The sequence below is a fragment of the Meles meles genome, chromosome 6 (assembly GCF_922984935.1).
Source record: "Meles meles chromosome 6, mMelMel3.1 paternal haplotype, whole genome shotgun sequence".
NCBI lineage: Eukaryota > Metazoa > Chordata > Mammalia > Carnivora > Mustelidae > Meles > Meles meles.
The window spans coordinates 74,031,962-74,270,469 of record NC_060071.1 but is presented as its reverse complement, the minus strand read 5'-3'; the positions used below and the strand labels follow the sequence as shown (position 1 = coordinate 74,270,469).

Sequence of the window (238,508 nt, the reverse complement as noted above, 5' to 3'; positions counted from 1 at the left end):
GCCTGGCTGTTCCAGAAGTCTTTGAAGAGAAGGGATCCTAACTAGGTCAGGAGGTCTTCCCACATTCTAAGAATATTCCCCAAAGTCTAACATTATTGCATAAAAGGAGTTATCAGAAGACTTTTAAGTAATGAAAACAAACAACAGTAATGTCAGCAGGATGCTGAGTAAGCTCTTCAGTTTCTGATTTTTAAACAGAGCTTGGAGCCTTTCCTTCGGACTGTGGCATTCTGGGAACCCATCTGAATAATGACCAAATAGAAGGATTCAGCACAATCAGGCCTTTGATTTCTGCACCCTTGCTTTTCAAGGAGCAAGTTAGTCATTCGAGTACCTATAAACAAACAAACTAACTAACTAACAAACAGATCTCCCTTGTTCTAAAGGGTTTTGAATTTGGAAGTCACTCAAATGCTTCCCTTAAGAATCTGAAGAGTACTTTCAATCTAACAGCTATTTCAAAACAAATAGTTGTTTCTTGGCAGTGATAACACAGCATTATTATCCCAGTGTACTGGTATACTGCATTAAAAAAATTGTCACAATTTAAGATCCCAGTTGAGTAAAGGATAAATTTCCTCATGATCCCCTTCTTTAAAACAGAGATAGCGGAGGGACGCCTGTGTGGCTCAGCCAGTTAAGTGGTTGCCTTCAACTCAGGTCATGATCTCAGGGTCCTGGGATCAAGTCCTGCATTGGGCTCTCTGCTCTTCGGGAACCTGCCTCTCCCTCTGCCTGCTCTGCTTCCTCTGCCTGCCACTTCCCCTGCTTGTGCTCGCTCTCTCTCTGAAGTAAATAAATAAAAAAATCTTTAAAAAAGGTAACAGTCTCTGTTTCCTTCATAATGTCATTGTGGGAATCAAATGGTACATGTTTTGATCAAGTCATTTTGATGCTAAGAATATTTTGACATAGCCTAAAAAATAAGTCATGAAATGTTTTCAGCACCTAAGAAACATTACTGAATATTATGTGATATAGCCTTTTGCCAATCCTGACACTCACTCTATTCCTTACCTGATTCCTCACTCTCACACTATTTCTTAAATAATTACCTCCATTTTTAAGATTAAAATATAGTTGACATACAGTGTAACTTAGTTTCAGGTGTACAACATAGTAATTTGACAACTCTATATATTACACTATGCTCACCACAACTGTAGTTACCATTGATTATATTCCCTATGCTGTGCCTTTCATCCTGGTGACTTATTCATTTCATAACTAGAAGCGTATACCTCCACTCCCCATCATCCATTTAGCCTCATTCTTTTATTTGTCCTGTTTCTGACTCACCTCTCACCTCGTTATATGTTTGCGGTTGGGAGAGAAGCTCAGGGTAGAATGAAGGTAAGAGATGGCTACTAGAACATTGCATTGCTTGCCAAAAATTTTTAAAAATGTGTTTGACCTTTTTCTGTCATTTGGACTCAAGGTGACTGTGTTAAATGGACACTGAATCTAGGAATACGTGATGTTTCTGATCAAATGAGCTGTAGAACATTGAGTAAACTGTAAGGCACGAATTACTTTACATTCCTCAGTCTTATGGATATTTCTGGTGGACACAGTGTAGGTCTAAATGGAGTGAATCTAAGTTTCATTTATTCATTAGGAAATGTTTGTAGGGCACTTGACATGTAGCAGGTATTGAGATAATTGCTGAGTATATAAAGACAAATAAGACGGCCACTGCTAGTCTTATAGCCTAATGAAGAGAAAGGACAACAATAAATACAACTATTTACTGAGTAGTTTTCGTGTCCTACCCATTGACCTCATTTAAATATAAGTGAACAAATAAGCACGGAAGTGTGTTATGGGTCCTCTCTTTTTTTTTTTTTTTTTTTTTTGCTGAGAAGCATTGCTTTCTTTCTTTTTTTTTTTTTTTTTTAGATTTTATTTCTTTATGGAGCAGAGTGAGAGAGCACAAACAGGGTAGAAGCACTGGGAAAGGGAGGAGCAGGATCCCTGCTGGACAAGGAGCTCAGCGCAGGGCTGGATCCCTGGGTCCTCTCTTTTATGTGCAGAGTTCAGGTGGGGTGCAAATAGTGGAATGAATGGTCAAGTAAGGTTTCAAAGAGAAGATATTTCTTTTCTTAATAATAAAAAGATTAAAATATTTTATTTTTCTATATACATACAGTATAAACATTGAATAGTGGGGGTGCCTGGGTGGCTCCGTCAGTTAAGCAGCTGCCTTTGGCTCAGGTCATGATCCCTGGGTCCTGCTCCTATTGAGCAGGGGGCCTGTTTCTCCGTCTGCCTGCTTGTATTCTGTCTCTCTCCTTCAAATAAATAAAATCTTTAAAAAAATTGAATAGTGTCAAAAATACATGTTGAAATTACAAGTGTCATTGACACAGATGATCATAAAATAGACAACATACAATGTACAGGTAATTTGTAAGTACTTCTTGTATGTAGGTGAAGACACACATGGATTGCTTGTCATGTTCTCATTCACTGAATACATTCTCATTCACAAGAAGATGCCTTTTTTTTTAAAGATTTTATTTATTTATTTGACAGACAGAGATCTCAAGTCGGCAGAGAGGCAGGCAGACAGAGAGGAGGTAGCTCCCCGCTGAGTGAAGAGCGTGATGCGGGGCTCGATCCCAGGACCCTGGGATCATGACCCGAGCCAAAGGCAGAGGCTTAACCCACTGAGCCACCCAAGCGCCCCAAGAAGATGCCTTTTGAGTTGAGTCTTAAAGGTAGAGATATTTGAAGGAAGTTTTTATCCATTATTGAAAAAATCATTCTATTAATTATTGCATGTTTTATGATAGGAAATGTCAAATAAACACAAAAGTAGAGAAAATACCGAAATTGACACCCATGTGTTCATTACCCAACTTTAATGGTCATTAGCTTATGACTACTCTTTTTATTTTATATTCCCAACCTTGGCACCCCCAATGGATTATTTACCTGTAAAAATCCCAGACTTCATTCATTTCATCCATAATTATGTCAGTATGTTTACCTAAGAGATAAGGATACTTTTTTCCTAACATTACTGTCATACATTTAGCATACGTCATAATAATAATACTACCTTTGTATCATCAAATATCCAATCAGAACTCAAACTTCCGCACTTCCTTATAAATATTTTGACAGTTGGTTTGCTTAGACCAGGTTCTAAACAAGGCCATGCATTGCATTATGCATGTGATCTTATACATTATACATTATACATGTTAGCATGTGAGAGACACATACCAATATAAGATTGGAAAGATACATGTTGCCAGGTTTTCTTTGAGTTTCCCAGATAAGTCAGTTTCTTCTTAGAACATTGTGCACACTTTTAATGTAACATGTAGCCCACTGTGCTGCTTTTGAACATGCTTCTTTTTCCTTATTCCAAAAGTAATAAATACACATCAAAGGAAAATTCTGAAAATACAGATAAGCAAAAAGGGGGGAAAATCTGATAGAGATAACCACCAACTTTTGGCATATGTGCTTTTGGTGTCTGTTTTTTTTTTCTAAGAAAATATTTTATATATATCTTAATAAAATTGTATTTCATACTCTAATTATCTGCTTATATAATTTATCCCACTAGCTATTTGTCCCACTAAATTATGAGATCCTCAAAGGAAAGGATCTTGTCTTACTTCTCTTTCTTTCTCAACAATCCTTACAGCATCTGGAAATCCACTTGCTTAAATGGATGAATAAAATGATAAGGATTATCAGTTCACATTCAGTTGTTTTTTTTTTTTAGATTTTATTTATTTATTTGACAGAGAGAGATCAAAAGTAGTCAGAAAGAGAGAGGAGGAACAGGCTCCCTGCTGAGCAGAGAGCCCAATGAGGGGCTCCATCCCAGGACCCTGAGATTATAACCCGACCTGGACTAAATCCCAGGACGCTGAGATCATGACCTGAGCAGAAGACAGAGGCTTAACCCACTGAGCCACCCAGACAGCCCTCGCCTTCATCTTTAAATGCTGAAACTATGATGGTTGTTCCACATTGGAAAATTATATAATCTTACAGTGCCAGGAGCTGCCAGTTCCTTAAAGAGCTATTAGCCCCTCTATCAGTATGAATCTCCACTCAACACTTTTTTTTTTTTTAACACGAAAGAGTAGCCTGGCAGAAGAGGTGCTCATGAAAGGCCTAAGAATAGTGAGGCAGAGCTGGCAAAGGCCCTCACAGCTACAGAATTATAGGAATGAATCTGTTGCAGTTAAAGAGAGACTGACACAGGATACCAGCAACTAGAGATAGCTGTTGTCATAGCTCAGCAGAGAAGTAGATGTGAATCTGGAAATTCACTATCAAAGGAAAGTCGATGTAACTAAGGATAGGGACACCTGGGTGGCTCTGTAGTTAAGCCTCTGCCTTGTGGCTCAGATCATGATCCCAGGGTCCTGGGATGGAGCCCCGCACAGAGCCCTGCATGGGGCTCCCTGGTCCACAGAAAGCCTGCTTCTCCTTCTCCCACTTCCCCTGCTTGTATTCCCTCTCTTGCTGTCTCTCTCTCTCTGTCAAATAAATAAATAAATAAATAAAATCTTTAAAAAAAAATAACCAAGGGTAATGAAAATGAGCAAATAAAAAGATTAAAATAATCAAGGAAAATGAAGCCATGGAGATGGAAAAAGAAAAATTATACAAAGAAAGTGAGCCCAAATGACAAGATCTTACAGGTCACCGAACGAATGGGTCGTGTCAGAACTGAATCTGAGAGTGGGAAGGAGAAGGTAGCTAACTGAATGGTAGACTATTCTTGTTCACCCACCTTGGTTGTACCATGGTTGGACCAGATTGGGTCAATCACCTGCTCAAGGGGCCATGGGAGGAAGGTGTAAGATGTTATAGAGGACTCCCTCCAGAACTACAAGGGCAGAGCAGTTTCCCAGAAGGATTCAGGGTGAGAGTATAAGACAAACACTACTTGTTATATTGTGGAATATAGCATTTAATATGGATTAAACAGCACTGAGTGAAAAATATGATTAGCAGTATGATTCCTATTAAAAAATTGTGCATAAGCATGTTATATGTGTATGCACACATAGAGAGTTATCTGAAAAATTTATTTCCTACAATATTTACAGTGGTTTTCACATAAGAGTTTTTTCTTTGTTAATTAGGTAATTCTGAATTCCTTAAATTTCAACATAAGTATGTATTGGTTTTACAATTAGAAAACAAAAACTAATGCAATCTATGTAACTAATGGATTACATACTATATACTATATACTTCATGATATTTCAGATAATTGTAATGAATTTTTGGGGGGGATAGAAAACTCAATTGTGATAAGATCAGCTGAGAGAAAATTAAAATCTGGTTGGAGGTTTTTGTTTTTTGTTTTTGGGTTTTTTAAAAAAGATTTTATTTTATTTATTTGACATGGAGAGAGAGATCACAAGCAGGCAGAAGCAGGCGGTGGGGCGGGGGGGGTGGGGCACAGGCTTCCTGCTGAGCTGAGAACCCAATTCTGCCTGAGCAGAGAGCCTGATGTGGGGCTTGATCCCAGGACCCTGAGATTATGACTAAGGAGAAGGTAGAGGCTTAACCCACTGAACCACCCAGGTGCCCCTATTTTTTATTTTTTATTTTTTGTCTTCTCTGACACTCTGCTACTACCTGAATCCCATTCTAAATAATTTCCACAGATCTCCACAGTGCATTGTCATTATTTATGTCTTTTTATTATGACCCCCACTTGGAGAAGAGGCTGGTCAGGATTCATCTTTTTAACTCAGTGCCTAGAAAGAGTATGGTAGAGAGCTCAATAAATGTCCATTGAATAGAATTCTATCTTATGAATCTATCTATAGCAGCTCTCTTACATGATACTTAGCACATTTTTCCAAGCCACAGGTCTACCTCATGTAGCCAAACTGTACCATTTCTCCCCATAATCCCTGCCCATCTCCTCTCTTTCCAGGGGCAAAACTGCTAGGTGGTCAGAGGCAGGCTTCAGAGGGCTATGGCTGCCCAAGGACTCCTCAGGTTAGTACACACCCTCTACCCTACCAGGGCCTGAAGCTAGCCTTTTGGGGACTGGGAATTAGGAATTAGGAATATTCAACACGTTCTTCTTGTTGAATGGTGGTGGTATGGGGCTTGAAAGCAAGACAGATAAAGGGTACACACTGGGATTCATTTCTGTAGGGTCCAGCCTTGAAGGATTTGCTAAAATATTAATGACATGGTCTCCCTTGTAGATCTTCAAAAGATATTAGCTGTGCAAGGCGTGCGCAGCTTGCATGAGTCAAGGCCACTCTTGACTTTCTTAGCCAGTGTGTTAGTCAGGCTGGCCTTGAGTGAGCTACTTCAAATCCTGAGAAATGTTGAGTAGGGTCATCTATGTTCCCCAGGAGGAGAGGGTATACACAGAACTTTGCCCTGCTAGGAGATGCTCTTCCCAAGTTTGTGCAAAATAGCAGGTACATCAGAGTCATCCTGCCAGGACTGAGGTCAGCTAGAAGACAAGGTGGAGACAGGTACCCACTCACCTCCTTATGATGTCCAGGAGGCCGTGCAAGGTCTGCATTAGGAGGATGGTACTAAAGGAATCAGTGGCTGTGTCCTAGGTAATCAGGCTCCATATAATCATCACCACCTGGGTCTCTTCTAACTATTCAGTGTGACAGAAATTAGAATCCCTCTCTCATTAGGTTTGGTGGGCTTGAACATGAGTTTTTTCTGACCCACAGTTACCATAAGTGGACATAATAGACAAGGAACAAGAATCATGGCCTAAAGGAAGGCATGATTAGAGTTGTGATAAATAGTATAAGTCAAGTCACCAAACTGAGCTGAAAGGGGCAGGGAAACTTGGAGAACTGATGAATCAGTGTACTAAGAAGGAGGGTGGCCAGTCTGGAAGAATTTCTGACATGGCCTATAGACATCATAGCTTTTTTTTTTTTTAAGAATTTATTTATTTGACAGAGAGAGACAGAGCAAGAACACAAGCAGCGAGAGTGGGAGAGGGAGAAGCAGGCTTCCCACCAAGTGGGGAGCCTGATGCAGGGCTGGATCCCAAGACCCTGGGATCATGACCTGAGCCAAAGCCAGATGCTCAATGACTGAGCCACCCAGGAGCCCTGACACCATGGCTTTTTATGCAGTTCTTTTTCTGGTTTGCCAGGTTGTGCCAAGTGAATTAAAGGAATAAAATGGACTGGCCAGGGATCTGTGGAAGGGGGCACTCATCTCAAATGTCACCATAGAACTCATGGCAGACTTTAGCTCTCCATTCTTCTTCTTTATGAACAAGATGAGAAGGATCCACTGTGCAGAAGATTTCCCATTTTAAATTCTCATCTATGGATTCTAAGAGGGTCTAAATCTTCTAAATGTCAGGTTCTATGATGAAATATATCCCGTAGGCCCTTATCTAGGGCCTGGGTGAAAAGATTCCAAGAGATCTCTCTGTAGGTCAGCCTAACCATGGACAGTAAAAACAGTTTCTCCCATGTTGTATCAGCCTCTGTTTGACTGTGAGCTATCCAAGGGACTGAGGAATCAACATTGAGACACAGGTAGTCCACTCTTCAATGAATTAAAGGAACAGCCAGTTCTGTTTGTTCCTTGCCATGATTCATGTTGGGTTGCCTAGAGGGGCTTCCTAAGACTTTCTCTAGGAAAAAATGGAGGTCCAGGGACCGGTGGGACCTGGGTCCAGTGGAAATAGAACATCACTTACAACTGGGTTCTCATATGTCTGGTAATGATGGGTTAGGACCCCTTCTAAGTATGGCTGGAGGCTTCCTTGTTGCATGTGGTTTAATCCATTTATCTGACTCATGCGTCTGGAAGGAGGTGAGGACAACTGGAAATCTTGCCTAGAGAGATGAGTCTTTTGAAGCAGCCTGAGAGAGAAAAAAGGGAATGAGAGAGATCTTTTAGGAAATTCTCAAGCTCTCTACTTTACTCTGAGAAAGAGCCAAGTCCATAAATGCCCTTTATATATATCTCTACACTATTTGGCTCTCCACCAGATCTTTGATCTCATCTTTTATTATTCACCCTTTATTCCTTCTAATCTAAATGCATAAGATTCTTTGCTGTTCATCTGACACAGCAGGCCCACTTCTGCCTCAGGGCCTTTGCACCAGCTCTGCTCCATTCCTGGAATTCTCTTCCTCCAGATATGCCCAGGGCTCAATCCCTTATGTATAGCCTATGTATCTAAGAAGTCGTGTTCTTAGAAAGGCCTACTTCTTAGGTAGTGTTCCCTAAGAAGCAGACACTGAAATGGAGATTAGCCTAGATTAGCAGTAGGAAGTTCATCTGGGTAGAGGTTTCCCCTGCTCTTTGAAAGTAGAGCATTCCTACAAAAACTTTCATAAGCTGAAATGGCATAAAACAAAGAAGCAGGTACCATTAATTTATATGGAAAATTTTTTGAGCATTCCCAGAACCCAGAAATACCCTCTTTGAGGCTTTTCTGATACCTTAAGACACATCTTGCTAATGGATACACAAGATAAATTAAGATAAAGCACAGATGCTCACAGACACATTTCAAAGCTGTGGCAGCTTAATGCGGAGATGCTGAGTATATTCCTGGGGAAGGAGCTTCGTGGTGCCCAGCTCAGGTGGTGGGGCATCTATAATGGATTTGCAAAAGGAATGCTAAATGCTAATTTCACTCTTCAGCTCTGTGTGTGTGTGCACGCGCGCGCGTGTGCGTGCGTGTGTGTGTGTGAGAGAGAGAGAGAAAGGAAAAATCCTCTTTGGATTTCTTTCAATTAGCAAAACCGGGTACAAATGTAGGTCTTTTATAAAAGTGAACTGGCATGTGAACTTTTGAAAAGCAGGGGATACCTGTATGCTACTGAATCAATATCCATGGGAGGGACAGAATGGGGAGGATGCGGGATTTGCTGGAGGGAGTAGTTGAGCTGCAACAGTCTGAGTGGAAGCGTTAGTCAATTCTACAAGGAGTTCTGAAGTTCTAAAGAAGGTGATCCTTCAGAGCAGGCCTCGGTTGGGGAGAGAGGTGGAGGCCTTTATAGTCCCGCTCAGATGAGTCATTGGGTGTAGGCATCCCCAGAAGGAGTCATGACCTGGATGAGATGGCTCTTTCCAGCATCTGTGAGAGTAAGTCCTTTGGTCCTAAAATGGGATCTGAGCAGTGTATCCCAATGTTCACCACATGTGCCCTGACCCTTTATTTAAAGTTGTAACCCCTGCTTCTGCACTCCCTTTCCACTGCCTTATATTTCTCCATTCCACTTATCACCTAATATACTGTCCATTTCACTTACTGATTTTAAAGATTTTATTTATTTAGTTGACAGACAGAGATCACAAGCAGGCAGAGAGGCAGGCAGTGGGGGTGGGAGAGCAGGCTCCCTGCTGAGCAGAGAGCCTGACTCCGGGCTTGATCCCAGGACCCTGGATCATGACCTGAGCCTAAGGCAGAGGCTTAACCCACAGCCACTCAGGTGCCCCTCACTTATTGATTTTAGTTATCATCTCTCTTCCCCACCTAAAACTGAGAGATTTTTGCAGACAGAGATTTTTTCGTCTATATATTTTTTCCCATTGCTATATTCAGAGCATCTAGAATAGTTTCTGATATATAGTAAATGCTCAGCACACACTGATGTGTGGAATATGCTTTAAAATACCACAGGAAAAAACATATAACTAGCCAAAGAGAAAAAATAAGATTGGCTATTAATAGATAATTATCGAATCTGAGTATTAATTATATAGAGATTCCATATATTATCCTCTTTAGTTTTGTATATGCTGGACATTTTTCATAATAAAAAGCTTTAAAAGTAAAGGGTTGTTTTTTAAAATTTGCTGCCCACTGGTAGAGTAGTAAGAGAAACCATTTTCCTTTCTTATTTCTCTCAAAGGTACTCCGAAAACACAATTAAACATCTTCCTCCGTGGAACAGAAAATCAATCGGTTTTCTCCGGTGCTCAAAGCCCATCCTCCAGCCATCCCTGGAGACGTGCTGCTGCCTCGGGGACCCCACCAGATGTAGCTCTAAATGCTGCTGCAGCGTTAGCAGTACAGTTTCTGTTCTTTGCTCCTAGGATGTCAACATTTTCCAGATACTAGAGAATTAGGTCAGCATTTCTTGCTAGCCACTGCACGGAAACTATTAGGACGAATGCATTCTGAGAAACTAAGAGTGATTACTGGATTTCCTCTCCCATCCGCCTGGGGACAGCGGCTAGGAGGAGGCTGTGGGAGAAGGTTCAAGTGCACACCTCTCCCTAAAGCGGAGGGTGGGTTGACCCCCCGCACAGGGAAGCAGTTAGCTCTTCTCTACTGCCTCTCTTCCAAACAAATCCTCCCAAAGGCCTCGCGTGACATGATTCCTATGACCTCTCTGACTTCATTTTTTCCCACTCATCGCCAGGCCCCTGAGCACCTGTTACACTGGCCTCTGCTCTTGACTTGGCCAGACACTCCTTCGTATTAATTCATTTACCGTGATCTCCTCCTCTGCCGGGAATAGTTTTCACTCCACACCTCCCCCCAACAAACCTTATCTCAAATGTCACCTTCTCAGTGATGGCTTATTTAAAATTGCACCCATGGGAAGCCTGGGTGGCTCAGTTGGTTAAGCATCTGCTTTCAGCTCAGGTCAAGATCCCCGGGGTCCTGGGATCAAGCCCTGCATCCGGAACCCTGCTCAGCAGGGAGTCTGCTTCTCTCTCTCCCTCTGCATCTGCCTCTCCCTCTGGTCTGTGCTCTCCTTCTCTCTCTCTCTCTCTCAAATAAATAATAAAATAAAAAATCTAAAGCAAAATCTAAAAAAAAAAATTGCATCCACTTCTGCCACTCCTGTATTCTCAACCTTATTACCTTGCTCTACTTTTTCATTATTCCTTGCCACTTATCTCATTTAAACATACGATGAAGTTTATTTATTTCTCTATCGTGAGTGCCTATAATAGTGCCTGACACATAAACAGTTATTTTAGAATAATAGAAAAAATAGAAAAAATTGAACAAATGAATGGAATTCAGAGTCCTGTGTTTCTCAGACAGACATTCAGGATTTTTCAAGCCAGTCCTAATTTTAACTCTATTTAATCTCTCTGCTCCCTTTCTCTTGCCCTTTATCTCCATCCCTCCAGTTTATACTCTAAAGCAAGCAGATCTTTTGAAAATACAAGTCTGATCAAAGGTACAGGTGGAGTTTGGGCAAGGCAACCTGGAAAGTTGCAGCACCCATGCCTAGTCACAGGTGGGAGACATTATCACCCAGCCTGAGCCTGGTGTGAACCCTATCAAAAGGCTGGCTGTTGGGAGGTATAGCCTTCAGTAGAGGACGCAACCAACAGGAGACAACCTAATAGGGAGGGAACCAGGGAAATAAATCTCCTGACTCCACTCTCCTCTCTTCCTCTCATCTCCTGCCAGTGGCCCCTTAGAGCTGATGACAAGGGAGCCATTCACACAGTCCTCTGAAGTCAGTCTTCTTGGGCACAGGGTTGGGTGGACTGTGGATGTGGCAGGAGGGAGGAAATGGAAGATATCTACTTTGTCTCTTCTTCTTTCATGGGCCTCCACTCTCAGGCCCCTTCCTATCATTCCCAGAATATGACAAGCTTTCTTCCCACTCAGGGATTTTGCAACTTGCTCTCCCTTCTGTCTGGAATGTTCCTTCTGCCAGCTTCTTCTCATCCTAGTCACTGTCCCCTCCTCAGACAGGCCCTCTCTTACCAGTGTCCTCACTCACTTATCTTCTAGCACATCTCTTTCTTTCGTAGCATTTATCACAACTTTTAATAAATATGTTTTATTATCCATCTCCTCTTCCAGATTATGCAAACACCCTAAGAGCAGAAACTTTGTCTTTTTTTAAAATTCCAACACCTGGAATGGAGTCTGGTTTCTAGTAAGCATCCAATACATATATTTTTGAACAAATGAACAAGTACACGAATAACCAAAAAAATTCTGAAAGTGAAAGAAAAGGAAAGAAGGGGAATTTCTTACCAGATATTATAAAGCTACAGTAACTAAGACATTTTGACCCTGAGCAGGAATAGAATACCCTGGTTCAGAAGCAGAACCATTGGGGCACCTGGGTGGCTCAGTGGATTAAGCCGCTGCCTTCGGCTCAGGTCATGATCTCAGGGTCCTGGGATCGAGCCCCGCATCAGGCTCTCTGCTCCACGGGGAGCCTGCTTCCTCCTCTCTCTCTGCCTGCCTCTCTGCCTACTTGTGATCTCTCTCTCTGTCAAATAAATAAATAAAATCTTTAAAAAAAAATAAAAAATAAATAAAAAAAGAAGCAGAACCATTGCAATAGCTTCTTAATCGGTTTCCCTGCAATATGGTGATTTAGCATATGATAAAAATGGCATTTCAAATCAGTGGGGATTAGAGGCACCTGGGTGGCTCAGCTGGGTAAGTGTCTGACTCTTGCTTTTAGTTCAAGTCATGATCTCAGGGTTGTGAGATTGAGCCCTGTGTTGGGCTCCATGCTTGTGGAGCCTGCTTAAGATTCTCTCCCTGTCCCTCCCCTCTCTCTCTTAAAAAAAAAATTGAGGATTAGATAATTAATACCTAAGTGATGTTGGGATATTGGCTAGCCATTTTGTTTAATGATGGATGTATTCCCCATACATACCTCCACTGAAATAAACTATATATGGATCAAAGATTTAAATATGAAACCATGATAAATTGTGTGAATACCTTTATTATCTTGAGAAAAGAAATGCTACTTTAAACATCATAGACAAAACAGAAAACAGAAGGGAAGAGAATGATATATTAACTACCCAACATTTATATTTTTTTAAATGTCAAAATGTTATAACAAGTTTGAAAAACTGGGAAAAGATCACCAATGTTCACAACCACCAATAATCAAGAATGCAAGTAAAATGATTATAAAATATCATTTTTGATCTTTCAAATTAGCAAAGATTGAAAAGATTGACAATACTGAATGTTGACCAGTGTATTAGTTTCTTATTGCTATTTAACCTATTGCCAAAAACTTAGTGGCTTAAGCTCACAAAATTTATTATCTTATAGTTCTTTAGGTCAGAATTGTGCCATGGGTTTCACTGGGCTAAAATCAAGATTATCAGCAGAGTTGCCTTCTTTTTGGAGGCTCTAGGGGAGAATCCTTTCCTTGCCTATTTCTGCTTTTAGAAGCCACTATATTCCATGGTTCATGGTTCACTTCTTCCATCTTTAAGGCCAGCAAGATAGCATCTCCCTCTGAACCTTCTTCAGTAGTCAGGTTGCAGTTTTACAATTCCAGAATCAGGACATCACGGCATATTGTGTGATTGTATGGATGTACTTGCAATGTTTCGAATAGACAAATCTATAGAGACAGAAAGTAGGTTAGTGTTTGTCTGGGTATGGTGGGGATGGCAGTTGGGAATTGGAGGTGACTGGTAGTAGGTATGAGGTTTCTCTTTGGAATGATGAAGATTTTCTAAAAATGATTATGGTGATGGTTATACAACTCTGTGGATATACTAAAAACTACTAAATTTCACACTTTATATGAAATGTGAATTATGTTTAAATAAAACTAAGAGAAAACAAAAGAATCAGGATGACATTATCCAGATCTAGGGATAAATCTTAATACCACAAATAGTACAACAATCAAACATATGGATATTCTGCTATGATGCAATTTGAAGTTGCTTTGAATTAGTCTTGACCCCCCCCCCAAAAAAAGGTTTATTTGAATCTCATCAAGACTTTAGACCTAAATTCCAGGATACCTTTAATTCCAAGAACAAATTCTGTTTCCATGAAGAAGTAATGAGACCAGAAGGTGGCAAATCCTACCAGACAACTCTCCTAGCCCTCTCAAGAAATTGCTGTCATGGAAGGATAAGTGTGGATGGAAACAGTGCCAGATTTCATCAGACTTAAGAGATGTAACAAATGCAATGTGTGGGCCTTGAGTAGATGTTATTTTCAGCAAACCAACCAGAAAGGACATTTTTAATATAACTGGAAAATTTAGATACAGAATCAGTATTTTATGGTAAAAGGAATATTGTTAATTTTGTTAGGGATAATGGTTACATACCCTTAATTATTAGACCTCTCCACTGAATGAAATGTCGTGATGTCTGCGATCTACTTTTTAAAAATCAGGGGCACCTGGCTGGCTCAGTCTGTGTAGCGCGGGACTCTTGATCTTGGGGTTGTGAGTTTAAACCCTACACTGGGTATAGAGATTACTTAAAAATATATAATCTTAAAAAATAAATTAATTAAAAACAAGAAATCATAAAAAATATAGACAAAGCATATATGGCAAAATGTTGACTATTGTCAAATCTGGGTGTATATCTAGGGGTCCATTTCACTAGTTCCTGTCTTCTCCATATGGAAATTTTCATTATATAAACTTTCAGAGCCAGGAAATTGTAAAATCTGTAATGATAACCAAAAAGAATTATCCAAAGAGTTTTCCAAGAGATGTTTGAATAAATAAAGGAATATAAATAATTTTTAGCAATTCTGAGTTCTATATTAAGCTGCAGAGGCTATCAACTTCTACAGTAAACACATAGATTACAAAATTATGACCCAAATATTATTGAATTTTGTATTGCATTTTATAGAACATTATCCTTTTTTAAACAAAAGGCATTGAAAATATATATAAGTAAATATTTAATATCCATACCTAGGTAAAACTTTTCATGCACATAAATTTGAAAACAGGAAAAGTCCTTTATCATATTATGATCTCTATACTGTGACCGCAAAATTTGGCAACTTTATCCATATATAAAGTTTAGAAGCATTTTATTCTTGAAATTCCAGCAAAAGTCAACAGATAACAGTAGGAAAAAAGGAACTAGTTCTCAATTTCCTGACACGTTGATCTAGTGTTCCACAGTCCAGTTGCCTGTCTTGTCTAATTCACGCAAAGATCTCTATCTCATATCTGGAATTTCTTATCATTTAGATGATTTAGGAAGCAGAGGTACACAGGCAGATTTTCTCAACAGGGGCAGAGGTAAATCATAGATAAATGGCTACTTTATCCTACTTCTGGTCAAGCCATTGTTTGCTACATTCAAAGACAGATTTATGGTGAAGCTAATGAAATCTACTTGTACAAGCCCCTTCCAAGTGTCCAGGAGAAGTCCTAGCTATTGTTCACATAGCCAATAAGCTTTTGTAAAATTTGAAAAGTTTTCAAACACAATTGGTAGACCTTTGTCTTTGTACTGCAACCTCCCACCAAACTTCCCTGAATGTTAAATGCTGCATGAATAGCTATTGGCATTTCTGGAAGTCTAATAAAGGGAAGTGGAGTTGGGGATACAATGGGTTTAGTTCATTATATAATTTAAGTGGTTCATAATTTAAGAGCTTCATGATCATGTTTGGGTGATATTACTGCTAGTCTGCTGGATATAGGAATGGATTCACATATACTGTGTACTGAGGGGACAGTGACTGGGATGAGAAGGAGCTGGCAGAAGGAACATTCCAGACAGAAGGGAGAGCAAGTTGCAAAATCCCTGAGTGGGAAGAAAGCTTGTCATATTCTGGGAATGATAGGAAGGGGCCTGAGAGTGGAGGCCCATGAAAGAAGAAGAGACAAAGTAGATATCTTCCATTTCCTCCCTCCTGCCACATCCACAGTCCACCCAACCCTGTGCCCAAGAAGACTGACTTCAGAGGACTGTGTGAATGGCTCCCTTGTCATCAGCTCTAAGGGGCCACTGGCAGGAGATGAGAGGAAGAGAGGAGAGTGGAGTCAGGAGATTTATTTCCCTGGTTCCCTCCCTATTAGGTTGTCTCCTGTTGGTTGCGTCCTCTACTGAAGCTGTGCCAGTTCATGTCCTGGAATGAAAGTGCAGAGCTTGAGGTCCCACCACAATATGAACATGTTCTAAGCTTACGGCACCAAAATATGTCTATAGTGGATGAGAAACAAAGTCAAGAGTGTTTTGGAGTCACTGGGGAGTGATCAAAGCTGCTGCAGAGAGAACAACCAGAAAAGGATGCAAAGGAGCTACGTTCTCCAATAGAAAACAAAGATGATCAGACTGGATAAAAAACAACAACTCAACTATTCACTGCTCCCAAGTGCGTAATTTAAGTAAGGACAGAGAAAGTTTGAAAGTAAAAAAAAAAAAAAAGAACCTAACTGAGCCAGAGTTGGTATGTGGAAAATTCTTCTAGGCATCCGAAGTGTAAAACTGTAAATGGAAGATTCCCCCCTGAGGTGGGAAGGAGCTGGGTGAGCTTGAGAAAGAGAAAGGAGGCCCGTGTGGCTGGAGCAGAGTGAACGATAGGGAAAGTCCAAGAGGTGAGATTGAAGATGTTGGCAGGGATCAGATTATTCAAGACCTTGTAGGTCATGGCAAGGAGTTTATATTTTATCTTTAAAAGTATGGGAAGGTTTACAATGTTCTTAATTTAAAAAGAGACAAAACATGTTAACTACCTTGAGCTACTAGTCAGCACCAGCTTTGCACCAAGGTGCCCAACAGAACTCACAGGGTATTTTAAATTTTAAAGAAAATATAGCAATACATCTGTCAGATAACACACTAACCGGTAGCTCCAGATGGTTAACCATTTCAAAATTAAACTGAGCTACATTCAGTTCGGTGATGTCATATCCTTGGGATTCTGGGTTTTCAGCGCAGCTGTGATAAAAACAAAGTACCACATGAAAATCATTGTACAAAAGGAAATAACCATGGTAGCATGCAATCCAGTTTCAAGGTTGGGAAATTGTGCAGTGCCCAACAGGTGCATGCATCTCATCAGTGATTAATTGCAAATACTTAAAAATTAAGTAAAAATATTTTTATTTTACATACGTTTATTAAGTTTTCAAAGAACTACTAAGTTGTTAGAATTAAAACTTATGAAGTTATTTAGACCTAATTATTTAATAAATTGAACTATTCACTATCTCCAGAGGCATTGTGAAAAAGTCACTGAAACACTAGGGCACCGTAAACCAAGTTTGGGAGCCTTCCTCTTTTTTTTTTCTTTCAAGCTTTTATGTAAATTCTAGTTAGTTAACAAACGTGCAGTGTTAGTTTCAGGGGTAGAATTTAGTGATTGTGTCACTTGCATGTAACACCCAGTGCTCATCCTAACAAGTGCCTTCCTTGACGCCCATCACCCAATTACCCCATCCCCTCACCTGCCTCCCCTCCAGCAAGCCTCCTTTTGTTTCCTATAGTTAAGAGTCTCTAACGATTTGCCTCCCTCTCTGTTTCTATATTATTTTCTCTTTCCTTCCCTTCCCCTATATTCATCTGTTTTGTTTCTTAAATTCCACATATGAGTGAAACCATATGATAATCATCTTTCTCTGATTGACTTACTTATATCGCTTAGCATAATACCCTCTAGTTCCATCCACATTGTTGCAAATGGCAAGATTTCAGTTTTTTGGATGGCTGCATAAAATTCCATTATATATATATATACACACACACACCACATATTTACTATTCATCTTGTCTGTTCCCATATTTTGGCTATTGTGGACATTGCTGCTATAAACATTGGGGTGCGTGTGTCCCTTCAGATCTCTATTTTTGTATCCTTTATATGCGGATGTGGAGAAAGAGGAACCTTCTTACACTGTTGGTGGGAATGCAAACTGGTGCAGCCACTGTGGAAAACAGTATGGAAGTTCTTCAAAAAGTTAAAAATAGTTAAAAATAAAAAGTTAAAAATAGGGGCTCCTGGGTGGCTCAGTGGGTTAAAGCCTCTTCCTTCTGCTCAGGTCATGATCTCAGGGTCCTGGGATCAAGCCCCGCATCGGGCTCTCTGCTCAGCAGGGAGCCTGCTTCCTCCTCTCTCTCTGCCTGCTTCTCTGCCTACTTGTGATCTCTCTCTGTGTCAAATAAATAAATAAAATCTTAAAAAAAAAAGTTAAAAATAGATCTACCATATGACCCAGCAATCGCAACACTAGGTATGATTTGTCTTAAGCACAATCTTAAATTGATGAAGGAGGCCTAGGAAACCCAAGAGTGGGGACTAGAAGGAATAGAATCATTTGCACAAGGAGTTAGCTGTGGAAAGGAAGAAGTATGTTATTTTCCTCTAAGGAAGGAATAAGTTAGATAAGTAAAAAATAAGTGAAGGTGAAGGAACAAGGATAAAGACAAAAATGTAATAGACAAATGGAAGAAGTTGAAGGAGTTTCCTCTATAGAGCTATGGTTTTCTTGGGGTTATCTGCAAATATGAGGGAGTTTCTAAGGGCTTTAGAGCATGAGGAGGACTGGATAGAGAAGACAGGGTAATTTCCACATTTGAGGTACCGTGTGGTTTGTTTTTATTTTCTCTGATTATTTATTAAATATAAAAATTGTGGGGCACCTGGGTGGCTCAGTCGGTTAAACAACTGCCTTCGGCTCAGGTCATGATCCTGGGGTCCTGGGATTGAGCCCTGCATTGGGCTCCCTGCTCAGCAGGGAGCCTGCTTTTCTCTCTCCCTCTGCCCCCCTACATGCTCTCACTCACTCATGCTGTCTCTTGTTCATGATCTCTCTCACTTATTGCTCTCTCTTTCTCAAATAAATAAATTTTAAAAATCTAAAAAAAAATTTGTACTGAACAATTTTTTTTTTTCCTCGATGATTCTACTTATTTATTCAACAGAGAGAGTACAAGCAGGAGGAGTGGCAAGGAGAGGGAGAGGCAGGTTCCCTTTGAGCAGAGAGTCCAACATGGGGTTCGGTCCAGTGACCCTGAGATCATGATCTGAGCCAGACAGATGCTTAACCCACTGTTGAGTTTTGCTGTTGAGTTTTATGAGTTCTTTATATTTTTTGGATATTAATTCCTTATAAGATATATGAATTACAAATATTTTCTCCCATTCAGTGGGTTGCCTTTGTTGATGGTTTGTTTCCATTGCCATGCTTTTTAGTTAGATATAACTCCACTTGTTTATTTTTGCTTTTATCTCCTTTGTTTTTAGTGTCAAATGAAAGCCCAGCATCAGGCTCTCTGTTCAGCGGGGAACCTGCTTCCCCCTGCCTCTCTGCCTACTTGTGATCTATCTGTCAAATAAATAAATAAAATCTTAAAAAAAAAAAGAAAAGAAAAGAACTACCATTTATTGATCAAGCAGGTTTAAAGCCCGTTGTGGTGGCTGCTTGTTACAATAGCTTGGGTATAATCAGTCTTTTTCAGGATCATGGAAAATTTTTTTTATTCTCAGTAAAGTTATTACACCTAATATAATTAACAATAATTCCTTAATATCACCTAATACCATGCTACATAAAAATGTGGCCCATAAAGTAAGAGGTGCTAGTCCATTAACTGTTATTTGTTTGTGAAGAAATGAGTAAAGAAATTAAAAGTAAGCATTTTTAAGTATAACAATTTCACAGGATAGTTTTTGTCTGATGACTCTAATAATAACCATAGACTTTGTTGTACATCTTTCTTTTACAGTTGATCCTTGAACAACGTAAGGATTAGGGGCACCAACCCCCACCTTGCTCAGTCAAAAATCCACATAGAACTTTTGACTTCTGAAAAACTTAATACCCTAATGTTGACTAGAAGCCTCACATGTTGATGAACACATATTTTGTATATGTATTAGATACTATACTCTTACAATAAAGTTAAAGAAAGTGTTTTTAAGAGAGTCATAAAAGGGGCACCTGGGTGGCTCAGTCAGTTGGGCGGCTGCCTTCAGCTCAGGTCATGATCCCAACGCCCTGGGATCAAGCCCCGCATACGGCTCCCTGCTCAATGGGGAAACTGCTTCTCCCTCTCCCACTCCCCTGCTGTGTTCTCTCTCTCTCTGTCTCTCTCTCCATCAAATAAATATATAAAATATTTAAAAAAAAAGAAAGTCATAAAAATTCACTCACAGAACTGTATTTACTTTAAAAAACCTGCATTATAAAAGAACCCACATAGTTCAAAGCTGTGTTGTTCAAGAATCAACTGTACTTCATTTTTCTGGTAATTACATTTAATTTTACTTTTAAAATGTAGTGGTTGGTAATAAATTGGGTGAAAAAACTTCTTTACTACACTTGAAGCAGCACTGATCTCATACCCAGCCCATATTTAGATTTTCCCAGTTGTTCCCAGTGTGTCTTTTAAGGTTGGATTGCTCAACCCATTTGCTTACTATGTCTCTTAGGACTCTTGAAATCTAGGGGTGCCTGGCTGGCTCAGTCAGAAGAGCATGTGACTCTTCAGGGTTGTGAGTTTGAGTCCCACGTTGGGTGTAGAGATTACTTACATGAATAAACAAATTTAGAAAACAAAGACTCTTGGGGCGCCTGGGTGGCTCTGTGGGTTAAAGCCTCTGCCTTCAGCTCAGGTCATGATCCCAGGGTCCTGGGATCAGGCCCCGCATCACTGGGCTCTCTGCTCCTCGGGGAACCTGCTTCCTCCTCTCTCTCTGCCTGCCTCTCTGCCTACCTGTGATCTCTGTCTGTCAAATAAATAAATAAAATCTTTAAAAAAACAAAAACAAAGACTCTTATAATGAGAGGATCCTTTTTATACTACTTCTTTTTTCATGTCTTTGACTTGTAAAGAAACCAGACCAATTGTCTTTGTAAAATTATCCATCCTGCTTTGTGGTTTGATTGCTTCCTCAATATTTTTTTTTCTAGTTGATAGCTTGCTTTTTCATTTTCTTAATAGTCTCTTGAAAGGCAAGACTTCCTTCATCCCTTTAATCCACCCCCCCACTCTCTGTCTCTGGCAATCACTAATCTGTTCTCTGTGTACGTGAGCTTGCTTGGCAGGGAGGGAATGTTTATTTGTTCTGTTTGTTTTTTTCTTTTTTAGGATTCCACATATGAGTGAGATTAAAGAGTATTTACCTTTCTCCTGGCTTATTTCACTGAGCGGGATGTCCTCAAGGATGTTGCACGTAGCAAGATTTCATTCCTTTTTATGGCTAATACTACATTGTATATTTTCTTTATCCATTCATCCATTGATGGACACTTCCTTGTTTCCATATCTTGGCTATTATAAATAATGCTGCAGCAAACATGCAAACATGAGGGTGCAGATATCTTTCTGCGTTAATATTTTCATTTTGGGGCGCCTGGGTGGCTCAGTGGATTGAGCCGCTGCCTTCGGCTCAGGTCATGATCTCAGGGTCCTGGGATCGAGCCCCGCATTGGGCTCTCTGCTCTGCAGGGAGCCTGCTTCCTCCTCTCTCTCTGCCTGCCTCTCTGCCTACTTGTGACCTCTCTCTCTGTCAAATAAATAAATAAAATCTTCAAAAAAAAAAGATTTTAATATTTTCATTTTGTCTGATAAATACTCAGAAGTAGACTTGCTGGATGGTATAATAGTGTTGTTTTTAATTGTTTGAGGAACCTCCATACTGTTTTCCATAGTAGCTGCGCTTAAGTTACATTCTCACCAACAGCACAGGAGGGTTCCCTTTTCTCTACATCCTTACCAACACTTGTTATTTCTTGTCTTTTTGATACTATCCATTCTGACTGGAGCAGATATCTCTTTGTGGTTTTGTGGTATTTTTCTGATGATGAGTGATGAGCATCTTTCCACGTACCTGTTGGCCATTTGTATGTCTTATTTGGAGAAATGTTTATTTAGATCCTCTGCCCATTTTTTAATCAGGTTGTGTTTTTTGCTATTGAGTTCTTTATATTTTTTGGATATTAATTCCTTATCAGATATATGAATTACAAATATTTTTTCCCATTCAGTGGGTTGCCTTTTCATTTTGTTGATAGTTTCCACTGCCATGCTTTTTAGTTAGATACAACTCCACTTGTTTATTTTTGCTTTTATCTCCTTTGTTTTTAGTGTCAAATGAAAGAAATCACCATCAAGACTGATATCAAGAAACTTACTGCCTATGTTTTCTTCTAGGATTTTTATGGTTTCAAGTCTTACATTCAATGATTTCATCTATTTTGAGGTAATTTTTGTATGTGCTGTGAGATAATGGTCTTGTTTCATTCTTTTGCATGTGGCTGTCCAGCTTTCCCAACACCATTTATAGTAGAGACTGTCCTTTTCCTATTCTATATTCTTGTCTCCTTTGTCATAAAGTAATTGACCATATTTGTGTGGGCTTATTTCTAGGTTTCCGTTCTGTTGCATCAATATATGTATCTGTTTTTATGCCAATATCATACTATTTTGAATACTATAACTTTGTAACATAATTGGACAATAGGGAGCATGATGTCTTCAGCTTCATTCTTCTTAAAATGCAAAAAATTAAATACAATTTATAATAGCTTCAAAAACAGTGAATACCTCAGAATACATCTAATGAAATGTACAAGACCCCTCTGCTGAAACTGTAGCGTATTACAGAAAGAAATTTTAAATGACCTGAGTAAGTGGAGAGGAAGGGCATGTTTATGAATTAGAAGAATTAGTACTGTTGGGTCACCTGGGTGGCTCAGTCAGTTAAGCAACTACCTTTTGCCTGGGTCATGATCCTGGGGTCCTGGAATTGAGTCTTGCATCAGGCTCCCAGCTCTGTAGGAGAAAATTTATTTGGAAATGCAAGGGAACAAATAGCCAAAATCATCTTGGAAAAGAGCAAAGTTGGACTTCTTAGACCTCCTGAGTTTGAGACTTACTATAAAGTTATATAATAAAGACAGTGTGATATTGCCTTAAGGATAGATAAATATCATAGAATAGAATAGAGTATCCAGCAAAAGACCCAAAGTGCCAAGATAATTCAATAGAAAAATGAAACTCTTGGGGCGCCTGGGTGGCTCAGTGGGTTGAAGCCTCTGCCTTTGGCTCAGGTCATGATCCTGGGATCCTGGGATCCAGCCCCACATTGGGCTCTCTGCTCGCAGGGAGCCTGCTTCCTCCTCTCTCTGCCTAGTTGTGATTTCTCTCTGTCAAATAAATAAAATATTTAAAAAAAAATGAAACTCTTTATAACAAATGGCCCAGAAACAACTGGATATGAGTATCAAAAAAATTAAATCTTAACCCTTATCTCACATAAACAAAAAATTAATTCAAAATGAATTAGAGAGGGAATAGCTCTGTGGTAGACTATTTGTAGATTAAAATGTATAATAGACCATATGAAAAGCTGGAACTATAGGCCTGTACTAGTCAGTACAGTGGCCACTAGCCACATGTGACTACTGAGCACTTTGAATATGGTTCCTCCAAATTGAGATGTGCTGTAAATGTAGAAGACACACTAGATGTCAAAGCCTCTGTATGAAAAATTATAATGCAAAAGTCTCATTAATCAGTTTTTGATGATGTGTTGGATATGTTGTGTTGAATAAGATATATTATTAAGATCAACTTTATTTATTTTGTTTTACTTTTTAACTTTATTTTTATTATTATTTTTTAAAGATTAGTTATTTATCTGTTTGACAGAAAGAGACAGTGCTAGAGAGGGAACACAAGCAAGGGGAGCTGGAGAGGGAGAAGTAGGCTCCCAGCTAAGCAGGGAGCCTGCCCAGGGGGCTCAATCCCAGGACATTGGGACCATGACTGGAGCCAGAGGCAGATGCATAACGACTGAGCCCCTCAGGCACCACTTTGTTTTACCTTTTTAAAGAAGAAACTACCAAGACATTTAAGATGACATATATGGGATGTAGAAGAAATGATACTCTGGTGTTGATGGGCATGCCTCATGCTCGGGTCTGATTTTCCAATGCCATTCTTCAGTCAAAGAAAACAGGGCTCCTTGGAGAAGCAAGGGATTCTGAAACTGGGGCAGGAAATATACAAGATAAGCCTGGAGCATTTTATGGCACTAGAAAGTAAGAAAATGCTCAAATCAAAGAAACAAACAAAAAAAGTCTACATTGATGGAGTACAGCAAAGGGACTTAAGAACCAACTGAAAGAGCTCTACTGGCCAAAGCTGGAACAATTGGAGCAACAACATAAAGTAGTATTGGATTATAATCAGAAGTATAAAATAAGTATCTGTGAGTCCAAACTGATATAAACAATTAATTGAAAAATAAATAAATGGTAGAGATGAGACAAATTTTTCTCTTGCAGAAGAATTCAATATAATCCATGCAGATCTCTACCTTCAAGGAGAGGAAGCATAACTCCCCGCTCCTCAGATAGGGGCTGCACATAATGACTTATACAGAGTCTATTATTTGGTCATAAAAACACATCAAGTACTGACATAAAAATATGGATGAGACTTGAAAATACTTTGCTAGGTAAACAAGAATGAAAAGGCCACATATTGTATAATTCCCTTGATATGAAAGGTCCAGAATAGGCAAATCCGTAGAGATAGGAAGTAGGTTAGTGGTTGCCAGGGACTTAGAAAAGGGGGAAATTGGAAGTGATTGCTAATGGACACAGGGTTTCTTTAGATGTGATGATGATGTTCTGGAATTAGATAGCGTTGATGGTTGTAAAATGATGTGCACATCCTAAAAACACTGAACTGTGCAATTTAAAAGAATAAATCTTATGGTATGTGAATTACATTTCAATTTATTAAAAGTTTTAGAAAATGCCTGGGCCTCATCTTAGCCAATGAAAAATAAGCTTTGGGGGTAGCCCCCAGGCATCTCTATTTTTAGAAAGTGTCCGTCAAGTAATTCAAATGAGAGCTTAAAGATATGAACCACCAGTGTAGACCAAAAATATTCACTATCAGAGAACTGGAAGTTAAAAAAAAGGAGGGGGGTTTGCTAGCAAAGAAGTTGGGGGAGGGATGGCTACCAGATGGCAATCAATAGTATCTGCCACACTGTGTAACAACTTAGATTATATTTCAAGTAGAATTTCTCTCTCTGAAGGATATCTGAATATTAATTGAGCACATACTATGTGCTGATGCTGAGTGTATGGTGGTGAACAGAACGTGTTCCCTGTCTTCATGGAGCTTAGTCATGTGGATTAGTTGTTCTAGTGTAGAGAAATGTTGCTAAGGTAATATGGCAGGAACAATTCAAGAAGTGAGGAAGTTGGGGGTGGGTGTGTCCAAGGCAGTGAGAGAGAAGATTTGGGCTTTCTTGAGGCTTAGGACCTACAAATACCAGACCACCTTCCCTCAGTACACACATGCAAGGAAGGCCTGAGATGATACTATGGTATTACAAAATTAAGATCTAACCTTCTATAGTACTTATGAACATCTTTAAATTAATTCCATAGGGAAATGTTTAATTAAAGGCATTTTGCAAACTTTTGTTGAATAATAGAATTCTATGTATTATATGTGTTTATGAAACTGCCTGGAATTTGCTTTACTGTCTCTGTGGCTGTCCTTAATACTTCAGATATTTATTATGATCATTTATGTCATCATGAAAGAAGACAAAGTAGCAAAGATAGGCTTACATTTGGTTAATTCGTAGAAAGCTTATAATGACAGCTACCTGCATACGATTAGCCATTCTAAGAAACCTCCCAGAAGGAACTCATTTCATTCATCAAATATTTATTAAGATTATACAACAGACACATGGGTAAATATGTAATATATTGGTTACTGATACTATATTACATGATAGAATCTTATTTATATTTCTAGACTTTAAGGTTATCTTCTGTATTTCCAACCCTGACCACTTCTCTGACCTCATTTCCAGATGCCTACTTGCACCTGAATGACCCACAAGCATCTCAGGTCCCAAATGAGACTACTCAAACTCCTTCTAGCCTCATTCCTCCTGTTTCTCAGAAGATGTTAGCCAAGTGTCCACGGAGGCACTGAGGGTCAGATGTGACTCCAACCTCACACCCCACAGCCTAGCAGTCATTTTCATTCTATTTGTCCAATCCATCTCTCTCCTCTCCTTCTCCCCACTCCCCAATTTATACAGTTGTTAACTTAGTAAGCGTTTTTTGGAGCATAAACCATGTGCATTAGTGTTCCATGCTTTAGAACAAAATCTCAGTAAACAAAACAGTCAGTGAACAAAATCAAAAAAGATCCTGCCTTCATGGAGCTTACATTCAAATGGAGAGAAAAATAAATAAATAAAATAGATAAGAAAATATACATCTTTAGAAAGTAACTGGTACTTAGGAGAAGAAAGAAAGCAGGAAGAGGGATGAGATGTGTAGGGGTGTGACTGAAGGGTTTCAATGAGAAGGTGAATTTTGAGTGAAGACCTGAGAAGGAAATGAGGGAGCTAGTCCTGTGGATATCCAGGGGATACCCCCAGAGGAAAGTGTACATGAAAAGGTCCTGGGGTAGGATTGTACCTGGTCTGTTTCAACATAGCAAACAGGCCAGTGTGGTTGCAGGAGAGTGAGCAAGAGAGAGAGGAGTAGAAGCAAAGGAAAGAAGTGAGAGAGTTAATAAAGACAAGATCCTGTAGGTAACAGCAAGGAGTTGGGGTTTTGTTCCAAAGGGGGAGCATCAGAAATTTTTGAGCAGAGAAGTGACAGAATCTGACTATTTTAAAATAAAAGGGTCGGGGCGCCTGGGTGGCTCAGTGGATTAAGCCGCTGCCTTCGGCTCAGGTCAGGATCTCAGGGTCCTGGGATCGAGCCCCGCATCAGGCTCTCTGCTCCACAGGGAGCCTGCTTCCTCCTCTCTCTCTGCCTGCCTCTCTGCCTGCTTGTGATCTCTCTCTCCGTCAAATAAATAAATAAAATCTTTAAAAAAATAAAATAAAATAAAATAAAATAAAAGGGTCACTTCAGTTGTTACCTTGAAAACAGACTGGAGTGGGGAAAGAATAGAAAGAGGAAGAGAAGTAAAGCTATTTGAGTAATCTGCTAGGGAGCTGATGGTGGCCCACACCAGTGTGGGAACAGTGGAAGGTATGGGAAATGATCAAATTCTAGAGCCAACAGAACATGATCATTAACCAGATGTGGGGTGTGAGAGAGATGTCAAAATGACTTAAGCACCTGGAAGGATGGAACTGTCATTAGTGGAGCTGGGAAAAACCACAAGGGAAACAGGTGTGTGTGTGTTTGTGTGTGTGTGGTGGTGGTGGTGGAAGTAGTGGTGGTGGTAAGTGGCTTTCAAGAGCTCAGTTTTAGACATGTTAAGCGTGAAATGCCTAATAATTATCCAAATGGAGGTGTCTAACCAGCTGCTGGATATATGAGTCTTGAGCTCAGGGGAGAGGCCTCAGCTGGAGATGTACATTTGGAAGTCAATTAAATAAGAATGGCATTCAAAGCCATGAAACTAAATGAAATCATCATCTCAGTGAGGGTGGGTTGAAAAGAGAAGAGACCCAGCTCAGCCCTGGGGCCTTTAAACGCTTAGAAGTGAAATAAAGGAGAAGGAGAAAAGGAGATTCAGAAGGAACAGCTGAAGGGAAACTAATTTAGGATTTAGTAGCATGGAGGGCCTTGGTGACCTTAAGAACAGTCTTCGTTTGAGTGCTGGAATCAAACCTGACTGGACAGGTTCAACAGGCAACAGGAGGAGAGAAATTGGAAACAATGAGTTAGGCATATTTCTACTCAGTTTTCTTGTAAAAGGACAGAGGAAGAGGAGTAGGAACTGGAGAGGGAGTTGGGATTAAGAGAGATCCTTTAAGATGGGACAAATATCATGTATTTATTTGTATGTTGATGGGAATAATCCAGTAGAAAGCAAAAAAAAAAAATTATTGTGGGACAGAGAGGAAAGAATTGACTGCTGGAAACTATGTTATTGAATAAGTGAGAGGATTAAGATCTAATTAGGGGACAGCAGACAGGCTGGTCATGGCATGATCACTCCATCTACAGTGGAGGGCAGGGCGGGGGTGGGAAGGCAGGGCATGTGAGTGCACCGGCAGGGGGTGGGGGCAGGTGGGATGCCAGGTGGTACCTGGCTTTGGACGTTCTCTAGTAACTGCTTCAGTTTTCTCAGTGAATAGGAAGCAAGGTCATCAACTGAGAGTTGAAATAATATTTCTATAAACAATTTAGTTCCTGCCTTTTGAAACACATTTATATGTTTTTCTGTTGGGGATACACCTAGAGGTAGAAATGCTGGCATATATAGAATGCAAATGGAACCAAATAGGATATTTAGGATTAATATTTTTTCCTGATTTTAAAAATAGAAAATACAAAATTGTTTAAAGAAGCAAATACCGGGGCACCTGGGTGGCTCAGTGGGTTAAAGCCTCTGCCTTCGGCCCAGGTCATGGTCCCAGGGTCCTGGGATCGAGCCCCGCATCGGGCTCTCTGCTCAGCAGGGAGCCTGCTTCCCCTCCTCTCTCTCTGGCTGCCTCTCTGCCTACCTATGATCTCTGTCTGTCAAATAAATAAATAAAATCTAAAAAAAAAAAAAAAGAAGAAGCAAATACCGATAGAACCCATAATCACCTCTCCTGGCAACACGTGTTATTAACATTTTTATATACTTTATTTCAATATATCAATTTTTCAATGTGATTAATGTTAGGAGGAAAGTAGAAGTCAATTTTATGTACAGTTTCATTGCAACCATAAAAAATATGCTTAGAGGAAAAAGGACCAGAAAAAAATATAATAACATGCTACATGCTAACAGTTTCTATTAGTAAAACAAAGTGATTTCTTTTGTCTATTTAAAAAAATTTCTGCAATCTGATATTTTTTCTTTATAAAGATTTTTATTTATTTATTTGACAGACAGAGATCACAAGTAGGCAGAGAGACAAGCAGAGAGAGGAGGAAACAGGCTCCCTGCTTAGCAGAGAGCCCAATGCGGGCTCAATCCCAGGACCCAAAGGCAGAGGCTTTAACCCACTGAGCCATCCCGGCGCCCTGCAATCTGATATTTTTTAATGAGAAAAATTAACATAAAAATTTTAAAACAAGCTATTTGTTGAAGCAACCCTGAAAGAAAACTTCTAGAATTACCTTACAGCTGTACTGACCTAGTAAGTATTTGCTGTAGCAATCCTACCTCTTTCCATTCAGGTGACATTGGACATCACTTCATAGGATTGGGTTTACATGGAAAGTACTCTTGAAATAACAGAAGGTAACTAATTTTCGCCTGGATATTCTACCCAATATTTAGGAAATACCGCCACCAAGTGGATCATAGGAATTCAGTTTTGATTCCTGTTTTCATTCAGTATGGAAAAGGTCACAATAGGCCAGACAGAAAATGTGTGGGAGTGGAACTGAGGAAACTTTGGACAACTGAGTTGAATTAGGAGGGTTAACTCAGGCAGTTGCTCATGTATATGTGAGCCAAGGTGGAAAGATGAAATCTCAAATAGGAGGGAAACTGAAATGGAAATCTTCAAGAGACTGACTTGTACATCTAGTAGGCTGAGTAATGTGTCCTGATTCTAATTTTAGAATCTATTCTAAGGAAATAATCATAGCTGCACAGAAATATAACAGTATTGCAAATATTTAATGCTGGTGTTTATCCTGTTTGTTTTATAACAAAAAACAAAAAATGTAAATTTCCAGTGATTGAAGATTAATTGAATAAATGATACATCTTTATAAGTAATAATTCCATGTATTTTCACAGCAAGAAACTTTGTTGTGGTCATCTTTGCTGAAAGCATTTTTGCTGCAAACATTTTTGTCACATACCTAGTTGGCCATAATGCAATTTTAATATGAAAGATAAAATCAGGAAAAATAAAAAAGCTTTGGGGCACCTGGGTGGCTCAGTGGGTTAAAGCCTCTGCCTTTGTCTTGGGTCATGATCCCAGGGTCCTGGGATCGAGCCCCACATCCGGCTCCTGCTCAGCAGGTAGCCTGCTTCCTCCTCTCTCTCTGCCTACCTCTCCGCCTACTTGTGATCTCTGTCTGTCAAATAAATAAAATAAAAATCTTTTAAAAATAAATAAATAAAAAAATAAAAATAAAAAAGCTTTGTATTATTGCATTGTGAATGCTTTCCATACTGTTGTTTGTTCTTGGCATATTGTCACATGTTCATTGATCGACGTTCTAAAGTTCTATGGGAAACTTAGAAGAAATGCTAATACTGTAGCACATTTGTAACTGAGCCTTATAACCATTGTAATGTCCATGTTGTCATTTTCTAGTGTTGTATGAGATGTGCTCTGTGTTTATACTCTTATTTCACACTTCCGATATTTTCCATCAAATCAATAAACATAGCTGTTATCATCCACTATCTCAAGACGACCATGTGTACACATCACTTTATAGATTATTATGAGGGCAGGCTGCTGTTGAGATAGGCCATTAATTATGAGAGCTAGCTCAGATTTATATTATATAAAAATGGGAACATTATTAATGGGGAAATGAAACTGAACTGATAACTAGCTTCTACACATTAACTCTGTCAAAGGTGGTTGACTCATCAATGAAGAAATGAAACTGTCAACCAGTTATTTTACCTTTTATGGCAAAACTGCCTATGGCTAATTAGTTATGCAGCAAAAATGTGGCACAAAGGTGTCTATTGCAAAGATGACCACTGTGCCAATACCAGACACAATTAACTACTCTTTGACCATTAAACTAGTATTAAAAATATGTAGTGACAAGGAATGATGTTTGTGATATATTTTTTAGGGAAAAAGGCAAATCACAAAGTAGCATGTTTCACACACAGCTAAAAGACTGTAACAGTATCTGCTAATATGTTAATAGCAACAATAGTCATTAACATATGTTCAGTGCTTACTATGTGCCAGATAGATTAAATTAGCTATCCTACACCCACCTAATACTGTTTTCTCTAACTCGATCCTTCTGATGCTTCTCTTGCTTCCTTTCCTAGCCTTTCTGGGGCCCCAGACCTCTTTGGCAGTCAGGTAAGCACATGGAATCCAGAAAGGTGTTTTTAAATACATGAAGTAAAACATGGTGTAACCAGGAAACATATTACAATGAAACACCATTATTAATATAGCTAAGAAACCAAATTTGTGATGTAATAATACATATGTAAAGTTCTTCATTAATGCAGTAAATAAGATATAGTAAAATGTGTAGTAAAGATTTCTCTGTGATATTATTAACTGATATTTCAAGATAGTTTCAACAGCTCTGATATGATGAAAATATTTGTGATTTCTATTGGTGACAAAGGCGCTGTGTTTTGTGGGCTATATTCATAACTGAATAGTGTTAAAATGCAGCAACAATTTGGTGACAGTATAGATGCCCCTGTTTTCCTATCCATGGGTCCTAGGCTAAGAACCACTGCCCTCCAGTCTGTTATCCAACCAGCTGTTGGATCATGTCATTCTTTCTTAAACCCCTTAAATGGCTTCCCATCTCACTTAAGTCCATAGTCCATGAAGATCTGGCCTGTAGTTTCCTTGCTGATCTCATTTTCTACCATTTCCTAGTAGCCTTCTTCTTGCTTTCTCCCCTCCACTGCCTTCTGTGCCGCTCTTTGGACATAAGCCAACCACAGCCCTGGCCTTTGCTCTTGCCATTGTCTCTGCCAGAACATTCCTCCCCTGGATATTGGCAGAGCTTGCCCTCTCATATCCGGGGTCGACGTTTCCCATCAAGGGCCAAATAATAAGAATTTTAGGCTTTGTGGGCTGTATCTTCTCTGTGGCAACCATTCATCTCCACTGTGACACAAGCAATCATAGACCATATGTAAATGAATGAGTGTGAATGTATTCCAATAAATATTTTTGAATACTTAAATTTGAATTGCATATAATTTTCACACATTGCGAGATACAACTCTTCCTTCAAAAAATTTTAAGCTATTTGAAAAGTAAAACAAAATCATTCTTAGCTCTTGAGCTGTACAAAAACAGGCATCCAGTCAAATCTGGCTCACGGCCCAGTTTGCTGAACCCTGCTTTGTGTCACTCAGGTCTCTGTTCAAATGTCTCTCTTTGAAGAGCTCTCCTTTGGCCACTGTATCTCAAATTGCCTTCTTTTCTCTCTCTTCTCCTTTGGCTTACTTAATTTTTCTTCAACAAACTTCTCTGAACCCAACATATATTTTTATTTGCTTATTTTCTATCTTACTTCTGTAATGTAAACACCATGAAGCAAAGCCTTAGTCTTTTTCTTCTCTTCTGTACTCCCACCCATATGACAGTGCCTGCTACAAAGTAAGTGCTTGAATATTTGTTGAATGAGTAACTTAGTGCTGGTGGGTTATTGTGATTTGTAATAAGAAATATATATTTGGTTTTCATTCTTATTCCTGGCCCAAAACTTTAAAAACCCTTCAGAATTTCTTAAGTGATGAGTGATAGAGATACCCAAAGCAATCTGCATATTTAATGCAATTCCTATCAAAATACCAATAACGTTTTCCACAAAACTAGAATAAACAATCCTAAAATTTATATGGAGCCACAAAAGACCCTGAATAGCCAAAACAATCTTGAAAAACAAAAACACAGTTTGAGGCATCACAATTCCAGACCTCATGTTATATTACAAAGCTGTGGTGATCAAAACAGCATGGTATTAGCACAAAAATAAATACATAGATCAATGGACCAGCATAGAAAACCCGGAAATGAACCCAATTAATGGTCAATTCATCGTCCACAGAGCAGGAAAGAATATTCAATGGGAAAAATTCTCTTCAACAAATGGTGTTGGAAAAACTGAACAATGTACAAAAGAATGAAACCCAGCCACTTTCTTGCACCATATATAAAAAATAAATGCAAAATGGATGAAAGATCTAAATATAGGGGTGCCTGGGTGGCTCAGTGGGTTAAAGCCTCTGCTTTCGGCTCAGGTCATGATCCCAGGGTCCTGGGATCGAGCCCCACATAGGGCTCTCTGCTCAGCGGGGAGCCTGCTTTCTCCTCTCTCTCTGCCTGCTTCTCTGCCTACTTGTGATCTCTGTCGTCAAATGAATAAATAAAATCTTAAAAAAAAAAAGATCTAAATATAAATATTGAAACCATAAAAATCCTAGAGGAGAGCACAGCAAGGAACCTCTTTGACATTGGCTGTAGCGACTTCTTTCTAGATATGTCTAAGAAGGTAAAGGAAACAAAAATTAAAAAAAAAACTATTGAGACTTCATCAAAATAAAAAGTTTCTGCACAGAGAAGGAAATAGTCAACAAAACTAAAAGGCAACCTACAGACTAGGAGAAGATATTTGCAAATGACATATCTAATAAATGGTTAGTATCCAAAATATTTAAAGAACTTAGAAAACTCAACACTCCCAAAATGAATAATCCAATTAAAATATGGGCAGAAGACATGAACAAACATTTCTCCAAAGAAGACATACAAATGGCCGACAGGCACATGAAAAGATGTTTAACAGCCGTCATCATCAGGGAACTGCAACTCAAAACTACAATGAGATATCACCTCACACCTGTCTCACTGACTAAAACGATACAAGGTGAGGATGTGGAGAAAGCCAACCGTGTTTATCTGTTGGTATCTGTCAAGAACCTTGACATAAGGCTGATTGAATAGGACCAATATTTCACCTCAGGGATTTTCCTTGCAGAAAAGGAAAGGTGTGCTTTCCATGCTTTCCTTGTAGGATATGGAGAAACCCAACAGTGTTTATCTGTTGGTATCTGTTAAAAAGCTTTACATAAGGCTGGTTGAATAGAACCAATATTTTACCTCAGGGATTGGTGGGTGGAAATGTAAACTGGTGCAGCCACTGTGGAAAATAGTATGGAAGTTACTCAGAAAGTTAAAAATAGAGCTACTCTATGATCTAGCCTTTGCACTACTGGATATTTACCCAAAGAATGCAAAAATACTAATTTAAAGGAATACATAACATATTTAAATGTTTACTAATTTAAATACATACTAATTTAAAGGAATACATATATAAACTATAACATAGTTATAGTTTATAACTATCTACAACAGCCAAATTATGGAAACTGCCCAAGTGTCCATTGACTGATGAATGGATAAAGAAGATGTGGTTTATATATAATGGAATATTAGTTATAAAAAAGAATAAAATCTTGCCATTTGCAACAACATGGATGGAGCTAGAGAATATTATGCTAAGCAAAAAAAGTGAGAGAAAGACAAATACCATATGATTTCACTCCTATGTGGGATTTAAGAAACAAAACAAACAAGCAAGGGGAGAAAAAAAAGAGCAAGAAGCAAACCCAGAAATAGACTGTTAACTATGGAGAACAAACTGATGGTTACGAGAGGGGAAGTGGGTAAGGGGTATGGATGAAGTAGGTAATGGGGATGAAGGAGTGTCCTTGCAGTGATGGGCACAGGGTGATGTATGCAAGTGTTGAATCACTATATTGTACACCTGAAACTAATCTTATATTGTATGTTAACTAAGTGGAAATTAAAAAAAAAAACTTTTAAAAATAAAACATTTTGATAAGCTTAAAAAAAGAGTAACAAAGGTGCCTTTTGTGATGTTAATGAGGTAACTTTTGGACATAGCCTAAGGGTGGGGGCAGATTGCCTTGGGGACCCAGTCATGTGATTAGAGGACTGGAATTTTCAGTTCCACCCTGCCCTGACTTCTGGTATGGACTTTGAATCCAGTGCTGTTGACCTGGGAAACCTCCTTAAAGCCCAGAGCTTTTGGTTTGATGAAACGTGGAGATTGGGGAGAGTGGTGGCTTCAGGGCACGGAAGCTGGGCACCCTTCCCCCGTACCTTCCCCCGCGCCTCTCTTCCATCTGGTTGTGCCTGAATTGCAATCTTTTTTAATAAACTGGCAATCTATTGAGCAAACTGCTTTCCTGAGTCCTGGGAATGGCTCGAGCAAATGAACAGAATCCAAGGAGGGGTTTGTGGGAACCTCTGATTAATAGCCGTGCAGTTGGAAGCACAGGGGACCATCAAGAGGTGCAGTTAGCCTCTGAAGTGGGGTGGGAGGCATAGTCCTGTAACACCAAGCCCTTAACCTCTGGGGCCTGCCACCTATCTCCAGGCAAGTAGTGTCAGAACTGCGTCAATTTGGAGGACACGCAGCTTGTGTCGGAGAATTGCTTGGTGGTGTGCGGAAAAAATCCTCATACACATTAGAATTTGATGCAGAACCCTTAGCTTGTTGTCTCTTTATGAATTTATTTATTAGAATTAGAATTTCTCTTAAATTATGGTAGCTAGAATTGATAAGTATTGCCTGATACAGCCTGAATCAATGTGGGGTAAAATAAAATTATGCTCCTGTTAATACTGCAGTTTTTACAAAACCTGATATTCACATGGAAATTTTGACGAATCAGATTTCTCCAAAACTGTAGTTGCGGTTGATTTTTTTTTTTGAACCTATGTCTAATTCTCTATGTTTATGTTGTTGGTTTGGCTCTGTGCTTTAGTCTGTTTAAATTATTTTGCATATGATTTTGTTATTTCCCTCATCAGTCATCCTGGCCATCTGCATATTTGGTGACACTTATTATCTTCCTCCAAACCTTTCAGAGTAAGGCAGAGAGGGGGACTGACTCCCCAGGACTCTTCCAGGTGGCGGAGCACCGCTGACCTACACTTACGGGATACATCCTGTAGGTGATCTTTTTGGCCAGGGTAACAGGGAAGTCCCCACATAAGAACTGGGAGTGGTAGGAAAAGGGGGACTTCAGAAAATTCAACTGAAAATCAGCAGCTGAGATACTCAAAGCATATTCTTCAAGAGGGAGATGCCTGAGATTGACGTATCTTCAGAGAGGATGTGTCAGTATTAAGGGTATGGAATCCGCCGTGCAGAAACAAAGGGAAATCTCTGAGGTAAAATATTGGTCCTATTCAGCCAGACTTATGTCAGGTTTCTTGACAAACTAACTGCTGAGAGCTGGATATTTGAATCATCTAACAAGCTCCCTTTGTTCTATTTGATTCCAGACTCATACAGACACTTCCTGAAAATTCAGCTTCCCATGTAATGAACCTGCAGGGAGAAAATAGTTTGGTCAGGTTGACCCCTCTGTCTGGGCCACCAGCCCATTACTTTTCTCACTGAAAATTAATAAAATGGCACGTGTTTCAACAAAGTATATGGACATTGATGTTCTGACAGAGGGTATGTTCATCAATAAATTCTATAAACTGTTATATTAATACAGTGGAGCAATGCTTAGCTATAAGAAAATGATGAGCTGTTGGTATATGAAACAATATGAAAGAATTTTGAAGCAGAATGTAAACAAGAAGCCAGATACAAAAGAATACATACTGTATAATCCCATTTATGTAAAGTTCGAGAACAGGTAAATCAGAATAGGGATCACCTCTGGAAGGTGGAGATGTTGCCTGGAAAGGGGAATGAGGAAATCTTCTGGAATTATGGAAATAATATCTATCTTAATCTGATTAATGGTTATATAAGTGTATACCTTTTAAAAAATTCACCAAGCTATACCGTGAAGATGTGTGTTTTTTTTTCTTTATGTAAATGTATTTCCACATAATACTATAAACATTTTAACAAGTATCTGGTGGCTTTTTAAAAAAAGATTTTATTTATTTATTTGACAGAGAGAGAGAGATCACAAGTAGGCAGAAAGGCAGGTGGGGGTGGGGGGGTGGGGAGCAGACTCCCTGCTGAGCAGAGAGTCCGATGGGGGATCGATCCCAGGACCCTGAGATCATAACCTGAGCCGAAGGCAGAGGCTTAACCCACTGAGCCACCCAGGTGCCCCAACAAGTATCTGGTTTTAATTATTAGTTTCTTATGGATTTTGAAATCATGCAGAGATTGAGTTTCTGAGCTGATTAGGCTGAAGATCAGAGTTTCAACGATGGTGAATTTACCAAGGGATCTGCCATTTTGTAGAGGCAGCTGGGACTTTATTTAGGTGTGATAATCCAGTAAAGGTTTTGTCAAATTTCTCACTGAAAGAAAATAAAATTTGGCTATGGCATTAATTACACTATTGAAAATAGATGTTAAGTAACTCTGACATGATTTGTTCTCAGTGAGCACTCGCTGGCTCCTAGTAGATATACTCCTTTAATCAACTGCCACAAGATGTTTCACAATCCATTAACGACTTTTCCAGGTTTATTAGTGAGTAGTTTTTGGTATCCCACTGTTCTGTTTAGAAAATTAAGATAACATTTGTCTGCATTAAACCTCTTGGCACCTCTCACTACGAAACAAGTTTGAATCATTAAATGTGTTTGCTTTTTTATGGATCAGACAGAAATGTCCTAGAGAAGATCATTAACCATGCAAAGAACTTTTTTTCAGGGAAGCAAACAAGAGTAGTAATCAGGTGCTTTTGCTTCCGAGTTAGATAGACCTGGTTTGACTCCTAGCTCACAGATATGTCACCTTAGGCAAGTCTCTTAACATCTCTAAACCCTGTTTTCCTAATCTATACAAGGGAATTGCTATAGTGATGATGAGATTTTTATAAAGCACTTAACACAGCACCTGGCACATAGTAGCTATCATCATCACCACCACCATCACCACCATCACCATCATCATCACCACCATCACCATCACCATCATCTTCATCATCACCACCACCACCATCACCATCATCATCATCACCACCACCATCACCACCATCACCATCATCATCACCACCACCACCACCATCACCATCATCATCATCACCACCACCATCACCACCATCACCATCATCATCACCACCACCACCACCATCATCATCATCATCACCACCACCACCACCACATCATCATCATCATCATCATCATCACCACCATCATCATCATCATCACCACCACCACCACCACCATCATCATCATCATCACCACCACCATCACCATCATCATCATCATCATCATCATCATCACCACCATCATCATCATCATCACCACCACCACCACCATCACCATCATCATCACCACCACCACCACCATCACCATCATCATCATCACCACCACCATCACCACCATCACCATCATCATCACCACCACCACCACCATCATCATCATCATCACCACCACCACCACCACATCATCATCATCATCATCATCATCACCACCATCATCATCATCATCACCACCACCACCACCACCATCATCATCATCATCACCACCACCATCACCATCATCATCATCATCATCATCATCATCACCACCATCATCATCATCATCACCACCACCACCACCATCACCATCATCATCATCATCACCACCACCATCATCATCATCATCATCATCACCACCACCATCACCATCATCATCACCACCACCATCATCATCATCATCATCATCATCACCACCATTATCATCATCATCATCACCACCATATCATCATCATCACCACCACCACCACCATCACCATCATCATCATCATCACCACCATCATCATCATCATCATCACCACCACCATCACCATCATCATCATCATCACCACCATCATCATCATCATCATCATCATCACCACCACCATCACCATCATCATCATCATCATCACCACCACCACCACCACCACCACCATCACCACCATCATCATCATCATCATCACCACCACCACCACCACCATCACCATCATCATCATCATCATCATCATCACTATCATCAGCAGCAGCAGCACCATCATCACCGTCATCATGGTTAGTGGGAATATTAGGTAGCCACTCATGAATTGGTTTCCCAGGGCTATAAGAATCTCATGAACCTCTGTAGAGTGCTTCATAGGCCAGAAACTTGCCCTTTATGCCAACTTGGTGACTGAGTTTAGAAGGATCAACTCACATACACACCAATTCACAGGAACCCCCCTATTTGTGTAATCACAAAAAAACAGCTGCATGAGTATATTCTTTCTTTCTGTATATAATTGGGAAACCAAGTTATCTACAAGGGTGTTAGACCCAAAGACCTCACTATTTAGTGTAAATGATCTCCATAGGTAGTTGATCTTACTTGTTACATGTTCTCTTTCATAATTTCATTTTCAGAGGAAACCTTATCTCTAGGGTTTGGGGGTACATTGCTGTCTTTAATTGTTCAGAATGTAATTTTTTTTAAAGCTCGGAAGACCTGAATTTTGAAAGGCTTCTTGTGGGGCTAAAATCAAAGATTATATTCTTTCTGGAGGCTCTAGGGGAGAATTTGTTCCTTGACTTTTTCACCTTCTAGGGGCCACATTCCTTGGTTCATGGCCATATCATTCTGACCCTGGTACCATTTTAACCTCACTCTCTCTGTCTTAAACCTTCCCGCCTTTGCTTTTCTCTGTTTTTGTCTTCTTAATGCCTAAAAACCTTGAATCATGAAAAAGGTAAGCAAAAAAACCCAGCAACCGAACAAAAGAAACTAGGTTACTGTGACTTGATATGCTTATAAGCAGCAACATTTTATTCCTACTGACACATATATAAACCTTGAGCCCTGAATTTCACCACTTGCCTACAAAAAGTTAGCTGAACTACCTCCTCATTTCTTCTTTTTTTTAAAAAATAAGATTTTATTTATTTATTTGTCAGAGGGAGAGCACAAGCAGGGGGTACAGTAGGTGGAGGGAGAAGCAGACTCCCTGCGGAGCAAGGAGCCCAATGAAAGACTTGATCCCAGGTACCTGAGGGCAGATGAGCTACCTCTGCATTTTATAAGCACTAGAGTGCAGCAAAAGAACAACATGATTGTGTCTGTCATGTAATCTCCTAAATCTACATTTGTGAGATAATATTTATGCTTTATTTTTTGAAATGTTATTTGTTTGGGGTGCCTGGGTGGCTCAGTTGGTTAAGCGTCCAACTCTTGGTTTCAGCTCAGGTCATGATCTCTTGGTCGTGGGATCGAGCCTGCATGGGGCTCTATGCTCGGTGGGGAGTCCGCTTCAGATTCTTTCTCTGTCTCCCTCTCCCTCCCTCCCCCTCTGCTCCTCCCTGCTCCCCCCCACTCTCTCTCTAAAATAAACAAATCTGTAAGAAATATTATTTGTTCTTTTTAATTCTAATATGATTACCATACAGCATTATATTATTTTCAGGTGTACAATATAGTGATTCAACAATTCTAGACATTACTCAGTACTTATCATGATAAGTGCACTTTTTAATCCCCATCAGCTATTTCACACATCCCTCCACCCACCTCCCCATGGCAGCTATCAGTTTGTTTTCTACATTTAAGTGTCTGTTAATTTATCTCTTTTTTCCTGTTCATTTGTTTGTTCTTAAATTCCACAGGTGAGTGAAATCATATTGTATTTGTCTTTCTCTGATGACTTATTTCACTTAGAATTATACCCTCTAGATCCATCCATGTTGTTGCAAATGGTAAGATCTCATTTTTTATGACCGAATAATATTCCATTGTGCATATATACCATGACTTCTCTATTCATTCATCTATTGATGAACACTGAATTACTTCCATATTTTGGTTGTTATAAATAATGCTGCAATAAACATAGGGACTCTGGCCCTCACTACCCCCTAAGTGAGAGTTCCCTGGGCTACCCAAATTGCCTGAGGTACACATTCTTGGGTCCCTAAAACACCTAAGGGAGAAATTCCAGGACTGTCAATATTTCCAGGGGTAGAATTTGGGGAGGGGAGTGTTGCAAAAATCACTAAGGTTTACTTTCTGATTCCTTTAAAGACCTAAGGTCAAGTTTCCTGGCCACCTGCAATCACCCAAGGTCTAGTTTTCTGCGCTTTTCTCCCCCCCGCCAACCCCTGCCATGAAATATCCTAAGCTGGAGTTGCCTGGATCCCCAACATTTGCCTAAGGTGAATTTCTTGGGCCCCAACAATTACTCAAGTATGTCCTGGCTCTCCAGAATTCCTAAGGTAGAGTTTTGTGGGCCCCCAACATTCTCCTAAAGTAGTGTGTCCCGGGTCCACAAAATCACCTCAGGTTCAGTCTCCTGGCCCCTCGTTTACCTAAACTAGAAGAAGCTGGGCCACCACATCATCTAAAGCAGATCTCATTGAGCCCCCACAATCACTTCTCTAGAGTTTCCAGATCTAAAATTTCTAAGGTAGTGTTTCTTGAGGCCTCATAACACCTAAGGAGAATTGCCTAAGCCCCACACGGTCACTAAGGTATGGTTTCTTGGCCCCCAAAATAAAGTTTTCTTGGCCCCCAAAATAAAGTTTTCTTGGCACCTTCAATCACCTGAGGTAGACATTCCTGGGACTCTACAAACATTATCAGGTAGAGTGTTTGGGGCCACCCTATTCACACAAGGTACATTATCATTATCACCCACAATCATGTAAGATAGAGCTCTAGTTCCCAGGCCCCTATGCCATTTAATATATATAGAGATTCATGACCACCGAAGTAGAGAGTTCTAGTATGTACTCTTGAAATCTGGGATTCTGATCCCTCCAGGTTTCTTCTTCTTTTTCAAGATTGCTTTGGCTATTTGGGGCCTTTCGTGTTCCATTCACATTTTGGGATTATTTGTTCCAGGATTGTTTGTTCTGTGGAAAGTGCTGTTGATATTTTGATAGGGATTGGATTGAACCTATAGATGGCTTTGGGTAGTATCAGCATTTTAACAATATTTGTTCTCCTAATCCATGAGCGTGGAATATCTTTCTATGTGTTTGTGTCACCTTCAATTTCTTTCATCAGTGTTTTATAGTTTTCAGAGTAGAGGTCTTTCACCTCTTTGTTTATTTCTAGGTATTTTATTCTTTTTGATGCCATTTGTAAATGGGATTGTTTTCTTAATTTCTCTTTCTGCTGTTTTTTTATTCATGTATAGAAATGCAACAGATTTCCGTATATTGATTTTATATCCAGTGACCCTATTGAATTCATTTATCAGTTCTAATAGTTCTTTGGGGGAATCTTTAGGGTTTTATATATATAGTATCATGTTATCTGCAAATAGTGAAAGTTTTGCTTCCTCCTTACTTTTACTCCTTATTTTATTCCTTTTTCTTGTCTAATTTCTGTGACGAGGATTTCCAGGACTATGTCAGATAAAAGTGGTGAGAGTGGTGATGAGAGTTATCTTTTTCCTGATATCAGGGGAAAAGCTCTTAGTTTTTCATCCTCGAGTATGAGGTTAGTTCTGTGTTCTTCAGAGATGGCCTTCATATACTGAGGCATCTTCCTTCTAAACCTTTGTTGAGAGTTTTTATCATAAATGGATGTTGTACTCTGCCAAATGCCTTTTCTGCATCTATCGAAATATCATATGGCTTTTGTCTTTTTTCTTATTGATGTGATTTATCACATTGATTGATTTGCAAATATTAAATCATGCTTGCATCCCTGGAATAAATCCTACTTGATCATGGTGAATGATTTTTTAAAAATTACTCTTGGGGGGTGCCTGGGTGGCTCAGTGGGTTAAAGCCTCTGCCTTCGGCTCAGGTCATGATCCCTGGGTCCTGGGATCAAGCCCCGCATCGGGCTTTCTGCTCAGCAGGGGGCCTGCTACCCTTTCTCTCTCTCTGCCTGGCTCTCTGCCTACCTGTGATCTCTGTCAAATAAATAAATAAAATCTTTAAAAAAAATTACTCTTGGATTCAGTTTGCTAATATTTTGAACATTTTTGCATGTGTGTTCATCAGAGATATTAGCCTGTATTTCTCTCTTTTTCTCTCTCTCTCTCTCTCTCTCTTTCTTTCTTTTTTCTTTTTTTTAGTAGTATCTTCATATGGTTTTGGGATCAGGGTAATGCTAGCCTCATAGAATAGGTTTGGAAGCTTTCCTTCCTCTATTTTTTTGGGGAATAGTTTGAGAATAGGTATTAACTGTTCTTTAAATTTCAGTAGAATTCACCTGCAAAGCCATCTGGTCTTTGACTTTTGTTTGTTGAGAGTTTTTTGATTACTTATTCAGTTTTATTGTTGGTAGTCAGTCTGTTCAAATTTCCTATTTTTTCCTGATTCAGTTTTGGTAGGTTGTATGTTTCTAGGAATTTATCCTTTTTTCCCCCTAGGTTTTCTGATTTGTTGACATATAATTTTTCATAATATTTTCTTGTAATTATTTGTATTTTTGAGAAGTCAGTTGTTATTTCTATTGTTTAATTTTTGATTTTGTTTATCTGACTCCTCTTTTTTTTTTTTTTTAATGAGTCTGGCTAAATGTTTATCAGGTTCATGATCCTTTCAAAGAAGTAGTTCCTGGTTTCATTGGTTTGTCTTTTTGTTTTTGTTTTTTTAAATTTATTTGATGGGTGGGGGGGAGAGCACAAGCAGGGGGAGGCAGGCAGAGGTAGAGAGAGAAGCAGACTCCCTGCTGAGCAGGGATTCTGGAATCAGGACTCAATCCCAGGACCCTGGGATCATGACCTGAACCAAAGGAGCTGCTTAACTGACTGTGCCACCCAGGCATCCTGCACTGGTCTGTTTTTTGTTTTTAGTTTCTATTTTGTTTATTTCTACTCCAATATTAGTATTTCCTTCCTTCTACTGGTTGGGTTTTTTTCCCTTTTTCTAGCTCCCTTAGGTATAAGGTTAAGTTGTTTATTTGAGATTTTTCTTGCTCCTTGAGGTAGTCCTGTATTGCTATAAACTTTTCTCTTAGAACAGCTTTTGCTGTATCCCAAAGATTTTGGACATTTGTGCTTTCATTTTCATTTGTCTCCTTGTATTTTTTTTATTTCCTCTTTGATTTCCTGGTTGACACATTCATTGTTTAGTGGCATGGTATTTAATCTCCAAGTATTTGATTTATTTCCAGATTTTTTTCTTGTGGTTGACTTCCAGTTTCATAGTTTTGTGGTCGGAAAAGATGTATGGTATAACCTCAGTTTTTTAGAATTTGTTAAGACTTGTTTTGTGGCCTACCATGTGATCTATTCTGGAGAATGTTCTATGTGCACTTGAAAAGAATGTGTATTTTGCTGTTTTAGGATGGAATGTTCTGAATGTGTCTATTACATTCACCTGGCCCAGTGTGTCATTCATTCAAAGCCGCTGTTCCTTGTTGATTTTCTGTTTAGATGATCTGTCCATCAGTGCAATTGGGGTGCTAATGTACACTACTATTATCGCATTACTATTGATTACTTCTTTTATGTTTGTTAAAAGGTGATTTATGTATTTGGGTGCTCCGATGTTGGGTGCATAAATATATGCAATCATCATATCTTCTTGTTGGACTGTTCCCATTATGATTATGTAGTGTCCTTCTTTGTCTTCTGTTACAATTTTTGTCTCAAAATTAATTTTGTCTGATGTTAAGTATTGCTATCCCGGCTTTCTTTTCACTTCCATTTTCATGATACCTCTTCACTTTCACTTTCAGTCTGCGTATGTCTTCAGGTCTGAAATGAGTCTCTTGTAGGCAGCATATATAGATGAGTATTGCTTTTTTTTTTTAAATCTATTCCATCATCCTATGTCTTTTGATTGGGGCATGTAGTTCATTGACATTCAAAATAAGTATTGATAGATATGTACTTACTGCCATTTTGTTACTTGTTTTATCGTTGACTTCTCTGTTCCTTTCTTCTTTTGCTCTCTTCTTTCCTGGTTTCTTTGCTTTCTTTATTCATATATTTGGATACCTTTTCTTTATTTCTTATATACCTATTACCATTGAAAAAAAGATTTTGGGGGCGCCTGGGTGGCTCATTGGTTAAAGCCTCTGCCTTCAGCTCCGGTCATGATCTCAGGGTCCTGGGATCGAGCCCCACATTGGGCTCTCTGCTCAGCGGGGAGCCTGCTTCCCCCTCTCTCTCTGCCTGCCTCTCTGCCTACTTGTGATCTCTCTCTGTCAAATAAATAAATAAGGGGCGCCTGGGTGGCTCAGTGGGTTAAAGCCTGCCTTCGGCTCAGGTCATGATCCCAGGGTCCTGGGATCGAGCCCCACATCGGGCTCTCCGCTCAACGGGGAGCCTGCTTCTCCCTCTCCCTCTGCCTGCCTCTCTGCCTACTTGTGATCTCTGTCTGTCAAATAAATAAATAAAATCTTTAAAATAAATAAATAAATAAATAAATAAAATCTTTAAAAAAATAAGATTTTGTTTATTCATTTGACAGAGAGAGAGAGAGAGAGAGAGAGAGCCCAGGCAGGGGGAACTGCAGGCAGAGGGAGAAGCAGGATCCTCACTGAGCAAGGAGGCTAATGCAGGATTCCATCCCAGGACCCTGGGATCACGACCTGAGCCAAAAGCAGATGCTTAACTGACTGTGCCATCCAGGTTAAAATACTATTAAGCCCAAGAAAATTTAATTTACCACACTTATAAAAAAATAGAACTCTCCGAACATCCCTGTCCCTCAGTGTATGATCTGAGATTAGTAAATAAATCTCCTTCTTGTATACCTCAGGTGTTTTTTCAAACTGCTCCTTCTATCCTCAGAAGAGCTGTTTGTTGTGCAGTGTCTGTAAGGACAGGGACTCAATTTCCTATTGCCCTCTGGCTCTCCCAGAGCCTAGCCCACTGATTTTTAAAGTTCCAAGTGTTAAGCCACACTGATGGCAAGACCTTGCAAAGCTAAGAGGTGCCTGGGTGGCTCAGTCGTTAAGCATCTGCCTTCCACTCAGGTCATGATCCCAGGATCCTGGGATGGAGGCCCGCATCGGGCTCCCTGCTCCCCAGGGAGCCTGCTTCTCCCCCTCCTCCCCCACCTCCCTGCTGGTGTTCCCTCTCTCGCTGTGTCTCTATCTGTCAAATAAATAAATAAAATCTTAAAAAAAAAAAAGAACTTGGGGCGCCTGGGTGGCTCAGTGGGTTAAGCCTCTGCTTTCGGCTCAGGTCATGATCCCAGGGTCCTGGGATCAAGCCCGGCATCAGGGCTCTCTGCTCAGCGGGGAGCCTGCTTCCTCCTCTCTCTCTGCCTGCCTCTCTGCCTACTTGTAATCTCTCTGTCAAATAAATAAATAAAATCTTTAAAAAAAAAATAAGGTAACTGTGTAAGGCTAAAATAGGTCTTTACCTGCAATGTAATTTATAAGGCATAGAGGGTCTCAAAATAGAATATATAAGTGAAGAGTCCATTTTGGGTTTGTCTGGCATTTTGATCTGACATAATCAGTGGTGATTTATTTGCTTTCATTTTTATAGTTATTCAACATCCTTTTCTGAATAAACCCAGGTGGAAAGGTCTCTCTTCTGGATATCTGTTATTTGCAAGTCTAACAACCACTAATCTGTTCTCCGTAACTATGACCTTGGGGTTTTTGTTTTGTGTTTAGATTTCACATATAGGAAAGATCACTTGGTATTTGTATTTTTCCGACTTATTTCACTTAGCATAATGCCCTTGAGGTCATTTCATATTGTTGCAAATAGCAAGATTTCATTCTTTTTATGGCTGAATAATATTTCTCTGGGTGTGTGTGTCTGTGTGTGTGTGTTACAGTTTATCTATTCACCCATCAGTGGACACTTGGGTTGTTTCCATATCTTGACTATTGCAAAAAATGCAGCAATGAGCATGGGGGTGCAAAAACCTTTTCAAGTTAGTGTTTTCATTTTCTTGAGATAAATACCCAGAAATGAATTGCTGGATTATGTGGTCATCCTATTTTTTGGTTCATACTTTATCTCTGACTAACTTTAATTATTTCTTACCTAAAGACTGGCTTTGAACTACCACACAGTGTAAAGGATAAGAATGTAATGAGGGGTGAGAGGTGGGGGTAGAAAGATATAACTACTGGGTTTTTTTTGTTGTTGTTCAAAATGTCTTTGTGTGTTAATATTATGAAAAAAAAAAAAAAAGACTTCAAAATTTCCAACTATGGTGTATGAGTAGTGCTAGTAAATAGGTAAAATGGTTACTTTTATTGAGCAACTATTGTGTGCTAGATCTTAAACACAGACGTGGATTATTCTATTCAATCCTTACAATCACCTTATCAAAAGTCGAGTTTTATTCTCATTATTCAGATGAAAACATTGAAGATCAGAGAAGTAAACCCACCTAAAGTGACATAGTGAGTAAGTGGCAGAGGCACTATCTGAACCTAAGTCCTGATTTTATTTTATTTATCTTTTTAAAGATTTTTATTTATTTATCTGACAGAGTGAGATTACAGGTAGGCAGAGAGGCAGACAGAGAGAGAGAGAGAGAGAGAGGAGGAAGCAGGCTCCCCGCCCAGCAGAGAGCCCAATGCAGGACCCCATCCCAGGATCCCGAGATCATGACCTGAGCCGAAGGCAGAGGCTTAACCCACTGAGCCACCCAGGCGCCCCTAAGTCCTGATTTTAAACCCTGTGTTCTGACTTTCACATTACATCAATGAAACAGGTCCACTCTTAATTTTTTTTAAGATTTTATTTATTTATTTATTTGACAGACAGAGATCACAAGTAGGCAGAGAGGCAGGCAGAGAGAGAGAGAGGGAAGCAGGCCCGCTGAGCAGAGAGCCCGATGTGGGGCTTGATCCCAGGACCGCCGGATCATGACCCGAGCGGAAGGCAGAAGCTTTAACCCACTGAGCCACCCAGGTGCCCCAGGTCCACTCCTATTTTTAAGATCATTGGTTCTCTAATGTCTAAATGTTGAATCATAGAAAAGTGGAGTTGGAGAAATATCCATTTCTGGTATTTATTACAAATGTGCAATGTGAAGCATAAAGATAATGTTAGTCATTTGTTTAAGGTGGTAACAGATCTTGGAGTTGTCTAAGACTCATTTAGTAGTATCTGGTTGTTAGCCTGAGCTGGGGTGACTTAAGAACTAGGAGAAACTTCTCAATTTATACATCTTTAGAGAAAAAAAAACAGGGGAGTTTTCCTGCTTCAGCCAAAAATTAGACTGTATTTATTTATTTATTTGAGAGAGAGAGAGAGAACACAAGTAAGCAGAGGAGCAGAGGGGGAGGAACAGGGACAAGCAGACCCTGTGTTGAGGGCAGAGACTTTGTCGGTCTTGATCTCACAACCCATGAGATCTGAGCCAAAATCAAGAGTTTGTCACTTAACCAACTGAGCCACCCAGATGTCTCAGCCAAAAATTATTAAGTGCTTATTTTAGTGTTGAATATAGACAGTAATAATCCAGTAGCCTTAGCTGCTAACTGAGGTCCCAGTGAGGAGCTCAAATAAAGTTTGTTGAATGAATGGAGAATAAATAAGACACATATAAAATTACAACAAAGCATAATGAATGAAGGCTTGTTTACTCCATTACAGCAAACTAGAATCAGGGGATGTTCCTTGATGATTGTGAGGTACACTTAAGAGAAATAAAGGAAACACCACAGATGAAATGAAAATAAAATAACATAGAAGTGAGCAAAAACAAAACACTCCTCACCCAAAGCAAAAAACAAAGTCTCTGCCTAGAGCAACACTGGATCCAGAAATGGGAATTGACCCTTTCTTTAAGAACATTGGAATTATGCATTATGCTCACATGTTTTATTAAGTGAAGTTTTATCATTATAAAAGATACATAGTATTTGCCTGAGAGGGCTCAGTGACATGGACACCTTTTCTGCTAATTTATTAGGAGGCAGGAACCAGATTATAGCTTTATTATAAACTTCTGTTGAATTTTCCAAACACACAATATAAGAGATGCCATTTTTTGAGCACTTACTCCATAGCAAATGTTCAATAAGTGGTCTTTTGATAATTTTCATGAGTACTCTCACTAGGCTTTATAGTGTCTCCTGAGTGATTCAAATGATTTTGTTAGGTGAAATTTAATTATAATAATTATTTTTGTTATTATCATTAAATTTAACCTGAAATACTTACATAGCACTTATTTTGTGCTTTATAGTGTCCTACTTGTTTTATATGTGGTAATTTAATTCTCACAACAAGAAAAGATAGGTGCTACGATGACCCCTATTTTATGGATTGGAACATTAGGTATGGCATGGTTGATGTGCTGAAGATCGCATAATTAGCATGTGGTAGATCTAGGATTTGAACCTAGCATGTTTCACTAGTCTTTGTGTTACATTGTTTCCCACTTCCTATTTTGTTCATTAGAAACCTCAGGGGAACTCCACATCAGCTTACTTAATAATCAGAATCTCTAGGAGCGGGACCCACATTTTGAATTTTAACAGGCTTTCCAGCTGCTTCTGCAAGTAGGACAGCATCAGTCAATGGACAGACATTAAGGAACAAGAACCCTATGTTCCTCTTGCTTCCTCTTGCCACTGATGCTTGGGCAACCACCATGACAGAGTTGTCATTGCCTGTGCATGTATGTTGATTATTTAGAATGGGTGTCAGAAGCTTGGAGAAAATCCCAGAGACAATAATGAAACATTCTTTAGGAATTCTGTGGTATTTGTGCTTTTGATTGTTCAGAGAATGATATGGTGGGGAGAGACCTAATGCTGACAATTCCGAGCTGAAAAGTGATTCATTAGAGTTGAAGTCTGAATATGAGTGAGTGTAGGAAATTTTGACCCATTTACTTTGTTTATATTTCTTTTTTCCTTCTCTTTCTTTCTTTTCTTTTCTCTTTCTTTGTGTGTATAGCCCAAGAGAGTTAAATTTGATAAAAATCAAGAGAACTTTCAATAAATTTAATATAAATATCCCTGATAATAAGAATGTAATATGGTAGTTTAATTGGCAGCTTTTGTTCTTTCTGTTGGTCTATAAAATAATGATAGTCTTAGAATTGGTAGCATTTTAGAGTAGAGTAGTAAACAGAATCTTCTTTAATCTTTCAGAGTTATCTTGTGGTTCCTGATAAAGGAATGAGGAATGTAAATTTCTTCTCAGCACACTCAGATCCTCACTTGGGGAGAAACCAGAACAGTGAGCCACAAAGTGAATAGAAATGTTGTGAACCCAGTGAACTAGATGATAGAATCCAGAATAATCCCTTACCTAGACCCTCTTTTTTCACATCATTCCAGTTTGGCTGAGATGCTTGAGGGGTGGGGGGGAAGTCGAAGGCAAAAACAACCCGGTTGTACTGGAGGATTATGTACCACAGGTGTGGATAGTTTATTACAAAGATGGCAATTTGGGGCACCTGGGTGGCTCAGCTGGTTAAGCCTCTGCCTTCGGCTTAGGTTGTGATCTCAGGGTCCTGGGATCGAGCCCCATGTTGGGCTCTCTGCTCGGCAGGGAGCCTGCTTCCCCTGCTCTCTCTGCCTGCCTCTCTGCCTACTTGTGGTCTCTGTCAAGTAAATTAAAAAACAAACAAACAAACAAAAAAAACTTAAAAAAAAATGGCATGATTATCCCAGGGTGTTTGGCTCACCACACTGGCTTCTTTTAGGGTTCAGGTAGGATCTCATCACATTAATAGCATCAAGTTCCATATGAGATAATCTCAAAATAACATTACTTTGCTCCTATATGCACAATTAATTTCATAAACCCCTGCTAATGTTTTAGCTAGACTCTAAGAGAAAACTATTAAAAAACAAGAGCAAGAAGAGTTCTAAATCTAGCCAGTGATCACCTACCACAAAAACTCACTAGAAAATTAAAACCAACAAGAAGTACAAAGCTATGAGAGGCTGATAATGCAGAGAAAACACCTTACTGGAAATGTGAAGTGGGGTGAATCTGAAGCCAGGTTTGATTTTGTGACTTGTCAATGGGTAGTAAGTGTCCCACAGAAATTACTGTCCACAGGCCAATGGCCAAAGCTCTAATAATTATGTTTTGTTTTCATAAAAGTAATGTGATTTTACTCTTTAACTGAGAGAGTGTTAGGGAATTATATTATGACTTTCCTTAGAGTTCTCTCCACAGGTAGCCAGTGTTATTTAAAATTTAAAACCATCCAATGTGTGTTAGAAAACATAGTTAGTAAAGTTACAGTTCACATGTCTATCTAAACAAAAAGTGTGTGGCTTGCTAGCTTTGGACCTGGTACTCCTCATGTCCTCAACTCACATCAGTGTGAAAGTCACTCAGTCAGCTTGGAACAAGGAGTACAGGTGTGCAGAAGCTCAATCATTCTGTAGCACGTGAAGAAACCCTTAGGTGAGAGGCAGACAGGGAGCAGGCTTGAGAAGAAGAATCCGATTCGAGTGGACAAATGCTAATTGTGCAGAACATCAGTCTGGAAGTCTAAGGACATAACAATATAACCTCACTTATATAAAGGGATCTATAAAATATGTAGGTAATTAGGTGCTGGCAAGCATGAAGGGTAATGTGCTCAGTACATATTAGCTCTCATTGATATTTTCTCTTCTTCTTTGTGGCATAATTTAGTCTTCCTGTTCCTGACATACCAATAGTGAGTGGCATTCAAAACTCTGTGTGTGCGCGCGTGTGTGTGGGTGCGCGCGTGTGTGTGGGCGCACGCGTGCGTGTGTGGTCGAACAGCATTCTCAGTAAGTCATGAGTGGGTTTGACCTTAGGATATGTGTGGGATCATCTTTTTCTTAAGAATAACCCAAATTGGGGCGCCTGGGTGGCTCAGTGGGTTAAGCCTCTGCCTTCAGCTTGGGTCATGATCCCAGGATCCTGGGATCGAGCCCCGCATCAGGCTCTCTGCTCAGCAGGGAGCCCACTTCCATTCCTCTCTCTCTGCCTGCCTCTCTGCCTACTTGTGATTTCCGTCTGTTAAATAAATAAATATATCTTAAAAAAAAAAAAAGAATAATCCAAATTGTCTTCTCCTCCAATTCTCTATTCCATTATGTGTCACAGGTTAAATTCCCTAAGTCACAGCTCTTATATATTGTATATAAATGATTCGTTTATGTACCTTTAATATGTACTAAGTATGTCCTTGTGATCAGAAAAGTTATTTTTCTACCTTGGTGTATATATATATATATATATATATATATTTTAAGACTTTATTTATTTGACAGAGAGAGATCACAAGTAGGCTGAGAGGCAGGCAGAGAGAGAGAGGGAAGCAGGCTCCCCGCCAAGCAGAGATCCTGATGCGGGGCTCAATCCCAGGACCCTGAGATCATGACCCAAGCCCAAGGCAAAGGCTTTAACCCACTGAGCCACTCAGGCGCCCCTACCTTGGTATATTTTTATCCTCTAGAGTCTTGCTCGTAGCCTGGCATGAAGGAGCTCAGGCTTTTTAATTTTCTTTTTAAGATTTAATTTTTATATAATCTCTACACCCAACATGGGGCTCAAACTCACAACCCCAAGATCAAGAGTCACTCAATCTACCAACTGAGCCAGCCTGACTCCCCTGAAGGAGCTCAGTATCAAACCAGTTTCTGAAGATGTGGCTTTGAGTTCATATTCTAGCAGAAATAGATATCCAAGCTATAAAGCATCAGGAAATATCATGTAACATTTGGAAATGGGCAAAAGAAATTATTGGATGTCCCTTCAGTGAAGTATTAGGCATTGCCTGAGGGAACTTTGAGGATTATCTGATTCTATTTGATGGATTTGCTATTGATAAGGGTTTTTTTTTTTTTAATTTTATTTTTGGGTGCCTGGGTGGCTCAGTCGTTAAGCATCTGCCTTTGGCTCAGGTCATGATCCCGGTGTCCTGGGATCGAGCCCCACATCAGGCTCCCTGCTCAGCGGGAAGCCTCCTTCTCCCTCTCTGGCTTCTTCTGCTTATATTTCCTTTATCACTCTCTCTTTCTCTGTGTCAAATAAACAAATAAAATCTTAAAAAATAATAAATAAAAAAATAAGATTTTATTTTTATTTTTTAAAAGATTTTATTTATTTATTTGACAGACAGAGATCACAAGTAAGCAGAGAGGCAGGCAGAGAGAGGGGAAGCAGGCTCCCTGCTGAGCAGAGAGCCCAATGTGGGGCTCGATCCCAGGACCCTGAGACCATGACCTGAGCCAAAGGCAGAGGCTTAACCCACTGAGCCACCCAGGCGACCCAAGATGTTATTTTTAAGTAATCTCTACACCCAATGTGGGGCTCAAAGTTATAACCTGGGGATCAAGAGTCACTTGTTCAGCCAACTGAACTGGCCAGGCACCCTGAGGTTATTTTAAAATTATGAAAGTAGAAGTTAAATTTTAGAGTGCGGATAGCATACAAAGAATTCATGATCATAGCAATGCAAATAAGCTTTGTCAGGTAGAGACTATAAATCTGTAAGTCAAATTCTCATTTGAACTAGTTTTAACATCTTACTGGTTTCCTCATTAGAGTTGAATAAGATCTTTGGCACAATTTCATTTTGTATTTGCGTAGACATAGTGCTTTTTAACTTTTCAGAAAGTATAGTTTAATAGAAATAATGTGATAAATCCTATTATGGGAGGCACAAAGATTTGTGGAATCATAAGGTGGGATCAATTTATTTGATACCACTGGGGAGGGAAGATTTTACCCAGGAGTTCATTTTTAAGCTGGGTTTGAAGAAAAAGTTGAATTGATGTGTGGTTGTATTTGGGGGAGAGGAGTGAGCTAAGAAAAATCAACAGGCACAAGCAATTATAGATATGGTAGATCTGTCTCTGGCCCCCACTGTTTAAGAGGTATGAGTCTTAGAACTACCACTGGCTCCTCAACCACTTTTTTTTTTTTTTTAAAGATTTTATTTATTTATTTGACAGACAGAGATCACAAGTAAGCAGAGAGGCAGGCAGAGAGAGAGGAAGAAGCAGGCTCCCGCTGAGCAGAGAGTCCCAGGTGGGACTTGATCCCAGGATCCTGAGATCATGACCTGAGCTGAAGGCAGAGGCTTAACCCACTGAGCTACCCAGGTGCCCCTCAACCACTTTTCAAAGATGGTGAGACTTCAGGGTTGAGCCTCCTGATGCTGTTGTAGGGTTATGAAAGTCATCATCAGCTCCAAGGTCAAAGGCCCAGTAGGCATCTGACCCCTCTAGGTATCCCAGCACATACTCTGTGTAGACTTATTCAGCATATAAAACCCACTGAAATTTTAAAACAAATTTAGACATGGCATTTGCATTCATATTTGAAATTTTGTATGTAAGTGCATGCAAATGATTGGATTTTAAAAATAGTAAAATATTTTCCACCAATCTCTTATATTCTCATATAAAATCTAATTCTGCAATAGGAAAACTGACATGGATTACGTATTTTTTTATAACAAATCTGTTTTTTTTTTTTAAGATTTATTTATTTATTTGACAGACAGAGATCACAAGCAGGCAGAGAGGCTGGCAGAGAGAGAGGAAGGGAAGCAGGCTCCCTGCTGAGCAGAGAAGCCCCATGTGGGGTTCGATTCCAGGACCCTGAGATCATGACCTGATCCAAAGGCAGAGGCTTTAACCCACTGAGCCACCCAGGCGCCCTGACATGATTACGTATTTTTTTTTTTAAGATTTTATTTATTTATTTGACAGAGAGAAAGAGAGATCACAAGTAGGCAGAGAGAGAGAGAGAGAGGAGGAAGCAGGCTCCTGGCAGAGCAGAGAGCCCGATGCAGGACTCGATCCCAGGACCCTGAGATCATGACCTGAGCCGAAGGCAGTGGCTTAACCCACTGAGCCACCCAGGCGCCCCATGATTACATATTAATCATGAGCATGATTTCCTAGTTTCTTAATTTAACCTCTTCATAGACTTGAAAAGCCACTCTTTGTTTAAAAATTTAAAATTATTATGTATACGTTTTCTTAGTATAAAAGCAATGTAAATATGTTCATTGTGGAAAAATTGGAAACAAATGTCCAAGAAGATTAAAACTAAACTTGTTCATAATACCACCAACTAGATACAGGACCTGTTAAAATAGCTTCCAGATTTTTTTCTTTGTCCTAGCTTGTTTTTAATTCACAAAATATGGCTGTTTCTTTTTCTTTTTTTTTAAAGGTTTTATTTATTTGACAGACAGAGACCACAAGTAGGCAGAGAGACAGGCAGAGAGAGGAAGGGAAGCAGGCTCCCTGCCGAGCAGAGAGCCCGATGTAGGGCTCGATCCCAGGACCCTGGGATCATGACCTGAGCCGAAGGCAGAGGCTTTAACCCACTGAGTCACCCAGGTGCCCCTCTTTTTCTTTTTTTTAAAAGATTTTATTTATTTATTTGACAGATAGAGATTACAAGTAGGCAGAGAGGCAGGCAGAGAGAGGGAGAGGAAGAAGCAGGCTCCCCGCTGAGCAGAGAGCCCAATGCGGGGCTCGATCCCAGGACCCTGGGATCATGACCTGAGCGAAAGGCAGAGGCTTTAACCCACTGAGCCACCCAGGCCCCCCTCTTTTTCTTTTTTTAATTGAAGTGAAATTCATAGAACATGTGAACAATGAAAAGTGAACAAAGGCATATAGTTCAAAAAACATTTTAATCACCACATAAGGAGACCTAGTACCCATTAAATACTTATCACCCATTTCTTCCATTCTCAGCTCCTGGCAACCACTAATCTGTTTTCTGTCTCTGTGAATTTACATATTCTGGATATTTGGTATAAATGGAATCATACAATATGCAACCTTCATGTCTGGCATATAGCTCTTCTTATAGCATGTATCAGTACTTCATTCCTTATTATGGCTGAGTAATTATTTATTTATCCATTTTTTAATTTATTTTTCCAGTTATCCGTTGATACAGTGATTCTTTTGGACAATCTATTTTTTTTTAAATACAATAAAACCTTAATAAATCTTGAACATTTTTTATAGTCTTGCTTCATATGTGATCACAGGAATATGCCTGTACAAATGTGCTTGCAACATCTGGAACTAGACTAAAAGGAGAGTCAAGTTAGAACTTCAGGATTTTTTGTTAACACCCGGTGCATGTCAGCACACCCCACACAAGGCACACATGCCGTCGCTACCATTACCATTGGAGCCAGACCCTCCTGAGCTTCTCATTTCTGCCCTCAGATATGAACTTTTTCTTATAGGAGGGGGACACCGTACAAAAGTATTGATTCCTGTCCCCTGTCACCTCTCTTTAGGGGTGTGATGTTATGAGGTCCAGTCCTCTGACCATCTTAGCCAAGCCTAAGAGTACTGTACTGTACTTGGTGATCTCAATACCATAGTGCCTCACCTCTCAGCAGTAAGAACATGAAGTTCACTTTATTTTGTGAATCTAGGACAAGATTAATTTATTACTCCTTATTTAAAATTTTGTTTTTCTCAAGCACCATGCCAGCAAAACTAATTCATTTCTCTAGAGGCATAGAATGGTCTGTTTGTTAGTTGGTAAGCCATACCTAGCTTTGATAACTAATTCCAACTGTTGTTTAGTTCTTATCTCTCATCTTAATGCCACTAGCCTTCTATCTCCATAACTACCAACTGCCAGTTCCCAAAGGATGCAGTATTTTGTTTTCTGAGGCCTTGGGAAGATATGTGAGTTCTAAAATATTTGTGATTTTTACTAACTCAATTTACATAATGTACTCCCAATACAGTTAATAACTACTTGGCTTAATAAACATTTCTTGAGTTCCTACCCTGTTCCAGGCACTTTGCCAGTCTTTAGAAATTAAAAAAAAAAAAAAAAGGAAGCTAAAAATGAATTAGGATTAGGAACAATTCTAACAAAGACACAAAAAATAGTGGCTTAAACAAGTCACAAATTTATTTCTCTTTCATGTAAAAATCTAGATGTAGACGTCAGTAAGGACACCTCATGATTCTGGGACTTAGTGGAAAGCTTCCAACTTCATACTGTGGCATCCCTAAGAATGAGTCCCATCCTTGTGTTCTAAGATGCTGCTCCAGCCATCACATCTGTATTTTAGAGAAATAGGATTGAGGAAGGATGAGGCATAAAAAGTATGATAGCTACTTTTTTTTTTTTAAAGATTTTATTTTTTTATTTGACAGACAGAGATCACAAGTAGGCAGAGAGGCAGGCAGAGAGAAAGAGGAGGAAGCAGGCTCCCTGTCAAGCAGAGAGTCCGATGCAGGGGTCCTATCCCAGGACCCTGGGATCATGACCTGAGCTGAAGGCAGAGGCTTTAACCCACTGAGCCACCCAGGTGTCCCTGATAGCTACTTTTAAAAAAAAATTTCCAAAAACGGCTATGCATTCCATCTTCTGCTAACATCTCATTTGTCAGAACTTAGCAACATGAACAAAGAGCAACACACAGGCTGGGAAATGTCTTTGTTCTAGGCATCTGTATCCCAGCTACAAGCTGGAGATTCTAATGAGAAGAGAGCAGTTAAGGGAGAAGGCAATCAACTGTCATCAAGACAGAGTCCCTGTCCTCCAGACAAATGCGGGAAGGAAATACCTATAAGAATGCCTAACTGGGATCTAATTCATAGTGAGCACACCTCTCGAGAGATGGGGGCTTTGAACTGAACTTTTAAGAGAGAGTAGAAATTAGTCAGGCAGAGGGCGTGGTAGCGGTGGTGGTGATGGTGGTAAGGGAAATCCTACGTAGGGGAAGCAACAAGTTTCCAGAAGCCGAACAATCAGAGGAATTACTAGCACTTCAGTGTAGTTGCAACGTATTTAAAGGTCAGGAATACTGAAAGATGAAGTTGGAAAAACAAGCAGGGGTCAGTTCATGTCATATCTAATCTACTCCACATACTCATTATTTAGAGTGACAAAATATTTTTTTTAAAAAATTAGTTCCCCCGGGGCGCCTGGGTGGCTCAGTGGGTTAAGCCGCTGCCTTTGGCTCAGTCATGATCTCGGGGTCCTGGGATCGAGTCCCGCATCGGGCTCTCTGCTCAGCAGGGAGCCTGCTTCCCTCTCTCTCTCTCTCTCTGCCTGCCTCTCTATCTACTTGTGATCTCTCTCTGTCAAATAAATAAATAAAAATCTTAAAAAAAAATAAAAAAATAGTTCCCCCTTAGGCTCTCGCTTCAATGTTTAGGAAACCACTAAACATTGGTATTTAAGAAAATCAGTTATATTTGTAGAGCATCTGACTTTTCACAACAGGATCATAAATAGTGCTTGCAAAGATAGGAGCTATTTGCTACAATTCTTCTAAGATGATCAATCATCTCAGATCTTAGCAACAAAAGAATCCAACTAGATCAAAACTAATCTTTCATCTGCTTGTAAGATTCATTTCTGCCTCCTCAAAAAAAGTGTTTAAAAATTGCCCTCTGTTCAGCATCTCCATATTAGAGACAAAAAGCTAAAAAGCTTAAGGTGTGAGTTAAATAGCTAAGATTCTGAGTAGTAGTCACCAAGAAGACAGTAATTTGATGCAGCTTCTAGCAGAGAAAGACATTCTTTTAGGGTTCCTGGATTCAATTCCAATGCCTCACCTTGCCAACATCAAGCAATTCTCAGACACCAGCGGGATATCTAAGAATTCAACTTCATTCTTATACTATCTACCAGAGATAGTATCAGATTCTACCTACAGGTTAAGGGTTGTCCTGAAAGACTGCCCTTCACTCCCCACTTCAGATGCCAGCTGCAAGCCCCAGGCTGTTACCTGTGCTTCTCAACCAACCGGCTACTGATTAAAGGTTCCACTGACTTCCTCCTTAGGTCAGATTAACTTGTTAGAGGGACTCACAGAATTCAGGGAAACATTTACATTTCCAGCTTATTAAAGGACATGACAAAAGATACAAATCAACCCTTAGATGAAGAGATACATAGGGCAAGGTCACAAACAAGAGTGCACCTGTTGTTGTGGAGCTGGGTCGGGGGCAGCTTGATGGTACTCGTAAGTGTTCTGATTCACCAAGCTTGGGAGTTCTCCAGAAAAGGACCAGTAAGCTGCTTTCTTTGAGTTTTTTATGGAAGCTTCATTAATAGTTGTGATTGACTAAGTCATTGGCCATAGGCTGATTCAATCTCAAGCCCCTCCCCTGTTCCTGGAGGTAGGGTAGGGGGAGGGGTAGGACTGAACTTTCCAATGCTCTAATCACAGGTTTAGTTTCCTTGGCAATTGGTCCCCATCCTTAGGTGGGGTTCAAAAGTCACCTCCTTAACATAACAAAAGATAATTTTTATCCCTTTCAATACTTAGGAAATTCCAAGGACTTGGGGAGCTGTGAGCCAAGAACTGCAGATGAAGACCAAATATATATTTCTTATAAACCACAACACTGCAAACATCATAGAAAATATATAAAAATTTTCATCCTATAAGTGCAGTCCTAATTCAAACAAAGCAAAAATAATAAATCGGTGGCCATGGAGATGATCAGAGGTAAAGTCTGGGTCTCTGATAAAGACCGTTTGCAAAGACAGCTATAATAATTCCTTCTATATCCTTTGACATTGTGACTTTTCTGTTCCTCCCATTGAAAGATGGAATTTATTTCCTTTATCTCTTGAATCATGATGACCATGTGACTTGTTTTGACTTGTTTTTGTGTGACCTCAAGACTGGTCCTAAGACCGGTATGGAAGTCTGTCTAGCCTATGGAGGATGAGAGGCCACATGGAGGAAAACCAAGGCACCCCAGCTAACAACTAGCATCAACTCCCAGCTATTATGCCACCTTGTACCTTTTACCACAGGTGACCCCTTCAGCTGAATGCAACCTCATGAGTGAGCCTGAGTGAAACCAGCAGAAGTCTCAATCCAATGCACAGAGCATAAGAAATGATAAATCATTGTTGTTTTAAGCCACTAAGTCTCAGAGTAGTTTGTTACATGGCAATAGATGACTGAAATAACATCATTCCCTTGGTATTTTAGATTAAAATACATTACCACGATAGCTCATGACTCAAAAGCAATCAAAGGCAGGGGTGCCTGGGTGGCTCAGTTAGTTGGTTGAGCATCTGATTCTTGGTTTCAGCTCAGGTCATGACTTCTTGGGTTGTGAGATCGAATCCCATGTTGGGCTCCATGCTCTGCGAGCAGTCTGCTTGAGACTGTCTCTCTCTCTTCCCCTCCATGCTCTTTCTCTCTCTCTAAAATAAGTAAATATATCTTACAAAAATTAAAAAAAAAGCAACGAAGGCATTGCTATTATATCCATTTCAGGTTCAGTGTAATAGACTTTACAAAAGGAACTGGTAATAAGGAGTCTGGGTGCCTATTTCACTGCTATAGGTCCCTGTAGTCACTGCTAAAAACTGAAGAAAACAACAGCTTAAAGTGCTAGACATCTGTAAGATAATTATAAGGTCTCCACAACTAGAGGAAACATTCAGAAACATGGGTATTAGAAACAGAAAGCATCACACTTACACCATACAATCTCACTCATATGTGGAATCTAAGAAATAAAACAAATGGATAAACAAAAACATGGGTATTAGATCCCCGAAACAAATAAATGTACTCACTTGGGAAATTCAGTATTGAAAACATATAGCTAGTTCGCCATTAAAGAACTGATAACAACAGATATATCAGAGATTAGCATTATGGCACTCTAGATGTATGAGTAGAAATTCCAGTGATCTCTGTAGGTAGGAATAAGAATGACAGAGATGATGCCCTTTGATGCTTGTAGATAAAATCCTTCAGTTCTGTGGTGTGGCAGTTAACCCTCCAAGAAGGCTCCCAGTGATTCTCATTCCCTGGGACTCACTCTCTTGGGAAATATTCTCCCTAAATCATGGCTAGCCTGGGTATCCAGCAAAATGTGGTAGAAGTAGTGATGTGTGACTTCTGAGGCTAGGTTATAAAAGATATAGCAGTTTCCACCTTGCTCTCTCCATTGTATTACTTATTCTTGGGGAAGCCAATCGCTATGTCTTGAGTGCACTCATGCACCTCTATGGAGAGGACCACATAGTGGGGAACTGAGGCCTCCAAGCAGCCCCTAGGATCAACTTGCCAGCCACGACAGTGTGCTATCTTGGAAGAAGGTCTTTTTGTCTCAGTCCAGCTTCCAGGTGACTGTAGCTCTGGCTGACACTCCTTTTTAAGATAGATTTTTTTTTTGAGATTATAGTTTAGTTACCATAAAATTCAGTAATTTTAAGTGTATAATTCAATGATTTCTAGTAAATTTACAGACTTGTGCAATTATGACCACAATCTAAATTTAGAATATTTCCATCATGCCAAAAGAAACGCCATGCCCATTAGCAGTTACTTCCCTTTCCACTACCAGCCCCAGGCATCTGCTAATGTATTTTCTGTGTCTATATATTTGCCTTTTCAGAAAACTTAATCTAAATGGAATCATGCGATATGTGGTCTTTTGTGTCTATCTTCTTTTTAGTGCCTAGCTGAAAAATTTTTTAAGATTTTTATATATCTATTTGACAGATCACAAGTAGGCAGAGAGGCAGGCAGAGGGTGGGGAGGGAACAGACTCCCTGCTGAGCAGAGAACCTGATGCGGGGCTTGATCCCAGGATCCTGAGATCATGACCTACATCGAAGTCAGAGGCTTTAACTCACTGAGCCACCCAGGTACCCCATGCCTAGCTGAAATTTTGAGAGACTTTGAACTAGAACCCTAAACTAAGCCACTGCTGAATTCTTGATGCACAGAAATTCTGTGTGTGTGTGTGTGTGTGGTTTTTTTTTTTTTTGAAGTTAGCCACTGCTTCTGGCGGTAATTTGTTACACAGTAATAGATAACTAGTACAGAGGAGTATGCATTACTGCTGGGAAACTAAGTCCCTCTGTCATCCAGTGTTCCATTAAGCCCAATCCCAAAGGCACAACATTTGTTACAATTAAAACTTGTGGATGTGAGAAATTATACTTTATAGTTCTATTTTTTTTTTAAAAGATTTTATTTATTTATTTGACAGAGAGAAATCACAAGAGAGGCAGGCAGAGAGAGAGGAAGGGAAGCAGGCTCTCCACTGAGCGGAGAGCCCGATGCGGGACTCGATCCCAGGACCCTGAGATCATGACCTGAGCCGAAGGCAGCGGCTTAACCCACTGAGCCACCCAGGCGCCCACTTTATAGTTCTATTAGTATGTTCTGTTGGTGATATTTTTCTACTTTTTGAAAGAAAATCACTTCCAGATCAGAAGAAAAAAAATTCCTACTTTATTTTTAGGTCTTCACAGAAGGTTGGATGAATGAGGAAGAAATGAATTGTGGACAGTTAAAATGTGGTTCGGTGGGCTACTAAGGAAACATGCCATATTAGTCTGGAAGTTTTGGTTTGTCAGAGAGATAAGAAAAGGCGCAGCTGTAATTCTAGGAGAATTAACTAGCCAGTTGCTAACCTGAGATGTTGCTATCAAAAAGTCATTTAGGGGCACCTGAGTGGCTCAGTCAGTTAAGTGATCGACTCTTGATTTTTGGCTCAGGTCATGATCTCAGGTCCTGGGATTGAGCCCTCATCGTGTTCTATAGTCCGTGCAGAGTCTGCTTGAGATTCTCTCCCTCCCTCCCCCTCTTCCGCTCTTCCCTGCTCGTGCACACCTGCTCTCTCTCTCAAATAAATAAATAAATAAATAAATAAATAAATAAATAAATGAATGAATGAATAAATAAATAGAGAGAGACAGAGAGCAAGCACACACACGTGAGACAGAGCACGAACATGGGGAGTGGTGAAAGGAGAGAGAGAAACAGACTCCAAGACAAGCAGGGAGCCATATGGGGCTCGATCCCAGGAGTCCTGATCATGACCTGAGCAGAAGTCAGACATTTAACCAACTGAGCCACTGGCACCCTACATAAATAAATCTTAAAAAACAAAAATAAAAACGGAGGCCCCTCAGTGACTCAGTTAAGCCTTTGGCTCAGGACATGATCTTGGGATCCTGAGCTCGTGTTGGGTTCCCTGCTCTCTCTCTCCCTTTGCCCCTCCACCCATCTTGTGCTCTGTCTCTTTCTCTCTCAAAGAGATAAGTAAAATCTTAAAAAAAAAAAAAAAGTCATGTAAAGGACTCAGAAGGGAAGAGAGGAACAAGTAGATGCAGGCTCCAGATTTTGAGTTGATACCAAAAGGAAGAAGGAAGAGGCTTACAATTTTACAACTGTGTAATGGTTCAAAACTTCATGGAATGCTGTAAAACTAGAGCCAATTGTGAAATGTTTTAAATAATAGCGAGTTATAATGCTATTGACAGTATTATTTTGCTGTATGTTTTGTTCCAGTTTTTACTGAAATGTTTGTCTACATGTACTATACCTTCTTCTTTTTTTTTTAAAGATGTTAGTTATTTATTTGAGAGAGAGCGCGAGCAAGCAAGAGAGAGCACAAGCTGGGAGAAGCGGCAGAGGGAGAAGCAGACTCCCCACTGAGCAGGGAGCCCGATGTAGGGCTCAATCCCAGGACCCTGGGATCATGACCTGAGCAGAAGGCAGACGCTTAATTGACTGATCCATCCAGGTGCCCCTAAACCTTCTTATAAATTTATTTAAATCTGTTGTATTTAATCCTGCTTGCTTTACACCAATTTTTGCTGATATGTGCTGTATATATATATGTATATGTATATATATATATATATGAGTTCTCCCAAATTTATTGATATGTGGCATGCTTTTCAGTTGCTAATACCAAGACGCAGCACCAATATTTGCCTTCATGATACTTCATGCATAACATGGGGCTTCATTTACCTAATCCCTGCATTGTTCAAGGGCCAACTGTGCTATGATTCAGGTAGTGAGAAACAGAAAATAAGCTACTGATCCTGACTTAAAATATAAGACTCTAGTGGGGGCACCTGGGTGGCTCAGTGGGTTAAAGCCTCTGCCTTCAGCTCAGGTCATGATCTCAGGGTCCTGGGATCGAGCCCCGCATCGGGCTCTCTGCTCAGCAGGGAGCCTGCCTTCCCCCTCTCTCTCTGCCTGCCTCTCTGCCTACTTGTGATTTCTGTCTGTCAAATAAATTAAAAAAAAAATAAGACTCTAATGGAAGACAAAACAATAAGTGATATGTGTGTTTCAAGAGGAGAAAGCCTCAAGGTATTTGGGGGTAGATAAGGAAGGCTTTACTGAATAGGTGACTTTTAAACTAAACTGTGGTTTATCGGGTCCATAAGGGGAGGAAGAGCATTCCAGAGAGAGCAGAAAGCATGAACCAAGACAAGGAAGCATAAAACAACATAGTATGTTCTGGAAACGGCAAATAGCTGACTGAGGCTGGAGAATGGTGGATATGAGGGAACATCCTGAGATAAAACAGGAAGATTCCCCAGAAGCCAGAATGAATGGGTCTATCAGACAAACTAAGGAGTTTAGACTTCAACCTGTAAGGAGTAGAGATTTTAAGTGGAGGCATTTTTTCCTTTAAAAAGGTTTCTCTGGCTGCAGTGTGTTGGAGAGCAGAGATGGAAGGCAGTCAGACTAGTTAGGAAGCCATTATGGTAATTAAGTGAGAAATGATGGGGGCTGAAATTAAATAACGGCGGGGGGTGGGTGTGGAGGGAAGAGAATGCTCAGGGTCATGAGTTAGGGATCTTGATAAGGTATCCTTAGGTTTGGGCAGGAGAGGAAGGAGCCAAAAGTGGCTTTGCGTTTCTAGTCTGGGTGACTGGGGGTAAATTATGGCACTAAACAGAAAGGAAAAGGAAAAGATCCCCGGTTGTTGAGAATTATCTTTGACTCCTCCCGCCCAAACATATTACCAAACTCTGCCAGGCCTTTGCCTGCTATCTCCCCACCCTTCTAATTATCCTTCACAGTGCTACAAAGTCATCTTCCTGAAGGAGCTCTGAAGTTTCGCTTGGAAACGTTTGAGGGAGTCCCCACTGCCTGCAGAATGAAACCTAAGCTTCTAAAGGGAGCATTCAAGACTCTCCTTATTCAGGCAGGCCACAAGCTACCTCTTGGATACCTTTCCCTTGCGAAGTATCTTCTCCTTTCCCCACCCTATATATCATCTCCCCCAAACCTTAATCTAATCTTTGTTCCCTAACACATCTTGTCATTATATACCTCTAAGCCTCAGCTCATGCTATTTTCTCTATTTGAATGCAGAGTTTCTTGTCTGTCTCAAACTGCCAGAATTTTACCCCGAGTTTACGTCATTGTCTCCATTACACTTCACCCATCCATCTCCTTAGTCAAAAGCATTCTTCCTCTTCAGTGGCGCATAGACTTTTGTGTCTCAATCACAACACTTTTGGCGTCCTGCCTGGCTTTTTTTTTTTTTAAGATAGCTGTGTTTTGGACTCCCTTCTGTCCCCTTGCCCTAGTGACTTATACGCAGTATACATTCAAAAATTTGTGATGGATTTACCTGGAGCAGGGGTCTGAGTCCTGTATCCTCACCGAAAGTTTAGCGTGTAGTCTGGAAAAATCAGACGATTCTGCGATTCCGTTACATCACGCATGGAAAGGAGTCTACAGGAGTCACCTCTCTCTAGGGGGCCCTTTCGCTATCTAGAACATCCATGACAAAAGGTGGGAGCAAAATAATTTGCTGTCAGGCTTCTCCTGCAATGGCTTCTCCAAGTACTTGCAAGATGTCTTTATTGTTTATGTAAAATCAAATACCTTACACTCGGTATTGTCAAAAAGCCCTACGGGATCTAAGATTTTCCAGGTGGAATTTCCCGGTGACTGGCGTCCTCCTGAGGTCAGCTGCCCGGACCATCACACAGTGTACTCGGGAGCGTAGGACAGAACCCAGGCGAGTCCCCAGAGAAGGACGGCTGCGTGCCCCGCCCCCACTGGCCGCAGCCGGGAGCCTCCGAGGGAACTCCCGCACGTCTGCGCGCGCAATCCCGGGACCAGGGTCCACGCGGCGCGCGCAATTGCCCTGGAAACCACTGCGCGCGCACGCGCAAACGCGGGGCGGGGAGCGGGACTGAGCTAAGAGCCCAGCAGCTGGAGGAGGGGTTTACCCTCCCACTTTACTGTAGCTCCCTCGAGGGTGGGCGCGCACCGCCCTTCTCCCTCGGGCGGAGCGTCCTTTCTGGCACGCTCCCGGCTCACGCGCTACCCCGGCCCCCCCCAACCCGCCTCCGCCTCACACGCACCCTTGCGCTCCTCCCGCATTTGTGCGCCGGTGCAGCAGGCAGTGGGAGCATCCGGGCATTTCCGCAGCGGAGTGGCGATCCGGGCGGCGGCAGCGGTCGAGGAGCTCCCATGGCAGGGACGAGGAAGGGGGAAGGCAAGAGCGGGGCGAGGCGTTAAGCCGGAGCCGCCGCGGGGTGCGTCCCCAGGGAGGCGGAGGGAGAAGCGCTCTCGCGGTCGGCGCGGCGCTCGTGTCGCTCCTCTCGCGCAGTCCCTTGCCAGCCTGGGCTCCGGAGATGCATCTGCATCAGGTCCTCACCGGGGCTGTCAACCCTGGAGACAACTGCTACTCCGTGGGCAGCGTCGGGGATGTCCCCTTCACGGTGAGCGGCGTCGGGAGCTCAAGGGGGAGAGACCCGGGGCCGAGATCCCCGTTCCGGCCCACGCCTCTCCGGGGAGGCAGTGTGGGGCTGCTGGGCCCCACCTGCGCCCCCTTTGCAGCTCAGTTTCGGGGGGGCGGGCGTGGGACTGTGAGTCCTGCGGCTGGTGTAGGAAATTACCCTTCAGGGAAAAGGATTAGGAATCCACCGCACTGTTCGCCCTCAGCAAAGGGGCCCCCGGGGATGACTGGACTAGAAGGTTCCTCTCCTAGGGCGGTCTCTGGTCTGCGGTGGAGGAAGATGGTTGCAATTGCCGAAACCCTGAGCGTCCGTTTCGCACCTGCTCTCGGCGTGGAGGCGAAGACTTGGTTTAGGCTCCGAGCATGGAGGCGATGCTGCACCTGGCTCCCCCTGCCCGCCGAGTTAGGGCTGCGAGGAGCGCTGGAGCCTGTGGCTTTAAACCCAATACGACCCGACCTTCTTTATCTCCTAATGCAGAATCTTAATTCCAACAAGGAAATAAAAAATTTCATTCTTTGCCCCCGAAAAATCTAAGTGGAAGGGTTAGAGTGACAGTGGCCTGGAAAGCTGTTTATCACGAGATCAGTTTGGTATCCTTCCTAGGTAATATTTAATCCGTTTGTAAGGTAGGCTGGTTTATTTTTTTTTAAACTAAGGCAATGCGAAAATTTTATAAGTTTTTTGTTGTCGCTGTTGTTTGTGCGAGTAAAGTGTGTGTAAACGATAACGTGTTAGAACCTTTCAGATCTTGATGAAAAAGACATGTTTTCTGAATGAGCTTGGACGGATCAGTCCTTTTGGAGAATGGATGTTGTTAGTATAGCTAATTCAAACTAAGCCCTAGAGCTTCTTTCTACCCATAGATAGACTTCCATGGATCAACCTGAGTTCCTTTTCTGTATTAAATTTATACTGGGTCCTCCTCCGAAGGCACTGTAAGCAATAAGATCTTGATTAAATACACAGTGTTATTGATAACTTACACTTGATAAAACTGGAAATAGCATAATGGTATGCTTTTAAGACTAGGAAGACACTTTGATGTCTGCTTTCCAACAGCATGTTTTTAAAGCTGCAGAAATAAAAGCTTCAGCAAAACTGCAGAATCATTATGTAGCACAGTGCATTCTGGAACAGAATTTATCATTATGATGCATTAAAAATAACCCCATAAGGTTGCCTTTTGGTGATTTTAATTTTTAAATGTAATCAACTTGGCTTTGTTTCGGTTTAGAATGAACCTTTAAGGATATAATTTGCCTGACTTATATTGTTACACATGACCCTATCAGTGGTGTCATCTGTGTTTTGCATCCATGTGACCTAAAAATCCATATAGAGTTGAGCTTGAACTTCAAGTGTATAGAGACAATTTGGGGCATAGAAGAAATTCTCCTTTCCCCAGTTGTGTAGGTTGGGAGGAAGTTTCCTAGCTTGGAAGAGTGGGCTTTCTGCATCAAGATGTTTGGAACCTTAGGTTATGGGGTATTTCCACGCTATCATAGTGGTGGTAGTTTTTGTTTTCATCTAAAGTGGAGCAGTGTCTCATTGTGGGAATGTTGAATAGAGCTAAACAAGTTCAGGTGCAGTCTGGAAGAGCTAGTGCAAGAACTGTGAGCATTGCGCAGGTGTGGTTATACTGTAGGCCGCCCATGACCAGGTCCTTGAAATCATTTTCAACTCCTTTACCACCTCCCTAATTCAACCTATCACCAACAGTGATTGACTCTCTGCAGTGTGTATCAGATTTATCCCTTCTCTCTTTCTCTCTCTCTTTCTTTCTTTTGGTTTTATTTATTTGTCAGAGAGTGAGAGAGCACACTTGAGCACAAGCAGGGGGGGGGGCAGAAGCAGAGGGAGAAGAAGGTTCCCCACTGAGCGAGGAGCCCTGATGCAGGACTCCAACCCGGGACCCTGGGATCATGACCTGAATCAAAGGCAGATGCTTAACCTACTGAGCCACCCAGCTGTCCCAGATTTATCCCTTTTCATCATCTTAGTTACCACTTTATTGTAGAACCTAAATTGGATTACTTAACATAAACACTTCTAAACTTGTTTCCCTTATACTCCTCTCTGATCAGTTTATCCTCCACACAGCTGCTGGGATAGTTTTTCTCAAATACCATTTCACCATCTCATTCTTGGCTCAGGACTGTTAAGTTGTTCCTAATGGATGTGTTATGAAACTTAAACTTGTCAGATGTTCTGCCATCTTTGACTTTATATTTGATTATATGTTCTCCTCATCTTAGCCCTTCTGCTATAGACCTACTCATCATCTTACTCGATCCCCTCTGCTATAGACCTACTAATCATCTTACTCAATGCTACTTCTTTTTTTTTAATAGGTGTTTTTTTTTTGTTAAATTTATTTATTTGACAGAGATGATGAGTAGGCAGAAAGGCAGGCAGAGAGAGAGGAGGAAGCAGGCCCCCTGCCAAGCATGGAGCCCAATGTGGGGCTCCATCCCAGGACCCCGGGATCATGACCTGAACTGAAGGCAGAGGCTTTAACCCACTGAGCCACCCAGGCGCCCCAAATCCTACTTCTTAAAAGATTTATTTGAGAGAGAGAAAGAGAGAGAACAAGTGGGGGGAGGGGCAGAGAGAGGGGGAGAGAAGCAAACTCCCCACTGAGTGGAGTCAGATGTATTTGGGCTCCATCTCACAACCCTGAGCTCATGATGTGAGCCAAAAGCAAGAGTCTGATGTTTAACCTACTGAGCCACCCAGGTGCCCCATATCCTACATGTTTATGTTGCAACACGAGAATTCTTGCTTTTTATTTTCTCAAATATGACTCAAAATTTACTTGTTTTAGGATTCCTGCCTATTATTCTGATTGTTTTGGCCCTTTGGCATTTACAGACCCTTGTTGCACACCATCTCCTTTTAATATTTTAGTTTTGAGGGCACTGATGCAGTTATAATTTTGCCATGAACTAGAAATGAACTTTTGGACTCGAGGAAGAACAGATTCTCTTTAAAAAAATGAGAACAAGCTGTATTCAAGTATTCTAGACTCAGCTAACAATTATTTGAATGCCTACAGTAATACAGGAAAAAAATAAAAAAACCCACAAAAGTAGAGCTCCTTTACATAGAGTGTGCCATTTGATTTGTATAGCAATCAGATAAAAAACTTTAGTTCTGAGTCAGATGACTGAAAAAGGGACCAGCCAGGACTGGAATGGAGGTCCTGTGACTTCACATCTGGTAGGCCTTTCTCTGTAGTATGTTTTTTTCCTATCAGAGTGCTTACTTTGGAGGGTGTGTGCGTGTGTTTGGAAGACATAGATGTTGGCCAGTGTAGTAAGAAAGACTGTCTTGCAGCCAGACAGTGGTTTTTAGCTAATGCTTTCTTTCATGATAACCTGAGGATCTTTTCAAAATAGGGTAGATCATTTATTTCAGAGTCTATAATTTTAAGTGTTTTTTTTTTTTTTTAAAGATTTATTTATTTGACAGAGATTACAAGTAGGCAGAGAGGCAGGCAGAGAGAGAGAGAGGAGGAAGCAGGTTCTGCGCTAAGCAGAGAGCCTGATGCGGGGCTCGATCCCAGGACCCTGGGATCATGACCTGAGCTGAAGGCAGAGGCTTTAACCCGCTGAGCCACCCAGGCGCCCCTAAGTTTTTTTTTTTTTAAGAAGGAACTATTCTTAAAGGAATTTGAAGCGTTCATGATATTGTAATTGAAAAACAGTGTGTTATATATATTCCACTATGCGTGGTGGGTAGTGGGTGGTGTGTTCATCTGGCTTGTGAATGACTGCTTATGTCACCGTGTCCCAGTTGGTGTTATGTTGTCATGATGGTACAGTTTGTAGTGGACAGTCCCAGTGGTGTGTATCTATAGTGCTAAGACATGCTATGATGGTTTTCCTTACATTTGGGCAGGTAGTGGTTTTAAAAACAATTGTGATATTATAAATATGGTTGTATATGTCACCTTTTGATCATTCTGTTCTTTTCAGTGTGTTAGCTAACTTATGGGGATACTGTTATCCTGTAATAGATCAAGACCCAGATAGATGGGCCAAGGAGCTGGTTGTTTTGGGTTTTTTTTTTTTTTTTTTTTTTTACTATGTATGAGCTTTGTTGTACTTTGTTTTGCCATTGAGACATTCCCAACTACCTTCTTATCTATAAGTGAATGTTTTAAGGCTTAATGTAGTAGATAGTGTAAATTTTCCTTATTTATGGTTTTTTTTTTTAGATTTTATTTATTTGACAGACAGATCACAAGTAGGCAGAGAGGCAGGTAGAGAGAGAGAGAAGGAAGCAGGCAGGCTCCCTGCTGAGCAGAGAGCCTGATGCGGGGCTCGATCCTAGGACCCTGGGATCATGACCTGAGCTGAAGGCAGAGGCTTTAACCCACTGAGCCACCCAGGCGCCCCCTTATTTATGTTTTTTATTGCTTTCCTGAAAAATAGTCTTTAGTATTAAAAAGTTTTTTGTAAGTATTAGGGGCGCCTGGGTGGCCTTCCTCTCCCTCTCTGCCTGCCTCTCTGCCTACTTGTGATCTCTGTCTGTGAAATAAATAAATAAAATCTTAAAAAAATTTTTTGTAAGTATTAAAATATCAATTAAAATAATGATAGTACATTATTAAGTTTTAGTCCTCATTTTTAAAAAATTTTCTGTAAGTATTAAAATGTCAATTAAAATAATGATAGTACCTTATTAATACAATTAATATAATTAATTTTTTTCACATTTTGGCCTTAAGGGGTACAGACTGTATTTTCAGATGTATAGGGCAGTTGCTGTTATTCCAGTCTGATAGGAATTCAACACATTTATTAAAGTTTACAAAAATCAGTCATTACCACTCGGTTTATCACCTACTGGTAGATATTAAAAATGATGTACATAGTTATGATGTAAGGCAGATGAAAGCGATCACGTATAATTGAAGATAAAAGATTTCACGTAAGATTGACAGTTGTAAAGACAGGTATTAGGCCTTTCTGAGTGGCAAGAACAACAAAAGCCAAAGAATAATGTAATAGATAAATTATTGGGTGACTGTTCCTTCACAAAGGAATTAAAAAAAAACACAAGACTTCCTTAATAAATAAGAAAACACTATCAGAATGCTGAAAAATATAATTTGCAACCCATAACTTTTTAGGAAAATGTGTTCTGGCATTTCCTAACTTTTATTTTTTTTTCCCCTTAGAGCACCACCAGAAGGTTAGTAACGAATGAAAAAACATTCATTTAAAAGTTAGAAGTTACTGTTATATGACTTCTTTGTCTGGAATTTAGATACATTTTAATTCTACTGTGGTATAATAACATTCCAGTCCTAGAATTAGGGCAACATCAAACTTTTAAATGATCGGCCTGTTTATTCATTTAGCACAGGTTTCTTGAGCACATAGGTGTGTCAGGCTCTGTGGAGATGAACAACAGTGGTAACAACAGAAGAACAAAAACACATAATACTGATCTTAGGGAATTTATTAAAGAAGTATAGGAACCTGGTAATCTCCTTGGAGAGTTAAGACATGTACCTAACCACAGCCCACTGGCTGTGTGGTGTTGCGAGGCACTCACATTCTTTGTGGGAATTCAAGAATAAGAGATCACATTTGGCTAGGAGAATGGGAAGTTGGACAGAAAAATGCTTCTGTGCTGGTCAGTTATCAGTGCACATAACAACTCATACAGCTATTACAACCGGTGCTGATAGTAAAGGAAAAAGCAAAAGTTAAGAATTTAGAATGGAGTTGTTTTTTAAGAGAAGTTGGCTTCTTTGTTCCTGGAAAGTAACTTCTTGTTTATCTAAATCGCTATCTTCAGAGTTTGTGGGCTCGAGTTTAGTGTGAGCCTGTAGGTAAATATGAGGTTGTGTAAGTTTTTACTTACAGATTGTTAGCCTTCTGCCTTATAGAGGTGAGACTCTTAGAAGCTACACAGAAACTCTGGTACAAGCCCCAAATAATGCCTCCTTAGAGATGAGAAGTTAGAGACCAACTACTTCTATGACCCTGGATAACTCAAACTTATTTTTAGGTTTTTCATCTATAACATGAGGTTCTTAACTTAGGATCTTTTAAAGTATTTAGACCTTAAATTAACATTATATGGAGTTCTCTAGAGATTTCCAAGAGGCAACAGGGAAAATGGACTGGAAACATACAGTGATTGTGGTAAAGTAATAGCTCTGGAGTCTGTTGTATATTGCCCCTCCATTGATATGTATAGGATTGTTATCTGACTTTACAGTTAGGGAGTTTGACCTCCCTTCTGGCTCAGAGAAGAAGCCATGCAGAGTGTTTATGAAGTTGTGTGTCTTCTTTGGGCTCATGGTTGAGAAGGTGGCATGTATCATGATTGTATCTTCAGCATATGGTAGGTGGTAATTGCCTGGGACCGTCACAGTACAGTATGAAGTGGAAGATGGGGCCATTGTGGTTGTGTTGAGGCTTTCCATGCTCTAGATATTACTCCTTTGCTTTATGTTCTTAGGATTTGGGATATTTAAAAGACGACTTTAGGAATTACAATCAGTATCTTACCTTGGGTCTTGGGAAGTTTTTAGAACAAATCGGAGTCTGAGTATTTAATTATCAAAAAGAGCACAGGGTGTTGGGTTACAACCGCAATGGCACAGTGGAAAAACAAGTCATGCCTGAGCAATTTAATTTCCTACTATGATAGAAAGCAAAGCAGTATTTAAAAGGGAATAATGATAGAAAATATCTGTAATTCACATTTAATAAGGCTCTTCAGGCTTGTGGGTTATTTTTTAAAACAAGTTTGGAAGCCAAATAATTTAACAGAAATTTTAGGGTTTTCAGTCTTCTTAAATTTGTAGAGTTCTTTTATATATTTGCTCTGAAACTGTAATTCATTATGTAACAGGATATAGAACCGGTTATAGAGGAAGCAAGTGCAACTTACACAGGTGTTGTGACTGTATTTTCTTTCTCTTAGACATAGCTCCTGTTATACTGGAACTTGATATATATATATGTGAACCCAGTTGCCTGGCTTTTCTATTCTCAAACCTTCTCATTTCATGGTTGCTAAGGGCTTGTTCAGTGCCCCCCTCTCCTCCCATTCTAAGCACCTGCAGAATAAGACGGTTATCTTATATCCCTCTGGTAGAGAAGTCAGTAGGTACAAAAGTGTCAGTGGATAGAGTGAGACTTCTTTAAATACTACATGGTAATTTGGTGGAATGAATTGATTCTCATAAATAATATCCTCTTAGATTTGTCACTGAAGATGTCCCATTAGGGCTGCCCCCTCTAAAAAGTGAGCCTTCTTGGAAATAGTAACATTTAATTAATTAATTTTTAATTTAAATTAGGCTCCATACCTAACGTGGGGCTTGAACTCAAGACCCCAAGATCAAGAGTTGCGTGCTCTACTGTCTGAGCCAGCCAGGCACCCCTAGTATATTTAATTTAATTTGTGCTAAGTCATTATGTTTTCATCCTGTGATTTTATTTTTATTTTATTTTTTTAAAAGATTTTATTTATTTATTTGACAGAGAGATCACAAGTAGGCAGAGAGAGAGGGGGAAGCAGGCTCCCCGCTGAGCAGAGAGCCCGATGCGGGGCTCGATCCCAGGACCCTGAAATCTGACCTGAGCCGAAGGCAGTGGCTTAACCCACTGAGCCACCCAGGTGCCCTCATCCTGTGATTTTAAAAGAAACCCAGGAAGCTTGAGACTATGTAGGCATTATGGAAGGGGGCGTGGACGGACCCCAAAACACAGAAGTTTTGGCTTAGATTCAGTTCAAAGATAGATATAGCTTATATGTTAGCTGTAGTTCAAGAACAAAATACTAACATTTTCCTTGGAGTAATGACTTCAGTTTTATGATATGCTAGCAATTCCTTGTTTTCTCTGGCCTTGACTGCGTGTATACTTAACAAGGATCTAATCAGAGGGAGATACTCAAATTATACTGTACTCTGCCCATTGCATCTTCTTTCTTGCCTTTAATGTACATGAATTATCAGTATTTCCAGCAAAGGCCATTTCGTCCACTTATACTAGTGGTTTTAAACTGGGAGTGATTTTGCTCCCTAGGGGATATTCGGAGACATATCTGGAGACATTTTTGATTGTTGTGACAGGGTTGTTGGGGGCGGACAGGCATCTACGGCAGAAAGGGTTCAGATCCTGATAAATGTCATACAATGCAAAGGACAGCCACCCCCCCCATGTCAATACTGTAGAAGTTTTGAGAAATCTTGATTGATACCCTAGTTCCTATCTTTTATCTACTCAAGGGCTTTGTGTTAGCAGTTTCTATTTTTCTCTCCTGTAAAATTGCTTTATCTTTTTTTTTTAAGATTTTTATTTATTTATTTGACAGAGAGGGAGAGGTCAGAAGTAGGCAGAGAGGCAGTCAGAGACAGAGAGGGGGAAGCAGGCTCCCTGCTGAGCAGAGAGCCTGATGCGGGTCTCAATCCCAGGACCCTGAGATCATGACCTGAGCCGATGGCAGAGGCTTAATCCACTGAACCACCCAGGTGCTCTACTCTTTCTTTCTTTCTTTCTTTCTTTCTTTTTTTTTTTTTAAAGATTTTATTTATTTATTTGACAGACAGAGATCACAAGTAGGCAGAGAGGCAGGCAGAGAGAGAGAGGTGGAAGCAGGCTGTCCGCAGAGCAGAGAGCCCGATGCGGGGCTCGATCACAGAACCCTGGGATCAAGACCTGAGCCGAAGGCAGAGGCTTTAACCCACTGAGCCACCCAGGCACCCCTACTTTTTCTTTCTTATTGAAATAATTTCTTCAACTCAGCTCTCTTGGATTTCCTCCTTTTACCTGCTCCCTCTCAGCCTGATTCCAGACCTCTATACCTAGCTCTGACTTTGTCCTCTCCCTCTTGAATATCTAACAGCTATCTCAGAAACCCTATCCTCATAACATTCTCCTTCTCCAGCCTTCCCTAAATCAGTAAATGGCTACTTCTCTTTTTTTCTTTTCAGTTCACTTGGAATCTTTCACTCCTTTCTTTCATTTACACCTCATATCTAATATTGGCAAATTATGTTGGCTAACATTCAAGATGCATCCAGAATCTTACCATTTTTTTTTTAAGATTTCATCTTTTATTTGACAGAGAGCACAAGTAGGCAGAGCAGCAGGCAGAGGAGAGGGAGAAGCAGGCTCTCCACTGAGCAGAGAGCCCAACGCGGAACTTGATCCCAGGGCCTTGAGATCATGACCTGAGCCGAAGGCAGAGGCTTTAACCCACTGAGCCACCCAGGTGCCCCCCATGTTCAAAACTTTTAAATGGCTTCTTTTTTTCACTCGGAGAAAATACCTGAGTACCTTAAATGCCCGTTAGTTTTATTTCTTTAGTGCCTAGAACAACAATTTATTGGGTGCAAGAAGTACCCAATATAATAGTGTATGGAAAGGGCACTTAGTGTAATACAGAACATATTTATAGTAAACATAGTGACCACTTTTATAACACTGTTTTTTTCTAAAGATTTTATTTATTTGACAGAGCAGGAACGAGCACAAGCAGGGGTTGCAGCAGAGGGAGTGGGAGAAGAACCTGACGCTCAATCCCAAGGGCTCGATCCCAGGACCCCGGGATCATGACCCAAACAGAAGGCAGGTACTTAACTGACTGAGTCACCCAGGCATCCTTATAATACTGTTTTTTATAGTATCTTTTGATATAGCTCGATGGCATTTTATAGGATGGGAGCAGGGAGAGCTGATAATTACTATCCAGGTATAAAGCTTTGCTGGTCTGGTTTGTTTGCTTGTTTATTTATTTATTAAAAAAGATTTTACTTATTTTACTTATTTGTCAGAGTGAGCGTACAAGCAGGGGGAGAAGCAGGCAGAGGGAGAAGGCGGCTCCCTGCTGAGCGAGGAACCTAATGGGGGACTCCATCCCAGGACCCTTAGATCATGATCTGAGCCAGAGGCAGACACTTAACTGACTGAGCCACACAGGTGTCTCTGGTCTGGTTTAATCTAAGGATGTATATTATGTATTGAAAGAATTGACAGTTCCCATCAAGCAGTTCTCCCTTTTTCCTTAATTATGCTTTTAAAAGACCTCATTACATAAAAAAATTGGAAACTAACCTAATCCTTGGAGTGTGTTGATTCTGCATTTTAAGAGTTACATGTTTTAACAATCAGTTGAGCTAGGCCTGGAGTTGAAAACTGGGGAGCCTGCAAAGACATTGTAGAGATGGCTGCCCTACTTGGTGGTGCTAAACTCAGCCAAAGGAGTATTGGGTAGAAGCAAGATTCTCTTTAGAAAGTCATTTGAATAATATTCCAATATGTAGACAAATGGAGCATTCAAATATGGGTATCATAATTTTATGCTGGAAAAATTTTATAAAATTTAGATAAAAATCAAAAGCCCAATTTGGCCATTAAAAACAAAAAAAACAAACAAAAACCATAAAAGAACCCAATTTTTTGTTTTAAAAAATCATTAATGTAATAATTGCATTATAAAGAACTCATAATTCAGACAAAGTTGAAATAATAGAAAATAAAAAGGAAAGTAAGGAAAGTTTCCATTTCACGGTAGATTAGGATAACTTCATGGTTATCCTTTACTCAAAAAATATTTGAGGACATAGGCATTGTGCTTATCCTCTGAGGTCAACCAGTTATATAAATGTGCACTGCTATACAAGAGGAGTTGGTGTATGTTGTTTTAAGATATAAACTAGTTAAACTGGGGATCATCTACTAAACTGCTGACTTTGGTTATAGAGAAACTGAGCTGTAGCCCTTCTTTCTGGCAGTATTTAATAGTGTCAATTGTATGTGGTTGGTATATATTTTGAAATGGTGGATTTTAAAAAAAATTTTTTTAAGATCTTATTTATTTATTTGACAGAGAGAGAGAGAGAGAGATCACAAGTGGGCAGAGAGGCAGGCAGAGAGAGAAGGGGAAGCAGGCTCCCCGCTGAGCAGAGAGCCCCTTGCGGGGCTCGAGCCCAGGACCCCGAGATCATGAGCTGAGCTGAAGGCAGAGGCTTAACCTACTGAGCCACCCAGGCGCCCCTTGAAATGGTGGTATTAATGTCAATCTTGTATGTTAAATTGGTACATGAAATATTTCAGTTTGATGTAGTACAAGAATTTTAGATCTGAGAATTAAAGGATTTAATCAAAGACACAGCTAGATCTAAGGCAGAATTAACACTGGAACCCATGCACATTCATATGGCCTTGTAGATTATTTGAACAATACAGGAGAAAGATAAAATCATTTGTAATGGTATAATCCAGAGATAACCCCTCCTAACATTTTGGTAAATTGGACCTAGACCTCATGTGACAATGTTTATCTGTCCTTTTTTCCAGAATAAGTTTTAGATGGTTATTTTTCCAAAGATTTATTCCTTGTGTAGATTTTCCATTTTTTGGTATAAATTTGTTTGCAGCAGCCTCTTAACAATCTTTTTAAGATCTCCAACATCTGGTATATTGCTTCTTTTCTCCTTACTGCCATTTGTTATTTGTGCCTTCTCTTCTTTAATGGAAATTTATTCACTTTATTAATCTTTTAAAATAAACTACTTTTACATTTATTAGTTTTATTACATATTTATTATCTATTTCATTAATTCTTTTTTTTTAAAGATTTTATTTATTTATTTGACAGACAAAGTTCACAAGTAGGCAGAGAGGCAGGCAGAGAGAGAGGAGGAAGCAGGCTCCCCGCTGAGCGAAGATCCGATATGGGGCTCGATCTCAGGACCCTGGGATCATGACCTGAGCTGAAGGCAGAGGCTTTAACCCACTGAGCCACCCACGCTCCCCTTTCATTAATTCTTATTTTAAATTATTTTCTTCTTTCTACATTATTTGGATTAATTTTGCTATTTTCTCCTTATTGAGATAAATGTTTAGATCATTTCAGTCTTTCTAATACATGCATTTAAGAATGTAAGTTTCATATTCTTAAGACTTACTGTATTTGCTTATCACAAAGCTATTTTTTTTTAAAGAATTTATTTATTTGTCTGAGAGAGCGAGAGGACGAGAGAGACACACACACACACACACACACACACACACACACACAAAGGAGCATGAGGTGGGGGAAGGGCAGAGAGAGAGGAAGGAGGCAGTTCCCCACTGAGCGGGGAGCTCAATGTGGGGTTTGATCCTGGGACCCTGAGATCATGACCTGAGCCAAAGGCAGATGCTAGATGAACTGAGCCACTGAGGTGCCCCAAATATTTTTTTGTTCTATTTTTTCCCTGTAAAATTTTTCCTGAAGTTATATACTCTGCTTTTTCCTTAGAAATTACAATAGCGGGGCGCCTGGGTGGCTCAGTGGGTTGAGCCGCTGCCTTTGGCTCAGGTCATGATCTCGGGGTCCTGGGATCGAGTCCCGCATTGAGCTCTCTGCTCAGCGGCGAGCCTGCTTCCCTCTCTCTCTCTCTGCCTGCCTCTCTGTCCACTTGTGATGTCTCTCTGTCAAATGAATAAATAGAATCTTAAAAAAAAAAAAAAAAAAAGAAATTACAATAGCATTCTTAAGTTACCATTTAACTTGCCAAAGTTGGCTGAGGATTTATAGTCCTTCAAACAATACAAGACTCTTTGTATCGTTTTTTACTTTCTTCCTGCTTGTAATCTGCCCTTCTGTGTTAAGTCTATTCATGTTAATAAATTCTGTAAGACTTTATTATTATTTGATGTAGTCAGTAGCTATTTACATTTACCTATGTATTTATTATTACCTTACTCTTCATTCCTTCCTGCATCTTTCACATTCCATTTGGAATCATTTTCTTTCTTCCTGGAGAAATTTTGGAATTTCCTTTGGTGTGGATCTGTTGGTGTTGTAATGTCATTTTTTCTTTTTTGAATGAAAATGTCTATTTTGCTTTGTTTTTGAGAGATACTTTGCTAGGTAGAGTATGACAGTATTTTCTTTTCGCCACCTTAAAGGTGGCCTCTTACTGTTTCTGTTGAGAAGTCAGTTACCAGCCTATTGCTTCTTTAAAAGTTGTATTTTTTTCTCTAGCGGTTTTTAAGATTTTTTTCTTCGTCTTTCTGAAGTTTTACTATGTTGTGTCTAGTTGTGCGTATATTTTTTTTCAATCCTGTTTGGGGCTTTTGAGATTTTTGAATCTGTGAATTGATGTATTTTATCAAATATGGAAAAATTTCAGCTAATATCTCCTCAAAAATTGCCTCTACCCCATTGACCTTATGAGACTAAACATATTGGACCTTATCACTTTATTTTTGTGTCTAATATCCTTTCCTCTGTATTTTCTTTTTATCCTTCTCTGCAGCACTCTGGATAGTTTCTTCTAATCCATTTGCTAATCCTATTTGAGTCATTTCTAATTTGCTTTATTGCACCTACTGTACTGACTAGTACTAGGTTTTGTTTGTTTTTGTAGATGTCCTTTATAAGATTGAACAAGTTTCCTTCTATTTGTTTTTTTTGCCGAGAAATTTTTTTTTTTATCATGGAGGGGTCTTGAATATTGTCAGATGTTTTTTTCTTCACTGATTAATGTGGTCATGTGGTTTTTCTTCTTTAGACTGTTAATGTGGATTACATTGATTGACTTCTGCAAAATGAATTAGCTTTGTATTACTGCTATATTATCCTTTTTATGTATGGTTAGATTCAATTTGCTAGTTTTTTATTGAGGTTTTTGCATTATGTTTATTACGGATGTTGATCTATAGTGGTTTTTCTTTTTTTAAGATTTTGTTTATTTGAGAGAAAGAGAGTGAACGCACAAGTGGGAAGCAGAGGGAGAAGGAGTAGTGGACTCTGATGAGCAGGGAGCCTGATGCAGGGATCGATCCCAGGACCCCAAGATCATGACCTGAGCCGAAGGCAGAGGCCTAACCCACTGAGCCACCCATGTGCCCCTGTAATGCTGGTTTTATAAAATGAGTTTAGAGGTATTCCTTTTCTATTTTCTGTCAGAGGTCATGTAGAGTCCATGTCATTTATTCTTTAAATGTTAGGAGAATTTTCCAGTGAAACATCTGGGCTTGGAGTTTTCTTTTCAGGAGGTTTGGAACGACACATTTGATTTAATAGTGTAATATATTTCAGGTAATATATTTCATCTTAGGTGTGGTTTTATAGTTTCTGGTTCTAGAGGAATTAGTCTTTTTCATCCATTCCTTTGCCATATTTATGTGTGTAGAATTGCATATAGCATTTTGTATTTTCTCTTTAATGTCTGCGAGATTCGTATTGGTATTCCCTCCTTTATTCCTCATATCGATAATTTGTTTCTTCTTTTTCTTAGTCCTTCTGGAGATTTATATGTTTTATTGTTCTTTTTCAAATAATCAGATTTTGATTTCATTCATATTTTCTATGATTTTTCTGTTGTCAATTTCATTGATTTCTGCTCTTTATTATTTCTTGTCTTCTGCATACTTTGAATTTGTTTTGCTTTCCTTTTCTGATTGATTAGGTTGGAAGCTTAGATTACTGATTTGAGAGTGTTTACCTGTATCTCTTTGAACATTTTTATTTTGACCACTTTCATGTTTTTGTCTGATAATGTCAACATATGGGTCTGTTGATTGTTTTTTTCCATTGTGAGTTGGGGGTTTTTTGTTTGTTTTTAGAGAGTATATGAGTGTGGTGGGGGACTGAGGGAGAGGGAGAGAGAGAATGTTAAGCAGGCTGAATGCCCGTCGTGGAGCCGGATGCAGGGCTTGATCTCACAACCCTGAGATCATGACCTGAGTCGAAATCAAGAGTTGGATGCTTAACTGACTGAGCTACCCAGGTGTTCGAGATTTTCTTAGTTCTTTGTATTGCTGAATAATTTTGGATTGTAACCTGGACTTTTAAAAGAATTATGTTATGAAACTTCGGATCTTGTGTAAATCCTATTGAGAATGTTGATATTTTTTGTTTTAGCAGGCAGTCTGCCTGTTTAGATTCAGGCGGAAAATTCTGACCAGCCTTCTGTGGGTTTCAATGTCAGTTCCATTTTTAAAGCCTTTGCAGTCCTAGTTAAATATACCCTGTGTATGTTCCACCTAGTGGCCAGTAAAGGACCTGGTCAGTGGCCTCTCCTGTAGTTCAGTTCTTCAGGTTTTTGCTCTTTGGTTTACAAGGTATGATCCATGCATTCATTGCCTGGGAATGAGCCCAGGAGTTTATAAACAAAGTTTATAGGCTCGTTCTTCTGAGCTCTTCCCTTTCTGTGATTTCCCTGGTACTTTCTGGTTTCCGGGGTTCCCCTTTTTGGTTTCTTTGTTGCAAAGTTGAGGCTCTAGTTATTCTGCACTATACTTCTTGGGAATGTACCTGTGTTCAGTGCCAAGTAGCATTAGGACAGGGAAAGAAGAAAAACAGTGAGGGTTCACCTCACTCTCTTGGAATCATAGCTTCTCATATGGGAGCTGTGGGATTGCTTGGGGACTGGGATGTGAGAAAATGGAGAAGGGAAAAATGAAGGATAAATAGGGAATTCTCCATCCCTCTCTTTGAAAACTAAATCTCTTACCCTACTTCTTTAGCCAAAAGTAAATGGTTCTTTTGGAGCTCTCTTTTTTTGCTTCTTGCTTTCATCCTAACTTTAGTTAAACTGTTCTGGTACAGTGGACTTCAAAATTTGATATTTTTCCCTTTTTTTTTAAAGTATTTATTTATTTATCTGACAGACAGAGATCACAAGTAGGCAGAGAGGCAGGCAGAGAGAGAGAAAGGAGGAAGCAGGCTCCTGGCTGAGCAGAGAGCCCGATGCGGGGTCGATCCCAGGACCCTGGGATCATGACCTGAGCCGAAGGCAGAGGCTTTAACCCACTGAGCCACCCAGGCGCCCTTGATATTTTTTCCCAATTCACCTTCTATCATTTACTTTTCAGAGTCCTCAAATGGTAGTTTCATGCATTCTGTTCATGTTTTCTGCCTGCATTCAGTGGGAGAGACATAATTTATTGCGTTTCTTACTTTGAACTTGAACTATGAATACCACTTTTCATACCATTAAAAAATATCAGGAACCTAGCAATAAGTATGATGAAACATGTAGAAGACTTTTGTGGTCAAATTAATAAAACCTCAGGGGCACCTGGGTGGCTCAGTGGGTTAAAACCTCTGCTTTTGACTCAGGCCATGATTCCAGAGTCCTGGATCAAGCCCACATCAGGCTCTCTGCTCAGCAGGGATCCTGCTTCCTCCTCTCTCTCTCTCTGTCTGCCTCTCTGCCTACTTGTGATGTGTATCTGTCAAATAAATAAAATCTTTTAAAAAATTAATGAAACTTCAGGGAGATGAATTCCATATTTATGGACTGCAAGATTCACTACTGTAAATACATCAATTATTTCCAAGTTTATAAATAGCCTTAATGTATTACCAGTCAGCATTGTAAGAGGATTCTGTGAAACTTGAGAGAATTATGCTACATTTTATGGAAATAGTTGGGGCTAGGAATATATAAGGAAATCTTAACACGAAAATAAGTGTACTACTTTGACCAACTCAAGACTTAAAAGTCTTGACCATTACGATAGTGTGGTGGCAGCCTCAGAACAGATACCCCAAAGTAATAAAATGGAGCACCAGAAACAGACTTATACAGTTATTGATGTTTGATTTTTGTCAAGAATGACATAGTAGAGTAGTACAGAAGAGTTGATTTTTTTTTTTCCTTTGATCAGTGGTGCTGGGACATCTTACCTATATAGGAAAGAAGTAAAACTTGGCCCCTATGTACTCCATATACAAAGAAGAACTCCAGGCAGATTATAGATGTTGATGTGAAATATAGAACAATAAAGATTTTAGAAGGCAATATAGAAAATTTATTGGTGTTGAGTCATGTAAGTTCTTTATATTTTTGGATATTAATACCTTGTCAGATATATCGTTTGCAAATATTTTCTTCTGTTTAGCAGGTTGTCTTTTGTTTTGTTGATGGTTTCCTTTGCTGTGCAAAAGTTTTTTATTTTTATGTGGTCCCAATAGTCTTTGTTTTTGTTTCCTTTGCCTTAGGAGACACATCTAAAAAAATGTTGCTAAGGTGAATGTCAAGGAAATTATGCTTATCTTTTCAAGGTGTTTAATGGTTTCAAGTCTCACATTTAGGTCTTTAATCCATTTCTTTCTTTTCTTTTTTTTAAGATTATCTTTATTTATTTGACAGATAGAGATCACAAGTAGGCAGAGAGGCAGGCAGAGAGAGGGGAGGAAGCAGGCTCCCTGCCGAGCAGAGAGCCCAATGCGGGGCTCGATCCCAGAACCCTGGGATCATGACCTGAGCCGAAGGCAGAGGCTTTAACCCACTGAGCCACCCAGGCGCCCCTAATCTATTTTTTTTCTCAAGGATTTTATTCATTATTTGAGAGAGAGCATGAGTGGTGGGGGGAGAGGGAGAAGCAGACTCCCCACTGAGCAGGTAGCCTGATGTGGGACTCGATCCCAGAACTCTGGGATTATGACCTCAGCTGAAAGTAGAAACTTAACTGACTGAACCACTCAGGTGTCCTGGTCTTTAATCTATTTTGATTTTGATTTTTAAAAAATAATATAGTGGTCCAGTTTCATTTTTTTTTAAATCAAGATTTACTTATTAGAGAGAGAGTCTGGGGAGGGGCAAGGGCAAAGGGAGAGAGATATAGTATTTTAAGCAGATTCCATGTTGAGCATGGGGCCTGATGCAGGGCTTGATCCCATGATCCTGAGATCATGACCTGAGTTGAAACAAAGAGTCAGATGCCTCAATGACTGTACCACCCAGGTGCTCCCAGTTTCATTCTTTTCATGTAGCTGTCCGATTTTCTCAACACTATTTGTTATAGAGACTATCTTCCCCATTGTACATTATTGCCTCCTTTATCATAGATTAACTGACCATATAAGCATGGGTCTATTTCTGGGCTCCCTATTCTTTTCCATTGGTCTTTGCGTCTATTTTTGTGCCAGTACCATATTGTTTTGATTACTACATCTTTATAGTACATCTTGAAGTCTGGGATTCTGATACCTCAGTCTTTCTTCTTTTTCAGGATTGTTTTGGCTGTTCTGGGTCTTTTGTGTTCTGTACATGTTTAAGGATTATTCTAGTTCTGTGAAAAATGTTGGTATTTTGATAAGGAGTTCCTTGAATCTATAGATTGCTTTGGGTACTATGGACATTTTAACAATATTAATTCTTCCAATCCATGAGAATGGAGTATCTTTCTATTTGTGTCATGTCCAGTTCTTTCAACAGTGTTTTATAGTTTCCCGAGTACAGGTCTTTCATCTTGTGTAAGTTTGTTTCTAGGTATTTTATTGTCTTTGGTACAGTTGTAAATGGGATTGTTTTCTTATTTTCTCTTTCTGCTACTTTGTTATTAGTGTATAGAAACAGAACTGATTTCTGGGTATTTATTTTGTATTCTCTAACTTCACTGAGTTTATTTACTATTTCTAGTAGTTTTTTGGTGGAGTCTTTAGGGTCTGTTATGTAAGTTATGTCATCTGCAAATAGTGACAGTTTAACCTCTTCCTCTCCAATATGGTTACCTTTTCTTTCTTTTTCTTGTCTGTTTACTGTGGCCAGAGCTTCCATACTGGTTGGAAAAAATGGCAACAGTAGACACCCTTGACTTGTTTCTGATCTTAGAGGAAAAGCTCTTAGGTTTTTACCATTGAGTATGATGTTAGCTGTGAGCTTTTCCTGTATACACTCAACACCAAAGAAAATATGATTTAAAAATGGGCAGAGGACCTGAATCGATATTTTTCCAAAGAACACGTATAGATGGCCAACAAACACATGAAAAATAATCCTCATCATTAATCATCAGGGAAACAGAAGTCTAGACCACAATAAGGTATCATACCTGCCAGAATAGCTAAAATCAAAAAGAGAAGAAATAACAAGTGTTGGCAAAGATGTGGAGAAAAAGAAGTCTTCGTGCATTTTTGGTAGGAATGTAAATTGGTACTGTCATTGTGAAAAACAGTAAGGATGTTCCTCAAAAAAGTTGAAAATAGAACTATCCTATGACGGGCACCTGCACCCCAATGCTTTTAGCAGCAATGTCCACAATAGCCAAACTGTGGGAAGAGCCCAGATGTCCATGAACAGATGAATGGATAAAGAAGATGTGGTGTGTACACACACACACACACACACACACACACACACACACACACACACACAGAGAGGAATATTATGCAGCCATAAAAAATGAAATATTGCCATTTGCAATGATGTGTACAGAACTAGAGGGTATTATGCTAAGCAAAATAAGTCAATAAGAGAAAGACAATTACCATATGACCTCACTAAATGTGGAATTTAAGAAACAAAAGAGAAGATCATAGGGGAATAGAGGAAAAAATTAAACCAGACAAAACCAGAGAGAGAGACAAACCATAAAGAGACTCTCAATCATAGGAAACAAACTGAGGGTTGCTGGAGAGGAAAGGGGTAAAGAGATAGGGTAACTGGGTAATGGACATTAAGGAGGGCACATGATATAATGAGCACTGGGTATTATATAAGACAATGAATCAGAGGCCTGTACCTCTGAAGCCAATAATACATTGAATGTTAATTGAGTTTAAATAAAAAATGTTCAAAAACAAACTTAAAAACAGAATGACCATATGATCTAGTAATTCTGCTGCTAGGTATTTACCCAAAGAAAATGAGAACGCTAATTTGGAAAGATATATGGACTCGTATGCTTCCTTCAGCATTATTTAGAATTGCCAAGATACAGAAGCAACCCAAGTGTCCATGAATAGATGAGTGGATAAAGGTGTGAGCAGAGTAGATTGAGCTTCATTTTTTAAGGGCCTTGGGATTTCCATAATGGTCAGTGAGCATTGGCTTCACCTGAAAGTCACCTCTAGCAGAGAGTCAGCCTGTCCTTTGAAGCCTTGAAGCTGGACATTGACGTCTCTCTAGCTATGAAAGTCCTAAACAGCATCTTGCAACATAAGGAGCCATTTTCGTTAATGATGGTTGCTCGATCTTCTGGATGACTGGATGCTGCTTCCACATCAGCACTTGCTGCTTTGCCTTGGACTTTTATGTCATAGAGATGGCTTCTTTCCTTAAATTTCATGACCTAGCCTCTTTGAGCTCCGCACTTACTTTGCAGCTTCCTCACCTCTCTCAGCCTTCATAGAATTAAAGACAGTCAGGGCTTTGCCCTGGATTAGGCTTTGGTTCAAGGGAATGTTTTGGCTTCTTTGATCTTCTATCCAGACCTCTAAAACTTTCTCCATACCAGCATATCACTTCCTTATCATTCATGTGTTCACTAGAGTAACACTTGTAATTTCCTTCAAAAACTTTTCCTTTGCATCCACAACTTGGCTAGCTGTTTGACACAAGAGGCCTGCCTTTTGGCCTGTCTTAGCTCTAGACATACCTTCCTCACTAAGCTTAATCATTTCTAGCTTTTGATTTAAAGTGAGAGATGCGCAACTCTTTTTTTCCATTTGGACACTTGGAGGTCATCATTGGGTTATTCATTAGCCTCATTGTAATATTGTGTTTCAGGGAACAGGGAGGCTCAAGGAGAGAGAGACAGGCGGGGGAATGGCTGCTCAGTGGAGCAGTCAACACATGCAACGTTTATTAAGTTTGCTGTCTTATATGGACTTGGTTATTGCACTCCAGAAAAATTACAATAATATTAAAGATTACTGATCACAGGTCCCATGCCAAATATAATAATAATGAAAAAGCTTGAAATACTGTGGGGATTGCCAAATATGACACAGCCGTAAGTGAACACATGCTCTTGGAAAAATGGCATCAATGGATTTGCTTGATGCAGGGCTGCCACAAACCTTCAGTTTGTAAAAAAACAGTTTCTGTGAAATGCAGTAAAGCAAAAGCACAATAAAAGGATATATGCCTGGCATATTCTAGGTCCTGGAGGGTCATAGGTGACTGCTTTAAGTAACTGTATCTCTTTTATATATCCTGTTTTGCTAGCTTTCCAAACTAGGATCCTCATTGCATTCCCTACTCTGATTCCCTAATCATAGCCAATTCCACATTTTCTTTGAAGCCCTGCTCTGCAGTCTTTGTACCAGTTTTGGTTCTGGTTAAGGAAAGGGACAGATGAACTGAAGTAAAAGCAAGGTTTATGTCAATGAACCATCAGGGAGGGGCAATTGGGCTTCAGGGTGAAGCTTGTAGGGTAAAAAGCTGGTAGAATCAAGACTGCCTTCTCTTAGAGGTTTTATATACTTATTTTTTCTTGAGTTCTTTCTTTGGGTATCTGATCCATTCACTTCTTTAAACTGTTGGTTTCAGTTTCAAGTTGCTGATTTATCCCTGAACATTTATGACTTTTCAGCTTAACTTTTCAGGCTAATTCTGGGTCTTTTGTTTTAAATTCTTCAGAGAAGACTTTGCTTGACCTAGGCCATCTCCTTCAGCTGGCTGATAGCCACTGTTCCTTACTTTGGACCATCTTCACATCCTATCAGCTGTGAGTAAGGAAAGGAGTTACAACATAAAGAACATTTAGCTGGGGCTCTATGCAGAATAGTGTGCACTGGATTATTTTCTCTTTTCATCAGGACTGCAAGTTTATGCACAGAATTACAGCTTAAAAATTGCAAGGGGCCTCAGAAGTGATCTAGTCACAATCTTTCATTTGACTGGTGAAGGAAATATCTATAGAGATTGTCATAGTCAGTATTAGCACCTCTACGTTCTCAGGAATATATTCTTTCCATCATATTGGCAGTACTGAGAGCTTAATTATAATTTAATAGTTTAATCATATCATTTGGGAAATATTTTTTAGAACACTGTCAGGGCCATCTCCCTCAAAATATCAATACTTAGGTTAAATGAATGGAAATTTCCAGTAGTTACAAAATAAGTGGAAGTTGTCAAATATTACATATTAATATTGGTATATATTACTTAATGTACTAATAACTTTAAAATTCCTTTTCTTTTGAAACAGTGCAGAAAGCTGGTTTTATTGAAGCATGGGGGCAGAGCCTGTGGGCAGAAAGAGCTGCCAACTTTAAATTCTTTAAACGTAAAATGTATTAACAAATTAAGGAACAAAATATAGAGTCACTTATTTTCTGCATTTCTTATAATTTAATGTAAAAAATTTTATTTCTTTAAAAGTAGCCATTTAGAAAGTAATCTTTTACTTCTTTATTCTTTATGAAGCAAATTGTTACATATCCCAAGGTTTAGAGAACAAATCTGACGCTGAAAGGTGGCTCTAGGCTTTTATACATGTTGGCCTGTCCATGGGACTAACCTTTACCAGTACTGCAAAAATTTCTCCTGAAATTTTTGGTAAGTAATAGTTTGAATGGTCTGTTCTTAGCACTGACATATTTAGAAGAGATGATTTTTGATTTCTACCTCCAGAACCATTTTTTAGTGAAAATGCATGCAAGCTGGAGATAGACCTGATTTTGTAATAGTTAATTAGAAGAAAGTAATTAATTATTGCATATTTCTCTTTACAAGGTCTCATTTGCTTTTCAGATTATTTACTAACATCAGTAAATTTTTTAAAACCCCTGTTTTTGTTCTTTGTTCAGGTTATAGAAATAAGCTTAGTTTGTACTGCAGGTGTCTGTTCTTCTTTAGCTTTATATTTAGAGGTTCATTGTATAGCTCCATCTATTTTGTCAGTAAATTATCAAAATTGGCTACTTTATTGGCTATTAATTGGCTTTATTGGCTACTAATACTTAAGATTGTTCTTGGGGTGTCTGGGTGGCTCAGTGGGTTAAAGCCTCTGCCTTCGGCTCAGGTCATGATCCCAGGGTCCTGGGATCAAGCCCCGCATCAGGCTCTCTGCTCAGCAGGGAGCCTGCTTCCCTTCCTCTCTCTCTGCTTGCCTCTCTGCCTACTTGTGATCTCTGTCTGTCAAAAAAGTAAATAAAATCTTTAAAAAAGAAAAAGATTGTTCTTTTTTAAATTTAAAGTTTTACTTTCAGATCTGTTGCTTCTTTGGGTTGTTAGGAAGAAATTAAAATGAATTATTTTGTCTCTTACCATTTAATCACAAACACTTGTAGTATTTATTTTTTTTTTCACTTGTAGTATTAAGTTTTCTTCTATTTTTTCAGCCATAGATTTTTGCTTTTATATATTATTAACTTATGTTTCACTCAGTATACTACTTGCAACTTGTCTTTTTTCTACTACTATAAATAGACTGTTAATTTTGCATTTCCTGATGTGAGTTGTTTCTAACAGGAGCAATCCCCTTTGGTTATTGCACATGTAGTTATTATTATATTATTTCTGACGTTTCACCTGTCTCTTGACCTGGGGTAATTTTTTTGCTCTAAGCTTTTTGCATACTATTTAGTTTCCTTCTCATTTACGTATTCTGCTCATTCAGCATTCTTTATTTTTTTTTTTTCCTCATTCAGCATTCTTAAGTGGACTTTAGGCTGTTAGGATGATTGAATCATATTAGTAAAGTCTTTTCTTAGTCATGTGGAAAGAATGGCTGTTTGGTCAAGTACTACCCTCTCCCCTTTTCTAAATGTAGTATGGACTTTTCTCTGATCGGCCGAAGGCTTATCTCTTTCAGGGGATAGTGGTGGTGGGCAGTAGTTGATAATAGTTAAGGCTTTGATTTTAGGTATAGAAACCTGTAGGAAGACAAATGAGGTTGATTGAATATATTGCTGATAAGTACTGTTATTTTTGTAGACTTTAATTTTATTTTGAAAAATATCATTAATTTTGTGTATTTTTTATATGTAAATGTATAGTTAGCTGGTAATACATAAATTGGGCTTTTAAAATAGTCCATGGCCTATTGTGATCTATTTACTAAACTTTTCAAATTGGAATTGTGTATTATATAAATATACTATTTCAATGAAGAGATAATGATTTGTCCTTTGCTTAATATATTTTTAGTTCAGGCATTTTGTTCATTTTTAAAAAATTTTTTAGCTATGTATGACAAAGGATGAGTTTCCTTAATCTATAAAGAGCTCTTATAAATCATTCAGAGCAACAGTATTAAAGACTTAGTTAAAAAAAGGGACCAATATCCTCAAGAAGTTGAAAATAGAGCTACCCTATGACCCACTAATTACAGTACTAGGTGTACCCCAAAGGTACAAATACAGTGATCTGAAGGGACACCAGCACCCCAATGTTTATAGCGGCTATGTCCACAATAACCAAACTATGGAAAGAGCCCAGATGTCCACCAACAGATGAACAAATAAAGAAGATGTGCTGTTACACACACACACTCTGGAATATTACTCAACCATCAAAAAGTGATGAAATTTTACCATTTACATCAGTGTGAATGGAACTGGAGGGTATTATGCTGAGTGAAATAAGTCAGACAGAGAAAGATAATTATACGGTTTCACTCATATGTGGAATATAAGAAATGGCACAGGATCATAGGGGAAGGGAGGGAAGACTTGGAAGATATTACAGAGGGAGACAAATCATGAGAGACTTTTTTTTTTACATTTTATTTATTTATTTGACAGACAGAGATCACAAGTAGGCAGAGGCAGACAGAGAGAGAGGGAGAAGCAGGCTCCCCGCTGAGCAGAGAGCCCAATGCGGAGCTCAATCCCAGGACCCTGAGATCATGACCTGAGCCGAAGGCAGAGGCTTTAACCCACTGAGCCACCCAGGCGCCCCAATCATGAGAGACTCTTAACTATAGGTAACAAACTGAGGGTTCCTGGAGGGGAGGTAGGTGGTATATGGTAATTGGGTGATGGGCATTATGGAAGGCATGTGATGTGATGAGCACAGGGTGTTATATGCAACTGATAAATAACTGAATTCTACATCTGAAACTAATGATGTATTATATGCTGGCTAATTAACTTTAAGTTAAAAAGATGACCAATAGCAGGAATAGTCGGTTTTCAGAGAAGGAAATATAAGTGGTTGATAAATGTATGAAAAGATGCTTAAATTTCTTCCTAGTAAAATACAAGTTAAAACAACAAGGAACAGCGCCTGGGTGGCTCAGTTGTTAAGCCTTCAGCTCAGGTCATGACCCCAAGGTCCTGGGATCGAGCCCCCCATCAGGACCCTTGCTTGGCAGGACGCCTGCTTCTCCCTCTCCCACGCCCCCTGCTTGTGTTCCCTCTCTCGCTATGTCCTCTCTGTCAAATGAATAAAATCTTAAAAAAAAAAAAAAAAAAAAAAGATGGCCTTATATCTGAGTCATCTTGTTAAAAAAAATGGAGATGCCAGGTTTTGTTGGATTGGAAAGTTAAAAACATTTGATAATTATCAGTTAGTGAGGAAGAGGAGAAACAGTTATTTTTCTACATATGGGGAATATAATCTTTTTGGAGGGCAGTTTGCAGTAGTTATTGATTTTAATCACTCACCCAGCAAATTATGTCTTAGAATTTATCCTTTGGGTATACTCATACACATATATGTAATATCATAAACAGGTGTTCACTAAAGTACATTTTTTTTATGGTAGTGCAATACTGGAGACAACTTAGATTAATTATGGCAAAGCCAAGAAATGGAAGATTCTGCAACTATTAAGAAGAATGAGATCATTCTTTCTGTGCTGCTCAGGAAAGTTCTTCAAGATAAATTGTTAATTAAGTGGAAAACAAGTTGCAGAATTATGTATAGTATAATCCCTTTATGTAAAAAAATGTTTACATATAGATACACTTATATGTACACTAAATATTTCAGGAAGGGCTCATAGGTAACTGAAGTGATTTCTCCTTGGGAATGAGGAGGACTGGTCAAGGGTAGGGTGAACTAATTTTCCTTTTTAGGTTTTAAATTAGCAAATGTTGCCTTTTCTATAAGAAAATAAAATGTATTGTTGAAAAGATTAAAATTAAACATTTAAAATGATTTATTTAACTTGTATGTGGTTTTTATGGATAACTGATATGTGAAAATTCTGGCTTAATAAGGGACCCATTCAAAAAGAAAATCTGTTTGTTTTAGAAGTTAATTTTTTTAAAGTTATCTTTAAGAGTAACATGGGGCTTGAACTCACGACCCTAAGATCAAGAGTCATACATTCCTCTGACTGAGCCAGCCAGGCGCACCTAGAAGTTAATTTTTAATCCTGAGGAGCATAAATAGTTAGGTGTTTAATTACATGACCAAAATGAAGAGGGGAGGGCTGTTTTCTTGGGAAATTTTTATTAATCTGTGCTTCATTTTCTTGATTATAAGATTTTTCATAGGTCAAGATTGGTCTCTTAAGACTTTTTCTGCAGATAACTTGGTACAACAAAGTGATCATCAAAGCCAGACAGCCGTGTCTTCTTTAGCTTTTTGTTCGTTATAGAGCAAAGACCACAGCAGCAATGAAGAATTTAAGTGAATTTATGTAATTAGTCAATCAGTAAGAACAGAAAGCTGAGCAATAGAAAACAAAGTGAAAGGAGATGGTCATTAGTGAAGTGGATAAAACAGTGTAAAGAGATCTGAATTCATCTATTTGTATTTTATTTTCTCCTAGGAAAAGTTATGTTTGTGTAGGATTTTTTTTAAAAGTATTTCTTTACACCTTCATTTATCTAAGACTTAAAGGAAATCTGAGTAATTCGAACAGTTTGTGGGATATGAGTACAAGTTTGCTTTTCTGAAAATAATGTAGTGAAGGCAGTTATATATAAAACTGAAGTTAGGGCAATGATTGTGTTATGTCTCTTAAGATACACGTAATCACAATGACATGAAGCCCTCTAGAGAAGGCAGCAATATCTTTATTACGATAATGGTAGTATTTTAATTCAGAGTACTTTATGACTTTAGAAGATGATATTTAATTTTTTTCCTCAAGTGAAATTTTGGTAAGATAAAAGAAGGGGGGCTGACTTTGTATTTCAGGCTCAGCTAATGGGCAAGTCTCTTCTAATGAAGTTTTTAGATATTGCAACAAAAAAACAAAAGAATCTTGGTAATAACAAATACTCAAGTTTTGGGGCGCCTGGGTGGCTCAGTCATTAAACGTCTGCCTTTGGCTTAGGTCATGATCCCAGGGTACTAGGATTGAGCCCCACATTGGGCTCCTTGCTCAGTGGGGAGTCTCCTTCTCCCTCTCCCACTGTCCCTGATTGTGTTTCCTCTCTCACTGTCTCTCAGTCAAATAAATAAATAAAATCTTTAAAAAAAATACTCAAGTTTTTAGCTTCCATAAAATTATTGTGGGATAGATAATATGACACACCATGCACTTTATCTAAGGAAGAGATTCTTTTAGACAAACAAATGAGATCTGTGAATTCAGGAAACCAGGCACATTCACATGACTTTAAATATAATTTCCAGGAGTTCAGAGACCTTCTGAGACCATCTATGACTTCTGCCCGTCAGACTTAATGTTGAAAACTCTTAGTTTCAATGCTGAAACAGCACAGACTATTTTTCTCTTTCCTAAAAGGATGGATTTATTGTCCAAAACTAAGGTTAAAACAAGTGAAGATGAATATATTTAAAGCATGTCTTTGATGTGAGGGCCTGAGCTACAGAATTATCTCTTGTTGTGACTATTATCAGCTGGTTATTTTTTTAAAGATTTTATTTATTTGGCAGAGATCACAAGTAGGCAGAGAGAGAGAGGGGAAAGCAGGCTCTCCCCCGAGCAGAGAGCCTGATATGGGGCTTGATCCCAGGACCCTGGGATCAGGACCTGAGCTGAAGACAAAGGCTTTAATCCCCTGAGCCACCCAGGTGCCCCTGGTTATTCTTTATCATAAGGACAGTTCAGTCCTTCCATAGAAGAAATTGTCCCACATGAATGGAAAGAAAGTGTGTTTTTCTTTTTTTTTTTTTAAAGATTTTATTTATTTATTTGACAGAGAGAGATCACAAGTAGATAGAGAGGCAGGCAGAGAAAGAGAGGGAAGCAGGCTCCCTGCTGAGCAGAGAGCCTGATGCGGGACTCGATCCCAGGACCCTGAGATCATGACCTGAGCCGAAGGCAGCGGCTTAACCCACTGAGCCACCCAGGCGCCCGAAAGTGTGTTTTTCTAAGATGCCTTCTCTTAGGCTTTATCTGTGTGTTGGGGCCAAACCATACCCTTGACTTTGAGATAAAACATTTTATAGATCAGTACTGTTGTAAGTGCAGGACGCTGGTGTGCAGTGCTGTAGGACAGGAGTGGTTCTACCAAGAACCCAAGGGAAGAAGAACCTGGGTAAGGGATTCCATTTCCTACAGAAAAGTCTTGCTGCCCCTTTTCCTGCTTTCTAGTAATGATCCTGTGGAGTAGTTTATACCCTGATAAATCAATGATACTTCGTTTACCTAGTACAAAGGTACTATATTCCCTGAGTTCATTTTAGTATTTATGTGTAGTCTCAGTGAGTACCCTCTTTTCCTCCTGCACTATAAATTCTTTCTCTAGTGAGACTGAATTCTGAAAAAAGAATGGAGACAGAGTTGCTTTCATCCTAAAATTGAGAGACTGGGAATCTCTTGAGTAATTACAGCTTTTGTATAAACGTTCTTAGCAGTTGGTTTTCACTGAGTAATGACTCTGTGCTAGGTGCCGTGGTAAATACTTGGGATTACAACAACGTACATGGGCCTTCTAGATCTAAGAAGACAGAGTAGAGGTGGGGTGGTGTAGTGGGAAAGAGCAGGAGCTTTACTCTAAGCAAAGGAATCCTCAGTCTGTGAACTTGGGTAAACTACTTACCCTTTCCAGGCTTCAGTTTCTCCATCTAGAAAAGGTGGCCTGTGAAGATACAGTGTTCATAAAGACCTAGCTGATGGCCTCATTATAGTCAGTATTCAGTAAGTGGTGAATTATTAAGGAGGGCTTTGGTAGATTCCCTTCTGGTAGGTCTTCTAAATCCATGATACTGTTAGGCCTGAAAGTTAGCCAAAATCTTTCCTTGTATAGCTGCTGTTGTAAATTTGTCCAGATTATTAGCAAGGAGGTTATGTCATCTGTCTGAACTCCATGTTCTTTGACTAGGTTTCCAGGTACTGAGAGTTTTGTAGCCAGAAATTAGGGAGATTTGGAACATTTATTTGTTATACATATATTTATTGAAGGCTGTTTATGCTAGGCGGTGGGAATGCAGCCATAAACAAGACATGGTTACTTGCTTTGATGGACGTTCCTGTGTGGTGGGAACCTGACAGGTATTAAACACATGTTTATATAAATAATTAAAATCTTGTGAGCCTTCAGTTATAGAATGCATGTGATTCAGTCTTGACTAATTATGAGGCCCCTGATTTACTTCCATTTTACCACAAGGAAATTTTCAGACAGCTTGAGTAACTTACCACTTAGTATGGCAGAACCCAAATTGAAAACCCTGCATACATGATTTCAAACTAAAGTTTATGCTGTTTTCATCAGTTCAGTTCGCTGGGATAATTCTATAAGGCACTTTGGAAATTTTGAAATATTGTTCAAAGGTAGGATTATTTTTGTCATTTTAATATACATTCTTCTATAGAGGTATAATTGACATAACATTATGTTAGTTTCAGGTGTACAACATAATGATTCGTTATTTGTATACCCTTGCAAAATGATTACAATTCTAGTTAACATCTGTCACCCTACATAGTTACAGAATTTTTCCCTTTTTTTTATGATGAGGATTAATAATTTAAAAATTAGCAGGGTGAAACATTTCTTTCCTACATACAATATTCCCTTTTATTTTTTATTTTTTTCACTTTTTTTATTATGTTCAGTTAGCCACTGTATAGTACATCGTTAGTTTTTGATGCAGTGTTCAATGATTCACTAGTTGCATGTAATACCCAGTGTTCATCACAAAACGTGCCTTCCTTAGTGCCCATCACCCGGTGACCCCATCCCCTCCCCTCCCTCTCCTCTGAAACCTTCAGTTTGTTTCCCAGAGTCCATAGTCTCACATGGTTGATCTCCCTCCCCAGTTTCTCCCCCTTCAGTTTTCCATCCCTTCCCCTATGGTTCTCTGTGCTATTACATATAGTCTGCATATGAGTGAAACCATATAATTGTTTCTCTGCTTGACTTATTTGACTTAGTGTAATCCCCTCCAGTTCCATCCATGTCGATGCAAATGGTAGGTATTCATTCTTTCTGATGGCTGAGTAATAGTCCATTGTATATATGAATCACATCTTTTTTTATCCATTCATCTGTTGAAGGGCCTCTCAGCTCCTTCTGCAGTTTGGCTATTGTGGACATTGCAGCTATGAACACTGGAGTGCATGTACCCCTTCTTCTCACTATAACTGTATCTTTGGAACAAATACCTAGAAATGCAATTGCTGGGTCATAGGGTAGCTTTCTTTTTAATGTCTTGAGGAACCTCCATCCTGTTTTCCAGAGTGACTGTACCAGCTTGCATTCCCACCAACAGTGTAAGAGGGCTCCCCTTTTTCCACATCCTCGCTAACACTTGTTGTTTCCTGTCTTGTTAATTTTTGCCATTTTAACTGGTGTAAGGTGATATCTCATTGTGATTTTGATTTGTATCCTGCCACATTGTTGAAAGGACAGCCTTTGCAGTATCCCATAGGTTCTGGACTGATGTGTTTTCATTCTCATTAGTTTCCATGACTTGTTTAAGTTCTTCCTTAATTTCCTGGTTGACCCAGTCATTTTTTAGTAGGATGTTCTTTAACTTCCACATGTTTCAATTCCTTCCAAATTTTTTCTTGTGATTGAATTCCAGTTTCAAGGCACTGTGGTCTGATAACATGCAGGGAATAATCTCAGTCTTTTGGTATTGGTTGAGACCTGATTGGTGACCAAGTATGTTATCTATTCTGGAGGAAGTTCCATGTGCATTCAAGAAGAATGGGTATTATGTTATTTTAGGGTGGAATGTTCTGTATGTATTTACAAAGTCCATCTGGTCCACTGTGTCATTCAAAGCTCTTGTTTCTTTGTTAATCTTCTGCTTAACAGTTGCTGTCCGTTGCTGAGAGGTCTCCTATTATTAATGTATTATTATCAATATGATTCTTTATTTTGGTTAACAGTTGGCTTATATAGTTAGCTGCTGTCATGTTGGGGGCAGAGATAATTACAATTGTTAGATTTTTCTGTGGGCTAGACCCTTTAAGTATGATAATAGTGTTTCTTTACATCTCTTACTACAGTCTTTGGTTTAAAAATCCAATTTGTCTGATATGAGAGTTACTTCCCCAGCTTTCTTTGAGGTCCATTTGCATGATAAATGGTTCTCCATCCCCTTACTTTCAATCTAGAGGTGTCTTTAGGTTCAGAATGAGTCTCTTGTAGGCAGCATATGGATGGGTCCTGTCTTTTTATCCAGTCTGAAACCCTGTGCCATTTAATTTTTCAGGCTGTTCACGTTGAGACTAACTATTGAAAGATATGAATTTAGTGCCATCATATTGCCTGTGAAGTCCCCGTTTCTGTAGATTATCTCTGTGACTTTCTGGTCTATATTACTCTTGGGGTCTTTTTTCTTTTATAGATCCCCTCTCCCCCTCGACTGCCTTGGTGGTCACATGTTCTTTCACTTTCTGCCTGTCCTGGGAGCTCTTTGTCTCTCCATCTGTTCTGAATGACAGCCTTGCTCAATAAAGTATTCTTGGTTGCATGTTCATCTCATTTAGTATCCAGATTATGTCTTGCCAGGTCTCTGTGGACAGGTCTAATGTTATTCTGACATTCCTCCCTTCATAGGTAAGACATCTCTTCCCCCAGCTGCTCTCAGGATAGCTGCCTTGGCTCTAAGATAAGCAAGTTTTACTATTATATACCGGGACATTGGTCTATTTTTATTGATCTTGGGAGGGGTCCTCTCTGCCTCTTGGACACAGATCCTTCTTTTCTTCCCCAGAGTAGGTAAGTTCTCAGCTATGGTTTGCTCAAGTATACATTCTCATCCTCTCTCTCTCTCTCCACCCCCTTAGGGATCCCAATAATTCTGACTTTGGAAAGTTTCATGGTGTCATTGATCTCTCTACTTCTGATCTTATGAGCTTGTAGTTGTTTATCTCTATCATTCTTGACTTCCTTCCTTCCTATCAGCTTATCTTCTAGATCACTGATTCATTCTTCTTTCTTATTTACCCTGGCATTCAGAGTATCTAGTTTAGATAGCATCTCCTTCATAGCATTTTTAATGTAGGCGACAGTAGCTCTACATTCTGCCCTTAGAGATTCTATACTGTCGCTAATAGTTTTCTCAAGCCTTAATAGCAACTTTATAAATATTACTCTGAAGTCTTTTTCTGACATCTTCCTTAGATCCATATCCATTAAGTCTGTGACAGAGGCCATTGTCTCTGGTTCTTTCCTTGGTTGGTAGTTCCTCCTTCTAGTCACTCTCTTGAGGGATGGTTGAGGGAATGTACAGAGTCCAAAATATCAACCATGACTCAGGCAAGATGAACCCGAGGAAAATCTGGAATGTCAGAAGCCACCACTCCCCCCCTGGTTTTTTCCTGCGTGTAGAGATCTAGATAGGTATTCTTACATCTCACGCTGATTTCGTGGGTTCAGGGTGGCTTGGTAGATATCCAGCTCAATTCAGGAAACCAGCAGCGGCAATGAGGTTCCCTACTCCTCCTCCATCTTGCCTCTCTCTTTTAGTTTAGCTTTCTTGAATGCATGGTATAGCAAATCTGTCTTGTCTGTAAGAATATAGTTATTTCCTCCCATAAGTGATTTTTTTTTTCTGTATTTCCCTTGCTTGAAATTCTTTGTTTTTCTTTTGGTGAACTTTCTTGTATTTATAAATACATGAGTTGAAGATGGTTGATAGCAGTGACAGCAGGATTTTGGCACTGTTGGAAGTTTTAGTAACCAGTAGAAGTAATGTTTGTTTTCCTACCTGCTCTTTGTCCTCATTTCCCTCTTTCCTTAGCAGCCATATGTGGATCTCTTCAGAGGTTATGTTTTCACTTGTCAGCTCTGGCTGTTGGAGGTCTATTTTTGTAGGACAGGACTGTATTAAAGTTGTGGAGATGGTGGAATAAATTATTTTTAAATTTTTTTCGGTGTGTATATATATATATATATATATATATATATATATATATATATACATGTATATATATGTAGCTTAAAAAAAAAGATTTTATTTATTTATTTGACACAGAGAGAGAGAGAGATCACAAGTAGGCAGAGAGGCAGGCAAAGAGAGAGGAGGGGAAAAGGCTCCCTGCTGAACAGAGAGCCGGATGTGGTGCTGATTCCAGGACCCTGAGATCATGACTAGGCCAAAGGCAGAGGCTTAACCCACTGAGCCACCCAGGCACCCCATATATGTAGCTTTTAATGGGGCTTTTTCATTTGAGAATTGGATTGTTAGGTTATTTGGAATATTTAGTCATAAGTTGAGTTCCAGAGAAAAAGTGTCCTCACTCTCTGCCCCTTATGTCTTCATAAAATTCACAATGTTGCAAAACAGGAATAGCATACATCGAGAAGTGTGGCAATAGGAAGAAACATTTGGTTTTACTGTGAACAAGGAAATTTTCCAGGAACTTAATTTTGTGTTTCATTTTGCAGACTGTATAGTTATATTTGTTATCATTTTATACAAATCAGTTTATTTTAAAATTAAATTTATTTTAATTAATTTCTGTGTGTGTGAAGCCACTTTGGGTTGGTTTCCTTTCCATCACCTCTTAATAGGTTGAGGCAGTGGTGAGTTTAAGTTTAGTCTTTGCTTTAGTGCATGTAATTCTGCTTTCGGGGTTCATGTCTATTTCACTAGCTCTTTAAGCCACGTGGATTTGTGTTGGAAACGCATCTGATTTCTTTCTTGATCTTTCTCAAGCCTGGTTTGAACCTTGGGACTACAACTGCAGCCTTCACTGCCTTATTACCCTCAGATGGAAATTTTATTCTTTAGGGTTTACCAAGATGAGCTTTGGAGGGAACCTCAGAACAGACAGATTGATGACTTGCAGGGACAGAGGGTGCAGTGTTTAAGAACTAGAAGAATCTTTTCTTTCTTAGTACTGGTTGTTGAAGGATAACACATGGGGTGTCATCATCCTATTTTTTAGTGTGAATTTTATTTTTCATGTAACTTTTAATGTCTTATTTAGAAATGGATATCTTAATATTTTTACATTAGCTATTTTTGTAAAATGTGTCAAAGTATTGTGGCAACAAAATGTAAGGTATAATTCACAAGTTTTATATCTCACTTACTGTAAAACTCTTCTCTTTTAGGCATATGGATCAGGCTGTGATATTGTTATTTTGGCAAGTGACTTTGAGTGTGTGCAGATCATTCCTGGTGCTAAGCATGGAAACATCCAAGTCAGCTGTGTGGAGTGTTCTAACCAACATGGAAGAGTAAGGGATCTAATTACCTTATTAAATGTCATCTTTTAATGTATTCTTATCTTTTTATACTAGGATTACCTATAATTTCTTATTACTATACCTTAGATGGGTTTTGGTAGGTGTGGATAAAGTGATGTCTACAAATTGTAAGGACGCCATTAAGCTGATAATGTAATTACTTACCAGTGTATATACTCTTTTTTTTTTTTCTGTGTATATACTCTTATAAGATCTGTAGACCTCACAGCCCAGTGCACATTGATATTCTGCCAGTTGATAATTCTAGCAACTATTAAGCCAATAATAGGGAAGTCAACCTTTATCTTTTCTGTGTAGCATCCCTTATCTCACCCAAATTATAACATTAAAATTTTTTTAAAAATTAAAAAAAAAATTTTTTTTTCATTTTATTTATTTTTTTTCAGCGTAACAGTATTCATTGTTTTTGCACAACACCCAGTGCTCCATGCAAAACGTGCCCTCCCTATTACCCACCACCTGTTCCCCCAGCCTCCCACCCCTGACCCTTCAAAACCCTCAGGTTGTTTTTCAGAGTCCATAGTCTCTTATGGTTCGCCTCCCCTCCCCAATGTCCATAGCCCCCTCCCCCTCTCCCAGTCCCACCTCCCCCCAGCAAACCCCAGTTTGTTTTGTGAGATTAAGAGTCATTTATGGAGAAGAATAAAAAAAAATTTTTTTTTAAAGATTTTATTTATTTATTTGACAGACAGGGATTACAAGTAGGCAGAGAGACGGGGGAAGCAGGCTCCTGGCTGAGCAGAGAGCCCGATGTGGGGCTTGATCCCAGGACCCTGAGATCATGACCTGAGCCGAAGGCAGAGGTTTAACCCACTAAGCCACCGAGGTGCCCCTAACATCACATTTTTATCAGGGAATTTAGCAACTTGTGTCTAATATAATATTTGGCATATAACAGCTGCTTTTTAAAACTTCTGTTAATTTAATGAATGTTTATTTGTTGAGTGAAGACTCTTAAGGTTCTTTCATTCAGACTTTTAGACAGAAGGTCTATTTTGAAATAGTTCACATTTCATCATATGTACATCTCGTCTTCCCCCAAATATACAGCAAATGTAATATATATCAAATTGTGGTTATACATAAAGTAAATAAAGCATATTTGTGGTATACTCTATCAGTTCAGTAAAGCCAGTGTTGTGCAGAAGAGTTAAAAGTCTGTATAATATAAAAATGATCTTTTCTTGTAATAATTGTAATAATTTAAATAGTTTTAGTGTTCTAGAAATTATTTTTTTTAAAGATTTTATTTTTTTATTTATTTGACAGTGATCACAAGTAGGCAGAGAGGCAGGAGAGAGAGAGGTGGGGAAGCAGGCTCCCTGCTGAGCAGAGAGCCTGATGAGGGGCTCCATCCCAGAACCTTGGAACCATGACCTGAGTTGAAGGCAGACACTTAAATGACTGAGCCACCCGGGCATACCCAGAGAAGAGATTGTTAAGTCCAGTACTTTTTTAGTTTTATTTGTGGAATGGAATAAATCATAAATACTGTCTTGGGATTGTGTTATATGTAATTAGTTTATACATTATTGTGAAAGGATGTTGTCTTTATTTTCTTTTCCTAAATGTTAATGCTTTGTTCATTTCTTTTTAGATTGCAGCTTCATATGGTAATGCTGTTTGTATTTTTGAGCCGTTGGGTATAAATTCTCATAAGAGAAATTGTGTAAGTATTAAATGGTAGTAGAAATTTTTTGGAGTTATGTTTAGAGTCCAGTCGATAGCAATGAAGAGCTCCTTAGGAGCCAGTGCTGAAGGTAGTCTGGAATATACATGTGAAGATGGTCTGGTGCTTTATGGGAAGATCTCTTACATCTACTAGGAATATACTTAAACATTTAGGCAACCTAGTTTTCTACAATATTGCTAATTGAGATTTACCTTGCTAGTTGGGATCAACCTTAGTTGAACTACTATTATTTCTTGTCTAGATTACTAGAGTAGTCTCTGATATGTTTTATTTCCCCCTTCCCCTTCTCTATTCTCAACAGCAGGTCATGACACAATTCTCTGCTTCAAACTCCGTATTTCTCATAGACTCAAAGCCAAAAAGCCTTAAAATAGACTGTAGTCTTTCTTCCCTCTAGTACCCCCTTAACACCTCTCAGAGCTCAACTCCTACTATTTTTGTCCTCTCTGATGTCACTCCAGCCACAGTGGCATTTTTACTGCTCTTTGAACAGTGATTTCCCATCTTAGGGTCTTTGCACTGTTTTTTCTCTTGTCTAGAATGTTTCTTTCTCTAGACAATTTTAGAGCCAGTTCCTGCAGATCCTATAAATCTTTGCTCAATAATACCCTCTCAGTGGGGGTCCACCCATTTTTAAAAGTTGCCATTTGCTTCTGCCACCTTTATTTTAATCCCCATCCTTCTATTTTAAATTTTTTCCATAGCGCTTACCTTGTTATATTTGTTATTTATTGTTGAGAGTGTAAGCTCCATGGGAGGGTATGTATGGGGCTTTGTTTCTTATGGTCACTGGTGAATCTGAAGTACTTAGAACAGGATCTGGAACATAACAGATACTTCTAAATTTTTATTTAATGAAGGCGTTAGGAATTTAGGTAGAGTCACCTATCAGCTAAGTGATCTAGCATATCACATTTAGAACTATTCAGATTCATTCTGGGTGCTATATTTTATTTTACTTAAAATTCAGAAAACCTTATATGGTTAGAATCATCAATCCTTTTAAAAATCATACATGCATTAAGACTCCGTTATCACTTACAAATAGTTGAAAATGCCGGTGTGAAATCTGAATGCCAGGAGTATATATTTACCAGTAATTTTTTAAAAAGTGTGTTCTTAAATGCATTAAAAAAGTAGATTTGATATTTTTTTAAATTATGCATTTGATTATTTCATATTTCAAAAAAAGTACAAATTAAAATATGATAGTATGAGGGAGTGGATATCAAATTTGAGAGTGATTAAGAGTCACCTAGGGTACATATTAAAATTCAGATTCCAGACCTCACCCTCAAAATTTCTGCTCTGGAGTTGGCCCACATATTGCACTGTGAGAAATACTAAAGGAAAGAATATTAAGGATGTTTATAGTTTTAAGGAATGATTTGATTGTTACTCTAAAATAGATCTGTTGAGCAGTATTTAAAGCAGTATTTGACTTTTGTTTGATCAACAGTGGAAGGGTTAAAAAAGCGTTGTATTAAAAAATATAAAATTATTTTTGGATAATGAAATTCAGGTTTTGCAGTTATTTTAAAATTCTGTGTCTTGATAGTCAGATTACCTTGAATGAAGTATTTGTGAAGTATTCAGAAAATATAAAGAGAGGGAATTGCTGGGTGTTAAACTATTATTACTTGTCAAGCAGTTGATCTATAACTTGCCTACGGTGACATGGCTTTACATTTTACTATATTGCACAAAAGGACATTTTATATTTATGTGCTACAAAGAAATACCTAAACTTTTTTTCACTATTTCATTGCAAAGGTCTTTGACTCTTATGCTTTAAATCTTCTTTCTACCTTTTAGTATGAAAATGGTAAGAAAAAGGATGGAAGTTATTCAAATGAATACAACATATGTCATATAGGTGTAGGGACTGTATATATTGTATGGTTCAAATTTGCTGACTTTGGGAGATATTTCCAGTTTATTTTAGACATTGAGTCCATAGGATTATGATAATTTGCATTGCTTTCTAATGTGCATTTATTTTGTTTTCACAAACATTTATTGAGTGTCTGCATATGTACCAGCCATTACAGCGCTCAGGGACACAAAGCTTATTATGGGTAATTACTGCCCTGAAGAGTTGGAGTTTAATAAGAGAGTCAGACATATGAATGGGTAAAACTCTAGTGTGACCACTGTTGGAATGGTAGTGTATAGAGTGGTCTCAGTGCTGCCAGGATATCAGAAGAGGCCCCCCTGCAGAGGAGATGATTTGGCTGGGTCTTGATAGCAGCATAGCAATTTGTAGGTGAAGAGGAGAGAAACAGCATATCCCAAGTGTGAGAATGTGTTTATAGACGTGGAAGGAAGCCCGAGAGAATATGCTTTGTTTGGGCGTGGCAAGTAGCTTCATATGGTAGGATAAATAATAAGTGGAACTATCCGGAGTTATTTTAGAAACAATATTTTGAAAACAAATATTTACATCTTTGCTTTAGATCATAAGGTCTTAAGAAAATGGTAAAATGGTAGTATTGTGGATATTTAAAAAGTTGTTTTTCTTTTTTCTTTGTTTCAGCAATTGAAGTGTCAGTGGCTTAAAACTGGGCAGTTTTTTTTGAGCTCTGTGACGTACAATTTAGCATGGGACCCTCAAGGTATTATGAAGAGTAAATATTGGTTTTAAATATATGATTACAATGTGATATAATCTCCCATAATAAGGAAGTGATCAGTAGTGTATTTTCTTTTTGCTGGTAGATGAGTATGTATTTTATTTCTTGGTATGTATTGCTTTGTACAGTGCTTAATTTACTGTTATTTCTGTGCTTTCCCCCCTGCCTTTGAATGCCTTATTCCAAGAAACAGTGATGATTTGTTTCCTTAGTTAACATGTGCTGTCCTTGACTGTTACTGCATTTAGTAAGAAATAAAATCAGAGATAGGGCTAAAAAATCCCATCTCATTTTATTATTTGTGTTTTAGGAAATTATTGTCTTTAAATTTGAAAGATTAGATGCTTCTAATGATAATAGCTGTTGTTCCTTTTTACATTCATGATTAATAAAGGTAATTTTTATATTACATATAGAAAAACAAGTTGCATTTATCTTTTTTTTTTTTTAACACTTTATTTATTTGACAGAGAGAGATCACAAGTAGTCAGAGGCAGGCAGAGAGAGAGGAGGAAGCAGGCTCCCTGCGGAGCAGAGAGCCCGATGTGGGGCTCGATCCCAGGACCCTGGGATCATGACCTGAGCCGAAGGCAGAGGCTTTAACCCACTGAGCCACCCAGGCGCCCCCAAGTTGCATTTATCTTTAGTTAAGTTTTATATCCCGAGAACATTCTGTGTTTATATATCAGAGATTTTTGGGGTTTTTTTTATTGTACTTTTTCTTTTCTTTCTTTCTTTCTTTTTTTTTTTTTTTTTAAGATTTACCTGATATACAATAGCTCTTTAACTCTTTGCCAGTAAGCTTTTCTTTTTTGTTCCCAAGTCTCTGCTGAGAACTGCTCTCTCTCTGGTAGTGGATTCTGGGATTTGAAATGGATATGCCCCAAGTATTTTTCATAGGTAGTATTACTTACTATTTTTCACAGAAAAGTTCATAGACCTAAATACAAGTCCACCTATGCATTTCTTTCTCCAGATAATCCTTGCTTATTCATCAGGACTTTCTTTAAATTTCAGATAACAGATTGTTGACCGCAACTGATTCTATTCAGTTGTGGGCTCCTCCAGGAGATGACATTCTGGAAGAAGAGGAAGAAATCGATAATAAAATTCCTCCAGTTTTAAATGATTGGAAGTGCATCTGGCAGTGCAAGTTCGTATCCATGTTGTTCTGTTCATTAATTTAAAAAAGTTTCCTAAAATATATTCCCTTTCACAGTGATCTCTATTTTTTGACAGTACCATTACATTTAGAAGCCTAGAAAGTGGACTTTTTCTAACCAAAACCCATTATACTATTATCCTTCAGTCTGTGTTGTAGTTGATTGTTTAAAAAAAGCAAAAACATTTTCATAGTTATAACCTCAGAATTTGGGTAGATAAGATTGACATGTGGGAATTACTCGTTAGTGGATGAGATATGGATGGGGATGTGGAAGGGGAAGTTGTGATGAAAATTACCAGCCACTCTTAAGTGGAAGAATGGCTGTACAGTTGACAGTATGGATTATGTGAAGGGGACCAATCAACCAGGGAGGATGGTGAGCTCAGTTTTTAACATGTTACATTGAAGATGTTGGTGGGATATATAGGGGAACATATCTTTTCTGCATGTTGATTGCATTCTTCTTTGGCTCTCCAAAGTGAAATTCAGATTAGTTTTATTAATTAATTTGTATTTTGGGGGAGGTGAAATTTTTTATTTTTAGAAAACTCTCTTGTTAGGAAAATCTTATTTTGATCATTTATATATACAGTGTTTCAGATTTTAAAAATTTTGACTCTTTAACTTTTTCTTTTTTTTAGAACCTCAGTATCTGTACATTTGATGGAATGGTCCCCTGATGGGGAATATTTTGCTACTGCTGGAAAGGTAAAGAACCAAAGAAAACATAAAAGAAAACAACTAAAAACATTCCTTTTTCACTTTCATTTTCAGTTTTCTCTTTTGTAAAATTGGGATAATCCTACTCTGCAAAGCCGGCCTGAGGAATAGTGATAGTATTTGTGAAAGGTCTGGTATGTTGCCCATAGGTAGGAGGCACTTGGGGAAATAAAGAACTGCTGCTGCTGTTGTTATTATTCTTATTTGACCATTCTTTAAAACTTGTATTTTATAAAATTAGTTTTTATGTTTAAAGAATAGTAATTGTAAGTAATTTATAAAGCAAAATAGTACTACTAGACGCACAATGCAAAGAAGCACTCCTTTCACTCCGTCCTTAATTCCTGTGTCCTAGAGGCAGTCACTCATCAAATTGTGTATTTTGGTATTTCCTTTTAAGTTCCTAAAATAACTTACTTATGATCCCATTTCTGAACTTTTTTTCCTTTCAGTTTTATGTATCCTCTCTTGCCTCTGTACTATGGAAGCTGAGACTGGAGTCCTCTAGCTGCTGTCCCCATCTCCACTTGTGCTGCATACACATGTTCACTTTCCTTCCTCCCATCTTCCTACTGTAGGATGGCTATAATACTTGGGTAAATGTTCACATTATTAAGATTGTGTAGAAAGTCTTTGTAGAATAATTACTTTGGAGTTACCAGTTACTTTTTTTTATTCTTTGCTTCATTTTCTGTATACCTAACTCATCTGCAAACCTCTGGCCATCTTTGGATTTCCTCTGGGTAATGTAATCCCACCAAGGAGGTGTCCTGAAAATGTGTGTTCTCTTTGCCCCACTCTGGCTTAGTTGCTCTCCAAGCCTAAAATAGCAGAGGTATCATTTTTGAATTTTCTTTTACCAACCTCGGGAGATTCTCTTTGCCCTGTTTCTTAGCATCATTTATCTTCTTTCTTTGCTCTATGGAGATACCCTCTAAGTAGGTTCCTGAGAAGGGTGAATGGGCAAAGACAATTTTAAGGCATTGCAAAGCCTAAACAATTATTCTTCCTTTTTGCTTGATTTGGCTGAGCATAGAATTGGGTTGAAAATTTTCTCTGAGAATTTTTTACATCCTAGCTCTGTTGCCGTCTAGCTATCAGTATTGCTACTTGAGAAGTACAGTGCTATTAGGACTGCACTCCCCCCATCTCCAGCTTGTAGAGGTTTTAAAAATCTTCCCCTTTTCCCTGGTGTTCTGAAATTTCAAGATGATGTTGTGGTATGGTCAGTCATGTATAAATACCTCAGTGTATACCTCTAAGGGAAAGACTTTTGTGTTCAGACGGTTTGATGGGCTTGTTTAATCTGAAAACTCATGTCTTTCATTCAGGAGATTATTTTGTATTACTTTTTGGTGTTATTTCCTTCCCTTAATGTTGTCTTTTTTTCTCTTTCTGGATTTTCCCTTACTCAGATGTGGATTGTTTTTTTTACTGATCCTCTAATTTATCTTTCCTCTCCTCTTTCAATCTCTCATTTCCTCACCTTTTTGTTTAAATTCTAGGGGATTTTTCAAGTTTAACTTTTTTTTTATTATGTTCAGTTAGCCAACATATAGTACATCATAAATTTTTGATGTAGTGTTTAACAATTTATTAGTTGTGTTTAATACCCAGTGTTCGTCACCACAGGTGCCCTCCTTAATACCCATCGCCCAGCTTTAGCTTTGAAATAATTTTTTCCTGCTATCACATTTTTAATTTTCAAGAATTTTTTATTATTCTATATCTTCATTTTTAAAAAAATTTTTTTTTAAAGATTTTATTTATTTATTTGACAGAGGGAGATCACAAGTAGATAGAGAGGCAGGCAGAGAGAGAGAGAGGGAAGCAGGCTCCCTGCTGAGCAGAGAGCCCCATGTGGGACTCGATCCCAGGACCCTGAGATCATGACCTGAGCCGAAGGCAGCGGCTTAACCCACTGATTTTTATTTTTTTTAAAGGTTTTATTTATTTATTTGGCAGAGAGAGAGACAGAGATCACAAGTAGGCAGAGAGGCAGTCAGAGAGAGAGGGGGAAGAAGACTCCCCGCTGAGCAGAGAGCCCGATGTGGGGCTTGATCCCAGGGCCCTGAGATCATGACTTGAGCCGAAGGCAGGGGCTTAACCACTGAGCCACCCAGCTGCCCCAATATGAATCTTCATTTTAAGTTATAAAATACTTCATAAGTCTAAAGAAATATATTTGAAATATATAGAATATTTATCTATCTATATTTAATATATACTATATGTAGTATAATAATACACATTTACCTACTCCCTGATTTGGGACAAAGAACATAAACCGATGGGTTCCTTATCTTTCTGCTTGCATCTTCTCTTTTCTCTCCCACCCAGACAAACAGAATCCTGCATTTTATGTCTTCTTTCTTTCTTTCTTTCTTTCTTTCTTTTTTTTTTTTTTTCTGGTTCACATGTATAAATTTCCCAAAAATACAATGTTTAATTTTTTAAGGTTTTGAACTTATAAAATTATACCATAAAGCTATTGAAATACAACTTCAAGATATTAAAAAATAAATTTGTGATAATTGCTATTATGTACTTCTTGGTTAATGCTTCAGTGACAAAATTACCTTTAAAAATCACAAAGTAAAATTTTAATTGTACTTAATTGTATATGAAATTAAAACTTTTATATTATACTACTAGGCAAGAAGAGGTTTTCTAAGAACACCAGCATTCACCCTTTTTGAGTTAATCTCTAGTTGTAGACCACTCAACTGTTTTGTGGCTGAGTAATTAGTTGTCCCAGAGGTGGTTGCTCAATAGGTGACAGTACAGACAGGAAGAATGCACAATAATATAGACAGACTGCAACCATGTGCAGTTCAGTAGTGAACAAATAGCTAACAATTTCAAAGTAGCAAGGAGTGTCAAAAACATTTTGAATATTCACAGCAGCTGGAATGGTCCATTCCATCACAGCAGATGGAATACTAAAACATTTGTGATTTCTGTGAGAGATAGACACGTAGGTGCCACTAATACTACTTTGGTTTGTTGCTCATATTCATAACTGAAATTTAGCATTTCCTTCAGTTAGCAGTTATGAAAATAGAGAAGTAATTGTTTTTCAACACTCAGGTTCATGGTCTTAGCTGGGCTTTCTCAGGAAGCAGATCCCAAGACAAGGGTTCCGGTATAAGTAGTTAATAGCAGGAATGATCACCAAGAAATGTCCTGGATTTGAGGCAGAGAAGTGAGGGTGCTTCAGAAAGGGTACATTATCATGCAAGTGATTAACAAGCTTGGATCTCAGTACCTCTGGGAGCCCGTATTCCTCACAACATCATGTTCCTACACATGTCCCTCAGACACATCGGTTGTTGGTTGGGGGCTAGTTAGGGCAGGGCATTAATTCTCAGCAGTCAAAAGCAACTCCTGGCAAAGATACATAGATGCCATCAGTTAGAACTGGCACACTAAAATGCTAAGACATGAGAGGAAACAGGGTATATATCAAAAGTATCTTATAAATCTTGAATTCTATCCATCGGCCCCTTGACTTAGGGGACCTCAGGTAAAGAACCCGAGACCTGGGGCGCCTGGGTGGCTCAGTGGTTTAAGCCGCTGCCTTCGGCTCAGGTCATGACCTCAGGGTCCTGGGATCGAGTCCCGCATCGGGCTCTCTGCTCAGCAGGGAGCCTGCTTCCCTCTCACTTTCTCTGCCTGCCTCTTTGCCTACTTGTGATCTCTCTCTGTCAAATAAAATTTAAAAAAAAAAAAAATCTTGTTAATCTGGCTTTAAAAAAAAAAAAAAAAAAAAAAAAAAAAAGAACCCGAGACCTAACATCTGGACATCTGTGGTTTTGTTTTGTTTTGTTTTGTTTTTGGTCTTCCACATTTATTCATGTGGAATAATTTTTGGATATGGTTTGAGGGAGAGGTCCTTTGGTTTTTTTTCTTTTTTTTTTTCCATTTTATTTATTTTTTTCAGCGTAACAGTATTCATTGTTTTTGTACAACACCCAGTGCTCCATGCAAAACGTGCCCTCCCTATTACCCACCACCTGTTCCCCCAACCTCCTACCCCTGACCCTTCAAAATCCTCAGGTTGTTTTTCAGAGTCCATAGTCTCTTATGGTTCGCCTCCCCTCCCCAATGTCCATAGCCCCCTCCCCCTCTCCCAGTCCCACCTCCCCCCAGCAAACCCCAGTTTGTTTTGTGAGATTAAGAGTCATTTATGGTTTGTCTCCCTCCCAATCCCATCTTGTTTCATTTATTCTTCTCCTATCCCGTAACCCCCCATGTTGCTTCTCCATGTCCTCATATCAGGGAGATCATATGATAGTTGTCTTTCTCCGATTGACTTATTTCACTAAGCATGATACGCTCTAGTTCCATCCACGTCGTCGCAAATGGCAAGATTTCATTTCTTTTGATGGCTGCATAGTATTCCATTGTGTATATATACCACATCTTCTTTATCCATTCATCTGTTGATGGACATCTAGGTTCTTTCCATAGTCTGGCTATTGTAGACATTGCTGCTATAAACATTCGGGTACACGTTCCCCTTCGGATCACTATGTTTGTATCTTTAGGGTAAATACCCAGTAGTGCAATTGCTGGGTCATAGGGTAGTTCTATTTTCAATATTTTGAGGAACCTCCATGCTGTTTTCCAGAGTGGTTGCACCAGCTTGCATTCCCACCAACAGTGGAGGAGGGTTCCCCTTTCTCCGCATCCTCGCCAGCATCTGTCATTTCCTGACTTGTTAATTTTAGCCATTCTGACTGGTGTGAGGTGATATCTCATTGTGGTTTTGATTTGTATTTCCCTGATGCCGAGTGACGTGGAGCACTTTTTCATGTGTCTGTTGGCCATTTGGATGTCTTCTTTGCAGAAATGTCTGTTCATGTCCTCTGCCCATTTCTTGATTGGATTGTTTGTTCTTTGGGTGTTGAGTTTGCTAAGTTCCTTATAGATTTTGGATACTAGCCCTTTATCTGATATGTCGTTTGCAAATATCTTCTCCCATTCTGTCAGTTGTCTTTTGGTTTTGTTAACTGTTTCCTTTGCTGTGCAAAAGCTTTTGATCTTGATGAAGTCCCAATAGTTCATTTTTGCCCTTGCTTCCCTTGCCTTTGCCGTTGTTCCTAGGAAGATGTTGCTGCGGCTGAGGTCGAAGAGGTTGCTGCCTGCATTCTCCTCAAGGATTTTGATGGATTCCTTTCTCACATTGAGGTCCTTCATCCATTTGGAGTCTATTTTCGTGTGTGGTGTAAGGAAGTGGTCCAATTTCATTTTTCTGCATGTGGCTGTCCAATTTTCCCAGCACCATTTATTGAAGAGGCTGTCTTTTTTCCATTGGACATTCTTTCCTGCTTTGTCGAAGATTAGTTGACCATAGAGTTGAGGGTCGATTTCTGGGCTCTCTATGGGTATCCAGTTGTCTAACACAATTTATTGAAGTCTCTTCTTTCTTCATTGCTGTGTATTACTACTTTTGTCATAGAACCCAATGTCCATATTTGTGTGGGTCTGTTTCTGGGTTATTTTCCTCTCACTGGCCTTTTCTTACACCAGCCACCAGTCTTAATTGCTGTAGCTTTTAAATTGCCTTGGTATTTGGTAGAGCATGTCCCTACCATCTTTAAGGTTATCTTATCTATGCTTGGCCTTTTGTGTTTTCAAACTAGTGTTTCGGTAAGTACCCAGTAGTGGAATTACTGGATCATATGGTATTTCTGTTTTTAATTTTTCGAGGCACCTCATACTGTTTTTGTGGCTATGTCTGTTTTCATTTCCACCACCAGTGCAGGAGGGTTCTGTTTTCTCCACATCCTTGCCAAGGCCCCTTGTATTTTCATGTAAATTTTAGGATGGGCCTGCTAAGTTTTATTTATTTATTTATTTAAAAGATTTATTTATTTATTTTTCAGAGGGAGCAAACACAAGCAGTGGGGAGAGGCAGAGGCAGAAATAGAAGCAGACTCCCTGCTGAGTAGGAATCCCAGTGAATGTGGGGCTCAGTCCCAGGACCCTGAGATCATGAACTGAGCCAAAGCAGGTGCTTTACAGACTGAGCCACCAGGCACCCCAAGCCTGATAAGTTTTAAAAATATTAACAAAAATCTCTTGTGATTTTGATTGATACTGTATTGACTCAATAGGTCAGTTTGGGGAGAATTGGCATCTTTACAATTGAGTTCCCATCATGAATGCAACTTAGCCCTTCATTTATTTTAAAACTTATTTTTCTCAGTATTGTTTTATAATATCTTTTGTAGAGGCCCTAAGCATTTATTAGATTCATTCCTAGGTATTTGATGTTTTCAGTGTTATAAATAGTATCATTATGTAAATTTCACTTTGTAATTTTTAGTGGTAGATAGAAAAGCAATTAATTTTTGTATATTGGGTTTAAACCTAGCAGTCTTAATATCATCACTGATTCTAATAAACCCTCTGTAGATTCCTTTGGTTTTTTATGTGCATAATTATCTGTGAATAATGAGAGTTTTATTTCATTTTTTCTAACTCTCAATTGTTGTATATCTTTTCTTTCCTTTTTAAATTACAGTATCTAGGACCTCTAGTATAATGTTGAATAAAAGTAGGGAGAATAATTGTCTTTTTCTTGTTCCCAATTTCAAAAGGATACCTTTCACTCTTTACCTCTAATTATGATGTTACTGTAGTTGTTTACTCTAGTTGTTCTTTCTCAAAGGACATTTCTGTATTTATAGTTGTTAGAGGGTTTGTTTTTTTTTTTAAATCACAAATGATGTTGAATCTTAGGAAGTATTGTCCCTGAATCTAATGAGGTTATCACTTTTACTCTTTCAATAAGATGGACTTATTTTCAAGTATTTTTTTTTTTTAAAGATTTTATTCATTTGACAGAGAGAAATCACAAGAGAGGCAGGCAGAGAGAGAGGAAGGGAAGCAGGCTCTCCGCTGGGCAGAGAGCCCGATGCGGGACTCGATCCCAGGACCCTGAGATCATGACCTGAGCCGAAGGCAGCGGCTTAACCCACTGAGCCACCCAGGCGCCCCCTTATTTTCAAGTATTAAATAAACCTTGTGTTTCTGGAATAACTGCAGCTTGATTTTAATGTATTACCCTTACTGGATCTGGTTTGCTAATATTTTGTTTAGGATTTGTGAGATCTCTTAGCGTGAGATTTAGCAAATAATTTTTCCTTTTTTTGTAATGTCTTTGACAGATTTTGATATCAGTATCATGCTGGCCTCATTAAATGGATTGGAAAGTTTTCTTTTATCTACTGTTATGAAAGAGTTTATGCAAGATCGATTTTTTAAGTGTAGGAATGTTAACTTTTTAATAAACTTATGTTAGAATAGTTTTGTATATATAGAAAGATTGAAGATAGTAGAGTTTCCTCTATTTTTAAAATATGTTAGTATACATTCATTACAAATAATAAACCAATATCGAAGATTGATGTATTTTTATTCTCAAATATTTGCTGGTGAAGCCATATGGGCCATGAGTTCTCTTTGTAGGTTTAGGTTTTTAAATAGTTACAGGGCTATTTATATTTTATATTTCTTTTTTATTTCAGTTTTGGTAAGCTATCTAGAATTTGCTAGTTTTATCTAAATATTCAAATTTACTGGCATAAAATTGTGCAGAACATTTTGTCTTTCTAGTATCTGTAAAACATGTGATTTCGTTTTCATTTTTGGTATTTGTGCCTTCTTTTTCTTGATTCAGCTCACAAAGGGTTTATCAGTTTTGTAAGTCTTTTTGAAGAACTATTGGTTTTGTAGACCTATGTATTAGTATTATATGTTTGTTTTTTTGTTTTATTTGTGTTGTTGCTCTTCTGTTTTTTTTTTTTTTCAGACTTTTTTAGATGGATATTTAGCCTTTTTTATTTGTAATATATACACTTAACACTGTAAATTTCCCTCTAAGCTTCGCTTTATCTCACTAGGTTTTTTTAAATTCCGTGTTTTGGTATGTATTATTTTCATAATTATTTTAAGCATACTAGTTTTCTAGTTTTTGTTGTGATTCATTCTTTGATCCATGAGTTTTCAAGAGAATGGGTTAGAGTTGAGTTCAGTTATGTTGGAGGTGAGGGTAGATGGTTTAGGAGTACTTTATTGGTGGTGACAACTTTTATTTTTCATTATTAAGTAAAACTTGCAAATAATTTGTAGTTAGGATAATTACTACTGCTTTTATGACAGCAGCTACTAATGAGTGAGTGTTATGTACCAGATCCTGTGCATGCACAAAACCTGTGGGACAGGAAGTACTCTCTTTGATCTACAGAAGAGGACATTGCAGCTCGAGGACTTCCTGGAGAAGTTAGAACTAGGCAAAAGGCAGATCTGGGGTTTTAGCCCGGCTGTATTGGGTGGCAAAACACCATACCAGCTCACTGTGTATTTCACAGAGAAAATGTTTATTACAAGTGTGTTTGTGAGGATTCTCTGAGGCCGTGGTTGAGAGTGGTGCCTTTTCGCTTCTGCCAGGTACCTGGGGGGGCAAAGCCAACTCGAACTAAATTCTCAACTTGGACGTTGCTGTGCCAGGCAGGTAGTATGAGTTTGGGTCTCATGGGGCCTGCCTTGTGGTTGTAAATGTCCAGTGAAATCTCCTTCCTCCACTCAGACCCTTCCTTACCATATCCCTTTTCAGAGGTTTTCTTCCTCCCTCAATTTCACCCTTTCACTTAGGAATATTCCTTAGTGGCTTTCTTGTGGTTATGCGGGTGCCTCTGATGTGACTTCTCACCTTGCATGGCCTCGTGCATTGTCTCTGTGTAGCTGTTTAAAACCGCAGCTCTGTGCCATGGGGTATTGGCAGATTCCCTTGTGACAGTCCAGTTGGCTGCTTCAGCATTTGTTTACTATGGGTTCTTGCCTGAGAAAATAGATGCAGTTGGAAGAGAACTTTGTTAAGCTCCTACCGCCTATCTGTATGTGTTCACTTCCTGATATCTGGGCCTATATGTCCTACCTTCCTTTGTGTTGCCATGGGTGAACTGTCTGTGTTTTTATTTTATTTATTTTTATTTTTTGAGAGAGCAAACGAGCAAGCATGGGAGCAGGGGCAGGGTGGAGGGCAGAGGGAGAGGGAGAGAGAGAATCTTAAGCAGGCTCTTTGCCCAGCATGGAGCCTGACACAGGGCTCAATCTCACAACCCTAAGATCATGACCTGAACTGAAACCAAGAGTCAGATGCTCAACTGACTGAGCCAGCCAGGCACCCCACTGTCTGTGCTTTTGTACAAGGCCATTTCTTTCCCTTGTTTGCCAGCTCCCATTTGTTCTTGCTTACTCAGAGACATCACTGTTGCAGTTATGTCCTCTCTTCTCCATGAGTTTTCCCTTCTTCACTGGGTCATCACACTGGTGTACGTTATGGACTGAACATGGCCCTCCAACCCCCATTTATATGTTGAAGCCCTAACCCCGGATGTGATGGTATTTGGGTATGGAGCTTTGGGAAGGTACTTAAGGTTAGATCAGGTGTCATGAGCCGAGGGAATAGTGAGTACTTTTACAAGGAGAGACACCAGAGAGCTTGCTCTCTTTCTGCGACATGAAGACACAGCAAGAAGGTAGTCAGTCATCTGCAAGCCAGCAACGGAGCTCTCAGCAATCTAGCCGCACTGGCAACTTCTTTCAGCCTCCAGGCCTCAGAACTGTGAGAAAACATATATGTTTAAGCCACCCAGACTATGGTATTTTGTGATGGCAGCCCAAGCTCATTAATACAGCATAGCATGCCATACATGCTATAATCTTGTCCATTCCCATTCTGAAACAAACAGCCACAATAAGAAAATCCTCTTTTGACTTCCTCTCAGGTCACATTTCCTTGTCCTCCTATGGCACCTTCAAAGAGTTGCTTATAGTTGCTGTCTCCCGGTTTTTCTCCTCATCTTCGTTTTGCATACTCACTACCGCTCTTCTGAAAGTGTCATTAGCAAGTTCCTGTTACCGAATCCTGTGGTTAGTTCTTTTTTTTAAAGATTTTATTTCTTTATTTGACAGAGAGGGAGATCACAAGTATTCAGAGAGTCAGGCAGAGAGAGAGAGGGGAAAGCAGGCTCCCCGCTGAGCAGAGAGCCCTGCACGGGGCTCGATCCCAGGACCCTGACATCACGACCCGAGCCAAAGGCAGAGACCCAACCCACTGAGCCACCCAGGTGCTCCTCAATGAGGCTCTTCTTTTTTTTTTTTTTTTTTTTAAGATTTTGTTTATTTGACAGACAGAGATCACAAGTAGGCAGAGGCAGCAGAGAGAGATGGGGAAGCAGGCTCCCTGCTGAGCAGAGAGCCCGAGGTGGGGCTCGATCCCAGGACCCTGGGATCATGACCTGAGCTGAAGGCAGAGGCTTTAACCCACTGAGCCACCCAGGTGCCCCAGTGAGGCTCTTCTTAAGAACATTTTGAAAAATTGCATCCCGCCTCCCACTATACTTTTCATTTCCTTTTCCTGTCTTAATTTTGCTCCTAACATTTATCACTAGGAGTCTGTACTATTTTTCTGTTACTGCATAACAAATGACCGCAGCCAGTGGCTTAAAACCATGCATTTACTATCTTGGCTTCTGTGGGTTGGGTGTCTGGATGTGGCTTGGATAGGTGCTCTGCTTGGGATTCTAAGTAAGGGCTGTGATAAAGGCACCAGCTGGACTGCATTCTCATCCAGAGACTTGACTAGGGCAGAATCCTTTTCCAAGCTCACTCAGGGTATTGGCAGAGTTCATTTCTTGGCAGCTGTATGACAGAGGGCTTGACCTTTCCTGATTCTTGGTTGGAGGCCTCCTTCAGGACCTAAAGGCTGCCAGTAGTTTCTTGCCATTTGGGCTTTTTCTCCCTCTCCCTTTTCCCTACTTTCTCTTTCTCCCATCTGCTTCTCTTTCCCCCTCTTCTTCCCCCTCACAGATAACAGAGCTATCTAAATGTTTTGGCAGGGTAGTTTTAGGGAACCAAAGGATAATTGAGGGAAATAAATAATGATAAATAAATTGGAAAAAAAATTAGATTTTAAAAACAAACACTAAAAAACTTGACAAGCCAATTAAATCGCCTACAAGTTAATAAAACCCTAATATTTAATATTTCTGGGTAGAATGTAGAGATGCAAGAATTTTCCATAATGTCTGAAAAGCATGGTAAATAAAAGGAAAACTTGGAGCGCCTGAGTGGCTCAGTGGGTTGAGCCTCTGCCTTCAGCTTGTGTCATGATCTCAGGGTCCTGGGATCGAGCCCCATATTGGGCTCTCTACTCAGTGGGGAGCCTGCTTTCCCCTCTCTCTGCCTGTCTCTCTGCCTACTTGTGATCTCGCCATCGAATAAATAAATAAAATCTTAAAAATAAATAAATAAAAGGAAAACTTATCAGAATCACAGAAGAAAAGTTTAAAAAAGAATATGATTCTTACCTTTGGTCTCTAAAACTAGGCAGTCACTTTTAAAGCTTTGATCTCTAGGGGCGCCTGGGTGGCTCAGTGGGTTAAGCCGCTGCCTTCGGCTCAGGTCATGATCTCAGGGTCCTGGGATCGAGCCCCGTATCGGGCTCTCTGCTTGGCGGGGAGCCTGCTTCCTCCCCTCTCTGGCTGCTGCTCTGCCTACTTGTAATCTCTCTCTCTCTCTCTCTCTCTCTCTCTGTAAAAAAAGAAAAAAAAAATTTTAAAGCTTTGATCTCTAAAAACTAGCATCCCACTACTCCTAAAACTTAACCATGAAAAAACCTGCCATACCTACGGATTTGTTCTTTTTGTTACTCACATTTCTTAGGGTTACCGTATACTCACATATGATTAGTAAGGTTGGTCATTGCTTTGATTTAATGAATCTGTCATAGGCGGGGCCATGATAGTTTACTGTAGGACCAGTTCAGTGTGATCAGAGAGCTACTCTGGTTCATACTCTAATGCAGCTGTGTAATATTCCCAGTTGGTCGTTGCCCTGACATCAGCTTGCAGGCTGTGCTGCATTCAAAGCATATTTTCCATTGCCCTCTTTCAAATAAAATTAATGGCACTCTTATATATAGTCAGGTCTTCCTTAAAACATGTAGGGGTGCCTGGGTGGCTCAGTGGATTAAGCCGCTGCCTTTGGCTCGGGTCGTGATCTCAGGGTCCTGGGATCGAGCCCCGCATCGGGCTCTCTGCTCCGCGGGGAGCCTGCTTCTTCCTCTCTCTCTCTGCCTGCCTCTCTGCCTACTTGTGATCTCTCTCTGTGAAATAATAAATAAAAAATCTTTAAAAAAAAAAAACATGTATTTTGACATATCTTTTGTCTGATGTACCTTTTATCATAGAAAATTTATCAAAGAAAATGCACTTCAGAACTCCAGTAATTCATAAAAGCATACAAGAATCTTCTCACAGATGTATTCACATCATGATAGACTCTCATATTTATATTTTATATATGCATATACATATAAAATTTGTCTTTATTTCATAGTGCATTTTTGAAGAAAGGCTAATTTGCAATTTTACTTGAAATTAACAACCTTCATGTATTTAGCAAATATTTTTTTGAACACCACACACCCTGAGCTGTTCTCTGTGTTGGCAGTCTTGTGATGAAGAGTATAGACAAGGTTGCTGTGTGCATGCAACTTGACTTGTAGTGAGGAAAGACAAAAAAAATCATGTATTAATAAATACTATTCAGAAAATTAAAACAGGATGATGTAGTAGTGTGACTTTGTGTCTATTAGAGTGGATGATCTTTAGAGAATACTTTTCAGGGGAAGTAGCTTTGAGAACTGAATAATTGGAAGGGGTCAACTGTATGAAGTTCAGAAGAAAGGGTATTTTTGGCCAATGGGACACCAAGTGTAGATGCTCTGGGATAGGAATTAGCAGGTCTTGTTAAAATACAACAGAATGCTGGAGTGTAGTGACTAGATCAAAGTATGCATTTTGGTTAAGAAATCAAATAGAGTAAGATGAGTTCCCTGGAGAGGTCAGAATTAAGGATTCCAAGTCTGAATTCATTAGTAGGCAAAAATGGTATTTAAAGTTAAGGGGCTGGGTGAAATTAACAAGGGAGAAAATGTATGCGGGAGAAGGGAATGGGTTTTAGGATGAAATTCCAGAATTCTTGAACATTAAGAAGTGGAGGAAAAAATGGGGAGAAGCCACTGAGAAGGAGTGGCCACTAAGATAGATGGAAAACAGGAAAATGTGACACAAGAGAAATCAGAAGGAAAAAAAATTCAAGAAGGAGGCAACAGTTAATTATGTCAGATGACCTATAACATGGGGAAGACACTTTAGATATGTGAAGAAATGATGGTCCTACTTGTATGTGCATAGATTAAAATACAAACTTAAACACTTTTAGAATTGTAGGATTCTAGCCATCTTTGAGATCATAGAAAGAAACTGAGATCTTAGGGGTAAAGTCCATTTCTCTTCTCCTTCACTGCCTCTAAGCCAAGTTAGCATCTTCTTGCCTCTGGAACCTGATAGAAGTCTGAAACCATCCTCTAATCCTGTGTTTTCACAGGGGCCAGGGCCCCCAAACATTACTTCCATAATGCTTTCATGACTCCTGTTGCTCCTAGGGTAAAGACCACAATCCTTAGTGTGGTAAGACTGAAGGATATGGCACTGGGTAGCCCCAGCTTGTTCCCACCTATCATACTGATGGCTTTTTAGAGCCTTGAATATCATGCCAGACTCTTGACTGCTTTCAGGCCTTTGTGTGCTCTCTAGGGAAGCATCCTTCTCTATTCTTTGCTTGGCCATCTTCTATATATCTTTCAGCTATCAGTTTAAATATTACTTTTTTTAAGGAAATCTTCCAGACAAGATCAAACCTCTGTAGGAAATGCTCTCACAGTATGCTTTTTGTTTGTAGCATTTATCGTAATTGTATTAAAACAGTTATTTCTATCTTTATTTATTGTTGTCTTCTAGAGTATAAGCTCCGTGCAACTAGGAAATATATTTTGTTGTCTCTTCCTTACCCTGTCCCAACTATATCACCAGCAGCTTATACAGAGCATACCTGCATTCACTATGTTTATTTGAATGAGTCATGTGACCATTCTGTAGTAAATAAGCAGTTAATAGCACATCATTATCCATTTGTATGTTACAGACTAATTTTAAGTCTGAAACAGTCTGAAATCCATTGTATTTCTTCAGGGTGAAATTTGGCTGTTTAATGGATCTGTATCTGGACATGATCAAAATAAGTATAATTCTTATAAAATATATATTAAAATGCATGTAATTGAATTAAGAATAGTACATTAATACATATTCCAAGATGCCTACACTTCTCTAAATGAGACAAAGGAACTGCTCAAATTAGTTATAAAAAGTATTTTTTTGTAGATTCTTTTCTTCTTGTCATTGATTTCCTTCACATACTCTTTTTTTATTGAAGTATTATTAACACACAGTGTTACATTAGCTTCAGTGGTACGATACAGTGATTCTGCAATTCCATGCATTACTCAGTGCTCATCATTCAATAAACATAATTTCTTTTACCTGTTTCACTTATTCCCCCACCCACCTCCTCTGGCAACCACAAATTTGTACTCTATGTTTAAGAGTCTTTTGTTTTTTTCTTAAATAAAATCTTAAAAAAAAAAAAAAAAAAAGGGACGCCTGAGTGGCTCAGTGGGTTAAAGCCTCTGCCTTCGGCTCAGGTCATGGTCCCAGGGTCCTGGGATCGAGCCCCACATCGGGATCTCTGCTCGGCAGGGAGCCTGCTTCCCTTCCTCTCTCTCTGCCTGCCTCTCTGCCTGTCAAATAAATAAATAAAATCTTAAAAAAAAAAAAGAGTCTTTTGTTTTTTTCTTTTTTTTTCTTTGTTACTTAAATTCCACATATGAGTGAGATCATATGGTATTTGTCTTTCTTTGACTGATTTATTTCCCTTAGTATTATACCCTCTCGGTCCATCTGTGTTCTTGCAAATGTTAAAATTTAACTCTTTTTTATGATGAATAATATTCCTGTGTGTGTGTTTGTGTGTACACCACATATTCTTTATCCATTCATCCATTGATGGACATTTAGGTTGCTTCTGTATCTTGGTGATTCTTGCAGTAAATATAGGGGTGCATATATCTTTTTGAATTAGTGTTTTTTTCTTTTTTTTTTTTTAAGATTTTATTTATTTATTTGACAGAGCGAGATCACAAGTAGACAGAGAGGCAGGCAGAGAGAGAGAGGAGGAAGCAGGCTCCCTGCTAAGCAGAGAACCCAATGCGGGACTTGATCCCAGGACCCTGAGATCATGACTTGAGCCGAAGGCAGAGGCTTAACCCACTGAGCCACCCAGGCGGCCATGTTTTTCTTTTCTTTGGGTAAATGTCCACCAGTGGAGTTACTGGATTATATGGTAATTCTATTTTTAATTTTTGAGGACCCTGCATACTCTTCTCAAGAGTGGCCGCAACAGTTTGCACTTTCAGCAACAGTGCACAAGAGTTCCTTTTTCTCTGCATCCTCCCCAGCATTTCTCATTTCTTGTGTTTTTGATTTTAGCCATTCTGGCAGGTGTAAAGTGATAACTCTTGTGGTTTCAGTTTGCATTTCCTGATGATTCGTGATGAACATTTTTTTTCATGTGTCTGTTTGCCATCTGTATGTCTTCTTTGGAAAAATACATATGGCATGTCCTCTGCCTATTTTTAAATTGGATTATTTGGGTTTTTTTGTGTTCGTTGAGTTGTATAAGTTCTTTATATGTTTGGATATTGCCTCCTTATCAGATCTGTCCTTTGCATATGTCATTTGGTAGGTTGCCTTTTTTTGTTTGTTGATGGTTTCCTTCACTGTGCAAAAGCTTTTTATTTAGGTGTAGTTTTAATAGTTTAATTTTTGCTTTTGTTTCCCTTGCCTCAGGAGACAAATCTAGAAAATGTTTCTATGGTTGATGTCAAAGAAATTTCTGCCTATGTTTTCTTTGAGTAGTTTGTGGTTTCATGTCTCACATTTAGGTCTTTAATCCATTTGAGTTTATTTTTGTATAGGCTACAAGAAAGTGGTCCCATTTTATTCTTTTGCATGTAACTGTCCAGTTTTACTTGCACTGATTGATGAAGATATGGTCTTTTTTTCCATTGTATATGCTTGCCTCCTTTGTCATAGATTAATTGACCATGAAAGCATGGGTTTATTTCTGGACTCTCCATTCTTTTCCATTGATCTATGTGTCTGTTTTTGTGTCAGTACCATACTGTTTTAATTATTACATCTTTGTAGTGTATCTCGAAATCTGGAATTGCAATACTTCCAGCTTTCTTCTTCTCTTTCAAGATTGCTTTAGCTATTCAGGATCTTTTTGTGGTTTCATGCAAATGTTAGGTTTTTATGTTCTAGTTCTGTGAAAGATGTTGGTATTTTGATAGGGATTGCATAAAATTTGAGATTGCATTGGGTACTGTGGACATTTTGACAACATTAATTCTTCCAGTTCACGAGCATGAAATATCTTTCCATTTGTTTGTGTCACCTTCAGATTTTTTTGTCAGTGTTTTTTTGTTTTGAGGGTTTTTAAAAAGATTTTATTTATTTATTTGTCATAGAGATAGCGCAAGGCAGGGGGAGCAGCAGGCAGAGAGAGAAGCAGGCTCCCTGCTGAGCAAGGAGCCCAGTACAGTACTCAACTGCAGGACCCTGAAATGATGATCTGAGCTGAAGGCAGATGCTTAGCTGAGCCACCCTGGTGTTCCTATCAGTGTTTTATAATTTTCAGAATATAGTTATTTCATCTCTTGGTTAAGTTTATTCTTACATATTTTATTCTTTTTAGTGCAATTGTAAATGGGATTGTTTTCTTAATTTCTCTTTCTGCTACCTCATTATTAGTATATGGGAATGCAACAAATTTCTGTATATTAATTTTGTATGCTGTGATTTTACTGAATCCATTTTTCAGTTTAGTAGTTTTTTTTTTTAATATTTTATTTACTTATTTGACAGAGATCACAAGTAGGCAGAGAGGCAGGCAGAAACAGAGGAGGAAGCAGGCCCCCTGCTGAGCAGAGAGCCAGACATGGGGCTTGATCCAGGAACCCTGGGATCAGGACCTGAGCTGAAGGCAGAGGCTTTAACCCACTGAGCCACTCAGGCGCCCCCAGTTTAGTAGTTTTTTTGATAGACTCTGTCGGGTTTTCTATAGATAGTATCATGTCATCTGCAAATAGTGAAAATTTTACTTCTTTCTTACCAATTTGAATACCTTTTATTTCTTTTTCTTATCTGATTGCTGTGGCTAGAACTTATAGTATTATGTTGAATAAAAGTGAGAGTGGACATCCTTGTCTTGTTCCTGATCTTAGAGGAAGATCTCTCAGGCTTTCACTGTTGAGCATGATGTTAGCTATGGGTTTTTCATATACAGCCTTTATTTATTTATTTATTTATTTATTCATATACAGCCTTTTTTTGTTGAGGTATGTTCCTTCCAGACTGACTTTGTTGAGGGTTTTTATCATGAATGCATATTATACTTTGTCAAAATGCTTTTTGTGCATTTGTTGAGATTATCATATGGTTTTTGTTGTTTCTCTTGTTAATGTGATATATCACATTGATTTGTGAATATTAAACCACCTTTGCATCCCTGGGATAAATCCCACTTGATTAGGGTGAATGACTTTTTAAATGTAGTCTTGGATTTGGTTTGCTAATACTTTGTTGAGGATTTTTACATCTGTGTTCATCAGAAATAGTGGCCTGTAGTTTTCTTTTTTTGTAGTGTCTTTATCTGGATTTGATGTCAGGGTAATGCTGGCTTCATAAGAATGAATTTTCCTTCATCTTTTATTTTTTTTGGCGTACTCCCCCATTAATCTTAATGTATCTAATTATCTCTCTTTGCTTACTCAGTGTGTTATATTTGCCTCAGCTGTGTGTCACAACTGGCTGAACTTCGAGACTGCTTTAGGATGTATGGTCTTTTGACAGGGTCATGTGATACATTAAAAACCACTACTGACCCATGTAAGATGATTAGTGTTCATTGTTGGACCATCTACTGAATTTGAACTCTCATCGCTAATGAATTCAAAAGATGCCTTTCTACTGAGTAGAAACTGAATAATAAGTAATAACTAAGTAATAAGTACACAACTGAGTAATAAGACTAAAACTACATCTTCTTAAATGGGATATCTAGATTTTAAGCTTCTTGAAGGTGGTTCTGTTTACCTGTTCCATAATGCTCAGTATCTTTCTTTGAATTTTTATTACAGTAGCTTTAGCAATGGACTATTGAGTATGTTTTCCACAAGTAATAGTCATCTTTTCCTTGCATTAAAATTCTTCAGTTCTCCTAAGAGCTAAGTATGTAATTCAAATGGAAAGAAAAGAATGCCTTACTGGTAAGGATACTTTGGAGGTTAATAAAATGCATCACATGTTTAAAAAGCTTATTTCCTCACATTTTTCAGAAGATACCATGTCTAATTAAGATGTTGAGAAAAGAACAGAGAATAACTTTGTATTGTTGGCATTCCCCCACCCCCCACCCACCACCACAATCTGTTCTGCCTCTGTTAATAAAGCCAAGTTTGTCTGACTTGATGAAACAGATGGTAAGTGTGTCATCTACCACTAGAAGTCATTTTCACCGTTTCTGCTATGTATGACAGGATTTCAGTTCAGGTATTATGGCACCCATTCATTTGCCTTCAGGATTTTTAATGTTTCCATTCATTGAGCACTTTTGCTGGTAAGATCTATTTTTTATAAGTGTGGTAAATTAAATTTTCTTGGGCTTAATAGTATTTTAACTTTTGGGACACCTGGGTGGCACATTTGGCTAAGCATCTGCCTTTGGCTCGGGTCATGATCTCAGGGTCCTGGGATTGAGTCCCACATCAGGCTCCCTGCTCAGCAAGGAGCCTGCTTGCTTCTCCCTCTCCTTCTGGTGCTTCCGCTGCCTGTGCTCCTTTTCTCTCTGTCAAATAAATAAATAAAATCTTAAAAAATAGTATTTTAACTTTTTATCTGAGCTTTAAAATCTTATTTGTTCAAGAGCCTTTTTCCACCACAAGGTATACCTGCTTACATCTTCAACTCAAGAATTGTTTTTTTCAGTTTTGCTTGCTGTATTCATTTAAATTGTTTGTTTATGAAGTTTATATCTGAATATTTTCTTCCTTTTTTTTTTTTTTAAAGATTTTATTTATTTATTTGACAGGCAGAGATCCCAAGCAGGCAGAAAGGCAGACAGAGAGAGAGAGGAGGAAGCAGGCTCCCTGCTGAGCAGAGAGCCCAATGTGGGGCTTGATCCTAGGACCCTGGGATCATGACCTGAGCCAGAGGCAGAGGCTTTAACCCTCTGAGCCACCCAGGCGCCCCTATATCTAAATATTTTCTACACTTGGTTATTTTATAAAATTTGAAAATTATTTAAAATACTCTTTTCTTGGAGTGCCTGGGTGGCTCATTTAGTTAAGCATCTGACTCTTGGTTTCAGCTCAGGTTATCATCTCAGGCCCCTGAGATCAAGCCCTGCATTGGGCTCTGCGCTCTATGCGGAGTCCCTGTGAAAGTCCTTGAGATTCTTCCTTCCTCCCACTCGCCCTCTCCTTCCCTCCCTCTTTGCATTCTCTCTAACTCTAAAATAAATAAATAAAATCTTTTTAAAAAATTAAAAAATAAAATACTGTTTTCTTCAGAAAATTTTTTTCTTAATAGAGGACTATGATTTTGAGTAAAATCATAATTTTAGAGCTTGGATAAGAATTTTTGATGAGGGTGATTTTGGCAGGAAGGAAAGGAGAAGCCTACAGAATGTTTCCAGAAGATTTTCTTCCTCTTGAAAGCACTTCTCTGTTCCTGGATTCAATGTTTTGGTTATTTAAGGATTGGCTTCTTAAACTTCTTCCTTCTTTAAAGTGGAAATATCTTCACTTTTTAGATAAGATGTGTATTTATGATAAAAAAACCACGCAGAGAATATGAAAATCCCCTGCCAAATAGTCTTTCAATAAAAAAGGTCACTGTTTTCTGTTCAATATATATTCTTTCAGACTTTTTGATGTCTTTGTAAACCACACATATATGCACACATACTCAAATTAGGTCATATTCTTTAAATGTGTATTCTTTTTAATAGTGACATAATTTTTCATTATATGAATGAATGTACTATATTTTAACTTAATTAGATAACTATTAATGAACATTAAGTGGTTCTGATTTTCTATTGCTATGAAAAATGAACAACCTTGTACATAAATCTTGTCCTGTTGTTTCCTTTTTATAATTAATTTCTTGAAACATAGTTAAGATAAAATAAAATGTATATTTTAAGTGTATGTCTTAATATACACCAAATACATTTTATATAAATATACTCAATACATTATATTAACACATTAACTATATTAACATATAATAATAACTGTATATTAACTATATAACTAATACATTAATTCTATATAGTTATATTTTATGTAATTATATAAGAGGTATCAATATAATTAACATATTAATGTAGCATATTAACTTTGTTAATATTCTTTATATATACTTAATATATTATATTAATAAATATATTAATATCTTTATATATACTTTAATATATTTTATATAAATAAAATGTATATTTTAAGTTAAGTGAGTCTTGATAGATTTATAGACTTTCTCAAGATTGCTTTGACTATGCAGAGTCTTTTGCATGTCCATATAAATTTTAGGATCTTTTGTTCTAATTCAGTGAAAAAAATTATTGATATTTTGATAAAGATCTAATTGAATCTAGATTGCTTTGGGTTGTGTAGACATTTTAACAGTATTCTTCCAATCCATGAACATGGTGTATCTTTCCATTTGTTTGTATCTTCTTTGATTTCTTTCATCAGGGTCTTATAGTTTTCAGTGTGCAGGTCTTTCACCTTTTTGATTAATTTATTCCTGGGTATTTTATTCTTTTTGATGCAGTTGTTAATGGGATTATTTTCTTAGTTTCTGTGTTCTTTTATTATTAGTGTATAGAAATGCAACAGACTTCTATATTTTGATTTTGTATTCTCTAACTTAACTGGATTCATTTATTCTAATAGTTTTTTGGTAGAGTCTTCTTAGGGTTTTTTATAAGTAGTATATCATCTGAAAATAGTAACATTTTACTTGAAAATTCCTTTCCTTTCTTTTTCTTGTCTAATTGCTATGGTTAGGACTTCCAGTACTGTGCTGAATAATAATGGCAAGAGTGGACATTTGTTTTGTTTCGGATCTTAGGGGAAAGCTTTTAGCTTTTTACTATTGAGTATGATGTTAACTGTAGGTTTGTCATATACGGCTTTTATAATGCTGAGGTATGTTCCCTATATACCACTTTGTTTAAAGTTTTTATCAGGAGTGGATATTTGGCACATGCTTTCTCTGTACCTGTTGAGATGCTCTTAGGAATTTTATCCTTCATTTTGTTAATGAAATGTATCATGTTGATTAATTTGCATAACTCAAACCATCCTTGTATCCCTAGAATAAATACTACTTGATTTTGGTGAATGATCCTTTTAATATGTTTTTAAATTGGTTTGATAAGATTTTGTTGAGGATTTTGCATCTATATTCATTATGGTTATTGCTCTGTAATTTTTTTCCCCTGGGGTTGTATAACTTTATTTTATTTTTGTAATTTTCTTTGTGAGTGTGTATGTGTGTTTTTGTCTGGTTTTGGTATTGGAGTAATGCTGGCCTCATAGAATGAATTTGGAAGGATTTCTCCCTCTCCTATTTTTTGGAATACTTTGAGAAGTATTTTTTTAAATATATATATATATATTTTTTTTTTCCATTTTATTTTTTCAGCGTAACAGTATTCATTCTTTTTGCACAACACCCAGTGCTCCATGCAAAACGTGCCCTCCCCATTACCCACCACCTGTTCCCCCAACCTCCCACCCCTGACCCTTCAAAACCCTCAGGTTGCCCCAACCTCCCACCCCTGACCCTTCAAAACCCTCAGGTTGTTTTTCAGAGTCCATAGTCTCTTATGGTTCGCCTCCCCTCCCCAATGTCCATAGCCCCCTCCCCTTCTCCCAATCCCACCTTCCCCCAAAAGATTTTATTTATTTGAGAGAGAGAGCATGAGAAGGGGAGGGGTCAGAGGGAGAAGCAGACTCCCTGCTGAACAGGGAGCCTGATGAGGGACTCGATACTGGGACTCCAGGATCACGACCTGAGCTGAAGGCAGTTGCTTAACCAACTGAGCCATCCAGGCGCCCTACTTTGAGAAGTATTAAATATTTGGTAGGATTCACCTGTGAAGCCATCTGGTACTGGACTTTTGTTTGTTGGGAATTTTTTTTTAACTACCAGTTCAACCTAATTACTAGTAATTGGTCTGCTCAGATTTTTTCATTTCTTCATGATTCAGTCTTGGAGGTTGATGTTTCTAGGAATTTATCCATTTTTTTCCTAGGTTGTTTAATTTCTTGGCATATAGTTTTCTTTGTGGTAAACTAATTTTTTTTTGTATTATTGTGGTGTTGGTTGTAATTTCTCTTTCATTTCTGATTTTAAGTCATTTTTTTTCTTTAATTAGTCTCGCTAAAGGCTTAATAAGTATATCTTTTCAAAGAACCAGATCTTAGTCTCAGTTGATCTTTACCGTACTTTTTTAGTCTTGATTTCATTTGTTTATGCTCTGATCTTTATTATTTCCTTTCTTCCATTCATTTTGGGCTTTGTTCTTCTATTTCTAGTTTCCTTAGTTGTAAGGTTAAGAGATTTTGATTGTTTCTTGAGGTACACTTGTATCTTTCAGACTTTCCTCTTAGAACTGCTTTTGCTGCATCCTCCAGATTTTGAACCGTTGTATTTCATTTTTATTTGTCTCCATGTATTTTTTTGATTTCCTCTTTGATTTTTCATTGGTCCATTGTTTGTTTAGTGGCATGTTGTTTCTGTTTAATCTGTGTTTTTCTTTAACCACCCCCCCCCCCAGGTTTTTGGTTTTTAGGGTTTTTTTTGTAATTGATTTCTAGTTCATACTCTGTGGTCAGAAAAGATGCTTGATATATTTCAGTCTTCTCAGATTTATTTAAAAACTTCTTTTGTGGCCTAACAAGATCTATCCTAGAAAATGTTCCATGTGTACTTGAAAAGAATGTGTATTTTGCTGTTTTTGGGTGGACTGTTCTGCATGTATCTATTAAGTCTGTATGGTCTAATATGTTGTTCAAAGCCACTGTTTCCTTATTGATTTTCTTTCTGGATGACCTATCCATTAACACAAGTGGGATACTTAAGTCCTCTACTATTACTGTGTTACTGTCAATTCCTCCATTTTTGTCTGTTAATACTTGCCTTATATATTTAGTGCTCCTATATTGGGTGCATAGATATTTACAATTGTTGTATTCTCTTGTTGGACTGAAACCTTTATTACTATGTAATCCTCTTTTTTTTTTTTTTTTTGTCTTGTTATGGTTTTTGTTTTTAGTTCTTTTTTGAGAGAGAGCATGTGGGCGGGGCAGTGGGAGAGGGATAGAGAGAATCCTGGCGGTCTTCACACCCAGCATGGACCCTGACATGGGGCTCAGTCTTATAACCCTGAGATCATGACCTGAGCTGAAACCAGGAGTCAGATGCTTAATTGACTGAGCCACCCATGTGCCACTATAATTTTTTTTTTCTAATTATAGCCTTTTCTTTCCTCTTAAAGAGTTCCCTCAGTGTTTCTTATGGAGCTGTTTCAGTGGTGATGAATTCTTTTTTAACTTTTATTTGTCTGGGAAGATTTTTATCTCTCCTTTAATTCTGAATAACCTTGCCTGGTAGAGTATTCTTGGTTGTACGTTTTTTCCTTTCAGCCCTCTGAATATATCATGCCACTTTCTTTTGGTCTGCAAAACTTATGCTAAATAGGCAGCTGATAATCTTGGGTTTCTCTTGTATGCAACTGTTTTTCTTTGCTGCTTTTATGATTCTTTATCTCTAATTTTTGCCATTTTAATTGTTATGTATCTTGGTGTGGACCTCCTTGGGTTCATCTTGTGTGGGACTTTTTTTGTTTCATGGGTCTAGATATCTGTTTTCTTTCCCCAGGTCAGGGAGGTTTTCAGCTAGTATTTCTTCAAAGTCATTTCTTTCTAGTCAAGTCTCTGCCCTTTCTACATTTTTCATTGTGGCCTTCTCTATGATTAGCTGTGGAAGATCTGTTCTGCTAGTCTTCAAGTTGTTTTTAGAGTTACTGTACATATAGTTGTTGCTTTGGCATGTTTGTCAGAGGAGGTAAGGTCAGGACACCATCTTTCCTACCTTCCCTAGCTTTCTAGTAAGTTTTGAAATTGGGTGGTATAAGTCCTCTAACTTTGTTTTTTCTTTAAAAATGTTTTTTTGGGGGGTTGCCTGGGTGGCCCAGTCAGTTGAGTGTCTTAGACTCTTGATTTTTGGCTCAGGTCATGATCTCAGAGCTGTGGGATCCATCCCCACATTGGGCTCCCTGCTCAGCATGCATTCTGCTTGTCCCTCTCCGTCTACTCCTCTCATTCATTCATGCTCTCTCTCTCAAATAAATAAATCTTTAAAATACGTATTTTTGGTGGTATTGTTTCTCTGATATCATACAAATTTTAGAATAAGGCAATCAGTTTCTACCAAAAAGCTTGATGTGATTTTTGGCTCTGTTCACATTAGATCTTTATAGATTAGTTTGGGAAGAATTGAATCAGTAACATTTGTATTTCACATCCCTGAAGATAGTATGTTTCTCTTTTTATTTAGGTTTTCTTTCTCTTAGTGGTGTTTTGTAGTTTTTAGCATACATGTTTTATTCCTGATTTGTTATCTTCCTAATGTAAAAGGTATTTAAACAAATTACATTTCCAATTTTTTTCTAACGCGTAGAAAGAGAATTGCTGTTTGAGTTTTGATCTTTAGTCAGGTATATATATATATATATTTTGTAGATTCTTTAGGATTTTGCGAATAAAGACAATTTTATCTTTTTTTTTTTTAAAGATTTTATTTATCTATTTGACAGACAGAGATCACAAGTAGGCAGAGAGGCAGGCAGAGAGAGGGGGGGAAGCAGGCTCCCTGCGGAGCGGAGAGCCCGATGCGGGGCTCGATCCCAGGACCCTGGGAATCATGACCTGAGCTGAAGGCAGAGGCTTTAACCCACTGAGCCACCCAGGCACCCCCAATTTTACTTTTCTAATTTGGAAATTTTCTAGCTGTCTTTCTGTTAACGATTTCTAATTCACTTTTGTGTGGTTTTAGTTTTAGGCACTAAGAGATGAAAATGAGACTGCTCCATTTGAGTGAGGGATTGCTGGTGGTATAGGAGAAAGGGACTAGAATTGCCACATGTTCAGGGAGGCACTCTGCCTTTTCTTTATGAATGCTCAGGGGTTTCTGAGTTGCCTCTATGGTTTTTATGGTATGTGGCCTGAAACCACTCCTGTATTATGCAGTAAATTAGGTTAGGTGAAAATATTGCTAAGTTGAAGAAGGTACTTGGAAGAAAGCAACTAGTACATTGTTAAATGGTTGTCTCAGACTAAGCACTTAAAGAGATTTGCTGTATAATTCAAATATACAAATAAATGAGACCTTAGTGGAAACATACATTGTGTAATATAAATTGAAAATGAGTACCAAGATGGTAAAACCCAGAAATGTTTGTCTAGCCTAGATGATAGTGTTTGGACCTACATGTACGTTCCAGGAATACATAATTACATAATTTCATTGTTTCTTAGAGTGAGATTTTTGCATGGATGGTATTGTATTATTTCCCATAAGACTCTATTCACTATTGAGGATAAAGCACTATAAAGTAGATGTTTTCTCTTAAATAAGATAAAATTATTTTGGCCTTTTTAATTTATTTTTTAAAATTTTATTTTTTCAGTGTTCCAAGATTCATTGTTTATGCAGCACATCCAGTGCTCCATGCAATATGTTCCCTCCTTTATTTATTTATTTGTTAGAGAGAGTGACGGAGTGAAAGAGAGCACAAGCAGGGGGAGCAGCAGGCAGAGAGAGAAGCAGGCTCCTTGCTGAGCAAGGAACCGGATGGGGGACTTGATCCTAGGACCTTGGGATCATGACCTGAGCCAAAGGCAGACGATTAACTGACTGAGCCACCCAGATGTTCCTATTTTGGCCTTTAACAAAATTCTTAGAACTAAGTAAAATGATGAAGTCGTTGCCTATTTATTGTTAAGTTTATAATATCTTATTTAAGTGGGCATAAAGGTGATTCCTGACAACTCTCTAAGTGCATTCACTTCATTTAGTGTGGAGATCAGAGAGCTATGGTTTTTATGTTCTTAAAAGGTTGTAAGAAAAAAATAAACAAACATGGAGGGACTATGTGGTCGACAAAGCCTTCCATACTGTCTGGCCTTTTACAAGGAAAGTTTGCTGATTCCTGACATAATGTCCAAGAAGCAGCTCATATTTAAAATGGGTTGGTTTCACCTTTAGAGATGTCTTCAAAAAAGGAGAGAGAATGTTAACAGTGACTAATAACATGGCCTCTTTCTTATTTTATCCAACGACATCTAATTTCAGAATCTTCTCCGCAGTGACCCCTTCTTGTTTAACTGAAGGATTTTGGCTTCAGTCTTTATTTGAAAACCACCATTATACAGAGGAGATTGATAATGAGAAAACTATTTTTCAAGAGTGGTATTCTTTAGGGGAATGAACATTATGCTTGGAGTTTGTGCTATATAAAGCTCACATGTTAGTTTTTACAGATAGCTTTATTTTTAAAGGTTCTCTAAATCACTAAAACACTTGGGCTTTGAATTGTGTTATGTTCAGATTAATTTTATATTGACATATGTATTTTTGCAGGATGATTGTCTTTTGAAAGTATGGTATCCTATGACTGGCTGGAAATCCTCAATTATATCTCAGGATCATCAAGAAGTGAAAAGGAGACAGGCGTCCACCCAGTTTTCCTTTGTTTATTTGGCACATCCCCGAGCTGTGGCAGGTTTCTCATGGCGTAAAACTAGCAAGTATATGCCCAGGTTAGACAAATGTGTCCCATAACTTTGGTGTGTTTTCTTATGTATTTGTAAAAATACTATATATTTCTAAAAAGCAAAGGTCTTTTTAGTACATTGACTTGGTGGAAATGAAGAGCATAGGCTCTGGGTGTTAACCGGTTAGCCTGAATTCTAATCCTGCTGTTGTTACTAGCTTTGTGAACTTTTGGCTGCATTTCTTAAGTTCTCTGTGCCTTAGTTTCCTTCTCTTAGGTAGCAGTACTACCTCGGAGGGTTGCAGTGAGACTCATTATCCCAGTGCATGTAAATACTTACTGCAGGCCTTTGCACTTAGTATGGGCTTAAGCTGTGTTAGCTGATACTGTTAGTAGTAGCAGCAAGAGTAAAAGAGTCCAGGAAGGAAATGATGGCAAATTGGCACACTGAAGGAAAATAAAACATAGTAATAAACTATCAATAATATACATAGTGAGAAATCATATCATTCACAGTGAGTAAAGTGGCCAGGTTTTTCTCAACTTAGGGTCATCAACAGAACCTTTTCAAAGAAGTGATTGTTTTAAGTTTTTCCTCAATGTTCAACATCTCTTAAAAGTATTAAAGAAACTACAGAACAGCTCATACAAATGATTCCTATATCATATATATAGTTATTAAAAAGCTTGCTTAGAAATCTGTATTTTTGAGAGAAAGTTATTTCATGTGTGAACTGTTCACACCTGATAGGAAATACAACATATGTTATAGAGGTGCTCAGTAAATGGGAAATTCATTTTTAGAATCGGAGTTAGAAGTTTATTCTGCTTAAATTATTTGTATCTGTTGAAAACATTTGCAGAATACCTTTGACTGGTTTCTAGTCGGATTCTACGTTTGTTATTTTTTTTTTTTTACGTTTGTTATTTTTTTAAAGGACAGATGATTTTTTATTCTTTTATAATGAGCGGTTAATTCACTTGAGCTGCTTGGTGTTGTAACATTTTTGCTTATTTTAACTTAATGGAAATTGACTTATAGCTTGAAATTATATTCTTCTTGCAGTTTTATTTTGAAGATGCTCATTTGCTTACCTGTTTATAATCTTTTGATTATAAGAAGGATGATACAGGATGACACAAGTAGTGCTGTAAGCCATGCAGTTTAATTACATTTTATGAGCTTTTCTTATGGTCATTCTGTAACTTGCAACAATTAGGTCTTCTTTTGCTCTTTCGTTTGTTTAGAAGATACTAATATTCCCACGGAACCTAGTTTTCAAGCAGCATGTGTGTAATCAGGCTTATACTTCTGTCTCCTTTGTCAAGACCATTTCCTGGTTTTTATGGTGTTCACGTTCACAGTGATAACTTGTGTATGATTTCAAGCTTCTATTGACCTCTCTCTACACACTATAACATCTAAGCAGTTGGAAGCATACTATACTGTCATTTAACTGAGCCATTCAAGGCGTAGTTTTAATGAATCAAAGTGTCAGGGACAGCTAGGTTGTTTCCGTTTTATGGCAACTGATTGCAGCCCTTTATTCAGCCTGCCATCTTGCAAGTATAAGCAGGTAGTCAGTGGGGTTTGGTGAGAGTGTGAAATAGACTGTATAAATCTCTTACCATTACTGGAAAAATAATTACTCTTGGTCATACTGTTAGTTGTGCACTAATGCTATTTTTATACGTGAAGAACCAAATATTAATAAACTTTAATTCATCAATGGCACTGATATTCATAGTAACTTCTGTTCACTTCTCTTTGTTATTAGAGGTTCTGTCTGTAATGTGTTATTAACTTCATGCCATGATGGCGTCTGCCGACTCTGGGCAGAAACTGTATTACCAGAAGATTGTCTTTTGGGTGAGCAGATCTGTGAGACTACCACTTCTAGTGTTGCCAGCAACCTCACTCAGGCTGGAAGACACAAAGACAGAATACAGCATGCTCTTGAGGTACTATATTATATAAAATGGTAAATAAATGTTGAAGATATGTGAGTTTGATGGGAATTTATAAGATAGGATGCAGGTAGTGCACCTGGTATAAGTAATGATGAAATTAATAACAAATAATTCTTACTAATTTGTTTTGTGCTTGTAAGAGAACTCATTTTATGCCCCTTAGAAACCAAATACAATAGTAATGATCTCAGACATGTAGTCTAGGTAAGTAGTATAATTTTAATTTTTTCATTTTGCGTGTCAAATATGAAAATCTATAGGAATAAGCTTTGATTAGTACAACGCATTAAGGACCCTGAAACTCTTTGTAATTAAAAATGTTTTACTTTTGGGTGCCTGGGTGGCTCAGTGGGTTAAGCCGCTGCCTTCAGCTCAGGTCATGATCTCAGGGTCCTGGGATCGAGTCCCATATCGGGCTCTCTGCTCAGCGGAGAGCCTGCTTCCTTTCCTCTCTCTCTGCCTGCCTTTCTTGTGATTTCTCTCTGTCAAATAAATAAATAAAATCTTAAAAAAAAAAAAGTTTTACTTTTGTTACATGAGGATTAAATCTTACTTGTGTGTTCTAATTAAAAATGACTGTTTTGATTAAGAATCAGACATAAGTTGACTTTTATATAATTGCTTATAATTTCCATAGTTTACTATTTCAAAGGCAAATTAATTTTCCAATTTTTAAATGTAATATATATGAAATAAATGTGCTTCCTATGAAATTAGATTATTTATAATCCAAACTGTTGTGTCCATTATGGTAATAAAATGAGAGAAATACATTTTTTAAAGTTATCAGAAATTTTTAATTTTTTATAGTTTTTTAAAAAAAATATTTATTTGAGAAAGAGAATGAGAGAGAGAGCATGAGAGGGGAGAGGGTCAGAGGGAGAAGCAGACTCCCCGCTGACCAGGGAGCCCAATGCAGGACTTGATCATGACCTGAGCTGAAGGCAGTTGCTTAACCAACTGAGCCACCCAGGCACCTGTAAATTATCAGAAATTTATTGAAGTAAGCCTAGATTGCTAATTGTCTTAATTTTTCATGTGTGACTTCTTGCTGCAGAAAGAATATGTACTTATTCTAACATTAGATTGGAAAAAATGTGGAATTTAAAATCCAAGTATTCGAGTTATGTGTGTATGTGTATTTTTTTCCTTGTTTATAAGATTGAGATCATATTATGCAGTAATGTTTTATAACTTGCTTTTTATACATAATGTGTTATAAACATCTCTCTACATTACTAATTATGTTTTTACACTATACTTTTACATTAACATTTTTATGGATGCATAGCCAAAATATTTTACTGTTCCAGCAAGCAGAAATATTTTTTGGGTTGTGTAGGCTGAAGATGTGCTCCTTAAAAGTTTTATATGAAGTAGGCTTACTCTGATGCTAATTGTGATTGGGCACTGTTTATATATTTTCCCCCCCCAAAATTTAAAGTATAAACAAAATTAAAAGCAGAGGTCAGAATAGCTAAAATTATATTTTAATACTTGTTGAAATTTAGTGAGACAAAGTACTTAATTTACTACATGTTTACAGTCATTTTTATATACTTACGTGACATTTTATCTTCAAATTACATATGAGCTTTTGGAAACTGGGTGATTTTAGACATCTTTGTATCCTCCATGGTACCTGTTATGTTGCTTTTCAGGTGTAAAACTGAAATACCAATTGCTACATAAAAGCAGAAGTTGTAAGTAAATATGTATAATTAGTGATTTGACAAATTTTTGCTACCTTTTTAGTAATGTTATTAATTAATAATGTTAAAATTGTTTTTAATAGAAAAAGCCTAATTGTCTGATTTATAAGCTGCCTTGGTTTTTGCCATCCTTTTGTCTGAAACGCCTAACTGTAAGGTCTATGTAATTCTGTATATACTTACACATTTTGTTCTTCAGAGAAAATAATCAGCCAGTATTACACTAGCCTTACCAATATAACTTAAAATAATGATAAATGTTAAAGATCAAATGAAAATAATTTCACAGACGTTGTGGTGCATCAGGTCTCTAATATATCCATCTTAATTAACCCTATTAAAGAAATAAGCAACTCTCCATAGTAGGGAGACCAGAGGTAGAGGACATGCCGCCATAGATCTGACACTGTTTTCCATATGAAAGGAGGTGAAGGAATTGAAAGGAAATTGAAAGGAAAGACCAGATGTATTACTTTAATGCAGAAAGAACTGAGAGGCTGCCACATTTTATTTAGCTGACTTTGAGAAACAAAGAAATAGAATGGGAAATTATTGTAAAGCATGGTATTGGGGGTGGGTTAAGCGACAGAGTAAGGAAGTGCTGTGAGTTGGGGTTATGGTGTAGAGATACTTTCTTTTTAAAATAGTTCAGATCATTGGATATGCTAGTGGAGAATTTTTATCCTATGGACATACCTCAATTTAAATAAATCCCATAGGTCGGCACTTTCATGGCTCCTCTCACCTATGTAGATTGCCCTTATTCTGTACTTTTGTACTCTATTTTTCTTCTTTATAACAGAGATAATATATTATTTAGCTGTACTGTTTAGTTAGTGAGAATTTTGGGGAGAAATACTCTTCTTCCTGGTAGGAAGATTCAGGCTTTTTTTTTTTTTTTTAAACTGTGATGACTCGTAAATTTCATCTCAGTGGTGGGCTATCCTGAAAAAACCTAGACTTTAGACTCCTAATCTTAATAGAAGTTTCTGTAGATATAGATGAGCAACTACTTCTGCCTTGAACTATAAAATTTGCAGAAACTATGGAGAATATAATCAGAATTCTTCAGTTAAATTCTTCAGTTAAAGTTAAGGTAGTTCCTTTAAAAATGTTGAGATTTTGCAGAGAAGAAAATTATAAAATCCTTAATAATCAGAAGTACTTGGATTAGAATTTATTAGGCTCCAGAGTTGGATTTATCTATTATTTTTCTATTTTAGACGATACATCATTTGAAAAATTTAAGAAAAGGACAGAGGAGGTCTTCTGTTCTTGTGACTCACACCGAATTAATGCCTGACCAGACGGCAACACATGAAGTTCAGAGGCACATTTCCCACCATGCCAATGCACTGTGTCATTTCCACATTGCAGCCAGCGTCAATCCTGCCACAGGTAAGGGACAGTAAAGTTTTAGTTCCTATAAGTACTCTGATAAGATAAATAAATAGAAAAGTGGGACTACTAATAGAACTTGTTTTTCATTTTATGTTACTATTCCATGTTGCCTTTAAAAATACTTCTTAATTCAAATAGGGAAATAATATAAAGTACCATTTCTTAAATTGAGACTGTGTGATTCTCAGGAAACAACTGCAAATAAGTGTTTCTGAGCAATTCTGTTTTGTCTAGTATATAGCAAGGTTCTAAGTAAATTAGAGCTTTAGTTGAACATGGGAACACAAGTCGTGGCAGCCTAGTTAGATTGATTTCCCTCCTTTTTATATTTTCACCATTAATGTTTCTTCTCAACTTTTCTTAATGACCATCTAAATATATTTTTTCATAGTTTTCCTTGTATTTCAGCATATCTTATTTTCTAATCCCGTAGATCTATTTATTTATTTGAGAAAGGCAGAGAGAGAAGGGGCAGAGGGAGAGAATCTCAGGCAGATTCCCTGTTGATCAGGGAGCCCAACTTGGGGCTCATTCTCACAACTCATATGAGATCCTGCCCTGAGCTGTTGGAGGCTTACCCAGCTGAGCCACCCAGGCTCCCTCCCAAATAGACTTTCTTACCTTACACCTAGGGAAAGATATTTTTTTCTTCTAACACATACTTTCTTTTTTGCTCTTTTCCTCCTGTGAGGTTGAGAAGAAGTATTTTGAGGCAAGTTGTGTTGGCAAAAGCATATTTGAAAGCTTCTATTTAAGGACATTGTTTTCTTTTGTACATGAAAAACATGAAAAGGCACATAGATAATTTTATATTACATTGCTGATATAACTATATTTGTGTAAAGTTACAGTCATATTTATTGAAATGGAAGTCACTATATTCCTTCAGAATGCGGAGGAGTTTATTTTGAAATGTTTGTTTATATAGAGGTGATATTCAATAAATAGAATTCCAAACAAGTGATCTTTAGGACACTTCCCCCATCATCACAGTGGCTCTAGATATGGGCTGCCCAGTATGGGAGCCACTAGCTACGTGTAGCTCTTGAGCATATGAATGTGGCTAGCCCATATTGAATTAGGCTGTAAGGTACACACTGGAGTTCTAAGACTTAGTACAGTAAAAGAATGTAAGATCTCTCATTAACCATTTTATTTAATATTGATTACATGTTGAAATGATGATATCTTATGTATATTAAGTTGAAATAAAATATTAAAATTAAGTTGTTTCTTTTTTTTTTTTTTTACCTTTTGTAATACAGCTACTAGAATGAAAATTGCCTATGTGCCTTATATTTGTGTTTTGCATTATTTCAGTTGGACAGCGTTTTGCTACCTGGTTAAATGTTACTTTACTTACTGATCTCACATACTAATTCTGTTTGTTCTAAGATTGTGTTTATAATATTAACTTGTTTTCAAAATGTTAGTGGTTTCAGATTTTTGTAAATTTTTAACTTCTTTAAAAGAACCTTATCGTGAGTTATTGACATTCAAATGGAGTGTAATTAGTGATAGTATGCAGTAAATTCAACACATCTTAGGTTGACTTTTTAATGGTATACGCTATGCTAATCAAATGGAATAGGATCACAGGATTGTCCCCTGTGGATAGGTTTTCTGTCACATATTTGCGTCTAAGCACTGGGTATGTTTTTGTAGTCAGTCACCTTGTCTTTCAACATCTTTATTAAATAACCTTCATCTTTTAGCCAGTTTTATCTATTTTCACTTTAACCTACTACATACTATTTTAAAAATCATTTCATAAAAGTATTTGTACTGTATGTAAATACATAGTTTGACCAAATTGATTGCTAAATGCAAATAATTTTGTATTGTAGGACTCTTCCTCTTCTTCAGCTTTTTTTCAGGAAACTTTTTGAGTCTACATTAAAGCTGAAAGCAAAGATTAACAAACACCCATATAAACATTTACCCAAATTCACCAGTTATTACCTTGTCCTACCTGCTTTTATTCTCCCCTTCTGCCCATTTGTGTATGTCTTTGCATCCTCTTCCCTTATTTTTGGCTGGACCATTTGAAAGTAAAATTGTCACCATTATCCTTCATCTCCTAAATATTTTATGACATTACCTAAATATTTCAAGTGTGTCTTATAATAAAATAGGAGGTTTCCTCCATTGCTACAATACTGTTATTGTATTTAAGGAACATGGATAAGATTATATTTAATATATAGTTAATATTAAAATATAAACTCTTTTATTCACTCGATTGTCACTTCTTTTAAACTCATCTATGAGAGTTCCTCTCAGTTGTCAAAAAAAAGTCTCTCAAAGAACTTCTCTGTTATTTTTTAGAGCATCTTTCTGTCTGAATATTTGTTCACGATAAGGTTTAGGTGAAACATTTTTTTTTTTTAATATTTTATTAATTTGACAGAGAGAAATCACAACTAGGCAGAGAGGCAGGCAGAGAGAGGAGGAAGCAGGCTCCCCGCAGAGTAGAGAGCCCGATGCGGGGCTCGATCCCAGGATGCTGGGATCATGACCTGAGCCAAAGGCAGAGGCTTTAACCCACTGAGCCACCCAGGCGCCCCTAGGTGAAACATTTTTAGCAAGAATAGAGGATGTGTTGTTTTATAGTATTCCTAACTTATGAATTCTGTTTTATATGATTTGTTTCTTTTTTTTTTAAAGATTTTATTTATTTATTTGGCAGAGAGAGATCATAAGTAGGCAGAAAGGCAGGCAGAGAGAGTGAGAGGGAAGCAGGCTCTCTGCTGAGCAGAGAGCCCGATGTGGGACTCGATCCCAGGACCCTGAGATCATGACCTGAGCCGAAGGCAGCGGCTTAAACCACTGAGCCACCCAGGCGCCCGATTTATTTCATTTTTATCAGAAACCCAGGACTGTCATCCAGGAATTAGAAAAAAAGAACAACTTGGAACTTTATTTAACACTGATACATATTAACAGAACACACCAAAATATCCTGTGTGTTTTATCTTTAGACTTTCATATTTTTCAGAGGACAGTGGTTTTTTGTTTTGTTTTCATTTTTGCTTTTTGCTTTCTGTTGAATGGATTATTTGTAATATTAATTGGGATTAGGGAGATTGATTTTTTTAGCTTTACTGTTTTACATGAACTAGTCTGTTTTGTGAATTACCGTTAACCCAACTGGAGGAAGCCTGGTAATATACTTTAGAATTTGCTTGTCTTCCCATGTTCTTCTTTGGCATTATTTTCTCCCAGCTTTTTAGTTTCAAACATTTTAGAAAGGTTGGAACAATACTAAGGTGAACATTCATGTCTTCTACTTTGAGTAAAAACTGCTAACATTTTGCCACAGTTGCTTTATTCTCTCTGTATATACCTGTGTGTGTTGGGGTGGGCATGTGTGAGTACAATTCTTTCTTAATCTTTTGAAGTAAGTTACATATAGCATGGCACATTAGGCTTACATACTTCAGACAGTATCTCCTAAGGTTAAGGAAATTCTCTCATATGATCACAATATTGGTATTATATTTAAGAAAATTAGTAGTTATTTCATAATCTCTAATATCCAGTTCATATTTAAACTTAAATTTCTCCAATTATCTAAGATTCTTTTATAGCTGCTTTTCTGTTTTATTTTTCTGTTCCTCTATCCCCAAACCAGGATTTAATAAAGGTTCATGCATTTGGTATATTTGTTTTTTAAATTAGTAAATTAATTCCATTAGTAATTTAAGTCATGTGCCATTAATTTTTAATATTTACTTTTACCATTAAATTCAGTTAAAGTTTTTACAAATCCTGCTGGAGTTACGTTGACCTTTTCTTTATAAAGACTAACTTGTAAGTGCTTTATAAGCATTGGGTAATCTTTTTAAATACACAAGAAATTCATATAGAAATCTTAACTTTTTTTCCCCACAGATATTCCAAATGTCTTGGTTGGCACTGCATTTAACATTGATGACGGAAATGGGGGCTTTGTGGTTCATTGGTTAAACAACAAAGAGTTTCATTTTACATCATCTACTGAAATATTTATGCAGCAATTACGAAAACTTTCTGAGAAGCAGATAGATCATGAAAGTGAAGAAGGAGATAGAGAAGATGAGGAACGTTCACAGGAGGAAAAAGAGAGGGGTTTACATATGAAACTAGATCATGGTTAGTATTGCATGTTCACATTTTTCTTTTTGGCAAGTCAGCAGCTTCTTGTGATACCACTTTTAGTTTATAATCCTTCCTTCCTGCTCTCCTTTTTTACTTTTCCAGCCACTTACTAACCATCTACTATGGACCGTCTACCATCTAGCTCTATATGCTTTTGTTACATGTATTGCTTTGAGTAATATACTACTTTGGAAGCCTTGTCTTTTGGGGGGGAACAAGTTTTGCTAATGATAATGATAATGTGAATGAAATTCTGATTTCTTTAAAAAGTAAGAAATAATAGTAATTTTCAGTTCAGACCAGAAAATGATTTTCTTTTTTTGTTTTTTCTCATTCCCTCCCTCGCCTGACCATAAATTGGAAAAGGGATTTATAGTTTCTTAAGATAGTATGCTGTTGATAGTCTAGTATGTGATTGCATTTTTATGATATTATTAGTATGTATTGATAAATAGTGTGTACTGATAAATTTATTTTCTGATTCAGAATTATCCCTGGATAGAGAATCTGAGGCAGGTACAGGATCGTCAGAACATGAAGATGGAGAAAGAGAGGGAAGTCCCAGAACCTTTTCACGACCTAGTGTACCAATGCCACTGCCTACAGTCCTGCTTGATCGGAAGATTGAAATGCTGCTAACTGAATGGAATAAGAATCCTGACATGCTTTTTACTATACACCCTGTAGATGGTACCTTTCTAGTGTGGCATGTAAAGTATTTGGATGAATATAATCCTGGAATATTTAGACAAGTCCAGGTATATTTTACTGATGAAGCAGTTACTACATTTCTTTAAAAAAAAAAAAAAAAGATGCTATTCAGATTTACCATGTTTTCAGAAATATTCCAAAGATTTTATTTTTGAGAAGCAACTGAGAAGAGAACACTTACTCTTGTTACCAAAGGGGGATCTATGACCACAGATTTTATAAACCTGGTTAATTCAAAGTAAAATGAATTTGGCTTTGAAATGTATTACTGGATATATGTACATTGGCTTTTTTCCTGGGAATTCACAATATTTTGAATAATCTTAAAACTACCCTAAAAATGTGACTCAGGTGTGTCCCCCTGGTTTTAGTAACTAAATCTAGCTGCTTTTGTCTGTTAACTTTTTTTTTAATTTTTATTTTTAAAATTTTAAATAAACATTGTCTGTTAACTTTTTGAACTTTGTTTGTTTGTTTGTTTTTTTTAAAGATTTTATTTATTTGACAGACAGAGAGCACAAGTAGGTAGAGAAGCTGGCAGAGAGAGAGGAGGAAGCAGGCTCCCCACTGAGCAGAGAGCCCGATGCGGGGCTCAATCCCAGTACCTTGGGATCATGACCAGAGCCGAAGGCAGAGGCTTTAACCCACTGAGCCACCCAGGCGCCCCTTGAACTTTATTTTTATTGAGATTTGTGGTGTGGTCATTTAGCTGTACAATAATGCACTTGAAACTTTTCTTTTTTTTCAGGCTTCTTTTGGGCAGCAAATAGAGATACGATATTATATAGAGGAAAGGAATTAGACCAGAAAGAAGTTGAAAATGATAATTTTTCTAGGAAACTGAGATTTGATATTTTGAAAATGGAAGTGTTTTTGGAAGACTTTCTGAGAGGAGGAAAACTACTTACATTGAATTCATATCATGTTTTTCAGGTTTCTTTTTCTTCTCGGATTCCTGTTGCATTTCCCTCTGGTGATGCGAGTTCTCTTAGTAAAAATATCATGATGTATGCCTGCATAAATGCTACGAAAGATTCTCCTCACACTCTGTTACACCAAGAGATGATGGCTGTAGGCAGTCCTCATGGATCACAATCGTACTCCAGATCACACACTACAAATACGAACATTTTAGCTCCTACAGTAATGATGGTCTCCAAACACATAGATGGTTCTTTAAATCAGTGGGCAGTCACTTTTGCAGATAAGTCTGCCTTTACCACGGTTCTGACTGTATCTCACAAATTTAGATACTGTGGTCATCGATTTCACCTCAATGACTTGGCATGTCATTCAGTTTTACCATTGTTACTGACATCCTCTCATCATAATGCTCTGTTGACTCCTGAATTAGACTGTCAGTGGGACTCAGACAAAGTAAGTAGATTGATGGATCCTGTAAGACATATAAAAAGTTCCTCAAAACAACCTCTTAGAAATGCAGCGACACGTACATTTCATGACCCAAATGCAATATATAGTGAGCTTATTCTGTGGCGTGTAGACCCAATAGGACCTTTGTCCTACACTGGAGGAGTATCAGAATTGGCTCGAATTAACTCTTTACATACATCAGCCTTCTCTAATGTTGCTTGGCTTCCGACTCTTATTCCCAGCTATTGTCTTGGTAAGTGTTCATTTTAATTCTGAAATTAATAAAAGCTTTTAAACTTTTTAAATACACAAAATGTTTTATATTTGCTATTATTAGGAGGATTTTTAGCAAGTATTGAGAATGTAGACATCAGACTTATGTTTAGAATTTCCAGAAATTTTTTATTTTTCCCCCTCTCATGACATATTTTCTATTGATTTCTTTTGTTAATAATTTTATATCCATTAATTTTATGTGTATTTATGATTCTGGACCATGGTTGTGCCTAAAAAGAAAAGTGTGTATAGGGTATAGGTTTCTTATCCTTCAGCCCACAATAAAAATAAACTACATTTATAATGCAAGGCCTTTACTCTCTCAGGCACATACTGCAATTCTGCAAGTGCTTGCTTTGTTGCTTCTGATGGCAAAAATTTGAGACTCTATCAGGCTGTGGTGGATGCAAGGAAATTATTGGATGAATTATCAGATCCTGAATCTTCGGTGAGTATTTCCTAATCTTTATTAAAATATCTCATCTGATAAGGAATTCTCTTTTTACTTTGTCTGGAACTTTTAGTTGGTGTTTAGGGAGTGAGTACATGTTCTGGACTCTGTATGACAAATTTGCCGTTTCTTAATTGGTGTTTCCAGGTACATGAATCAATATCACACAGCAGTATATTTTACATTTAAAGAAGTAAATATGCCTTTTTATCCAGAAATATCCTGATTTCTTCTGGACATTTTTCACTTTCTAGTTTGGTTCTGTTAATCTTTCTTTGCTCTGAGGCAGCTTTACCAAGCCCTTTGTGTAGGTTGGAAAATTTGAGCTTTTCTGAGCTTTGTTGACCATTAAAAAAAATCCTGTGGTTAGAATATGTTAGTGGGTGGCGGTATCTTATACTGGTAGTTCTGTAGCTGAACTGGAAGTCAACGTATATTAGTAACTATTCAGATTTGAATAGTGGATTTTACCTTTACCTATGAATACATGCCTTTTTTTTTTTTTTTTTTTTTTTTCCCCTTTTTATTTATTTATTTCTTTTTCAGCGTAACAGTATTCATTCTTTTTGCACAACACCCAGTGCTCCATGCAAAACGTGCCCTCCCCATCACCCACCACCTGTTCCCCCAACCTCCCACCCCTGACCCTTCAAAACCCTCAGGTTGTTTTTCAGAGTCCATAGTCTCTTATGGTTCGCCTCCCCTCCCCAATGTCCATAGCCCGCACCCCCTCTCCCAATCCCACCTCCTCCCAGCAACCCCCAGTTTGTTTTGTGAGATTAAGAGTCATTTATGGTTTGTCTCCCTCCCAATCCCATCTTGTTTCATTTATTCTTCTCCTATCCCCCTACCCCCCCATGTTGCTTCTCCATCAAAAGAAATGAAATCTTGCCATTTGCGACGACGTGGATGGAACTAGAGCGTATCATGCTTAGTGAAATAAGTCAATCGGAGAAAGACAACTATCATATGATCTCCCTGATATGAGGACATGGAGAATACATGCCTTTTTATAAAGTACTTGTTCTAACAAAAATGTTTCCAGTATTGAAAACCAAAGGTATTTTTGAATATCTATGATGTGTCCTTCAGAGTGAAGGGGATACAGAGTATAAGTTTCAGTGTGTGTTTTTAAGGAGCTTTAGATTTAGCTGAGGAGATAAATTATTAATAAAAGCTTAAACAACAGTTTCAGACAGAAGCAGTGTCTGAGGGTGGTATGTAACTAATTGTCAGACAGATGGCCCCAGAAGTATCCCACAATTCAGAGGAGAGAGAGAGATCGTAGGAGGGTAGGCCTAGAAGTCTTCAGGAAGGACAGTATTTAGGTTTGTTTTTGATGGATGAATAAGGTTTAGAAAGATCCTTTCTCTTTGCCAGAGTGAGAGAATGGCCTCAAAGTGTGGATATGGGAAAGTGCACGTATAAGTAAGGCTTGTTCCAGGAATGGTGGGACAGCCACTTGGCCTGGAGCCAGAGGCTTGGCATAGAGGAAGTAGCATCTTAAAATCATGGACTTGGAAGACACTTTATAGGTCATCTTGTCTAAACCAGCCATGTGATGCTTCATTCCCCTCTACCACATGCCTGCCAGTCTGTCCCCTGGCCTCGGAGCGGGGAGCCTCAGCTCTAAATGCAGCTCATGCTGCTTTTGAATTACCCTCACTGCTATAGTGAAATTAAATTTGTATCCCTTAAATTCTGCTTGTTAGCCCTGGTTCCATTTAGGAAAAGTCTAATATTTCTTACATGTGAGATCACTTCAGATATTTGAAGGTGACTGTCTTATAACCTATGAAACTTTCTTCCTCAGGCCAAACTTCTCCCTCCCCCCAAAAATTAATTCTGTTTTATATTTGGCCCTGGTTACTCTTCTTAGCAGTTTTCAGCTTATTTATACTCTGTATAGGACTCTGTAGGACCACTAGAATACAGCAGTATTATGGCCCCTCTCATTAGATTCTATTGTGGTTTTGGTAATCATGCTGATTCTTTGTTTGTAATTGATTCCTACTGAGATGACTCTCATTTAAATATCCAAAAATTTCTTTCTGCTAGTAAGCCATTCCGTATTTGCGCATTTGAGTTGTGGCCCAAATGAGGGCCTATTTTCACTATTAACATTTCCTCTTGCTAGATTTAGTCTTTCAGTTTCTTTTTGATTCCAGATTCTGTTATTTGCGTTATTGCCTTATGACTTATATCACCAGTCTGTTTGATGAATGTTGTTTCCACATCTTTGTCTGAGTCAATTATAAAAGTGTTAAATAGGATAGGACTGAAAAAAGAGCCTAGCATTGTACATTTGAGATCTTTTTCCATTTTTATTATCTGAAATATTTCTAGGATTTCCACGAGGCAGCTTGTCATGCGCTTTGCTGAAATAAAATACACCCTGTCTGCCAAATATCCTGTAGTCAAAAAGGAAGTTAAATGATTGTTTTACTGTATAGTAAGTTAAATGTACCTACCCTGATGTCTGTTGTTGACTAAAAACCTTGTACTAAATAGACATCAAGGTCTTTAGTTTGCTTCCTGGATTACATTGTTTTCCTTTTTGAAAATTGAAACATTTAACTATTGCTAGTATTTTGGGTGTAACATTTCCTATGATTTCTCCAAGAACATCTTCTAAAGTTCATTGAACTCATTTGCAAAATTTCCCACTAACCCAGGCATTACTTTTCCAGAAAATTTAAATTTATGTAGAGCAGTTAGATACCTTCTTGGAATTTCTTTTTTTTTTTAATTAATTTAATTTAATTTTTTTCATGTATTCCAAAATTCATTTTTTATGCACCATACCCAGTGCTCCATGCAATACGTGCCCTCCTTAATACCCATCACCAGGCTCCCCCAACCACACACCCCCACCCAAAACCCTCAGTTTGTTTCTCAGAGTCCACAGTCTCTCATGGTTTGTCTCGCCCTCCAGTTTCCCCCAGCTCACTTCTCCTCTCCATCTCCCAACGTTCTCTGTTTTATTTCTTCTGCTCCACAAGTAAGTGAAACCATGATAATTGACTCTCTCTCCTTGACTTACTTCACTCAGCATAATCTCCTCCAGTCCCATCCATGTTGATATAAAAGTTGGGTATTCTTCCTTTCTGATGGAGGCATAATACTCCATCGTGTATATGGACCACATCTTCTTTATCCATTCATCCGTTGAAGGGCATCTTGGTTCTTTCCACAGTTTGGTGACTGTGGCCATCGCTGCTATGAACATTGGGGTACAGATGGCCCTTCTTTTCACTACATCTGTATCTTTGGGGTAAATACCCAGTAGTGCAATTGCAGAGTCTATTTTTAATTTCTTAAGGAATCTCTACACTGTTTTCCAAAGTGGCTGCACCAACTTGCATTCCCACCTACAGTGTAAGAGGGTTTCCCTTTCTCCACATCCTCTCCAATACTTGTTGTTTACTGTCTTGTTGATTTTGGCCATTCTAACTGGTGAAAGATGGTATCTCAATGTGGTTTTGCATTGAGATACTACATTCTTGGAATTTCTTAATTTATCCTGTCTTCTACTCTTCCCCTTACCAATGTACATTTTTTCTTAGACCTATTTTCATTAATTCATTAATTTTTTAATGTTAAAAAGTAATACATATTCTTTGTAGAAAATGTTTGGGTTTTTTTTTCTGTTTTTTGCAAGCTAAATTCTTTTTTTTAATTAAAAAAAATTTTTTTTTTTTTTTAATTTTTAGATTGAGAGTGCACGTGCATGTTGGGAGAGGGGTAGAAAGGGAAAGAGAGAATCTTAATCAGGGCCCATGCCCAGCTCAGGAGTCTGACTCAGGGCTTGATCTCACCACCCTGAGAACATGACCCGAGCTGAAACCAAGAGTCTGTTGCTTAACCAGCTGAGCCAGTGAGGCACCAACTAGCTAAAATTCTTGAAATGGAAGACCAGAGACAAAGTAGGAATTAGTTCTTATTCTCTCCATTTTTATCGACATTAAAGTATCAGCCTCTGTTAATGAGCTCATCTTTTCCTTTATCTCTATACTCTGAAAATAATAACTTACTCAGTTCCTTAATTTTTAATTTTTAATTTTTTTATTTTTATTTTTTTTTTAACTTTATTTGACAGGGATCACAAGAAGGCAAAGAGGCAGGCAGAGAGATCAGGGGAAGCAGGCTCTCCCTGAGCAGAGAGTCCAATGTGGGGCTTGATCCCAGGACCCTGAGATCATGACCCAAGCCAAAGGCAGGGGCTTAATGCACTGAGCCACCCAGGTGCCCCCAGTTATTTAATTCTTTTAAATAAATTTTTAGTTTTTGAATAGTTTTAGATTTACAGAAAAGTTGCAACAGTGAACAGTTCTCATCCGCCCCACAGCCAGTTTCCTCTGTTGTTAACATCTCATATTACCAGCTGAACTCTAGACTTACTACGATTTAGAAGATTTTTCTGCTAATGTCCCATTTGTGTTCCAAGATCTCACCCAGAAACCGTATTATATTTAGCCATTATGAATCCTTACTTAGCCTTCTCCAATCTGGGATAGTTTCTCAGTTTTCTTCATTTCTTTCTTCCTCAGTATTTTCTCATGACTTTGACAGTTTTGAGTAGTACTGGTCAGACATTTTGTAGAATTTTCCCTTGATTTGGGTTTGCTGTTTTTCTCATGGTTAGACTGGAGTTACGGGTTTTTAGGAAGACTATCCCAGATGTGAAGTACCCTTCTTTCACATTATATGAAGGGTACATGCTATCAACATGATAAGTAGCTCCTTTCCTCTTTTTATCTTTTCAGTCTTGCTACAGATTTGTTAATTTTATTGATATTGTCAAAGAATGAAATCTTTGTTTCATTAAGCTCTTTGTTTTTGTTTTCATTTTCATTAATTTCTGCTCTTTTATTATTTTCTTCTGTCCTTTCTTGGGTATAGGGGAGGTTCTTTTTCTAGGTTTCATGACACAGTAACAGAGTTTTGTTTTGAAGCTTTTCTTATTTTCTAACACATGCCTTTTGTTCTATAAATTTCCCTCTCAGTACTACTTTGGCATTTTAATTAGCAATAATCGCGCCTCGGATAAACCTCATTGGCTACGATACTGCCACTGCGCAAAGCTACTTTGGCATTTTAATAAGTAATATTTTCATTTTATTCACTTCACTGTATTTTTAAATTTTCCTTGAGTATCTTACTTGACTCATGGGTTATTTAAAAGGGTGTTGTTTAGCTTCCCAGTGAATACTGGGAAGAGATTTTCCTGTTATCATTCTGTTACTGATTTCTGATTTGATTGCATGATGGTAGGAGAATACACTCTATGATTCCAATCCTTGTAAATTTATTGACGCTTGTTTTATGGCCCAGGATCTTGTTTATCTTAGTATGTATTCCATGGCACTTGAACATTTTCTGCTGTTGTTGGGTGTGATATTCTAAATTGTCAGTTAGCTTTTGTTTTCATTAATGGAGGTGTTGAGTTCCTCTAGATCTTTGCTAATTTTCTGTCTAGCTCTATCAATTTCTTTCAAGGATGTTGAAATTCCCAACTGTAATTGTGAATTTGTCCATTTCTCCTTTTAGCTCTAGAAGTTTTGTGTTTTGCATACTTTGCAACTCTGTTTTTTTGCATATACATTTAGTCTGAAATGAAGGTGTTGGTGGGACCATGTTCTTTCTGAAGGCTCTAAGGGAAGATCCTTTCTTGCCTCTTCCTAACCTCTGGTTGCTCCAGCCAGTCTTCAGTGTTTGTAGACTGAAGCTGCAACACTGTAGTCTCTGTCTCTGTCTTCACATGGCCTTTCTCTCTCTGGGTATCTCTCTGTGCCCACTCCTTAGAAGGACACCCACCCTAATTTAGTATGACCTTATCTTAAACAGATTAGATCTGCAAATATCCTTCCTCTAAATAAGATGCTGGTGTGCCTGGGTGGCTCAGTCATTAAGTGTCTGCCTTCGGCTCAGGTCATGATCTCAGGGTCCTGGGATCGAGCCCCGCATCTGGCTCCTGCTCAGTGGGAAGCCTGATTCTCCCTTTCCCACTCTCCCTGCTTGTATTCCTGCTCTCACTATCTCTCTCTCTGTCAAATAAATAAATAAAATATTTAAAAAAAAAAGAAAAAATAAATAAGATGTCAGCATTTACATCAACATGGATGGAACTGGAGGAGATTATGCTAAGTGAAAGACAAATGGTTTTACTTAATTGTGGAACATAAGAAATAACATGGAGGACATTAGGAGAAGGAAGGGAAAAATGAAGGGGAGAATCAGAGGGTCTCTGAGAACCATGAGAGTCTGGACTCCAGGAAACAAACTGAGGATTTTTTTTTTTTTTTTAAGATTTAATTTGTCAGAGAGAGAGACAGCACAAACAGGGGTGAGAGGCAGACAGAGGGAGAAGTAGGCTCCCTTTTGAGCAAGAGGCCTGATGCGGGACTCAATCCCAGGACCCTGGGATCTTAACCTGAGCTGAAGGCAGCTGCTTAACCGACTAAGCCACCCAGGCTCCCCTAAACTGTGGGTTTTAGAGGGGAGGGGAGTGAGAGGATGGGTTAGCCTGATGATGGGTATTAAGGAGGGCACATATTGCATGGATCATTGGGTGTTACATACAAACAATGAATCATGGAACACTACATCAAAAACTAATGATGTACTGTATAGTGACTAACATGACATAATAAAAAAATTTTTTTAAAAAGATGTCATTCTGACATTCCGGGTAGACATGGATTTTCATGGGACATTAGCCAACCCCTTATACTAACCAGCTTTTTTCTCATTAGTTGTGTTGCAGTTACATAGTCAGAAATCTCCAAGTCCTTCTAGCCTCCAGACTCTCTTAAGCCATTTTTTAAAATTAACATATAATGGAATATTTGTTTCAAGAGTTCAGGTGTGTGATTCATCAGTCTTACACAATTCACAGCATTCATCATAGCATATACCCTCCCCAATGTCCATCACCTAGCTTCCCCATCCCTCCCATCCGCCTCGCCTCCAGCAAACCTGTTTGTTTCCTGAGATTAAGAGTCTCTTATGGTTTGTCTCCCTCTCTGGTTTCATCTTGTTTCATTTTTCACTTCCTTCCCCTATGATCCTCTGTCTTGTTTCTCAAATTCCTCATAGCAGTGAGATCATATGATAATTGTCTTTCTCTGATTGACTAAGCCATTTTGACTTTCAGAGCTATATGTTATAAGGAATTCTGAGATTTTTGCCTTTCTGGACGATAGACTATAGGACCTCGCCCTTATTGTTGATCTTAAACTCTTTTTTTTTTTTTCTTAATTTTGTTTTTTTTTCCCATTTTATTTATTTTTTCAGCGTAACAGTATTCATTCTTTTTGCACAACACCCAGTTCTCCATGCAAAACGTGCCCTCCCCATTACCCACCACCTTGATCTTAAACTCTTAATGTAACATGTTTGTTCCTTGTCAAGTTCCCATTATTTCTGCTGATCTTTTTTTTTTTTTTTTTCCTAAGAGCAGCTGTTCTTCTAGTTACTTCCTCTACTAATTGTAAGTTGAAATATGGCAAGAAATTGTCACATGCTGCCCTCTTCCTCAAATGGGGTTTTTAGTAGATGCTGGGTAGAGGCTAGCTTTTTTTTTTTCCCCCACTATAAGAAACATCTGAAAATATTTGAATTTTATTCTGGAATCAAGAGATGATTTAGGGGATAGGGAAGTAAAGTGATTAGTTTGCAGGATGGAGTGTGTAGTGGGTAGGGACTGGAAACATTGGAGACAGCAGGAAATCTATTGAGGTCATCAAAGCATGTGGTAAAATAAACCTGAGCTAGAGTGGGATTTGGCACATATTGAGAAGGGGTAGAGTAGGGCTTAGTAGTTGCTGAATATGAATACTAAAGGAAATGATTCTAAGGTTTCAATTTTGTGATAATGGATTCATTAGTAGCAGTTAGATATTTGTGAGTTATTGTCGATGACTTAAGTTTGAGATACACTGAACGTGAAGTGGATGAGGTTTTAGGTAGCAAAATGTAGTTTAGAACTGGTTTGAAGACATTTGGAAATTAATTCCTAATGTTCCTTCCCAGTGTACATTTGGTACTTAATTATTAAGACAGAACTTGAGGTTTTTAGACCGTTAAAGGCACGAGTAACAGTTAATGGTCATAAATATGATTTGAGTCATCAAGAAGTGATTTATGTTGAGCAAACTGTTTATGAAGGCAGAGATTTAAAGATTTTATTTTTAAGTAATCTCCACACCCAGTGTGGGACTCAGACTCACAACACTGATATCAAGAGTCGAATACTCCACCAGCTGAGCCAGCAAGGTGCCCTGAAGGTAGCAATTTAATTAAAATTTAAAAAAAAAATTCCATCCATAGTACTGAAGATACAGTTGTTCTAGTGCTTGGTTTCATGTCCTCTTAAGTTTATCCATGTTGTAGCAAGTAGCAAGATCCTTTTGAAAGCTGCATGATACTCCACTGTACCCGTGCACCTGTCAGTGGACAATTGGATTGCTTCCATCTTTTGATTATTGTGAATAATGCTGTGATGAATATAGGTGTACAAATATCTCTTCGCAATTCTGCTCTTAATTTTGGGGGGTATATACCCAGAAGTGGGATTTTTTGGGAACCTCCGTAACATTTTCTATAATGGTAACACCATTGTATATTCCCACCATCAGTGCACAAGTTTCCAACTTCTCTGCCTCCATTCCAGCAGTTATTTTCTATTCTTGGTAGTGGCCCTTCTTATGAGTATGAGGAAATACCTCATAGTGGTTTTGATTTGAATTTCTCTCGTGATTAGTGCTATTGAACACCTTTTCATGTGCATGTTGGCCATTTGTATAGCTTCTTTGGAGATATGTCTGTTCAGGTCCTTTTGCTTTTTTGTTGTTGAGTTGTAGAGGTTCATTTGGTGTTCTGGAAGTTAACCCCTTATCACATACATAATTTGCTGTTACTTCTCCATTCTGTAGTTTGCCTTTTTACTCTGTCAGTTGTTTTCCTTGATATGCACAAGTTTTTAAGTGTGATGTAGTCCATTTGTCTATTTTTTATCTTGTTGCCTATCATAGCCAAGAAATTTGGTGTCATATCCAAGAAATTATTGACAGAACCAGTGTCTTGAAGCTTTCTCCCAGGTTATCATATGAATTTTAGGATGGTTTTTTCAATTTCTGCAAAATATGCCACTGGGATTTTGATAGTAATTACATTGAATCTGTCAATTACTTTGGTAGTATGGACATTTTAATAAGTCTTCTAATCCACAGCATAATATGTCTTTCCATTTATTTATATCTTCTTTGATTTTTCTTAACAATGTTTTATAGTTTTCAGTGTACAGTCTTTCATCTTCTTTGCTCAGTTTCTTAAGTCTTTTATTCTTTTTGATGCTCTAGTAAGTAGAAAATATTAATTTCCCTTTTGGACTGGTCATTGTTAGTATAAAGAAACACACCTGATTTTTGAATGGTGATTTTTGTATCCTGTAGCTTTACTAAATTTGTTTATTATTTCTAATGATTTTATGTGTGTGAGTGGAATTTTTAAGGTTTTCTACATATAAGATCATGCCATCTGCATGTAATTTTATGTCTTTTCTAATTTTTATGCTTTTTATTTCTTGTCTAATTGTTCTGGCTAGAACTTACAGTCTGTGTTGGATAATAGTGGTGAGAGTGGGTATCCTTGCCTTCTTCCTGATCTATCTTAGAGGAAAAAGTCTGTCTTTTCCCATTGGGTACAACATTAGCTTTGAGCTTTTCATAATCTTTTATTATATGGAGGTAGTTTCTATTCATAGTTTGTTGAGTGCTTTTTTTTTTTTTTTCATGAAAGCATGTTGAATTTTATCACCGTTAAATTTGTGTCTGTGTGGAAAGGTGGTCTTGGACTTCCTATTCTCAATATAGAAGTCAGAATGACATTTTTAAAGTTTAATTTGTTTGGATCATGTCACTCTTAAGCCATTGTCCACAGTGAACTGTAATACTGTACAGACTCTACCCCCATCCAGCCTTCCTTCACTTCTCTGATACCGCATTTTTCTACTTTTCCCCTCCCTCATTTTGGCTCCAGCCATGCCAGTCTTTTTACTGGGCCTGGAGCATGGGCAACCATCTCTCATCTTAGTGTCTTTTACTTACTGTTCTCCCTGCCTGGCATGTTCTTCCCTCAGATAACACATGGCTTATATTCTTGCCTTCTTTAGGTCTTCAGTCAAGTGAAGTCTTCCTGACCACCCCTGCCCAATACTTCCTGTCCACATTCCCACTTTATTTTCCCCTTAACACTCAGCACCATTTCACGGTTTGTTTTACTTACTGAATTGTGTGCTATTTGTCTGTCTTCGTTTGAATGTAAAATGAGGCAGTGCTGTATTCCCAGTGCCTGGTATCTGATAAGCACTCTATAAATATTTGTTGAGGTAATGAGTAAGTTGATGAATGTCATGCTGAAGTGTTTTATTACCTTGTGAAGGCAATGGAAGCTAGCTGTTGTACCAATTTGTACTTCATCAGCAAAGTTTGTGAGTACAGGTTTTTTCCTCCCTCTTTTTCTTTCTTCTTTCAAAATCTTCACTATTTTGAACTAATGTCTATTCTTCTGATTTGCGCATTTTTTAATCATTGCAGAAGTGGAATGGTTTTTCCTATTTTTATTGGCCATTTTGAATTGCTTATTCATGTTCTTTGTGGGTTTATAGTATTAACATTGGGAAGAAAGACTATACTAAGTAGGAGAAGCTACACACAGATCTTTCTTTGCATTTTGTGAGGAAGAGCACATTGGTAAGGGTTGTACTTTTTCAGGGAGAGACAGTACCACCTTGATTTAGTCCCTGTGTCAGTCAGGACCTAGGTGGGAGACAGATGGCACATGATAAAGGTTTAACTCTGAAGAGTTTATCACTTCTCGGCCTTTTGGCTAAGATCAAGCATAGTAACTGAAGAGTTTAATGAAAGAACTCCTTTTAGAGATGAGCACATGATTAACCCACAAGTGATAATAAGGCACTCAGAGTCTAGCAGCAGGGTGAAGCCATTATTACCATTATCCAAATAATGGCTCCCCAAAATGTTTATGTGCGAATCCCCAGAACCTGCAGATTTTTTTAACCTCACATGGCAAAAGAGACTTTGCAGGTGTGTATAAATTAAGGGTCCTGAACTGTGGAAATTATTCTGTATTATTCGGGTAGGCTCAGTCTAATCCATGAGTCCTTGGAAGCAGAGAACCTTTACTGACTGTGGTCAAAGAGAGAGGTGACAAAAGAGGAACAGTCAGAGAGTTGATATTGCTGGGTTTGGGGAAGGGGAAATGGGGACCGTGAACCAAAGAATGTGACTAACCTCTACAAGCTGGAAAGGGCAAAAAAATAGGATTTTCCCCTCAAGTCTCCAGAAAGGAATGGGGCCCTGCTGACAAGTTGATGTTAGTTCAGTGAGACCCATGTCAGACTTTTGACCTATAGAACTATAAGAGAATACATATGTGTTGTTTTAAACTGCTAAGTTTGTGGTAATTTTTTGCAGTGACAATAGAAAAATATATCCCTGTGCCTCAAGGGACCAGAGAGCAGTAACATTGTGCCAAAGCCCGGGGAGAGGTAAAGCCATGGGAGCAGGAGCTGCCTTCTGGGAGAGGTGGCTCCAGAGGAACATAGCCACTGCCAGAACTGTGGGGAGCAAGGGGGACACATGCCCCGACTTCTTTCTCTCTCCTCTCCAGTCTCTGACCAGTCCCTCCCACTGAGCAAATTCAGCCTGAAGCTGAAGCTGACTTGCAAGCTAGGTGATAGGGTCCAGAAGTTAACCTCTTGGGCACAGGATAAGGAGACAAGGGTGGAGAAAGTATTGAGGTTCAGATGCAGATCAAGAGTTGCAAACAAAGTCCACTCTTTTTGTCCCCTAGCTTTGATCCCTCTTCTGTATTTAGATTCAGAAACTTGGGTCATTGTGTAAAGATGACAGTTTAGTTGTGGTCCTACTTGGAACCTGAAGTTGTTGCACTGTTGGTACTTGTCATGGTAGGGAAATCAGGGAAAAAGAAACAGTATATAAAGGAAAGCTGTCATAGCCCCTGCTTCTACAGATAGTCACAGAGCCTGAATTCAATAATCGTAGTCTCCTTCTCCCACCACCAAATTCTGCATTCCCTTACACTTTGTCAGCACTTTTTTTTTCTTTTTCTTTTTAAACCTCGTGGAGTGGCCCAAACGTTAGTGTTCTTATTTTAAGTAAATACCTAGTGGTGGAATTACGGGATTGGATGGTTTTAGTGCTATATTTAAACAATCAAAATTAATGCAGAAAAATCCTTGATGAACAAAACACTAAAATTTAAAATAAAGACAGGCCTAGCAGTGCCATGTTGAGCCACATTGAAGCCTGGGGCAAAAGGAAGAATGTGTACTCTAGAAACATATGTTCCTGTAATTTTTTAATGGTTAATTTTTTCCCCCAGAACATTAAAGCAGTTGAAAAGTGTTGAAAATCGGAAGTAAGTATATTAATATTCACAACATTATTTTAATTTTAAATATTTCATCTGTGCCCCAAACAGAATTTTTTTTATAATTTCACTTTCCTGGCTTTCACTAAAGGAAGCACTTCAATAATGTGGCCAAAATTTACTTCTTTGCTAATCCAGTTTTCAGTTGAGAGTTGTTGGATATAGTGAGAGAAAGTGACTTTGAAAGTATGTTTGGTGGGTGTAAATTATTAGCATATATTATTATATATTATTAGCATGTATTTCCTGAATCTGAAAGTGAATTAAAAGAGACACTGGAAATGTATGAATTACCAGATGTGATATTCTTATTGGAAAAAGCCGATCAAGTAAACATTAAAGAGATTGTAGGCACCTGTATTAGTTTCCTACTGCTGATACGACAAATTGTCACCACCGAATTGGTCACTTTAAAACAATACATTTATTATCTTATTGTTTTGGAGGTCAGATATTCTAAAACCAAAGTGTTGACAGGGCCATATTCCCTCTGGAGACTCTGGGTGGAGATTCCATTTTCTTGCTTTTTCCAGCTTCTAGAGACTGCTGCATCTCTTGGTTCATGGCTCCTTCCTCCTTTTTAAAGTTAGTAGCGGAGGATTCTCAAATCTCTTTCTCTGGCCTTTGCTTCTCTTTCTCTGAATCTGACCATACTTCCTCCCTCTTATATGGACCCTTATGATTACAGTGGGCCCTTTTACCTAATCCAACATAATTTTCCATATCCAGTTGTTTGATTTAATCACACCCACAATATCTCATTTGTTATGTAAAGTAACATATTCACAGGTCCTGGGAATTGGGATGAGGACATTTTGCGGGGGGCTTATTCTCACTACCAAGCATATTAATTTCACATTCAAAATGGAGGTATGAAAAATTAACTAAAGTGCTTTAGATTTTGAATTTTTAGCTGGAGGGATAATTTTATTTACAAAATGTAGCCATTCACATGGCTCTTAAATATTTTGACAGTTTAAGTCTTATGAAAATTCATCTGAAATAGTTTTAAGTGTCATGCGAGATCCATAATTTGTAATATAAAATCAATGTTGTGTTTGGATCTTCTCAAACTGATTCACAAATTTTGTTCAGTGCAGTCTTATGTAAATTTGGAAGTGGACTGCAGAACTTTAAAAAAAAATAGCAGTCCCAGTGTTCTGCAGAAGAAATTTCAATAAGCTGAAGTTAATTAAAAATTATTTATGGGGCACCTAGGTGACTCAATTGGTTAAACACCTGACTCTTGATTTTTTGGCTCAGGTCATGATTTCAGGGTCTAGCCCTGCATCCATACTGGGTGTGGAACCTGCTTAAGATTCTTTCTCTCCTTCTCCCTCTGTCCTTTCCCCTCCTCCCTTTCTAAAAAATAACTAATTAAAGAAATTATTTGAGATTGTCATTTGGTCAAGAGATTGTCAAACAGGGAAGTTGTCTATATTGAAAACAAGCAAAAGTAAATTTAAAAGATACTGATGTTTGCTTTCATTAGAGCCAGTTAAGTAAAATAATAATATCATTTTGGTATAAATAAACTTAAATATAAAAAATGATTGCGAGTTTTAATATACTTTCTTTTCAGTTTTTCAATAGTTTTCAACCACTATTGGTTAATTTTAATGATTAACAATATTAATCATTAAAAATACATATAAACATATCTGTGATTTGCTTTTGTCTCAGGCTCTAATATGGCTCATCAAGACATTTTTCTTTCTAGTTTTTAAATTTATTAATTAAATAATTTTTACACCCAATGTAGGGCTTGAACTCACAACCCCAGAGTCACAGGCTCTTCTGACTGAGCCAGCCAGGTACCCCATGACATTTGAATCCTGTATATAAAATTTTGATATTTTCTTTATTATGAAATTTTTTTGCATTAAATCTGATTTTAAGAAATATTGCCTTGGGAGCCTGGGTGGTTCAGTTGGTTAAATGTCTGACATATGATTTCAACTCTGATCAGGATTTCATGGGTCATGAGATCAAGCCCTGCCTGGGCTCTGTACTCAGCTGGGAGTCTGCTTGAGATTCTCCCTTTCTCTCTCCCTCTGCCCCTCGCCCACTTGTGCATGCATGCACTCTCTCAAATAAATAAATCTTTTTTTTTTTTTTAATGATTTTATTTGAGAGAGAGAGAGAGAGAGAGCACAAGCAGGGGAGAGAGGGAGAGGGAGAACAGACTCCCTACTGAGAAGGGAGCCAGATGTGGGGCTCAATCCCAGGACCATGACCTGAGCTGAAGGCAGACGCTTAACCGACTGAGCCACCCAGGAGCCCCAATAAATCTTTAAAAAAATATATTGCATTATTTATCTTGATTATTGAGTTTTTGGTACATCCTCCCCCTTAAATTTTACACCCAGGGTGAGTGCTTTTTTCATTTTACCCTAATTCTGGCCCTATCTTCTGCTGTAAAATATGTTCCTTTGTTGGAGGTGAAGTTGAGTAGGATCCTGTAGTGTTGTGTAAGGCATTTGGTAAGGCCTTAGTCAGTGCTAGCAGCAGAGTTGTGGGCAGGGAAGGCAAATCCTTACCTGGAATGGGTATCCCTGCAAGGGGGTTGCAACCTTGGTTGCACGTCAGAAGCATCTGAGGAGTTTGTAAAATGCCTGTGATCACACTGTACTTGAGACCAATAAATCAGTCTCTGCGATTGTGACCTAAGCAGCCGTGATTGTTAAAGCTCCTCAGGTGATTCAGTGTGCAACCAAGGCCGAGAACAACTTATCCACGTCAGTACTTACTAAACTTCAGTATGTACACGAATCATCTAGAGATGGTGTTACAGTATGGATGTATTAGCTTCAGGGCCTGAGAGCTGCATTTCTAAAAAGCTTCCTGCTGTTGCTATTGTTGCTGGTTCATTGACCACACTTGAGTAGCAGAGGACTTCTGTTGTGTTAGAGGCATTCCGGTGTTTTAACCTCACCCCCTGTAGGGCACAGTTGCATTCAGATTGCAGTTAACAAATCCAGGAGACACTGCCTCCAGGTGTCTGAGCTAACACTTTAAATCCTGAATTTTGTTTGAATGTACTCCTAACAATAAATTCAGCCATACCCAGCCATATATTTTGTCCTCCTTGGTCTAGTAACCCATCCATGTCTCTGGCATCTTGCTGATACAAATGGGAAAGATGCTACAACCCCAGGGGTGTGCTGTTTTCCCAGAGGCAGCCTTGTATCTATAGCCCTAGGCTAAGCTGGAACCTGACCCCCTCAGCGGCCTGTAGGTGGTAAGAAGTAATAGCGGTGATGCTGAGGAGACTGGACATCTCCTTGTGAAGTAACTGCTTCAAGTGAAGTTACTGAAAGGTTTTTATGCAAGGGAAGCCTGACTGGAAGGAGGGAGAAGGGACTGCTTTTTTCAGCACAAAGGTTTGAGAGTTTGGGTGTCCAAAGGTAAACTTCCCGTGTTAGTTCAAACATCCTCATCTCAAGATACAGAGTCCTACTTCCTGTCAACCATCGCTCGTACCTTCTCACTGGCAGGGTCATACTTCTACATGGCATTGCAGATCTGCAGGCCATACACGTGGGCATGGGGCCGCAGCCTCAGCCAGGTCTGTCATGGAGCTTTAGGACTGCAAAATGAAGACATGTTAAAAGAACCAGATGCCTTGAAGTTCTACACTATTTAGCTAGACATTATAGAGTTTTCTACCTGTTTAGTTAATCTTAAACATGAGAATAAAAGTGAGTACAGAAATTTTAAATAATTCTTTAAATGAATGAATTGCCATTGCCAATCATTGAATATTAAGAGGGGCCTTGAATGTGTGAGATGCCGTGTCATACTGACAATAGAGTCTTAAATTGTTGATGATTCACATTTTCTTTTTTTTCATTTACAGAAACTTATTGGAGAAGTGTTTAATATTGTGAGCCAACAGTCTACTGCTCGACCTGGCTGCATTATTGAACTCGATGCAATAACCAACCAAGTAAAAACATGATTGTGAATTGGGGGTATTAATATACTTTATCCCAGAGTGCTTTATGTGCATATATTTCATGATCAGAATAATTCTCTTGTTTAGGAATTCTAAATACAGCCAGCTTCTCTTGATTTCCACAGTGAAAATCTAATGATTTAGTAATTATTCTCCAGCTAAATTGTATCTGTAGCCTTATTTCCTGTTTAAAGTCATTCGATTCAGTCAGGAAAACTGTGAAGGAAAATACATTACAGGTGCATAGGGCTTAGTTTGCGGTTTCTTTTATACTATCTCATTTCAACTCAGATGATAGTTCAGCTTTAGACTGATTGCCTTGTTAGGCTGAATATTAGATGTTTTTATGATATCCATAAAATGCGGAACAAAGTAAGATCAAGGTATACATTTTACTTTCTAATCCTAGGTCTTTTGTATAGTCATTGTTCTTCCTTGGCAACTACCCAGGAAAGAGGGAGAACCCTTCTCCCTACAGTGAGTTTATAAATCCCTTTCTAGACCTCAAGATACTTGTTTCTTCAGGATCATGTTGATGGACTAAGGGATAGCACTAATATATTCATTCCAAATAGGAAAAAAGATTGTTTTGGTGAGGAAGTTACCAATATTTTCAAACAAGGAAATGAAGAAATTGAGCAAACCCTATTTAAAAACAAATATAGTTGTATTATTTTTTTTCCATGGTACCTGGTACTTTTTGGGGGAAAATGTAATAATTTCCACCAATGTAGAGAAACGTCAGCTCTTGGCAACAGGAATATGGGTGCCAGATTCCATTACTAATGCCTCCAAGGAAATCCCTAACCTGTGATTTCCTTATTCTCCTCCATAGGGATATGGCAGAAGAGTGGACTGTCTTCATTCCCATAAAGGTCTTCATTTTTAATGGGCTGGGTGTTAAATTCTTCTCCCACTTTAGCTCCTTCTCTTCACCATGGGATATTAACAGAGGCCACTCTTACTTAGCGTCACGCTTTTCACTTCATACCTGTTCAAGATTTCTTCCCCCTCTAGTAGTGGCTATCTTTAACACAAGGGCTGGTGAACTGTAAGCACCAATAAATGGCTAAAACTCATCCTAGGTTTGTGCCCAGTGTGCTCTATGGTTTTGATATCCATGAAGACCTCACCCTTCCCTTCTCATTTATTTTTTCCTTTGGGGAGGTGACCTTTTTCTCTACATGTGAAGAGATTTTTGGTTTCTATGTGGAGAGACATAAAAATACTATATAACTTTCATAAATATTCTGTGGGTCAACCTGATATTATAGTTCTTTCATTTCTGTGTAGTTTGTAAGGAGGTTGACCTCCTTTATGCCATAAGATTTAGCCCACCCATCCATGCCTCCCTTCCTTGAAATCTGTGAGGCAGCCTCTAATTGCCTTAACACTTCCACCCAAAGATTTTGTTTGGATTTAGTTTTTTCTTGTATTTCCATTCCTTTTGTGATTTTAAGTAGCCATTAGATTGTTTTTACTTTTTTCCTCTCTGTTAAAAAAAACGCACTCACCTAGCATGTCAGTAGCAGCTGACGATGATGGCTCCTCCATCCATTTAGAAATCCTTGTTACTTACATGTGAATACATTAATCTAGAGGTGTGTCATCCTCTGGCTGTCATAGGGTCCCTCACAATTCCCACTAGATAGACTGGGAATACTTTGAGGATGTTTCTGGTTTTCCTATTTTTGGTTCCCAAGTGGAATTAGAAAAACTAAGGGAATCATATACTAGGTGCCTTATTCCATAGTCAGCATAGCCTTCTCCAACAAGTCATGAGACCTAATATTTTTGAGCTCAAAGTGGTATAGATCACTTATGGGGGTGTGTGTGTGTGTGTGTGTGTGTGTGTGTGTTGAGACGCAGATCTGTTGATTTGTTTTTAGAGCTCTTCAGTTCTGCTAATGGCTGGCTATAGCATCTCTGAAAGCAGTTTTCTCTGCCCAGGTGATGCATTTTTTTCTGTTGCTTTTTCCTTTCTAATTTGTCAGTTGATAAAGAATAGAAATTGTTAGATTTATTTCTTCTACATTTGTGTTCTTGGGGAGGTGGTGGGTGGAAGAGAGGGAATTTCAAAGATGAAACTTCATTTTTTTCATATTTGTAGTGTGGCTCAAATACACAGTTGCTTCATGTGTTTCAAGAAGACTTCATTATAGGATACAAACCACATAAGGAAGATATGGAGAAAAAGGAAACAGAAATATTTTTTCAGCCATCACAAGGTACTTTTAAAAAGTAGTCTTGAGTTTAACACTATAATCTTAAAAACAAACTCCAAATTGTTATTGAATATGATCTTTATATCAAAAGTCATCACTCTTACAATTTTTAGCACAAAACAACAGTTCTGTAAAAATTGCTTGTTTGTATGTGAAGAAGGCATGTGGGTGAATATTACACCCAGTTTCACCAATGACAAAGACTGTTGTCAAGAAAATATTACTTATGAATCCTAGTTTGTTTTAAAAAATAATTTTAATTGTTCAATTCTGCAATTAAATTACTTTGGTAGTAAATTTCCTGTGGTATCTCAAGCAAACCAATTAATCTTAGTATAAATTTTTAGAAGTCCTCAGTACACTGCCAAAAACCATTGATGAGTATACAATATAAGACATTGTTTGTATGGTGTATCAGGAACCTCAGGTACACTGAATTTAAAGGTACCATCTCACAGTATTCCCCTGTGACATGTAGTATTTGGTTTTTTCATGCAAAACAAAGTAGTTCTTCATTAAGAGCTTTCAAGATAGACCCTGTGTGATGTTTAGTTTAAACTTCATTATTTAGCTTAAAATGTTCCTTTTAAAAGTTCTAACTTTGTAATTATAAGACAGTCCTATTCTATTTGAATTTAGTCAACCTAGAACAAATGTTGAACAAATGTCAACAAGGAACAAATAGAATATTTTCTATTTGAAAGAAGGAAAGACATGTTCTATATTAAGAATTCATTTTATATGATGAATATGTTTTTAGTTTACAGAAGGTTTCCAGATATTTTATCTAATTTGGTTATAGATCATAAGTATCTAAATAGACATAATTAATTTTCTTGTAGCTTGTATCACAGAATTATGTATTGTCATTTATGAACAATATTTCTACCAAAATTATATAGGTAATTGCCTTTTCATAAGAAGGAATTCTTCTCTGACATGTCTTCACCAGTCACTAGTAATTTTTTCCTTTCATGCATCTTCTAATATTAATACTTTTCTTCTTGATAAGTTATTCAGTTGTCACATGGTTTTATTTTACCTTCAGAGTATAAAAGGACTGCTTTATATATTTAAAATGTGCTTTTCCATAATATTTTACCTTTATTTGGGTTGAACTTTTTTATTTGCTTTCCCACAAACCTAGGTACTGTTTATCATTCTACCTCTAACAAGAATACCGACCTGTTAGAAACAATGCTTGTAAAAATATATAATTCTATGTATATATATAGAATACTATATATATAGTACTATGATATTTTTACTGTATTATACTATAGTATATAGTATATAATATATACTATAATATAGTATAGTATATAATATAATATAGTATATATTATAGTATTATACTATAGTATAATACTATACTAAAAATACTATATTTTTTGTTTTTTTAATTTATTTTCAGCATAACAGTGTTCATTGTTTTTGTACCACACCCAATGTTCCATGCAGTACATGCCCTCCCTATTACCCACCACCTGGTTCCTCAACCTCCCACCCCCCGCCCCTTCATAACCCTCTCGTTGTTTTTCAGAGTCCATAGTCTCTCATGGTTCATCTCCCCTTCCAGTTTCCCTCAACTCCCTCTCCTCTCCATCTCCCCATGTCTACTGTGTTCTTTGTTATGCTCCACAAATAAGTGAGACCATATGATACTTGACTCTCTCTGCTTGACTTATTTTGCTCAGCATAATCTCTTCCAGTCCCGTCCATGTTGCTACAAAAGTTGGGTATTCATCCTTTCTGATGGAGGCATAATACTCCATTGTGTATATGGACCACATCTTCCTTATCCATTCGTCTGTTGAAGGGCATCTTGGTTCTTTCCACAGTTTGGCGACCATGGCCATTGCTGCAATAAACATTGGGGTACAGATGGCCCTTCTTTTCACTACATCTGTATCTTTGGGGCAAATACCCAGCAGTGCAATTGCAGGGTCATAGGGAAGCTCTATTCTTAATTTCTTGAGGGATCTCCACACTGTTCTTGACCCACAACAAATATCATCCTCAATGGGAAAATACTATAATATTTTTAATTGAAAGACTTACATTTAAAAATACTCTTTTATTTCCTTCTTTTGAAATTTCTTTATGTAATCGCAAAATTAGACCAAAAGATTTCCTAATGCCTTTCTTGGTTTTTCTTTAGATTTTGTGCAGTTTCTTTGACATTCTTCTTGAGTTTATAGCTACTTTCTTAAAGGACTTGATAGGCAAATGTTCTTTCTTCCTTGCTCCTGCCTTATTTTGTACTTTGAGTTTTAATTAAAAAATAATTTCTCTTTAAATTTTTTTAAATTTAAAAAAGCTTTTGCATTTTAAATAGGCTCCATGACCAGCATGGAGCTTGAACTCATGACACTGAAGTCAAGAGTCTCATGGTCTACCAGACACCATCTAATTTCTCTTTTAATAAAAATACTAATTACGAACAAAAGTAGAGTCTATAGTTTAAAGATTTTAAGATTTGGGGGTGCCTGGGTGGCTCAATCACTAAGTGTCTGCTGCAGCTCAGGTCATGATCCCAGGGTCCTGGGATCAAGCCCTGCATTGGGTTCTCTGCTTGGTGGGAAGCCTGCTTCTCCCTCTCCCACTCCCCCTGCTTATGTTCCCTCTCTTGCTGTGTGTCTCTGTCAAATAAGTAAATAAAATCTTTAAAGATTTTAAGATTTTGATTTACTTGCTTTATCCTATTTTCTTTTTCTTTTTTCCTGAAAACATTTTTAAAAAGATTTATTTATTTATTTGAGAGAGAGAGAGAGTGCGCAAGGTGGGGAGGAGCAGAGAAAGAGAGAAAATCCTGAAGTTATTCCCTGCTGAGTGTGGAATCTGATGCAGGGCTTGATTCCAGGACCCCAAGACCATAGCCTGAGCCAAAATCAAGAGTCAGTCGCTTAACTGACTGAGCCACCAGGTGCCCCTTCCTGAAATATTATCAAACAAACCCAACCATCATGTTGTTTCACTCCTGTGTACTTCCACATGCATTTCTAAAAATGACTTTCTTAAATGAGTATATTATCACATTGATCAATAACAAAATTCCTCAGAATTGTATAATAATTAGTCCATATTTACTTTATTCAGTTGTCTCAAAATGTCAAAAGTTATTTGATTTTCAATTGTTTGGATTTGTATCCAAAGTCTATACATCGTATTTCATTGTTGAAGGGTCTTTTAATTTGAAGTGACTACCCATTTATACTCTCATCATGCCACTTATTTTAGAGAAAGTTATTTTATAATAATTTGCCTAACTAGTTACTTATGGTGTCATTCACACTTTCTTCAGCAGATTACCTATGTAGATTTAATTAGATCCAGGTTCAACTTCCTAGGTGATGCTATGTCCTTCATAGAAGGACAAAAGAAAGAACATCACTTAGATGCCTTGTTTTTAGTGATGCTAAGATGCAGAAGATTCAGGCGGTGGTTCCAGTGTAATGTTTGCTGCAATCTACTACATGAAGCAATCATGGTTTCTTCAATTAATGTTGTTTCGGATCCATTATTTCATTAAAGATTGCAAAATTATGATTTCCTAACTTTATCAGTTCTCATTTACTTATTAGCTGGAAAGTATTTGTAAAGAAAAGTTTTCCCTTATCAACTAGAGCTACTTGGTTACTTAGAAATAGAGTTATTTTTAGAAAAGGCAGGGTAAGTATTTAGTTCCTTCCATTTAATTATCAATTTCAGAAGAGGGAGTTTGTGCCCAAGTTATCACCAGGGATTACTGATGAATATATTACTGTTGTTGCTTTAACTTTCTTTTTCTTTTGACTATCATTATGAATCCATTTTTAAAAAACTCTTTATTGAAGAATAATATAGATATAGAGAGGTACTCGTCACTCATGGGTTTTTATGTACTTAGCATATTTTAGTCAGTTTCAGTCGCTCTTTATAGTGCTCACGTTGTCCTATGTGAGCACTAGTTGGGCACAAGTTGAGCCTGTCCTATGTGAGCACTGTGAGCACAAGTTGATGCTGAGTCCTTCTGATGCTGCCTTATTATTATTACTATTTTGCTTTCTTTCAGCACTGTAAGTTCTCCTAGGCTCATGTTGTAGATATCCTTTGCAAGAATGGAGTTATCACTCCAGATTGTTCATTTTAATGGGGTATGGTATTCAGAAACCACAATTAGAGCTCTAGCAGTGATTATTTCCAATGAGTTGTTATTATGGGTTTTCATTTTTTTTTTTTTTTTTTTGACAGAACAGGCAGATCACAAGTAGGCAGAGAGGCAGGCCCAGAGAGAGAGAGAGAAGCAGAGTCCCCACTGAGCAGAGAGCCCGACGCGGGGCTCGATCCCAGGACCCTGAGATCATGACCTGAGCCGAAGGCAGAGGCTTAACCCACTGAGCCACCCAGGCGCCCCGGGTTTTCATTTTTAAAGAAAGTTTTTGCTCAACATCATTCATCAGGGAAATCCAAATAGAAACCATAATGACGTATCACCTCACATCTGTCAAAATGACTAAAAAACATGAGAAATAACAAGTGTTGACAAGAATGTGGAGAAAAAGAAATCCCATGCACTGTTGATGGGAATGTAAACTGGCGCAGGCACTGTGGAAAACAGTATGAAGGTTCCTCATCTTTGGCCAATAGGTTACCTTCATGTTGGCTTTTGTGTACTTTTGACATAGTCCCATTAGTCTTTTTTTTTTTTTTAAGATTTTATTTGTTTGTCAGAGAGAAAGAGCAGAAGCAGAGCTGCAGGCAGAATGGGCAGAGCAGGCAAAGGGAGAAGCAGGTTCTCTGCTTGGCAGGGAGCCTGATGCGGGACCCTGATGCGGGACCCTGGGATCATGACCCAAGCTGAAGGCAGAAGCTTAACTGACTGAGCCACCCAGGCGTCCCAGTCCCATTAGTCTTTGATAGCTACCTAACTTTTGGCACAAAAATTACATAAAACTCCTAAATACCTATTTTTCCCTCTTCCTCCCAACTTGCATACATATCAAGAGAAGTTTTTTCGAAGTGTCTTTCTTTTCAGCCGATAGAACTATAACTTAAATATACTTTTCTTTTGAACAATAGGATATCGTCCACCACCATTTTCAGAAAAGTTCTTTCTAGTAGTAATTGAAAAGGACAGCAATAATTACTCTGTTCTCCATATGTGGCACCTTCATCTTAAATCTGTACAAGCATGCTTAGGTAAGTAATTATAATTTTATGCTGAGACGTTATGAAATAAATTCATTTTACTGAATCTGTTTTAGGTTGGTTAATTCTTTAAAATGAAGATCCAGTGAACCAAAAATTGAGTTGCTGGATTGAAGAATGGATATGCCAAGCTTTTGATTATAGGATCATAAATAATTGATGAAACAGGTTAATCTAAAACCAAACCAGTCTGCAAGCACATTAGATACATTTTTTAAAAGTCTGACCCATTTATTTGTTCAATTAATATTTATTGAATGCTTATTATGACTCTGTTCTAGACACTATGTCTCTTTAAATCTGTTTTCTGCATAGAATTAATATGGTACTTTTCTGTGGATTAATACGCACTTTCATCTGACATAATGTACTTAGCTTTAGAATCCTTACATCCACATGGATGGAACTAGAGGGTATTATGCTAAGTGAAATAAGTCAGTCAGAGAAAGACAATTATCATATGATCTTACTGATATGAGGAATTTGAGAAACAAGACAGGATCTTAGGGGAAGGGACGGGAAAATGAATGGGAAGAAAGCGGAGAGGGAGACAAACCATGAGAGACTCTTGATTCTGGGAAACAAACTGAGGGCTGTGGAAAGGGAAGTGCATAGGGGGATGGGGTAACTGGGGTATGGGCATTAAGGAGAGTCCATGATGTGATAAGCACTGGTTGTTATATGCAACTAATGAATCATTGAACACTACACCAAAAACTAATGATGGCTAATTGAATTTAAATAAATTTTTTAAAAATCACTAAGAAAAGCAGATGTACTATTTATAAAAATACGATTGAGCATCCAAAGCTCATTAGTCGAACTGTTTCATTTTTTTAAAGATTTCATTTATTTATTTGACAGACAGAGATCACAAGTAGGCAGAGAGGCAGGCAGAAAGAGGGGAAGCAGGCTCCCTGCCGAGTGAAGAGCCAGACGTGGGGCTCGATTCCAGGACCCAGGATCACGACCTGAGCCGAAGGCAGAGGCTTTAACCCACTGAGCCACCCAGGCACCACAGTCAAACTGTTTTTGTAGAATATTAAGAAATCTAACAGTTATAAGTTACATTAGCCATGTTTTTGTTGTACACATTCATACTGATTTCTTAGCAAATTAGAAAATCTGTAGTATGAAGGAAAGAAGTTGAACTTGGATCCTTCTTTTTAGAACTGACATTTACTTTCTGAGAAATATTTGTTAAAATGAATTACACAGGCTTATGAAACTGAATCTGCTTTTAACTAAAAATATTTAAGTTTTTGAAAGATTTTATTTTTTACTGGTGGTTATATAATTTAACTGATTTTATACACGTTAAACATTTAATACAGTTAACTAATATTTTTTATTCCCTTCGTAATTCACATTATCACATAGCTCTGTAAACAGCAGTTCTAAATGGGCTGTGAACTCGTGTTAGAGAAGCCAAATGATTTGATAGAACTTTTACCTGTGCTCGTTTGAGCCTAATCTTCTTTTTTCAAAATCATGTTCCATTAGCCAACATACAGTACATCATTGGATTTTGATGTAGTATTCAGTGATTCATTAGTTGTGTATCACACCCAGCTCTCATCGCACATCCTGTGTGAGCCTAATTTTCTTGAGGCAGCGGGAATCCAAAAGTTCTTTCAAAGACTTTTAAGTTCATTCTTGGTGTTACATGCTGTTTCACAAAAATTCGAGAGTAGAGTGATCTAAAACCAGCTTGTCAAGAAGAGAATTTTTAACTCACCAGAGAATATAGGATTTTCTAGGGTTGGACACAAAGCCAGGAAAGGTCCTGAAGAGATTAATGGAGGTAGTAACAGATCCTTGTGGTAGGACAGGAAGATTGTGATACCTTCCGTCCCCACTGTGTATGCGGGAAGTTTCCCACTGGAATTCCCCTAAATCCAGGTTTGGTGTAGAGTTTCTTGCTTACTCTGTTTCCGTTAGCAGTAAAAGGTTACGGACAATATGACAGTAGAAGCAAACAAATAATATGCCTTCTTCAGCTATGAAAGCGTCTGTCTTTTGGTTCTAACATTCACAGCAGATTTAGTGTCGTGTGTGCTGTCATTCACAGCTAATACTTGAATTTATCAGTATGTTGAAAGTCTGGGCTGAGAATGAAATGATAGACTTAAACTTAGATGGGAAAGGAACATATTGACTACCTCTAAGGGACCAGGCACTGAGATAAGTGCTTTAAACATGTGAGACAGACATTAACCCCAGTTTACTAATGGAATAATATTAAGTAACTTGATCAAGTCCCACATCTAGTTTGTCATAGGACCAAGTTTCATATCAGGTTTTTCTGTCTCTAAGGCCTTTGCTTTTTTCCCCGCTCTTATTTTCTTTCTCAGCATGAGAATAATGCATTAGGAAAGTGCTTGGTTTACAGGAAGAGATGTAATACAGCTTGACCATATTTTGCAGATGAAAAAATAGCCAGAGATGGTGAAATGCCTTGACTGAGGAGACAACCTAGTTAGTGATAGGGCCAGGAGTAGTACTTCTTTCTGCTGAGTACTCATGGAAGTTTGTAGTCCCATTCCATTTTGTGGAAAATGTTTACATAAAGTAGATTGATATATTTAACATCCACCAGGAGCAACAGGGGATTACTCAATATCTCTTACTATTCTGATGCTTCTTGAGATATACAAAGCAAGCACCATCCTTGCCCTTCATAAATTCATAGTCTAATGGGGGGGTGGAGACAGGCCCACAAATATAAATGTAATTCAAAGTATCCCTCACATATAGCAGAAGCACAGATAACTGAATCTGCTTAGAGATTTATATTCCACTCTTACATGAAAGCTGGAACTCTTGGGAAGATCAGACCGATATCCATACCCCCCCTTTTTTTGTGGTACAAAAGGTGATTTTATTATAACATGAGGAAAGGACCCATGGGCAGAAAGCACTGCCCTAGGGTTTTGAGGGGTGACTGATTATATACTTCTGAGTTTGTGGAGGGAGCGGTGATAGAGATAAAGTACGTTTCTGAGGAATTAAGGAATTTTGAAGCAAGGGTTTTAGGACATTGGGGGGCTCACTGCTGTTAAGGTTACTTTTAGTCTTTAATAAAACATAAACATTAAAGCATTAAGGCAGCCTTGAGTTCCTTGAGGAAGGTCATGATCTGTGTGTTTCAGATATCTTTCAGTGGGCTGCAAGCCAGTCAGCTAACACCGTCTTAAATTTGTTTAGAACTTTTATTTTTCTGTATTTGTTTTTGAAATCATCTTGTTGAAGGGCTTGGTAGTCAGGAGGCTGGTATTTTAGTGTCTTCCTTGCCACTAGCTAGTTATATGACTATAGGAAAATCAGTAAGCTCTCTAAACTTAAATTTTTTCATCTATGACATGAGGTAATACCTTTCTGTTTCTCAAAGTTTGATTCATAATGCTCTGTTTCAGAAACACCTGGGCCGCTTATTAATGCAGATTTCTGGGGTCTACCCCAAAACAACTGAATCAGTCTTCCTGTGGTGGAGGCCCAGGAATCTGCATGGTAACAAGTTTCTCCTCAAGCTTTTGGTACTTTATAAAGATATATTTATTTATTTTAGAGAGAGAGAATGCACACTTTTGTGCTAGTGCATGAGTAGGGGGTGGGGGGCAGGGGGCGGAGGGGCAGAGGGAGAGAATCCCCAAGCTGACTCCCCACTGAGCGTGGAGCCTGGCTGGATCCCCTGACCCAGGAGATCATGACCTGAGCTGAAACCAAGAGTCAGATGCTTGATTGACTGGGCCACCCAGGCACTCCAAGCTTTTGATGCTTTTTAAAGGTTGAAAACATTGGAGGAAATAAATTGAGATTTTTTTCTAGTTTTTACATGTTGCAGTTAAGTCTCTTTGATGGAGTTGGTGATGATAAGAATAAAAGGGGGAAAAAAGTCTGTCAAGGTAACTCAGCAAGTCTGAAAATTGACCTTGTCTCCAAAGTACTTTTAAAAAACTATATATCTTAATGATGACAAGGTATTATTCTAGCTAACGTATATAGTGATGGTTGTAATATATTTCATAATTTATCTTCAAAGCTAAACCTTCAGAAGGCTTTTCATCAGAGAGTCTACTTTCAGTCCCTGGACAGAAGAATGTAGACTCTTCTCCAGAAACCTCTCCTAGTGTGAGCCCCATGCCACACTCTGCTTCAATTGCCAATCTACAAACTGCTAGCAAACTTATTCTGAGTTCTAGACTGGTCTACAGCCAACCTCTTGATCTCCCAGAAGGAGTTGAAGTAATAAGAGCAACACCTTCCGCAGGTAAGGTAGCTTGAAGAGTGGGCAGGTGTAGATCAGAGTGGCCTTCATTGGGTAAAATGGATGAACCCACTTGAAATATGTGTTATGTGGACAATTGTAATTTTCTAGTAATGACGTACCTGTTTAGAAACATGTCTTTATTGGAAAGTTTCCTATGATAAATGTAATCCACCTGACAGAAAATTTATTTTTTAATGTGAAGTTTCTTGCCTGCACTATGATTTCTTATGAATAGGAATAATATGGCAGTACAGTTGCAAAGAACAGATGTGTTCATGGGCAAATCACTGAAGTTTTTTTTAAGTTGAGGCAGTTTATCCACTTTGTACTAATCACATATTACCTTTATTAAATATCTTTGAGCAGGAGTTGGCAGGTACTGTGAGGAAAATACATAAGATACAAGATTATAGTTTGGCTAGCCTGAATGGTACTGAGTTTAACAAGGCAGATAAGATCGTTGGGAGGGCAGGTGTATTTAAAATGATCTGTCACTTACAGAACTATAATTAAAGAATTCCTGGAATAGTATTTTTGGGAAATGAAATTGGAGGTTCAAGACTGGTGAATGATTTTCAGTATGAGGCTTCTTTTATTCACCCACAAGATAGGTTTGAACTCAGAGTTGGAAAGATCACATTAATGGTTTACTCTGGGCTTTTGTGGCAGGTGCAGATCTGGGTGAGTTTTTAGTCTTTCAAAGTATTTGGAAAGTTTGGAATATACCCAGGTTTATCAGAATTGGTAATATAATAATATATTTTGCAGAGGTTTTGTACATACGTTACTTGACAGTAATACTCCAAGGGAAGTAGTAACATGGTCCCTAATATTTAGATGGAAAATGTTCAGATGTGGAAGTAGCTTTCCCAGTGTTGCGGAGTTATTGATGGACTAGAACCTGAGTCCAGGTCTTCTGACCCCAGTCCTAATTGCTGTTACTCCTCACGTTATAGTGGACAGTGAATGAGTTATAGTTGATCATTGATGAGTGGTCTTTGGCAGTCAGGAATAAATTTGAGGATTTGAATTACACTTATTAAAAAATGGTGAGACCTAGTAGTCTGTTTACCTCTCCGAAAACATTTTGATGGTAGGGGCAGATTTAGGATCTGGATTATTCAGGGGCGGGTTAGGGGAATTTGAATGGGAAACTATAGTGAAGACTTAAGCATCTCTGATGAAAGTCATGACAAGTGGAGACTGAAAGTCTGGTGAGGCATATAGTGAAGGCATATGATAAGTTACAACAGGTAACAGATTTAGGGATAACGGGTTGCCTTGTTTTATTGTTTGAGTTTTATTTTATGGAGTAGTCACCTCATTTAAACTTAATCACCTAAAAACCAATTAAGTGATTATTACTGCGTATTTTGATTCCACCAATGGGCTGTTCAAAGCTTGTATAGATAATATCTTGGTCAATGGATGCTTAGTGTAAAGCAGTAGTTAAGGGGGGTTTGCAGAATTATAATAAAGAAGTGTATAGTGACTTTGGATTTAATCACATTGTAAAACTTAATTGTCTGCATTTTATTTTGTGGTTGTTATCATGACTATCTGCTTTTTCTTTTTTAAGGCCATCTGAGTTCTTCTTCGATTTATCCGGTGTGCCTTGCCCCTTATTTAGTGGTTACAACTTGTTCTGACAATAAAGTACGCTTCTGGAAGTGTAGTATGGAAACCAACCTGCAGTGCCAAAGCGAGGAGAAGGAACCTTACCATTGGAGGAGATGGCCCTTGATGAATGATGAAGGAGAAGATAACAGCAGTACAGTGAGCATTGTGGGAAGACCAGTTGCTGTTAGCTGTTCATACACAGGCCGCCTTGCCGTGGCTTACAAACAACCTGTCCACCACAATGGTTTTGTTTCTAAAGAATTTTCCATGCATGTTTGCATCTTTGAATGTGAATCTACGGGAGGATCAGAATGGGTTTTAGAGCAAACAATTCATCTTGATGATTTGGTCAAGGTTGGCAGTGTACTTGATTCGAGGGTCAGTGTTGACAGTAATCTGTTTGTGTACAGCAAATCAGATGCGCTTTTGAGCAAGGATAGATATCTTATTCCAAATATCAAACATTTAGTACATTTGGACTGGGTTTCAAAAGAAGATGGCTCCCACATTCTCACAGTGGGGGTTGGTGCTAATATCTTCATGTATGGACGGCTCTCAGGAATTGTGACTGAGCAAATCAATAGTAAGGATGGAGTGGCTGTCATTACTCTACCACTAGGTGGTAGTATCAAGCAAGGAGTTAGGTCAAGATGGGTTCTTCTTCGATCTATAGACTTGGTGTCCTCTGTGGATGGTACACCTTCGCTGCCTGTTTCTCTCTCCTGGGTGAGAGACGGGATATTGGTGGTGGGCATGGACTGTGAAATGCACGTGTATGCACAGTGGAAGCACGTGGTCAAATTTGGAGACATTGAAGCTGATAGTCCTGATGTAGAAGAGACAGCAATACAAGATCATTCTGCCTTTAAATCTAATATGTTGTCAAGAAAAAGTATTGTTGAAGGCACAGCTATTGCTGATGATGTGTTTTGCTCACCAACTGTGGTTCAGGATGGCGGCTTATTTGAGGCTGCACATGTACTTTCCCCTACTCTCCCTCAGTATCATCCAACCCAGCTGTTAGAATTGATGGATTTAGGGAAAGTTCGAAGGGCTAAAGCTATTCTCTCTCATTTAGTAAAATGCATTGCAGGTGAAGTTGCAATAGTTAGAGATGCTGATGCTGGAGAAGGGACTAAGCGACATCTTTCCCGAACCATTAGTGTAAGTGGCAGTACGGCGAAGGATACGGTCACCATAGGAAAGGATGGCACTCGAGATTATACCGAAATAGATTCTATTCCTCCGTTACCATTATATGCACTGCTTGCTGCGGATCAGGATACAACCTACAGAATTTCAGAAGAGAGTACGAAAATACCCCAGAGCTTTGAAGATCATACCAAAAGTGAACCAGAAGATCAGTATTCAGAGCTGTTCCAAATCCAGGATATAACCACAGATGATATAGATTTAGAGCCAGAACAGAGAGAAAACAAATCGAAAGTAATAAATCTTTCTCAGTATGGACCTGCTTACTTTGGCCAAGAACACGCTAGGGTACTTTCAAGTCACCTTATGCACTCGAGTCTACCAGGCCTTACCCGTTTGGAGCAGATGTTCCTCGTGGCTTTGGCTGATACGGTGGCCACCACCAGCACAGAGCTTGATGAAAACAGAGATAAGAGTTACTCAGGTAAATATTCCCACTGAAATTTATAAGGTTACCATGCATAGAACCATTTGTATAATGTATGCAATGACTCACATATTAAATTGCAGTCTTTCTTGAAACCTTGCAGTGAAAAGAACTCTCTAGTAGACAGTTACTCTTTGTAGACAATTAAAATCATAATATGATTAATTGTGAACGAAAAGACCGTTGGGATAGGCTATGACTTGCCCATATGACATCATGGATTTGTGATATCTGTGTGCGTTCTCACATGAGCTTTTACACTGAAAGCTTTGTGTCACTTTAGATCTATGTAGCCTTGATTTTTCAAACATAGTGACTCTTACAGCTTATTTTAGTTTTTATTTTACTTTTAGTAATAATAGTGGCCCACTTTATAATTTTACTATTGAACCACGAGGCTTACAGGGACCTCATGATCTCAACTTATTCATCTTCCCATTTCTAGATATAAATTTTTTTTTTTTACAATTACCTAATTTTTTCTGAAACGTTTCTTGAGGAAGAGGTTTTAATACATTTTACTATAATGTGTGTCTTGATTAATTTGCTCTATAACCAGAACATTTTTGGCTGTCTCCTGAAACTAGATTGCATTCTCTTTTATGCAGATAGTTGAAGGTAATGGTGTTGCTTGTAAATGATGGCATTAGCCAAGGAAACTGAAAATTATTGATCATTCATTCATTCAGTAAATATTGTGGAGGAGTGAACAGTTGCTATATGCCAGGCACTTTATGTACTTTACCATACTTAATTGTCACAACATTCTAGGTAGGTAGCTGTTATTATACTAAATTTTATAGATGAAGACACTGATCCTTAGGGAGATTAAGTGACATACAAGGTCATGCAGGTAGTAAGTGGCAGAACTGGGGTTCCTATGTGGATACCTCATTGCCTCCCAGCCCATACTCTTACTATTTCACAAGATTTCTAAATTTGAGGGAAAAAGACTGTTCCTCAAAGCTAGCTAGAATGTATCTCTTCATATAGATTTATATCCTTATAATATATCCCCCAAATTTTCTCTTTGTAGATTAAAATAACTAGAGACTTCAGAAGCTTTTGCCTGTGACCTATTTTCCAAACATGTTTTAATTAAAACAAATCCTAGTGATTATGAGGTGGTGTATGCGATAGAGCAGGATTCTCCCCGTAATAGTCTTAATGAAGCCTTTGTTGAAAACTTTAGAGTTTTTACTCTGAGGTATCAAGAAAATGGGCCACAATCCATGAAAAATGCTTTGAACTTTCTGATTCAGAACTATATGATTGGCAGGGCAGTATCAAAATGGCTCATCCTGGTCATGGTGCCCTTTCATGAGGTGGCTAAGGCAGGACTTAATGTCTCCATTTCATAGGTGGGAAATTGAAGCTCTGAGTTTAAGTATGTTGCACGTCTCAGTCAGTGGATTCTAAGTAAATGAATTCTTCCCAGTGGAATTAAAGGCATTCCTGACTCTGCTTTCTCTCGCACGCCATATTCCAGTCTTTGGACATGTGCTACCAGTTCTCCCATATCCAGGATCCAGTCATTTTTCACCACTCCTCCTCTGGCCATTTCAGTCAGGTCACTGTACCCTCCTGCCTGCTTATAGACAAAGTCTCCAACACTGCTTAGTTCTTGTCACCTCAGTCTATTCTCCTGCCTACACCAGTGGCTTGCTATCTCACTTTAGAGTAGAAGCCAGACCCCTATGGAGGTCCACAAGGCCCCATGTGATCTCTGTTCATTTTCACTGACCTCCTTGTGTCCCAGAAAGACCCTAGACACATTCCTGTCTCAAGGTCTTTGCACATTTTGTTTCCTCTGTGTGGAATGTACATTTTTCCAAATTTATGCCCGGCATAATTTGAGAATTTAAAACATTTTATTTTCTTCTAGAAAATATTATTTGATTTAACATTCTTAGTACTCCTAAGTGGCAGTTACTGTGCTGAGTGCTGCTCAGACTTTTGGATTGCTTTCCTCCAACAGTGGCTATAATTTTAATTAAACTCACCACACTTCATACCTTTGCGCAACTTTTAAATAGGAGTGAGTTTGTGAAATTAGGTTAAGGTTCAACCTTAGCTTTGTAAGACTAGCCTAGGGAATCGGATTTTAAATCTTTCATAGTACTGTATATCAGTTGAGCTAACCAGACTAGAAAATATTATCTTTTTATTAATAATGATAATAAGTGAGTAATTTCATTTTATATATGTAATTCCTGTGTTTTAAATCTCTTGCTGACCTTACATAGGAAATGCTCCTTAAGATTGTACCTAGCTTACTATAGTTAATATATTTTTTATTGGATTTCAAGATTTCATTTATTATGAGTAGCTGTAAGTACTGTTGTTACCTGTGTATTTTCCTCATTTTTCATTTGGGAGTTTTAGTATTTACAAACATTTTTTGTGAAGACATTTTTTTATAAAGATATTCAAGTATTGACAAAGCAATACACTCAAATATATATTTTGTGTAAATTATTATTGCTGAATTTAATGCTTATTTCCTAATTTTTTATTGGTTTGTGACCTTTTTCCTGAAACGTATTTTCTGTTTGCTTTGCAGGAAGAGACACACTAGACGAGTGTGGTTTGAGATACTTACTAGCTATGCGTTTGCACACATGCCTTTTGACATCACTGCCTCCTTTATACCGAGTACAGCTACTTCATCAAGGTATTTAACTCCTTGTTTGTAACTTTGCAAGACTTTTATTTCATATTGAAATGAAATATTTGTATGTACATTTGGGTAGAAGAATTAGCTAAGTCATTATATGCATTCTTATCATTAGCCTTAAGACCTTCCTGTCACATGGTGCCCACTGATCCTTCTTCTGTGCCTCTTTCAGCTCTATTCTGTGCCTTTGGCTCTTCTCTCTGTTTCTCAGACTTTACTCACTAACGTTGCAGTAGTTTAGGAGTAAACCTGGAATGCCTAAGGCTGTAAAAGTGGTCCCAAATTTCTTTGACATCTGATATCTTTTTTTAAAATGTTACGTGAATTTTGCCCGATGTTTTATTATTTCTGTTTATTTTAATGTAAGCATTATGTTATAAGTCCTATACTCACAAGTAAAGCTGATGTTTCGGGAATATGTGCCAGATAGTAATCCAGTAGATTTGCATACTTGGAGCATACTGCCACGCACGCTGATTTGAGGTGTAAGGATTTATGTCAGCCCCTTAATTTACAGATTATAAAACAAACTAGGGATGCCTGGGTGGCTCAGTTGGTTAAGTGCTGCCTTTCACTCGGGTCATAATCCCAGAGTCCTGGGATCAAGCCCTGCATCCGGCTCCTGCTCTGTGGGGAGCCTACTTCTCCCTCTGCCTCTTCCTGCTTCCCTGTCTCTTTCTCTCTCGCTGTCTATTGTGAATAAATAAATAAAATCTTCAAAAAAAATAGAATAGTGAAAAACTGAAACTATGAAGTGACCTGCCCAAGATATAGGGCTATTTATTAATAGAGGTTGGCATTAGAACCCCAGTCCAGTGCAGTCTTCATTAGACTATGTTCCTTTTGAAACCAGCCTCCTGGACACAGCCCCATAAATAGTGCTTTAGTATTGTAGGAACTAGAATACCAGGCTTTATAATTTGTTGTTCTTTTTTTTAAAATTTTATTTAGTTGACAGACAGAGATCACAAGTAGGTAGAGAGGCAGGCAGAGAGAGGAGGAAGCAGGCTCCCTGCGGAGCAGAGAGCCTGACGTGGGGCTCGATCCCAGGACCCTAGGATCATGACCTGAGCTGAAGGCAGAGGCCTTAACCCACTGAGCCACCCAGGCGCCCCTGTAATTTGTTGTTCTTACCCATAGCACTTACCCTTCACCCTCATAAATGTTCTTTGAAAATATAATTCTAAACAGCTGTATGATATTCTATCATGTTTCTAAACTGTGTTTCATCTGTCTAGTCCTTTATTTGTGAAACAGATTTGGCTGGTTTTCTATTTGAATGATCACTGTAATGAATGACCTTATAACTCTGCATACAAATATTCATGTATGTATCTGATTATTTCCTCATGTTACTTTTCCAACAGTGGAATTAATGAGTCAGAGGGCTTGAAAGTTCTTATTAACTCTTTTTTTTTTTGGAGGTAGTTGTTTGTTTTTATTTTTAATGTTTCAGTCAACACTTTGTTGCCAGATTGATTTTCTAACATAACTGAAACATAACTTTTCTGAACATAACTGTATCTTAGTATTTTTTTATTCAAGTATAATTAACATACAGTGTAGTTTCAAGTGTACAATACAATGAATCATCAATTCTGTACATTTTTCAGTGTTCATCAAGATAAATGTACTCTTAATCCCTGTCCTGTTTCTCCCATCTGCCCATCCACCTCCCCGCCAGCAACCACCAGTTCCCTGTATTTAAGAGTGAAATTTCTTAAGGCTTGATGAGTATTGCCTCAGACAGAAACACTGTACTCATTTACATTCCTGGAAACAGTGTTCTATGGTTCCAAAACTTAACCCATTGTGGACTTGATATTACCATTTTAAACAATCTGTGCCATTTGGTTAGGTTTAAAAAAATGGTATCTAGAGGTTCTTTTACACTTTAGTTTTAAATAATAGATGGTACTGAATCACTTAATGACAATTGTGGAATTGAAAACTCCATTTTCCCTTTGATACAGTTAAAACACTGGACATAAGTGACTGCTGTTATAAATGATGATCTTTGGAAGAGTTTTCAGGGGAAAAGTTCAGTAGATGGGATACAGATAGAAAGGCTAAGAAGAGCAGAGGAAAACTGCAAAGAATAGCCTGTTACTTGTAGGCAAAAAAGAAATCAGTAAATATCTATTCGTGCCCCTGTTCTTTTTTTTCTTCTTCTTCTTCTTCTTTTGTTTTTTTGAAGATTTTATTTATTTATTTGACAGAGATCACAAGTAGGCAGAGAGGCAGGAGCGGTGGGGGGAAAGCAGGCTCCCTGCTCAAGCAGGGAGCAGGGAGCCCAGTGTGGGGGCTCGATCCCAACACCCTGAGATCATAACCTGAGCTGAAGGCAAGAGGCTTAACCCATTGAGCCATCCAGGCGCCCCATTCTTTTTTTCCTTAATGTATATATATATATTTTGGTATTAAGCTATGGAGCAGGTCACCTTAAACTCTGTAGTTATGATTTTTTAATCTGTAAAATAGGGGGCTGATATAAATCCTTGTATCTCAAATCAGGGTGTGTGGCAGTACGCTACAAGTATGCAAATCTACTGGATTATCTGGCACATATTCCCGAAACATCAGCTTTACTTGTGAGTATATGACTTACAATGCAACGCTTATGTTAAAATAAACATAAATAGTTAGGCTTCCAAATACATTCACTGCTCTTTTAATCTTCTGAACCTAATTCCCCTGACATACCTGTTTGTTTTCTGTTTCTGCTTAATCATACCAAAAATTTAATGAATCACATTTCATTTAAGGATACAGAATGTAATATATTTTATATTATTCTTTATATTATAAATGTGCTTTTAGCAAAGGTATATTCTGTGCATTGCTATGTAATAGCAATTCTAAAGCAAAGTGTCAGTTATTTGATTATTTCTTAAATAATCAAATAATTGATTTGATTATTTCTTAAATATTTCTTAAATAATCAAATAAGTGATTATTTCTTAAATCAGGCAAAGATTTAAAAATTAATCTGCCTTTTAGGTTATGAAAAACTACAAATTAGTGTTAGCAAATTTTGACCATTTTCCCTTAAATTTATGGTGGCAGTCAAGGCTTGTTGCACTGATTTTTTTTTTTTTAATGCTCTGATTTCAGGCACTGTTGTATAGAAATGTTAGCAATGGGAAATTTAAAAAACTTAAGATTATTATTCAAAATGGTCATAATAGTTTTTCCTTTTATACCTTCTAAAGGAACTGTTGTGAAGCAATAGTGATTAGAAAATCTTTAAACTATATTGGAAGTCTATATAGTAGTTGTTAATGAAAAAATTACATGTAATAACACTGATGGTCTTCTAGCATTAAGAAGCCTGTGCTGTAATGTGACTATCATTGACTTCAGATATGAGGTCCAAAATGAGTCCATACAGGTGGTTACTTTGAACAGTCTGGCCTCTTTTCTAGTCTCCTCTGGGTATTTCCTGACATTCCCACTATCTGTCTCAATTTGTGTGTGTCGTTTCCCTCGTGTTTCCTCTCTACCTGCTCTAAGTGGAACAAAGTGTTATCAGTAGTTAAACTGTGGATAAACTCTCTTGTACTTCCAAGTCTGATGGCGTTGCCTCTAAATACAACCTAGATTCCTGTCAGTCTTCTACCAGGACAAAAAGAATTTGCCATATACTATTAGGCAGCTTTAAACTACTTTTAACCAAGATGCCAAAGGCAAAGGAATGTTGTCTCCTGGCTGTTGTTATTCCCTACAACTGTCTTGAAGGTTAGACCTTACTGTGAAATGATATTTAGCTCCTTGGCCAGAGGGATGAATGGGGCAGTTTTCACTATTCAGTGCTGGAGGATATGGTCTGCATTGCTGTGAAAAAATACCCAAGGACACAGGCCAAGATATTTTGACTTGACCAGAGCTTTCACTGTTGATAAGTTTGGTGTGTGTACGTATAAATGACTCGATGTTCAAATATCTTTCCTGTGATTAAGTTTTATTGTCTCTATTTTTGCAGAGAAAAAAAGTAAATACTTTGGAAAAAAGAGATTTTTTGGTTTTGTGTGTTCTGCCATTGCTCTTGTATTTAGAAGCTTACAGTGTAAAGTCCTTGAATGATGACTTTCTTTTACTCTTTTTTTTTCTGCTTGAAAATTCTTTCCAGAATGAAAGAATAAATACATGACTATATGAAAAATTGTTTTGTTCTTTTTTGGTAGAGTTCTGAAAAGGTTATTATTTTGTATTTCTAATTTAGGTGTGTCTACCTGCCATTTTGCCTGGGCTTTTCATTCTGAGGCTGAAGAAGAACTGATAAATATGATTCCGGCAATCCAGAGAGGGGACCCTCAGTGGTCTGAGTTAAGAGCTATGGGAATAGGTTGGTGGGTCAGGAATATTAACACTCTTCGAAGATGCATTGAAAAGGTAACTTTTCTTCATTAGAACCTCAAGTTAAAAAAAAAATCTTTGGGGCGCCTGTGTCGCTCAGTGGGTTAAAGCCCTGCCTTCGGCTCAGGTCATGATCCCAGGGTCCTGGGATCAAGCCCCGCATCAGGCTCTCTGCTCAGCAGGGAGCATGCTTCCCTTCCTCTCTCTCTGGTTGCCTCTCTGCCTACCTGTGATCTTTGTCTGTCAAATAAATAAAATCTTAAAAAAAAAAAAAAAATCTTTAAAAGATAAAAGATATTATCTTCCAGAAAATATGTAGTAGTTTGCACATCTTGAGATCTTGAGAATTTCTTAAATAGTAATTTTTGGAGATTCCAAAAACTTGACCTTTATAAAATGCCTGTGTAGTTTATCAATTGCCCTTTGCCATATATACTGAGTTTATAATATTTATGGAGTTGCATATTTTTTTGTTATCAGTTGAAGTGTGTCAACTAGTTGGAGAAAATTCAAAAATCTTTTTTTTAAATAACTTGAAGTTTGCAATGGATATGAAAAGTACAGCACAGGGAATATAGTCAGAAAGATTTTAATAGCATTGTATTGTGACAGATGGTGACTGCATATACTGTGGTGAACATTGTATAATGTATAGTATTGTCGAATCACTGTTATACACCTGAAACTGCTTTAACACTGTATGTTGATTGTATTTCAATAAAAATATTTACAAAAGAAAACACAAAAATCTAAATTTAGAAAACAAACTTCAGTTCTTACCAGATAGCACATTATAGATCCAAAAATTATTTTTTATATAAAGGATTCTCTGTATGGCTAGGTTAATAAATAGCAAACTTCCTTTGTACACTTAAAATACCATTCAATAAAAGGTTTTGATTTGTGTGCACTTGAAGAATGTATCTATAGCAGCAAACTAAACATGCTGTAAAATTTTTTATGACAGGCTTTCGGAATCTGTTTTCTGGTAGATTCCCTTTAGAAAAAGTTTGTTCAATAATTTGTTAGTGGAAGGTGAAAATTCCTTCAGTGTTGCAGAAACAAACTGTTATTGAGCACCTACTGTGTGCCAGGTTGGTGCTAGTTGCTCTTCACAACTTATTTCATATAATCATCTTACTGGCCCTGCATGGCCATCTCTATTTCCACCTGATGGACTAGGGCTAGAGAGGTGAGGTAACCCGCCCAAGCTCCTGGCATTTGTAAGTGTTAGACTATTCTAACTAACTTTGTAAGTGTTAGCCTATTCTACTCTACTGGGGTTAGAAAAGTGGAATTCTCATTATTTACTTGTAGGAGCTCATCAGAATTCCCAGGAGTACAATTAATGATACTACATTTCGTGAAGTACAGATTTATTTCTCCCAAGAGAAATTCATTCCTGTACAGTAGTAGTCATCAGATTTTATTGTCAGAAGAATCAGCTGGCAAACTCACTTAAAATGCATATCCTCCAGGCCAATTTTCATTTGGTAGGTTGAGCATAGCTAGGGATGTGCGGTCTTCATCTCAGCATCCTGAGATTCTGGTGTTCATTGTGGCCCTTGGATCAGTTTGAAATGTGAGCACAGAAGTGTCATTTTCCTGTTACATGCAAAGTTGCCAATAAGATAACCAGTGTTTCTCTCCTCAAAATAGCACAAATGTAAGAAGGAGTTTATTCTCATACCAACCAAGTAATATAGCTTCTGGTGTATAGGGAAAGTTAATTGTTACAGCATGTAAATGACACAGTATCTACATTAAATTTTTTATACTCTGAAGCAATGGAGAAAAGAGGACATATTTTCTCTGAAATGTTTCAGATTTTGGCTACAAAGATCTCCTTAATTTCTTGTCAGCAATCAGTTGTGTCATATTATTTCTGATATGTACATAGGATTTAATTCCACACGAAGTATATCTCTTAAAATTGCGTCAAAGGGATACATGAATTTTTTGCCTTGAGATATATATTATAAATCCTTAGCGAAACATGAATAAAACTTTCTCTGAAAATTATTAAACATCAAAATACTAAGTTAAATGATTGAAGATAGAGAAAATATTAAAAAAGAAGAGAAATAAACAGGTATTGAGAATACAGCATTTTCATGATGCAGTTTCTCTGTCTTCCATTCCTTGGTAGTTTTCTGCTTCACCATTAGTCACTGTGAACTAATAAAACATCTGTTGTTTTTTATTGTGATATCTCTCAGCTTAGTGATTTGCAGAAGTTATCTAAGTGTCCTTGAAAAATTAAGATACTGTCTGTATGGTAATTTTGTTCAAAACAGTATAATTATGTATAATAATGTTATTGGCTTAATTTTTAAACTTAACTCTGAGTTGATTGGTTCTGCATGAATTCAGCAACTCTTTAAGCTCTGAGGAGATTAATGAATCATGTGCTCATTAAGACTCTTTGTCATGGAATTTCTAAGAATTGAAATTTGTAAGCGCTTGAAAATAATGGAGCTTCAACCGTCTGTGTTAATTACATGCCAGAAAGGTGTCAGTTTCTAGAATAGTCAAAATTTGATTGGAAAAATACCAGAAAAGAATGTTTCTTTAAAAAGTATGTTTAAAAAAACACTGGAACACTCACTTATTTTTGTCTATAGTTGTTTACGTGTGTGTATATAATTGATATTTATTCACAGATGTCTGTATCAGTATGAGTTAAGAGAGCTTTGAATTGTGAAATCACATTGACTATGAAAGTTAGCATTTTAACTTTTACAAAACATTAAGAAATGTAACATTTAATTTTCAAGAAAAAGATCACATCTGTTGAATATTCTGCCTTCTTTTTTGTTTCATGTGGTAGACAGTTTTATTACTTCCTGGGTTCTAATACCTTTTCCACCCCTTACTGTGTGACCTTAGGCAGTTCACTTAACCTCTCTGTGTCTCCATTGCTGCCTTTGTAAAATGGGGATAATCTTCATGGATTGTGGTAATTTAATAAGATAAATAAAAGGCACTTAGACTGGTGCCTGGTACGTGGAAGTAATTAGTAAATTGCTAGTTGCTATTATTATTTTTATTATAATTACTGGCATACGAATGGTTGTCTCTCAGAGCTACTGGAGATTGTGGAATATAGCCAACTTTTCTCATCTCCATGGTTACTATCAGCGTTGTAAGAGCAGGGAAGCATTAATTGTTGGTTAATTGGTTGTAATTCTTTTATCAAATAGTTAATTTAATAGATTGTTTTATTTACCATTTAGGTTGCCAAAGCTTCTTTTCAGAGGAACAATGATGCCTTGGATGCTGCGCTATTCTATCTTTCCATGAAGAAGAAAGCAGTAGTGTGGGGTCTGTTTAGGTAAGTTCCCTCAACAATGAACATGATTGACTGGGATGAAGATTGTGCTGCAGATATTCTGATGCCAGTTCTTTTGAAAGTACTTAGGTACACGAGTGTGATCAGATCAGCTTCCTTTTCTGTATTCTAATTCCTTTATCTGCAAAAAATGGGTATAATATTGGTTCAGTGTAACCTAAAGGGTAGGATGTTGTTAAAAAAAGAAGTTGATAAAAGCACTTTGAAAAGTAAACAGTGTGTCCTGTTTATGTTTATGCAAGGAGTTTGAGCTTTCCTTACCACAAGTGAAGAGAAGCTTGGTAAGAGTTACCTATTACTGAAGTTATTTTAGGTGGGTGTTTGAGGTTATTTTCACATGTTCTGCAAAGGATTCAAAATATTTTAGATTTCCCTTTACCACTGATACTTGTGTTCTTGTTTCCAGATCACAGCATGATGAAAAGATGACAACATTTTTTAGCCACAACTTTAATGAAGATAGGTGGCGTAAAGCTGCTTTGAAAAATGCTTTCTCTTTACTTGGAAAACAACGCTTTGAACAATCTGCTGCTTTTTTCTTGTTAGCTGGTTCATTGAAAGATGCTATAGAGGTACAAATAAGAAAACATGCTGTGAGATACTTGGAGGAGATAGAAAACCTGAAGATGTTATAGAGTAGACTGATTTTCTTTCTTTCTTTTTTTTTTTTTTTTTAGTTTGTAGTACTGAAATTTATTTTACTACTTGGATTATAAATTAAAATTTTTTAAAGATTTTGTTTATTTGACAGATCACAAGTAGACAGGCAGGCAGAGAGAGAGGGAGAAGCAGGCTCCCCACTGAGCAGAGAGCCCAATGCGGGGCTTGATCCCAGGACTCTGGGATCATGACCTGAGCTGAAGGCAGAGGCTTAACCCACTGGGCCACCTAAGCGCCCTAAATTAAATTTTTTTAAATCAGAAAACTTGTGTGTAATAAATTAGGTTACAGATTTGTAAAGCTCATTATAATGTAATTCTACATACTGAATTGCCTTTTTGTTTTTAAAAGATTTTATTTATTTATTTTGAGAGAGAGAGCGAGTAAGAGTGAGCATGAAAGGGTAGAAGGTCAGAGGAAGAAGCAGACTCCCTGTGGAGCTGGGAGCCTGATATGGGACTCGATCCCGGGACTCCAGGATCATGACCTGAGCCAAAGGCAGTCGCTTACCCGACTGAGCCACTCAGGCACCCTGAGTTGCCTTTTTAAAAAAAAAATTATCTTCAGTTGGATTGTAATTTTCTGTCCTATGTTTGTAAAGACAGAGAATACAGAGAACTGAAATAGTGGTGTAGTGATAAACGAAATTATAAATCAATTCAGGTGTGAAACATAAACCAAAAGTTTTTATATAGAGAATATTGCATTTCAAGTGTGTGTGTGTGTGTGTGTGTGTGTGTATATATATGACTAATGAATATTTTCTTCCTAGCCATCTTATGATTCCGAACTATTTGAAGTGTGTATAGGTCACAACCTCCTTCTCTGGGGTAGATAGGCAGCTACTTTAAGTTCTTTTTTTTCTAAATGAAATTCATAGATAAGGAATTGAAATTGCTATTTGTATTGTTTTGTAATGTAGTTGTCTTAGCTATTGAAAAATGAATGAAGAGGTAAAACTGCATTTTTTGATACATACACCTGGCAGTTGATTATGAGAGAAGTTATAGGGGCACCTGGGTGGCCCAGCTGGTTGAGCGTCTGGCTCTTGATTTAGGTTCAGGGTCCTGAGATCGAGCCCCACGTCAAGCTCCATGATCAGTGGACAGTCAGCTTGAGATTGTCCTCCATCTGACCCTCCTCCCCTTTCCCCGCTCGCTTATTCTTGCTCATAAATAAATAAATCTTTAAAAAAGAGAGAAATTATGAATGTTACTGTTTATTTATGAGATCTTCCCCCTAAGATACTTACTGTTATTATGAACAATCCATACCAGTAAGGGAAAAATAGAAATAATTGGAAGTAATACATGATAGAAGAAAAAGGAAATATCCAACAAAAAGAAATTCTCTGCATTTAGAATTAGTCACATTTTCAAAAATTATCTCTGGTGTATGATTTTTTAAAATAACGAATATTTATAATTTTGAAATAGGAAGCTTCAGGTAATCAGGAGAAGAAGAGAAATGTTGATTGAGCGATGATTTTATTGCCTGAATGACCTCAAATTTTCTATATGAGTAATTACATTAGAATATAAATTAGTGTAGGGGCGCCTGGGTGGCTCAGTGGCTTAAGCCTCTGCCTTCGGCTCAGGTCATGGTCTCAGGGTCCCGGGATCAAGCCCCGCATCCGGCTCTCTGCTCAGCGGGGAGCCTGCTTCCTCCTCTCTCTCTGCCTGCCTCTCTGCCTACTTGTGATCTCTGTCTGTCAGATAAATAAATAAAATCTTAAAAAAAAAAAAAAGAATATAAATTAGCGTAAATAGAATATATGGCTTTATTTCATATGTTATTTGTTACTTAATTAGAAGATTCTTTTAAAATAGTAATAGTTATATTTATGTGGACATGTATTTGGGAATTAAGAGGAACTGATATATACAAATTCAAATGCCATAAGTATATTTAATTTTAAATTTAATTTTAAATTAGTATTATTAATTTAAATTGACCTAAGTCTGAGGTGATGTTGATATTTGTCTTATGCTTATTTTATAAATGATCTTTCTAGGCCAGAAACTGCTAAGTTCTAGCTTCTTATTCTTTTTATAGCTATTCTTTAATCTCCTATCAGGTAGTCATTTGCTTGAATCACTGTCTCAACCTCTGCATCCCTCCCACCACTATAAGAATATATATGGTAGATTTCAGGATATCAGTGGAGTATTCCATATTGCTAAGTAATTATCATTAAATAAGTATTTCTTAATATTGAATTTACAGGTATGTCTTGAAAAAATGGAAGATATTCAGCTAGCCATGGTTATTGCCCGTTTGTATGAATCTGAATTTGAGACGTCATCCACTTATATATCCATCCTAAATCAGAAGATTCTGGGTTGCCAAAAGGATGGCTTAGGATTCGATTGCAAAAGATTACATCCTGACCCTTTCCTGCGTAGTCTTGCCTACTGGGTAATGAAAGATTATACCCGAGCTTTGGACACATTATTGGAGCAGACTCCAAAGGAGGATGATGAACATCAAGGTAGGACATTTCTAGGTTTCTCTTTTTTTTTTAGGATATTATTTTTAAGTAATTTCTGCACCCGGGGTGGGGTTCACACATATGAAAAGAGTCATAAGCTACCAACTGAGCCAGCCAAGTGCCCCTCTTTTTCTTTTTTAAAAGAAGGCTGTTTCTGAACTTTAATGTTTATTTAGGGAAAAAAATACAAAACAAAAACCAATTATATTGAACTGAAGCATACATGATGTTTACATATTGTATCGCTCTTTCCATATAATCATACAGCTGGTGTTTTGTTTTGTTTCTTAAGTAGAAATTTTGGCTGTTGCATGCACTGGTTTAGTGCATGGACCTTTATTCTTGTATGATAAGCTTTCTTTACTTCTAGTTATCCCAAATAATTTAGATTTTTTTGAAGCATCTGGAGGGCATTTATTAACACTCTTTGCAATATTTTTTTAAAAATGGAACATTCTAAGTGTTTGTCAATAGAATAGTTAAATGAATTATAGTATATCCATACTATAGAAGTAACGTGCCTTTAGAAATGCTAATGTGTTAATATGTGCTGTAGTAGTTAGTGAAACAAGTGAGGCATAATTCTTGTTGCCTTTTATTTACCTAGGCATGTCGCAATCATGTGTGTGTGTTTACCTACTGGGTCGAGTCTCATTCTTCCTCTCCCTTTGTTGTTTTCTGGAATAAATCAAAAGAAACTGAATACAGGGGTGTCTGGGTGGCTCAGTCAGTTAAATGCTCAGATCGTGACCTCGGGGTTGTGGGATCCAACCCCATGCTGGGCTCAGTGCTGCTTAAGAACCTGCTTGGGGGGGGGGGGGTGGGAGGTTGAGGAACCAGGTGGTGGGTAATAGGGAGGGCATGTACTGCATGGAGCACTGGGTGTGATGCCAAAACAATGAACACTGTTATGCTGTAAATAAACAAATAAATGAATTAAAAAAAAAAAAGGGCACAAGGAAAAAAAAAAAAGAACCTGCTTAAGATTCTCTCTCTCCCCCGCCCCCCTCCTGACTCCTGCTCATTCTTGCTCTCTCTTAAAAAAATAAAATAAAAAAGAAACTGAAAACTGGTTACTGGTTACCATTGGAGAATAGATGTGGGGGAGATTCAAGCTTTTACTTTGCATTTTCCTTGCATACAAGCAAAATGCATACAAGCATTTTCTTTGCAGAGTTATAACTGGATGATGAGTATTAGTACTTGGAGGGCACTTGTGATAAGCACTGGGTGTTACATATAAGTGATGAATCACTGAATTCTACGCCTGAAACCAGTATTACCCTATATGTTAACAAGAATTTAAATAAAAACTTAAATTTTTTGTTATGTATTATTTTTAAATGCAAAAAACCCCTACATGGATAAAGAGATTAGGGACCCATTTTTACTTTCTTCTTTATAAAGAAGAAATATTTTAATAAATAGTATTAAAAATTTTAGAGGAAAGGATATTAAACCTTTAGAAGAAAAATAAGTATCTGAGTTTCCCAGGTAATTTTAATAAAATGCGCACATTTTTATGGAAGGAAGGTTCTTTTTATTTCTGTTTTCTAGGTTAATTTTTAAAAACTTGTTATTGTGGAAACTGCAAATATAGTAAAAGAGTGAATAATATATACTGAAAGTCTGTGAATCCATCACCCAACTTCAGTAGCTATCCACTTAGACTGACTTTGCGTCATATATACACCATCCTTTTTACCTCCTCTCGTTCTCAACATTGATTTGTTTTGAAGCAAATTTCAGCATATCATTTCTTTTATAAATATTTCAAAATGAATCTCTAAAAAGTAAGGACTCTTAAAACAACACATGTCACCGTAACAAAATTTGATTAGTAATCATGAAATGGGCAGTGTTCAGATTTTCCTGGTTGTCTCATAAAATCTTATACAATTAATTTGTTTGAATCAAGATTCAGATGAGGCATATATGTTCAATGGGTTGAGGTGCCTCTTTTATCTATTTGATTTTCTTTTAAAATTGTATTGATATGTGAGTGAGAGTGCAAGCGGGAGGGGGTGTGGTAGAGGGAGAAACAGACTCCCTGCTGAACAGGGAGCCCCGCAAAGGACTCAATCCCAGGATCATGACCTGAGCTGAAAGTAGATGCTTAACCAATGGAGCCACCCAGGTGCCGTCTTTCGTCTACTTTGATCTACAGTTTTTCCTTCTTCCTTTTTCTTGTTCTTGTAATACATTTGTTAAAAAATGTTCACTTTATGGTTTCTCAATTTTTTAGAATTTGTTGGTTTTGTCCCTTTTGTGTCACTTCGTGTGTTCCCCCCCCATGTTCTCTATATGTCCTATAAATTGTTAATTAAGATTCTAGATGCTTTTATTAGATTTTTGGCAGAAATATTTTATGGTGATGTGGAGTACTTTTGTCAGGGAACACATATTGTTTGCTTGTTTTGCTTTTTGTTGCATTAACAGCCATCAGTTATCACTGCATAGATCCTTTATTTCATTAATGTTTATAAAATGATGATATTCTAATTGCATCATTTTATTCTTCCTTTACGAGTTGAAATACTTCTCTAGAAGTACATTCTCCCTTAGCTCTTTGATTACTCTAAAATCCAGTAGTATACCTAGTGAAGGAAACATCAATGTTTGATTCTTTCACTTTTATCAGTTTTCAAAATAATAATTTGGTTCACTAACATACTACAAAGGCAACTTAGCTTTTATATTTATTTGAGTTATTTGAACTCACAGATTTAGATAGATTTGTGTTTGAATCCATTGTGGTTTATTATTGTGGATGCTCAGATTATCTCACTTTTAACCAGTGGGAGCCTCTACAAGTTCTTGAATCCTTTTGGTGTTATTCCTTGATAGTTTCTTTGCTTTCTGTTAGGGCATGCTGTTTTAGGCTCCTCTTGTAGCCTGGAAATGGCCATTCTCTCTAAGAATCCTTGTTCCTTTGAATGGGGAATAATAGAGACTACATCCTGGGCATACATATCCTCATTTGCTGTTGGTTTGGTCATTGTGTCTATGCTGTTTTCGTGAATGGAGCCAGGATTTTTTTTTTAACCTGAGAATTCGTGAGTTCACATTGAAATTTTTATTTCAGTGTAGATATAGATTTCTTTTTGAATTTCTTATTTGTGTCTTAAAATGAAAAGTTTGAATTCTCATAGCCTTAACATATTTGTTATTTTATATGTATATGGTAGGTTCAGAATAAAGATGCAAAAATTTTTCATAGCAACATGATTACTGAGGACAGTTTAAGCTGTGATTTTTGTTTTTATGGTATATCCCAGTAAGGATGTGTAGCCAGATTACTTATTTTTTTTTTTAAAGATTTTATTTATTTATTTGACAGACAGAGATCACAAGTAGGCAGAGAAGCAGGCAGAAAGAGAGGAGGAAGCAGGCTCCCTGTTGAGCAGAGAGCCCGATGCGGGGCTCGATCCCAGGACCCCACTGAGCTACCCAGGCGCCCCCAGATTACTTATTCTAAAGTCACTTTATAGTATTTCTTTGTGTGGTTATGCAGCAAACTTGACATACAGAATCACTTATTTAATTTTGCTGATGCTTTTTTGTGATTTTTTTCAATTTTTTTCTGTTAAAATTATATAATATATTGGGGCACCTGGGTGGCTCAGTGGGTTAAAGCCTCTGCCTTCAGCTCAGATCATGATCCCAGGGTCCTGGGATCGAGCCCCGCATCAGGCTCTCTGCGCAGCAGGGAGCCTGCTTCCTCCTCTCTCTCTGCCTGCTTCTCTGCCTACTTGTGATCTCTGCCTGTCAAATAAATAAATAAAATCTTTAAAAAGAAAATTATATAAAATATTGACATGGCTTTGAAATAAAATATATAAAACCACGGTATTTTCAGAGGGATCTAGCTTCTTTCCATTCCTATTGGAATCTGATCTCTCCATTCCTATTCTTCCCTCCCTTTTTAGGGAACCAACTAAACATATTTTTTGGGGGTATTTTCTTTCTATTTAAAAAATAGAAGCAATATTAAAAATAAACATAAATAATATTTAAGTATCCTTTATTTTGAGGAAATGCTGACATATTTATTTTTATATTTTAAGTACAAATTAACATAATACCTTGTGATTGTATGTTTTACTTCTGTAGTTATCATCAAATCTTGTAACCCAGTGGTGTTTAGTTTCTACAACTACCTTCGAACACATCCTTTGCTTATTCGAAGAAACCTTGCCTCCCCTGAAGGAACTTTGGCAACCTTAGGTCTCAAAACTGAAAAAAACTTCATTGATAAAATTAACCTTATAGAAAGGAAATTATTCTTTACCACCGCCAATGCTCATTTTAAAGTTGGATGCCCTGTTCTAGCCTTGGAGGTACTTTCCAAAATTCCAAAAGTTACCAAAATATCTGCCTTACCTTCGAAAAAAGGTCAGCCTGACTTGATTCCTAAAAAGACAGATGGTGAACCTTCAGAATCAAAGACTATGAGCGATGACAGTGGACGTTCTGGCATTGACTGGTCTGGTGTAACTTCATCACAGTTTGACTGGAGCCAGCCAACAGTAAAAGTGGATGAGGAGCCTCTTAATCTTGATTGGGGTGAAGAGCATGACAGTGCCTTAGAAGAAGAGGAAGAAGATGCTGCTGGTTTAATAATGAAAAGTGCAGTTGCCAGGGAGACAGACAGACAAGATCAGAAAGCCTCAGACCCTAATGTATTACTGACTCCTCAGGAAGAGGATTGTCTGGAAGGTGATACTGAAGTCGACGTGATTGCTGAGCAATTAAAATTCAGAGCTTGTTTAAAGATTCTTATGACTGAGCTAAGAACACTGGCTACAGGTTATGAAGTAGATGGTGGAAAACTCAGATTTCAGCTTTATAACTGGCTTGAAAAGGAAATTGCTGCCTTGCATGAGATATGTAACCATGAATCAGTTATTAAAGAATATGCCAGGAAAACCCATCCCAAGGTAGAGAGCGATCTTCTGGACCAGGAAGAGATGATGGACAAACCAGATATAGGTTCCTATGAGCGCCACCAAATAGAAAGACGGAGATTGCAGGCAAAACGGGAACATGCAGAAAGACGGAAGTTGTGGTTACAGAAAAACCAAGATCTCCTGAGAGTGTTTCTTAGTTACTGTAGCCTTCACGGGGCCCAGGGTGGTGGTCTGGCCTCGGTAAGGATGGAACTCAAATTTTTGCTACAAGAATCACAGCAGGTAATGACTTCACGCTTGTTTTCAATCTTAGTTATTTTAATGGCTCTTTATACCAGTTAGCCTAAATATGTCTAGCCCCTTGGTTTGTAGGAGGAGGATGTTTCTGCTCTGCATGGGTCTGTGGAGATCAGAGCTTTAGTGAATATGAGTAGGTGTAACAGCGGAGGGCACAGCTGTGCCCTACTCATCTTTCTATCTTCTGCATCTCGCAGAGCAACTGGTACAGGTTGGGTGCTCAATAAATTTTTGTAGAATGAGTGAATAAATACATACAGCTTTTATTCAGTTGTTCATCACCAATATTTTTATCATGTAACTACTAACTGATTTTTTTTCTCCATTTTAACTGCTCTGAAAAAAAATAATCCACTGTAACCCACAGGAGACCACAGTGAAGCAACTCCAGTCTCCACTTCCGTTGCCCACCACTCTACCTCTGCTTTCAGCAAGTATTGCTTCGACAAAAACAGTCATAGCTAACCCTGTATTATACCTAAATAATCACATCCACGATATACTTTACACTATTGTTCAGATGAAAACACCACCTCATCCTAGTGTCGGAGATGTGAAGGTAATGTAAAGTTTATGATCGGTTGATAATGTATACACTGAGAAGGTAAATATGTTAAACTTGTCTTCTGGTTTGAACTTGGAGGAAGTTTCTTAAAGTGCTCCTCATCTTCTACTTCCCCAATCGTGGGCAGTGGAAGACTTTATGGAAAAGTAATTTGAGACAGAGAAATACTTTTTGATTATACAGTTTTCTAGACCATATTCTTGCCTCTTAATATTCCTTTAAATCTTCCATTTCCCTTAAATGAACCATTAATTTAGAAATTTTGTTAATGACTGTATGCCAGGATATTATGAGAATATAAGCTCAGGAGTATCTTTGGCAGAACCATGACTGATCACAAATATCCCAGAGAAAGTATCCTCACTGCTATTTCCCTGACGATTATGTGTTTTGGTGGCTCTGCTGTATTAGGGGCAAACAGGGGTTTGACAGACTTACTACCCCCAAATGAAACCCCATACCCTGTGCTGAAAACTCAAGAACAGGTAGATTCAAAGAAAACACTAGGAAGCTTGGGAGGATTTGGAACCAATCAGACTACCTCTGTGCTACCCTGTGTGTATTGGTGCTACACTATTCCAGTTCCAGTGGCTAATGTCATTTCCAGTCCCCAACATTTTTGGTTTTTACTTCTCTTGTTTAAAAGGCACATTTGACCTCTGGTAGTGCATTCTTCTGAAGGACCCCCAATTTATTGGTTACATCAGCCTATTAGAGACTTCTAATCCATAGCGTGAATTAATCTGTATTAGTGTTTTAGCAGAGATTACTTAAATTATTTCTTAGATGAATGTGAACACTTGGAAAAGGCATTAAATGCATATAAATTCTAAGTAAACATTTCCATCTCCTAGAAATTTGGATAAGGCTTTCAAAGAGGATGAAACTATTTCTAAGGTCCCATAAAATTTAAGACTTTATGAGTCTGAAAATGTTGATTCAATATGTTTATTTTTTAGGATGTAGTTTCTATACTGATAATTTTTAAACTTTCTAAACTTAAAATTCTGAGAGTATGCACTAGTCATAAGTACTGAATAAACTACTTGCGCTCTGAAAAATCAGCCACTTCACACAGTGATTGATATATCTAAACATTTAATTCAGTCTTATTGATAAGATCAAGTATTTATTTTCATCAAGGGAAATTTTATAAGGCAGTTTAAGTAAAAGCTCAGAAAATTGTGTACCATTTTGGTTCTGCTTTTTTGGAATATTAATCTTTAAGCTAACCATTACTAGGTAGAGCAGGCCCAGTAATAGATGAATATTGGCACTTTGCTCAGGCTCACAGTGAGTAAATATTTGATAAAGATGTGTCTGAATCAGTTAGCTTTGTTGTGGGCATGCATATTTAGTTGGGTGAGTATTATTTTAGAAGATTTAAAGTAGAGTTAATAGTCTAGGATCTAGTCTTATTTATAATATTGCTAGTTTGCTTGGTATTTTCTAATAGGTAAGATATTACTGCTATATAGAAATGTCCGTATGAAACGTAATTGTGGCTGTTTGGTTTCAGGTGCACACACTTCATTCACTAGCAGCATCACTTTCTGCATCAATTTACCAGGCATTATGTGACAGTCATAGCTACAGGTAAAAAAAAAAAAAAAAAATCGTGCTAAGTTATTAATACAGCAAAAGCATTCAACTGTGGAAGAGTTATATCAAAGTTCTATTTCCTAGGGATGGAAACATCCTCAAATATGACTGCCATGGGGATGCCTGGGTGCTCAGTCAGTTGAGTGTCTGCCTTGGGCTCGGGTCATGATCTCAGGGTCCTTGGATTGAGTCCCACAGCAGGTTCCCTGCTCAGTGAAGAGCCTCCTTTTCCCTCTGCCTGCTGCTCCCCCTGCTTGTGCTCTCTCTCTCTCTCTCTGACAAATAGGTAGTTAAAAAAACAAAATATGACTGCCATGTATACTCTAATAGGTGAGAGAGAATGAGAAATAAAATAACTTGTTTAATTTAGCTGTCACCTGGGCACTTGGGTGGCTCAGTGGGTTAAGCCTCTGCCTTCAGCTCAGGTCATAATCTCAGGGTCCTGGGATCGAGCCCCACATCGGGCTCTCTGCTTAGCAGGGAGCCTGCTTCCCCCTCCCCCTCTGCCTGCCTCTCTGCCTGCTTGTGATCTCTGTCTGTCAAATAAATACAATCTTAAAAAAAAACTTTAGCTGTCACCTAGTAACAACAGAGACATATAAAAAATTACAAATAGTAAATGGCAATTATCATCATCACTGTCTTTTTTGATTTTAAAAGAATTTCTTCTCTTCAAAATAATTTATGATATGAAGTTTTCTAATTTTTTTTTCCTTAAGAACCACTTCTTTTAGAATTGGATTAGCTCCTATTTGTTTAATTGGTTTTCAGTTGAAAGAGGAAGCACTTTTAAAAAAACTCAAAAAGTACATTTCTTACATAGAATTACTAAAATCAGTTTTACTTACCCACTTACATATAATATAAAAGTCTTTGGAAGTGATATTAATGTGAGGTAATGGTTAAAATTTTCCTAAAGGTCATATTACTTTTATCAGTATATAATGTGTGTTTTAATGATGAGGGCAGTGTAAGTAGTAAGAGATTGAATGACTTGGAAGGATAACTTTGCTTTAAATGAATTATATTAAATGAAAAGTTTGTAATATAAATAGAATCACATTAAATTTATATTAAACAAAAGTCTCTATTTTTTCTTGTAAATTTAGCAGCTTTTTGTGAGAAGACTTGGTATTGCAAAAGGTATTACTCCCTTAAAATGGCCTGTACTCAGCTTTTAGTCTAATGAGGACCCCTCTAAGTAACTACAAAGACTTGGACATGTAAATAAGGAAAAAAGAGTTTAATTAATTGACTATGATCATCTTAATGATCAAAAACAACTTGTTTGATATCAGTCACTGGTTAAAATGGCACCAAATGAGAATTCAAATAAATATTTTTAAAATGTATATTTTCTCATCCTTAGGCTATGATTGACTCTTAAAGGAGTTAGCTTTACTCTTTGCTTTTGTATTTTCCCCAACTCCACAAAGATGAGGGAAATAAATATTGTGGCACATTTGGCTTTAGGATTAGATACTTCTAAGGTATGATTCTCCAGATTTTAGTTCATATTTTAATTCAAGGTTAAGCTCGCACAACTTTGCTGAGCTAAGAAATGCAAGAAAGTAGTATCCTGAAACTTTCTAATAGAGTCTAGTACCAACTGTAATCTTACTCTGATTCCTTTTTTTTTAAAATAAAAATGGGTGAATTTAGAAAAGATTTTCAATTATTAAGTGACATCTAAAAAAGATTTTAAAAAGACTGAAGGTCGTATTCCTCAAACCAATATTACAATGTATGTTAACTGTTTAGAATTTTTTCTTTTCTTCTTCTTCTTTTTTTTTTTCCTCTTAAAGTAATCTCTATGCCCAAAATCTGGGTCTTGAACTCATGACACTGAGATCAAGAATCGATATTCTACCAACTGAGCCAGCCAGGTGCCCCTCAACTAACTAGAATTTAAATAAAAACTTAAAACATGAAAAAAAAGTCTAAATGTCATTATAATCATTTAAGAGAAATATATATAAAGTGCAGTTGCTTTTTTACCTCTGGTAGAATGCTAAATTACTGAACCTTATTTGTATCAGCAGTCAAACAGAAGGAAACCAGTTTACAGGAATGGCTTATCAGGGACTTCTTTTAAGTGATCGCCGAAGGCTGAGGACAGAAAGTATTGAAGAGCATGCAACACCAAATTCTTCTCCTGCTCAATGGCCTGGTGAGAGTTTAAGTGTTCTTGTTTGTTTGTTTTTGTTTCTTTAAATCTATTTGGTAATTCCATTTTAAAAAGTTATTAACTGGTTTCCTGATTGTTGTTCTTTGTGGATTTGGTGAATGGTTTTTTATTTGTTTTTGATGATGTTTTCTGCCATGGATTAGGAATTCTTAAGTACTGTAATGTTGTCTGAAGACTCAGAAAGTTAAGGCTTCAAAACCCAGCTGTGTTGACCAGCATAAAAAAGCAAGGTTTAACATCTTTCCTAAGGGTGAGCACATCCTCTTCCTTATCCTTAGAAATCCTAAATTAGGGAGCAGTGTCACAGAGATATTTTCACAGATGTACCAGAAGGACTACAATTATTCTCAAGTGTAAATTTATATGTGGGGATAAGAATGACCGTTCCGTGGCACTTCTGTCATGCTGTCTGTCAGTCCTTCTCTTCTCTGGTTAGCTCTCCTTCTCATTCTCCACATCAGTTAATTCACACCTTCTCCACTTTCTTCAAACCTTTTCCTGGTCTGCTCTGTCATGTAGTTTTTACTCTACTTGCTTTATAACTGATTGTTGTGAAGAGTGGCAGTAGAAATAAGTGACAAAGTGTGTATTTAATATCCACTTATATATAAGTTTCTGCAAACATTGTCTTCATTTTAATTTTTGTATAGCTTTCACCACATTCTCCAAATATTAGTATTTTGCTGTACCTTGTTTACCATTCATCCCTCTCTCTCACTGTGTGTACATATGTATTTTTTCTGAAGTATTTGACAGTAAGTTGCAGACATGATACCCTTTTACATCTAAATATATCAATGTATCTTTCCTAAAAACAGACATTCTTTTACATAACCATAGCAGTTTTTTAATTCAACATCTTCACTTGATACAATATTGTTCTTCTAAACCATAGATCTTTCAGAAATTTCCCCAGTTGTCCCACTCATGTCTTCTCTATAACTTATTTATGTCTCATGAGTCTCCTCTGATACCGACTAGTTCTTCGTTCTTTTTTTTTTTTTTTTTTTTTTGTCTTTCATGATTGACAATTTTGAAGAGTACTAGCCAGTTATGTTTTAGAATGTCCCTCAATTTGGGTTTTCCTGGCCTTTTATTAATATTAGACTCAGGTTATGTATTTTTAGCAAGGATAGCACAAAAGAGATATGTGCCCTTAGTGCAGAATAGCAAGAGGCACGTGATATTGATTAGTTCCATTACTGGTGCTGTTATCTGTGACCACTTGTTAAGGTAGTTTTTGCCAGATTTCTCACTTGTTAAGCTACTATTTTTTTCTTTGCAATTAATAAGTTTCTTTTGAAGAGATAGTTTTAGACTGTGTAAAATATTATACTCTTACCCACTAATTTTAGCATCCAGTGATGATTCTTGCCTGAATCAGATATTACTGTGGGGATAACTGGATGGTGATTTTTTTCTGATTTTATACATTCCTTCCACTTTTGTACTATAAGGAAGAGCTTTCCTTTCTCTCCTTTTTATTTATTCACTCATTTATTTATAAACTTAATGGGTCTTATCTCATTCCATAGGCTATAATCCATTTCTGTCCCATTTATTTTGTTGCTCAGTTTATGGATATGATAAATATTATGTAATATAGATACATAATTTTGGTTAAGTTACGAATTTGGATTTTTTTCTTTTGGAGCTTTCTACTAATGTACTTCTTTTATATACCCTAACAGGTGTGAGCTCACTCATTAATCTCTTGAGTTCAGCTCAAGATGAAGATCAGCCAAAACTGAACATTTTGTTGTGTGAAGCTGTTATTGCTGTTTACTTAAGTTTATTGATACATGCTCTAGCTACAAATTCTTCCAATGAACTGTTTCGACTTGCAGCCCACCCATTAAATAATCGAATGTGGGCTGCTGTTTTTGGAGGGGGTGTGAAACTTATTGTGAAACCTCAAAGGCAATCAGAAAATATTTCAGGTAAGATAAATTTGACACAAATAATGTATATAAATGTAAATAATTTCCAGTGTTAAAGTAAATTATTGTTTAATGTTTTAAGATTTTTTATTTTGAAGATCAGTGATGTTTAAATCCCCCCCCCCAGAATTTTTTTTTTAAGTGATGTTTAAATTATAATCACTCTGGTTAGGATAGTAAATAACTAAACTCAATATTTGAATAAAAAATACAGTTTCAGTTCAACATTTTTTGATAAACCAGGACACATTTGAGGTAGATAAGAAAGAAATGGAGGACAAGTAAATGTAAGGGAAGAGACTGTTAAGGAATGGAAAGGGAAAGGATATTTTTAGAGAAGGAAGATTTAAATAAATCCTCATAATTTTTACGGATGATACCAGCAATTGCTTCAGATTAGGTTCACGGTCATGCATAAGATAGCCTTTCCATAGCCTTTCCAGTCATGCATATGGTTTTTGAAGTTCCAGTTTCTTTTTTTTCTTCTCTCATGTACTAGAATGTATTTTTCATTCCCCTTGTTAAGATGGTTGGATACAGTGAGGTATAGACTGATGCCATGGGAAAGGTTTCCGTCTTGGTGCTGAAACATCTCAATTTTTCCTTAGAAATTGTCCTGTTACAGATGAGGAATCAGTGGCACAGAGTTTAAAGGGCACGGTTCTAATCTGTGTCCTTACTGCCCAAGGTTGAATATTATTTTAAAAAATATATTTATTTATTTATTCTTTTGTTTGAGAGAGTGTGTGTGCCCAAGCAAGGGGAGGAGTGGGGGCAGGGGAAGAGGGAGAGAGAGAGGGGGACAGAGAATCTTGAGCAGACCCCATGCTGAGTGTGGAGCCTGATGCAGGGCTCGATTTCACGAACCTTGAGATCATGACCTGAGTCAAAATCAAAAGTCAGATGCTTAACCAGCTGAGCCACCCAGGGTGCCCCTGCCCAATGTTGAATTAAATGTAAGTCTGTAAGTCAAAGTATGGAAGGAGATCTTACCCACTTTCATTGCTTTCACTCCCACTATTTTTATGAGGGTGACTCTTCATCTTTATCTAGTTCCTACCTTGTTATAGTCTACCTTGAATTTGAAAGTTTTCCCCTTAAATCACTTCTTTCTCTTCCTGAATTTTCTATTATTTTTTCATGGTAATTCATTCATCGAATGAATTAATGCTTAAAACCTCTGAGTGCACATTATGTGCGTTCACTTAAAACCTACTGCATACCAAGCAGTGTTCTAGGCTTTGGCGTGAATAACACAGACAAATCCCTTACCTTCTTGGAGCTTACATCTAGTGGAAGGAAATTCACAATAAAAAAATTAACAAATAATATTTCAGTTATGATAAGAACTTTGATAAAAATACAGCAGAGTAGGTGGCAAGTGATGAAGTAAAGCATGTAAGAACAGTCTGGAGTGGTCATAAAACACGTTTCTGATGACTGAGCAGAGTTCTGGGGAAGTCAGGGATCATGCCAGACAGGCATCGGGGGCCAGAGCCTTTCAGGCAGATGGTTAAGGGAGGAATGAATGAGTTTTGCCTTTTCCAGGAACTACAGAGGAGGCCAGAGTGGCTCTCTTGAGCTGGGGGAGTTTGGACAGAGATAGGGTAAGAAAACAAGCTGGGGATGAGGTCATTTAGGATTTCATGGATGATGGTAAAGACTTCAATTTCGTTTTAAAGAAAGATAGGAAATTACTGGCAGGAGTGACCTAAACTGATTTAAGTTTTCACAGGGCCTGCTCTGACTGTTGTATGGAGAATAGACTATACAACAAGAATTAAAGGGGGCTATTGCAGTAGTCCACTTGAAAGATAGTTGTGGGTTACCATCAGAATGAGTGGATACACCAAGTGTGGTATATACAGAAATGGAGTGTTACTCAGCCATTAAAAAGGAGCAAAGCACTCATACATGCTACAACCAGGAGGAAGCTCAAAAATACGCTAAGTGAAAGAAGCCAAACACCCCACTCATCGAGGACGACTCTGGTTCTCCCTCTGCCCCTCCCCACTACTTGTGTGTTCTCTCTCTCTCAAATAAATAAAATATTTTAGAATCATGATTTCCTGTAATGAGTTTTAAGAGAGGAGTAGGTTGACTTCTACTTTCTGGCCTTCCCCTGTACAATTAGGTGTTTGCTTTATGTGTTCCTTTTATCTAATGATTCTCAGTCTTAACCACCCACCGCACTAGTTCGCCTTCCTGAGGTGATCGTCCTCCATCTTCTCTCTGGTTGATGGAGCAAACCATGCCTCACCCTCTGACTAGCTCAGGAAGCGTTAGTGAGGATCACCCATAGAATAAGCTCCCAGCTTCACATCTGCAGCCCTGGTCTTTCCTAACTCTGGACTGTTCTTGTTATTCCCCTCCCCACTGCCTGTCGGGCAAAAGTATTTTACTTCTTGTCGACCAGGTAAAAAAGAAACACAGGATTGCAAGCTGCAAAATAAAATGTGTGCGTTTCTTTGTGTTCTTTGGAATTGCAGTCTGGGAGACGCAGAGTTGACCGAAATTGAAAGCATGCTCTGGAGGACAAGGGGGCTGCGGTTTTTAAGGGGAAAAGAGGGAATGTACATAAGTTGTTTTGAAGGAAATGTGATTGGTGCTGGTAAAGCTACGTTACCCTAATATGTAGGTGATTAGTTGCTAGGACTAATGCTAGGTGAAAAGTCCATTTATGTCTATTCTAAATGCAGCAGATGCCTTGACTTTTAGTGGAGTTCAACAGCAGTTATGAGAACTGGGGGCAGGACATGCATAAACCCCACTTCCTCAGTGTTCTCCTGGCTCCATTTTAAATAACTTTCTTCACAGTGCTTACTCTAGTTTATTCTCTCTGTTATCCTCATTCATCCAAACCTTTAGTCACTGGTTTCTGTTGTTCCTCCTTCTTTTCACATTGAGCCTCTGCCTTCTCTTTTAAAGGCGTGCTTTACACCCTACATCTTCAGTGAATCTTTCTTGAACAGCATAGCCAGAAATAATCTCTCCAGCATTAATGAATATGCCATTTATTTGATGCATTGTACATACAAGTACTTTATTCTGTGCAGTGCACAGGCTGCTTCATGGCAAGATATCCTCTGATGCTCTGCCCTCCTCTGCATCTCTGCCATGATGGCTGGAAAACAGATGCAGTAACTCAGAAAGTTTAGAAGCACAGATAGAAGTCATTTAGTCTAAATTAAAATATCACAAGAGTAGGCTGAAAAGTGAACATTAACTCTTTGAATTAATAATGGGAAAATAAATGCTGGGTTTTTTTTTCCTCTTCTATCTTTATTCAGCACCTCCTGTTCCTTCTGAAGACATAGATAAACACCGTAGGAGATTTAACATGCGAATGCTTGTCCCCGGAAGACCTGTGAAAGATGCTACCCCACCACCGGTGCCTGCAGAGAGACCATCTTACAAAGAAAAATTTATTCCTCCTGAACTTAGTATGTGGGATTATTTTGTTGCAAAGGTAAGGGGTGTGAGGAGCACAAGCTTTGTATGTGTTTATTATATTAATTCTTATGTAAGCACCACATAGGAATGACGAGGCAGCTTGTGGTTTGAATAACTGCTTTTTATTTCTATTTTTTCAAAGATTTTTTTTATTTAAGAGAGAGCAGCCAGCAAGAGAGCATGAGTGGGAGGAGAGGGGCAGAGGGAGAGGGAGTTGCAGCCTTGCCACTGAGTGCAGAGCCTGATGCAGGGCTCAATCACAGGATCCCAGGATCATGACCTGAGCCAAAGGCAGATGCTTAACCGACTGAGCCAGCCAGGTGCCCTGAACAACTACAGTTTGGATATTTAATTTCTCAAGTCCAGAAACTAAATAGTCATTCAGAGATGACCAAAACTTGATATAGATGAAACAAATTACATGGGATTTAGGTCTAAAACAGAAGTCAGATTTATTAACATGTGATCAGTCATGGTTTTCTAGTGACCGGAGTACTTGTATCTGCCGTCTAGGTTCCTTCATCTCATTATCAGTAGTTCTTTTAGTCACCATGAAATTGAGCAAGAGGAGGTGGGTGGATTTTTTTTATTTTTTAAAGATTTTATTCATCAGAAAGAGAGAGCAGGCACAAGTGGGGGGAGGGACAGAGGGAGATGCTTAACCAACTGAGCCACCCAGGTGTCCCCCCAGGGAGATTTTTATTACAATTAACTTAAAACCTATAAATTGATTTGTAAAGAATTATAGGGTTGTGTTTTTTTTTTAAAGAATTATAGTTTTACATGTCTCAGTCTCCATATATAGCTTTTAGAATTTAGAATTAGATTTCCTTCACTATACCTCTCTGACAGTTTTCATAAAGTTTCTCCTTTGGTATTTATGTTTCTTTAGACTTTTCTGACTAGTTATGTTGATACTTAAGAAAAACACTTGATTTTTAATATTTCTGTGACATGCGTCTTATTTTTTATTGAAGTGTAGTTGACATAGGATGTTATCCTAGTTTCAGATGTGCAACACAATGATTGAACAGTTTTCCACACTGTGTTGTGCTCACCACAGTAAGTGTAGTCATCTGCTGTCATACACATTTTTACAGTATTATTGACTATATTCCCTTACGCTGCACTTTTCATCCCTGTGAATTATTTATTTTGTAACTGGAAGTTTGTACCTCTTTACCCCCTCACCTATTTTGCCCATCTCCCACCCCTCTGGCAACCACCAGTTTTTTTCTCTGTATGATTCTGTTTCTGTTTTTCATTTGTTTTTTATTTTTTTAAAAAGATTTTATTTATTTATTTTAGAGAGAGAGAGAGAAAGTGCACATGAGCAGAGGGAGAGGCAGAGGGAGAAGCCGACTCCCTGCTGAGTAGGGCTCAAGTGGAGGACCCTGAGATCATGACCTGAGCCCAAGTCAGCCACTTAACTCTCTGAGCCACCCAGCATCCCAGTTTGTTTTTTAGATTCTATATATAAGTGAATCATGTGGTATTTGTTTTCTCTGATTCATTTCACTTAGCATAATGTCTTTTGACTCTCAGGTCGACAGTTCATCCATATTGTCACAACTGGCAAGATCTCATTCTTTTTCATGTCTGAGTAATATTCCTCTCTGTGTGTGCATATCTTCTTTATATATTCATCTATCAGTGACATTCAGGTTGCTTGCATAACCTGGCTATTATAATAAATGCTGTAGAAGTATTTCATTCTTTTTTTTTAAGATTTTATTTGGCAGATCACAAGTAGAGAGGCGGGTGGAGAAAGAGGAGGAAGCAGGCCCCCTGCTGAGCAGAGACCCCCCCCCAATGCGGGCCTCGATCCCAGGACCCTGAGACCATGACCTGAGCCGAAGGCAGAGGCTTTAACCCACTGAGCCACCCAGGCGCCCCTGTAGAAGTATTTCTGTTGTAGCTAGCTGTCAGTTATTTTATGGAATCTGAGAGTTTTGCCTAGTTTTCTTGACCTCTCTAGGTCTAGTATTACTTGTGAAAGGAAATATTTGCTTAGAGAGCACTTAAAATATTCAATATTAAGTTAGGACCAAAACAACCTAACTATATATTTAAAAATAACTTTACCTTTTCTTGCAGCCGTTTCTCCCTTTGTCTGATAGTGGTGTTATATATGATTCTGATGAAAGCATTCATAGTGATGAAGAAGAAGATGATGCTTTTTTCTCAGATACACAAATACAAGAGCACCAAGATCCAAATTCTTATAGGTAAAAAAGGGTTCACTCTTTTTTTTAATAAAAAATCCTGATGTTAGTAATTTTAAGTAATATTATCATGAGTTTATATAAGAACTGACTAATATTTTCAGGTTAGTAATTCGGTACTTTTGAGGTAAATTTCTCGACAATAGAGTATTTCTTTAACATCTAGTTTTAAAGAATAGCTTCCGTATAGAGTGAAAACAAACGATTTTAGCGAGAAAAATACATAATTTTTCTTTTTTACATAATTTTTACATAATGTGCTATTAGAACTTAATATATATTCATTGATATGCTCTTAGATTCCATGTGACTGTGTGGTAAATCTTTTTCCATTAGGTAATTTTCAGATATTGTAAGCGTGATATATTGTTACGTATTTTCCATTTTTGGAGACTATAGAGGTTCCAGTTGTCAGGAAAAAAAAGCAGCTTGCTTTTTTTTTCTGGGTTAGAGATTGGGTTAAACAATTGACAGGAATCATTACTATGCTTCTCTCTTGATGTTATTTTCAGTGAAGGAGACTTTGTTTGTTTGTTTGTTTTCCTTGAACAGCTGGGCTCTTCTGCATTTGACAATGGTTAAGCTAGTACTTCACAATGTCAAGAATTTCTTTCCCATTGCTGGGTTGGAATTCTCTGGTAAGTAATTAATGTTCTTAAATATAATAAAGTAGCATCAAGTTTCTGTTCATGAAAATCTATATAAAAGAGCATTAGGTACTAAAAATTAAAGATTTTATGAGGTCTTGTGTTTCTTAGACCCCAGTCTATGATTTTAATTCATAGCAAGAACCACTGTTTACCCATAGGATTGAAAGAAAAAGCAAGAAATCAGACTAGAGAAGCTACACGTTTTCTCAGTTCATTTTAGAGAGTGGGCCTTCTGTTTTGTTAAAAGCACCAAGAGTCCAAATGGTATAAGATTAACATTTTCAGGTTTATTTGTGTTTTCAGAGGTGTTAGCTCTAAAAATTCAGATTTTTAGAATATGTGGATGACAGTCACCATTTTTTTAAATCAAAATAAGATGACATTTTCTATCGCCTTTTAGAGTTGCCTGTGACATCACCATTAGGTATTGCTGTGATTAAAAACTTGGAGAACTGGGAACAGATCTTGCAAGAGAAAATGGATCAGTTTGAAGGTCCACCCCCTAACTATATCAACACATACCCAACTGACCTTTCAGTGGGAGCCGGACCAGCTGTTCTTCGAAATAAAGCAATGCTAGAACCAGAAAATACTCCATTCAAGTAAGGGTACTGTCCTAATACTCATGAGAATGTAGCCTGGTTTAACTTGCCCAGAAGATAGTTTGGCAAAATGTACCCATATTATGTTTTTATAAACACATTCATAACTCTGAAACTGCAGTTCTCTTTCTAGCAGTATATAAGGAAAACATTAGAAATCTGGGTAGAAATATTTTTCACAGCATTACCTGTGAATTCAATAGACTTATTGCTTTTATAATCAGAAAAAACCATTTATTATATTTTTGCCATTATTTTAAGAACTTTCATGGAAATATTTTGGAATAATAATCCCCATATATAAACAAGGTGCTACTGACATTTTGGCAGTAATTTAACAGTAAATACATTAAGGTTTTTTACTGATGTTTTGAACTTCTACCTGCCCTCCTGCCTGTCCTTTGGAGGAGCAACGTGCTTTTTGTGAGGCACCTGTCCCATAATTAAGAGCATTGCTGATAAGCTTGAAAGAGCAAGGCTTTTTATTTGGGCTATTAAAAATGAAATCTATGACTTTATATTTATTGGTGATTTATGTAACCAACAGAACCAACCCTACAGTATAATTTAAAAAGAGAATAAGAAGAACTTCTTTTGACTCTCAGGTCAACCTGTTCATTCAGAGAAACTATAATTAGAGAATTAATTGCTAGATGAAGGAATGATTTTTAAAAGAACTAAAACTTGGGGCGCCTGGGTGGTTCAGTGGGTTAAATCCTCTGCCTTTGGCTCAGGTCATGATTCCAGAGTCATGGCATGGAGAAGCTCTCTGCTCAGCTGGGAGCCTGCTTCCTCCTCTCTCTCTCTGCCTGCTTCCCTGCCTACTTGTGATCTCCACCTGTCAAGTAAATAAATAAAATCTTAAATAATAAAATAAATAAAAGAACTAAAAATTAAGAGAAATAAATAATGAAACTTTGTTGAGCTTAGTGATAGAACTTATTTGCAATAGATAGTGGAGGGTTTTTTAAGTTTCTGTAAATATGAAGCATATTTCCTACAGAGTAAAAGAAGATATGTTAATTTTTTCTAATAGATCCCGGGATTCTTCTGCACTCCCAGTCAAACGACTCTGGCATTTCCTTGTTAAACAAGAAGTCCTTCAAGAGACATTTATTAGATATATTTTCACGAAGAAAAGAAAACAGAGTGAGGTATTTTGAAAAAAAAAAAAAATTCTGTTGTGGTTTTTGTTTAGTTTTAACATTTCTAATGAAGTCAGTGCTTGATTTACTTTTTGGTTGGAACATACTATCTTTCATACCTTATGGATAATAGTTTACCAAACTACAGCATATTTCTTTTATAAGATAAAATCTTATAATTTTCATTTTAGAACAGTGAAGCAACATGGGTCCCTTGGTAAATCATGTATAACCAAGTGAAAAATTGGTCCTTCCTGTGCAATACTTGCTGTTGGGTGTTTACAAATAATAAATATTGTGATGGATGATTTGAGTAATTTAATATATATGACTATACTCTATATTATAATCTTCAAATATCATTTAATTGGAAAGCTAACATAGCCCTTTAAAAGCATCTAACATATTTAGTACTTAGAAATGAACAGGATAAACTTTAGAGGCAAGAAATTCAGAATAATTTTGTGAAAGAGAATAAACTACAGAAATACAGAGATGAAGGAAGTTTGCTTTTACAAAGTAAGGCAGAGGTCCTGCATTGCACAGCGATTTTTAGGCTAAATATAAATTAACAATGTAATGCAAGACAGAGTTCAAGAAGAATCAGGAATTTGAGAGCCTGGAACTTGAGAACTTAAAGTTATCTCTTCCTTATAAAATGAGGGGTGCACAGATCTGTTATATGAGCATATCAGTAATTTGGCTACTCAGTGAGGTGAAAGTCAGTGCTCAGAGTAGAGTATCAAATGAGATTAAAGATTGGCAAATAAAATCTCTGAAAAAAGAGTAATGAATTATATTTCACTTAGGAAAGCAAAAACTTACATGGTTCATTTTCCCAAGGTAAAATGTATAACTGCGTCCCTGTTTTCCCCCGTACTTGGATTAGCAGAACCTACACAACTCATTGTTTTCATGAGTCGCCCATATCTAGATGGTAATTGTGGTCAGCCCTTGTGAATAGTCATTTATTTTCTGTATGGATTTAAAATTATGTACCTAAATGAAGAAGTAGGGGAAATGAGCTGTGGGGATTCTTTGGAGTCTTAGAAGCTTTTTTTGATAACAAGATCCAGATGATATTGAAATCATCGGTGTGTTTATTAGGGTTTGTTAAGAAATCACAGAACCAAATTCTTCTTGCATAATACTGTTTACAGTATTTCCTATAGTGATGCTGAGTCCAAATTCCGTAGAATAAGATCTAGAAATCTAAAAAATAGATTTAACATAAAAGACACTTGCTCAGTTAGGACTCTTATTTATTCCCAGAAAGCCAGTTCACTGACGAATCAAATTTTTTTTAGTGTTCTTCAAATTATTAAATGTAATGATTCACTGAAAATCTATTTTAATTATTCATATGGTTTGTAGTGGTGGTTTGGTTGTATTGTCAGAGCCTCGGAGTCTGTGGAAAGCCAGGGGTCTAGGTTGCTGGGACCCTCAGTTTTGTCCTTCAAGATCTGTTCTCTCAGGTTTCTCTTTTTCAACTAAGCCTCTCCCTCTTTCTGTCCCTTTGTCTCTGTGTTTTTGGGATCAGCAGCCCATGCTGTGTGTTTTCAAATTTTCTACCAGCAGGGGGAGGATCTCCATGAAGAGGGGGATGGGATAAAGATAAATTGAACATTTCTTAAAATGCTGTGTAAGCATTTGTTGGCTCCACAGATGGGAAGTACATAGTGGGAGTTGGAATGGGAGGAAGAATTTTTATCGTGTACCCTTTTGTACCTTTTGAATTTCAAATTACTGAATGGAATTACTATCTTGTCCAGTGCTATCCAATAGAACTTTCTGTGATAATGGAAATTTTTATTTGTTTTATATAATAACAGCCACCTGTGGTTATGGGGCACTTGAAATGCACCTAGTGTGACTGAACTTTCTTTAATTTAAATGGTCATATATGGTTAATAGCTGTTGTACTGAATAGCACACATCTGCTGAAAATTTTTCATTAAAGGAAAAAATTGAAAAAATGTTAAAGCTATTAAGACAAAATAAAAACTGGTCAGTAAGTTCAGAAATATGGAACAATTATCAAAACTATCCATTCAGTAAGAGTGGTTCATCTTTTTAAATTGTTAAATAGGACTTTGGTACTTGTGAATTTGATAAATTCCATGAATTGACAAACTAATCCTAAAAATTCTAAATTCAGTTTTTCTTTCTTGATTTTGTGCTTTTATAAAAGGAAAGTTTACACATTCATTTTTTACCATCTTTAAGTTATGGATTGACCATTTCAATGTGAAATTTTTCATTCTCTTTATGATTTCGTTTCATGCGTGTGTTTTGCGTTTGTGACGGTGTGGTGTTACTTAGTCTGTAGAAGAACATGTGGAACAGGTCAAACAAAACTGCGTAGTAGAAGATTCCCGCAGCAAGGTAGTATTCCATGCTTTTGGACCTCGCTCGTTCTCAGAGTTCAAGGAGCTAACCTTCATCTCTAATACTAACCATGTTGGCTAATCAGAGTACTCAATGCTCCCATACACCTCAGTGGCCTCGGGTAGGAAATTCTCCACCGTCTCCAACTTGCTCTTCCTAAGAATTGATGTTTCTTTTTCCTTCTTCCTCCTGTATCTTCACGTCTTCCCCTTTCCATCTGTTCTTAGACATGGTGGTTTTATGTTTCCTCCTTGAAAGGAGGATCTTCTGCGTCTGCATCTTCTTTCCTGCCCCTCACCTTTGACCCTAAGCCAGCGCACCTTCTTCTCATCCATCTCCTTTGTCCCTAACTTTTCTTTTCAACTTTCCTTATTCCTGTCGCAGCACCCTATTTTAAAATGTTTATTTCTTACATGACTCCTTTATCTTACTGTCTTTTCCCTCCACTCTGCCTGCTGTGCATACACATTCTTACCGCAGCGTCCGCACACTCTTGGAAGAGATGCAAGTGGTATACTACTGTTACAAATACCAATGAAAACTATGCTACCCATCTTTCGTGATGGCCATTAATCAGTATCATCCTCTTATCACATCTTTTAATCGGGGTGATTACAGGGCATCAGAGAATTTAAGCTAATTGCAAAGCTAAGTCTCAACATACTAAAATTACTGGTACCTTTTTTCTTGCTGTTGCTGCTGCTGTTACATTTTCTTCTTGTCCTTTTAAATTTTGTGGAATGTGTGTGTGTCTCACACATTGTTACACGACAGCTGAAATTGCTGATAAACATTTTGTAGGTTGAAGCTGATCTGGGCTATCCAGGTGGGAAGGCGAAAATCATTCATAAGGAATCGGATATGATCATGGCATTTTCCATTAATAAGGTAAAAGTTTTAGTCATTGTACTTTTTTTTTTTTTTTTTTTTTAGTGAAATTGCTTAAATTACTGACTCTGCTTTACAGGCGAACTGTAATGAAATTGTCTTGGCTTCAACACATGATGTACAAGAACTCGATGTTACCTCTCTGTTGGCCTGTCAGTCATATATATGGATTGGAGAAGAATATGACCGAGAATCCAAAAGGTTAGTCTGTCTTGTGTAGTCCATTTAAAAAGAGATTTTAAGAACCCATTAAATGGTTATGCACATAATTTGAATTATCTTGAAAAGTATATATGTCTCTCCCTTTATTTGGGTAGGAGACATAATTGGTTTAGCTGCCAATAAAATTCAAATTGAATTTGAAATTCAATGAACAAATTACCCATACTTCTTCCATTAGACATGGAAATCTTCATAGTGTTGAAGTCAGAATATTCCCCCCTTCCAAAGCCTAATGCCATAACTGCAGCTTTGACATTTAACCCCTAAGAAATGTCAGGAACCACATAGTATTCAGTAAATTCGGCTGATTTGGATAATTCAAGCAAAAAGTAGAATATACCAATATATAGGACTGATTAGTGTTTCTTCTTATCACCTGACAAGCATATTTCTACAGACAACCATGTAGACAACTTTACTTTTCAGTGACACTGTAGATACTGCACCGTCAGTGTTGTGCAATGCTGTCCTATTTTGAGGTTTCTCCTCCATGTTTGCCTTCCCTCTTGCTTTTCTCCAGACTCTTGGACATTTTATGTGGTTGGGAAATGGTGCATCACAGCCTCTTTCCTTGTTCTGTTGGGTTTTCTGTTTTGTTAGCATATAATATTACTACAGAGTTGGTGTAATCATGTAGTATGATACAGTCCATCATAAAAATTACTTTAACATTTTTATGTGATGATTACTAATACTTCACTTGAAGAAGTCTTTAAATTGAGATTTCTTTAAAATGTGGGAATCAGGGGTGCCTGGGTGGCTCAGTGGGTTAAAGCCTCTGCCTTTGGCTCAGGTCATGATCCCAGGGTCTTGGGATTGAGCCCCACGTCCGGCTCTCTACTCCGCAGGGAGCCTGCTTCCTCCTCTCTCTCTGCCTGCCTCTCCGCCTAGTTGTGATTTCTCTCTGTCAAATAAATAAAATATTAAAAAAAATAATAATAAAATAAAATGTGGGAATCTGATACATGGGATAACTGTATTAGAAAGACCTTATCTTTTTCTATACATGATAAAAAGAATATTTGTGTTTCAATCTTTCAAAACATACATTTGTTCCAATTTGTGCAGCAGTAAAATTGCCCCCGGACAACATTAAATTTATAAATTTTGTCCAAAGGGAAAAAGCTGACCAGTACTAAAGTAGTCTAGGGTTAGGAATTATACCTACAGTTTTCTTATGGATATTTATTCACTCTTTTAAGTGAAGACCTGTGGATACATAACACAAATTCCAATTACAGAACTGCTTAAGAGAAAATGGGACTTGCACGGTAACGCACGAATGTCTTTCACAGTTCAGATGATATTGATTATCGTGGTTCCACAACAACGCTTTATCAACCCAGTGCAACGTCCTACTCAGCAAGTCAGGCGCACCCACCGTCATCTCTGCCCTGGCTGGGCAGTGGGCAGACCAGCACTGGAGCCGGTGTGGTAAGTCATTCACTATTAGGGATGGTTTCTGGATATGGACTCACCCAAAAGTAAGTTGAAATCACTTTTACCTAAGAACAATCCTAAAGATCAGGGGCAGTGACTAGTTAGCACTCTGTAATAATAATAGCTAGGATAGTGTGACTCTCTCGTGTCAGGTACGTGCCTTCTGTTGTAGCAACCCAATGTGGTGGGTACTTTTGTGGTCTCCCATTATCGTTTTATAGATGAGCAAACAGCACCAAGGGGTAAAGCAGAGACAAAGAGGAGTTGTGTCTATGACAGGTGTTTGAAGAAATGTGTCTGTCACGTTGTTGCTCGTCACTGTAGTTAAAGGGTCCCGTTCTCATGTTCTGCCCTGAAGAATCTGCAGATATTCCTCATTGTCCTCAGGGAGGGCACTTGGAAAAGAGTTCCTTGGGGCGCTTGGGTGGCTCAGTGGTTTAAGCCGCTGCCTTGGGCTCAGGTCATGATCTCAGGGTCCTGGGATCGAGTCCCGCATCGGGCTCTCTGCTCGGCAGGGAGCCTGCTTCCCTCTCACTCTCTCTACCTGCCTCTCTGCCTACTTGTGATCTCTCTCTGTCAAATAAATAAATAAAATCTTTAAAAAAAAAAATAAAAAAAAAATAAAAAAAAAAAAGAATCGGAAAAGAGTTCCTTAATCACTCAGTGAAGCTGCTTGGTATCTGCCTGGTCTGTATGGGCCAGGGCTATGCCAGTGAGTGACTGCTTCCGCAGCCTGTTCGGACAAGTGTCCTATGTGAAGTGGTCCAGGGTGTATGTTAGTAATAATCCAGCTGTAAAGAGTAAAGGTTATGAGAATTAGAGTTGGGCTGAAGCATCTTCTCCCGTGTCTCTTCTCTGATGCACACAATGAATTTGTCTTTTATCTTCTTTTAAAGCTTATGAAAAGGAATCTACATAATGTTAAGAGAATGACCTCCCACCCAGTCCATCAGTACTGTAAGTGTTTTACTTGTGACCCAGAGCATTGTCAATGGCTTCTGTCATTTGGAAATTCATTGATAGAATGGGAAATATTGGAACTCTGTAGATTTTTCATTTCTTATTTTCTGCTTTTCCTTTTGTGTTTCAGATCTCACAGGAGCTCAGGATGGCAGTGTGCGAATGTTTGAGTGGACACGACCTCAGCAACTTGTCTGTTTCCGCCAGGCGGGCAATGCAAGAGTTACCAGATTATATTTTAATTCACAAGGCAACAAGGTTGGCTCTTGGGGCTCACTGCTAAATTCTCTGAAAAAGATATTTATGAGTACATGGTTAGTAAAACTACACCTGCAAACCAGTGACCTGGATTTAAACGGGGCAGGCAGTTTATTGGTGTCTGCTTGGACGCCCCTCTCAGCTCCCAGCAAAGCACAGGTCTTCAGAATTGTGTATGGATCAGTTATCCATTTAAAGATACTGAACAGCATGACGGTTAAGAGCGCTTTCTGTTGAGTGTGTGTGCTGGTGGTACATATAAGCACAGTCAAGCACCTCAAAGAAACCTTCCAGTTTCTCACTAAATTACCTTAGAGACGTTTGGAGGAAAATGAAATAGGTATGGAAATGCATTTAAAAGGTTGTAGGATATTTATAGTGCTTGACTTGTGTAGAAACTACAGTAATAGAAATAGGTGTAGGCAGAATGCTAAATGAGGTTTGAGTGACTTTATCAATGACTTCGCCTTCGGTTTGCTCACTAAGGAGCTGTGTTAACATTTATGCCATTCTTACAGTGTGGTGTTGCGGACGGAGAGGGTTTTCTGAGTATCTGGCAAGTAAACCAGACGGCATCAAATCCTAAGCCTTACATGGTGAGTACATTCAGCATTCCCAGAGCATGTGTAGAGGTTGCTTTGTTGTGAAGTGTCTGTTTCAGACACTAAATCTCATTGGACATTCACTCATTGGATCTGTTGAGAAAGGGGCATCTCTGCCCAGCAGCACAGCTCAGCACCCATTATTGCCCTCGTTTAAACCGAAAAGATTTCTTTTTCAGAACTTGAAGGATGACCATTATATTCGAAAATGTTCAGGGGCTTTCCCTCTATGTGCTGTGGTCCTACTTCTTTGAAAACTCTAACTTCCTGATGGGTTTTTAATGTAGTACCTAAAATGAATCAACATGAAATGCTAACAGGTTCTGTGTATTCTAATTTGCTCCAGCATTTTTCTTACTAAATTAACCAATCCCAATAGGTCACTTCATTCATTAATCCAAACTCTATTAACATATCTGTTGATGCAGACAAAACATATCTTCACTTGGTGGGGGCTCAGGGCTGGGAGGTAGTGCTGTCTTGTGCAGAACTTTAGGCCTCATGTCTGTTGATTTTAGTTTTCTAGACTATATGTTTTTAATTATGTATATAAGATATTTCTCTTAAGTTAGTGCCCTGTAGATTATCATAACGTCTTTACAAAAATGGAAGGGATTTTGAATCAGCTTCACTCATACCTGGACACCCTCCTGAGTGTTTGCCTCCAAATTTCCATTCATTCACCTGATCCAACAAGCAGAGTCCTGCCTGGCTCCGTAAATCATTTTCTACAGTTGTGGAACATCCTTAGGAGTGGTTTGGGGCAGGCTTAACTCTGTAGATAATTTGCAGGACCACTTTTGACCTTTTTATTATTGCTAAAGGTCTTCATGTGGAAAGAAAGAGATGGTAAGGAAAGGTCATTGTTTGCATTTAGGTTACAAAGTTAACTGGACTTGAGCTCTTCACAATGTAGTCTAAGATGGGCATATAGGAATTTCCCTCCTTGGGTTATTATTGTTTAGTATGATTTATATTATTAAGTAAAGTTTATTAAATGTATTTGAAATCATTAACACTGAGTTTGGGCCCCCCTAATGTAATTAAATGCTTAGTTAAGTTCGTCTTATCCTTTGTTAGATAATCTAAAGATTAAAAAAACTTTTAATTCCATGTTTTTACTTCTCCAGTTTTAAAATATAAATATTTAGCTAATATTGGGTATTAGCTAAATAATATTCAAATAATAGCTAATTTTCTTATCACATACTCTCTATTCTGGATGTTTAACAACAGTTCTTAGTTCATGCATCTTCTGCTAGCAGAACCGCGTGTGTGCCCGGTTCCAGCTTGTCTAGGCTTCTAGGTAACATCACTTGCCCTTTGTTTCTTGTAGAGTTGGCAGTGCCACAGTAAAGCCGCAAGTGACTTTGCATTTATTACCTCTTCAAGTCTAGTTGCCACATCTGGACAGTCCAATGACAATAGGTAGGTTGACAGAAGCATAATAAGAAATAAGCACATTTTAAGCAGAAAGGTATTCTTGTTGCAAAATATGGTCTTTACTTAGTACTGAGGTTTTCTACTTCGTAAATACAAAACTTTGTTACATAATTCTTAGTAGTTTTTCTTATCAAGAAGAGAAAAACAAGTACTTGTAATTTAGGCTCTCAGTAAGCAGATGTATTTATGGTAAAGCTTCCCCCTCACCCCTCGTTTTCAGGTCAGGTCATTGAGACTCTGTAGCCATCATGCTCAATACTGTCTTGGACCTGCCACTGCTTTCATTGGTAACACATGCCATGAATAACACCTGTCATTTCCTGGCAGTGGTTACCCCTGGGGGTCAGAAGCATTAGAGATAGCATTAGAGTGGTAATGGAAAAGATAAGGGTTTGGAGGATGAGATGGCAGAGACACGTGGGGCCATGTGAGACAGAAGTGTGCGGTTCAAAAAGGATAAAATGTTAGAAGAGAGGTATCCCCAGTTTCTGCCCTCACCCTAGCTGAGAATCAATATAAGTGAACAAAAAAGATGCAACGAGTCAAGATATTTGACTTGAAGCCAGTAACAAAAAGCACATCATAAACCATTGTTGTGTTTTCTTTGTAAGAAATGTATGCCTGTGGGACACATTGATATCCCCTGGAAACAGCCTCATTCATGGTAAGTGAGTTAAGGTCTATGATTTTTAATACACTATGAAGGAATGCTTTCCCGGTTTTATTCTAACCAGTGAGTGTTTACTCATGGGTTATAAATGAATATCTGGCTATTTTGCTGAGGAAACTATCCAGCTAGCATAGAATAGTCTTACTCTATTTGGAAAATATGGTATGGAGATTGGCGCTACTAACAAGGCTTTTTAGCAATTAGTTGCAAAGTATTTGAGCTCAGTAGAAAGGAGATATTTTACAGAATTACACCTAACTGTAAAATAAAAGCTAACCTTACAAGAACAAGAAATGCAAACAATGCCATTTAAATACATCCTTCAAGATGGTTTTCCCAGCTGGTGTCCCAAAGATCTCTTTTTTACACGGTGGTCTTGAGAGAAGACTCCACACTCCAGTGTATTTCGGCTAAACGTAGCTAGGTGGATTCTTTTATAGAAAGATTTTTCAGTCTTTTGAAATAAGTATAGTTATTTCTCTGCAAATGATTTTTCTTTGAATAATTAACAGGCAGGTGTACCACATTCTGGGTTTAAGGCTTTAATTGCACTGAAATGCAGAGAATCCTGGGAAGGCTAACTCCTTACCTTGTAGCTGGTCATTTTCACTAACTGTGGTTGACTTTGTGACTTACCTGACAAGAACTTCTGATGAGGCTGTATGGACAGGAACCGGGAGAGGGTAGAAACCTGTCCTGATGGGCATTAAGGGGGGCTGAGTAGATCATTGAGAAGTTTGGTTTCCTCTGCACTTTTCGCTTCTACAGGCTTCTTGCAAGGCAGCGTAACCTTTAAACTTCCTGCATGCGTTTCATACTGAGATTATGGATAAGAACTTTTTTTCTGTCACTGGATCTTTTTTAATACTTGGGTCACGATTATAGAAATTGAAATGAAAAATTTGACGTAATTTCTGTGTTATTTAAATGTGCCTTTAAACGTTACCAGAATTGTCAGGATAGCTGTTGCCTGGGAAAGACAGCTGGGGTTTTCCTCCTTCAGGTTTCACATGCCACGATCATGGCGCCACGGTCCTTCAGTATGCACCCAAGCAGCAGCTCCTCATCTCTGGAGGTAGGAAAGGCTGCATCTGCATTTTTGACATCAGGCAGAGACAGCTGATTCACACATTCCAGGCACATGACTCCGCTATTAAGGCTCTGGCTCTGGACCCCTGTGAGGAATATTTTACTACAGGGTCAGCAGAAGGTAACATAAAGGTGAGTCAGTATAAGAAGTTGGAAGGTGCTGGATATTATCTGTGTGTGCTGTCAAGTCTGGGGAACAGAAACCCCACTGCGCTCTTTGACCTTTGGTCTCTTTCTTTCTCTTTTCTAGCGACTTACCCTTTGTGTTTTCACTCTTTTCCACCAGGTTTGGAGACTGACAGGCCATGGCCTGATTCATTCGTTCAAAAATGAGCACGCTAAGCAGTCCATATTCAGAAACCTCGGGGCTGGCGTCATGCAGATCGACATCATCCCGGGCAACCGGATCTTCTCCTGCGGGGCCGATGGCACGCTAAAAACCAGGGTGTTGCCCAATGCTTTTAACATCCCCAACAGAATTCTTGACATTCTCTAGACTTAAAGGTTGGGCCTTTATTTTTATGAACATTTCAATGAAAAATACACTGTCGTAACAAATAGGCATTTCTGCTTCTTAAGCAGCTGTTCACACACTGAAAACAATGCAGAGAATCCCTGTTGTAGAATCTGAGACTGACCCCAGCTGAGAGTTGCCCATACAGGGTGGTAGACTGACTGCATGTACCTTATTCTCACGCTGACATACTCTAAAACAAAACAAAACCCTAGTGTTGTATGAAGGGTAGCTATTCTTTACAGCATTTAGTAAACCTGATTCAGAAAGCATTTGAGGTTAGAAAGCATGTTAGTAAGTTACAATAATGGGAAGGACCTTTATACCAAATTAAGGAGGAAAATGTTGCTGATTCAAGTTTTTCTTCCTAGTCTTACCACTGATGGAAGCATGCCCTCAGGCTCCTGTGTTCAGGGAAGGATAGTCACAGGGTGTGAGAAGGTCTAGATCACCAGAAGCCCTTTCTGAGCTGTGGTGCAGCGTACAGGGACCAGTTCTCTGCTGGGAGAGGTCATTTCCATTCTTTCCTGCTGATTATTTTTCCTGTTAGTGTTTTTACTGAGCTAGTACTGTAACTTGCAAATGAGTGCAAATTTAAATGCAACGTTTTTCCTTACAATTTGCAAACTCACATTTTTTGGACTGCTAGTTTTTCTATTGAAATATCTGCCTTCATGTTAGGAATGTAATATGTGAACATGACACATTTGTAGTTGACCGAACATACCAGTTTAGTACTTTTTCTTTCAGGGTTAAACACCCCCCACATATAAGGCCATGTTGAAACTCCACCAATAGAGCATTTCATATCATAATTTAAATGAATGTTAGGCTTTTTGTGGCCAGTTAATAGTTGATGAGATCGGTGATATTATTTATTACCACAGCCTATTGTATAAACTATGCAGAGTTAAAATATTATTTGCTTATAAATTATTAGCCAATGTTGTCATATTTTGATGTATCTCCTTGGTTATGACCAAAAAATGTTCTTGAGATATTGAAACCAATGTCTGTGTGTTTAAATGTTTACCAGCAAATTATCTCATCATGTTAATGAGAATGTTTAATGCCTGTGTGGTAAATAGTAAAAATATAATGGCATAAAAGCACCTTTCTCTGGAGGCGATGTGATGTTCGGGCTGTGAAATACATATGTAAAAGAAAAATAAATGTTATTTGTTAGAGTTTTACCTTAGTTTGGTCTGGCCTTCTTTAACAGTATTTTTAACCACTTAATTTAAATGTGAGTAAATGTTTGACCGTTAAAAGAACTTTTAAGGCTACTAGGCTGTTCATTTGTTCACAGATATTTACTGAGTACTTTTCTGTAGCAGAAACCATTCTAGAAAATGGGACATAGTGGTAAGCCTGACAGAAGGCACTCAGCATTGGGATTTAGTTGGGTAAGAGCTAAAGTGACCGTACCTTTTCTCGCTTACTGAATTAAATGATGAATACCCAACTTCTGTATCAACATGGACGGGACTGGAAGAGATTATGCTGAGTGAAGTAAGTCAAGCAGAGAGAGTCAATTATCATATGGTTTCACTTATTTGTGGAGCATAACAAATAACATGGAGGTGGAGAGGAGATGGGAGTTGAGGGAAACTGGAAGGGGAGATGAACCATGAGAGACTATGGACTCTGAAAATCTGAGGGTTTTGAAGGGGGGTGGGAGGTTGGGGGAACCAGGTGGTGGGTATTACGGAGGGCACGTATTGCATGGAGCACTGGTGTGGTGCATAAACAATGAATTCTGTTACACTGAAAAGAAATAAATTTAAAAATATATATTAAAAAAAATTTTTTTTTTAAATGTTTTGCTGCTGACCCCGGTGAAGGAGCTGAGCTGGAAATAGTGCTTATGTGGAGTCAAGGTGAGGGAAGGAGGATGTCTGAATACATAGACACACAAATTTGATAAAAATTGCAAATATGTACATACACTTACCACAGTGTATATAGTTAGTATATGGTATCCTGTGCGTGTTGCCTCTTCTCCACCTTTGTATCTGTTTTCCTAAAGTAGTACCAGCCGATTCAGTCCATCTGCAAGAGAATAGAATTCTGAAACTGAAATTCAGACTTTTGCAGTAGCTGCCACCTTCTTTGAACTATTGCTTTACAGTCGTCTACCATACGTCATAATTTTTAGTTTTTAAAAATAGTTTTTAAAAAGTTTCTAATATATTTTTAGAAGTTTTAGGTTTCCAAAAAAAAGTGAGCCAATCAATACTAGAGTTTCCTTTACTCCCTTCCCCACTCCGTTTCCCTTACTAACATTTTGCGTTCGTGTGATATTTGTTCCTACTAATGAACAAGTACTGATGCATTCACTAAAGTCTGTATTATATTATGCTTCACCTTTGTGCCGTACCAGTCAGTGGGTTTTAGCAGATTTATGTGTCCATTACAGAATCACACAGTATAGTCTTGTTGCCCTGCAAGTCCCCTGTGTTCAGCTATTCATTCCTCCCGTTTACCCCAATCCCTGGTAACCACGGATCTCTCTACTGCCTTCCTTGGAATGTCCTATAGTTGGAATCCTACTCAATGCAGCAATTTCAGTCTTCTTTCACTGCGCAATATGCATTAAAGTTCTTTTATATCTTTTTTTGCTTGCTAACTCATTTTTTGAAGTCACTGAATATTCCATCTGTGAATATCCTGGTTTGTCCTTTCACCTTTCAAGGACATCTTGATTGCTTCCAGTTTTTCGCAGTTAATGAATAAGGGTGCTATAAATATTTGTCTGCAGGTTTGTGTGTAGACCTAAATTTTAACTTTGTTGGGTAAATACCCAAGAGATTGCTTGATCTTATGGTAAGACACTTTCTAAAGTCACTGCACCAATTTGTATTCCTACCAGCAGTGAAGGAATTCCGTTGGCAGTTTCTGAATTCTGAGAGGTCCTGTTTGACATCCTCATCCGTATTTGGTAATGTCAGTATTTGGGATTTTAGCCGGCATCTCATTGTTTCAATGTGTGATTCCCTAATGATACAGGATGTTAAACATCTTTTCATCTGTATATTTTCTTTGACGAGGTGTCTCTTTAGCTCTTTTGCCCATTTTTCAATTGGGTGGTTCTCTTACTATTGAGTTTTGAGAGTTCTCTGTATCTAGAATGCAAATTATTTTACCAGATATGTGGTTAGCCTGTATTTTCTTCCAATCTGGGGCTTAGTTTTTCATTCCCTGAATGGGGTCTTTTGCAGAGCATAAGCTTTTAATTTTAATAAATTCCAACTAGTGTTTTGCTTTCATGGATTATGCTTTTGCTGTTATGTGTAAAAACCCATAAAAAAAGTCAGCGAGATTCCCTGCTTTCTCATTTTCCAGAGTTTCAGATTTTATATTTAGGTCTATGATCCATTTTGAATTAACTGTTGCTAAAGACCTGTGTCTAAATTGATTTTTCTGCTTGTGAATGTCCAAGTGTTCTCACACTATTTTTTGGGAAGACTAATCTTTCTCCACTGAATTGTCTTTGCTCCTTTGTCAAAGATCAGTTGACTACCTTGGTGTAGACCAATTTCTAGACTCTAATCTGTTCGTCTGTTCTTTTGCTGGTACCATACGGTCTTGATTACTGTAGCTTTATAGTAAACCTTGAGGCATTTTCTGCACCTACTGATTTATCTGTGATCTTTCTCCTTTAGCCTACTAATATGATAGATTACATTAATTGATTTTTAAACATTGAACCAGTCTTACAAAAAACTAGAAGAAATCTCAACCATAGTTTATAATTCTTTGTATCCATTTCTGGATTCAGTTTGCTAATATTTTATTGAAGATTTTTTGCCTCTCTGCTAAATAGAGAAATAAGTCTGTAGTTTTCCTGTCTTGTAATATCTTTAGCTGGTTTTGATTAAGACTGGGTTCTTAGAATGAGGTTAGGAAGTAACTCTTAGGTTAAGACTGGGTTCAGAGAATGAGTTAGGAAGTAACTCTACTTCAGTTTTCTCAAGATTTTATATACATCTCATTTCTTCAAATATTTGGTAGTATTCACCAATGAAACCATCCGAGCCTGGGGCCTCCTTTTGGAAGGTTATTGTTGATTCTATTTCTTTAATAGATAAAGCCTATTAAATAGATACTTCTTTATCATCTTATGAGTTCTGGCATATCTTTCAAAGAATTGGTCCATTTCATCTAAATTATCAAATTTGTGGGCATAGGTTATTAAAATTATTTTTAATATACATGGGATGAGTAATGATGACCCCTTTCTTGTTTCTGATATTAGTATTTTATGTCTTTTTAATTTTCTTGGTTAACCTAGCTGCAGGTTTATCATTTTCTTTTAAAAAGATTTTTTAAAGTAATCTCTACACCCACCCTGTGGCTTGGAGTCATGAAACTCCAAGATCAAGAGTTATACACTCCAGTGAGCCAGTCAGGTGCTTATCATTTTACAAGCTTATCATAAGCCTATAAATGATAAGCTACAGGCTTATCATTTTAACTGAACTTTTCAAAGAGCCAGCTTTTGATTTTACTTTCTCTGTTGATTTCCTGTTTAATTTCATTGACTTGTATGCAAATTTTTATTTTTCTTCTACTTTTGATTTGTTCTTATTGTAGTTTCCTAAAGTAGAAACTTAGATAATTGATCTTAGATCTTTTTTAATAAATACATTCCGTACGTAAATTTCTCTCTAAAAACAGTGCTTTTGCCAAGCCCCACAAAGTCTGATAAGTTGTGTTTTCATTTTCACTGAGTTCAAAATTATTTACTCTCTTTTGAAACTTCATTGACTTGTGGTATTTAGAAGTGTGTTTAACCTCAAATATTTTAGAATGTACCAGCTGTCTTTGTCACTGACTTGTAATCGAACTTCATTTTAGTCTGAGAGCATCCTCTACTTGATCTCTGTATGCTGCCATTTTTTTTTTTTTTAAGATTTTTTATTTACATGACAGAGAGAGAGATCACAAGTAGGCAGAGAGGCAGGCAGAGGGGCGGGGGAGCAGGCTCCCTGCTGAGCAGGGAGTCTGCTGAGGGATCATGACCTGAGCTGAAGGCAGAGGCTTAACCCACTGAGCCACCCAGGCGCCCCATTAGGTAATTTAATTTTTAAGAGTCAGTTAGATCCACTATTGGCAGTGCTGTTAAGTTCAACTATATTCTTACTGATTTTCTGTCACTGATTAAAGGGTGAAGCTTCTAACTTAGTCATAGATTTAGCAATTTCTCCTTTCCCTCCTGTTATTTTTTGCCTCCTATATTTAGATGCTGTGCTGTTAGGCACATTCATAAAGGATTATGGACTCTTTTAGCATGTCATGTTTCTCTTTATTCTTATCATCTCACTTGTTATAAAGTCAGCTTTGTCTGAAATTAATAAAGCTGCTTTAGCTTTCTTTTGATTGGTGTTAACATGGTTCAGTTTTCTATTTCTTTTAATTGACCTGTGATTTTATATTTTAAGTGGATGTTGGTGTTTGTTTAATCCTAGCCAACTGTCTTACTGGTTTACTTACACTATTTGCATTTAAAGTGATTATTGATATAGTTGTATTACATCTACTATGTTCATAAGTTTCTTTGTTGCTCTTTTATCATATTCTTTTTGCCTTCTGATTTTGAGCATTTTACATTATTCCATTTTATTTTCGCTTATTGTATCAATTATACTTTTTAAAAAGGACTTTAAGTGGTTGTCCTAGAGTTTTCAGTATACTTCTAAAACTAACTTGAGCTACTTTCAGGTCACCTTATGCATCACACAGAGTGCAGATACATCGTAACACAGTATTCCCAGTTGCGCCCTCCCATCACTGTAACACTGCTGTCATTTATTTCCTTTTCCATAATCCCAGTACATTGCCACTGTTATTACTTTGAAAAGTTACCTATTAGATCAAGTAAACATGAAAAGGAAAAATTTCATTTTACCTTCACTTATGTCTTTTCTAATGCTCTTTCATTCTTTTTAATTTTATTTATTTATTCAAGAGAAAGACAGAGTGAGAGCATGAGAGGAGAGGTCAGAGGGAGAAGCAGACTCCCCATGGAGCTGGGAGCCTGATGTGGGACTCGATCCCAGGACTCAGGGATCATGACCTGAGCTGAAGGCAGTCTCTCAACCAACTGAGCCACCCAGGTGCCCCTGCTCTTTCATTCTTGACTTAGATGTTTCTGACCCATATAATTTTCCATCTCTCTGAAGAACTCCTTTTAACATTTCTTGTAAGGCAGGCCTGCTGGCGGGCGCCTGGGTGGCTCAGTGGATTAAGCCGCTGCCTTCGGCTCAGGTCATGATCTCAGGGTCCTGGGATCGAGCCCCGCATCGGGCTCTCCGCTCCGTGGGCAGCCTGCTTCCTCCTCTCTCTCTGCCTGCCTCTCTGCCTACTTGTGATCTCTCTCTGTCAAATAAATAAAATCTTTAAAAAAAAAAAAAAAGAAGTCTGTTTTTACTGATCTGAGGAATTCCTTACTTCACTTTGGAAGGATATGGGACATTGGAACTTTATGGGATACAGAATCCTACAGAGTTCCACCCCCACTGCCCCAACACTTTAAATATTTCACTCCACTCCTTTCTTCTGTCCATGGTTCTAAGAAGTATGACACAGTCTTAATCTTGTTCCTCTCCTTACCTTAAGAAGTTGGTGGGCAAAACCCACAAACGTGGAGTCCCTTAAGACTGGGCTCCAGGAGTTTTTAGCTTGCAAGCTGGTCCACACTCAGACTCCAGGAATTTCTTAATTACCTTTTAAGTGTTCCTACCAGTGACTGGCTCTAGCAGCTTCTCCTCGAAGTTGGCTGTCATTACCTGTATCTGCAGTTCTCTTCAGTGTTTGGAGTGGTAGTTTTCCCTGGGCTCTCACATCCTCTGATGGATCTAAGAAAATATGTTGATTTTTATATTCTGTGCTTTTTCCTTAAGATAAGGACAGGAATGATGACTTCGAAGCTCTATACATTCAGGCTGAAACTGGAAGTTCTACTTTGTGTTTCTATAAACATTACAAACTATTTCTATAACTAAAATTTTACTGTGCCATGGTATAGTTTATATAAAGTTAAAGTTGCATGAGTCAATGTTATGTACCCTGAGCACTTATTTATTTAGGCTCCTCTGGAGCTTTTAGAGGCTACTGAGATGCAGTTATGATGGTACTTTCTCCAGGGAAATGATTCTTTATGGATTACTTACTGTACACTAGCCCTGGGCTAAGCAATTTACATGGATTCTCTCACTCCCAGAACAAACCTATGAGGCATTGTGTCTCTTGTTAGAGATAATGCATTTTAAAAATCCCTATTTTTCAAACGAAAAATAGTTGAGACTTAAAGTAATATTACTCAGCAGTATAAGGATTCTAAATTAGTTTGACTCCAATGTTCACACCCACTTAACCCTACATTGTATTATAAACATTCCCCACAGATGTCCTGAAGTCTTGTCCACAGATTCTCTGTAGCTCCTCACAGAAACATAAGCTAGGCATATATTACCTGGTGGATCTTTGAACTTCATGGGAGATTCTTTAACTTAAGCTGTGTGTACACAAAAGCTTAGCACCTGAAGCAGACAAAAAACAAAACAAAACAAAACAAAAACCTTTGACTTCTTACCCAAACTCAAATCCAGTCCTGGCTCCTGTGTTGCTCCAGAGTAAAGGAGAGTATACACAATGATAAGAGCCAGAGGGAAAAGGTAAAAAGCTTGTGAGATTTTATTACCCCAATCCCTAAACAAAACAAAACTGGCCCAACTACCCACCCAGGGTAGGAGATTTCAAGCCCAAGTGCTCTAAGAGATTTCAAAAAGAGAACTTTCTACTGTCAAAGCAGTAAGATTTACCTGCTTACCTGAAACAAAAATTATACAAAACAATAGTTCTCAAGACGTAGGACATCAGGCAGTGGAGGACAGGGATCCCTCAGAGGTGAGCATTATTACGGTCCCAACTTATTACCTGAAGAAATTGTCCAGGCCACAAACAAGGAGAGAAAACCAGGCAAAGCTTGATGTTCTCTCTGAGTTACCAAATAGAACTGGGGCATTTGGAGAGCACAAGATAGAGTGGGCTGAGAAGAGGGCGAGAGAGGTCTCAGAAATTCCTCTTCGTGTATTCTGAACATGAATCAGTGCATCTGTAGAAGAAAACTACTGGTGGTCAGGCAAAGAACCACAGAGAGGATGAGAGAAACAATCAAATCACACTAAACTAGAAATAGTTCATATTCTAACCAACCAACAAACCTCATAATTCATAGGGCATTAGGTACTCATAAGAGTTTTGCTGCAGTAATGGGGCAAAATTAGTGAAAGAAACTGCTGTAGTCCCACCCAAGAAATCTAAAAGGAAAGGGTTAAGCAATTTCCAAATAAACTACAACTCAGAACAGAGTCCCAGAATATTTATAGTAATACAAGAACCAGCAAGGTAAAATTCAAATGTTTGACATTTGATAAAAATTACCAAGCATGAAAAGAAGTAGAAAAATATGAGCCAACTGAGCAAATTCAATCCATCAGAAAATGGTCCAGAAATAACACAGGTGACAGAAAAGAATAAGAAGTTAGTTGTTTTAAATACATACTATATGTCCAAGAAGAGATTTAGAAGGTTAACTGGACAGAATAAAGCATTTTTTTTTTTTTAAATCGAAGCTTCTAGAAATGAACTACAGACTACAATGTCTGAGATGGAAAACACACTGGATGGGATTCACAGATTAAGCATTGCAGAAGAAAACATTACTGAATGTGAAAATATATTAGAAATTCCCAAAGGAAACGAATGCTGGAACCAAGTAAACAGCCTCAGTGAGTTGAAAAAAACCATTAAGCCACTCAATATATGTGTTCTGTGGTTCCTACACAGAATGGGAGTAAAAAATAAAATTAAAAGAAAGTCTGGGACCCTAAGGGCAGATGGTGGAGTAGGAGGGCCCTAAGCTCACCTCATCCCATGGATGCAACTAGGTAACACTCACATCAGCATAAATAATCCTGAAAATGACAAGAAGACTGGTCGAACAAATTCCACAACTAAAGGTAGAGAAGAGACCACATCAAAGAAGGTAGGGAGGGCAAAGATGCAATTTGGAAGTGAAACAGACCATGGCCATCCATCTCAAGGATGCTGGTGGAGCAGAGAAGGCTAATAAATAGACTATCACACTGGGAAGACAAATTCTGATTTCATTTGGCTTTGAAAATGAGAGAGGCCAAATCTTGCAAGTTCTTACAACTGTGGGATTTAAAGCCTGGAATTTAAAAAATGAGGCTCAGCTCTGGGAGAGCCCCAAAAGCATTTAGGAAGTGGAGTCCCTGCACTTAAAGGGACAACACAATAAACAGTAGTGAAAATTCAACATGGAAGCAGCAGATTGAAATATGCTGAGGGCAGAAGGGAGGGACAGTGATTTATTCATCTCGGAACATGGTCCCAAGAGGCAGGGATCACAAGGAGACCCCTCCAGGAACAAAGGAGCTGGATGCATCATTTCCCTCCCTTGCCCCCAGCATAAATAGTCACCTGTGGGTACTAGCACAGCATCAAAGTTCACTAGCTTGCTTACACCAAGCCCTACCTCCCCAACCTGCACTTTGATCTCATTTTTCAAGTACACACCTTATTAAAATACACCCCACCTGGCCAGAGACCAAACACTGCCTACAACAGGCAAAGAGAACCTCTGCAGATGACTGGACTAAAGGAAAAAGCAGCCAGGACTCAACAGCACATCACACATGACACTAACATAGGAAACACTTCCTGAAACACCAGTCCCTGGAAACAGGAGACACTGCACTGTAGGACACTATAGGACTTCTTCATAAGAGCATTAAACTTTATGAGCAGGAGACTTAGCTAACTTTCATAACACACAGAAACAGACACAGAGACAAAATGAAGAGACAAAAAAACTTGTCCCAATGAGAGAACAGGACAAAACCATAGAAAGAGACCTAAGTGAAACAGATATAGGTAATATTACCTGATAAAGAATTTAAAATAATGATCATAAAAATACTCATTGGCCTTGAGAAAAATACTGGAGGACATCAGTGAGACCCTTGACAAAGAGATAAAAAAAAGAACCAATCAGAGATGAAAAACACAATATGAAATTAAAAATACACTTGATGGAATAAATAGCAGACTAGATGAAGTAGAGAAATGAATTCATGACCTGGAAGACAGAGTAATGGAAATTAATCAAGTTAAGCAAATGGGGGAAAAAAGAATTATGCAAAACAAGAATAGACAGGGAACTCAGTGACTCCATTAAATATAATAACATTCCCATTATAGTGATGCCAGAAGAAGAGAAAAGGGGATAGAAGATTAATTTAAAGAAATAGTAGCTAAAAACTTTGCTAATCTGAGTAAGGAAACAGTAATCCAGATCTAGGAGGCAAATAGATTCCCCAGCCCCATACAAAATCAGCTCAGGAGTACCACACCAAGACACACAGTAATTAAAATGGCAAAAAGTAATGATTAAAAAAAAAAAATACTAAGAGCATCAAGAGAAAAGAAGACAGGTCCATAGAAAGAAAAACCCATAAGGCTAGGCGGCAATTTTGCAGCAGAAACTTTGCAGGCCAGAAGGGAATTGCATGGTATATTCAAAGTGCTGAAAGGAGGATAATAAATGAGAAAAATATGCAGCCAAGAATACTTCATCTAGCTAGGCTGTCACTGAAAATAGAAGAAGAAATAAAAAGCTTCTAGAACAAACAGAAAGTAAAAGAATTTGCAATCACCAAACCAGTCCTATAAAAAATATTGAAATGGATCCTCTAAGGAAAGAGAGGGCCCAAAGGTAACATAGACAACAGAGACAATATGCAGTATCAGTCACCTTACAATCAATGCAATGGCAATAAATTCATATCTTTCAATAGTTATCCTTAATATAAATGGGCTAAATATCCCAATCAAAAGATACAGGGTATAAGATTGGATAAAAAAACCAAGACCATCAATATGCTGTCTACAAGAGACTCATTTTAAACCCAAAGACATCTCCAGATTTAAAGTGGGGTGGGGGGGACCATTTACCATGCTAATGGACAACTAAAGAAAGCTGGAGTGGCAACCTTTATATCAGACAAATTAGATTTTAAGCCAAAGACTATAATAAGAGATAGGAAGGGCATTATATCATACTTAAAGGGTCCAACAAGAAGATCTATCAATTTTAAATATCTGTGCCCCTAACATGGGAGGAGCCAATTATATAAATCAATTAATAACAAAATCAAAGAAACATATCAGCAATAATAAAATAATAGTAGGGAACTTTAATGATCCCCTCGCTGAAATGGACAGATCATCTAAGCAAAAGATCAACAAGGAAATAAGGACTTTAAATGACTCACTGGACCAGATGGACTTCACAGATATATTCAGAACATTCCATCCCAAAGCAACAGAATACACATTCTTCTCTAATGCACATGGAACATTCTCCAGAATAGACCATATCCTGGGTCACAAATCAGGTCTCAATCAATACCAAAAGACTAGGATCATTCCCTGCTTATTTTCAGACCATAATGTTTTGAAACCAGAACTCAATCAAAAGAGGAAAGTTGGAAAGAACTCAAATATATGGAGGCTAAAGAGTATCCTACTAAAGAATGAACGGGTCAATCAGAAAATTAAAGAACTAAAAAAAAAAAAATCATGGAAACAGGGGCCCCTGGGTGGCTCAATCATTAAGCATATGCTTTTGGCACAGGTCATGATCCCAGGGTTCTGGGATCATGCTCCACATTGGGCTGCATGCTCAGCAGAGAGCCTGCTTCTCCCTCTCCCATTCCCCCTGCTTGTGTTCCCTCTCTTGCTGTGTCTCTCTCTGACAAATAAAATATTTAAAAAAAATAAAATTGATGGAAACAAATGAAAATGAAAACACAACTGTTCAAACCCTTTGGGATGTAGCAAAGGTGGTCCTAAGATGTAAGTATATAGCAATACAAATCTCTCTCAAGAAACAAGAAAGATCTCAAGTATACAACCTAACCCCACACCTAAAGGAACTAGAGGAAGAACAGCAAAGAAAGCCTAAACCCAGCAGGAGAAGAGAAATCATAAAGATCAGAGCAGAAATCAATGAAATAGAAACCAAAAGAACAGTAGAACAAATCAAAGAAACTAGGAGCTGGTTCTTTGAAAGAATTAATAAGACTGATAAACCCCTGGCCAGACTTATCAAAAAGAAAAGAGAACAGACCCAAATTAATAAAATAATGAATGAAAGAGGAAGGATCACAACCAACACCAAAGAAATTCAAACATTACAAGAACATATCATGAGCAACTATATGCCAACAAATCAGACAATCTGGAAGAAATGGATGCATTCCCAGAGACATATAAACTACCAAAACTGAACCAGGAAGAAATAGAAAACCTGATCAGACCCATAACCAGCAAGGAGATTGAAGCAGTCATCAAAAATCTCCCAACAAACAAGAGCCCAGGGCCAGACAGCTTCCCAGGGGAATTCTACCAAACATTTAAAGAAGAATTAATACCTATTCTCCCGAAACTGTTCCAAAAAATAGAACTGGAAGGAAAACTGCCAAACTCATTTTATGAGGCCAACATTACCTTGATCCCAAAACCAAAGACCCTACCAAAAAGGAGAATTATGTGGATGCAAAAATTCTCAGCAAAATACTAACCAATAGGATCCAACAATACTTTAAAAGATTATTCACCACGACTAAGTGGGATTTATTCCTGGGCTGCAAGTTTGGTTCAACATCCACAAATCAATCAGTGTGATACAATACATTAATAAAAGAAAGGACAGGAGGGGGGCAAGATGGCAGAGAAGTAGGAGACCCTGTTTCAACCAGTCCCCTAAAGTGAGCTAATCATCTATGAGAATACTCTGAACACCCATGAAATCAGCCTGAGATGTAGGATTATACACTTCTGGATCTTTACAGGGGGGCAGAAGACCCCAGTGAACAGGTAAAGCATACTGGGTATGATTGGACTGATATCGGAGGGTAAACAGAAGGGGGAGGGAGCCACCAGAAGTGACCCATTGGAAAGTAATACCCCAATACAAGAGTGCCCTGTGATTGGGGACCAGCATTAACTTGGAGTCTGGTTAAAAGCGCTCAAAAAGAGGAAAAGATCTTAAAAGGCAACTGGAGGATTTGGCAGTCATGGGCATGGGCATAAGCCCATAGACCCAGGACAGCCACTATCAGTGACCACCTGTGCCAGAGAGAATGCTGCAAAGCCTCCAGGCTATGGTCCCTGAGGCCCCAACTTTCTGCCCAGGGCTGGGCTAGGCACACTTACCACCAGCTGACGGGAGAGTCTGATGTGGACGCCAGCTGTTGCTCTCTAGAATCACAGCCTTTTGCACTATGCATATGCACTGTGCAGTCAGGGCCTGAACTGCGATCCCTACCCTCCTCAGAGAGCACTATGTGGGCGCTAGCTAGGGTGTCTCTAGGACCGGCCTAGAGTCTGAACACTCCCAGCCCAGGCTTGAAAATCTCAGCACACTATCTCTGGTTGGGATCTCTCAGACAGTCTGGACCCCAGACAGCAGTTCCAGCAAAGGCAGCTACTGGAAACGGGCTGCCTGGACCAATATTGCTCGTGGTTTTAGTGGCACAGGGGTGCAGAGACAAGCAGGCACTTTTTGGGCGACACTGAGACGGTGGCTGGGGATGTGCAATGCCTGTAGGAGGTTGCACAGCTCAGTGGAGTTTGCAGAAGGGGAGTCTGTGTGTTCTGGACCACCCAGAGAGGAGCAGATGGAGGTCTGGGTGCAGTTTGCTTTCCTCTAAACCTTTGAAAAGCCACAAAAAAAAACACGAAAGAACAAAAACCTCCAGAGAACAAAAGCCTGAAAGACCAGTTTCCACAGAGCCCAGCCCTTGATGGGGGAAGGAGGACTCAACCCAAGCAAGACTGACTGAAAAGCAATGCAGCAGGCCCCTCCCTCAGAAAGCCCCCGAAAGCGTGAGAGGACCACAGGGTCCCATAAAACTGTAAAATCCCAATATCAGGGGAAACAAGATATTAAGCTCCTGGTATTGCCCTAAAACCTATAGATTTCATAGATACAACTTGTATTTTTAATTCGTTCTCAGTATTCTTGTTCTTTTTAATTTTTTTGACTTACTTATCATTACAACCAGAGGTTCAATACAACAAATTCCATAATAACCTTTAAAAAAATTTTTTTTAAGTTTATTTGATGGACAGAGATCCCAAGTAGGCAGAGAGGCAGGCAGAGAGAGAGAGAGAGGCAGAGAGAGAGAGAGAGAGAGAGAGAGAGAGAGCAGGGTCCCTGCTGAGCAGAGTGCCCAATGTGGGGCTCGATCCCAGGACCCTGGGATCATGACCTGAGCCGAAGGCAGAGGCTTTAACCCACTGAGCCACTCAGGCGCCCCTCCATAATAACCTTTTAACTTGAACTTTTTTCATACATATACCTGTGTTTTTCTTTTGCTTTTCTATTTTTTTAATATATATAGATATAAGCTTCAAGGTAATCCTCTTTGCCTAGTAAATATCACCCCTATATATAAACCAGTTTAATCTCCCTTTATCTCTGGAAAGTTGAGTCCTTTAACAAAGATATCAAGATACACCCAGGAAGATTCAAAATAACCTTCCTTGCCCACACTGAGGATTTATAACCACCCTCCCCTCTTCTTCCTCTGTCAGTGTTTCTGTGTATTTGTTTTTGTTCTGGTAGTATATAAGTCTTATACTTGGGTGTTATTTTGGCTGGGTTCTTTTTTTTTTTTTTTTTTCCTTGTCATTTACTTTTGTTGGTCTTTTTATCTGTTTTTGTGTATCTTATAAATCTTACCTTTGTGGTCCATTCTGTCTAGGTCGTCTTCTTCTTCTTCTTTTTTTTTTTTTTTCTGTCTTGCTCTTTCTTTCTCTTTTTCTTTTTTCTTTTTTCTTTTTCTTTCTTTTTTCTTTCTTTTTGTTGGTGACTTCCAATTGCTCAGAAGCATTCCAGAGTGCACCTTGCCTGGATCACGGTTGATATATTCAGCTACACATCCCCTCAACCACCTTTCACCTCTCACCAAAATGACTAGGAAGAGGAATGCCCAACAGAGGAAAAATTCAGAGACTGTGCCCTTTCCATCAGAACTATTGGATATGGACATGAACAGTATGTTGGAAAGGGAATTCAGGGTAACAATTATCCAGGAAATGGCTAGCTTGGAGAAAACCATTAATGACAACATGGAATCTATTAGGGCAGAAGTGAAAGCTACCCTAGAAGAAGTTAAAAATGCTATCAATGAGATCCAACCTAATCTAAATTCTAAAACAGGTAGGGAAACCAAGGCAGAAGGCAGAATTAGTGATCTAGAGGACAAACTGATAGAGAAAAAAGATCACGAGGAGGCCTGGAACAAAGAGCTTAGTAGTCATAAAAACAGAATTAGGGAAATAAATGATGCCATGAAAAGTTCCAATGTCAGAATTACTGGGATTCCTGAGGGGGAGGAGAAAGAAAGAAGACTAGAAGATATAGTTGAACAAATTCTCCAAGAAAATTTTCCTAATCTGGGCAATGGAACCAGCACTCGTGTCCTAGAGGCAGAAAGATCACAACCCCCCCCCCCCCCCCCCAAGATCATAGAATCTAGAAAGACCTCGAGATACCTGATTGTGAACTGATAAATTACAATTTTAGACAGGAGCTCTTGAGAGCAGCTAGAGGAAGAGATTCCTTACATACAGAGGAAGGTCCATCAGAATAAAGTCAGACCTGTCCACAGAAACCTGGCAAGCCAGAAATGGCTGGCAAGACATATTCAGGGCACTAAATGAGAAGAAATGCAGCCAGGAATACTTTATCCAGCAAGGCTGACATTCAAAATGGATGGAGAGATAAAGAGCTTCCAAGACCTGCAAGGTTTAAAAGAGTATGTGACCACCAAGCCAGCACTACAAGAAATATTTCGGTGGGTTCTATAAAAGAAGAAAGAACCCAAGAGTGTCATAGAACAGAAATTTACAGAAAAATCTATAGAAACAAGGACTTCACAGGCAACATGATGTCAATAAAAACGTATCTTTCAATAATCACTCTCAATGTGAACGGCCTAAACACTCCCATAAAACAGCACAGGGTTGAAGACTGGATAAAACAACAGGACCCATCCAAATGTTGTCTATAAGAGACCCATTGGAACCTAAGGATACATCTGGACTGAAAGTGAAGGGATGGAGAAGCATCTTTCATGCTAATGGACCTCAAAAGAAAGCTGGGGTGATGATTCTCATATCAGATTAATTAGATTTTAAATTAAAGATGGTAGTCAGAGATAAAGAAGGACACTACATCATTCTTAAAGGGTCTATCCACCAAGAGGATCTAACAATTGTAAATACTTATGCCCCCAGTATGGGAGAAGCCAACTACATAAGACAACTGTTAATCAAGATAAAGAGTCGTATTGATATGAATACATTAATAGTAGGGGATCTTAACATGCCACTCTCAGTAATAGATCATCCAAGCAGAAAATCAATAAACAAGAGCATTGAATGACACATTGGACCAGATGGACCTCATAGATATATACAGAACATTCCACCCTAAAACAACAGAATACTCATTCTTCTCGAATGCACATGGAACTTTCTCTAGAATAGATCGCATATTGGGTCACAAATCAGGGCTCAACTGATACCAAAAGATTGAGATTATTCCCTGTGTATTCTCAGACCACAATACTTTGAAACTGGAACTCAACCACAAGAAAAAGTTTGGAAGGAGCAAACACTTAGAAGCTAAAGGCCACTTTGCTTAAGAATGTTTGGATTGACCAGGAAATCAAAGAAGAACATAAACAATTCATTGTAACCAATGAGAATGAAGACACTTCGGTCCAAAACCTATGGGATACAGGTCCTAAGGGGGAAATACATAGCCATCCAAGCCTCCCTCAAAAAAATTTAAAAATCCAGAATATACCAGCTGTCTTTACACCTTAAAGAACTGGAGAATCAACAACAAATTAAGCCAGCCCCACACACAAGAAGGGAAATAATCAGGATTAGAGCAGAGATCAAGGAGATAGAAACTAGAGATATAGTAGAACACATCAATGAAACTAGAAGCTGGTTTTTTGAAAGAATCAATAAGATCGATAAACCATTGGCCAAATTAATCCAAAAAGAAAGAGAGAACCCAAATTAATAAAATTATGAATGAAAAGGGAGAGAAAAGGAAATGAAATGGGAGCGATTATGATTAACACCAAGGAACAAATTGACAACCTGAATAGACCAATATCCAGCAACGAGATTGAAGCAGTGATCAAAAAGCTCCCAAAAAACAAGAGCCCAGGATATTCCCTGGGGAATTCTACCAAATATTCAAAGAAGAAATAATACCTATTCTCCTGAAGCTGTTTCAAAAAAATTGAAGCAGAAGGAAAACTTCCAGACTCTTTTTATGAAGCCAGCATTACCCTGATCCTTAAACCAGGTAAAAACCCCACCAAAAAGGAGAATTTCAGACCAATATCCCTGATGAATATGGATGCCAAGATTCTCAACAAGATCCTAGCTAATAGGATCCAACAGTACATTAAAAAGATTATCTACCATGACCAGATGGGATTTATCCATGGGATGCGGGGTGGCTCAACATTTACAAATCAATCAATGTGATAGAACAAATCAATAAGAAAAGAGAAAAACCACATGGTCCTCTCAATTGATGCAGAAAAAGCATTTGACAAGATACAACATCCGTTCCTGATCAAAATGATTACAAGTATAGGGACAGAGGGAACATTCCTTAACTTCATAAAATCTATCTATGAAAAACCCACAGGGAATATCATCCTCAATGCGGAAAAGCTGACAGCTTTCCCTTTGAGATCAGGAACACGACAAGGATGCCCACTCTCACCACTCTTGTTCAACATAGTACTAGAAGTCCTAGCAACAGCAATCAGACAACAAAAAGAAATAAAATGTATTCAAATTGGCAATGAAGAAGTCAAACTCTCTCTCTTCACAGATGGCATGATACTTTATATGGAAATCCCAAAGACCCCACCCCCAAACTACTAGAACTTATACAGCAATTCAGTAATGTAGCAGGATACAAAATCAGTGTTCAGAAATCAGTTGTTTTCTTATACACTAACAATGAAAATATAGAAATGGAAATTAGAGAATTAATTCCATTTACTATAGCACCAAGAACCATAAGATACCTGGGAATAAATTTAACCAAAGAGGTAAAGGATCTGTACTTGAGGAACTATAGAACACTTATGAAAGAAATTGAAGTAGACACACATTCCATGCTCATGGATCGGAAGAATAAAAGTGGTTAAAATGTCTATACTGCCTAGAGCAATCTATACTGCCAATACCATCCGATCAAAATTCCACCGGCATTTTTCAAAGAGCTGGAACAAACAATCCTAAAATTTGTATGGAACCAGAAGAGACCCTGAATTGCTAAGGAAATGTTGAAAAAGA

At 38.1% G+C, this 238,508-nt stretch overlaps 1 protein-coding gene and 1 pseudogene across 4 annotated transcripts; one reads left to right on the top strand and one right to left on the bottom strand.

Moving 5' to 3' along the window:
- The first annotated feature begins 65,091 nt into the window (after nucleotides 1-65,091).
- On the top strand, nucleotides 65,092-221,261 carry DMXL2 (Dmx like 2). 4 transcript variants are annotated; one of them, XM_046008047.1, is made up of 44 exons: nucleotides 65,092-65,633; nucleotides 99,750-99,875; nucleotides 101,503-101,574; nucleotides 104,135-104,213; nucleotides 105,249-105,384; nucleotides 106,038-106,104; nucleotides 132,876-133,054; nucleotides 134,787-134,970; nucleotides 137,915-138,089; nucleotides 141,987-142,226; nucleotides 142,719-142,990; nucleotides 143,877-144,570; nucleotides 144,920-145,041; nucleotides 161,381-161,470; nucleotides 163,590-163,707; nucleotides 168,766-168,885; nucleotides 172,937-173,164; nucleotides 174,744-176,420; nucleotides 178,987-179,097; nucleotides 183,323-183,492; nucleotides 186,693-186,790; nucleotides 187,215-187,380; nucleotides 189,695-189,959; nucleotides 194,073-195,151; nucleotides 195,534-195,725; nucleotides 197,251-197,327; nucleotides 199,376-199,503; nucleotides 201,213-201,461; nucleotides 204,752-204,930; nucleotides 207,012-207,142; nucleotides 207,692-207,777; nucleotides 208,190-208,391; nucleotides 209,428-209,545; nucleotides 211,859-211,921; nucleotides 212,726-212,812; nucleotides 212,892-213,013; nucleotides 214,330-214,468; nucleotides 215,371-215,431; nucleotides 215,565-215,692; nucleotides 216,211-216,288; nucleotides 217,631-217,722; nucleotides 218,349-218,401; nucleotides 219,411-219,628; nucleotides 219,783-221,261. In XM_046008047.1, exons 1-44 carry the CDS (start codon nucleotides 65,547-65,549, stop codon nucleotides 219,990-219,992), a joined length of 9,168 nt encoding a protein of 3,055 aa, XP_045864003.1. In that variant the 5' UTR covers nucleotides 65,092-65,546; the 3' UTR covers nucleotides 219,993-221,261. The 4 variants fall into 4 exon arrangements, with proteins under 4 accessions (XP_045864003.1, XP_045864002.1, XP_045864005.1 ...); XM_046008046.1 differs by having other exon boundaries at nucleotides 199,373-199,503; nucleotides 219,783-221,260; XM_046008049.1 differs by lacking the exon at nucleotides 211,859-211,921 and having other exon boundaries at nucleotides 219,783-221,259.
- Nucleotides 150,017-150,130, bottom strand: LOC123945278 (annotated as a pseudogene).
- Nucleotides 221,262-238,508: the final 17,247 nt, after the last annotated feature.

Bases quoted from the DNA above. Each gene is read 5' to 3' on its own strand.
- DMXL2 (XM_046008046.1), top strand. From the start codon at position 65,547: ATGCATCTGCATCAGGTCCTCACCGGGGCTGTCAACCCTGGAGACAAC. The intron at 208,392-209,427 runs GTAAGGGTACTG...TTTTTCTAATAG, and splicing joins CCAGAAAATACTCCATTCAA to ATCCCGGGATTCTTCTGCAC. The intron at 219,629-219,782 runs GTGAGTCAGTAT...CTTTTCCACCAG, and splicing joins CAGCAGAAGGTAACATAAAG to GTTTGGAGACTGACAGGCCA.